The following is a 231,728-nucleotide window of genomic DNA, read 5'->3' as shown; positions in this document are numbered from 1 at the left end:
TTCCGGCAGCTGGGGCACCAAAATACGACCGTAAAATAACAGAAAATAACTGTCCCATAAAAATACGGTCATTTTCAGTAATGAGTTTGTTGCGCTAATTTTACATGATTCTGCCTTTTCCAAGTGCTTTTAGACATTAAATTAGGAACATTTTAACGTGATCAAACAATGAAATTACCTATAAACAAGGTCAATGAATGTGGCAATATGAATCATAATACGTAAATGTACAGAAATATACAGTTAACCGTTGGTTTAAATAATAATGGATTGCATGCCCTGGGACAGACTGACAGAGGCGAGGCTGTCATATCGCACCAGAGCTGGAAACATCACCTGATAAAGAAAAAACAGACAACAGACTGAATGAATAAAAGAAGTCTTCTTCATTGCACATTTTCCACCAATCATTAGCCTCTCCTTTCACTCTAGACCAATCACCGATCAGGATGAATTGCACTACTTTACTGTACTGGCCATCGCCAGTAGGTGAAGTGTCTTGACCACGGACACAACGACGGAGAGTGTCCGAGCCAGGGCGCGAACCGGACACCTTCTGATCACAAGGAGAACTGCCAACTCTTGAGCCACGATCGCCCTAAATAGCAATGACAACAATACTTATGTGATGTAACACAAGCTTATAGGGATCATGTTATATGCTTTTCCATGGCATTACATTTGAATTCAACAGTTCAATCTTTCAAATAACGGACAGATATTTGTGAAACCGTGATACATTTGTGAATGTATTTTAACAATCTAAATATGCATATGTACAGACAGATACATTTAATAATCATGAAAATTATGTTTCATTACATTACAGTGATTTAACGTTAATTTACATTTGAAATGTGAAGTCAAAGTCTACGTAACTTTAATGATATTCTAGAAGAACAGAACATTACTGTAAAATGCACAGTAAAATATACCTTCATATTAGGATTTTTTCCTACGGTCGCAGCCCTACCCGCGACCTGGTTGTTGTTATTTCACATTCATTGGCCGATGCTTTGCGTCATGTTATTATGTGTCCCAACATCCAATGGAATGTCACATTGTTTTCATGGCCTCACCCTCACCCCAGGTGCAGAGGCCTATTTCTGTCCTGAGATTTATATTAATTGCAATTCCTAACTCTACATTTCTTTGTTCAAAATTTATAATTAGCACATTGTGGCATACAAAGGAATCTTAACAAAGAAGCTTACAGAGACAGATTGAACTTGTTATTCAACCCCAAGCTGGTAGGGAGCGCTCTTTATTAAAACACTTGCTGTTGCTACGATGTGCCTCAAGCTTGAACAACAGCACAACAGAAGTCCCTCATGGTACAGCACTCTCTCTACAAAACAACAGCTGTCAGTGACGCTGCACCACGGCATAAACACAACATTCAAGATAACAGTTAAAAGTAACGTAACCATAAACAATAAAACAAGAACATCTAAACAGCAGCACATGTCTCAAGGCATGATGGGAGAGAACTAGCTGTTCCCCCAACACGCCACAATATGATTTTTTTTAGTTTTTATTTCTATTAATTATATTTTCACTTGTTACCTCTTAATTATTGAATCAGACCTAGGTGACATGAAATTTTCAGCAAAATTATAATTCAAATACTCCTTTAATTATTGATTATTCTCATTAATTTTCGATCATTTTATATATTTTTCCATAGTATTACATTTGAATTTAACAGATCATTCTCTCACATAACAGACAAATATTCGTGAAATTATGATACATTTCTGGATGTAATTTTACAATCTAAATATGCATATGTACAAAAAAATATATTTAAAAAACAAGTAAATTGTGTTTTACTATATTTACAGAGCTGTTACGTTATTTTACCTTTGACATGTAAGATCACAGTCTACTTATGTAAATTTAATGATATCCTAGAAAGATAGTACAAAACTGTAAAATATACAGTAAGATAGTTTGACATTAATATTTTTTGGAACAGTGTAGAGTTCTGTACCCAGACTCGTACCCCCTGTTGATGAGCCCCAGGATGGTGGTGTTGTTAGCGTATTTGATGATGATGGAGTTTTCCTGGGTGGAGACACAGTCATGGGTGTACAGGGTGAAGAGTTTAGGGCTGAGGCAGCAGCCCTGTGGAGATCCAGTGCTGATGGTGAGCTCAGCAGACACGCGTCCTCCAATTCTCACCACCTGTGGTCTCTCTGTCAAAAAGTCCAGGATCCAGTTGCAAGTGAGAGTTGGGATGTTGACGTCACTCAGTTTCTCGATCAGCTTGCCTGGGCGGATGGTGTTGAAAGCAGAGCTGTAGTCCAGGAAGAGCATCCTGACATACGTGCTGCTACTCTTCAGATGTTGCAGAGTGTGGTGCAGGGCTAATGCTAATGCCCTGTGGTGCAGGGCAAATGCTGTTGCGTCATCAACTGATCGATTGGGGCGGTATGCAAACTGGAGGGGGTGTATCGTATCCAGGACCATGTGGTTGATGATTTGGGTAGACTTTGACTGTTCATCTGACCAACGGTGCACCGCCTGGAGCTTCCTGTTCCAGCTCCTTTTGTAGGCATTTGGGTTTATCTGACTACCATTAAAGCATTTGATGCAATGGAAATCGCCATTATTAGTTTCGTTACAGCGAAATAAGTTTTCGTGATCAATGGCTATTCCGATATTTGTCAGGGCAAAATTTATCCTGTCTGGATTAATGTCCTGCCTAGGTGGCCTGAATAAAACGTTAAATACAAACGCCTTTGCACCCCACTCACATCCATTAAAGAGACGTCTGAGCTGATCAGTGATCCTGTATTTTCCATCTGGATCTGCACACTTTTCGGCACATGGACTGGCATGAGAGAAGAAGACCAACAAATCACCATCCTGACCTTCAAGATTAAGATTCTGAAGAACACGCCACTCTGCATGTTCAGTATATAGACAGTCCCCATTTTTATTGTAGACTTTTTTCTTTGTGGCTACCACAAGTCTCGGAGACCTGAGGATGCCGTCATTCAATTCTGTCTGTTGGTTTGGCGTCACCTTTGTGAAGTCATAAGAAACTTGGTCTTCATCCTTCGGAACACTTGTGGCCACTGCATACATTTCTTCAATGTTGTACCTGTCACAAGAAAGAATAAACACAGACACACACAAATATACACATTAAAATTGTGTATAGAGGGCTTAATGACAGCTCATAAAGATGGCTAACATACCAGATGTATGTTATTACATGTATACTGTTGTTATTGATGGCATTATTATGGGGAATCCCCTTTACATAAAGAACAATATAACAAGAATTAAGTGATACAAAGTTTAGATATAAATATATCATTATAATAATTATAGAATTATATCATTCAGTTCAGAAAGGTGAGGTACTGAACATTTCCTCAGAAACAAAGCTAGACTGGATAGTAATGGAGCTGTAGTCCTCTCCACATCACTGCTCTCTTATATCAGCTTTATTTATGTAGAACTTTATATATTTACAGAAAGCAGAGTGAAAAGACAAAGAGCAGCAGGAAATAAGAACTGAGAGAGGATAAATTCATTATCAGATCAACAATAGTTACAGAGACACATCATTACATGCAACATGGTGATCTAATGTTTTTAGTTATTATTGTATGGAGGATGTAGGGACATGATTAAAATGCTCCATATTTTGATTTTTATCTTAGTTAGTTTTCCAAATTCACAAAATCATTTCAGTGATATTTTTTTAAGTGAAGTTCTTTATTTTTATTTTTATTTTATTTTATTTAACTAGTTTTTTTCCACATTTGGTTTTAGTTTTTAGTTTAGTTTTAACTATAATAACGCTGCTTGTAACCATATGTCACCACCTTATTACATAGCTCAGCTCTGCCGAGCTTATCAAACAGAATTCATATGAAAACAAATAACAAAAAATGTTTAGTTTCAGAGACTGTAGAGCAAGCCTATTCAAATGGCGGCCCAGAAGCAACCTGCGAGTGGCCCTGCCTGTGGTCCTGGCAGAAACACAGAGAAAACGCAAAAAATGAATTCATTAATTAATTTAAAAAAAAAAATTCCTACAGTGTAGTGTAGACTTTGAATGCAACACTCCTAGTAGCCTAGCAATATTTAACCCACAATGCACCGTAATGTAAACATATTAAACAATCATCGTAATATATGATGCGACAACAGCACGTCTTTCTCACTCCAAAAGCGCAAAATTGACAATGAAAACTGTCGGTTTAACCCTGCCTGGACTGACAAATACTTATTCATTTTACCGAGTTTAATAATCTTACAACAGGAGTTGTACTACCATGGTGAGGGTCCTGTACAGCCCAAGAGAGAGCTGCAGCATCTTCCCTTCGTGTTTGCTTCTTGGCGAAGAAGAAAAGGCCTTTCACAGATTCTGAAACAATGAAATACTGCATGCTGGCCGTGGTGGATGCGGTGAAAAGTGAGTGTGACATCTGCTATTAAAAACGTACCCCTGTAGGACAGTTCAAATATTCGTAGAATTGAAGTTCTGGCGTCAGACGAGTTTGAAATGCTGTTAGATGACCTGAAGAAAACTGATGTAATGTCTATAGCAGGAGATCACAGACAGAACTGATAATGCACAGTTGTGCGTATATGTCCGTTTTTTGGATGGGAAATTGCTCGGTTTACTACCGTTAGAGGGACACACAGCTGGCGAAATGATGTTTGAGGAGATTTAAGCTCTTTTTGAGGAAAATGGTCTGGATATGAAGCGTGTCTGTATACTTGTGACGGATGGGGCTCCATCCATGGCAGGAAAAGTGAGTGGTCAGCGAAATATTTATTTTAATTTGAAAGGGAATTATCAAAATGTTTTTTGTTATTATTATTATTATTTCAAATGTGCAAAAAATAGTTTAGTTATAGCTCCCTTTTTTTTAAATGGACCTTTTGGTGTGCATTTGTGAGAGGTCACCACCAGATTTATAGGGGAAAAGGAATAAAAAAAAATACTTGTTTTTCAGTACAGTTGTGTGGGTTTGAAATTGATCATGATCTGCTGCTTACTGGCTTAAAAAAAAATATCTGGCCCAGATAAATTCCTCGGTTTGAAAATCTGGCCCAACTAACTTCGTAGTTGAATAGGCATGCTGTAGAGGATGCTTAGTTACCTGTCTTTGATACTTGTGCTTATCTGTTCAATAAGTTCTGCAAGCTTCTTTTGGTTTATTACAGCCAAACTTCCAGCAGACAGATTGAAGACCATCGTCATAGTGATCCACCAGAGAAGGGGCGTCTGCAATCAGAGTTTCTTAACAGAGCAGAGTTATTGACATCTACACAGGCTGTTTCTCACATCAGCTTTTCTTCACTCATTCAGTAATCTGTATACACCATCAGTAGTTCATTTATCATCCACACAGTAAAAACATAATGAAAACATGTGTATAGATCCTTCTAATCAATGCTGAGATTTGGGTTAAAGTGAAAGAAGAATGCCGCCTTCTCATTCAAACCGGAGCTTTTTGCTGTGAAAAATAAATATATTTAACTGGCTGTTACCAAAAGATCTTTGACTGTGTGATTTAACATCAGCTGACCCTGATTTGCATGGACAGGTGTCCACATCTGGAGCTTGATATGAGACACTTCAAATGTCAGACTAAAGTTAATTTATTTAAATAAAATTAACCCTTTATTGACCAAGCATCATTTAAGCCGCCTGGACTTTTTTCTAACTGCATTAATAAAGGATATATAAAACTCCGAGTTACAGTCGTTTAAAGAGCGCTTGTAAAATCGTCAATAAAGGCTTTAAGACTCAAATGTGGTCACTACTCACCTTTGCTGTTTTGGTGTTCCCAAACTGTCTGATTCAGTTTTAGTAGAGAACTGGTGTTTGGACACTGTCGCCAAATGTCCTTAAATCAAAGTAAAACCATGTAAAACCACTGTTTATAGCAAAAACAAACAGATCTTTCTTAAGTGTCTCTTACTTGCCGTCAGATCGTTCAGGTAAATGTTTGTCACCGGCAGGGGCGGAGCGTGGGGGTGGCTTACTGGGCTTAAGCCCGGGTTGTTTTGTCAGAAGCCCGGGGTCTTTTGGAGTGTAATTTTTTCATAGTTAGATGCCTGGCTGACAACTGTATAAAACAAAAAGTACACACAATATTCGAAGCACATAATGCACACAGTGGGAATTTACGACTGTGCGTGAATCCCCCCTGATATTGGTATGATCCGAGCTCAGGCACTAAGCAACTGAGCGAGGGGGCGGGGCTGCAGCCAGGTGCTCTTGTGCCTGTGAGTGCGCTGTTGGAGTAACGGAGCCAGCCATACTAAGGAGAGCTTAAGTTTGACCAGGTACCAAAGCAAACCATTCATACCGTACAAATGACGGTGAATCACGAAAGATTGATATCAAACTGATCACTTGACCAATATTACGTTACTTGCTCTTCAAGTGAATCAACAAATGGCGAAATGAAAAGCCGAACAAATGCTTTTTTTTTTTAATAGAGTCTTATCTTACGTGTGTTTATTTCATATTTTCAGTTCTTACCCTCCCCGACTAAATCGGTTTCAGTTATGTACTGAAATATAAGAATGGACATTAGAGGCTTCTTTCAAAGAAAAAACTCAGGTAAATGTTATTTTATATATTATGCTTTGTATGTTGTTCAGTATATTTCTATGCAAAACAAGAGGGATTTCAGTACACAGCAGGATATTCACAGTTGTAACCAGATATTTACACTTTAGGGAGAAAACATAAAACATTTTTTCTGTACAACATCAATTTAGATTAAACTTTTGTTTTAGATAAATATTGAAATATATTTTGAATTAGTTAAATGTCAGAATAAAGAGAGACAGAGATTTCTGTTTTTTATCACTTTCATCAAATTTAGGAGTACATGTACACTAAGTTTGTTAATTAATAAGAAAACCAGATGATTCCATTCTGAGCTGAAGAAGCTTCTGATAGGTTAGTAGAGTCCATGTGAGTAAACTGGTGGCACAGCTGTGGATGCATATAAGGCAAAACACAGAGCCTGTTTCTTTGAAATGGGAAAATTAAGAGATATCAACCAAAACACCAGGAAGAGAACTGTGGAGCTCCATAAGTGTGGCTCAGTTTGAATACAATTTGGTGCCATTTGCAATTAAGAAATACAGATAGTTTCTCTCTTTACTCTTAAAGTTAACAAATATGTTTTTTATATTTATCAATCTAAAAAAATAAACATTTAGTCTGATTTGATGTTACAATTATAAAAGTGTTTGTGTTTTGATCTGAAGAGTTTGTAAATATCTGGTTTCAACTGTATATTTGATGATTGTCAGCACAAAGAGGGAGAGAGAGGAACAGAGAGGGAGATGGAGGAGAATGAGGACAGAACAGAGATGAACAAGAGCAGGTGAGACACACATGTTAGTCAAATGGTTGTTTACCAAAAGTATCACCGTATCATAGGTACTCATGTATCTCATACCTAGTGTTTCTTTTTAGGTTTGTTATTTTTCAAATTCTATATTTATTAAGTTATGCAGGCTTGTTTGCACAACAAGGCTAAACAATTATATAAACTTTTCTCAATCTAAATATTGTACTTTGGTAGAATTAAAAAAATAGTGTAGTGCAGGTCTATGATGATTTTTAGTGCTACTATCATCTAGTTATGATTCTGGTTCTGTCTTGGTTAAGTCCTCAGTCCTGATTTTGAACTCTTGTAGTCCTGTTTTAATTCCGGATCACCTGGGTCTGGTTGAATTGGGGTTTAGTCCTCGTGTCTTGATGCAGCCCTGACCTTGTTCTGCCTTGCTGCTTAATTAAAAAACTAGTTTAAGGTGTCCTGTATATGTGATATCTTTTTTTCCCTATATGAAGTCATTCTTTTTCGAACAAAACTCAAAACAGAGCCAATTAATCTTTCAGTCATTTCTACCCCCCCCCCCCTCCCCAAAAAAAAGAAAAAAGAAAAAAAAAATCCACATGCATACTACCCTTCAGGGCTAAGCCCCGGGTGTTTCAAATGTCTGGCTCCGCCTCTGCCTATAACTACTTCATCAACATCAATGTTTCTAACTTTGGCTTATTTTTATTTCAGGATCATTCGAAGAAAAACAGCCGGACACACCTGATTTCAATCTTAAGGTAATTATTTATTTATTTTTTACTACAAAATATTATAAATAACTCGTCATTTATGGGCGCTTGGGTCAGGAACTGCAGTCAGACACCTGTCAGGTGGACTGATGATGACAGACTATCAGGAAGTCTTCTGATCCTGTTTTTAATAGACAATAATTAAAATTATTTAATCTCTTTCGATGTTTAATGAACCTGTTCTGACTCTTAGAATCTCTTTGAGTTTGGATTACCTGGTAGTGCTGCCACTTGGAGCTTTATTTTGAAAGGTCCTGCCTGTAGCATCTGTGTGATGATTCTCTCAGTTAGTGACAAATGTTTTGGCTCTGGGCCTTTCCAAACTGCAGAGCTTGCTTTTTTTGACTTGGTTAATTTGTTAAATATTTCCTCCTGGTGTTTTGAAGAGTGACACTGGGCATGTTTTTGCTTTGCTGTATTCACAAAATAAACTACAACTTTGTTCTAGACTTTCACAGGATGCTTTTGTAATGCTGCAGTCTCACTCCCCTTACCCTCAGACATCTGGAACATCATCGACTGAGATCAGTGTTGTTTTGGTGCACAGGAAAGTTTTCCTCTTCTCTATCTTGTTGTGTTAAACCACTCAATCCTGCAGTCACGAGTATCGTTGCTTCTTCTTTAACTCACTTTATGTGGGTTAAATATTTTAAGAATAGTTGATTGATGTAGCACTTTGTAAACATTAACTAGATTTTATCAGAACCTGTAATTCCAGTTAAAAGCTCAGCAAATATAAATTAATCTTTCTTAATGATGAGCACATCACAATTTCACAACATCCCACATAATTTTTACTTTCTCATTGTGTCATTACCACAATGGCTCTGCTTTTATCAGTTTTTACACAGTGCCACGCATGTGGGGCTGTCAAGTGGTGTTATATTAACGATCCATTCAAAACAACTCTATTACCAGTTTGCATTGTGTGCAGGTCGGTGTAGTAGCAATGTGATTTTCTAGTATGTGTACTGAATAATGCTACTTTAAGGGCTGAATGAATTGGTGAGCTGCCTCTATGTGATGAAGACACTGAAATAATATTAATTAATAAATAATGTTTCGATGTTTTTCATCTTATCTGCTTTGTCACAGATGCTTTGTTCTTTAATTCCTTTAACGCCCGAGCCTTTGCCTCATGTTTGATAACTAAAGACTTCGCCCTAAAATGGGTGGATTAGATTGAAATCTCTGATTATTCACTCTGAATTATTCTTGGACACTAACAAACGCAAAAAAAGTTTCATTACATTTGCAAAAATCATATTATTTTTCACTTGAATTATGGTTTCTGTGTGTGGTAGAGTGGTGAAATGTGTGACTCTCTATCTCATTGTGTCAGAGGAACATTTAGGGACTCTAATTTACCTACCTGAGTGTCTAAACCAGGTAGTGGAGCACTGCAGTGTAATAGGACAGGACTGTAGATACTAGAGTGGAGCAAATATGACTTTTGCATTTAGGTAAAAGTAATTTACCTAAGGGATTGACTCCAAAATAAAAAAAATTATTTTGATGGAGCATATCGGAAGTAAATCTGTCTGCTTGTTATCATTTCATTTTGAAATGTTTCCCGGAAGTGGCAGCGCTTATTTTAGTGGACTTGATTATGCGCTCGGTTAGCAGATGGATCCAGAAAGTCCTCCAAAGTCCGGTTCTGTGGACAGAGCTGAGCTGGACCGACACTGTCATCCACCGGACGTTGACTTAAAGACGGAACTGGAGCCGAGAAACGAAGGTGAGTTTACTCCCCGTTACTGGAGACAGACTCACTGATGCTGAGAAGCTAACGCTAGCATCGCGCTAGGTCCTCTCTGATGGTATGTCACCTCCACTTAGCTCCTCCCACCAGCGCGCAGAGCAGGTGAGGAGACAGGAGAAAAGCTGATCGCCAAAAACAAAACCCTTGACTAAATACGACGAGTTTTTTTTTGTAAAAATAAATAAATAAATGATCAACACGCATTAAATTAAAAAATAAAAAAGAATACAAACGGCGACTCGGTTTTTGTAAAGATGTTTTTCTCAGAGGCCAAAGGTCATGCAAACAGCATCTAAACATGTAAACAAATAAAACATTAACAAGACCGTATGAAGCACCTGTAATCAAATAACTGAGTAATAACTAGGGCTGGGTATCGTCACTCATTTCTAGAATCGATTCGTTTCCGATTCACAAGGTCCCGAATCAGAATCAGAATCAGAAAGGGTTTTATTGCCAAATGTTGAGCAGGTTTACAACATTAGGAAATTGCTGCGGTGCTTCAGTGCAAACATAGTGTCATAAATAGCACTTAAATAGACATGAAAAAATAAAAGTAGGAATAAGAATTAAAAGTGCTACGTAGAAAGATATGTGCATGAGATATACATGAGATATATACATGAGAATAAGAATAGAGTGCTACGTGGAAAGAATCGATTCGATCCACGATTCCGCGCTGTGTGTTTACGTCTTTGTGCAGAATCCGTGTTTCTGCTCTCATTTACTGTCTTAGCTGTTTGGTGGTTGTTGAAATTTTGTGAGGTTTCACGTGAGATTCTGGCATTTCGGGCAAAATAAATTTATATTAAAAAATCGATTCAGGATTTTAATGAATCGATTTCACGTTATCCAAGCCAGAATCGATTTTAATTGATAAATTGATTATAAAAACCCACCCCTAGTAATAAGCAGGTGAATCACTGAATCTGGACAACAGTTGCCAGTAGCAGCTAGTCCCTGTAGCTGAAGGTGAAGGGCGTGTACTCCTCAGTGTCCGCTCCTCTGGGGTCTCCTGGTGTAGATTCTTTTCTTCCATAAAATATTTCGTCACGCTCAAAGGTCCTGGTGGAGGCTTTTATTCATTTATTTTACTGAAAAAATGTAGTTTGTCACTGAGAAACCAGCACATTCTCTCTCCTTACTTGTTATTTATGGGCGCTTGGGTCAGGAACTGCAGTCAGACACCTGTCAGGTGGACTGATGATGACAGACTATCAGGTTTTTTGATTCTTTATTTAATAGAAAATAATTAAAATTATTTAATCTCTTTCAATGTTTAATGAACCTGTTCTGACTCTTAGAATCTCTTTGAGCTTGGATTACCTGGTAGTGCTGCCACTTGGAGCTTTATTTTGAAAGGTCCTGCCTGTAGCATCTGTGTGATGATTCTCTCAGTTAGTGACAAATGTTTTGGCTCTGGGCCTTTCCAAACTGCACAGAGCTTGCTTTTTTGACTTGGTTAATTTGTTAAATATTTCCTCCTGGTGTTTTGAAGAGTGACACTGAGCACATTTTTGCTTTGCTGTATTCACAAAATAAACTACAACTTTGTTCTAGAACCTGTAATTCCAGTTAATAGCTCAGAAAATATAAATTAATCTTGCCTAATGATGAGCAAAATATGTCCTTCAAAAGCTGGACAGGACATAACAAAAATGTACTTTATGACTAAACACTGCAGGGTGAACACACTGCTATCCTGTTGTAAAAGACACAATGTTTTACTGATTCATTACCTACTGACATTGTAGGATTGGTTTTGATATTGAAAGATATGAAACCTAAAACATGTCTAAAGACACGGGGGAAGTCTTGAAACATCGGCTTTTTTAGAGACTCTTAAAGGTGAAGGATATAAAAAAAACAACAACAGCAATAGAATAATATTAAACACAAAGTGAACCCGTCTTCCTTCATTAAATAGGTTCTTTTAGATGTTAAGGAGGAATTGACTTAACCAGGCTGGCGGAGAATGAAGACAACCGGACACCTGCTGCAGATGGGGAATCAGTGAACTTTTATTGAGGCAGAGACAACCTCTCAACACAGCTCACATCAGGAGATTCCTCATATTTGCTGTGAGGATGGGTATATATTCTCTAAAACTTACAGGAGGGGGTTGTGAGGAAAGTGCTGCATTAGCAGAAAAACAACTCCATAAAAGGAAAGCGGCCTTGGGTGTTCTAGTCTCTTCGCTTGCAGATATCTTGCACCTGCAGGATGAGGCGATCGCTTCTTATCGCTCTCAAGGCCAAAGTCGTGAGCACATTTTTATTACACAGTTGCACAGTAACTTTAAAGCTGAACAATATTTAAAGCTGAATAATGTTTGATCAGATTATATTTTCTTCAAATCCCCCTTTTGACCCATCTTAAATGGGTCAACACACAAACATAAGTAACATTCAAAGGAACACAGAGACGTGTCGAAGCCTGGCTCGAAAAACTCCTCGGGTCTTATCATTTGTCTTTATCTGTCATTGCAGATGAGGAGAAAAGAGTCCAGGCACCACCCTGCCCAGGGGTCGGCTGCAAGCAGTCTCGGTTCCCGACGAAAGCAGTAACAGCTGTCCTGCACACAAGGATACAACGAGTTAGTGCAACCAGGGTAGTGACACAAAATTAACAGTTCCTGTAACTCAGCAACCAAAAAGCATAAGTAATGATAAAAATGTGGAGAGTACAGAGTATACTATAATAATGAGAGATATAAACGTGAAAATGTGAAAGAATAAATCAACCGTAAAATAAACTCAGAACGGTAACTGCTAAGGACATTCAAAAGTGAATATGTTAAAAAGTGAGGAAGGGGTGTGGAATAAAACAATTTATATCCAGTGGTGGGAGTACACATTCGCTCAGGCTTAAGTCCGGAGACCCTGAGAACATCGCTTAACCCTCACAACCCGACCAGACACAGTTCAACCAGATATATCCTTCAAGAGGAAGTGGGTGAGGGAAACAATTAATAACAAGCCTAATACAAAACACCACAGAGAAACAACCATTCTAGAAGAATTTAAACAAGAGAAAGACGATAATGTTCGTCACCCTCACGATCAGAGTTTTCATCATCCGTTGGCGAGGAGGTGGGAAGTTGACTAGCCAATAAAGGCATCTGCCGGGCGAGATCCTTATCCTCAGGAGTGAGAGCTGTAACAATCAGTCTGTGGATGAGGGATCGAATGCATGGAATACAACAGCAACCGCAGGTGACTAGGATAGCAACAAAAACTGAGATGGAAACTAGGATGGAAGCTACAAGGGCCTTATATTTGCCAAACATGTTAAGCCAAGAGTCCCACATGGCAGTATCAACGCCCGAGTGTTCCTTCATTTTAACAGTAAGAGCTGTGAGACCAGTAATAGCTTTAGTGAGGGAACCATCAGGAGCTGTGTTATTGGGGATATAGGTACAGCACTCCTGACCAAAAAGGCTGCAGACTCCGCCTCTTTCTGCGAGGAGAAAATCCGTTGCGACCCTGTTTTGGAAAGCCATTAGGGAAGTGGCAGATAACTGTGCATGCACAGCTTCAAAACCATCTCGAGTGTAATTAGCCAGCAGTTGCACATTAAAGTGAATGTAGTTAATTCTGTCTACATTCGCATTTATTTCAACCATCCAAAGTATCGAGGCCCATCCTGCTTTAACCTGGTCTCGCAGTTTATATTCATCGGGGACCCCACGGGGTATACCTACAGCATCAATATAGGTTGGATTATGAGCTGAACCTGGGATTAGAGAACGTTTAGAGCGGCGTTCAGAGGAGGATGGGAGGCCAACTTCGTGTACTTCTATAGAGAGATCTACTGGAGTGACTAAAACAGGTAAAATAAGAGTTATAAGAGCGCAAAGACCTGACGCATCCCGAGGGAAACCATCATATAACTTGTTATTGCCACACCACCACCACAAATCAGCCCTAGCCGTAGGTCGGAAGTTTGGTTTCATAACCGTCATCTCAGTGCACCAAGAAGAGTTCAAGCTACCTAGTTTTACTGCATTGCCAGTCAGGTTAATACAAGTGAAATTGTTCACAGCTACATCTGAAGAAAAGAAAGGTGGTTTATTAGAGACCGAGCGTTGAGTTTTAGGAAAGTGGTTTTCCAGATATGAGCAATGACCTCGTTTTGTATTGTTCATAAGATGCAGGAGGCATGCACTATTGACTGGCGCCGGTACCACCCGTAAAGTGGGGCGGGCTCCCATACAAACTATGCAGTCGGAAGCCGTCTTGTCAGCAGCTTGTTCAGCTAGTAGTAACCAGTTGTTTGTTGCTCCAGAAATACCGGTTAGAATTTGGAAGAGGTCATCTTTAGACATTTTATTTGTGTCTACAATGCGTATTCGGCCGTTTCTCCCCCCGTTTGTATATGTCACCGGAGGGCCATTAAAGGTGGGGTTATCATCTTTAACTACAGAGCTTGGAGCTGCACCAACGCTAGGGCATATTTCCATTTGCCAATACAGGGCGGTGCGATCAGTCCAAGGGGCAAGTATAAATTGTTGACAGGAGGTCAAGGCCAGATCCTTTAGGGTAAAAATTAAGCCTGAAAGATCCGGTTTTTTTGCTATTCTGAGCATATTTTGGTTTCTCCAGTGCAAAGCCTGACCCCTAGAGTGCTTGGACCAATCGAGGTCCGTTTCTGACACTAAACTGGACCACTTCCACTGATGCCAACCTCCCAGGGTTATATACCACACTGAGGAGGAGAGATGTACTGCAAGGTTAAAAAGATCCCCCCCTTGGTCTTTGGTGACGGGAGTGACTGGGAAGCTCGCGAAATCTATTTCGACTACCCAACTTTTATTGTTGGGGACACAGAGAGTAATCATTCTAGTCGTACTTGGGGTGCAGGAGGTAACCGTGTGTCGTTTTTTTCTAAATGGATCGGGCGTGGGCAAAACTGGAGAGGAAGTGGTGGGCAAGACCCTAGGGGCTGCATTTGTCAGATTGGGACTGTCAGAAGGGGGCGAAGCTTTTGAACTTGAAAGTGTCAGAAGTGTCGGGGGCCCTTCACAGATCAGGATTATGCCAATGGGAATGAGACCCAGGGCCAGGAAGCAAACAAAGACGCAACATCTTTGCCTGCCTGTCATTTCAGGGGGAAAGGGCCAAGACATGTTTACTTAGCTTGGATGTCGTCTAATAGAGGATGATGGGGCACAGAAAGGTGGTCCAGTTCCCCCCACCTCGCCAAGGGCGTGTTCTAGGAGTTAAAGAGCAACAAAAAGTATCAGTGACACAACTTTAAATGAGCTTTCAGCGGTTAAAACTATTGCAATGTAAAATGTAAATCTTAAAAACTCAAGCCAATATAAAAGCAAAGTCATAAAAGATGTTAAAAATAAAAAAAATGTTTAGTTCAGTATGAAGAACACCCCCTTTTGTAACCAGCCGGCTTGTAGGTTGAGTTTTGGCTCCCTCAAGTGGTTGGTGATGCTGTTGCAGCTCCTTCTGACAGGTCCTTCTGCACCTCTCTTAAGGTTCTTCCTGGTTCGGTGGCAGCAGCGCACTGTGTGTAATGAAACCAGGTGTCACCTTTCCCTTCGAGCCTGACAGCGTGGGAGGTCCGCTCTGTTATGCGGTAAGGGCCTGTCCAGCGAGGCTCAGCCCACTTTCTCTTTGTGACTTTCAGGAGGACGTAGTCCATTCCAGGTGTAGCCACCTCTTTCAGCTCTTGCTGGTTTCTTTCAGCGACCTGTGAGGAATACTGGGCAACAAAACTGCGGAGCATGTTATAATATGTCCTCGGATCGAGGTCTGAATCAGCTTCATCCGACATTAACAGGCGAGAGGAGGGGCCAGGAAAAGGCCTGCCATGCTCCAACTCAAATGGAGTGTAACCAGAGGTTTGATTTACTGAGCATCTTATGGACATTAATGCAAGAGGCAATGCCTTAACCCAATCTAATTTGGTCTGTGCACAGATTTTAGCCAATTTAGTTTTTAGAGTTTGATTCATCCTTTCCACTTTCCCCTGGGACTGGGGGTGGTAAACTGAGCCAAACTTATGTTTCAAACCTAATGCGGCTTCAACCCTCTGCAGATCGTGGTTCCTGAAATGTGAACCATTGTCCGACCTTATGACCTCGGGAAACCCATGCTGTGGTATATAATGATTAATCAGACACTTCACCACAGTTCTACTGTTTTCACTTGCTGTCGGCCAGGCTTCTGGCCAACCTGAAAATGCATCCACAGCCACCAGCAGGTACCTGTAACCACCCACTCTGTCCACCATGTCTGTGTAATCAATGATTATTTCTTTCCCTGGGCAAAGTGGGATGGGGAAGTACCCTGCTATTGGCTTGAGGGCGGGCTTGATTCCAAATTGGTTGCACTCCTTACAGGTTTTAACCATGTATTTCGTCATGTCTTTTAGATAAGGGTGCCACCAGGCGGCTAAGTTCCTCATCATTTGTGCAGGTCCCACATGCCCCACTCCATGTGCCTCTTCCATTGCTGTCTGTCTGACCCCTGGCGGTAGAATGGGCCTTCCATCTGGGCCACGCCAAACATCTGTGTTTGTGGCCCCTCTTGTTACCCATAATGATTTTTCCTGGGGGCTGGCTTTGTCCTGTAACTCTCTGATTGTGGCTAGGCCTAGTTGTATGGGTGGTCTTTCTGGAGGGGGTGTGGCTTCTGGGTCCATTACCATAATCAGGGAGGGTAAGTAACCAGCTGTCTGCTTTGCTACTAAGTCGGCCTGTTTGTTACCTAATGCCACTAAATCCAATCCGGCACTGTGTCCTTTGCATTTTACCACTGCCACCTTAACAGGTAACAACAGTGCTTCCGCTAATTCCCTCATTTCCATCTCATGTTTAATAGGCTTTCCGCTGGCTGTCAAAAAACCAGCTCTTAGCCACTGCTTGAGCTCCACATGCACTGCTCCCACAGCATAAGCTGAATCACTGTATATATTCACTTTCTGTCCCTTTCCCATCCTTAAGGCTTCAATCACCGCTCTCAGTTCAGCTCTCTGTGCAGACTGTTGTCCTGTCAACTGCTCTGCTTTCACTGTTTTCCATCTCATGTCTGTCTGTTCCACTATTGCCCATGCAGCCTTCAACATTCCACTTTCAGTTCTGAAACAACATCCATCTGTGAACCAATCTTTTTCTGCATCCATTAGAGGTTCTGCCTGCAAATCTGGCCTGATTTTCTCCTGTACCTGCACAACCTCTTCACACATATGTGGTTGCCCCGATCCCATGTGATCAGCCATGTTTATGCCTTCATGTGAGTAGGTGATGTGTGGTGCTTCCAAAATGGTACTGAGGCGTCTCTGCCTGAGTGAAGTGAGTGTGAAGGCCTGTGAGGAGACGTAGGCCACCACACTGTGTGATGTCAAAATTTTTAGTGGGTGGTTCATCACTATGTGTGCTGTTTTCTGAATGATTTTTGCAAGTCCAGAAACGTGTTGTGTGCACGGTGGGTGGCGTTTTTCAGTGTTGTCAAGCATTACGCTTACATATGTCAACACTTTTCTCTCTCCCCCTTTTTTCTGGAACAGGATACCATTGATATGGGTTCCAGTTCCAGAAACATGAAGATGAAAAGGCAAAGCATAATCTGGCACAGCAAGGTCAGAGGCGACAGAAAGCTGTTGTTTTAACTTTATAAACGCCTGTTCTGTTTCTGTAGTCCATGAGAGGGGAGCAGAGAGGTTTCTCATGCCTTGTTCATTTACCAAAGCGCGCAAAGGGGAAGTAAGGCCAACATAGTCTGGGACATAGGTCCTGCTGTAACCAGTCAGGCCCAAAAATGACAACATGTCTTTTACAGTTAGAGGTTTTGGATGGTGCAAAATTGAGTTCCTGTGTTCTGGGGACAAGGAAATACCGGACTGTGAGACCATGCGGCCTAGAAAAGAAACCTGTTTTCTTGCAATCTGTAGTTTGTTTTTGCTCACTTTAAAACCTGTGTTGGCCAGGTGTTGAAGCACCACTCTGGTGGCCTCCAAACAGATGTCAGCCGTGGGGGCAGACAGCAAAAGGTCATCCACATATTGTATTAACATACAGTCAGATGGTAGTGGGCTGGTTTGTAAAAGTTCTTTCAAACACTGATTAAACAGTCCTGGGGAGAGGGCAAATCCCTGTGGTAAGCGAGTGTAACGCCATTGTCGGCCTCTAAATGTAAATGAGAAAATGTCACGCAGTGACTCACGAAGTGGGAGGCAGAAAAAGGCATTAGCCAAGTCAATGCAGGTGAACCAGGCATGAGATGGTGGGAGGTTGGTCAAGGCAACATAAGGATTAGGCACAGGCAAAGTAGGAGTGCCAAGTAAGGCATTAATCCTTCTCAAATCATGTGCCATTCTGAACTTCCCCGTGCCTTTTTTCTCAACGGGTAGGATGGGCGTGTTCCACTTAGAGCAGGAGGGCTCCAAGACACCGGCAGTGACCAAACCAGAAATTGTTTCTGCAATCCCAGCCTCAGCCTCCGGTCTGTGTGGGTACTGAGGCTGCCACAAAGGGGTAGCAGATGACAGTTGAAAAGAGACTGGCTCCACATCAACTAAACCTACATCTGTGGGTCCAAGGGACCACAAACAATCTGGAAGAGAGTCGAGTAAAGGCGCAGCATCACAGTGGTCTGTGTGTTCTCTGCCATGTGACCCGCTGACCACTCCATGTTGCAGTGTTGAGGAATTAAAGCAATCATTTAAAATTTGGTATGTCTTGGTAGATGGAGAAAACAAAACCTGTGGGAGTTTTGTAGGTGTCCAGTCAGTGGCCGCAAGGGAACGTTTAACCATTCCACCCAGCTCCTTAGCCTGGTGTCCAGGATGTAAGGCCAGTGACACATGGGGAGCTGCCTCATCAGACATCATGTACCACTGTAATTGATCTGTTGTAAAAGTAACCGCTGCTGCCACTCCCTCCGGTGCCGCAAAAATGCACGACATGTTCAGAGACCAAGCCCGCCCCTCACACTGCTCTTGGAACATGTGCTGGTACCAGGTGGTGTCATGCCTGTCATAAAACAGTGTAACATGAGGTGGGTCAGGGGGAGGGACATAAGGATGTAGGAGTGAGAGCCACGGCCGCCATTGCTGAAAAGCAGCACAAACTCCTGGTTCAGCAGGTGTTTCAACTTCCAATAATGCCCAGTAGATGTCAGCAGAGTCCGTCAAACAGGAGGAGGGTTGCAGCAGAAACTGACCACCTCCCTCTGGCCCATTAGAACAGGGAAGCACAACCCCAGTAGGGAGAGTCACAGTTAGGCCTTGTGAAGAGCAGAGTATTGTGGCTCCTAATTTAATCAACAAGTCTCTTCCCAGTAAATTCACAGGCGCCTGTTTTGAACGAACATAGCTGTGTAACAAGGTCTGATCTCCAACCGTTGTGGGGAGGGGCACGGTGTAAGGCAGAGTTTTAGGTTCCCCAGATATGCCCACCACTGTAATCACTGTGTCAGTAAGTCTTTCACGAGCAACATCCTTAATGGTGGAGTACGTAGCTCCAGTGTCCACTAAAAAGCTGCTTCTTCTTCTATCTACAGTTATGGACAGCATAGGGTCCGCCGTTGTCCCTTCACCGTCCTGGGCAGTCTGTGGGGTGTCCTATAGCTGGGGACCACCCTCGTAGTACTCCCACCCCATCACAGGCATCTGTGGGGCCGGGGGCACTTCAACTAAAGCACCACGAGGTCCACCTCTGTGGCCAGGATGCTGATAGGGCCCACCACGGGCTCCCCTGCCTCTTCCAGCAGCCGGGTTCAAAGGGCACGCTTTAGCCCAGTGTCCAGGTTGTCCACACCGAAAACAAACATACATCTGGCCTCCCCTACCACCTCCCATCTGACCCCTTCCCCTGAAACCACCTCTGTTTCCTCCAAATGGGGAACCTCTCTGCCCATAAGGGGCCGGTGAGTGATAAGCACCATACTGAGGGGGCTGTGGATCAGTTGGCCATGGGTTCGGATACAAATCAGGGGCAACTGGACCAGGAGGGGGAGCTGCAGCGGCCACAAGCTGCTTTTTAGGCTTGTCACCTTTTCCACCCAGGTCGTTTTTAGCTTTCTGCAGCTGAACCTTCAACAGTTGCAACTGTAAATCTTCGACGCTCTCCGCTTTATCTTCAGACTTAATCTGCACTTTGTTAAGATTAAAAATCAAATGTTTCTTCCAGATTGCAAAGTCACAGTCCTGCAAATCAGGATTATCCTCCATTTTCTGGCTTACTGACTCCGGAATGCCCCTCAGCACCGCCCTTCTAAACCACATGCTCTGTGAACAAGTCCTACTGGGGTGATGACCTGTATGGTTCACCCAGTCTTCAACAGCCTGATTTAGATAATGGGTGGGATTTTGCTTTCCCTCCCATTTAAATTTCTGTAAGGTGCCTTGATTTTTGGGTGGGAATTGTTTGCGCAGGGCCGGTCCAATAAACCTCAAGGCCTGCATTAGTGGCACCTCGTTCTCATGCGTGGTAGTACCCGCATTTTGTTCCAGGTCCGCTGCCTGAGATCGGGATGTGCACCTAGTTATAATAGCTCTAAAATCTCCCAGTGCGAGGTCCTGTCCAGCTGTGTATTTATCCAAACCAGCCAACCAGGCATTCCCTCCCTCCATTATGTCAGGGAGTTTGTCCACTAGGGCCTGGACATCTCCGAATGAATAAGGTTGATACACTGGTCTACGTTGCGCTTTAGTCTGGACCAGGGGAAACATGCCTGGAGGCTGAGGCACAGGGCCCTTAGATCTAGTCTGATATCCTAAACTGGGAGGGGTAGAGGGGGGTGTATGGTTAAGGTCACTGAGTTCATCATCAGTATCCTCAGTTTCTTCCCCGCCTGGTGGGGTATCAGTGTCAGCAAAAACGTGGGCTAAACTCATCTGTGTTTCCGGATCCTGACGGCCCACCAAAGACATGGTAACTGTGACATTTGGTGAAGTGCCAGGCTCAGTTTTTGCAGTAGCGGTCAGATCTCCCTTAACAGCGACAGGAGTGCTGGCAAAGGGGTTGGACCGGGAAAGAGGGGCTGACGCAACACGATTTTTCACCTGGACCACTGACCTATGTTCATTTAAGCAGCTGCGTAATGCTGCTTCTTGATCAGTTAATTGTTGTTCAGTGGGTTCCTGTCTGTTCATTCGAACCGCAAATGGTGCGCTCGCAAATGGGTCAGTTAGGCCCTCAGATCCGGTTCCAAAACAATGGGACATGGAAGAGGGGGCTCTACTACTAGCTGAGGATGTCGCCGACAGAGAGGAGCTTCCTGGGCAAAAATGCTTGGTATCTATGGGAGTTGGAGCTACGGGCGGTTCTTCTCCAATAGTCATTATTCCACCAGAGATATTAAGTACCGGATATATGCCTGCTGAGGGAGGAGTTGAGGCAGAATAGGGAGGTGGCTGAGACCTATTTTTCTTCATGTGTGGTTTTGCAGTTTCCCATAAACACACCCAGTGATTAAATTTAGCTTTGCGGCCTGCGTGCTTATCTGCTTCCTTTCTGTGTCTCACCCCGCTCATCACACCTGCACCTGCTGCTGCTGAGTTGGCTTCTTCCTCTTTCTCTTTTGCCTGCATAGCCTTATTCTGCCAAATTATTCCCCAGTTACCACTACTCCCCTCGTCCTTTCCCTTTTCTTTCATTAACCTTTCAGCTGTTTTCCTCAATGACTCTTTCTGCTTTTTTGCTTCTTTAGGCTGGTGTGTGGAGTTGATGACTGTCTCAACACATGTTAATTGTTCTCCCAATGTGCTAAGAATAACACCGGGACCCCAACCATCATCATTAGTTTCTCGATCTAATTCTCCATCCATTTTACTGTCAATGGAGGAGTGTTCTTTTATTGATTTTAAAGGAGAATTTGGGCCAGCTGGGTTTCTGCCTATGTTAGGCACTAACAGCTGGGGCGCTGCTTTAAAGGTGAGTCAGCACTGAAATATCCCTTCAGGTGTTACCAAGCTTCTACCAAACCGGAGTCTGGCGGGTAACCTTGCCTAGAGCTTCCTGATAGGGGTGCTAGTTGGTTGTCACCTTGTTCACACGTCTCATTCACACTTCATACATTACCTGCAGTCACTCATTACCCTCCTTATGTATGTAATAAATGTGTAAAAAAAATTCTATGTGTGGTGTATTATTTTAACCAAAAGAGGAACCTAGTTCCTTTAATTGTGTAATCTGTGAACAACGGAGAACCAAACTGTCCTGCCCAGTGTTCCACAGCAAGCATTCAGCGTGTATTTATGTGTGTCCAATATCAAACAGAACATCAAAACATTTAAAACACTAAAATCATCGGGGTTTTAAGAAGAGATCCGTTTTCTCCTATTGATCAAAGGGACCCCTCCTTTGGACTCCAACCAGTACTTCTCCTTTTTAAGTTTTAGAGGATCTTTTCTAATAAAGTCCTCTGGGCCTTCCTAACCCTTCTGTAGTTTAGAGAATATTACTAAAAAATATTCTCAAGGCCTTTAACCTTTTAATTTGTTTAGAAAGGCGTTACTAATAAACCCTTTCAAGGTCCCAGACCTGCACTGAGGTATTTATCCGACACCGGAGAGCAACCCGTCGGCTGCAACCGTGGTCAGACCTCAGTTCACTCTTATCTTTATTCACTTATTCACTTATTTCTTATTCACTTATCTCTTATTCACTTGTCTGATTCTCAACAAGCCTTAAGTAAGCCAGACAATTTTGGTTATGAATTACTAGGAGTTTGGACACTAAGTATTTTTATAATGTTCAATATAGCAGAAATAAAAGGTCTGCTTACCTTGTTTTTGTGTGCACACAGCTTTTGTCCAAACTCCGTTCACTCAGACCACTGCCGATGTCCTCCCATCCGTTCCAGTTGCCCTGGAGCGGATCCTGTTCCGTGACGCCAATTGAAGGATATAAAAAAAACAACAACAGCAATAGAATAATATTAAACACAAAGTGAACCCGTCTTCCTTCATTAAATAGGTTCTTTTAGATGTTAAGGAGGAATTGACTTAACCAGGCTGGCGGAGAATGAAGACAACCGGACACCTGCTGCAGATGGGGAATCAGTGAACTTTTATTGAGGCAGAGACAACCTCTCAACACAGCTCACATCAGGAGATTCCTCATATTTGCTGTGAGGATGGGTATATATTCTCTAAAACTTACAGGAGGGGGTTGTGAGGAAAGTGCTGCATTAGCAGAAAAACAACTCCATAAAAGGAAAGCGGCCTTGGGTGTTCTAGTCTCTTCGCTTGCAGATATCTTGCACCTGCAGGATGAGGCGATCGCTTCTTATCGCTCTCAAGGCCAAAGTCGTGAGCACATTTTTATTACACAGTTGCACAGTAACTTTAAAGCTGAACAATATTTAAAGCTGAATAATGTTTGATCAGATTATATTTTCTTCAAAGGACTGACAAACAACTGACAAAAAGCCTTATAACTCAGAAACTATGACTCTTGGAAGTGTTTGTTGTCAATAAATAGAAACCTTGTCACATTTAACCTCTGACCTAAATTTTACATTTCACATCTGCCTTTCTTTTACGTTGACCCCAAAATGTCTTCAATCGTTAAAGAAAGTATTATCAAGACAAAGAGAACAGGCTGCCAAGTTAGTTAGAGACATACAGACAGTTAGATAGAACTAGCTAGGTTCCGCTAAATGTCTATTGCACAGTGATGAGTTCTTATTTAGTGTTTGGTTTGTGCAAACACTACAGCTTAGTTTATAAACACAGTAGTATTTATAAATCAATACCTACTCCTACTGTGTCGTTTTTTCCTTAAAAGTACACATATAGGTGGCCCGACACTGTGAACCACCGGAAGTTGATTTAAAGATGGAACTGGAACCGAGAAAAGAAGGTGAGTTTTATTGCTGCTGCTGGAAACAGATTCGCTGCTGATGATAAGCTAACACTAGCATGACGCTAGCTTCTCTCTGATGGTATGTCACCTCCACTTAGCTCCTCCCACCAGCGCACAGAGCAGGTGAGGAGACAGGAGAAAAGCTGATCAACTGAAAACAAGTCCTGAATAAATACGAGCTATATATATATATATATATACCCCTAAAAGTCATATTAATTGGTTTCAGGACAAAATGAACTCAATATTAATGTTTGTGTTTCAGGTTTACCTCTGGGTGTCCAAAAAGTGGTCATTGGTGAAAAAGAGGAGCAGGAGTGGAGCTCCAGTGTGGACCGGGAGGACCCAGACATTAAAGACGAACAGGAGGAGGTTGTCATCGCCCAGCTCACTTCCAGCCCTGCCTCTGTGAAGAGTGAGGAGGGTGAAGAGAAACCTGAATCCTTACAGCTTTATCACAGACAGACTGAGGAGGTCAGTGACTCTGTGGGAGGACCAGAGCCTGATCCAGATCTACAGCCTGACGGGAAAACTTCAGGCTCTTCAGACACAGACGTCAGTGATTCTGATGAGTGTGAGCAGAGCCGTGAACCTGCAGCGCCTCGGGCATCAGGTGATGCTGATGAGAAACCATTCAGCTGCTCTGTCTGTGGGAGAAAATTTGGTCACAGCAGAAATCTGAGCAGACACCTGAGAACCCACACAGGAGAGAAACCTGTCAGCTGCTCTCAGTGTGGAAAAAGATTTGTGGACAGTGGAAACCTGCAGAGACACATGGGGATTCACACGGAAAAGAAACCGTTCAGCTGCTCTGAGTGTGGACGAAGCTTTAAAGACAAGACAACGCTAATAAACCACCGGAGGACTCACACGGGGGAGAAACCATTCAGCTGCAAGTTCTGCAGTAAAACGTTCACACACAGCGGGAATCTGAAACAACACCTGTGCATCCACACGGGAGAAAAACCCTACAGCTGCTCCAGGTGCAGCAAAACATTCGGCCGCAACGCCGACCTCAATTCTCACATGTTGATCCACACGGGACAAAAAGCTTTTAGCTGCTCCAAGTGTGGGAGAAGATTTACTCACAGCCGGAGTCTCAAACAGCATCTGAAGAGTCACGCTGAAGAGAAAGCCTTCAGCTCCTCGCTGTGTGGGGAAAGATTTTATAACGTCACACATGTGAAAAAGCACATGACGACTCACGTGAGAAAGTCATTTATCACAGGAAAGAACATCAGCTGCTCCGCAGACTGATGAAGCTCCGAATCAACCAGGAGCTAAACAGGGTGTAGGTTTGGTCTCATTTTAACATAGACACAAAACCGTCCACCAGCTACACCACTACCTCGTATGACTGACTCGTTGCATCCATGTACCTGAGACACTTTATCTAGGGTCCGGCTCCCTCACTTTTCTCCTAAAGATGAAACTAAATTGTGTTATTTTTTCACATCCTGAGATATAATTTTTCCTCACAGTGATGGTGAGGACAAAACTCCATCTGAAACAGAAGTTCTCTGCGCACCACCAAGATGTTCATGTTTTAAATCGATTTTCCCCACATGGTGAGAAACCAGCTGAGGAAAAACTTTATTATTGGCGTCTCTGTACAAGTGAGGCTCGAGACTCTAGTGATCATAGTTAGCAGAATGCTAAGCTATTAGCCACATACAGCAAAGATAAGTTTGTTGATAGGTGTTTTGGTCGCTGACCGGGGGTCTCCCCGTGTGAGAGAGCTCTTTCTCCTCCTCCTGTGTTCCAGGTCTGCCTCACAAGCTGCAGCTGAGATGCGGTGCAGCTCGTCAGCACTGCATCAAGACTGCCGCCTCAAAATGCCACGCCCCCTTTTCCTTTGCTTTTCTCTGGGATGTGGGCTACAGTGGTTCGGGCAAAAAAGGTGTGCCTTTACAGAGATAATTGTGAACCACAGTGGATTTTGGGCCTCATTGGGTCGTTTGGTTGTGAAATAGTTTTAACTGCCACGTTAACTTTGTGGCAGTTAATAGTTTTCTTTTCACTTTGTGTCACACCCCACCCCAGATACAACCTTGCTTTTAAGTAGGGTGTAACAATAGGCATCATGGGAAAAGGAAGCAGCTCACCTGTCCAGGAGAAGACGTTTGTCTCTCGATCTTTCTTTTCATGTTTTTTCTGCTGCTTTACGTTAATAATTTAATAATAATTTAATAATAATTTAATAATTTGTTTCTTACATTGAATATTACACCACTCCTCTGAAACATTATACAGAACAATTATTTGCACTGCGTTCATAATTAAGTGAAGCTGTTAAAGACTAAATGAAACATTCAGATTTTTGTAAATTATTCAAGGGGCAAACAACATGAAGCAACATCTGTGGGTTTGAGCTAACGCCATGACATAAACCAGCTGATAAAGTACCTGAAAGAAAGACATAAAAACCAATCTGCAGCTTTTGAAAAACTGACATTAAAATATTTTAATTCTACAAGTAAAAATCAGAAGCAGAGTCTTTTATGACAAAAGTATTTATTTTAATATCAAAAATGAAAAAAAAAGGGAACAAATTCACAGTGAATGACGAAACGTTCCTCTGCATAAATGAGGCCTAATAGATCGCAGCAAAGGTAACATTCCAGGCATTTTATTAACTCTGAAAAGAGCTTTTACCCCAAAATATCATCGTTTCACCTGTGAGGCGATCTGCTACTACAAAAAAAGAAAAAAAAGAAAAGAAAGAAAAACAATTGAACTCCAAGCCTGCATAAAGCAAACAAAAAAACAACCCAACAAAGGTTTTTAAAAAGTATTTCTCAATTTTCCGCAATGCCCAGTGCACCGACACGAGAACAAAAACACAAAAGACAAAACAAACCTTGAATAAAGTACAGAATGTATTTATAATTAAAGGTGTTCAGGATCTCTAAAGGGACCCAAACGCAGAGTCCACAGACCTGCAGTGATCTTTGTGTTCATGTTTAGTTTTGGCTGAGGTGAGCTTTGGCAGCAGGAAGAAAGAACGTGGTTATCACGCAGAGGCGCTCAGACTGTTATTACTGTATAATAACAGTAAAGCCAGCGTGGAAGCACCATGTAATCTTTCTAACGGCCAGCAGGGAGCGATTACTTGCAAAGATGTCAGTCTATAGAAATCTGCATCGACCTATGAGCTGTTAAGACTTTATGGCCTCAGTCGCTGCTTTTGGGTCTTCTTGAATTTGACGTTTATTTAGTAAATTATGATCCTCGTTAGAAAAACGAGGACAAACAAATGCACCCGGTGAAAAACAGGCCTACTTCATGATTGACAGGTCAGTACCTAAAGGGGGTTCAGCGTGACCTTGCCAAAACATTCAGCTCGACATATCAGGACTTAAGGAACAAATGGATGATGTCGACTACATCCATCTTTTACGCACACTTGTGGGCAGAGGTAGAGTTCGTCTGTCTTGGGATGAAATTTGACTGCTTTAAAGATAAGACTGCTGTTATTTATATTTCAGTGTCAACAGACCCCTCGACAAGCGGTACGCGTCATAACTTCCTGCGCTTTACTGCTGGTTATGATTAGAGACGGCTGGAAATGAGGCTCATAAATATGCAGTTATTTCTTAAAACAGCTGGGCATGTAGTTTTCAGCATACGCTACTCCAAAAGGAGGAGCGGATTTGTTTAGAACTACTTTTCAGACGAGGATTAATACATTCTGTGAGTGTAGCATTATTTTAAAATCCTCAAAAGGTTGAAAATTGTGGCTCACTGGTGTGTTTTAGTTTTTAAATCAACAAAAGTCCCACAAATGACTCAAAAGTGATTTGGTTAGTTCAGATTAATGCTTTTGTCTCCTGTGAGTGATGCAGCACAACAACATGTTTAAGCAGGAAGACTTTGTTGCAGTTTTTTGGGGGGGTGGGGGATTGTTTTTTTGTGGGGTTTGCTAAGAGAACTTTCAGCGTTTCCGTTCCTGTAGCTGTTCCTGCAGCCTCACCAGCACCTGCCTCAGTAGGTAAATTACTTTATTTTAAACCTTTTAACTGAATTCATTTTGAATCGAAATTGAGAGAGGAAACATCTAAGCAGTGTAAATGTTTTCCTGTTGTCGTTGCTGCAACTGAAACCACGGCACAGCTCGCTCAGATCATAAATAGCAGCAAATAAAACAACATCAATAGAAAGACTTTAATAGAGAACATCACCTCACCGCCTGCTCTGTCAAGAAAACAGATTTGAAATATAAAAATGTAAACAAACTGGAAGTTTGCCAGAGCAGCCATGTCCAGTGAAATTCAACATCTGGGCCTCACGTCTGACTGCTCAGTTCAATTTTAATCAGGCACTGATTGTTACCTAAAAACACACCAACCACAAATCAGCGTTCAGGTCGAGTAAAAAGAATCCCAGTGAAGTATTTTCAGCTTCAGAGCAGTAAAAAAACAGAATGTATTTCACTATTTTTAGCGACACAATGAGTGGCGGTTAGTTTCTGTACCCAAAGTGCAAGAAGCAGCCGAGGTCAGCGTCAGCTCGAGTTTCCCTGCTCGGATCAAATGAAAACTTTATTCTGTAGTGCACAGCAGGGGCATCCCAGAACCTGCTGCCTCAGCTGGCGTTTATACACATTGAATCACAAACATTTCATTCCAGTTCTTTACAAAAACAGTTGTGTTGGCTTTTATTTGCTTCAAACCTCAGACTTCCTCTGCTGACTCTAGTCAGAGTTCTGAGGTTAAAGGTTAATCTGAGTCTGACAGGACGATGATCTCATCTGGGTCACACTGTGTCGCCACGTTGACCTGCAATCACACAGACAGCAGCATAAAGTATTTACTCTTCTGGAGAAACACTCGGAGTATCAGCAGAATAAAAACATCTTTAAAAACATGTTGATGCTGTTGACAGACGTACCGGTGTGCCCACATCACATGACCAATTTAAGGTGACGTGGCAACAAGACGCACCCTCGCTGAGCCTCAGTTGTTAACTTGTGTTAAAAGTGAAGACTTCAACTACGTTCCAGTTTTTAGTGTTGAGAGGCCAAATAACACCAGAGTTATGATAATTCACGCCATGCTTTTCAACGCCCTTTACTATTCATGGAAAAATTCACCTTGTCAGCCTATCACAAAATTATATGGCAACACACCATTTGGTTGCTTAGTAACAGACGAAGGTTTTGAGAAAATGGCTGCGAGAACAGCAATTTTTGAGATTTGTGGCATTAAGCTCGTTTGGAGTGAAGTGGGGTTTTTTCTGTGTGTCTGTCAAAACAACGACGCAGCTACAGCTGGACAAAAAAAACACCAAAGGCAGCCTTCAATGTAAACACCGTCTCCAGGTGGACAACAGGAGGAGTGATACACATCCTGTTGTCAGGCCTGTGATGTGCCCCTCTGTCTTGTGGGCAACAGGAACTAGTTTTCAGAGTGGCACAAATAATTTGTGTGAACAGATACACACTTCTGAATGTAAGTAGTTGGATAAACCTGTTTACAAAATTTGTAAAAGAAAATTTTTTTTTTTACATGTATGTATATTTAGACTTCAAGCTATAAAAATTATTTGTTAAACATTTAAATATATTTTGCAAAACCTATTTCACTTTTCACCACTTTGAGGTTTTATTTTTGTGTGTTATTTTAGGTCCATTGTGTTGATACAGTTTGTCAAAATGACAAAATAACTGTAAATTCAGACACGTGAGGTGTTTTATTCAAAGTGTCGTCCTCACTGCATCGTTTCTATCCTGAAACTCAGCTCCTCTGGTATGACTCTATTTGCCCCACCTTGTTTTTCTTCGGTGGCGGTGTCGACTGCGAGCTGCTGACCACTTCCTGCGTTGGCGTGTTTGCTCGAGTGGTCTCTGGAGAGTTGCAGGTCACAACGCCCATATCCAGAGGGATGTCCGCATCACTGAGGAGAATGAAAGAGCCAAGATCAACAAACATACAGAGAATAAATGAACCCAGAGAAATAAAACCATGAACTCAAGTTCAAAGAGCTGAAACTACAATTTAAATGAGAGCAGGATTTTCGATAACTGGACATTTTCAAAGAAGTCACACATTTCAATGCAGCCTCGTCTATTAGACACAGTCAGTGAGAGTCTCAGATTATGAAGTGATGAACACAACAGAAATGATCTGGTAACTCTTGATACAAGCAAGAGAAATGATTTTAGAGCTCGTCTTAGGATACCATTATTAATTTCCAGTTCAACTGTTACCTCACTGGTAATTAAACATGAGTGTTTTCACACTGCCACACTTATTCTGAGGTCAAATCACCACCAAGAAGTTTAATTAAGCCTGAATTTCTCATCCTGACACAAATTTGGTTATTTAATTAAAAACTAGTCAAACCTTTCACATTCTGTTTATTAAAACTATTTAAGTTCATCGTATTCAAAAGGTGAAAGGCCTCAGCGTCCCAGTAGACGCACTGATGGTTTCAAATTGAAAATGCTCCGTTGCGTCGATCTTGAACTATCGTGTTCACGCCGCCCGGCAGAGTGGAAACAAAGCCTCATCAGCTTTTCACGGTGGAGGCGTAAAACTGTTCCTCCTGAGAGCAGCAGGCCTCCATGCTGCTCTCCTACAGTTTTAAATATTACTATAAACACATTATAACACCTGCTTCTGCCTTCTGAACAGTTATAAAAGTTACAAAGCTAAAGAGCATCAAATACATTCACATTGACTTTGAGAAATAAGTCATTATTTGTTTGTTTGTATTATTAATTATCTCACAAACACATTTTCATCGTGGACTCCTGACCTCTCAGCGACAGCCTCACCTGTCGTGGATGATTAGGTTCTTTCTACTCTGCGAGTTGCTTTCCTCCCACTTCCTCTTCTGGCTCCTCGTGGTTCTGGGGCTGGGCGGTGGAGACGTGCCATTGCTTGTCTGCGTGCCGCACCTTTCCACGCCGTCTTCTGGCGATGACGGAGATGCTTTCCCATTGGCTGCTGCTGTGAGGCCCGTTTTGCCTTGGTTGTAGTTTGACAGGACGACTGACTCATGACTGGAAGAATCTGCAGGTTCCTGTAAGCTCTTGTGGTCACCATTCGATAACGGCCTCTGGTCATCAGTCTGCATGGGCTCTGATTGGCTGGGGCTTTCTGCGGGGGAGGGGATATCAGACAGCGGCGAGATCTGGGACTTTGTCTCATCAGAAGCAGGACTCGTAACCTGCTCGTCCTCATCTTTCAAGCTTCCTTCTTCGCCTGCAGAAACGTGTGCAATCTGATCATCGTTCTGATCCTCCTTGTTGGTGCCTTCGCTCGCTTGTTCCACCTCGTTAATGTCGTCTTCCTCGTTGTCTTCTTCATCTAAAGAAAGAAGCAAAAAAGGCACATAAATATTTTCTTCTCTTATCTCTGCCCCCTTCATCTGGTCACAGTTTTTGAAATCTGATAACACTTATTTGACTGTATGAATGTATTCGTTGTTTAAAAGGGAGAAAAAAAACAGACTAAATAACAGCCTAAAGGGAAGAAAAACAGTCTTTAATTGAGCCCAATCTGACGGATGAGTTTAAACATTGTCTGTATGAATTCTCTGTGTGTTTATGAGTCACATTAAATTGTTAATCATTCTGTTCAATGATTAAATCATACGTTACACATTATCAGCACAGTGTGGCTAACCTTAGCAGCAGTCCTAGCGGTGACTTAAAATCTCAGAAACTCAGTTATGTTTTCATAAAATAAGAATATTTAGATCCTGGTACAGACCGCAGAGGGCAGTTACCTAGATGCAAACTCCTGTGTTCTATACATGCAGCTTTTGTGGTGAACAATGAAATTAGATTTATATCTAATTTGATGCTTGTCAGCCAATATGTTGCTTCAATATAACCACATTTATTTGGTCTAACCTGGTCCATCCTGCTGAGTGCTGGCCTGGATCTCTTCCTCTATGTCTGGATCTGAGGATTCATCATCTTCATCCTCTTCCTCCTCCTCCTCAGACACGCCATTCATCTCTTCAGTTTCCACTTTTTTTCCTGACGTGTGGCCCTGAAACGCAGCAAAGGAAATTAAACAAGATTCAGAACACAAACACATGGTAAAAGGCCTGAACTTGTATAGAGCTTTACTAGTCCCTAAGGACCCCAAATCACTTTACACTACATCCAGTCACACACACATTCACACACTGGTGATGGCAGCTACATTGTAGCCACAGCCACCCTGGGGCGCACTGACAGAGGCGAGGCTGCCGGACACTGGCGCCACCGGGCCCTCTGACCACCACCAGTAGGCAATGGGTGAAGTGTCTTGCCCAAGGACACAACGACAGAGTCGGGGCTCGAACCGGCAACCTTCCGATTACAAGACAAACTGCCAACTCTTGAGGCACGATCGCACAAACAAGCACAAAACTAAAATCTTTTACAGTCTCATAATTTCAGATTAATATGAGACAAAACTTTTGGGATTAAGTGAAACAAATAAACACTCCAGTTTCTTTGTTTTCCCCCAAACACGACTCACAGGTTTATAAATGTTTTTCTTTGTCACATTACAATTTTTCCTCCCCACTATGTATTTTATATTTCTGAGCCAGCAAATTTTACTGACATTGACAATTTTTTTATTTATTAACTCCAACATACCTCATCAGAACATAAATAAATAGAAAAGGTAAAACCTGAGTTAAATTTTTACTTCTTTACTTTGGTACTTTTACAGTCCTGTGTGATTAAAATACTTTCTTCCTCTGCTTTATAAGATTAAACTGTAAAATATATTGCTATTCAATACACAAGATGTACCACAAATTTTGACCTTAATTCTTTTTAAGAAATAAAGCAGACTGATGTTCAATCAATCAATCAAAATTTATTTATATAGCACATTTTTAAGACCAAAGTACACCAAAGTGCTTTCCGGTAAAATCGCAGTACAAATAAAATCACAATAAAATATAAATTACAAATATATAAAATATAAGATAATTACATAATCTAAATACAGAGCCAGATGTAAATTACCCTAATTCGCCTTAAATGCCAGATCAAACAAATACGTTTTTAAACGTGATTTAAAAGACTGAATGGAATCTGACGCGTGAATATGAAGAGGGAGAGTATTCCATAGCCTGGGTGCAGCAACGGCAAAGGCACGGTCTCCTCTGGTCTTCAGCCGAGACCTAGGTTGCACCAAGAGCAGTTGGCCCGATGATCTTAGTGCTCTCTGAGGGCTGTACAGACAGAGGAGATCAGCTAAGTAGTCAGGTGCCATATTGTTTAAAATTTTATAAGTAAACAATAGAATTTTAAAATCAATTCGATATTTGATAGGAAGCCAGTGTAAATTTTTCAGAACAGGGGTGATAGAGTCAAACTTTCTAGTGCCGGTCAAGAGACGTGCTGCGGCATTCTGGACCAGCTGCAAACGCTGCAGAAGAGAAGATTGTAGACCCAAGTAGAGTGAGTTACAATAGTCCAGTCTTGACGTAATGAAAGCATGAATGAGTTTCTCCATATCTTTGTGTGGTATGTAGGGTTTAGCCTTAGAGATTAGGCGTAGTTGATGAAAGCTAGTTTTTACCACAGTAGAGACCTGTTTGTCAAGTTTGAAGGAACTATCCATGAAAACTCCAAGATTCCTGGCAGTATCAGTAAGGTAGTTAGCAACAGGCCCAAATGTGTCAGTCAATTGTCCCAGAGGCATATTTCGGTCAAAAACAATAATTTCTGTCTTCTTTCCATTTAAAGTAAGAAAGTTACGTGATAACCAGTCCTTGACATCACTCAGACAGTCAAACAGAGGATGTGGTGAGGATAAAGCATCCCCAGTCAGGTGAAGGTAGATTTGAATATCATCAGCGTAACAGTGAAAAGAGACATTGTGTTTTTCAAAAATGGAGCTCAAGGGCAACATATACAGAGAAAACAACACAGGACCCAGTACCGAGCCCTGGGGCACACCACAGCGGAGACGGGCAGAAGAAGAGGAATATTTTCCCATCGTGACGGAGAACGACCTCTCAGAAAAACAGAAAGACATAAAATCTAATGTTTTCACACATAAAAATAAAACCAAACAGCTGTGTGTCAGGTTTATATTGTTGATTGTCATTTATGTTTAGAAATATCTACTCATATATGCTTAGAGTTTTATAATCAATGTCATAGTTAATAGTGTTAATAGTTAATAGTCTGCAAAGACTTGTGTGCATTCCAGAGTGCTCTGGCATTCACACCCACATCCTGGGAGCATGGGGGAGGTTGTACCTTCTTTTATTGTTTTGTGGTAGGATAAACGTAGCTATGTCTGTTTTAGTCTAAGTGCCTTTTGTTTAGATGAACTGCTGGACTTCCAGACCAGCAGGTTTAGGGAAGTCGCTTATCGGGTCACACTCTGACCCCACACACACACACACTTACACAACGCACAGGCAAGGTACTCTTTGTGTGTAGGTAGACGTCATATGTTAATGAACCTATGTATATTCATGTAACCTCAATAAAAGAGCAGTGTTACGGGGGAGCGGACGAGAGCAACTGGGGTCAAGCGAAGGAACGGCGTTTGTCCAGTTCTCTCCCGTGCACGAGGAACATAAAGAACTTTGCCTACTCGTGTCTTACTTTGCTGTGTAATTAAATTGTCTTCAACGTTCCAGCGAATAGGTTTAAGCTACAAACCTATCACTGTGATGATGTTCCTCTGTTACCTCTTTGTCCTTCCTGTCTTTTTGCAGTCGTTTGCTCCTCTCCTTCTCCTCCGTGTCGTCCTGTTTCACAGCGTACTTCTTGATGACCTCCTCCAGGCTAGTTAGAGCAACTTCTCGGTTCGACCGCAGTTTCTTCAGTAGTGATGGGTCCTTCAGAGCCGGGTCTGTGGCTAAAGAGGGAGGCGGAGAGACAAGAGGATGAGAGCAAAAATGTCAGCAGTGAGGAAATGAAAGTGTGGAGCAAACGTTAAAGTAAATTAATGAACAAATATTCATATTTTAATTCAAATCGACGATCAGATTTGTGAGTAGAAACACTTCAGTGTGCAGTCAGACAGTGAAGCCCCGCACGAGCAGCAGCATTTCTCTTTATTATCTTACCAGGCTTATAGGTGTCGGTGAGGCTAGAGCCAAAGTTGTAGACGAGGTCCAGGTGACGGCGGTCCTGTATGCGGCTCCCGGTCTCTCTGAACGCCTCCTGGGCGATCTGGTTTATATGCTTCCTGGTCAAGCAGAGGTTGTGGCGATCGTTGGCACGCAACACCTGCTGGAGGATGTCCTGGTAATCAGGAGGGTTTTGTCGTACCTCGGGACTGTTGATGAAACGCTCGATCTGACAAAGGGAGGAACACAGAGGACAAAACTCGAATGAAAATATAGCTCCATGAAATTAAATAACCACAGATACAAATCTCTTCTGTGTGATCGCTGTGTGTTTCTGCCAGTTTGTGTTTTATAAAGAACTTCAAATAGTTCAGAAACCTCAGACAGAAACCATTAATAGCAGCAAGAAACCAATAATGTTTTTATGCTTGGTCCTGATCTGTGGCCTAATATCTTTTACACTGATGCTCACAGTTAATGTTAAATTAGAAACCTTATCAGTTTAACCAAGAATATTTTAGCAGTAAATCTGAATTAGTCACGAACTAAAATGTAACCCAAATGTTTCATTAGATTATACGACAGCATCAGACCTGAATTAGAATCAAGTTTAAATGCTACAGAGTTCAGAAGAGCTCAAAATAAACAGCAGTCCTGAGAGCACACAGAGCAGAACAGCAAATGTTCAAAGAATGAAGGGAACACTGAATCACTGCAGTGTAAGATCAAGTCATTTAAATTAAGGAATATCAATCAGTCCAGATGTGAATCCATTTCAACTGCTTTATTTCAAATGAAAGTGTCAACCGGAGGACTGGAGAGGCATCTTTTCAGGCAATCGGAAAAATACTAACCGCCATCAGAGCTCCCACTCAGCCTCCTATTAACTTCACCTATTATAAAAATGTTAAAATCCTACGTCACTGCATTCTTAAGTTATAGCATTCATCCCACTGTCTCCAAAGCACTTGCTCAGTGGGTCATATGATTGTTAGGGTTGTCTGTTGTCTTTGTGATTTGGCGCTGTATAAATAAAACTGCTGAACACGCTGACTGAGATGTGAGGGTTTAGGACGTGGTGCCACAGACCGTCTCCTCATCCTTAATGACTTTTCTCTAGTTTTGCTTTTTGTCACTGGTGGCAGCTTGAAGCAGCACCTTCAGGCTGCACAGGCAGTCCAGCTTCTCCATGATGTCACATCCACACATGCAGTCATAAGGAGGTTTGCTTCATCTCCCAGCATAGTTTCAAGTATGGAGGAGATCATGGGAGACGAGCTGTTACATGAGGAGGCCTTAGTGACTTTGTGTTATACCGGGACTATTGGACATCCCCTTGCTTTTTTACTGTCATGTTTTTTCAACAGTGTATAAACACGGCATTGCCTTTGCTGTTTAATGTTTTTTGTTTGATTTTAAGATTTCTTTACAGCCCTTTAATCTTCTGCTGATAATGTCTGCCTGGAATTTTCTACGAGTAAAGCAGCACATAAATGTGAGCATGCGCAGAGACTGAAGTGTAAAACCAGAGTTAACAGGCAAAGTTTAGAACCACAGTCATCATAACTGTATTTGGTTTCAATGAGGCAGTTAATGCAAAAAAAGCCTGGCTCTGTTGCAGATGCGTCTTAATCCACCCCTCGGGTTAGAAAGTAGCCCCAACAACGTGCAGCTCACCCTCCTGTTGATCTCAGGGTAACGAGTGCTTTTGTAGCTGATTCTCTGTTCAATGGCTCGGCCTGTTAGTGTGCTGCAGCCCTTTAGTTCACACAGTTTTTCATAAATCTTCATCATCTGGAAAAAAAGGAGGAGGACACGTGAGGGAGGTGTGAGCAGCTGCCACTCAGGCTGTCGTAAACATTTACATTTTACAGCTTTAATGTCTGTATTAGAGAGTGGAAGCCACCGAGCTGCACCACACTGGAGGCTGACCTTGCGTTTGAGTTTGTGCTCCTGGATGTATAACGAGTCCTCCGCTTCCATGTCAGTGAGACTCAGCTCAGCCTGCTGCAGGCGGCAGATCTCCTCGTTGTACACCTTCAGCAGGTTCTCCAGGTACGCTATCTGAGAGGAACACACAGGACAGACATGAATGATAATTTCCTACAAAAGTGTTAAACCCTTACTGTTGCTGAAAAATAAAAGGAGGGATATTTTATATTTTTAATAGTTTATATTTAATGGCTGCCTTAACCAGTGTGCTTTGATCTGCTTTACTCTTTTTCCCTTTTAAAATGACTGTATTGAAGTCATATTAAAAACACTGAGGCAAATTGTGCTGTGCAAATAAAACTGTATATATAATATACAGTATACAAATAAAACTTTCCAACTTTCCTAATCCACACTAACCTGCTTCCTGGAGGCTCTTTTAGCTTTTCTCTCCTCTTCTCGGTCTGCCTCTCTGTTCTCTTGCTGTCCTGAGGTGGAAGGCTGCTCTTCATCTGCTGCCGGCTGCACACCTTCTTCCTCCTCGTCCAGGTTACCTTTACTCTTGCTTGTACTTTTGAGCGTGACGGAGGTAGACTGAAGATCACTCGACGTTGAGGTAGAAGGCCCATGGTCAACCTTGAAGAGGGTTTGCCTCTTCTTGATGGCATGCTGCTTGAGCACAGTACACAGTTCACTGATGTAGACAAATGTTTTAGAGCGGTTGGCCTGAGCGCGAGTCAAACATCGTCCCAAAGTGTTCCTCAACTCCACTGATGACAGGAAGTCCGGGCAGGCCTTGGAGTGCTTTGTCTGGAGGAAGGTCAAGACCTCCGGGCAGTCCTCTGTGAGGGGCCTGCAGTGCTCCACAAACTGGAGGGAAGAAAACAGAAAAAAAGGATGAGATAAAGTAGAAAGTATGACGGATAAGGAACCAAAGAGAACAACAAGGGAGTGAAAAAGACAGATGTTACAAGACTGGTTTCAGTGCTTTTTTAACACAAACACACATCTGCAGTATAAAGTGGCCCAGGATTGACTTTATAGGGTGTATCTGTATATTTTCAAATAAGTAGGTAATTTAAATGAGGAAGTTTAGATCTAAAGTTTAATATTACATACATATTTAATGCTAGTGGGTATATCCTCTCACAGTACACTCTCCAACTAAATCAACCTCACCCACCCATCAGTTCATTTCTTAAACAAACACAAAAAACCGTCACTATTAATGAGACTGTCATACAAGCCAAATTAAAAATAATAATAATAATTGAATGTTATTTTTATTATAGTTTTTTCTTCTACATTATTTTATTGTTATTTTATTATAGTTGTTGTTTTTTATATATCAAAATGAAATATACAAAAATGGTCTTACCAACTTTCAAATACTAAACGTGTTTTTTTTTAATGACTGTTTTAATAAAATTGTTTTGCACCCAGTGGAGGAGAGCTGTAGGAAGTAATTCGCCTCATGCTGGGATAAACTCCATGGAACAATGTTCTGCAAAACTAGACTGTACTCAGGAATTTGCATTTACTGAATCACTATGAGACAACATATAACAGGTTAACCACCATACAATCCTCTCTTATTCTGAAAGCTGAGTCACTGCTGACCAGCGAACTGTGGACCTTCCTGTGTTTCCCCTGCAGGCTGGTCAGGCCCCCAGTGTGGTAAAGACCACCAGCTGCAGCCTAGAAGAGTGGAGTTGATCTGTTCAATGAGGAACTAACTGATGACACCACTGAGTTTCCCACAGTATTATTTGGGAAACATGGATCATCTCACTTGTTAATTTGATTTAAAAGTCAACATTTAAATATATCATGTTTCAACAATTAGCCTAAAAACACACAGATAAGATTTTAAGTCAATGTCACCCAGACAGAAAAACTGAGCACTTAGAGCAATCTGAAGTCTGATACACATGAAATACTTCTGCATAAATGTCATTATTTTAAGTTCTGGTCATGAACTTTGGAACATCATATAAACTCACCTCAGTGAACAACTTCTGATTCTCTGCCTGCAGACACTGCGTGGTCTTCTTCGCTGTAGCGAAGGGTGACTGGGTAATGTGTGTGGGCACTGGCAGCTGAGCTTTGAGCGGCGAGACATTTTTGGCTTGAAGGTCAGGGCTTGATTTGGAGGCAGAGGAGGAGGGCTGAGGACTCTCTTCTTCTTCGCCTTCCTCATCAAGCACAATGATTTTATCTGCCATCGAGGCAGGAGCCACCGCCATTCAAAACGCCGGCTTTCTAAAATACAAACAGGCAGAATGAGACCAGAACAGGATGACACACAAGCATCAGAACTTCAGTGTTTTCATGATCTGTACAATATTTACATTGGCACAAAAAAAGGTGACAAATTCTGGCCATGTGGGCACTTCTGATTATTTAAATACCAAAGCAGGGACCTGCTCTGTGAACAGAGTTCAACAAACCCAGGATATTTTTATCTGGTTTCAAAGAGAACCAGTTTCAGGTCATATTCACATGAAAGATCTGAAACATAGACAAGTCTAATGACTGCAGAGTGGCTACCTTTACAAACTATGATGTCAGAACACAAAATGAAGAGTAACACACAGTAAGGCTGAAAGCACCACAGCTGCCAGATGAAATTACTGTGTGTCTGTACGAGGAAATGTTTCAAAAGTGCTACATTAATGTGTGGAAAAGTCCTCCAATGTCAAAAAAGTCAATTTAAAGTCAGGAATGAAAGCTGAACACATGCATTTGTGCGCATTAACAAAGCTGTCACTTTCACAGCTCCACCATAAAGACACAGGAGGATCTGAAGTATAATTACAATTTTTTAGTTTGTAAAATAAACACTATAGTGTGCAGATGTGTGTGAGACAGTTTCAGCTGCACCCACATATAAAGGAATGAAATAATTTAAACATTGCTTGCAGTGAAAAGGGAAAAAGCAGGAATAAAGGTGAGTATAAAAATCCATATTTTTTACTGATGCTCACCAGGGCATCAGAATGATGGTCGGTTTGATTGGTCAGTAGGTACTGGTTTTATACATGTATGCTACTCTTCTCTAACACAACCTACTGTGGATCAGCATAGTTACCTGATAATAGATGAAGCACCTCTGGATTAAAAAAACAGTTTAATCTGAGCAAATAGCTTCCTAAAACAGGGGCATGATCACTCAAATTCCCAAGCTGGGTAATGGATTTCTGGAATGACTGCTAAAATACATTCTGTGGCCCTCAGAAGCCTTAGAAGTCTCCAAAGTCATGTCAGTTGACTGCTTTCAACAATGTCCCGTTGCCTAGACAATTCACCTGAGGATGTGTGAACCTGTGATTTGCATGCCACCATTTTCTATCATCAGTTAAACTTCAATAACTGGAAGGCAGGCTCCTGCGTCCATATTACAGCATTAACACAGAAGCATCGACAGTTTGTGAATTTGATGCTTCATTTAGGGCTACAGAAGCCGGCTGATCAGTGTTATCGTTCCGCTGTGTTTACTCGGAAAATAGGAAAACAAACAGGAGATAGCAGTTTCCAAACACATGAAAGTGAAACTAATCACGATGACACAGACAGCACATTACAGGTGGAAAACTTAAGACAAAAGGTTAAATAAAGCACGCCCACGCACACCGTAATAATGCGACAGTAGGATACACACCGACCTGTTCTTTACGAGCCGCTGGAGTTGACAACGAAACAAGAAAACGTTGCACCGCCGCAGGACATCACAACACTCCAGTTACTTAGCTGACGTTAGCTCTGGAGGCTAGTTAGCATTAGGACTTTTCTAAGTAAAAAAATAACCTGCCAGAAAAAAAGTCGAGTTACGCTCTCATCGCCTCGTGAACCGGGTAAACAAACCCGAGATAACCTCTAATCTCGTTCGTTTTTATCAGACTGGATCTTCTTCATCAAAACAATGCCCCTTCACTTAGCTGTGCTATCGAATCGAGATCGAAAATGTACCCGCTAAACTCCGCTCAACATCAACGCCTCTGATTGGACGACAGATTCGTGACGATGAGTAATGCCATTTCCCATTGGACAGCTGCTGACGTGTACCGTTGATGTCAATTTTTATTACTATTATTATTATTTCTTTGAATGTACCTAATTGACTTTATAAAGCTTCTTTAATTGTTTTACATTTAGTACTTTTATATTTTGAACTTTTATCAGATTTACCGTTATTTTGTGTTTAAGTTCAATGTGAGATTCAGAATGGTGAAGAAAGATGGTTTAAGCTACTTTCGACGTCGTAGGGGGTTATAGCCAGTCTGACTCTGAATATTTTAGAAAATGCTGATCTGCTTGGATTTTACCACACTGCTTTACCAAACTACACAGCAGAAGATTGGAAAAACGTTTTCTGCTCTGACAAGTCTTGATTTGTGCTGTAACATTCAGATGGTAGGATCAGAATTTAGAGTAAACAACATCAAAGTATGGATCATCCTGTCTGTCTACAGTTCGGGCTGGTGATGGGGTATAATTTTCCTGATGAACCTCAGGCCCCTTGTTACAAAGTATTGTTTAGACACCATAGGCTCCCTGAGTATTGTTGCTAACCATGTCCATCCCTTTGTTACCAGTGTACCCATTTTTAAATGGCTGGTTCCAGCAGACTTATGCACTATGTCATAAAGCTCAAAACATTGCAAACTGGTTTCTTGTACATGAGGATAAGTTTACTGTACATGAATGGCCTCCACAGTCACCAAGTTGCAATCGAATAGAGCAATTCTGGGATGTAGCAGAACGAGAGAGACATGCCATGGAAACTGTGTGATTCTAAATGTAAATATGGACCAGAATCTCCAAAGAATATTTGCAGCACCTTATTGAATCTATTCCATGTAGAATTAAAGCAGCTCTGAGGACAAAAAAGTATTTAACCCAGTATTATTAAGGTGTACCTAATGAAGTGACCAGTAAGTGTGAGTGAATGTGTGGTTTAAAGCGTGTATAAGAGCAGAGTGTTAAACAAGAAGAGGACTTATTTGGTGTGTTTCAAGAGATTTTTTTTATTTAATTAAAATTCAGAGTCCATTTAAATCATTTGCTAATTTAAAATCTTCCTTACAGCAGAATTTTGTGCTCTGTTTGTAAAATCTCCATTTCAGTCACAGGTTTAATGTTTATTATCCCGGGCAAGCATGTGATGAAGAAAAAGACAAACACACCTAAAAATAATATGAAAACAGAAATACAATCTCCATATTTACAAAAAGGACAAAATTTAGACTGACAGTTTGAACAGTCTATTATTATTATTATAAATATTATTTTTAAAATAATGAGTCTATTATTAGTCTAATTATTTTTACTTAATTAAAACAGCATTTCCTTTTCTTTATAAACCAACAAATACAGTCCGATCTCTGGTTCCAAAAAGGGTGAGTTAATGAGGTTTTTAGACAGACGGGAACATCGAATGGAAGGATTAACCTTTAAAAAACAGAAGCTGATGTTTCAACACATCCCTCCCAACTTCCTCTCATTGTTTTTCTTTCCAGTGTTTGTGACGACATATAAACCATAAACAGAGGAAGGCAAAACCACACAGCTCTATAAAGAAAGATTAAAGAAACGTCACAAGAAACATGTTTGAACTGAGCGTCTTCGAGATATCCCTGTCCCTTTCTAAAGAACAAAAAGTTGAATCCAAACATTTTATAATAAACAAATTTGATAAAAACAAGCATAAAACATACAAGTTTACCTCCAAACCAGAGCAGTAAAAAAAACAAAAGAAAAAGAAAAAATCTGTCCCATGAACATGTGGAAAGCCCCTCCTGAAATCCCATCAAACATATCGAGTGGATCAATGCCACTGATGGTCAGTCGCCTTCTTTCATCTTCACTTCTCTTTCTGTGATGGGAAAAAATTGTAAAATTAAATTCAAAGGAAACACCAAGAAGCACCACGTCCAGGGTGATGAAACATACAGTAGGTAAATAAGTTAATAAGAGATTTCTGTAAACACATTTATATGTTTGTCTGCAGTAAATATTACAGTGACATTACCTTATCTTGTTTATCAGCCTCAGCTGAGCCTGTTTACAGAGAAAATACAAATGAAAAAACAAAAAGTCAGACACAGAGTTTAATAAACATCTTACTTTTTGAAACATATTACTCATTCTTTTTTATTTGATCCAAAAGATGACAAGATTTTTTCCAGCTTGAAATGATTAAAAAAACCTTCAATACACATTAAAACTGTTGGACGATATTTTTGCATCAATATTTGCTACCTGAGCTGGTAAATGTCCACGAGACAAACTTGATGAGCCCATAAAGCACCAGCGCCACGCCGACCATCGCCATAGAGTCCTCGATGGACGGAGAACTGAAACCTGAAAAGGAAAAAAGATCGTTAGGATTCATCTGATCTGAACAGGTTTGTCAGTTAAATTATTATTACAGTACTGTAGAAACATTTTAGGCAGGTGTGAAAAAATGCTGTAAACAAAGATGCTTTTGAAAAATATAAATGATTGTTTATTTGCCCCAAATGTATTCCGCAGCAGGACAATGACCCCAAACATGGAGCCAAAGTCATTAAGAACCATCTTCAGTGTAAAGAAGAACAAGAAGTGCTGGAAGTGATGGTCCGGTCCCCACAGAGCCCTGATAGCAACATACTCAGGTGTGTCTGGGATTACATGAAGATACAGAGAGATGTGAGGAAGCCAACATCCACAGAAGATCGGTGGTTAGTTCTCCAAGATGTTCGGAACAACCTACCAGCCGAGTTCCTTCAAAAACTGTGCAAGTGTAGAAGAAGGCAAAGGTGATTTGATTTAAATTTCTCTTTTGTTCATTCACTGCATTTCGTTGATTGATAAAAATAGATAATTATCACTTTTTTAAAAGCATTCTTTGTTTACAGCTGCCTAAAACGTTTGCACAGTATTATATATACTTCAATATTAAACCTTTAAGAGTTATTTCACCAACCGAGTCATTTCAGGTACTAACAGGAGTCAATTTTTAATGGCTCTCATGGTGTTTATCATATCTGTGCTGCTTCATTCATCTATAACAGATATACTAAAATGTTCTAATGCCATTAAATATTACTTAAATGCAACAGTTCAGGTTAGTCTGAAGGTTTGTGATGCAGTAAATCTTTTTAGAAATAAAATATCACAGTGGGTCATAAATGGTACCACATGGTTACTTTGTGATTAACAAAATCAAACTGTTTTAAATCCAGAAGCTGGTGATTCAAACTGTTTACTTAAATCTAAGAATGTGTCAAACTACGATAACTCAAAAGTTATCCAGGTAAACGTGTTTCAAGATTAGTTAAATATTTAGTCATTTATATGTGATACTAACCTAATAAGCCGCATTAAAAGGAAAGTGTTATGTTAGTGGTAATATCTTTTCTTATATCAGTTTCACTTCTATACTATTCTACCTTTCTTTTCTCTATTTCATCATTAGTACCTTCTCCAACTGTATAAAAACTCCCTTAACTCAACATAACCGGAAGGTCGCCGGTTCGATCCCAGGGCTCTCTGTCCTGGTCGTTGTGTCCTTGGGCAAGACACTTTACCCTACTTGCCTACTGGTCTTGGCCAGAGGGGCCGATGGCGCGATATGGCAGCCTCGCTTCTGTCAGTCTGCCCCAGGGCAGCTGTGGCTACAACTGTAGCTGCCTCCACCAGTGTGTGAATGTGAGAGTGAATGAATAGTGGCATTGTAAAGCGCTTTGGGTGCCTTGAAAAGCGCTATATAAATCCAATCCATTATTATTATTATTATTATTATTATAAACTGAGCTGTTTGCTTGCGTGTCTTCCAGGTTTGCTTCACATTACCGATGACATTGAGGGTCACGCTGGTCCGTCTCGTGCCTCCAGCGTGGGCGGCTACACAGGTGAGCTCCCCTCCTCTGCCCAGGTCCAGCTTAGAGGTGTCGATCTCGAGCCGGGAGGTCTGGCTGAAGGTGCGGTCCCAGGCCTGCCTGTGGCCCGTTACGCTGAATGAATCCAGGGTCTTGGACTTCCCGTCGGCACCTTTAATCTCCCAGCTGAACTCCACGGGGAGGGGCGCAAAGCCGGACGCTTCACACTGGACGTTTATAGTCTGACCTGGAACAGCGAGGGGCAGGGTGGAGGGGTGGATGGAGAGGGATGGCGGTTCTGGGTGGAGAGAGGAGCAGAAAAACAAGATGAGGTTAAAAGTTAAATCTGGAGTTTTTACAGAGCTGAGTGTTTATTTTAAACACATCTGGTTATTTCAGTGAAGCAAACACGTGCGTAATGCTCCAGAAATACATTTTCCTCACCTTCAATCTCAAGGTCCAGCGCCACCTGAGCGAGCAGGTGTGGCAGATACACCGTGCAGATGTACGTCCCAGAGTGAAGCACTTTAGCCTCCTGCAGGAGCAGGGATGCGTTTCCTTTCTCGTGCAAAGCATCAAAGTCCAGCGTGGCTCCCTCTTCCTGCGTGTCGGCGAGGCGGTCAGTCTTCCCGTCGTAAGCCAGAATCAGGCGTCCGCGACCTCTGAACTGGTACCGCCATTCGACGGCGAATCCAGCCCCATACAGAGGAGAGGAAGGGTTGATCCAAAAGCCGCAGTCCAGCTGCACGGGCTCCCCGAGTCTGGACTTTACTGAGACCGTTTTAGTCGTCACGCTCAGGATCACTGAGGAAACAGAGTCAGACCGACACACGTGAGATAATAAACTTTTATAATTGTTGGCCAATCAATTTTTTGATCTGTGAACCCCCAGATATAAATGTGTTGGGTTAAAATCAAATCATTACCACTGTGCTCTTTAGATCCTGTGGGGCTGCGGGTGATAGTAGAGATGCCCAGCTGTTCGTTGAGGCCCTGAAATGCAGATGAAAACCACTCAGCCTGCAGGTACACGGGGCTGAGGCCAGACTCTGTGAGCGAGGAAACCCAGTCCAGGCTGGAGGGCTGCGGCAGGAAGGGGTTGATCTCACACTGGGGCTTCGTCACAGAGCCTCTGGGAGGGTTGAGCGAGCGGTGGCAGAGGGTGCCAGCTGGGTCTGAGAAACAGGAGTCAAAGGTCACGATTATACAACATGTAAGATGTCTGAGACACTCGATCTGTTTATAAATAAAAGAAAATAAGATGAACAGCTGTGTGTAAATAATTTTAAGTGAATAATTTAACCCACATAGTAACACAGTTTGCGGAATTACAATTTTTACCTAATTTTATTTTCTTCTTTTGCTTTTCATTTTATATTTTTTGTATAGTTTTTGTACGTGTTGCTCAGTATTGCTTATTCAGAGGCCCACATGGGACAGATATGGCAAATTATTTTATGCTGTTATGTTGTGGAGGGTGGTTTGTGTTACATACCTGCCCCTAAACAAATATGCCTTTAAACCTACACATGTGAAAATACATAACAAATAAATCTTAAAAAGAGATGCTTTGGTCAATGATGGAATCCATAAAAATACAAAAAGAAAAATATAGAAACATGCAGAGCTGCTATGAATACATGTTTAGATTTATTATCTAAATTGTTATGTAATCATAATATTTACATAATATTCTCAAAGAGAAATGTTGATGGAGTCAAACTAACAACCTAGGAAATACATGTTTTCCAGACTAATGTGCTAAATACACACTTTATGTGCAGTAACTTTTAAACACCAAGACATTTAGTGACTAAAACGAGCAGCTGGGTTGTTTTATACAGGAACATTTGGTCTATATGTTTCTTACACACTGCCAGACAAAAAAGTCACCACCTGGACTTCACTAAGGAAACAGGTGAGAGCCTTCCCCTGTACTGGAGGTTTGGCGACCCTGTGTGTTCACGAATACGAGGTCAGTTGATCACCTGACTATTACTGAATAGTCAGGTGATCAACCCATCAGTGGGATTTTTGCTGTGTCAAAATGAAGGAATGGAGCCATCATAGATGATGAAATGTTAGTGTGACTGTTTCGGCCGAACCATTTCCTTTATTTTCAACAGATCATCTAAAATGTTCTCATGTAAATAATTATGGTTTTCAATCATTTTTATGCCTAATGGACTTCTTTCTGTTAACTGAGCTAATTTTATTGTCATGCTGGACGTTAAGTATCTGCCTCAGGCTTTAGCAGCGGTAAAATCTGCTAGCCATGGTTCAGACATACTGGGACTCAAACAGATGTAAATGCATCCAGATAAGAGAGAGGAGAAGAAAAAGTGGACGTAAACTCTGATAAAATATGACTTTTATCGAGCTGCAGAACTTATTTAACTAAGCTGGATTGTATTTTACTCATTACCGATCACAGAGTAGACTCTTTCAGGGTTGATGTCTTTAGGAGCGCGCTGGGACTCGTCATTCTGGCCGTCGGTTCTGATGTGAAGCAGGGATTTTTCTTGGGTCGTAGCTCCAGTTAAACCTCCTCCTCGTCCCGCCTTCTCCTGCACAAACCAGCACTCCAACACCGGACAGCTGCTGCTGCAGGCTTCAGACAAAAGTTTAACAGGAGATTAATGGGTAGTAAAACCTCTGTAAATATCAGACCACGTTATATTATGCCATTACGTTTCTCGACATCATCCACTCAGAAAATTATTGTTGTGCAAACTGTCTTTTCAAGCTCAACCAATAAACAAGGCACTTATAGGAATTATTATTGAAACAGAAAGTTAAATCAAGCGTAATATGTTTCATGAGGTCCAGTTTAAAATGACAGCTAAAAGTAAAAGTCCAGTTCTGTCAGGCGACCCATAAATATTGTACTTAGCTGTTTCCACCCCTTCAGTGTTTTGCTTTTGGTTTACTCCCCTGCTTTTTTTTATTTTTCATTTAGCAAACAGGCAGCAGCCCGTCTACCTTTCCCAGAAAATGAAGCCTCCAGCTGTTTACTGTGAATATCGCACAGTCTTAATCACTAAAGTGAAGACAGCACTGCTTCAATTTGTGATTTCAGGTGTTGGTGATTGTATTTGTAAATAGACTATAGTCAGCAGGATTTACAAAGGGGTAACATGTAAAACAAAGAGTATCTTTATGACTCTTATTTTTTTATTGCTTTACTGTACCTACTTAACCAATTCAGACCTTTTTGGCCTCTTAAAATATCTTTATTGAACTCCTGTTATATTTGTTGTAGTTTCCATATACGATATGGCCATATACCTCTAAAAGAAGACGTTTTTAATGTCCGTGACACTTTTTAACTGGTTGAATGTAGGATAACTTTGCCAAAAAGTGATTGCAGCTTCTACGTTCTTTCACATATTAATGGTCAACATGTCATTTACAGCAGTTTAAATATGGATGATCACTTTTCGGCAATTACCGGTGTTGTGCCAAAAAGTGATTGTCTGCCAAAAACTGATTTCCGGTATTTGCCAAAAACTGATTGCTCGTATTTAAACTGCTATAAGTAACTTGATGGCCTATAATATGTGAAACATATGTCAAATGCATCCCTCATGGATGACACAAAGTCATATTGAGCCACAAACAACATTCGTGTAACAAGGTAGAAGCCGCAATCAGTTTTTGGCAGCGACTTTTATAGAACCTTTATTTATGCAGTTAAAAAAAATCTCATTAACATTAAAAATGTCTTTTGTAAGAGTAAGACAGCAGAAATGGCAGCAAATATTACAATAGTTCAGTAAAAATATTGTAAGTGGGGGAAAAGGACCGGATTGGTTATAATGTGAGTACAATAACACAGAGTTATAAAGATACTTGAAAAAACAGATAATCTTTTAATTCTATATATAACCCCTTTGTAAACGCTGTTCACCGAAGTCTATTTACCAACATACGTAAAGATATTACACATAAAAAATACACGGAAACATTGGAAATCACTTTTTGGCAGGCAATCACTTTTTGGCACAACACCGGAAATCACTTTTGGACAGACGATCACGTTTTGGGCACGAAAATAGGCGTGCACCACTCGCTCGGGGTTTCACGCAGAACTCCATGTTAAAAACGTATTAAATTTATGTTATTTTTGTTAAACGTAATCATGCATACACCTATAACATTCACTTACATGTTTTAAGACGCATTTGGCCATTATTTTAAATTCAGCTTGTAAAAGGGTCATTAAATATGACCTTTACTATGTTTACTTAAGAGTTAAACTTGACGTTATTGTCCAAGTTGTTTTGGACATTTCCAACCAGCTGTTTTTCAACTTTTATATGTTATTGAACAGATAGAGGACTTCCATGCATATAAAAAAGGTTTTTCTTACATGTACGGTTTATAATATTAGTAATACAGCATGCATAGATGTATTTTTGTCTGTCAGACCAGCAGAGCAACAATGAGCTCGACTAGCTTACCTTGAATAAAGCAGGTAACGGCGATCAGAGACAGTTTATAGATGGTAGATAATTCCGTCATGTTTATCCGTGTTTCCTCACAGACAGGTCCCCTCGTTTAGCTGCAATCAAACGGACTAAACAAGGTTTAGTTGGCTGGTTTTCCCCTCCAAGTCCGAGATCAAGTTCAGTTTCACTTTCACATACAGACGAGTCCGACAGTTATCCAGGAAAAACACAAAAACACGCCATAAGTTCATAATATATCAGGATTAGCTGACATAAGAGTGAATGTGTATCTGAAAAATTAAAGTACCCGGAAGCCTAAAAACAAAGATTTTACAGTAGCTTAGAAGAATACGTCTTCAAAATTGCATTCAGGAGTACTGCCATCCCGCCGCTAGATGGAGCCCTCTGACTAAAAATTAACCAAAGGCAAATTGTGGAGTAACTTGCTACGTCAGTGGCAGCAAGGCATCAGAAAGATAACCCAGTCTGAGGGCAGGGGTCAGATGAGGACAAGAGAAACAGAAAAAATAAAAAGTCTTAAATCTAAACACACAGCCTTTGTTTTTATATTGTAAAAGCAGCATACTGAGTGTATAAGCCTTGGTTTTAGTAATAGAAGTTCTTTTTTTTATTTATGTTTTTTAATGCATACAGAATTCATCATAAATTACTTCTCTGTATGAGTTTAGTAACTTGTTCTTTACAGATTAGAAGTTAGCTGTACACTTTATTTTTAAATGTATGTCCTTCTGACCTGTCTAAAATGTTGATGTTAATAATTCATTGTTTGTCAATTGATTGTTTCACTTCTTTATTTTTGCAGGAACGTTGCAGAACAAGTCAGACAAGAAGCCTTAACGTCCTGGCACATATATTAGATAACAGCCTATTCTTTGCTCTCCGTTTGTGCGCCAACGCTTGCAAATCAAACCAGATCGGGTGTCATAAACACAAAAACGAAACTTAACAGAGTGATCACGTGGTTTCACAGAAAGAGGTGGAAATGGAGTGCCGTTTGAGTCCAGTGGTGGCGCTCTAACACTGTGACTGATCTTTCTGCAAAACACCACCAACAGAATTAGTGAGGCTTGCCACTGTACCTTTAACTGATGTGATTTCCTCATTGTTTGTATCCAAGTCACACCAGAAAAGCCGCAGCAGGGTTTGTCTGATAGACACAAGGAAATAGATGAAAACATATGTGCTACCTATGATTATACACTGAACAAAAATCTAAACGCAACACCTTTGTTACTGCTCCCATTCCCCATGGGATGGACGTAGAGACCTAAAATTCATTCCAGATACACAATATAACCATCCCTCCCAAACAGTGGTCACAAATCAGTCCAAATGTGTGGTAGTGGGCACATCTGCTATATTGAGATAATCCATCCCACCTCACAGGTGTGCCACATTAGGATGCTGATCTGACATCATGAGTAGTGCACAGGTGTACCTCAGACTGCCCACAACAAAAGGCCACCCTGGAATGTGCAGTTTTGTCTCACAGCAAAATGCCACAGATGCCACAAGCAATTAGGGAGCGTGCAACTGGCATGCTGACAGCAGGAATGTCAACCAGATCTGTCGCCCGTGCATTGAATGTTCATTTCTCAACCATAAGCCGTCTCCACAGGCGTTTCAGAGAATATGGCAGCACATCCAACCAGCCTCACAACCGCAGACCTCGTGTAACCACACCAGCCCAGGACCTCCACATCCAGCAGGTTCACCTCCAAGATCGTCTGAGACCAGCCACCCAGACAGCTGCTGGAACAATTGGTTTGCACAACCAAACAATTTCTGCACAAACTGTCAGAAACCGTCTCAGGGACGCTCAACTGCATGCCTGTCGTCCTCATCGGGGTCTTGACCTGACTCCAGCTCGTCGCCGTAACAGACTTGTGTGGGCAAATGCTCACATTCGATGGCGTCTGGCACGTTGGAGAGGTGTGCGCTTCACGGATGAATCATGGTTCACATTGCTCAGGGCAGATGGCAGCTGAGAATGTCCCAGTTCTTGCATGGCCAGCATACTCACCGGACATGTCACCCATTGAGCATGTTCGGGATGTGCTTGACCGGCGTATACGACAGCGTGTACCAGTTCCCACGAATATCCAACAACCTCGCACAGCCATTGAAGTGGAGTGGACCAACATTCCACAGGCCACAATTGACAATCTGATAGACTCCATGCAACGATGTGTTGCACTGCATGAGGCAAATGGTGGTCACACCAGATACTGATCGGTTCTGGGTCCCCAGACCCCCAATAGCGCAAAAAACTGCACATTCCAGGGTGGCCTTTTGTTGTGGGCAGTTTGAGGTACACCTGTGCACTACTCATGATGTCAGATCAGCATCCTGATGTGGCACACCTGTGAGGTGGGATGGATTATCTCAATATAGCAGATGTGCCCACTACCACACATTTGGACTGATTTGTGACCACTGTTTGGGAGGGATGGTTATATTGTGTATCTGGAATGAATTTTAGGTCTCTACGTCCATCCCATGGCGAATGGGAGCAGTAACAAAGGTGTTGCGTTTATATTTTTGTTGAGTGTATATCACTAAAGCACTTCTGGATGGATACAAACTGCATTTCGTTGCCCTGTACCTGTGCATGTGCAATGACAATAAAGTTGAATTCTATTCTATTCTATTTAATCTGAGAATCTGGCGTTTCTGGCAAAACACAGTTATATTTAAAAGTCGATTCAGGATTTAATTAATTGATATCGCTTTATTCAAGCTACTCACCTCCCACTTCCACCTGCACTTTCAACTGGACCACGGCCAATCAGAGAGGTCCCACCCCTTACTATCTCTGATTGGTTTAGTCCACGATAGGGGCATAATGTGTGTCTGTTGCTGACCACAGGGAAGGTTGCAGATTTTTTTTTTTTTTTTTGCTACCGAACAGTTGGTGGCACAGGTGCAACCAAATATTTTTTTTTAGTCGCACCACTGAAAAATTTGGTCGCATTTGTGGCGCACAGCGTGACGTGAAAAAAGGCACATACCTTTGACGTGGTGTGATGAACTCTGAATTCCTCGTCCACACATTAACGCAAAAAAGGAGTTTTAAAAAAATCTCAGTTTTCGGTGATTTGAAACGGCGTTTACGTGTGGACGAAACAGCTGCGTTTTCAAAAATGGTGGTGGTGGTGGGGGCGAAGATTTTTCTTGTAAAACAAAGGGGGGCCTAACAAAAAAAGTTTGGGAACCACTGCTTTACACAAACATCACATTGGGGAGACATGTCAGAGAGGTAGGCTGATAGAAAAAGCAAAAAAACAAAAATACACAACATGAGGTGAGAGGAGGAGAAAAAAACCTCCACTCAGACTGAGCTCCTAATGGTATGTTGCAGGAATTGCCGTCTTGTGTGTGACTGGGTGCAGTAAGGAGTGTATGTGATGTGTGTGTGAAGGAAACGCGGGGAGCGAAAGAGGAAAAAGAGAGAGAGAGTGTGTCATGGGTAGAGAGGGCGACCGGGAGCAGTGTTCTAACGGGCTACAGGCTATGCAGTGTGTTTTTGAAGTGTGCAGTACTGTTATTAAAGCCTCATCTCTTCAGTACTCTCCGGTGCCTCGGCTGATTTCTGTCTGCCTCACTACTCCACAAAAGTGAAGGGAGTTAACCCCGAAGGAGGACAAACTTCGGCCCTGGAGGAAGCATCTCCCCTCGCGTCTCCCGACTACGGTCAGGGGACTGACGGCGAGGAATGGTTAACAGGTAGAACAGTTTGAAAACAGAAAAAAAAACACCCCAGCACAAAAAGCACATGACAGTCAATACACCACAGAAACACAAGACAAGTAACAGGGGTGGGTAAAGGGTGAGAGAGAGCCGGTGTAGGCAGCGCATCCGGTCCTGCATGTCTGCGCTGGTCCAGTCGACCCGCCATCTGTCCCGGGAGGGGACAAGCATCGAAGGCGTTTGGAAAGGGAGGGGGGATGAGTGTGTATCAGTGTATGTGTGTGCGTTTAAAATGAATACAAATCACTCCACTGAGAAACTTAACAAGGTTTTATCCACTGAATAGAAAATAAATTATACAGTGTATACCCAGCATAACACGAACTAAACCTGTCATAACATAAAAATTTATAAAGACCAGATGAAACTGAACTTCCCTTCGTGATAAACTGGTTCATATGAAGATATTTTACTTTCAGTTTCGTTGATTTAAGTGACGTTTACTCTCAGAGTAAATCCCTTTTGGCTCTGATCGAGGCTAATGGTGATGTTTCTCCTGGTTCTCCATTTTATCTTTAGCTTTTTCTGGACAAGCGAATACACAAAGTCTGTTAAAGGTTTGGATGTTTATGGTCACAATGAAGAAGAAGATGAAAGCCTTCATCTTCTTTCTTCTCCTGGGAATACAGGGGGCAGCGGCAGGTCAGTTTGACTGTTATATTTTTGTCTTTTTCTATGTCAGATTTATGTGTTTTGAAAGACAAATGGACGGACTGTTTGCTCCCCAGAAAGTTCCTGTACGCTAAACATTTAGTTGTAATGGATCCTAGTAGAAAATGTCAATGTTTAGAAACAATCGATTATATTATACAGGTAATTAAATCGTCTGTTTATCTCTTCAATACCTAATAATAAACATTAAAGGTTAGATGAAGGCAAAGATTAAAACAAGGCGACTTATGTCCCAAACTATTTGATGATTTCCGGGTTTAAACCGTTCGTGACGCATTTTTAAGCGTTGTGACTCTGCTGTCTCTCCAAACAGTCCAACAAATAAAACATCAGTGAGGAGGTCTGATGATAATCTGGTGACAGTAATTAAAACGTTTATTTTAAAAACTAAGTAGCATTTTAATTTTCATGAGGGTTTAAAACATTTTCACACAACAGCTGCTTATTAAAGTTAACTAAAGTTCATTTAAGTATAAATATTATTTTTATTTTATTGTTATTTAAAAAATATTTGTTCAGTATATGAAGAGCCACATGTCATTTTATGCAGTCTATTAAAAGTTAAAAGACTCCTGCTTTGTATTATCTTCAGTATTATTCACCAGTTTTATGTTTGTGAATACTTTCTGTTTGACAAACATGCGCACACATGTCGTAACTAACGAGTAGTTACACCCGGATATGAAGTTCACTGTTTTTCTGGTGTTATTGCTTAATTAACAGCGCAATGAGGTGACTTTTGTTGTGACGTGGATAAATAAAATAAAATAGAATTCAATTGAACTGAATTGAGATGCAAATTAAATCATTATTACTTCATAATATCAGATAGTTTATGTATGTAAAGTGTGAGTACACTACACATACCATCATGAACTAATTTTGGTATCACTGCTGAACAGTGTTGGGACTAACGCGTTATTAAGTAACGCGTTACAGTAACTACGTTATTATTGTGGTAACGAGCACGGTAACTAGTTATTATGCCAAAACCAGGAACGCGTTACTCGTTACTGGGATTTAAATAGGCTCGTTATTCGTTACTTCGTGTGGTGGCTATCGCGGAGCTTCCACAGATTCAATAACACTAGCAAGTGGTGGAGGCCAGCAGGTGGATGAAGGAAAAGTGAGGCAAGAGGAGAGACCCGAACCAGAACACAAGAGACCAAGGAAGACCCACAGAGGGGCAGCCGCGCCACTGTCCCAGAAAGAGCTGAGGAGAGTCCCGGATGAGGGCTCACTCAGCAGCCGCGGAGCAGAAGCCGGGGGGTTGCAGTGACGCGCCCGTGAGCTCCGCCGGCAGCCAGCTGTGCCTGAGTGACCGAGCCCCAGGCCGAGAGGCCGGGAGCACCCCACCTGTTGACTGTTATCATCATTTTTCCTCCTTCTATTGCCACTCGCCACACATATCAATTTAAAATTAATACAAATCACTCCACTGAGAAACTTAACGAGGTTTTATCCACTGGATAAAAAATAAACTACACAATGTATACCCAGCATAACATGAACTACACTTGTCATAACATAAAAATAATAGAAACCAGATGAAAATAACCGTAACCCTTCCCTTAATCATACACTGGTTCATATGAAGATATTTTACTTTCAGTTTCGTTGATAACCCTAAAGGGTGCGTTTAACCCAGATTTAAGTGACGTTTACTGTGGGAGTAAATTCCGATTGGCTCTGATCGAGGCCAATGGTCACGTATCTCCCGGTTCTTTTTCTCCTATTTTAGCTTTAGCTTTTTCTGAACAAGCGAATGCTTGAAGTCTGATAAAAGTTTGGATGTTTATCATCACAATGAAGGCTTTCGTCTTCCTTCTTCTCCTGGGAATACAGGGGACAGGGGCGGGTCAGTTTGACTTTTATATTTTGTCTTTTTATATGTCAGATTCCCCCAGAGTGAGAAAGGGCTGGTCAGATTTATGTCATTTTAAATACAAATGTACATTTAAACAGAAACAACTGATTATTTTATACACATAATTAAATTGCCTGTTTATCTCTTCAATCCCTTAAAAATAATTACATAATAAACATTAAAGTTTATGTTGGAGTTATTTGTTCTTTAGTTTTATTATTAAACTCATTCAATTCATTGTTTTGTTTGCTGTTTATCTCATTAATTCAGCCAGGACTGTAAGGTCCAAAAATAAAAATGAGAACCATTAATTTTCAGGAGGAATGAAAACATTTTCACACAACAGCTGATCACTAAAGTGTAATTAACACAAAGTATCTGTAAAAATCTTTGATGTTTTATTGTTTGTTCAGTATACACTGTATATGAAGAACCACATGTCATTCCATAGAGTTCAATAAGGGTAAAAGACTCCTGCTTTGTAATGTATTCAATATTATTCACCAATGTTATGCTTGTGAATACTTTCTGTTTGAAGAACATGGTCACACATATCATAACTACTGAGTTACACCCGGATATGAAGTTCACTGTGTTTCTGGTGTTATTTCTTCATTAACAGCACAATGAGATGACTTTTGTTGTGAGGTGTATAAATAAAATTAAATCGAATTAAACTGAACTGAATTGAGATACAAAATAAATCATTATTTCTTTATAATATCATACAGTCTATGTATGTAAAGTACCAGTACACTTTGCATACATACTCACCCCCTCGTCCACTCCGCTCCTCTTCAGCTTCCCTTCTGTCTCTTCCACCTGCTCACCTGACTACCATGGGACTCAGAGCCTTTAGCTGTTCTGCCCCGAGACTTTGGATGCACTTCCACCAGATCTCCGGACCACAAACTCTCTCACTACTTTTAAATCACGTCTCAAAACCCATCTATTCAGAATTGCATACACCTGATTCCGTCTTAGTCCATTTTTACTTTGCCCAGCTTCTATACTTGCTTTTATACTTTCATGCTTTTTTTTTCTTATTTACCTTATGTTTAATTTTTTTTGCAATGTTTCGTTACATTGTATTGTTGCTATTGTAAGGTGACTTTGAGGGTCTTAAAGGCGCCTGTAAATAAAATGTATTATTATTAAGAGCTAAACTTGGAATCACAGCTGAATTATCAAAAAGAAGCTGCAGGTGAGAAATAGAAAGGTTTGCAATTTAAAGACACTCAATCTCCACCAGGGAGCGCTAATGAGGAGAGTTTGAAACTTACTATGTGGCTTGGTCACTAACACAAATATTAAATCTGTTGACTTTTGATAACTGAAAAACTCACCTGCAAAACTGATTACAGAATAAAATATGCAATCCAAAATGCTTATAAGATAATATTCCCCCAATAACATTAGCTTTGGTTTTATTGATAATATTATCAAAGATATTGGAAGTAAAGCTTTCTGTAACAATTTTAAGCTTCAACAAAGTGAAAAATAATATAAACAAAGAACAAGCATCAATATTGATATTTAGAAAACCCATTACTGAAATTCTGAAAGAACAACAACAAAACACGTGACAGTCACATCAAAAGAATGAAATCAATTCATATAATTTATAATATGAAAAATGGAAATACAAAAGAGAACAACTCACTTTACAAGTCATTTTGCTTGATTAAGAAGAAAGAAAGAAGGAACTTAATCGACTTTCGTTTCATGCAGCGGGTAACAAAAGCAAAACAGATTAAAAAATAATGAATATTTTCTTTAACATGGAAAATAAAATAAAAATATAGTCAAATTAAAGTTATAATGAGTTCAAACCATTAATCATGAGAACTGAATTAAACCAAACTGAAAGATAGACACCAGTTTCAACATTTTAAAGTTTTCTGTGAAAATCAGGTTCAAACTAGAATCTGTTACAAAACACAAAATTACAGCTTTGAAGAAAAGATGATCAGAAAAATGACAATAAACATCTATCTATTCATAAATCTGTTTTGTGTTTATTGAACGGACAGCAGGATTATCACAGGATGTCTTTAACGTGCTGCAGTTTTTCTTATTGTGTTATTTAAAAAATATGCGATTTATAAATCTGTGTTCCTGAGATCTCACAACATTAACTGTTTCTTACAGTGACCCACTCTATGAAGTATTTCTACATTGCGTCCTCTCAAGTCCCAAACTTCCCAGAGTTTGTGTCTGTTGGGATGGTTGATGATGTTCAGATTGATTATTATGACAGCAGGACAGAGAAAGATGTTCCCAAACAGGACTGGATTGCCAGGAATACAGATCAGCAGTACTGGGAGAGAGAGACTGCAAAAAGGAGGGGCACCCAGCAGTGGTTCAAAACCAACACTGAGATTTTAAAGCAGCGCTTCAACCAAACTGGAGGTTTGTTCATGTTTCATTTTTTACAGATATTTGCTGTTAATGTTTTCAGTGTGATTTGTTTTCAGTAGTAAACAGGTTTGCACACATTAAATGTTTCGTTCAGATTACAGATTACAATTATTAACATAATAATTCATAATGAATGTAGAACAGTCTGGAAAGCTTTAATTTAATTCAAACAGCTTTAAGGATCATGTCTGAACTTATATAATTTGTCAGTTAACTGATTAGTTGATCAAAATAATCAAATAATAAAAATAAATTCATGATATTTGAATTGAATTGAACTGAAATTGAAAGCCTTTATTGTCAATATTCATAGTATAACGAGATTAGAAACCGCTCTATAAAAGTGCACATGTGATTTAGCACATTATAAAAACTATACAATATATATATATATATATATACAGAGACAGAGACAGACAGGAAGAGAATTGATGATATTTCAGTGCAGATTACTTTTTGTGCAAGTTTGAGTTGAGTATGGTGATAGCTTTGGGGAAGAAGCATCCCTGAGTCTGTTTGTTCTGGCCCGTATGGATCTGAAGCGCCTGCCAGAGGGCAGTAGGTTAAAAAGATGGTAGCTGGGGTGGTTAATGTCCTTCAAGATGTTTCTGGCCCTGCTGAGGCAATGGGCAGACAAGGAGGGCGGGGGGCAGTGGTAAACCTTCTGCAGTCTCTTCCTGTCTACCTCTGTGCTGCTGGCTTGCAAAAACTGTCACTGCATAGTATGATTTTTAAGGTCACCAGCAGTTTGCAGTTTTCTGTTTATATTTAGGATGTTTTGTCTCTGAAACCTTGATGGGGATTTTTGCTACAATTTCTCAATTAATTGATTAATCTGAAAATAATCTCCAGCAAATCAGCAGGATTAAATTAATCAGTCTGAGATGTATTTGTTTTAGAATTATTGTGAACTAATATTTGACTTTATATAAAAACAATCCTGGAAACCTCAGGACAGTCTGGTGTGTAGTTTCTCACAGTTAGAGGACTTTGTGAATGATAAGAGGCAGCAGAGTTTCAAAGGATGGAGAGATAAACCCAGGATCAGGATCTGAGTCTGCTGCTCAGGATCCATCTTAGTGTGTTTGTCTGTTCCTGCAGCTCACAGGAAGTCGCTCCTCTCAGTTTAGAGTTCCCTCGCAAATAATCATGTTGTAATAAATTATAGAACAAGAAAATATGTCCGACACCATTAACAGCAATTTATCATGAAATAATCTATCATCCAGCTGAGATGTTAAATGTGCTGGGACGTCACAGTTTTGATAACATTTGCTTCAGATAATATTTTCCAGATTCCATTAAACACATGTTGATGTTTTATTTAATACAAAGGAGGGTTGAATTTGCATCAGGGTGAAAGTAGAGACAGCTCAGTGAGCCGCTCACTGTCCAAGGCCTCTTTATGAATCATCTTAATGAACATTCATGTGACAGTAACACTACTAACACTTTAATATGGCTGAAGAACTGGAAGTATTTAAGTTATTAAGACAAAATTCACTGTTTTCTCAGATAATTTTGTAAACCCGCAAACATTCTCATTAATAGCTAATAGAATTTAACTAAATTACAGCCTGTTTTGATGAGGAAATGTTTTCAGGATTATCTTTCATTAGCAGAGAGGTTCCATAAATAAATCAGTGACAAACTCAAAGCTACTCTGTGGAAAATAAATAAATATTTAACTTTGAGTCGAATAGCACAACAGTTTGGTCAGAAGTAGGTAGACCAAAAATAAGAAACACAAACAGACAGACAATGCAAGCTGAGGTCTAACAGGAAAATCACATTTTTCTGTATTTCACACTGATTTTTGTCTTATTTTTAAAATGACAGTAAATCTGAATTTCAATTTATGTTGAATATTTTTTGTTCAGATGTTTTTTTACTAATAGACAACAGCCTGAAAATATAATAAAGGAAATTAAGTGTTAAAATGTCTTACATTTCCCATAAACTGGCTGAAAGTTGATTATTTAAGATGGTGTTTTTAAATCAGGACGCCATAAAATCACCTCTACCAGAATGAGTGGCGAAAAAAAAAGTTTTTTTTGGGGGGGGGGGGGGGGGGGGGGGGGGCTTTTTTTGGTCCTAAAACACCGCTTCATACTTCAAGCATCTAGGCAACGTTTACAAGCGGCAGAAAAAAACGCTTTTCTTGGTTGGTCACTGATCTTGAGTTTTCCGGTGCTCAGTAACAGCTGTGAGCGTTTTGTTGACTCATGCAGGGCCTCCCAGTGGTTTTCTCCACCACTTAATCTAAACTCCAGTAAAAGAAGGAGCGCAGACCATATAAATGCATCCCACATTCACTTTGCTGCCACCTATAAGGAGGGGTTCTGGCAGGATTTTCAGAGGCATTCATGCGTCCTGATTTATTAATCTGCGGTGTGTCGAGTCGCCCGTGGGGCTCTTCAACCGGTGGGGGAGATTGTCACACCTTGCAGGAGCTTTCCTCCCCTCAGGAACTCTCTGCAGGAGGGGGAGATACAGGAGAGGTGGAGGAAGATCTCAGCCTGGGCGTCTATTATCTCATGTAGTCTGGAAGACGAGTGGATGGTGGGGTTGGGTGGACTGTCCCGGGCTCTGTGGGGCCGGGGGGCGCTGCTGCGCTGGGCCCCAGTCTGGATGGGCCTGGGCCCCCCTTTCCCTGGCGGGTCGCGGAGTATGGGAGTGCCTACTGGGGTCAGCGGGGGAGCTGGCCCCAGGGAGGGGTCACCTGCCACTCCCTTCCAAAAGTTGTTAACTAGACAGGCTGGAAAAGTGGTCGCATTTGGGCCTAGATGGCACGTAACTCCACATGTTCACATGTTCACTCAGAGAAAATACCCTGTGATGATGCACGGAGGCATTTCTCGTGTCGTCCTCACCTGCAGACTGTCTGCTCTCATCACAGCATCAGCAGCGCTCACAGATCTCTGTGCTGCACATCCAATAATATTATTAATGTGAATGTTTTAACATTTTTAGAAGAAAAATCTGACCTGGTCACAGTGCTGAAAAACACCAAAGGTGGTCCAAAGCTAATTCATGGCCTGAATTATTGTTTCAGTCCAATGCTGAAATTCAGCAAATTAAATAAATATGAAAGTATCTAATGACTAATAACTATAAAACAGTTATGGTAAGAAGCACAAAGACCAACAGAAGGAAACACAAGCTGAGATCTGACAGGAAATTCATATTTCTTTGGATTTCATACAGATTTTTGTCTCATTTTTAAATGAAAGAAACCTGAGTTTCATTGCATGTTGAATGTTTTTTGGGTTCCACATTTCTTTAAGTTTTTATTAACAGACAAATTTAACTTTAACAAACATCCTGCAGGTCTTTAAAAAACCTGAAATTATAATCAAGGAAATTCAAGCCTTAAAATGTCTCAAATTTTCTAAACGGTATTAACTTCACATCTGGTATTTTTAGGACTGTTAGAAACCAATAATAACCCTAAACACTGATTTAAAAAAAAAAATTGTCTCATAAAATTCATGTTGTCTCTTTGTGATCGCCCTCATTCATCTATTATAAGATGTAGTTACATGGACGGACACACAGGGGGTGCTTACCTTACGGCATAAGTGTGTAATCTTCATTAGCAGCTCCTTCACAGCAGCAGGTAGCAGGTCCGAGCACTCAGCCGGACGATGGAGACGTTGAGGTCTGAGTTTATTTTTCATTTCCAGCATGAAGTAAAATACACATCAGCCAGCGTCTCAGTGAGAGCCAATCACTGCTGACCTGACAGCCAATCAGCTGAACATCTCCAGGTGAAAGAGCACCAGGTAAATGTTGGGACTTGGTGCTCTTTCACCTGGAGATGTTCAGCTGATTGGCTGATTAAACATGTGTCACTTCTTCATAGTTCTTGTTACGTTCCCCCCGAAGGGGTCTAGGCATGTGAGAGAGGGGACCAGTAACAAATGAGTCCAGAATCAGAATGAAAAAAGGAAAACAAACAGAGTTGTTCTGCATCAATAAAACTTTATTACAAAATGGTACAGGTTAACATTAACTTAAAGGGCCGGCAACGCCGTCTTACCAATAACGCCAAAGAAACAAAGAAAACGCTCGCAGCCACGAAAGGCAGGAGGACTACCAAACAAACACAATAAAAAAGGAGGCACTTCCCACACTTCCTACCCTACTCCCCACCACGGGGAGACACTCTCAGGGCCCACAAGCCCACACCACTCACGCAAAGCAGCTATGCTGTTTCCACAACTCCACACTTTGAGCAGGCTAACCACACACAACGCAGAGACACCAGAGAACACCCCACACTGTTCACAGCTCATCCCCAGCTTATATGACCTCAGAGAGGTGATAGCTGACTGGGCCCAGGTGGCAAACGAGGCTAATCAGAAGCAGCTGTGTCCTGGGGAGAGAGAAGAGCAAGAGAGAGACAGAGGGGTGGAGCAAAAGAGGAGGAGGCGGAGAAAAACACCACACCCACACAAGGGCAGTATCAGGAGGCCCAGCTAGGGCCGTAACAGTTCTGCTAACTTTTAATCCTGTTTCTTTACATGTGTAATAAAGGTCAAAGGTCACAGCATGTGTAAAATCCTAACTCAGAGCAGAGCGCAACATGGACGCCTACTTTTAAAAAACTGTCACAGGTTTAAAACCGTCTAAAACTGGATTTAAAAAAATAAAGTTTTTAGAGCGCGTGCAGTGCCATCTTGTCTGAGTACACAGTGACGTCACTGCTGGTTGGCTGGTTGCTGTGAGCAGGGCTGGATCATTTTATATCAGCTAACTAGAGACAGAAGCAACAACTTGATGGAAAACAAGGAAACTAAACAAGAGAATACAGCTGTTGGCCGTGATGCTGGGATTGAGGAGCTCTTTATAAATGAGGACTTTAAGTGGTGATAAGCTCACCACTAGTACCGCACTCCTGGGAGCGCTATCCAACCAGCCAACCTGGTGACGTAATGAGTGATGTTGACGACCACATGGCACAGAGCCCGAAAAATGCTATAAACAAGAATCACTTTTAATCAACATTTTTCTCAGAATAAATCACAATTATCTTAATTTGGGGTAAAAGCTGCTAAAATGTTCTGTTTCATATCCTCTTTAAGTCAACACATTTCCTCAATTTAACCCACAAAACTCACAGCAACCAAATCCTCCTGCAGGTAAAAACAACTTTAATCAACTTTCCCTCGTACAAAATAAACAAGACAAACTAAATAAAAAATACTCCAGTTTCTCTCCAAAATCATCCACAGTACAGAGATAACAACATGATCACATCTGGGGCTGTGGACTCATACGCTACATGTTCACATAAAGAAAACACCTGTGATGATGCACCGAGGCGTTTCTGATGGCAGTGATGTTATAAAAGCAAGAATGTTGAGCCAAAAACAACAGATGTTAATATCCTCTGTTAATAAATAACCGTGGATCAGTGTTTTGTTGTAAAGATGTTGTCGATTCTTAATGCTGTGTGCTGCTAATGTTCCTGGGTTTAATGCAAAGTTTTGTTTTGTTTTCTGTCAGGTGTTCACATTTTTCAGAGAATGTATGGCTGTGAGTGGGATGATGAAACTGGAAAAGTTCAAGCTTATGATCAGTTTGGCTATGATGGAGAAGACTTTGTAGCACGTGACCTGGAAACAGGGACGTGGATCGCTCCAACACCTCAGGCTGTCATCACCAAACACAAGTGGGAGAATGACAGGGCCTTGACTGCGCAGGAAAAGAATTACTTCACCCAGATTTGTCCTGAGTGGCTGAAGAAGTTTGTGCACTATGGGAGGAGCTCTCTGATGAAAACAGGTGAAATCATATCACATGCTTTTTTTTACGGGTTGTACGGAAGCCCCAAACGCAATTTCATTGTTCTCTGACAGTGACAATAAATACTTAAATAAAAAATAAATATGCTGTTTTGTGGCCAGAACAATCTTCATATGTTCCTATTTCTGACCATTAAAACATCACATAAAAGCATTACAACCCCCCCCCCCCTCCTCCAAAAAAACATCACTGTGCGTCAGTTGAGTTAAATTTGCTCTTTCTCTACTTTCCACTCACACATTGACATTTACCCCCTTCTACTTTTCTTCTGATTTCTCTGTCACTCCTGTTAATTATTAAATAAATTAATTACAATTGTTTTTAATCATATTTTCCTTTTGCCCCAATTTATCCACCACCTACACTCTGACCTTTGGTAAATGTTAAATGGACTGGTTCTTATATAGCGCTTTTCTACTCTTCTGAGCAACTTGTGCATTCACCCATTCACACAAGCACATTTGTCTAAGTGCTTTTTTTAGCTAACATTCACACACATTCATACTCCGATTGATGCATCATAGTGCAATTTGGGGTTAGTATCTTGCCCAAAGATATTTGGCATGCAAACTAGGGGAAGCCAGGAATCGAACTAACCAACCTTCCGATCAGTAAGTGACCTGCTCTACCACCGGAGCACCCCATAACCAGTCTCTCCCAACCTCCGTTTCTTTATCATTAAATAATATAAGGCTAATAAGCTTATTTAAAGGCTAACTAAGGCATTAAATTTACATAAAATCACACAGGAATTAAATTAGTATGCACTAAATAGTAATATAGCATCTATCTTTCTCTTCTCTCCTCAGTTCTTCCCTCAGTGTCTCTCCTCCAGAAGACTCCCTCTTCTCCGGTCACCTGCCACGCTACAGGTTTCTATCCTAACAGAGCTGAGATGTTCTGGAAGAAAGATGGAGAGGAGCTTCATGAGGGTGTGAGGAAAGGAGAGATTCTCACCAACAATGATGGGAACTTTCAGATGAGTGTTGATCTGGATTTTTCATCAGTCAGACCTGAAGACTGGCAGAGGTACGACTGTGTGTTTCAGCTCTCTGGTGGGAACGAGAACGTCATCACTAAACTGGACAAAGCAGTGATCAAAACCAACAAGGGTAAAAGTGAAGGTAGGAAACATGCACGTAGTTTAGTGTAAAAATCATGTGGTTCATGTGCTTTTATTTGAGTTTGATGAAAATTGTAAGTTGTATACATGATTATGAAGATTTTCATACTGATACTGATTTGTTAATTTCTTAATAAACATTACCATTTAAAGTTTTGGGTGCTCTGATTTAAATTATTGCCCAATTTTCTGTCTTTTCAGTTTATTTAAATTTGTGAGCATCTTTTTTTTTTGTATTATCTGATTAGCAAACTGATGTTTGTCTCTTTTAACATGTTTCATTTGTTCAGGTTATGATTCATTTGTTGTTGTGTCATCTACAGGAAATTCACTCGCCATGATCATCCCGATCATCGTTGCAATGCTTGTTCTCGCAGTGATTGCTGTAATTGGTTTTATTGACTACAAAAAGAGAACAGGTAAGAGACAAAAACAGAAATCTTTTTTACTCGATGGTTTATCCAAAACAGAATAAGCTCCACAAGGCCCAGAGTCACAGTTCCATAAGAATAGGAGCTGTGTGACAATGTGAGCATTGTCATGCAATTGGTTGAGAGAAAAGATATGAGGTATAACATTTGATAAATGCAACTGAAATAATTTTTCTTTGTAATTCAGAAAAACGTCCCCCATCTCGTAAGTAAAACTTCTTTCTATTTTGTTTTCTCTGATCGCTTATGCCCTGTGCAGAATAAAACATTTTCTGTATTTTATGTTAAATAACTTTTTCAAGGTTAATTCTTGAGAAAATTTCAGATCAGAGCAGGATGTGGACTAACAATGTGTGTCTGACTTGACTTTCTACAGCAAATTTTGACTTTCTAGAGAACATGATTCCTAAAGCCTAAGTGACAAACAACCCTGAACACAGTGAGTTTTTACTACATTTGCTATTTTATTATTTTTTTGTGCTTCAAAAACACAAGAGGTAATTGCTTGATCAAACTAGGAATGTTAATATATTTTATTTTTGTCTTTTTAGATTTATGGACAAATTTTGCACTGAAACAAGGAGCAGTGTCAGCTCATTTGCCCCCATAAACTGTGACCTCATTGGTCATCATTCAAAGCATAAGATGAAGTGTTGAGAATCTAGTTGTAGATGCTTATTGATTGAAATTGACGGGAAATAAGTCTGCTCAACAAATCTAACATAATAGTGACATTTAATTATTTCATTTAGTTTCCAGTTGTAATTAATATAAGGTGTAAATCTAACAAGGACGCCCAACAGAGGAGAAGCAGAGCAGAGTTTAAAAAATATTTAATAATGAAGGCATCACAGCAGTCTTAATTCAATTAAAGGTTTTGTGTTCCACTTAAATAGATCCACTATACTTAGTTTATGGTGTTGGGTTTTCTTTCACACATAGATATTGATAACACAAATGTAGATATACATTAAGAGAGAGATTTACATAAATATATTCTGTTAGAGTCTGGTGATATAATGATATATTTTAGGATGTGTCAACCATTAAACAGAACAATACTACAAATGCTACATCCAAAGAGGACTTCTCCAGGCTGGAGAAGCTTATCAGGTTGGCTGGCTCTGTGGTTGACATGAAGCTTGAATCTGGCGACAGTGGCCGAGAAAAAGTCTGAACAAACTGCATCATGGATGATGTCAGCCACCCTGTACACACTGTCATCAACGCACAGACAAGCTGCTCTTCCCCAGGAGTAGAACCAACATGTGGAGACGGGGAGGAGCAGCAGGAGCAGGGGAGGAGTGGATAATGTTGACCAAGTGCAATAAGCTAAACTAAACAAACTGATACTTTGCCATTGTTTACACTTTTATTCATGGACAATTATTACCTCTTAAATTCTTATTGCTGCTGATATTTTGTTTCCTAATTTTTTGTACGCTTTTGGTATTTGTTCTTATTTGTATTCCCTGAGGGGACCTTCCCAAGGGATTAATAAAGTTTTATTCTATTCTTCAAATCACAACAACAGTTGCCTCAAAGAACTTTATATTGTAAGTTGAAGAGCCTACGGTAAATGTCAAGAACTTGTGCTTGTGGTGATTTCATAACTACAGGCTTTTTTTTCAGGAAAATAATAAAAATTTTCTTCGATATGCTTTTTAGTGAAAAAAATAGCATTTTTTCATTTCTGATTTCCAGCTGTTTATAACATGATGGATTATTTAGTCAAAAGGTGTCACAGACTGCGATGGCAGACTGTGGAGTTGTTGGAAAGTTGGACTCAAACGCAGGACTCTAATGCAGATGAACAACGAGTCTTATTTATAGTGAACAGTGAAACGACTACTATGTACATTCCCAGACACTGTGGTCCCCGTGGCGATTCCTCCCCACACGGTGCAGAATGTCCAAAATGGGACAAAAGCAACTCCAAACTCCTCTTCCACACCGTGACTCCACTCCCAGCTCAAGTAGCCTTGAGTAAGTAAACTTCCTAGTTTTCTTTCACACATAGCTATTGATAACACAAATCCTTGTATAATCCTGCACCAACTGGGGCACAGCCGCACTCTTAAGTAGGGCGCTCCTAACAAGGCCATCAGCTGCAACTAGTGATGGCTGACGAGCAGCAGGTGTGGGAGCCTCTAGTGTGAGAATACTTCCAGGGTCGCGTTCCCTTCAACAACCCAGAACATCCAGGATTGAACATAAACATAGGCAGGGAGACGGATAACCTGCAAGGATCGTCAGTTCGAGCCCAGGGTCCCCAGACCGTGACAAAGGGTATAGATCCTTTTATACCATTATTACTTAGTTTGTTTACCTTTGGCTTCTTTTAATGTATGCTTGAAGTAGAATATTAAAAATTCAAACAATATTCAAAACCACAGTTGCGTTCTGCTTCTACCCACGACTTCACACTGGATGAATCCAGTCTCAGTGCAATCCCCACCCCACCCGAAAAAACAACTTTTGCACTGAAATCTGACTGACAGTTGATGACAGGGAAGCTGTTTATTCTTGTCTAAGGAACTTGAAAAGAGAAGAGTCCGGACTTCTTTAAGTTTCCTTGAAGACATTTCACCTCTCATCCGAGAAGTGTTCAGTTCTAAGAGCAATTGGTGTGGAGTCCCACCCCATCATGTGATTTCCTGAGGTCAAAAGGCCCAGGATGTGAGTGGGCATTAAGGCATCTGGGAAAGGATCTCAAAATTGGATTACAGATGGCAGAGAGTTGGTGTCGTAAGCCACCGCCTCTGTTCAAAGATGGTCGTTCACAGTGGACACTCCTCTTTCAAACCATCTGTCCCCTCTGTCCAAAATGTGAACATTGGTGTCCTGGAAAGAGTGACCTTTGACTTTTAGATGCAGATGGACTGCTGAGTCTTGTCCCGTTGAGGTGGTTCTTCTATGCTGTGCTAGTAGTGAGTGGGCTAACAAATGCATTATATAGTTCACACTAGTAGCAGCAGCATCACATTCTTAATACCACCTTCTCATAGGAACACTAAAAAACTTATATAGAGGAATACCCAGAATGCCAGTCACACACACTCTCACGCACCTTTTGACTAGTTGTTTCTGTCCACATTAGCACATGCATTTTTTGTTTTTACAAAAACAAAATATACAAGAATAGTGGAATGATGGCTGAATGATCAGAATGCCAGAAATCTATTCAGGTTCTGTTGATGCAGCCAGGAATGTACTTAAAAATGTGTTCCAACTGTAAAATCTGCCAATAGACTACAGTTGCAATATCACAACTATTTTACAACATACTGACTCAAACATAAAAGGAGCTGACATCCACATCAAACAATATTGATCTTTAAAGAAGAATAACAGGCAAAAGAAGCATGTTACCTATTTTAAAAGGGGGGGGGGGGATTGCATTGTCGAGTTTTCTGGGATGCAAACATGCTTTTTTTTTTTTTGCCTGTCCCATTTGGTTCTTTAGCCGTCAGAATTGTTGTCTGAAGACCAACAAGGATACCCAATGGATTTACTTTGCCAAATGGATCATCGTGGCTGTAACAGGGCAGCCCTTAGCGGCTGGAAACACAGTGAGACAGACCAAGGCAAGTGTAGTGGAACAAAGTATTTATTTGCTCTATGGCTCTCCTTACAACAATTAACTTGTCGAGCTTCTTCACAGCACAAAAAATATCCCTCTAATGACAACTGGCAGCCTTAAATATGTTCAGCGGTCACAAACTTAACCATTATTCCACTCTCAGGTAAATTCTTAAATCCCAACCTTCCACCACAGTATACAATATATCAATAAGAATAAATAAATAAATACATTTTCACATTTACATATTAATAAATATTTCACACTTTATTGTTACACCAAACCCAATATTATAAAAACCCAGAAACCCAAGCACAAAAAGATTCACCACACTCTCTTTACCAATGGTCTCTCCCGGAACCTTTAAATGGTGTCTGGACCCCCGGGGAAACATTTGCCCAAACACCTTGAAGAGGACACAGGCAAGAAAGGTGAGTAATCATTAACTTACAAGCACTTATTTGCACCACTTTTATCCCTAGATTTCACACACACACTTGCATTAGTTTTCCTTATTGGTAAACCTTAATCACAATCTCAATCACCATTCTTCTCTCCTGACAGACAACCACCACATTCCTTGATGAGGAGCAGCTGTGCAGGATCTGAAACAAGGCCACCAACTGATTTTAAAATTCCCAATAAATAGTCAATAAATATTTAAACTTCTTGTGTGCAAATCCATGCTTAAAGTGCAATGCTACATAAAGTGCTTGATAAGGTGCTTTTAATAAAGTGAAAGGTGTGCTCTAAAGTGCTATACAGACAATACAATATAAATAAATGCAGTAAGGGAGTCCTCTTCCTTACATTTCCTCCTCCCTCTCTTAAGCACGAAGTGCTTCACTCCTCTGTCATCCTAGATAAACAATCAGCAACCACATTTGACTTCCCCGGCCTATACTGGACCGTAAAGTCATAAGGCTGCAGAGACAGGTACCATCCTGCAATGCGGGCATTCGCATCCCTCATGCGGTTCAACCACTGGAGGGCACGATGATCAGTCTCCAGAGTGAAGTGACGTCCCAGAAGATAATACCTCAAGGCCTCAATAGCCCATTTCATGGCCAAGCACTCTTTCTCTACCATCGAATACCTCGTCTCCCTGTCGAGTAGTTTCCGACTCAGAAACACCACAGGCCTTCTTTCACCATCCACCTCTTGCTGAAGGACAGCACCAAGGCCAACTCCCGAAGCATCAGTTTGCAAGATGAATGGCTTGTTGAAGTCTGGACTGTGTAGAACTGGATGTGTGCAAACTGCTTCCTTCACAGTCTTCCGTCCAACGCACTTTGTTAGGGGCTGAGCCTTTTGTGAGGTTTTTAAGTACAGTGGATCGCTCTGCAAAAGAAGGTATGAATTTCCGGTACCAGCCTACTAGACCCAGAAAACCTCTCACCTTCCTTTTTGTTGTCGGAACTGGGAAGGACTGAATTGCTTCAATCTTTCCAACCTGCGGCTTTATCTTCCCAGAGCCAACTACAAAGCCCAAGTACTCCACTTCTCTCTTGGCTATGGAGCACTTCTTGGGATTGATAGTCAGTCCAGCCATTCTGATGGAGTGTAGCACCTTCTGTAGGTGAATGACATGCTCTTCCCAGGACTGGCTGTACACCACCACGTCATCCAGATATGCTGCAGAGAATGCTGACACATCTCTCAGTACATGGTCCATTAATCGTTGGAATGTCGCTGGTGCACCTTGAAGCCCAAATGGCATGACTTTAAATTGGTACATACCAAAAGGAGTTTTGAAGGCTGTCAGCTCTCTCGCTTCTGGCGCCAAAGCCACTTGCCAGTATCCTTTACACAGATCAAGTGTTGTAATGTACCTTGCTGATCCAACTCTCTCCAGCAGGTCATCCACCCTGGGCATTGGGTAGGGATCAAACTTGGATACTGCATTCAAATATCTGAAATCAATACAGAATCTCAGGGTGTCATCTTTCTTTGGTACCAAAACAATCGGGCTGCACCACTCACTGCTTGACACCTCAATGATTCCCAGGTCCAACATCAGTTTTATTTCTTTCTGTAGCACTGGCACCAACCGTTCAGGAATTCTGTAACTCTTTTGTCGAACGGGTGCATCCTCCTTCACCCGTATCTTGTGCTGAACCAGTGATGTGAAGCCTGGTGTTTCTCGAAAGAGCTGTGGGTCCACGAGTGGTTTTATATCAGCCTGCTCAGTAGGAGACAAATGAGAAAGGTCAACTGAAGCACAAACTTGAATGTTAGTGTTAGTTGGAAAGAACTTCTCAGTCACCTCCTCATCCTTAACTGAACGCACCAGTAACTGATAGACCGGCTCTTGTCGGCTGTGGAATTCCTTCAACAAGTTCATGTGAAATGTCTGATATTTTTTTAACTCTTTCTGGCATATTCAGCTCATAAGTGACTTTACTCACTTGTCTGACGATCTCGTATGGTCCATGCCATTTTGTCAGCAACTTGTTATCGCTGGTGGGAAGCAATAACAGTACTTTCTGACCTGGAAGGAAGACCCTATCCCTGGCCTTCTGATCATACCAAGTCTTTTGATGTTTTTGTGCAGCTTTCATGTTGTCTTGCATCAGTGATGTCATTTTCTCCAACCTCTCTCTCATGGTGATGACGTAGGCTGCGATGTTTTCGCCCTCTGCTTTGGATTCCTCCCAGCAGTCCTTAAGCAGATCCAGGGGGCCTCTCACTTGGCGACCGTATAAAAGTTCAAAAGGCGAGAAGCCAGTGGAAACCTGCGGGACCTCCCGGTAGGCGAACAGAAGGTAGGGCAGCCATCGATCCCAGTCAGCACCTGTGTCAGAGACAAACTTGCGCAGCATACTTTTGAGAGTCTGGTTGTATCTCTCCACTAGCCCGTCCGTTTGGGGGTGATAAGGGGTGGTCTTAAGTCCCTTTATCCCTAACAACTTATAAACCTGCTGCAACAACTTGGATAGAAAGTTCGTTCCACAATCCGTCAGAATTTCTCTTGGTATGCCTACCCTAGAGAAAAGCTGCAGAAGACAATTAGCAATGTGACGAGCTTTAATTGATCTGAGTGGGAAGGCCTCAGGAAACATATGACTACAGTTTTTCTCAAATGCTAAAACACATTTCACAAACGTTACCACCAGGTCCCCCAATGTCCAAACACAACACCCTTCTCTAAAGCTACATAAACACAACCACACCTTCCCACTGCAAAACTCAAACTCCTACACCAAGAGAGCAGCTCGAAGCTGTCAAAACTATAAACACTATACACAGCATTACACACTACAGCAAAACAATTGAAAACACAATGCTCAATTTGTGAGAAGGTTCTTTGTTTCATAACTGCCAATGCATATTTTAGAAACTATACAGTAACGGATCGTCGTAGATCTCTGCAGAGGATTAGGCATTTAGATTTGTGAGTTTCATATGAGTAGTATGAATCTATAGAAAATCCTGCATGTACGTACACTACTGTAACACAACTCAATGCAAAAACAGAATCTATTGAAACCAACATTAATCTTGAAAACATGAACAGGGTGTGAAGTTTTTTTATTTACGTTATTCACACCACACACACCACAATCACTGTGCGGCATCATGTCGCTGAGCTGTTGCTCGCATCTCGTCCGTAATGATGGTGCGAGGTTGTCTTGCTCTCCCTCCTGGACCTTCTCCTCTCCCATGTTGGCCTTCTCCTCTTCCTCGTTGGTTGCTCCTCTTCCTCCTCTCATTTGAACTCCTCTTCCTCATTGGCCTGCTCCTCTTCTTCCAGGGCCAGCTCTTCTCCCTCCTCTGCATCAAATTCCTCTTCCCCTGACTCTGCCTTCATCCATTGTGTTTGTTTGGAACCTTCAGCATACTGTGCACTCTGAACTTGCTTTTACATGTGGGTACAGCATTAGCAACAAGTGTCTTCAGTTTTGAGTCATTGTGTGTAGTGAATGACGCCAGGTGTGTTCCCTGTGTTCAAAGATTGGTGACTGTGGCAAGCATTTTGCATCACATGGGCTTTCATTTGAGGATATGAGCAGAGTTGTTTTGCAACATGTGTTTTAGCAAGGAAAAATGTGTTTAGATTTATGAGTACAGAGGGTTGTGTTTTGTGAATTGTGTCTTCATGTGACATGTGTTTATGGTACTGGAATATGGTGGCTACATTTAGTAAATGTGTTTAGACTACTGGTCATTTGGGTTACAGGATTGGCTTTTGTGTTTTAACATTTGAGAAAAACTGTAATTAGCCCTACTATGACTGAGGTCCCCTTTCAAGACTCTTTAGCTCCCCCTGGAACCTCTGCTTATCTTGTTTTTTCAGATAGAACGGAAAAACAAGCTATAATTGCTACACCTCCGGGTGCCCAAGTCAAGCCAGATGCAGCTCCACAAACCCTGTCTCGCTTTAAGCCTTTCTCTCCAGAACCCCAGAAATCTAGCAGTGATGCAAAGCTTAAGGTTCGCTTACTTCATTTACAGATAGAGGCCCAGGAGAAGGTACAAAAAGCAGATTATGATTTCCGGCTACAGATCCGTAGGCTTGAGATAGAAGCTGAAAAGGAAATAAGGTTAAAGCAGCTTCAAGTAGAAGCATTGAAGATATCCTCAGGGCAGAAGACGCATGCCACTTGAAGAAACCCCAAAAGTCTGACAAAAGTTTTGAAGTGAGCAAGAACATTGCATTAGTACCTACCTTTTTTGAGTCTGAGGTAGATTCATATTTTAATGCTTTTCAAAAGATGGCTACTGCTATGAACTGGCCAATAGACATGAAGTATTTTACTTCAGTGTAAATTAGTGGGCAAAGCTCAGGAGGTGGTAGCTTTACTTTCCTTAGAGCAGAGTATGAAATGTGAAGTGTTGAAAGAAACAATTGTACGTTCCTATGAACTGGTACCTGAGGCCTACAGGCAGAAATTTAGGAATCACAAGAGGTCTAGCAGCCAAACATACATTGAGTTTGCACATGAAAAGAGGATCTTTTTGATAAATGGTGTGCTGTTAAAGGAGTTGGTGATGATTATGAATCACTGCACGAGTTAATGCTATTGGAGGATTTAAAAAATTACCTGAGAGAGTCATAATGTTCTTAAATGAACAGAAGGTGACATCAATGTCAAAAGCAGCTGTGTTGGCCGATGAGTTTGTGTTAACACGTAGGAATGTTTTTGGGGGTTTTTTTTGGTTTTTTTTTACCCCTAACTCTCATCCAGAAAAACCCACAGCCTTGCACCCTGCACGGTTTGAGTCTGGTCGCTCCACTGCTAGGCCAGTGAGACTACATTGACCTCCCCGTGAGCTCACCTCCGCATGAGGGTCATCTCATTGCAGAGTGTCTGGCATAAAAGCGCAAACAGCAACTCTCCTCACAAACAAAAGTGTGGGACTGATTAAAGCTACAGAGAATGGAATGACATTGCAGCCTGACTATCACCACCCTGATCCCTGTTTCAAACCCTTCATCCTTGAGGGAGTAGTTTCACTGACTGGGAATCCGAAAGGTCAGCAGCCAGTAAAAATACTGAGACACGGGGGCCTCTCAGTCCATCATTAGAGAAGAGATCTTACCATTTTCAGAGGAGTCATTCTGCTAATCTAGTGTCATTGTCCAGGGAGTAAAACACAGGTTCATATCTGCCTCTTTGCACACGGTTCACATCCGGTCTTCCTTAGTTAGTGGGATTGTTAAAGTTGCTGTTCATTCTGCATTGCCTATCAAAGGTATTGACTTGCTGGAGGCAAAGTCATGCCCATTCCTGAAGAGTTAGACAGACCGGAGCTGAATCTGGAGTCTACCTCAGCATGACCAGCCTGATATTCTTCCAGCTTGTGTAGTTACAAGGGCTCCATCAAAGTAATGTCCTGACTTGGCTGATTCCTTTGAGGTCAGATCTCTCTAGTGATGCTGTCACATTTAAGTCTGGATCTAAGGGTCAGGCCAAAGTTCCACCTGCTGATAAAGCACAACCAGCCCTGCATTTGCCAGTCTCCCGAGAAGAATTAATTACAGCACAGAAAAATTCCCAATTTGTCCATCTACCAGCTCTTAAGCAAAAATGAAGACCTTCGTTGTTCTGAGTGTGATTTTTCTTGGACTATCCGAAGCAGCAGCAGGTGAGTTGACCCATGTAGTTATCTTCTATAATAACAGCCGAACCAGCATTGTGTTTATGTGAAGGGAAAAACCTTCTGAACAGGTGGATAGCAGTGTGTAGCCAAGGAAGCAGAGGCAAGTTAAAAAACAAACAAACAACAACTTTAAAAAAAAAAGTATTTACAATTTAAAAAACTAACAGTAAATACGTAAACACCTCTTCCAAGGGGTCAAAACATTGAAGAAAAGAACAAAATATCAAAATTATATTTAACAAACAAAAAACTAATTCAGCTGTGGGTGAAGTTATAATCCCAAACCATAAAAGTTAGTTTAAGATGAGTGGAACAGCCAGCGTCTTGGTTTTGCTGGTAAACTGGTTAACACAGTGAACAGGATTTATGAAGAGGTGCATTTGTGAGTATATTTATGACTGTTTTATGATTATAGTATCTACATTATAGCTTTTTTAGCGCACTAAAATATCTTTATAGAACTCTAATATTTTAATTCTGCTACATTTTCTGCTGCCCCCATGGCCAGATCTCTTTAAAATATAACCATCCCATGACTTGCTCATCATCCCTCCCGCTACACTCTCTTATTGTTGGTAAGGCTCACCCTGATAGGTCAAAGCCAGAGTCCTTCTGGGGCATGAACTCTTGCAGGATGGGGCTGTCCTGGGCAATATAAACTGAGTGCAATGCAATGACTGTCACAACTACAGGGATTAAAAACAGAACTATAAAATTATAAAACAACTCATGCAAAACCAAAAAACAAGCATGACATTTACACCATGTGTGTGCACCTGTACAAAGTATGCTGTAATGGCTGAAAGATTTCAGGATGTGAACATCATATGTTAATAGTCACCTACATAATATTTCACAGATAAAGTGAATAAAAAGACATTTTGAAATGGATCAAATTATTATAAAGCTGCATATTTGTGAGGTGTTTGCAAAAATGTATTAATGAAAGCAAGTTTTAAGGTTTCTAATAAAAAACATGATGATGGAAAATCTAATGATAATCACAATCATGTTTCTGATGTTTAACAGTATGCTCCTCTGTGTGTTATTTTCTTGTGCCACAGTTACACATTTGCTGCAGTACTTCTACACGGCATCATCAGGAATTTTCCAGAGTTTGTGACTGTGGGCGTGTTAGATGGGCAGCCATTCACGTACTATGACAGTAAAATAAAAAAAGAGAGTCCCAAGCAGGACTGGATGGCAAAGAGTGAAGGAGCTCTGTACTGGGACAGACAGACTCGGGCATCCATCGCGGATGAGCAGATCTTCAAAGGGAACATTGAATTTGTGAAGCAGCGCCTAAATGAAACAGGGGGTGAGTAATGAACAGGCGTTTAGAAACATCTGGGATTTTGTGATTCAGTTTCTATAAAATCCAACTTTCAACCACTAAAACTTAAAAATGTTCCATTCACACTAATTTAATTGTTTAGCACTAATTGACAGCAGCAGTGACTTTGAGGGACCAAACACACAGGAGACAGTTTAATGAGATGCAGAAGTGGTTTATAAAAACAGAGGAAGTCTAATCTTAAAAGTAGAGCAGGTCTTTCTCTGCAATCCAAACTGGGAACGCTCCTATAGTAGTGAGGTTAAAGCTCGGCCTGCTACCACAAGTAAGCCTGTAGTGTGAGAAGGACGATAATATGATATGATGAGGGCTTTCAGATTTGATGGGGCCTGATTAGGACTTTGGATGCTGTCTTATTATTTGGTTTTTGGTTTGTTATCAATTTTATTTTCACATGTCAGTTTTTAGTAGACAAAAAGTTGGATGGAGGATTTTCTCTCTGCTCCCCTCCTATTGGTCAAATAAACTGTAAGCTCTGAGATTCAATTCAATTCAATTCAATGTTATTTATATAGCGCCAAATCACAACAACAGTCACCTCAAGGCGTTTTATATTGCACAGTAAATCGTACAATAATAGATAGATAGAAAAACAATCATATGACCCCCTATGAGCAAGCACTTTGGCGACAGTGGGAAAGACAAACTCCGTTTTAACAGGAAGAAACCTCCGGCAGAACCAGGCTCAGGGAGGGGCGGGGCCATCTGCTGCGACCGGTTGGGGTGAGAGAAGGAAAACAGGACACAGACAAAATGACAAGATGTGACCACAGACCTCTGTTAGCATTCAGGCAGTAACTTTCACTAAAAGAGTATCTACAACACTATATACAAACCCAACAGTTCACTGAAGACACACATGACAATTTGTCGCTAAGGGTTTGGAGGCCAAGGACAGGTTTGCTGCTGATGTCAGTTACTCCCAGGGAACAACTGCTGCAGAGGGTTTTTAAAGCAGCCACTTGATGATGGGAACCAATCAGCAGCTTCCATCTCTCAAATCATAAAGAGCACGATTAGTCCATCCATTCACTTCTCCTTTTCAGGGTCGCAGGGGCTGCTGGAGCCTGTCCCAGCTCTCTTAGGGCAAGAGACAGGTTTCCAGTCTGTCGCAGGGCTAACACATAGACAAAGACAACCATTCGGCAATTTGTGGGCAATTTAGTGTTTCCAATTAACCTATCCCCACTAACTGCATGTCTTTGGACTGTGGGAGGAAGCCGCAGAACCCCGCAAACACAGGGAGAACATGCAAGCTCCATGCAGAAAGACCCTGGCCTGATGGTGGAATTAAACTCAAGACCTTCTTGTTGTGAGGCAACAGTGCTAACCACCGTGCTGTCATGATTAGTTTAAGCTTTAAATACTGTATGTGCCTATATATTATGTATATAGGCGTGTAACCTGTAGTCCTATTTATATATGTTTATAGAAGTTCAGGTTAGATAGGGACTCAGAGTGTAGCATCTCAGTCTGTTTCTGTTTTTTCTCTGTAAAGTTTAAACTGTGTTGATGAGAGTTTGTTTTAATTAGTTTCCACTGAACCAGTAAACAGCAGGAGAAACAGTAGATCCTCTGTTTCAGTGACTGTCGATTGGTTGATGTGTCTGTATTGAGATGAGACTGTGCTGCAGCTTTGCTCTGGTTCACTGTACTGTTTCTGTCTTTCAGGTGTGCATGTTTATCAGGAGATGTATGGTTGTGAATGGGATACTGAAACAAATAATGTGACCGGCTATGATCAGCTGGGTTACGATGGCGAGGACCTTTTGGCGTTTGACCTTAAGACAGAGACGTGGATCGCTCCAAAGCAACAGGCAGTCATCGCTAAACAAAAGTACGACTCTGACAGAGCTCTCTCAGCCAGACAGAAGAACTACTTCACTCACATTTGTCCCGAGTGGCTGAAGAAGTATCTGAACTATTCAGGGAGCTCTCTGAGGAGAACAGGTGCAATAACACTGGATTTTAACTGGACTTGGAAAGACAATCAATCAGCTATAGGTTGATTGATTGTCAACAAACATACAATTTGTTATAATAACAATAACGAACACTTATATTTTTTCAACAGTTCTTCCCTCAGTGTCTCTCCTCCAGAAGTCTTCCTCCTCTCCAATCACCTGCCACGCTACAGGTTTCTATCCACACAAAGCCAAACTGTTGTGGAGGAAAGATGGGAAAGAGCTTGATGAGGGTGTGAACAGAGGAGAGATCCTGCCCAACAATGATGGGACCCTCCAGATTTCTGCTGATCTGGATCTTTCATCAGTCAAACCTGAGGACTGGAGGAGCTACGATTGTGTGTTTCAGCTCTGTGGTGTGAATAAGGACATCATCACCAGACTGGACAGAGTAGTGATCAGAACCAATGAAGGTCAGTCTGCTCTCAGAAGTGATGAAGGTCAGAAGCACACATTTAGTTTACTGTAATATAATAGTGCATAGTAAAGAGCAGTTCATGCAGTTTTATGTGTTAAAAATAGAACAATTTTGTCAGTTTATTTCACACTTAAAGTCTAGACTGGGACATGTTTCCCATCTTCCCATCAACCTGCTGAAAATAAAAGTGAGTTGTATTTCCAAACTAAGAACATAAAAGGAATTTAAGACTCTTTACCAAACACTAATGCTTTTTCCAAAATCACGTTTTACCTTGTGAATGAGCAGCCACAGTTAACAGAGTATAGTTACTCCAGTTTTATAAAACGAGTAGAGGTAATGATTTGATTTTGGAATCAAGTTTACTGACTAAATTAAAAAGGATGTTTTTATTCTCAGAAGTTCAGTGGGCACAAAGACATCAGAGTTAAATGTGGGTAAATAAGCACAGACATAGTGAATATATTCAGATATGAACAACAGGTAAAGCATATAGTGACAGACTTATTGTCTATAATCAGTGCTGTTATCTGTTTTGATTGGTGATCTTTATCCTGTTTCATCTGTTCAGGTTCTGATTTGTTTTTCTTTGATCTAAAGGAAATTCTCTCTTCATGATCATCCACATGATTCTTGCTCTGGGTGTTCTTGCTGTGATCACTGTGATTGGATTCATTATCTACAAAAAGAAGACAGGTGAGAGGACAAAGCAGATTTTGTAGGACTTTGAGTTGATGCTTTCTTTTATTCACATTGAACACTAAATCTGTTTGTGGCGGGGTGTGGTTGGCGGTGCTGCTGCAGGGGAGGTGAACGCACCTGCAGGGCATCTGCAAAGATGCCTCGCCGGGTTAAAAGTGTGCTGGGTCCTGGATTTCAGTGTTGTTGTTGTTGTTGGTGTGTATGTTCGCGAGCAACTGGAAAGCCGCAACTGCGTGTTAACAGCAACCGTGTGAATAAAATGATGCTGAAAAGCATACAGATGTGGTCGAGTCTGTCATGACTTTATCACACTGTTTCATCCAGCAGTTATTACAGTAAGGCTCAGAGCCAGAGTTTACTGAGAATGACTGTTGGATAATAAGACAAGATCACAGAGTTAAATACATAATGTTTAACAAACCCTGTTTTTTACTTTCTTTCATTACAGACAAACGACCTCCATCTCGTAAGTGAAATGTTTCTGATCTGTTTTCTTTGAGTTTTATGTGCACTCTGTAGATTAAAAAGTTTTTCAGATCTGTCAGTTGTTTGTAAAAGTGTTGTGGACTAACGATGTGTTTCCGACCTACAGCTGTAGAAAACCGTGAGGTCCAAGAGAAAATGATTCCTTATGAAGCCTAAATGACAGACATCACTGCTCACAGTCAGTTCATACATTAAATGGACTTTTAGTGTAACAGCCTTCCAATGTATTGGAGGTCAAGGTTCATCAATGTGGGGTCAGCTGGCTACCTGACTACACTGAATGAACAGATTTTTCCATTAATACATTTTGTCTTCCCTGATGACACGGGCATATCCCAAGTTCCTGATGCCAGGAGTCATCAGGCTCAAGTTACTATTGAAGTGGTTCATGAAACATCATTTTCACACATGTGCATTCCACTAAAATAAATATGTGAAACAGTATAAGCTTAATGAAGTGAATGCATGCCATCATCGAAGTTAAAGGCAGTTCAGTGAAACATTAGTGTGACTTTTGTTGGCCAGAAACTGTAAAGCTTTCATAAAATGTGTTCCGCTTTCCCCCTTTTCTTTTTTATCTGTTTTTTTTGGTGTGATTTGATTTTAAAAAATCACAAGGTACTTTTTATTTAGTTTTACAATTGTTGCTGTTTTATGTGAGTTTAGGTGAGATTTTTAAGAGAACAGGACAGATGTTTCACTTCTGTAGTTTGGATAAATATTTACACCAATAAGAATGTTTACAAAAACACCAAGCTGACAAAGTTAGAACAAATGTTTTTGCTTTAACAGTATTGTGGGTAAATTCTCAATTTGCAGTTCCTTTGCTTTAATGACTTTAATGTATTACAATGTAAATATGCTGATTTGCAGAAATGAAAATAATGTTTTCTTGTTTTTTCTTTTTAAATTTCTGTGTAAATTTTTGCGCTGAAACGAGGACTGTTACCTCGTTACCTCTAAACTGTGAATCATTGTTTTTCCATCATGCTTGTTGACTTTAATTTAAATTAAATATTTCCAGTATCAGTTGTATAAATGTAAATATACATAAAGAGAAACACACAGGTCCACCTACATCTATGACACTTATATACTCACAGGGTTTGGTGATTTATTTCCCTTAACGTAACATTTGTGGATTTTCACATTTTTAACTGGAGACTTTAAATCACCGAATTTATTAGAGTAAACTATTTTTTAACTTGTAAATCTGATGATAAAGGTTACTTCGTCTCTGCCCTGGTGTGTGAGGACTGGCTCCACTCTTGTCTTATTTTATCTCAGTGAGAACGCAGGACAGGAAATGGATGGATGGAGTTCTTTGTCACTGTGTTTAGTAGCTTTTCAATAATGCTGTGAACACATTTTTCATTCCTTTTGTTCCCTGTGTGCTCACTGACTTTGCCTCCTGTATTGTCTGGTTTTCCTAGTTTTTATTATTTTTTTCTACCTTTATTCTTATTTTGTTGGACAAATTTATCACCTTTTTATATAAACCTGTTTAGTTTTCTTTCAAATGTCATTTCAAATGTTTTGAGACTGAAGTGTGTTTTCAGCACTAATGAATGCTGATGAAATACTTCTCGTACTTCAGTACTTTAAGGGTGTTTTTCTCTCTCTTGTAAACAATTTTTTATATCTGGTGTTTGTTTATTAGATAAATGTAAGTATTGCTGTTAATTTATTTTCTATGTTTGTTATGATGACTTTTTAATAAAATCCACAATATTCTTAATTTTTGTCCTGTTGTGAATCCACATTGAGTTTATTCTTCCTATGTGACTGTAGCTACAGTTTCATGAATATTTGCTTTAATATTATAAACTATTGTATAAACTAAACTATAAACTATAAAATGATGTAACTAAAGGGGAGATCTGACTTTTCACATGAAAAAAATGATGGAAAAATGTGATATCAGCTTAGATGAATCTCACTTGGTTTGGTGCAGTCTCTAAGGAGGTTAACAGTTACCAGTAATGATCTGGTTATGTTGGAGAAGACGTCATAGCATTGCATACAAACACTGACATGGATCACTCCAAAATAATGTGCCTTTAAAACTAAAATGAAGTGTAACGGAAACAAAAAAAATGTTGTTAGAGCAGCTGCTTCACCTCTGTTGGAACTATGGGAACAGCTCTCTCCTAAAAACAGGCTGGACGATGCTCTTTCATTTCTATCCTTTGTTCAACATTTCTTATGTTAAATGCTGCTTTCACTTTAATTTATAAGCGGCTGTAATTTGTCTGTTCAAACACATTTCTATTGTGTTATACTATGTTTTTGGATCCATGTGTTTGATTTGGTTTTTGTGTCACCTTCAAGTCTAAAAGTATTGATGTTTTCTGTGTAAAGAAAACGTGTTGACCACTAAACCATGAAGTAACTAGAACTTAAATATTAAAAGTACCAAGAAAAAAAGGAAATGAAAAGAACAGCATCAGGTGTTCAAACATCTGCAGGGGTTTTAAATTTCTCTTCAGTCAAACAGTTTTCAGTGTTGAAGCTGCAGAAAAAAGCTGACAGGAGCTAACGTTTATGTTTAAGAACATTGTTTGACTCTTTATCCTTTGTTTGTTTGGGTCTCACTTCTGAGAAGTACAGAGGTAATAGCGTGTTACATGAGAATGATAACAGTAGATAGCAGGCTGAGCTGAAAGTAGGTCCAACGTTAGACTTGTACTGAAACTAAATAAGTACCTTAAAATGCTAACACATAACTACCACAGAAGACATGAATAAAAGAATATGATGCTTTCGACAATATAATTACATATAATCAATATAATATCACGACTCAATAACTACACAAATTTGTGATCACACAGTTATTGCTCTACCCTCCACAGAGCGCCACATGACAGAAATTCAGTGAATTCATTTGTGATATTTTTGTTTCCAATTCAACATGAGCCACAAAGAACAGATTTTATGATGCCATCAAAAACCGGTTCAATGTGTGAGTTTAAACCAGATATAACTGACGTTTGCTCTCAGGATGAATTCCTATTTATTCTGATGGACCTTTGACACCTGAGCAGGAAGCACTGAGTCTCTTTTTGTGGACAATAAAACTAATAAAGTCTCTTAAACGTTTACATGTTGATGGTCTTAATGTTCCTGCTTCTCCTGGGAATACAGGAGGTGACGACAGGTTATCTAGGAATTTTATGTTTTTGTCTTTTTTTTTGTGGCAGCCTTTTTCTGCATCATTTGATCCCCAGAGAATTGCAGCCTGTTTCCGCTGCAATAAATCCCTGTAGATTATAATTATATTATAACCTTAATGTACTTCTCATCTTATTTCCCAAACGGTCGCCAATGTGGACCGATCTTCATGCTTTAACTGGTACAGATTTTACACTGAATATCCTTCCTGACACAAGCCTCCCATTTATTCCTGCTTGGACTGAAACAAGGAGTAGACTTTCTCATGACTCCCTGAGTCTGGGTTTGTGTCTCCTCCTGGTCTTGAACTGGGGATTGTTCATGTGTGAGGTGAATACATAAATGCATAAAACAAACAAATCCTGCATTTCATGCTAATTCCCAATAATTAGCATTTATTACGGAAAAAGGAGAGTAGAGATTAGTGTCAGTGTACAGGGAAGCAAAAGCAAGGATAATACGAGGGAAGAGGGTGAGAATTGGAGAGCTTACTTGTCACAACCTGATTACTAGCCCGGGCTGACGAGGAGCCGGTGTTCTGGGAATCCATCCTACCTCAAAAAACATCCTAGCCGATGTTTCTGCGCAGACGCCGCGCATGCGCACAACACCAAACCCAAATTAACTTCTTTTTCTGTCACCCATCCGGAATACTTCTTAAGGTTATGGTTATGGTTAGGGTTATGGTTAAGGGTAGGGTTAGGTTTAGTCACAAGTCACCGTAAAATCATAATACGGGTAGGACGATTTGTCAAAGTAGGATGGTTTCTCAGAACACCGGCTCCTTATTGGGAGCCGTGGGGTTGTTTTTTTTTCTTTCTCTCACCCTCTCTCTCGCACCTTTTTTCCGCTTCACTCCGCACGCGAGCCTTGTGCTTTGCGCTGGGAAGAGGGGGGAGGGGCGGTAGTTACACTCGCAGTAGCACAGGAACAGAGCGGGAGGGAGAGAGAGAGAGAAAGAGAGGCAGGGACAACAACATCACATTTGAAAGGTATAGTAATCATCCACAACTATTTTCAGTTGCGGATGATAAAGAATTCAGAAAGTTTATTCATGCAGGCCCATATGACAGAGAATGTGCATCTTCTTTTTGTTTTCATATTTTAATTTATATTTAATTGTGTTGTGGTTTGCAGTGTTTTGTGTTGTTTAAAAGGAAAAAGCTGAAAATTTAAATAGTTAAAAGCTGAAATATAAATAGGTGGTTTTTGTATTATATGATTTATTTCTTACATTTTATGTGGAGCGAATAAGTAAAAGTATATTTACGGTGGCCCCTAGAGACAAAGCGCGTACAAACTCCAAAACACGTAAAAACTCCAAAACACATAAAAACTCCAAAACACGTACAAAAGACAACAGAAGTGCTCCAGGATGCTAGGCGCAGTGTAGTGGCTACACAAGCCAGGAAGTACCAACGACCGGATTTGGTGTGTGGTAGTAAAAGGTAAATTATTTGAATATTTACGAGTGCTTGTGTATAAATACACAAACAATACACAATACACACATGCTTTCAATTGTGTGATTTAAGTGATCTAGGTAGCTCTGTTTTGGAAGTTCAGTTAACACTAGAAATGTGTTTTGGAGTTTGCACGTGCTTTGTTTCTAGGGGCCACCGCATATATTTATATATAAACATATATAAATAAAACCACTTTTTTTTTACATTAGTAATTCCTTTTATGCATAATTTTATATTATTGTTAATAATAAATTAATTAAAGCAACAAAACAACCTGAGGAGCCGGTTCGGAGCCAAAAGAGCCGGCTCTTTTTAGTGATCCGAGCCGAAAGAGCCGGTTCTCTAAAAAGAGCCAGAAATCCCATCACTAGCATCCAGCTCCTGGTGTAAAAAGCCTCGTGTTCGCATTAAGGCAGACGGCCAGGTGGCTTTCAGTCCTTGCAAAAGTGCAAAGTAGACCCCGTAGTATCCAAAAATATGAGATGCGCATGCGTGCTCAGGCACAGAAAGGCGCCAACAGCTTCAACTCATGTAAAACTTGAATTCATTCATTTTGCCAGCAATAAATTTCATCTGAGACCAACTTTTGCTCCAAAACGTTAAAGGATTAGTTGAAACCCTTAATGTATTTGAGTTTATGGGGCAACTCAGCTTTTATTGTTGAATTGTGAAAGAAATGACTGTAAGCTCAGCAATTGCAAGTTTGATTTTTTTTACAGTGTATGCGTTTAAAATTAATACAAATCACTCCACTGAGAAACTTAACAAGGTTTTATCCCCTGAATAGAAAATAAATTATACAGTGTATACCCAACATAACATGAACTACACCTGTCATAACATAAAAATGTATAAAGACCAGATGAAACTAACCTTTTTTTCATATGAAAATATTTTACTTTCAGTTTCGTTGATTTAAGTGACGTTTACTCTCAGAGTAAATCCCTATTGGCTCTGATCTAGGCTAATGGTGACGTTTCTCCTGGTTCTCCATTTTAGCTTTAGCTTTTTCTGGACAAGCGAGCGCATAAAGTCTGTTAAAGGTTTGGATGTTTATGGTCACAATGTAGAAGATGAAGAAAGAAGAAAGAAGATGAAGGCCTTCATCTTCTTTCTTCTCCTGGGAATACAGGGGGCAGCAGCAGGTCAGTTTGACTGTTATATTTCTGTCTTTTTATATGTCAGATTTATGTAATTTGAAAGACAAATGGACGGACTGTTTGCTCCCCAGAAATACGCTAAACATTTAGTTGTAATGGATCCTAGTACACTGTTAAAAAAACATCTTAAAAAAACAGTACTATTCCGGCAGCTGGGGCGCCAAAATAATACCGTAAAATAACAGAAAATAACTTCCTCATAAAAATACGGTTATTTTCAGTAATGAAAATACAATTTGTTGCCCTAATTTTACATGGGATTTTGCCTTTTTCAAGTGCTTTTAAACATTAAATTAGGAACATTTTAATGTGATTAAACAATGAAATTTCCTATAAACAAGGTCAATGAATGTGGCAATATGAATAATAATGCTTAAATTTACAGAAATATACAGTTAACAGTTGGGTTAAATAACATTATTTGATGTAAAAAAGTTATATATTCAATTATATTTGATGTAATACTACATTATACAGCACAAAATAATTTGATTTATCTTTCAAAACATGTCAAAAAACTAGATATTGGCTTTAAAATTACAATTCACTGTTAATTTTACATAATATCACATGTAAATTTAGATTTGAAGTGTAATTTAACATAAATTTCCTGAATATTTACTGGACTTTCAGTTTGAATTAAGTGTGCTCCCTGTAAGATTGTGGGTTTTATCTGTCACAAAACACCCAAAGAACCCTTATTAAACAAAACCCCTGATTATAATTACATCAAGATTATGTTAGTTCTTGATCATATGTTGTGTTTGAGCAGTTTGTAGATGTTTATTTTACTTATAAGACATGAGACATTGTTTCAATCATTAACATGGATTTTATTGACAAAAAGATAACCCTTCCTGGAACAATCCAAGAACAACTAACACTTATGCATAAACAAAAGCACGTAGAAAAAAGAATGTAATGCAAACACACATTTGAGCACAAAAGAAGGGGACGATGCCACCTCGAACGTTCATCTGCCTCCCCACATCTGGAGCAACGAAAAGGGGTATATTTGAGGCACATAACCTGCAGGTTTAGAAGTAGCTCTAGCTTTCTGAAAGTCTCACATTCAGGGCTGCTGCTGGCCATTTGGGTTCCCTTGGAGAAATTTGCAAAGTAATCATATGCAAAGAACAACTCGAGTAAAACAAAAGCCTCATTGTTATGCTGATTATACTTAACTGATAAGTATTGATATGTTGTAAGTTGTCACTTTAACACAAACTTTTACCAAAATAACTGAACGAATGGGACTGTGTTTGCAGAGCAAGCACCACAAGTGTCAGTGTATAGCCTATTACAATTTGATTTCATAGTGGTCAAGCAATTCCAAGTTAAATCTACTAAGCTGAGTTTGATATACTTGCCTTGCAGCACTGCATGGATGATCTTTCACCAACCTATCTCTTCCAGCGCGCTTTCCATTAGTGATGCGCGAATCATGAATGAATCGTTCAATACTCGAGAATCACTTTACTGACTCGTGAATCATGATTCACAAGCCCAACTGACTCACTGACTCATCCCTGTTGCTCTTAGCAAACTAATTTCATTAGTAGAAATATATCTAGCTTATAATTAAAACTGTGGGGAAAAAAACAACAGCCAGTTTCTTAACAAAAACATTTCTGCTCTGAACTGGAAGAAAAAACCCTGAGTAGAAGCTCACATCAAGACAATAGCTCCTCGGTTCACAGTAGCATCGCTCTGCTAACATGCTAACAACACATTTGAGTTACTCACCCCCTCCCTTCCTGTGCTGAATCATAGCGTAAGCGAATCACTCAGGACTCACTCACCCCCTCCCTCCTGGCTCGCAGCTTCTTCTTCTTCTTCTTGGTTGGCAACCAATGTTAAGGCGCATTACCGCCCCCTGGCTCACAGCTCAGTGGACATTTAGATGGGAAAATATATATTTGACACATTTGAGGAAAATACTACTAAAATAAAATAAAAATAAATGTTCCCTTTAGAATTCTTTTTGCTCTTTTTTGCTCCATAAAAATAGTTGTTTTTCTTTTTCAATCACTCATCTTAGCAGTAGGATATACATGACAAGAGAAACAAATTAAGTTTGAGTGAAAATGTACATTTTTTGCACTCTGGTCAACTGACTCAGTGACTCAAATGACTCAAAAAACCCGATTCACTTTGGTGAGTGACTCATTCAAACTCGATTCAGCAAAAATAATCAAGTTTACCATCACTACTTTCCACAGCCATACCCGCGACCTTGTGGTTGTTAGTTCACATTCATTGGCCGATGCTTAGCGTCATGTTATTATGTGTCCCAACATCCAATGGCATGTAACATTGTTTTCATGGCCACGCCCTCACCCCAGGTGCAGAGGCCTATTTCTGTTCAGGAATGTTGTGAATACTTTGAGATTTATATTAATTGCAATTCCTACCTCTACATTTATTTTTTTAAATATATAATTAGCACAGCGTGGCCGTGCAATGTTTTATATGTTTTTTTTAGTTTTTATTCCTATTAATTATATTTTCACTTGTTACCTCTGAATTATTGAAACAGACCTAGATGACATGAAATTTTCAGCAAAATTATAATTCAAATACTCCTTTAATTATTAATTATTCTCATTAATTGTCAATCATTTTATATATTTTTCCATAGTATTACATTTGAATTTAACAGATCAATCTCTCAAATAACAGACAAATATTTGTGAAATTATGATACATTTCTGAATGTATTTTTACAATCTAAATACAGTGGGGCAAAAAAGTATTTAGTCAGCCACCGATTGTGCAAGTTCCCCCACTTAAAATGATGACAGAGGTCAGTAATTTGCACCAGAGGTACACTTCAACTGTGAGAGACAGAATGTGAAAAAAAAAATCCATGAATTCACATGGTAGGATTTGTAAAGAATTTATTCGTAAATTAGGGTGGAAAATAAGTATTTGGTCACCTCAAACAAGGAAAATCTCTGGCTCTCACAGACCTGTAACGTCTTCTGTAAGAAGCTTTTTTGTCCCCCACTCGTTACCTGTATGAATGGCACCTGTTTGAACTCATCATCTGTATAAAAGACACCTGTCCACAGCCTCAAACAGTCAGACTCCAAACTCCGCCATGGCCAAGACCAAAGAGCTTCCGAAGGACACCAGGAAAAGTATTGTAGACCTGCACCAGACTGGGAAGAGTGAATCTACAATAGGCAAGCAGCTTGGTGTGAAAAAATCAACTGTGGGAGCAATCCTTAGAAAATGGAAGACATACAAGACCACTGATAATCTCCCTCGATCTGGGGCTCCACGCAAGATCTCATCCCGTGGGGTCAAAATGATCATGAGAACGGTGAGCAAAGATCCCAGAACCACACGGGGGGACCTGGTGAATGACCTGCAGAGAGCTGGGACCAAAGTAACAAAGGTCACCATCAGTAACACACTACAACGGCAGGGAATCAAATCCCGCAGTGCCAGACGTGTTCCGCTGCTGAAGCCAGTGCATGTCCAGGCCCGTCTGAAGTTTGCCAGAGAGCACATGGATGATACAGCAGAGGATTGGGAGAATGTCATGTGGTCAGATGAAACCAAAGTAGGACTTTTTGGTATAAACTCAACTCGTCGTGTTTGGAGGAAGAAGAATACTGAGTTGCATCCCAAGAACACCATACCTACTGTGAAGCATGGGGGTGGAAACATCATGCTATGGGGCTGTTTTTCTGCCAAGGGGACAGGACGACTGATCCGTGTTAAGGACAGAATGAATGGGGCCATGTATCGTGAGATTTTGAGCCAAAACCTCCTTCCATCAGTGAGAACTTTGAAGATGAAACGAGGCTGGGTCTTCCAACATGACAATGATCCAAAACACACCGCCCGGGCAACAAAGGAGTGGCTCCGTAAGAAGCATTTGAAAGTCCTGGAGTGGCCTAGCCAGTCTCCAGACCTCAACCCCATAGAAAATCTGTGGCGGGAGTTGAAAGTCCGTGTTGCTCGGCGACAGCCCCAAAACATCACTGCTCTCGAGAAGATCTGCATGGAGGAATGGGCCAAAATACCAGCTACTGTGTGTGCAAACCTGGTAAAGACCTATAGTAAACGTTTGACCTCTGTTATTGCCAACAAAGGTTATGTTACAAAGTATTGAGTTGTATTTTTGTTATTGACCAAATACTTATTTTCCACCCTGATTTACGAATAAATTCTTTACAAATCCTACCATGTGGATTCATGGATTTTTTTTCCACATTCTGTCTCTCACAGTTGAAGTGTACCTCTGGTGCAAATTACTGACCTCTGTCATCATTTTAGGTGGGGGAACTTGCACAATCGGTGGCTGACTAAATACTTTTTTGCCCCACTGAATGCATATGTACAAAAAAATATATTTAAAAAACAAGAAAATTGTGTTTTATTACATTTACAGTGATGTTATGTTATTTTACATTTGACATGTAAAATCACAGTCTACTTATGTAAATTTAATGATATTCCAGAAAAACAGTACAAAACTGTAAAATATACAGTAAGATACTTTTATATTACTTTTTTTTTTTTTTTACAGTGTAGATAATGTCAGTGTTTAGAAACAATCGATTATATTATACAGGTAATTAAATCGTCTGTTTATCTCTTCAATACCTAATAATAAACATTCAAGTTTAGATGAAGGCAAAGATTAAAACAAGGCGACTTATGTCCCAAACTATTTGATGATTTCCGGGTTTAAACCGTTCGTGACGCATTTTTAAGCGTTGTGACTCTGCTGTCTCTCCAAACAGTCCATCAAATAAAACATCAGTGAGGAGGTCTGATGATAATCTGGTAACAATAATTAAAACGTTTATTTTAAAAACTAAGTACCATTTTAATTTTCATGAGGGTTTAAAACATTTTCACACAACAGCTGCTTATTAAAGTTAACTAAAGTTCATTTAAGTATCTTTATAAATATTATTTTTATTTTACTATTATTTAAAAATTATTTGTTCAGTATATGAAGAGCCACATGTCATTTTATGCAGTCTATTAAAAGTTAAAAGACTCCTGCTTTGTATTGTCTTCAGTATTATTCACCAGTTTTATGCTTGTGAATATTTTCTGTTTGACATGCGCACACATATCGTAACTAACGAGTAGTTACACCCGGATATAAAGTTCACTGTTTTTCTGGCGTTATTGCTTAATTAACAGCGCAATGAGGTGACTTTTGTTGTGAGGTGTATAAATAAAATAAAATAGAATTCAGTTGAACTGAATTGAGATGCAAATTAAATCATTATTACTTAATAATATCAGATAGTTTATGTATGTAAAGTGCCAATACACTACACATACCATCACGAACTAATTTTTTGTATCACTGCTGAATGATCAATAAGAAGCTGCAGGTGAGAAATACCAGAAAAGTTTTGCAATTTATAAACAATCTCCACCAGGGAGCGCTAATGAGAAGCGTTTTAAACTAACAAATATTGTTGACTTTTGATAACTGAAAACTCAACTGAAAACCTGATTACAGAATAAACCATAAAATAACAATTGCTAAGATAATATTCCCCAAATAATAGTTACCTAACATTAGCGTTGGTTTTATTGATAATATTATCGATCAAAGATATTGGAAGTAAAACTTTCTGTAACAATTTTAAGCTTAAAAAAATCTATAAAAATAATATAAACAAAGAAGAAGCATCGATATGCTTCAATCAATTCATATAATTTGAAATATCAAAAATTGAAATGCAAAAGAGAACAACTCACTTCAGAGGTCACAGATTAAAAATAATATGTATTTTGTTTAACAATGAAAACAAAATAAAAATATAGTTAAATTAAAACCTATAATGCGTTCAAACCATCAATCATGAAAACTGAATTAAACCAAACTGAAGGATAAACACCAGTTTTAAAACTTTCTGTGAATAATCAGGTTCAAACTAGAATTTGAAGTTTTGAAGAAAAGAGGATCAGAAAAATTACATTAACCACTGAATATCTATTCATAAATCTATTTTGTGTTTATTGAAGGGACAGCAGGATTATTACAGGATGTCCTTAATGTGCTGTAGTTTTTCTTATTGTGTTATTTAAAAAATAAAAGAATTTATAAGTCTGTGTTCCTGAGATCTCACAACATTAACTGTTTCTTACAGTGACCCACTCGCTGAAGTATTTCCTTACTGGATCCTCTCAAGTCCCAAACTTCCCAGAGTTTGTGGTTGTTGGGATGGTTGATGATGTTCAGATTGATTATTATGACAGCAACACGGAGAAAGCTGAGCCCAAACAGGACTGGATTGCCAAGAACACAGATCAGCAGTACTGGGAGAGAGAGACTGCAAACTGTTGGGGTTCCCAGCAGTCTTTCAAAGCCAACATTGACACTGCAAAGCAGCGCTTCAACCAAACTGGAGGTTTGTTCATGTTTAATTTTTTACTGATATTTGCTGTTAATGTTTTCAGTGTGTTTTGTTTACAGTAGTAAACAGGTTTGCACACATATTAAATGTTTCATTCAGATTACAGATTAAAATTATTAACATAATAATTCATAATGAATGTAGAACTACAGTACAATAATCAAATAATAAAGATAAATTCATGATATTTGAAGTTTTCGGTTTATATTTAGGATTTTTTGCCTCTGAAACCTTGATGGTTGTTTTTGCTGCAATTTCTTAATAATCGATTATTCAGAAATTAATCTCCAGAAAATCAGCTGGATCTAAATAATCAGTCTGAGATGTATTTGTTTTACAATTATTGTGAACTAATATTTGACTTTTAATAAAAACAATCCTGGACTGAAACTCTCCTTCAGTGGAAGCTTCTAGAAAGACCTCAACATAGTCTGGTGTGTAGTTTTCCCGCAGTTATACGATTTTTTTTAGAACAATAGGAGGCTGCAGAGTTTCAGAGGATGGAAACTTAAACCCAGGATCAGGATCTGAGTTTGCTGCTCAGGATCCATCTTAGTGTGTTTGTCTGTTCCTGCAGCTCACAGGAAGTCGCTCCGTGTCTCAGTTCAGACGTCCCTCACAAATAATCACATGTTGTAATAAATTATAGAAAAAGAAAATATGTCAGACACCATCAACAGCATCTTAGGATGAAATAATTTATCATCTAGCTGAGATGTTAAATGTGCTGTGATGTCACAGTTATGACAACAGTTTTTCCAGATTCCATTAAACACATAATAATAATAATAATAATAATAATAATAATAATGTTATATTTAATACAAAAAGTAGAATCAAATAGGGTTGACTTTGTAACAGGCTGAAAGCAGTGGCGGAGCGGGTGGCTTACTGGGCTTAAGCCCGGGTTGTTTTGTCAGAAGCCCGGGGTCTTTTGGAGTGTAATTTTTTCATAGTTAGATGCCTGGCTGACAACTGTATAAAACAAAAACTACACACAATATTCGAAGCACATAGTGTACACTGTGGGAATTTACGACTGTGCGTAAATCCCCCCTAATATTGGTATGATCCGAGCTCAGACACTAAGCGACTGAGCGAGGGGGCGGGAGGAGCTGCTGCCTGCGAGTGCGCTGTTGGAGAAACGGAGCCAGGCAGACAGAGGAGAACTGAAGTTCGACCAGGTACCAAAGCAAATCATTTGTACTGTACAAATAATGTAAATATGACGGTGTATCACGAAAGATTGATATCAAACTGATCACTTGACCCATATTACGTTACTTGCTCTTCAAGTGAATCAACAAATGGCAAAATGAAAAGCCGAACAACAACAATGCTGTTTCTTTAGAGAGTCTCAGCTTACATGTGTGTTTATTTCATATTTTTAGTTGTTTCCCTCCACGGCTAAATAAATCGGTTTCAGTAATGCACTGATATACAAGAATGGACATAAGGGGCTTCTTTCAAAGAAAAAACTCTGGTAGTATTTTATATATTATGCTTTGTATGTTGTTCAGTATATTTCTATGCAAAACAAGAGGAACTTCAATACACAGCAGTATATTCACAGTTTAAACCAGATATTTACACACACTTTAGGGAAAACACAAGAACATTTTTTTACTGTACAACATCAATTTAGAGTAAACTTGTTTTGTTTTGGATAAATAAATATTGAAATATCTTTTGAATTAGTTAAATGTCAGAATAAAGAGAGACAGAGCTGTCTATTTTTTTTTATCACTTTCATCAAATTTAGGAGCACATATACACTAAGTTTATTGTTAATTAATAAGAAAACTCCAAAGATTCTATTCTGAGCTGAAGAAGCTTCTGATTGGTTAGTAGAGTCCATGTGAGTGAATTGGTGGCACAGCTGTGGATGCATATAAGGCAAAACACAAAGCCTGTTTCTTTGACATGGGAACATCAAGAGATGTCAACCAAAACACAAGAAAAAGAACTGTGGAGCTCCATAAGTGTGGCTCAATTTTGAATACAATTTGGTGCCATTTACAATTAAGAAATACAGATAGTTTCTCTCTTTACTCTTAAAGTTAACAAATATGTTTTTTATATTTATCAATCTAAAAAAATAAACATTTAGTCTGATTTGATGTTACAATTATAAAAGTGTTGTGTTTTTATCTGAAGAGTTTGTAAATATCTGGTTTCAACTGTATATTTGATGATTGTCAGCACAAAGAGGGAGAGAGAGGAACAGAGAGGGAGAGAGAGGGAGAGAGAGGAGCAGAGAGGGAGAGAGAGGAACAGAGAGGGAGAGAGAGGAGAATGAGGACAGAACAGAGATGAACAAGAGCAGGTGAGACACACATGTTAGTCAAATGGTTGTTTACCAAAAGTATCACTGTATCATAGGTACTCATGTATCTCGTACCTAGTGTTTCTTTTTAGGTTTGTTATTTTTCAAATTCTATATTTATTAAGTTATGCAGGCTTGTTTGCACAACAAGGCTAAATAATTATATAAACTTTTCTTAATCTAAATATTGTACTTTGGTAGAATTAAAAAAATAAGTGTAGTGCAGGTCTATGATGATTTTTAGTGCTACTATCATCTAGTTCTGATTCTGGTTCTGTCTTGGTTAAGTCCTCAGTAGTCCTGATTTTGAACTGTTGTAGTCCTGTTTTAATTCCGGATCAGTTCTGGGTCTGGTTGAATTGGGGTTTAGTCCTCATGTTTTGATACAGCCCTGACCTTGTTCTGCCTTGCTGCTTAATTAAAAAACTAGTTTAAGGTGTCCTGTATATGTGATATATATTTTTCCCAATATGAAGTCATTCTTTTTCGAACAAAACTCAAAACAGAGCCAATTAATCTTTCAGTCATTTCTAAACACCCCCCCCCCCCCCCCCCCCAATCCCACATGCATACTACCCTTTAGGGCTAAGCCCCGGGTGTATCATATGTCTGCCTCCGCCTCTGGCTGAAAGTAGAGACAGCTGAATGACCCGTTCACTGTCCACGGCCTCTTTATGAATGAATTTAACTAAATGCATGAAAATAAAACATTCAGCCCGTTTTCATGAGGAAATGTTTTCAGGATTATCTTTCATTAGCAGAGGTTCCATAAATAAATCGGTGACAAACTTAAAGCTACTCTGTGGAAAATAAATAAATATTTAACTTTTAGTTTTACTTCAATAGTACAACAGTTTGGTGAGAAGTAGATAGTTTGTGTTTCTTATTTTTGGTCTAACAGACAGACGTTTAACAGTTAACAGTTTCTCTAAATTTTACACTGATTTTTGTCCTATTTAAAAATAAGACCGTAAATATGAGTTTCAGTCTATGTTTAATATTTTTGGTCCCAGATTTAAAATTTAATGGGTTTTTTTTTTTTACTAATAAACAACAACCTGAAAATATAATCAAGGAAAGTAAATTGTTAAAATGTCTCACTTTTCCCATAAACTGGCTGAAGGTTGATTATTAAGGTGGTGTCGTTAAATCAGGACGCCGTAAAATTCAGCAAGAACCCTTCCAGAAAGCCTCCCTATGAGCGGTGAAAAAACCCACGGGTTGTTTTGGTCATTAAACACAGCTTTGGTCACTCATCTACGCAACATTTAAGAGCGGCGGAAAATAACAGCGTACTGGGCGGATCACTGAGCTGCTTTTTCCGGCGCTCAGTGACTAGTGATGTAATATTCAGGGTGGTATCAACAATACTGATCCGACACCGATACTTTGTACAAAAACTTAACGTGTTATTGTATTTCAAATTATAGCTTCATAATGATCACAGGACATCAGACTACTTGTTCTTATTGTTTAGTTATGAAGAATTATCATATAGTTGTGAGTTAATTGACGCTATTTGAACAGGTATATCTGGTCATTTAACATGTATATACTTGCCTGGACATTTCAACAAAAACATTCAACATTCACACTTTCAACAGGGGCAGTATTGTCGATATCAGCTCCAATAATTTCAAGTTATTCAGGCAGCTAATTGGGGGAGAGTAGTGAGCCATGACCACTATATCACTGTGATTGTTACTTTCCACAATAATTAGTTGACACAACAAAACACACTTTTCAGCTTTTCATGCTTTTTGAAACTCAGTTTTTTGGAGACCTGTGATGTAAATTCTGTCTCTAAAGCACACAAAAAGGTTTGGACATTTTTCATAGTGCATGTTTGAGGTTTATTCTTCCAAAGAAATTGTTGGAGCTATTTATTCTTTATTTTTGTTATTCTGAAATTTGTTGGTGTTTGTTGTTGGTTTGTTTATATTTTTGGGTTATTTGCAAGTTTATTTGTAGGTTAATATTTGCTTTGTTTTGTTTTGTTTTGTTTTGTTGTTTATCTTGCTAAGTCAGCCAGGAAGAACTGTAAGGTCTTTTTTTTATATATATAAATAAAGGGACTGGTATAGGACCAGAATGCACTGGGGTGGGCCTATGGTTTTTTACCAGAGCAGGAGAAGCAGCGGGGAGGAACAAAGATGGATCTTTGTTATTGCTTTCCAAACTGGAAAAATAAACAATAAAATGCAACTTTCGAGTTTGATAGTTGGACTTCTTTTGCCTGCATACAAAACATTACTACAGTGCAGCAGTGCCTTGTGAATTTTAAGCTGTAGGATGTTTGGTTGGACAAAGGGAATCCCCACTACAGAAATAATTAACACAGTTCAGCGGCTACATACTGAACATGAAGGATAAAAGCAAAGTATCAATCCAGTCATGCTAGTATTGATCCGTAACCAATACCAGTGTTGGTATCAATACTATCGATATTTGGATCGACCCGCCCACCTCTCTCAGTGACAGCTGTGAGCGTTTTCTTGACTCATGCAGGGCCTCCCCATGTTTCTCCTCCACTTAATCTACACTCCAATCAAAGGAGTGCAGACAACACCAGCTCATCCCACATTCACTTTGTTGCCGCCTATAAGGAGGTGTTTTTGCGAGATTTTCATGGACATTCACAGCGTCCTGATTTATTGATTAGCAATTTTAATATAATTTATTAACCAAACGGGCTGGAAAAGTGTGGAATTTGAACCTAGATGGTGTGTAACTCCACATGTTCATATAAAGAAAATACCTGTGATGATGCACCGAGACGTTTCTCGTGGCTTTGAGAGCAGCGATGTTATAAAAGCAGGAATGACTCCTCGTGTCGCTCTCACCTGTAGACTGTCGGCTCTCATCACAGCATCAGCGGCGCTCAGGTTCCTACTCAAAGACGCTCACAGATCTCTGTGCTACACATCCAATAATATCATTAATGTGAATGTTTTAATATTTTTAGTGCAAAATCTGATCTGGTCACAGCGCTGAAAAACACCAAAGTGTCCCAGCATGGAGTCGAATTCAAGGTCTGAGTTATTGTTTCAGTCCTCTGCTCTTAGTAAATGTAATAAAAAATGACAACATGGTTGTAAAATCTTAGGGGAACCTTTTTCACCTTTTTGTCAGGTCACAGCACAAGAAATTAACTGTCCATCCATTCGCTTCCACTTATCCTTTTCAGGGTCGTGGGGGGCGCTGGAGCCTATCCCAGCTGTCATAGGGCGAGAGGCGAGGTCGCTAGTCCGTCGCAGGGACAACACACAGGGACAGACAACCATTCACACTCACATTCACACCTAGTGGCAATTTGGATTATCCAATTAACCTATCACCCCAAGCTGCATGTCTTTGGACGCTGGGAGGAAGCCGGAGCACACGGAGGGAACCCACGCAAACACGGGGAGAACATGCAAACTCCACACAGAAAGATCCCGGCCTGATGGTGGAATTGAACTCAGGACCTTCTTGCTGTGCGGCAACAGTGCTAACCACTGTGCCACCGTGCTACCAGAGAACTTAACTGATTTATCAAAAATTATTTCTTGCATAGTCATCAATGATGACATGAAGCATTTGCTGGAGCCTGAAATACTGTAAGTAGAACTCCAGATTAGATTAATGTCACATGATCATATTAAACAGACACCTCTAGAAAAACCTCAGGACAGTCTGGTGCTTAGTTTCTCACAGGCTGATGACGGCTGCAGAGTTTCAGAGGATGGAAAGTAAATCTAGAATCAGGATCTGTGTCGGCTGCTGAGGATCCAGCTTAGTGTGTTTGTCTGATCCTGCAGCTCACAGGAAGTTTCTCCACCTACAGCAGCATAGATAACCTGTGCAGTGATATCTCTGCAGGCAGGACGTAGATGTGCTAACGGGAGAAAATTAATTCTGTTTTTTCCCAGTGTCTTTCTGTAAAATCTACATTGTTAATGATGATTTGTTTTAAAAATCTTCCACTGAGACAAAAGCAGCCATAAATGTAGATCCTCTATATGTTGATCACGTCTCTGTGTCAGTGTAAGACTTTAGTGCAGCCTCTCTCTGGTTCACTGCAGTCTTTGTCTCTGTGTTTCTGTCAGGTGTTCACATTGTCCAGCGGATGTACGGCTGTGAATGGGATGAAGAAACAGGTGAAGTGAATGGATATCGCCAAGACGGCTATGATGGAGAGGACTTCATAAGCTTTGACCTGAAGACAGAGACATGGGTCGCTCCAAAACAACAGGCTGTCATGACAAAGACGAAGTGGGACAGTAACAAAGCTTTGATCACACAGTATAAGAATTACCTCACCCAGATTTGTCCTGAGTGGCTGAAGAAGTATGTGAACTATGGGAGGAGCTCTCTGATGAGGACAGGTAAAATCTATGACCAGAATTAGATTGTTAACCAAAAGTTATATGTCTCAGTTTATTACTTAATATGATATTAAATTAACCTTTATATGCATGAATTATGAAAACCTCAATCAGAGCTTTTTTTTCTTGAGTATTTTTATTCATCTTAAGGCATGAAAAAAAAATTTTTGAACTTCATTTTTTTAAACATATACTTTTCATTTTCAAAGAGTATTTTTACATGTCCACTTAGTTGTACAACAAACATTTTGACTTATGAATTTGACAAATGAATAATTAATATACACTGTGTAAAAACTATAACATAACAAAAATATATTTTAAAATATATTTTAAAAATATTTTATAACAGTATAACAATATATGTAACAACTATAACCCTGCCTATTGGACTCATCAGTGTCCAATGTAGTGGTTTATGTGCAAGTTTACCATCAACACTGACACAAATACAAGAAAACAGATTTTGAATAGTTGTCCACTGTAGTGACCCCTAATGTGAAAGGGTTAATATAATTGCACTTCGCGTGGCATTTTGACACATTTTTTAAATTTAATTTAATTTAATAAACTACATCACATCAAAAGAAATTGGTATGGTTTTAATAATAATAATAATAACAATAATAATAATAATAATAATCTTTTAAAGTTGCTCCTGGTCGTCATAGCAGATCATCTTCCACAGTTTTAGCTCTGATATACTCATTTCTAATCCTTCTCACTCCTTATGATAATTTTAATATCTCTCCAGTTCGTCCCTCACTGTCTCTCCTCCAGAAGTCTTCCTCCTCTCCAGTCACCTGCCACGCTACAGGTTTCTATCCTAACAGAGCCGAGATGGTCTGGAAAAAAGATGGAGTGGAGCTTCATGAGGGTGTGAACAAAGGAGAGATTCTCACCAACAATGACGGGACCTTCCAGATGAGTGTTGACCTGGATGTATCATCAGTCAAACCTGAAGACTGGCACAGATACAGATGTGTGTTTCAGCTCTCTGGTGTGAACGAGGACATCGTCACCAGACTGGACAAATCAGAGATCAAAACCAACAAGGGTAAAAGTGATGAAGGTAGGAAACATGCATTTAGTTTACTGTAAAAACCGTGCAGTTCATGTGGTTTTATTTGAGTTTGATGAAAAGTTTAATTCCTCCCCCGTTGTATACAGATTTATATTAAATATTTTTAATACTGATACTGATTTGTTAATTTCTTAATAAATATTAATATTTAAAGTTTTGAGCGCTCTGATTTAAATTATTGTCCACTTTGCTGTCTTTTCACTGTTTATTTAAATTTGCGAGTATCTTTGATATTCTTTCTGTCAGCTTCTGTCAGAATAATTTTAAGACCTAAATCAGTTTAGACCAAGTTGTGTTTTTCCACCACATTTTTTCCTTGCTGAACATTGATGAATATAAAACATGTTCATGTGTGGCCACTGATTATCTGACTAATGGACAGTTTTAGAAGATTAAATAGTAAATGGGGGAAAATGTATATTTTGAAACATTGCTATGTTCAAATTTATTGGCAATGTATTGAAATTAAATTAAATGGCAGAACTTTTATTGTTGGAATGAAAACAAAAATTAGTGAGACAAATATTTAGTGACCATAAACGAAGCTCTTGTACATGATTGTTATCTGATTGGAAACTTTTTGTTCTCACCTTTTGTTTGTTCTGTGATCCACAGGAATCTTCCTGATCATCCCTGTTGTTGTTGCTGTGGTCGTTCTTGCTGCCATCACTGTGATCGCATTCATTATTTACAAAAAGAGGACAGGTGAGAAACAAACTTCCTGGATTTTTCTTGTATAATGCAACAACAATGATGACATAGTACAAACAATAATAATGATAGTAAGAGTAATATGACTTAATTGAAGTCATTATTAACAGTTTTCAAAAGAAAACAAACAATGCACACAGGATTAAACAGGTAACAACCAAAAGCAGTGTAAGCTGAGTCCTCAGATTAATATTTAAGTATTTTAACACTTTCTCTGCCAGCAGGATGATCAGACTCTTTTAAATCCTCAATATATTACAACGATATTCATTAATCATGCTTGTTGTGTTTCATAACTTGCCCCTTCATTTCTCTGCACTTGTAGATTTTTGTCCAGTTACTTCACTTTTTCTTCTTGTCTGTTATTTACTTTTTCTGCATCATTTTTCTTTCTGTCTTTGTGTTTTGTTTGTTTTTTGTTTTTGTTTTGTTTTTTACACCTGAGCTACAGTTTGTGTCAGGGAACAAAATAACCACCAACTCAGTTATTGAAACCCAAACATTGTTTCTCTTTTCTTAACCATCAACTCTGCCAAACAAACACATCCTGAGGTACACCTTTACCTGCATTAGAAATGTGTACGTTCTCTACCTTCAGTCGCTTTACTTATAAATTTAACACGAGCACATTTTGTGGGAAAAGTCAGAATATATCTATAAACACATTAGTGAGTAAGCCCAGTGTCTATGTTTTTAATTTTAGAAATTAAATTAATGCTTTTGTCCAGATTACAAAATAAAAACATGAAATTATGTTTCCTGCCTTGTATAATACGTGAAAAAATTGTGTTAACATTTATAACAAATTATTAAAATGATGCATTTTTTCCTTTTTACTTCAGAGAAACGTCCCCCATCTCGTAAGTTAAACTTTGTCCCTTTTCTCTAATCTCTTGTCTACACTAAATTAAAAAGGGTTTCTGTACTTTAATCTAAACAGTCTTTCAGGGCTGTTTCCTGTTGTGTTCGATTGTTGTAAAAGTGACAGATGAGAGCAGGATGTGGACTAACATTGTGTTTCTGACCTATAGCTGTAGAGAGCCAGGAGCAAATGCTTCCTCAAGCCTAAACCACAAACAGCTCTGCACACAGTGAGTTACTTCATATTTGTGTCTCATGTTTTAGCTTTCTTTTTAAAACTTATGTAAAATAGTGGCTGTAGTAAAATCTCCTGTTTAAATATATCCAAAAAAAAGTGCTTTAGTATAACTTTACATCATATAAGAGAAAGACGCTTTCAAAATAACGTTTCATGAAATGATTTAATAAAATTAAAACAAATGTGTTAATTCCATTCAGAAACATATGAAGTAAATACTCGATTGAATCAGAATTTTAGATCTTAATGAAACTGTAAGTAGGTTATTTGTGGATCTGAACAATCCTAACATTTATTGTGTTTCTTTTTATCTCTGTAGGTTTGGAGCTGAAAGAAGATGTGGTTCAGCTCATTCTTCTCCATAAACTAGAATTCATTGATTGTTCACATCATAAAATCTGTTTAAAAAAAAATCTAAAATATAGTTGCAGATGCTGGTTAATCAAGAAGTTTGAAAATGAGCTGGCAAATATTTAACATAAACATCATAATGGTGAAATGAAATTATTCTGAATTTGTTGTTTTCAGTTTAAAAAAGTCTTTCTTTGAAAGATTTAACAAAGATGTGACCGCCTGGAGAGACATGAAACAATGGAATCATTACAGCAGTTGTAGTACAATCATAATTAAGCCTTTGTATGTTCATCTTAACTCAAAAATCCAATAGTTTAGTTTTTCTGGGGTTTTCTTGTAAATTGTTGCATCACTCATGAATGCTGAGATTCCCTCACTCTCAGTGATAAACGAATCATAATATTTTTCAAATTTTGTACATGTTTACTTGTGTATTTCGTAAAATTAGATTTAAAAGACAATCTTGTGTTGAATTCCAGGAGACCTTAAAAGATTTTTCTGTATGTCTGAATTTTTTTCTTAATTAATGAAGATGTTGTTTATTCTCTGTTGTTTGATTTAAGATAAGTTTTGAGTTTTTTGATTTTAGAGTTTAGTTCAAGTTGAGATTCTGGAGGGTTGTGTGGGTTATGTTTTTAACACATTGGTAGATGTGTTTCTGCTTATAGTTCAGGATTTTTCAAGGTTTTCCTCATTTGTCTGTAAACTTTAAAAAATTAATTAGTAGAATATGTATCAGTAAAACGGCATTGCTCTTTCTCTCCTTTTCGTACTTTGGTTGTCAATAAAGTCCCAAATAATCCAAATTGCTGTGACTTTTTTGTTATAAAATGTAAACTTAGCTACAGTTTCATAAATACGGCCTAAATATTAATGGACTAGATACAATATAACTTGTGATAGTAGCTCAGTAAGTTCAGGTGTCATAGTGACAGCTCAGGTCCATTAAGTGTCCTTGTGACAAAGGACCCCACGGACACAGCGTTGCAAGATGGTTCAATGTTTATATATTTTTTTGTCTCCACTCTTTTGGTTGTGCAGCTTTGCAGCGGCTGTCTCTAGCACAGTATACAGCAAACCGGGGGTATTGACCAGCCAACCCCAAGAAGTGACTCACCTCCTTTTTGGTCTTGGGATGCCCTGCCTGCCTCCTAAGTGGTACTCCAGATACTGTACCTCCCTCCATCAACACTTCTTTGGGTTGGCCATGAGACCCGCCTGCCTCAGGGACTCCAGGACTGCACCTGCTCCACATTCTCTGCCCAGGTGTCACTGTGTATGATGACATCATCCAAAAAGTAACAGAATATGCAGCGTGAGGGTGCAGCACCCAGTCTAAAAGGTGCTGGAAGGTGGCAGGGACTCATCCAAACAGAAGTGTGACAAATTGGTACAAACCAAATGGATGAAATTTGACTGAGTCTAGCCCCTCTGTTGTACAGGCGCTGCTGATGTTCCTGGGCCTGGAGCAAATTTTCTCCCAGAAAATATGAAGCTTTGCTCTCTGGTCCAAAACATATTGAATCTCATTCTTCTAGAGTTTAGTTCAAGTTGAGATTCTGGAGGTTTGTGTGGGTTATGTTTTTAACACATTGGTGGGTTTGTTTCTGTTTATATCAGTAAAACTGCATTGCTCTTTTTCTCCTTTTTGTACTTTTGCTTTTCAAAAATCCCAAATAATCCAAATTTCTGTGACTTTTTTTTTAAAAATAAAATGTACACTTAGCTAAAGTTTCATGAATCCAGCCCAAATATTAATGGATTAGCTACACTTTAACTTGTGATAGTAGCTCAGTAAGCTTAGGTGTAATGATGCCAGCTCCAGTCCATTAAGTGTCCTTGTGACAAAAGTATTGTGTGTGTGTTGTATTGTGGTTCGATGTTTGCTTTTGTGGATGTTTATTTTTTTCATTTGGTTTACCAACACTAGACTTGACAATTTGCATATGATGAAGGAACTGACCTCACAGCCCATTGTTCATTCAGTGGGCTGGTTTCAGCTATTGTGTAAATGTACTGTTTATAAGATTGGGGAAACCTGCAGTCAGCTGAGACTGAAGAAGTCACTTGGATGAGTGACGAAATGTTTCTCCCACTGAAAACTCTACATCCAGATGAACAGAATCAACCTTTTGGGAACACCACACTTTATAGACTTGTGCTTTCCAGAATGGTCGCCTGAATCAGGTAGAGTATAAAAGAAGCCCACCTGCTTTTAGAGGGGTTGGGTTCTTTGGCATGTGTTGGCACGTAAACTCATACTTTATTTAATAAAGACTACCAGAACTAACAGAAAGTCTTAAAATCCAACATTATATTTTAATTTTTATATGTAAATACATAATATCCAGTCTGTAGCCTTTCGGTTTAGACAATAATACATAAATATTGCCTCTTTATTTGTTTTTTTTTGTTTTTTAAATAAAATTCAACATTTCTGATTTTAGGAATTGATCGTTTCATTATTTTATCATTGCAGCAACGTTGCAGAAAGAGAAGAACACACAGCTATTCCAGCTGATTTTGCTGGAATAGGTTTCCAGATGAATTTGTGGGTGGATTAATAATTGCATCTGGATTACTTGGGGAAGTTATTTGTATATGAGTGTAAACACGAGCATAATTTAAATTACTTTTAAAATGGATTTAGTAAGAATGTGATTAAGTATAAATAACTTCAGAAAATATGTGATAATTGGTGTGACACAAATATACATGATTTGGATTAGACGGCCTACAGTGACGTAGTGGTTAAAGACACAGAGCCCACAGACTACACACCACTAGCTCTTTGTTTCTGAGGTCATTCTGCCTGATAAGTCTCACTTTCCAAAGAAAACCTAAGTTCCCTTTTTTTGCCTGGTTACTATTAAGATGCAGCCAGCTTTGAATTCCTATTGGTCAGAGAGGAGCTACTGCGCATGCGGCAGTTTCATTTTCACTGTGGCGGAGTCTAAACAATAAAGATATATTTCTTTTCCTTCTTTGTTACAGTCAGGTGTATTACCACCACCCACTGAATTCTGCTGCTGACTCACATCTCAAAACTCCAAATCTTATAAATGAGAGCGAGAGAGAAATAAATTTATTGGATATTGTGGCAAATCCTACTCAAAAAACAAATTAAAAAATGTCAGACGAGGACAAGAGAAACAGAACTAGTAAAAAGTCTTAAAATCCCAAAACATACAACATTGTTTTTATATTCCAAATGTATAATATTATGTCTGTAACCCTTGGATTCAGGCAATAATACTTAAATATTGTGGTTTATGTGTTTTCATACATAGTTCTACATTGCTAAAGTTTTCTCATGTTAATCATTATTAGCTTCATTTCTTTATCATTGCAGCAATGTTGCAAAACCAGGAAGACAAAAAGCCTTGAAGACCTGGCGCTTAAATTAGATAACAGCCTCTTTGTTTGTGTGCCAACGCTTGCAAATCAAACCAGATCCAGCTTCATAAACACAAAAACGAAACCTAACAGAGTCATCACGTGGTTTCTCAGAAAGCGGCACAGATGGAGTGCTGTTTGAGTCCAGTGGCGGCGCTCTAACACCGTGAATGATCAGAAGATTTGTTGAGGCTTATGTCATTTCTTTGTTTGCAAGTCACAGCCCAGAAGAGCATCAGCTGGGTGTGTCACAGTGACTATACACACACCAGTATCTGTGTGAGGGTGATGCTGTGTGAATCTAAGTTTAGGAGGGTCACAAAGAAACACAACCTGAGGTGTGTTGTGTTTTTATAATCTCTCAAAATAAAAACACAAAATGCATCATAACTCTGTCTGATTTTAGGTGGATTCATTTGTTCTGGTGTGAAAAGCATGTCAGAAGCACAATATACTTCTTCCCACTTTAAAGACAGGAGAAATTAAAGAATGACAGAAGCTGTAAGTTTACATATGGAGGTAAATTAAAAGATAAAGAGGCAAATCTCAAATTTAAAAGATGTGATGTTGCTGGAAGCTAAATGAGATCACTCACTTTGTTCATTTGTTCTTTGACATTTCACGTTCTCTGAATTCATCTTAAAAACCTGCTCGTTTTCTCTACATAATTAAAGCTTTAGTTCATCGTCATCATGTTATAATGCTGAAAACAACCTCTGTTGAACTGGCTACTTTGCTGCTTTTCTGAGATAAAATATGAGAATCTCTGAATATCGGGCACCTTTACTCTGACTGCTTTCTCCTCACATTGCAGCATTTAGTGTCTAACCTTACCCAAAGTTATTAAGTGTATACGTTTTTCATCACTACGTGTTTTTCTCTGGTCTGTCTATCCCAATATTTTAGAAATAAAATCTTTTCTTTTTTGCTTTGGTTTTTATATTTGACAGCTTTGTTGACTTTTCTAGACTTTAAATCATATTATAAGCTCATGAAATACAACAGTTACAAGCACATTACACCTCTGAGTATGTTCTAGTTAAAGAGTCAGCATTATCTGATCTTGACCTCTTCTCATGTTTTCAGTGTGCAGGCTTTCATGTCACAAACTCTCAGGTTAAACAGAGGTGGTGACCCCTGTGGTTTGCCAAGCTTTAAACTGCTGAACTGTATTTAATGGACCTCAAACAGATAACACTGTCTAAAATTTATTTGTAAGCAGTATTTATACTATAAATACTGCTTACAAATCAATAATCTCTTAAACTTCAATTATAATAAATATAAATCTTTTACTTATTTTGGTGCTTCGTGACTTTTATTTAAGCGTGATTTTGACTGCAAGACTTTTACCTGTAAAAACGTGTTTTTACTTTGGTATATTGTTGGATGCTAGTTTGTGGAACAATTCTTTTACACTTCTTTCACTTTGACTTTATCCCAAAAACGCGCATTTTAGGTTAACTGGTGATTAAATGAAGCATAGGTGTGGATGTGAGAGTGTATGGTTGCTCTTTCTCTCTCTCTGGGCGAGACCTGTTAGGGTGTACCTTATCTCTTGTCCCAAATCAGGTGGAATAGGTTGCAAGCTAAATTTGTGGGTGGATGAATAATTGTATCTGGATTGCTCTGGGAACTCAAGGTTAATTGCATAGTTGTGTAAACATGAGCATAATTTAAACTACTTTTAAAATGGCATTAGCAAGAATATGATTAAGTACAAATAACTTCAGAAAATATGTGATAACAGCTGTGACACAAATATACATGACTGGTATGTGTCTTTAATCATTACGTCACTTTAGGTCTCTGATCAAAATCACAGATTACGCGCTACTAGCTCTTTGTTTCTGCCTGAAGCGTTTCACTTTCCAAAATAAATTAGTAAATAAATAAACCTCGGTTCTCTCATTTTGCCTGGTTACTGGTGAGGCGCATCCAGCTTTGAATTCCTATTGGTCAGAGAGGAGTCACTGCGCGTGCGGACTCAGAGGCTGTAGTTTCATTTTGTGGCAAAATTCAAACAATAAACGGTTGTATTAATTTTTTCTTCTTATGTTGAGAGAATTGAATTGAAGATGAGGACGTTTATGATGCTGCTTCTTTACTGGACAGCGTCTGTGTCTGCAGGTAAGCTTCATAAAATGAAACTGTTCTTTAGAGATAGTGTTGCTCTCAGGTGGCTCAGGTGTTACTGTAAACAGACTCTCGGCTTCCACATATTCAAGATTCAAAGTTTATTTTTATTTCGCACTTTGTTTGTTTTTGTTGTTGTTGTTGTTGTTGTTTTTTTACAGAAGTACAAAGGCTTCAACAAAATGTTGCTTCTCATCAGCCTCCACGCTACAATGATCAGTAAAAGAAATAAAATACAGTAATAACAAATCTAAAATAAGGATTGTTAGTGCAAAGTCTTCAAGCATCCTACTGGTTCTGCAGCTGATGCTCCGTCTCCTCTTTCCAGATGCTGGAGTGAGAACAGGCCGTGAGAGGGCTGGTTTGGGTCCCTGATGTTTGTTTGTAGCTGTTTGCAGAAAGCCTACAAACAGCTACAAACATCAAAACCTAAATGAGTGTTGGTTTACAAATTATTTTTGTTGAAATTAAATTTCTAATTGTAGAAGAAGAAAAATTTAAGCTGCTCATAATGTTTTATGGTGTAAGTTGTAATCTGCACAATACTAAAAAAAAATTATTTTACTGGCAGCCTATGGTCAGGTTAATGCCATAATAAGGACTGCAAATCATTACTGATACATCATGAAAGTATAACCAAACCAAAATGACCTACAAACAACAGTTTTTACAAAACAATATTGTAGTTACAAAATGTAAGTTTTTAATATAAGATGATCAGAAAAGATAAAACATTGATTCATAAATCTTTTTTTTTGTATTTATAGAGGAGACACTACCCACATAGCAAAATTGGTATGGCCCGGATCTGTCCCACACAATGTGCTTACACGTGGCCCACATACCGCAAAGAATGACGGCGGTTTGGTGGCCCAGATCTGGTTCGCCAGAGGTGGCCCACACATGGGCCAGCACAAGGCCAGTTGCAGACACACTGGTGCTCCTTTGCTGGCCCAGAAGAGTTTCAACTCTGGCCCCAGATGTCAGCCTAATGTGTACCTTAATTAAGCCATGTAATAAAAACATGTGCATGATAGTGCAAAAGTAACATGACAAAACTCTGTTCAGACAGTGAATGAACAGATTCTTATACAACGCTTTTCACGTTCCCAGATTATTGAAAGTGGTCTATACAACATGTCACATTCACCCAACCACACGCTTTCTCTAAACTGAGTGCTTCCTAACTACATTCACACTCTTGACACGCAGACTGGAGGAGCCAGGGATAAAACCGCTAACCTTCTGAGCAGTAGGTGACCTGCTCTACCTCCTGAGTTACAGCCACCCACTGGCAAAAATGAGTAAACCGTCACTAGGTTTTGTATAGTGTACACTACAAACCTGTCAAACCTGTATTTGAAACGTTGGCTACTACAGCAGTGTAGTATTGCAACATGGCATTTGGGTCTCCTAACTAAAATAGGAAAATAGGAACATAAATAGTGCCATCATTGCCAGACCTGACCCACATCTGGTTGACATACACCCTGCCATGACACCAGTCAGTCAGAAGTGCCAGCTCGATGCCGGATCCGGGCCAGACCCGTTTTCTGTGAGCCTGAGCCACATACACCAAACCACAATCGGGCCAGATGTGGCATGCCATCACATAAACAGCGCCATCTATGCCAGGCCTGGCCCATACCTGGATGACATACGTCTTATCATGCCAGAAGTCAGCCAGCAGTGCCGGCTTCACACCAGATCCGGGCCAGACCTGCTTGCTATGTGCAGGGCTGGACTGGGACAAAAAATCGGCCCGGGCATTTTGACTAGAGACCGGCCCACCAGGATAAAGATTGAAAATGTGACGTCATTCAGGGGTAAAACCGCAAAGGATTCTGGGAACTTGTGGCAAGAGGTACTAGCGATAAAAAGAAACCCAAAAAATGCCAAGAAGCTGTTGTATTATTAACTGCAATAGCTGGTCGCATGACAGCCACGGGAAGCCGACGGGTAAAGAGATCGTTTTTTTTTTTATCGGATTACGTCGCTGAAGAGAAATTTTTTAAGCCATGTTTCCGAAGTAAGAGCCGACGGATGGTCTGGATATACCAAATATAACGTCTCAGAACACTCCAGCTCACATGTTAGTCTGCTCCAAGCATTCCCACAAAGGTCAGAGTTTTGTTGTAGTTAATGCGTCATTTTTCTTAACATAATTGGTGATATAGGTTACAAGCAAGTCTGGCGCTGAACAGAAATTGTCGCGCTATGCTCCTTTATTTATTGTGCATAAATAGTAAATTATCCTGACACAATATTGCGTTTCGCTTCTGTTATTATGGTACATTGACAAAAACATATACTTTTATTCACAGGATAAAACAGTTTTTTTGTATCACTAATTGCCCAGTGCGATTACAGCATACAATATTATTGTCACTGCTACATTTCTGTGATGCTACCAGAAATTATTTCCACTACTAATTAATTACCGTTGAGCTCAAAGGTCCTATTAATAAACGGTTAACGAATGTGTATTTATGAGGACGATTTGTGAGACTGGTAAACTTATGATATGTACGATGGTCTTTCGTTCTACACGGTGCATTTCAAGGTCCTGCACCCATCTGTCGGTAAACTGTACCTGGGCTTGTTGCAGTGATCTGAAGTTACTAAACTTCACGAGTGTATGCACTCACTCCAAGAACCTTATAATTATAAATTTGAGCGTGGTGAAAGTTGAGCAGCACGCTGACGTCTTTTGTCCACTCTGGGTGCTCGTAAGGGTCTGACCCTTTCACTCCTTTGATTTTTTCCTCGTATTTTTCTTTGTCTTTTCGTCGAGTCTGTCTTTGTATGGACCGGCATTGTTCTCCTTTTGTTTTGTACATTCCTTTTTTGTGCGGCAAAGAAAAAACAAGAAGGTATTGGAACCGGAGAATGAACGTTTTGCGGTGCTGCAAACGCTTGCATTTGATGCGGTACTTGGATTGTTTTGCCACGAGTTCCCGGCATGCAATGCGCGAAAATCACGTGATTGCTAAACAAGGGGGCGGGTGCATCCAGCCTCCTCGGCTGTAATTGGTCCAGCCCAGAGTCGATCATGACCAATTGGCCAATCCAACACCTTTCATTATATATACCCTTCCTAAAAAAAAAAAATCCATCGGCCCATAAAAACAAAAAATCGCCAGCGGCCCACCGGGCAAATGCCCGGTATGCCCGATGGCCAGTCCAGCTATGGCTATGTGGGTATAGTTTTTTTATTTTGAAAATGTGCTGATTTTTAAAGCTGTTTCTCACTACATTAAATATTTCTTACAGTGACCCACTCTATGAAGTATTTCTACACTTGGGATTGTCACGGTTTGCCAGGGCAAGCCGTGGGGATGTGGGGGAAAGGAGGACCCAGAACGCTGGACTCTTCACTGCAAGTGGTGCGTTTATTTACAGTGCGAAAATGACAATAAATCCCCGTGCTTGCCCTTTACTCCCATGTCGTGTCTTCTTCTTCTCCTCCTGAGGAAAACAATAGAGACAGCCGTTAAAACACTGAATCCCAGCAGACATACACTCACTGACTTTTAAACTAAACTAGAAGACTGACATGAAGTCTAACACAATAATCCCACACCAGTGGAAGCTCCATCACTCTCCTAAATTGCTCCCCCGACGAGCCCAGATCAGCAGCAGGTGTGTGGCAAGGACTTCGGGTGTGGCCAGTCCCCTAGCAGGGCCACACCCACCAGGCCTGAAGGTGGCTGTTGTTATGGTAAGGATTTATCCAATAGTTAAGGCAGCACCCTCTGGCGGTTGGGCCATGTATTGTATGTTGCAGTTTGGCAATAAACGGAGTCGCCACGTTAAGACAGAGCTGTCCCAGTGTCGTTTATGGCGTTGCTATTAAAGTCACGAGAGCTACCAAAACATGGTGTCAGAAGTGCTCGGGAGAGAAGAAGAACATAACGGAACACGGAAACTTCCTCACCGGAGAGAACTCGCCCTGCAAGTTTGCATTAACAGCCACAGTAAGAGCTAAGCTAACAAATTAACAAACGCTAACTAGCATCTCGCGACTAGCAGCATGGCAGCCGCGCCAGCAGCCTTCCAAGTATCACCGCCGCCGAAGTTCGACTTTTCAAAGCCGGAAGAGTGGCCGAAATGGATCCGACGCTTCGACAGGTTCAGGATAGCATCCGGACTCGAGCTACAATCGGACGAAAACCAGGTTAACACTCTGATATATACAATGGGTGATGAAGCGGAAGATGTGATCACTTCACTGAACCTAAACGACGAGGAGGCGAGTGAGTACCACATTCTCAAAGACAAACTTGAAGCACACTTTGTCGTCAGAAGAAACGTTATCTTTGAACGAGCAAAATTCAACCAAAGGCAGCAAGAAGCAGGCGAAACCGCAGACGGGTTTATTACATCTCTATACACCTTGGCAGAGCATTGCGGCTACGGGCAGCTACACAGCGAAATGATAAGAGACAGACTCGTTGTCGGAATAAGAGACAAGAGACTCTCGGAGCAACTACAAATGGATGCGGAGCTCACATTAGAAAAAGCAGTGATACGGATTCGCCAAAGTGAACTTGTTAAGAAACAACAGGATCTTCTTAAAAACAACTTCAAGCAGGAGAATCTTTGCAACGTGGACATCGTTAAAGCAAAAACGAAACACTTCAAACCACGAAAGACTGTACCACAAACCACGGAGAGGAATGTGAAAAGCCAATGCAACCGATGTGGAAAGACACCCTTTCACAGCAAACACCAGTGCCCAGCCAGAGAGGTACTCTGCAATCAGTGCAAAAAGAAAGGTCACTACGCAAGAGTATGTAGGTCTGGGGCAGTGGGAGAAATACGTGCAGCGGGTGGTAACAGAGAAGAAAGAGAAATAGCATTTCTGGGAACAGTAGCCTCAGATAGAACAGAGGATGCGTGGTTGACTAAAGTAAAAGTTAACAATGCAGACTGCTGGCTAAAAATTGATACAGGAGCGGACGTAACCGTCTTGCCTGAAAAAGAGTACAACACTCTAGCACAAAAACCGCAGCTGCAACCCACAGATCTGAAACTATATGGGGTGGGAATGTCTCCATTAACAGTTAGAGGGAAATTTACTGCTAACTTGAGCACTCCAAGCAAAGCTACAGTACAGCCTGTGTATGTAGTAGCAGACCTGACACAAGGATTACTAAGCCGCATAGCGAGCGTAGCACTCGGGTTAGTGGCTAGAATAGAAACTGTGTCACTCACTTCAGTAGAAACAGTGAAGCAGCAGTTTCCAACACTATTCAGTGGGTTAGGCCGGATGGCGGGGGAATACAAAATTGAGCTTAAAGCAGACGCCAAACCGTTTGCCCTGTCAACTCCAAGAAGAGTCCTGCTTCCCCTGTTACCCAAAGTCAAAAGAGAGCTTGCTCGTATGGAAGAGTTAGGTGTAATCTCCAGAGTAGAGCAGCCTACCGACTGGTGTGCAGGAATGGTTCCAGTACCTAAACCAAACAGAGATGAAGTGCATGTGTGCGTGGACTTGACCAAACTAAATAATTCTGTGAAAAGAGAAAGACACATGTTGCCATCAGTTGAGCACACCCTAGGACAGCTAGAGGGCGCAAAGTTGTTCTCAAAACTCGACGCTAACTCAGGGTTTTGGCAAATACCTTTGTCCAAACAGTCAGCTCTTCTCACAACCTTCATCACGCCATTCGGAAGGTTCTGTTTTAATAGACTTTGTTTTGGCATATCTTCGGCCCCCGAACACTTCCAAAAACGAATGTCTCAGCTTTTAGAGGGGCTGGAAGGAGTCGTCTGCCAGATGGATGACATTCTGGTTTATGCTGACACACAAACCCAGCACGACAAGAGACTGATCGCAGTCCTGGAACGGCTCACAAAAGCAGGCTTGACATTGAAAAGCGAGAAATGTGAGTTTGCAAAGACATCAATCAAGTTCCTCGGACAGATCATTGACACTACAGGAGTCAAAGCAGACCCAGAAAAAGTGAAAGCGGTCAGCAACATGGAGGCACCCACCGATGTGGGTGGAGTGAGACGATTCCTAGGAATGGTTAATCATCTAGGCAAGTACCTTCCCCACTTAGCAGAGAAAACACAGCCGTTGAGAGAACTACTCAGTACCAAAAACATGTGGTGTTGGAGTGAGGCTCAACAAACAGCGTTTGACAACATTAAGGCAGAACTGAGTAAACCACCGAACTTGGCACTCTACAACCCCAAAGCACAAACGACAGTATCAGCTGATGCATCCTCCTATGGACTAGGAGCGGTGCTACTTCAGAAACAAGAGGATGACGCAACCAAACCAGTGGCCTTCGCTTCAAGAGCATTAACCCCCACGGAACAGAGGTACGCTCAAATAGAGAAGGAAGCGTTAGCCATAACCTGGGCATGTGAGCGATTCTCTGATTTTCTTATAGGCATTGAGTTCCATGTTGAGACAGATCACAAGCCTTTAGTACCACTTTTGGGCTCCAAGAACTTAGACGAACTGCCACCACGAGTACAAAGACTGAGAATGAGATTAATGCGGTACTCTTTCACCATCTCACATGTCCCAGACAAACACATCGCAACTGCAGACGTGCTGTCCAGAGCACCAGAAAAAACTGTTTGTGACGAGACATTAAGAGACGAAATGAACCTGTATGCACATCAGGTGATTTCAGGTCTTCCTGCAACAGAGGAGAGACTACAACAAATAAGAGAGCAGCAAGACAAAGACGAAACACTAAAACAAATCAAACTCTACTGCAAGAATGGCTGGCCGGACAAACTCAAAATACCAGGTCCATGTTTCCCATACCACCAGCATGCAGGGGACCTGACTGTTGAAAATGAACTTCTCCTAAAAGGTATGCGTATGTCTCTATTAAACAAGTTCGGCTCTCTGTCAGGTTACAAAATAAATCTTCTTAAAAGTGAATGTTTCCCCATAAATTCTTTAAGTCTTACACTTAAACAATCTGACATTCCTTTTAGACTTAGCCCTGCCGGCTTTAAATATTTGGGAGTTAACGTGACTCGTACTTTGTCTTCTCTATACTCTTCCAATTTCTCCCCTTTAATGACTCAAATTCAATCAGATTTTCAGAGATGGAAATCGCTACCTTTGTCCCTAATTGGTCGGATCAATGCTGTAAAGATGAACATTTTGCCTCGATTGTTATTTCTGTTTCAGAATATTCCTATATTTTTACCTAAAGCTTTTTTCAAAAAGTTAGACCAGCTAGTTACATCGTTTTTGTGGGGAGGGAAACATCCCAGTGTGAGGAAATCATTATTACAGAGACTGACATTTGATGGTGGTCTTGCCTTGCCTAACTTTTTATTTTACTATTGGTCCTCTCATGTTCACAAATTGACCCATTGGCTTGAATCTCAAGAACTGCTGTGGTGCAAACTGGAACGCCTGTCGTGCACTTCCTCATCCTTAGAAGCTTTATTGTTCTCTCCACTACCACGTAAGCCTTCTCATTTCACCCAAAATCCCGTGGTACAGTCTAGTCTAAGGGTCTGGTCACAACTCAGGAGTCATTTTAAGTACATCTCTGCGTCAGTACACATGCCCATCACGCAGAACCATCTGTTTACTCCTGGCCTCATTGATGGTACCTATGTACAGTGGAAGCATCATGGTATTAATACGTTTAAGGATCTCTATAAAGATGGTACTTTCTTAACTTTTTTAGACCTGTGTTCAGAAACAAATCTTCCGGCTACCAATCTATTCCGTTATTTTCAGGCACGGCATTGCACTTCTGCTCTCTTCCCCTCCTACCCTCTTCTTCCTAATGTCCAACCGTGGGAGGAATTCTTATCCCTTAAACCCAATAAGAAGTCAATTATATCTTTAATATATAAACAACTTATGGATTTAAATCTCCATTCAGTTGCTAAAATTAGGGGGGCTTGGGAGCGGGAGTTAGGAGTACTTTTTCGGATCAGCAATGGGAGAAAGCAGTATCCAATGTCTGTTATAGTACGTCCTGTGCCAGGTTACAACTTATCCAGTTCAAGGTGTTGTACAGGGTTTACTATTCAAAGTCTCGTCTGTCTGAGATTTACCCACAAGTGATGGATCAGTGTGAGAGATGTCATGCCACCCCATGTGACCTAGGCCATATGTTCTTTCTGTGCCCAAGACTCCATGGCTTCTGGAGTCAGTATTCAGTTATTCTTTCCAAGGCTCTTGGAACCCAAATCTGCATGGACCCTTTTCTAGCTGTTTTTGGGCTTCCAGTCAACACTGGTCTAACCGACCCTACACATTTCCAAATTTTAGCCTTTACATCACTTTTGGCTAGACGTTGCATCTTACTCCTTTGGAAATCTTCAAAGCCACCTTCAGTTTCTTTTTGGTTTAGAGATGTGATGTCATTTCTTAAATTGCAAAAGATAGGCCTTGTGGCGAAGGGCAAATACAGAGAATTTTATCGTATCTGGGGCCCCTTCGTAGACTATTGCAAGTCATTAAACGCTCTACCTGCTGATTAATATCATATCTCTTCCCCCCCCTTTTTTTTTTTTTTTTTTTGTGTGTTTCGGGGTTTGTTGTTTGTGTTTGTTTTGGGTTTCTTATTAGGTTTTGTTTTGTTTGTTTATTTAAGCGTGTGTGTGGGTGTGTGTGTGTGTGTGTGTGTGTGTGTGTGTGTGTGTGTGTGTGTGTGTGTGTGTGTTATCGTATCTGTTCATGTAAGAAAAACTAAAAAAATATGTGAGGGGAACAGATTGTATTGTCATTGTAAACCACTGTACACTTGTCTCTCAATAAAAATATGAAAAAAAAAAAAAAGGTATGCGTATAGTTATTCCAAAAATATTACAAAAAGATGTTTTGACACGACTGCACACAGGTCACCAGGGCATTGTAAAGTCCAGGGAACGAGCCAAGCAGTCGGTATGGTGGCCAGGACTGAGCTCTCAACTACAACAGCTGGTAGCAGAATGTGAGACGTGTGCAAAGGTGAGACAGCAACCCAGAGAAACACTCATGCCAACTGAGTTTCCTACACGGCCGTGGGAGTTAGTTGGTGCTGATCTTTTTGAGTGGAGTAACAGCCAGTATTTGGTTGCAGTGGACTATTTCTCATGATACATAGAAATAGCTAAGCTGTCCTCTACCACATCAGCAGCAGTGATTGACCACTTAAAGTCCATATTCGCACGCCACGGCATTCCAACAGAGTTAAGGTCGGATAATGGTCCACAATTCTCCTCAGAACACTTCCAAAAGTTTGCTTCAGAGTGGGACTTTGCCCACACCACTTCCAGCCCGAGATTCCCTCAGAGCAATGGTGAGGCTGAAAGAGCAGTGAGAACAGTAAAGAGCTTCTGATGGGGAGGAAACTTCGTACCACAGTTCCCATACTTCCATCCTGCCTCAACCCAGGCTGGACAAACATCACTAAACTGAGAGAGAGAGAAGGGAAGGAGAGAGAAAAACAGTGGAAATGGTTCAACAACAGGCACAGAGCACAAGACCTCACAGGACTACACCCAGGAGATCAAGTCTGGATCACAGACATGAAAACAAATGGAACTATATCAGGCAGAGCAGAGACGCCGCGTTCTTACCTTGTTGAGACCCCGAGAGGACTTCTACGTCGAAACAGGAGCCATCTCATCACACTAAAAGAGACCAAGACGGAACCGACAGAACAGCAAATCCCTGTCATACCAGAAGACAGCAGCAGCCCGGTTTCGAACCAGGCACAGCAGTGTCTTACACCACCGTATGACCGGATTACTGAAAAAAGATATCCCACCAGAGACAGAAACCCACCGAGGTACCTTAAAGACTTTGAAGTAGGTAGTAGGTACTCTCGAGCACCTGAGTGACCAGCCAGGGGCAGAATAATCCCCTCACTCAGCGGAAGGATTGGGAAGTCTACCCCACCTTCATAGTTGGATAAGTTCACCCAGTTAAATAAAATAATTGTTATAAAGTGGAAACAATAAATGTCCGTTACAGAATAAAAGTTAATGTAACAGCATTGAAATATTCAGCTACAAGTTAAGTTGCAGTGAATGTAGTGTTGACATAAATGTGGATTAGCACAGGAAACATTATGGTTATAATGTACTCAGAAAGGGGGATGTTATGGTAAGGATTTATCCAATAGTTAAGGCAGCACCCTCTGGCGGTTGGGCCATGTATTGTATGTTGCAGTTTGGCAATAAACGGAGTCGCCACGTTAAGACAGAGCTGTCCCAGTGTCGTTTATGGCGTTGCTATTAAAGTCACGAGAGCTACCAAAACAGCTGTGACTTGGCCACAGAAAACACATGCACAAACACACACACACACACACACACACCTGCCTACATACAAATGTGGACAGAGAACAGTAGCAGTGCAGATGAAACACACACCTAATAATAATAATAATAATAGCCCACACTGCTCACGGACCCCGAGTCCACAGGGATGATTGATGAAGTTCAGATGATTCGTTATGACAGCAGCACCAGGAGAGCTGAACCCAAACAGCAGTGGATGAACGATGCAGCAGATACACAGCACTGGGAGAGGAACACTGCGTTTTTCCCTCCATTAATAATTTAAAGCAGCGCTTCAACCAAACCGGAGGTTTGTTGATGTTTTTACTGACACGTGCTGTTAATGTTTTTTTGTTTGTTTTTGCACTACATTGAAAATTTATCATTTAGATCACAGTCCGACTCCGAACTCTTGTTTAGATGCTATTAACTTGCCTTGACCACAGTGGCTTAGTCTTGAACCAAATACTCAGTTAGATGGTCAAAGGAAAATTAATCAACAGCAGGTTTGATGATTAAATCATAATGAAAGTATTTCATCCAACTAAACTCCAAATATTTACAGGTTCCTGTTTTTTCTGCAATTTCTCAGTTAATCGATTAAACTGTCATGGACACTGGAAAGGATTGGACTCAAGAGTGTGAGACTCAAAGGTTCAGTGACATTGTGTTTATTTACGGTGAAGGCAAAACAGGGTTACAAACAAAAGGAATGATTGCTAGCTGTCCAGGGTGCCAGCACAAACAGATCCACAGATAGTCTCTCTCTCCAGGGAAAACTCTCTTGGAAAGTCACTCAGACAAACTCAGGATTCCTGTGCTGTACTTCTGTCGTGACCTTGTCAGTTACCTGTTAGTTACTGTTCTCAGTACTTTACCTTGTTTGTTTCCGTTCCTGTTGCCACTGATTTTCAGTCCACTTCAACAACTTCAGCAAATGTTTGTTTGTGAGAAGCTGCTAGTAACAAATTTCTCAAAAATACAATTTAAAATGAGTTGTCTCTTTGTTATGACACGATGCGGGTGGACCATGGGAGCAGAACACACAGACATGTTTTGGACACAGTGCAGGGGGTTACACAAACAAAGGTGACACAAACAACACAATTCTGGCGCCGTGAGGAAGTGCTCGAACGGTCTACGGAAAAAGGAGAGTAGAGATGAGTGCCAGTGTACGGGGAAGCAAAAGCGCTTACTTGTCACGACCTGATTACTAGCCCGGGCTGACGAGGAGCCGGTGTTCTGGGAATCCATCCTACCTCAGCATGTCTGCGCTGGTCCAGTCGACCCGCCATCTGCACCGGGAGGGGACAAGCATCGAAGGCGTTTGGAAAGGGAGGGGGGATGAGTGTCAGTGTATGTGTGTGCGTTTAAAATGAATACAAATCACTCCACTGAGAAACTTAACAAGGTTTTATCCACTGAATAGAAAATAAATTATACAGTGTATACGCGACATAACATGAACTACACCTGTCATAACATAAAAATTTATAAAGACCAGATGAAACTAAACTTCCCTTCGTGATAAACTGGTTCATATGAGATATTTTACTTTCAGTTTCGTTGATTTAAGTGACGTTTACTCTCAGAGTAAATCCCTATTGGCTCTGATCGAGGCTAATGGTGACGTTTCTCCTGGTTCTCCATTTTAGCTTTTTCTGGACAAGCGAACGCATAAAGTCTGTTAAATGTTTGGATGTTTATGGTCACAATGAAGGCTTTCATCTTCTTTCTTCTCCTGGAAATACATGGGCTAGCGGCAGGTCAGTTTGACTGTTATATTTTTGTCTTTTTCTATGTCAGATTTATGGAATTTGAAAGACAAATGGACGGACTGTTTGCTCCCCTGAAAGTTCCTGTACGCTAAACATTTAGTTGTAATGGATCCTAGTAGAAAATGTCAATGTTTAGAAACAATCGATTATATTATACAGATAATTAAATCGTCTGTTTATCTCTTCAATACCTAATAATAAACATTAAAGTTTAGATGAAGGCAAAGATTAAAACAAGGCGACTTATGTCCCAAACTATTTGATGATTTCCGGGTTTAAACCGTTCGTGATGCATTTTTAAGCGTTGTGACTCTGCTGTCTCTCCAAACAGTCCAACAAATAAAACATCAGTGAGGAGGTCTGATGATAATCTGGTGACAGTAATTAAAACGTTTATTTTAAAAACTAAGTAGCATTTTAATTTTCATGAGGGTTTAAAACATTTTCACACAACAGCTGCTCATTAAAGTTAACTAAAGTTCATTTAAGTATCTTTATAAATATTATTTTTATTTTACTATTATTTAAAAATTATTTGTTCAGTATATGAAGAGCCACATGTCATTTGATGCAGTCTATTAAAAGTTAAAAGACTCCTGCTTTGTATTGTCTTCAGTATTATTCACCAGTTTTATGTTTGTGAATATTTTCTGTTTGACAAACATGCGCACACATATCGTAACTAACGAGTAGTTACACCCGGATATGAAGTTCACTGTTTTTCTGGTGTTATTGCTTAATTAACAGCGCAATGAGGTGACTTTTGTTGTGACGTCTATAAATAAAATAAAATAGAATTCAATTCAATTGAGATGCAAATTAAATCATTATTACTTAATAATATCAGATAGTTTATGCATGTAAAGTGTGAGTACACTACACATACCATCACGAACTAATTTTTTGTTATCACTGCTGAATGATCAATAAGAAGCTGCAGGTGAGAAATACCAGAAAAGTTTTGCATTTTATTTCCAGCAGGGAGCGCTAATGAGAAGAGTTTTAAACTAACACAAATATTGTTGACTTTTGATAACTGAAAACTCACCTGAAAACCTGATTACAGAATAAAAGATAAAATAACAATTGCTAAGATAATATTCCCCAAATAATAGTTACCTAACATTAGCGTTGGTTTTATTGATAATATTATCGATCAAAGATATTGGAAGTAAAACTTTCTGTAACAATTTTAAGCTTAAAAAAATCTATAAAAATAATATAAACGAAGAAGAAGCATCGATATGCTTCAATCAGTTCATATAATTTGTAATCAAAAATTGAAATGCAAAAGAGAAAAACTCACTTCAGAAGTGATGCTGCGTAACAAAAGCAAAACAGATTAAAAATAATATGTATTTTGTTTAACAATGAAAGCAAAAATAAAAATATAGTTAAATTAAAACCTATAATGAGTTCAAACCATCAATTGTGAAAACTGAATTAAACCAAACTGAAGGATAAACAACGGTTTTAAAACTTTCTGTGAATAATCAGGTTCAAACTAGGTTCAGAAAAATGACATTAAAGACTGAATATCTATTCATAAATCTATTTTGTGTTTATTGAAGGGACAGCAGGATTATTACAGGAAGTCCTTAATGTGCTGTAGTTTTTCTTATTGTGTTATTTAAAAAATAAAAGAATTTATAAATCTGTGTTCCTGAGATCTCACAACATTAACTGTTTCTTACAGTGACCCACTCGCTGAAGTATTTCTACACTGGATCCTCTCAAGTCCCAAACTTCCCAGAGTTTGTGTCTGTTGGGATGGTTGATGATGTTCAGATTGAATATTATGACAGCGACACGGAGAAAATGGTGCCCAAACAGGACTGGTTTGCCAGGAACACAGATCAGCAGTACTGGGAGAGGGAGACTGATATCTCCAGGGGTCAGCAGCAGTGGTTCAAAGCCAACATTGAGATTTTAAAGCCTCGCTTCAACCAAACTGGAGGTTTGTTCATGTTTCATTTTTACTGATATTTGCTGTTAATGTTTTCAGTGTGTTTTGTTTACAGTAGTAAACAGGTTTGCACACACATTTAATATTTCATTCAGATTACGGATTAAAATTTTTGACATAATAATTCGTAATAAATGTAGAACTACAGTCTGTGAAGCTTTAATTTAATTCAAACAGCTTTAATGATCATGTTTGTATGAACTGCCATAATTTAACTGTTTAGTTGATCAAAATAATCAAATAATAAAGATAAATTCATGATATTTGAAGTTTTCGGTTAATATTTAGGATTTTTTGCCTCTGAAACCTTGATGGTTGTTTTTGCTACAATTTCTTAATAATCGATTATTCAGAAATTAATCTCCAGAAAATCAGCAGGATCTAAATAATCAGTCTGAGGTGTGTTTGTTTTACAATTATTCTGAACTAATATTTGACTTTTAATAAAAACAATCCTGGACTGAAACTCTCCTTCAGTGGAAGCTTCTAGAAAGACCTCAACATAGTCTGGTGTGTAGTTTTCCCGCAGTTATACGATTTTTTTAGAATGATAGGAGGCTGCAGAGTTTCAGAGGATGGAAACTTAAACCCAGGATCAGGATCTGAGTCTGCTGCTCAGGATCCATCTTAGTGTGTTTGTCTGTTTCTGCAGCTCACAGGAAGTCGCTCCGTGTCTCAGTTCAGACGACCCTCACAAATAATCACATGTTGTAATAAATTATAGAAAAAGAAAATATGTCAGACACCATCAACAGTAGGGCTGCACGATTAATCGTTAGAAAATCGCGATCTCGATTCATACCAGGCACGTGCAGGGGGGGGGGGGGGGGGGGGGGGGCTAGAGGGGCTTGATGCACCGAGGCGTTTCTCGTGGCTTTGAGAGCAGCGATGTTATAAAAGCAGGAATGACTCCTCTCACCTGTAGACTGTCGGCTGTCATCACAGCATCAGCAGCGCTCAGGTTCCTACTCAAAGACGCCCACAGATCTCTGTGCTACACATCCAATAATATCATTAACGTGAATGTTTTAATATTTTTAGTGCAAAATCTGATCTGGTCACAGTGCTGAAAAACACCAAAGTGTCCCAGCATGGAGTCAAATTCAAGGTCTGAGTTATTGTTTCAGTCCTCTGCTCTTAGTAAATGTAATAAAAATGACAACATGGTTGTAAAATCTTAGAGGAACCTTTTTCACCTTTTTGTCAGGTCACAGCACAAGAAATTAACTGATTTATCAAAAATTATTTCTTGCATCATCATCAATGATGACATGAAGCATTTGCTGGAGCCTGAAATGCTGTAAGTAGAACTCCAGATTAGATTAATGTCACATGATCATATTAAACAGAGACACATCTAGAAAAACCTCAGGACAGTCTGGTGTTTAGTTTCTCACAGGAAGGATTTTTTAGGACTGATGACGGCTGCAGAGTTTCAGAGGATGTAAATTTAAATCCAGAATCAGGATCTGTGTCGGCTGCTCAGGATCCAGCTTAGTGTATTTGTCTGATCCTGCAGCTCACAGGAAGTTGCTCCACCTACAGCAGCATAGATAAACTGTGCAGTGATATCTCTGCAGGCAGGACGTAGATGTGCTAACGGGAGAGAATGAATTCTGTTTTTTCCCAGTGTCCTTTTCTAAAATCTACATTGTTAATGATGATTGGTTTTAAAAATCTTCCAGTGAGACAAAAGCAGCCATAAATGTAGATCCTCTATATGTTGATCACGTCTCTGTGTCAGTATAAGACTTTAGTGCAGCCTCTCTCTGGTTCACTGCAGTCTTTGTCTCTGTGTTTTTGTCAGGTGTTCACATTGTCCAGAGGATGTACGGCTGTGAATGGGATGAAGAAACAGGTGAAGTGACTGGACATGAGCAGTTTGGTTATGATGGAGAGGACTACATAATGTTTGACCTGAAGGAACAGACGTGGGTCGCTAAAAAACAACAGGCTGTCATGACAAAGATAAAGTTGGATCATGACAGAGCTCTGACTGTTCAGAAAAAGAACTACCTCACCCAGATTTGTCCTGAGTGGCTGAAGAAGTATGTGAACTATGGGAGGAGCTCTCTGATGAGGACAGGTAAAATCTATGAGCAGAATTAGATTAAAAGTTATGTCTCAGTTTATTACTTAATATGATATTAAATTAACTTTTTCATGCATGAATTATGAAAACCTCAATCAGGGCTTTTTTTTCTTGAGTATTTTTATTCATCTTAAGGCATGAAAAAAAGATTTTTGAACTTCATTTTTTTAAACGTACTTTTCATTTTCAAAGAGTATTTTTACATGTCCACTTAGTTGTACAACAAACATTTTGACTTATGAATTTGACAAATGAATAATTAATATACACTGTGTAAAAACTATAACATAACAAAAATATATTTTTAAAATATTTTATAACAGTATAACAATATATGTAACAACTATAACCCTGCCTATGGAGTGACTCATCAGTGTCCAATGTAGTGGTTTATGTGCAAGTTTACCATCAACACTGACACAAATACAAGAAAACAGCCTTTGAATAGTTGTCCACTGTAGTGACCACTATGTGTGAAAGGGTTAATATAATTGCACTTCGCGTGGCCTTTTGACACATTTTTTAAATGTAATTTAAATTTATAAACTACATCACATGGTTTAAATAATAATAATAATAATAATCTTTTAAAGTTGCTTCTGGTCGTCATAGCAGATCATCTTCCACAGTTTTAGCTCTGATATACTCATTTCTAATCCTTCTCACTCCTTATGATAATTTTAATATCATCAGTTCTGTCTCCTGTATTTGTCTCAGTGCCACCATCCTCAGATATTAAATCACAGCAGGTCTCACTGCCATCTTCTAAACCTTCCTTTCCACTCTTGCTCGTCTCCATCCACTCCACCTTGTCTGCACTCTTTTCTTCACGTCTCGTCTGCACTATGCACCCCTCCAGCTCAAATACAAATAATAGTAATAATACAGAAAGAATGAACTGTCTTTACTCCACAGACGTTCCCAAAGTGTCTCTCCTCCAGAAGTCTTCCTCCTCTCCAGTCACCTGCCACGCTACAGGTTTCTATCCTAACAGAGCCGAGATGGTCTGGAAAAAAGATGGAGAGGAGTTTCATGAGGGTGTGAACAAAGGAGAGATTCTCACCAACAATGACGGGACCTTCCAGATGAGTGTTGACCTGGATGTCTCATCAGTCAAACCTGAAGACTGGGAGAGGTACGACTGTGTGTTTCAGCTCTCTGGTGTGAACGAGGACATCGCCACCAGACTGGACAAATCAGAGATCAAGACCAATGAAGGTGAGTCTGGAATCAGGATCAGATGAGTGATGAACATGGGAAACACACTTGAATTACTGCAATACCCTGTGGTTCATGTTGGATGAGAAAGTTTGTTTGTTTAGGTTTTCTTTCTGTCAGAATAATTTTAAGGCCTAAATCAGTTTAGACCAAGTTGTGTTTTTCCACCACATTTTTTCCTGCTGAACATTGATGAATATAAAACATGTTCGTGTGTGGCCACTGATTATCTGACTAATGGACAGTTTTAGAAGATTAAATAGTAAATGGGGGAAAATGTATATTTTGAAACATATGTTCAAATTTATTGGCAGTGTATTGAAATTAAATTTAATGGCAGAACTTTTATTGTTGGAATGAAAACAAACATTAGTGAGACAAATATGTAGTGACCATAAACGAAGCTCTTGTACATGATTGTTATCTGATTGGAAAGTTTTGTTCTCACCTTTTGTTTGTTCTGTGATCCACAGGAAATTCCTTCTTCCTGATCATCTCTGTTGTTGTTGCTGTGGTTGAACTTGTTGTCATCGCTGTGATCGCATTCATTGTTTACAAAACGAGGACAGGTGAGAAACAAACTTCCTGGATTTTTCTTGTATAATGCAAACAACAATGATGACATAGTGCTAACAATAATAATGATAGTAAGTAGGGCTGGGCTATATCATACCGTTCACGGTAATACCGGTATAATGTTGGGCAACGATAAGAAAATGAAATATCACGATAGAATATGGGTAAAACGCGCATGCGCAGTGTCTTTGTTTACATACGCACATGGCGGCGACGCAGAATGAGAAGAGCGAAAGCGGATCGTTGAATGAAACGGATGAACCAGAATTGGTTTGTAAAAATGCTGCAACGTCAGTGGTGTGGAACTGGTTTAGCTTTCGTCCGTCAGATACACAACAAAGCACTATTTTTGGTAGAGCATGCTAGCGGGCCGTCGTTATTACCGTGTTTTTTGGAAAATACGGCACACTTAAAATCAATCCTTGGATTTTTCTGAAAATCGACAGAGCCCCTTATAATCCCGTGTGCCTTATGTATGAATTCTGGTTGTGTTTACTGACCTGGAAACGATTTTATGTACACGGCGCTTGAAAATCTGTCAAATGTTTCAGTACGACTTTGCTAAGCTACGAACCCGCACCGCTTGATGGATTGTCGGAGCATTACGGCTATCGTAGGCAGGAGCCTCGCGGAGTGATACGTACTGCGCTTCAACATAATATTACCGTATTGTGTGTGTATAACCTCTTTTTAAGTTTTGTGGATATTATACATGGTTATGCTGAAGATATGTCGGCCAATTTCCACTGGAAATGCCTTTTGGTTAAAGGATTTGCATTTGCACTGTCAATTTTTTATATAACTTTAATGCACATAAAAACAGCTGCTTGTTTAAGTGAAAATACATTGATGGTTTGTTGGGGTTTTTTGCACTAATAAAGTTGTGGAGTTGTAAAGTATTTTGTCTAGTGTCAATTATATCGTTATCGCAAATTTTCAAATGTATATCGTGATAAATATTTTTGGTCATATCGCCCTGCTCTAGTAGTAAGAGTAATATGACTTAATTGAAGTCATTATTAACAGTTTTCAAAAGAAAACAAACAATGCACACAGGATTAAACAGGTAACAACCAAAAGCAGCGTAAGCTGAGTCCTCAGGTTAATATTTAAGTATTTTAACACTTTCTCTGCCAGCAGGATGCTCAGACTCTTTCAAATCCTCAATATATTACAACGATATTCATTAATCATGCTCGTTGTGTTTCATAACTTGTCCCTTCATTTCTCTGCACATGTAGATTTTTGTCCAGTTACTTCACTTTTTCTTCTTGTCTGTTATTTACTTTTTTCTGCATCATTTTTCTTTCTGTCTTTGTGGTTTTTTTGTTTTTGTTTTGTTTTTTACACCTGAGCTACAGTTTGGGTGTCAGGGAACAAAATAACCACCAACTCAGTTATTGAAACCCAAACATTGTTTCTCTTTTCTTAACCATCAACTCTGCCAAACAAACACATCCTAAGGTACACCTTTACCTGCATTAGAAATGTGTACGTTCTCTACCATCGGTCGCTTTACTTATAAATTTTACACGAGCACATTTTGTGGGAAAAGTCAGAACATATCTATAAACACATTAGTGAGTAAGCCCAGTGTCTATGTTTTTAATTTTAGAAATTAAATTAATGCTTTTGTCCAGATTACAAAATGAAAATATGAAATTATGTTTGATGCCTTGTATAATACATGAAAAAAAAACTTGTGTTAACATTTATAACAAATTATTAAAATGATGTATTTTTTCCTTTTTATTTCAGAGAAACGTCCCCCATCTCGTAAGTTAAACTTTGTCCCTTTTCTCTAATCTCTTGTCCACACTAAATTAAAAAGGGTTTCTGTACTCTAATCTAAACAGTCTTTCAGGGCTGTTTCCTGTTGTGTTTGATTGTTGTAAAAGTGACAGATGAGAGCAGGATGTGGACTAACATTGTGTTTCTGACCCTACAGCTGTAGAGAACCCTGAAGTCCAGGAGCAAATGCTTCCTCAAGCCTAAACCACAAACAGCTCTGCACACAGTGAGTTACTTCATATTTGTGTCTCATGTTTTAGCTTTCTTTTAAAACGTATGTAAAATAGTGGCTGTAGTAAAATCTCCTGTTTAAATATATTTTTAAAAAGTGCTTTAGTATAACTTTAATCATATTAAAAGAAAAATGCTTTCAAAAAACAGTTTCATGAAATTATTTAACTAAATTAAAACAAATGTGTTAATTCCCTTCAAAAACATATGAAGTAAATATTTGTTTGAATCAGGAGTATTTTAGATCTTAATGAAACTGTAAGTAGATTATTTGTGGATCTGAACAATCCTAACATTTATTGTGTTTCTTTTTATCTCTGTAGGTTTATGGATAAACCTACAGTGGAGCTTAAAGAAGATGTGGTTCAGCTCATTCTTCTCCATAAACTAGAATTCATTGATTGTTCACATCATAAAATCTGTTTAAAAAAAAATCTAAAATATAGTTGCAGATGCTGGTTAATCAAGAAGTTTGAAAATGAGCTGGCAAATATTTAATATAAACATCATAATGGTGAAACGAAATTATTCTGAATTTGTTGTTTTCAGTTTAAAAAAGTCTTTCTTTGAAAGATTTAACAAAGATGTGACCGCCTGGAAAGACATGAAACAATGGAATCATCACAGCAGTTGTAGTACAATCATAATTAAGCCGTTGTATGTTCATCTTAACTCAAAAATCCAATAGTTTAGTTTTTCTGGGGTTTTCTTGTAAATTGTTGCATCACTCATGAATGCTGAGATTCCCTCACTCTCAGTGATAAACGAATCATAATATTTTTCAAATTTTGTACATGTTTACTTGTGTATTTCGTAAAATTTGATTTAAAAGACAATCTTGTGTTGAATTCCAGGAGACCTTAAAAGATTTTTCTGTATGTCTGAATTTTTTTCTTAATTAATGAAGATGATGTTTATTCTCTGTTGTTTGATTTAAGACATGTTTTGAGGGTTTTTGATTGTAGAGTTTAGTTCAAGTTGAGATTCTGGAGGGTTGTGTGGGTTATGTTTTTAACACATTGGTAGATGTGTTTCTGCTTATAGTTCAGGATTTTTCAAGGTTTTCCTCATTTGTCTGTAAACTTTAAAAAATTAATTAGTAGAATATGTATCAGTAAAACGGCATTGCTCTTTCTCTCCTTTTCGTACTTTGGTTGTCAATAAAGTCCCAAATAATCCAAATTGCTGTGACTTTTTTGTTATAAAATGTAAACTTAGCTACAGTTTCATAAATACGGCCTAAATATTAATGGACTAGATACAATATAACTTGTGATAGTAGCTCAGTAAGTTCAGGTGTCATAGTGACAGCTCAGGTCCATTAAGTGTCCTTGTGACAAAGGACCCCACGGACACAGCGTTGCAAGATGGTTCAATGTTTATATATTTTTTTGTCTCCACTCTTTTGGTTGTGCAGCTTTGCAGCGGATGTCTCTAGCACAGTATACAGCAAACCAGGGGTATTGACCAGCCAACCCCAAGAAGTGACTCACCTCCTTTTTGGTTTTGGGATGCCCTGCCAGCCTCTTAAGTGGTACTCCAGATACTGTACCTCCCTCCATCAACACTTCTTTGGGTTGGCCATGAGACCCGCCTGCCTCAGGGACTCCAGGACTGCACCTGCTCCACATTCTCTGCCCAGGTGTCACTGTGTATGATGACATCATCCAAAAAGTAACAGAATATGCAGCGTGAGGGTGCAGCACCCAGTCTAAAAGGTGCTGGAAGGTGGCAGGGACTCATCCAAACAGAAGTGTGACAAATTGGTACAAACCAAATGGATGAAATTTGACTGAGTCTAGCCCCTCTGTTGTACAGGCGCTGCTGATGTTCCTGGGCCTGGAGCAAATTTTCTCCCAGAAAATATGAAGCTTTGCTCTCTGGTCCAAAACATATTGAATCTCATTCTTCTAGAGTTTAGTTCAAGTTGAGATTCTGGAGGTTTGTGTGGGTTATGTTTTTAACACATTGGTGGGTGTGTCTCTGTTTATATATCAGTAAAACTGCATTGCTCTTTTTCTCCTTTTTGTACTTTTGCTTTTCAAAAATCCCAAATAATCCAAATTTCTGTGACTTTTTTTTTTAAAATAAAATGTACACTTAGCTAAAGTTTCATGAATACAGCCCAAATATTAATGGATTAGCTACACTTTAACTTGTGATAGTAGCTCAGTAAGCTTAGGTGTAATGATGCCAGCTCCAGTCCATTAAGTGTCCTTGTGACAAAAGTATTGTGTGTGTGTGTGTGTGTGTGTGTGTGTGTGTGTGTGTGTGTGTGTGTGTGTGTGTGTGTGTCGTATTGTGGTTCGATGTTTGCTTTTGTGGATGTTTATTTTTTTCATTTGGTTTACCAACACTAGACTTGACAATTTGCATATGATGAAGGAACTGACCTCACAGCCCATTGTTCCTTCAGTGGGCTGGTTTCAGCTATTGTGTAAATGTACTGTTTATAAGATTGGGGAAACCTGCAGTCAGCTGAGACTGAAGAAGTCACTTGGATGAGTGACGAAATGTTTCTCCCACTGAAAACTACATCCAGATGAACAGAATCAACCTTTTGGGAACACCACACTTTATAGACTTGTGCTTTCCAGAATGGTCGCCTGAATCAGGTAGAGTATAAAAGAAGCCCACCTGCTTTTAGAGGGGTTGGGTTCTTTGGCATGTGTTGGCACGTAAACTCATACTTTATTTAATAAAGACTACCAGAACTAACAGAAAGTCTTAAAATCCAACATTATATTTTAATTTTTATATGTAAATACATAATATCCAGTCTGTAGCCTTTCGGTTTAGACAATAATACATAAATATTACCTCTTTATTTGTTTTTTTTTTGTTTTTTTAAATAAAATTCAACATTTCTGATTTTAGGAATTGATCGTTTCATTATTTTATCATTGCAGCAACGTTGCAGAAAGAGAAGGACACACAGCTATTCCAGCTGATTTTGCTGGAATAGGTTTCCAGATGAATTTGTGGGCGGATTAATAATTGCATCTGGATTACTTGGGGAAGTTATTTGTATATGAGTGTAAACACGAGCATAATTTAAACTACTTTTAAAATGAAATTAGTAAGAATATGATTAAGTACAAATAACTCCAGAAAATATGTGATAACAGCTGTGACACAAATATACATGATTGGTATGTGTCTTTAATCCCTGCGTCACTTTAGGTCTCTAATCACAGATTAGGCGCTACTAGCTCTTTGTTTCTGCCTGAAGCGTTTTACTTTCCAAAATAAATTAGTAAATAAATAAACCTGGGTTCTCTCATTTTGCCTGGTTACTGGTGAGGCGCATCCAGCTTTGAATTCCTATTGGTCAGAGAGGAGTCACAGCACGTGCGGACTCAGAGGCTGTAGTTTCATTTTGTGGCAAAATTAAAACAATAAACGGTTGTATTATTTTTTTCTTCTTATATTGAGAGAATTGAATTGAAAATGAGGACGTTTATGATGCTGCTTCTTTACTGGACAGCGTCTGTGTCTGCAGGTAAGCTTCATAAAAATGAAACTGTTCTTTAGAGATAGTGTTGCTCTCAGGTGGCTCAGGTGTTACTGTAAACAGACTCTCGGCTTCCACATATTCAAGATTCAAAGTTTATTTTTATTTCGCAGTTTGTTTGTTTTTGTTGTTGTTGGTGTTGTTTTTTTACAGAAGTACAAAGGCTTCAACAAAATGTTGCTTCTCATCAGCCTCTACGCTACAATGATCAGTAAAAGAAATAAAATACAGTAATAACAAATCCAAAATAAGGATTGTTAGTGCAAAGTCTTCAAGCATCCTGCTGGTTCTGCAGCTGATGCTCTGTCACCTCTTTCCAGATGTTGGAGGGAAAACAGGCCGTGAGAGGGCTGGTTTGGGTCCCTGATGTTTGTAGCTGTTTGCAGAAAGCCTACAAACAGCTACAAACATCAAAACCTAAATGAGTGTTGGTTTACAAATGATTTTTGTTGAAATTAAATTTCTAATTGTAGAAGAAGAAAAATTTAAGCTGCTCATAATGTTTTATGGTGTAAGGTATAGAAGTGTAATATTAGCAAAAAGGGAAAGAAACAGTTGTAATCTGCACAATACTAAAAAAAAAAATAATTTACTGGCAGCCTATGGTCGGGTTAATGCCATAATAAGGACTGTAAATCATTACTGATGCATCATGAAAGTATAACCAAATCAAAATGACCTACAAACAACAGTTTTTACAAAACAATATTGTAGTTACAAAATGTAAGTTTTTAATATAAGATAATCTGAAAAGATAAAACATTGATTCATAAATCTATTTTTGTATTTATAGAGGAGACACTACCCACATAGCAAAATTGGTGTGGCCTGGATCTGGCCCACACAATGTGCTTACACGTGGCCCACATACCGCAAAGGATGACGGCGCTTTAGTGGCCCAGATCTGGTTCGCCAGAGGTGGCCCACACATGGGCCAGCACAAGGCCAGTTGCAGACACACTGGTGGTCCTTTGCTGGCCCAGAAGAGTTTCAATTCTGGCCCCAGATGTCAGCCTAATGTGTACCTTAATTAAGCCATGTAATAAAAACATGTGCATAACAGTGCAAAAGTAACATGACAAAACTCTGTTCAGACAGTGAATGAACAGATTCTTATACAACGCTTTTCACGTTCCCAGATTATTGAAAGTGGTCTATACAACATCTCACATTCACCCAACCACACGCTTTCTCTAAACTGAGTGCTTCCTAACTACATTCACACTCTTGACACGCAGACTGGAGGAGCCAGGGATAAAACCGCTAACCTTCTGAGCAGTAGGTGACCTGCTCTACCTCCTGAGTTACAGCCACCCACTGGCAAAAATGAGTAAACCGTCACTAGGTTTTGTATAAGTGTACACTACAAACCTGTCAAACCTGCATTTGGAACGTTGGCTACTACAGCAGTATAGTATTGCAACATGGCATTTGGGTCTCCTAACTAAAATATGAAAATAGGAACATAAATAGTGCCATCATTGCCAGACCTGACCCACATCAGGTTGACATACACTTTGCCATGACACCAGTCAGTCAGAAGTGCCAGCTTGATGCCGGATCCGGGCCAGACCTGTTTTCTGTGAGCCTGGGCCACATACACCAAACCACAATCGGGCCAGATGTGGCATGCCATCACATAAACAGTGTCATCTATGCCAGGCTTGGCCCATACCTGGATGACATACATCTTATCATGCCAGAAGTCAGCCAGCAGTGCCGGCTTCACACCAGATCCGGGGCACACCTGCTTGCTATGTGGGTATAGTTTTTTTATTTTGAAAATGTGCTGATTTTTAAAGCTGTTTCTCACTACATTAAATATTTCTTACAGTGACCCACTCTATGAAGTATTTCTACACTTGGGATTGTCACGGTTTGCCAGGGCAAGCCGTGGGGATGTGGGGGAAAGGAGGACAAAGAACAGTGGACTCTTCACTGCAAGTGGTTTGTTTATTTACAGTGCGAAAATGACGATAAATCCCCGTGCTCTCCCTTTACTCCCGTGTCGTGCCTTCTTCCCAAAAAGTCCCTGTTTAGTGCTCTCTGCTCCTGTGTCTCTGCACTCCCCATGCTCACTGCTCTCTCTTGTCCCACACTCCTCCTGAGGAAAACAATATAAAACACTTAATCCCAGCAGACATACACTCACTGACTTTAAAACTAAACTAGAAGACTGATGTGAAGTCTAACACAATAATCCCACATCGGTGGAAGCTCCATCGCTCTCCTAAATAGCTCCCCCGACGAGCCCAGATCAGCAGCAGGTGTGTGGCAAGGACTTCGGGTGTGGCCAGTCCCCTAGCAGGGCCACACCCACCAGGCCTGAAGGTGGCTGTGACTAGGCCACAGAAAACACATGCACACACACACCTGCCTACATACAAATGTGGACAGAGAACAGTAGCAGTGCAGATGAAACACACACCAAATAATAATAATAATAATAATAATAATAATAGCGCACACTGCTCATGGACCCCGAGTCCCCAGAGTCCATGACAGGGATGATTGATGAAGTTCAGATGATTCGTTATGACAGCAGCACCAGCAGAGCTGAACCCAAACAGCAGTGGATGAACGTTGCAGCAGATACACAGCACTGGGAGAGGAACACTGCGTTTTTTCCTCCATTAATAATTTAAAGCAGCGCTTCAACCAAACTGGAGGTTTGTTGATGTTTTTACTGACACATGCTGTTAATGTTTTCTTGTTTGTTTTTGCAGTACATTGAAAATTTGTCATTTAGATCACAGTCCAAACTCTTGTTTAGATGGTATTAACTTGCCTTGACCACAGTGACTTAGTCTTGAACCAAATACTCAATTAGATGGTCAAAGGAAAATTAACCAACAGCAGGTTTGATGATTAAATCATGATGAAAGTATTTCATCCAACTAAACTCCAAATATTTACAGGTTCCTGTTTTTTCTACAATTTCTCAGTTAATCGATTAAACTGTCCATGACAGTTTAATCGATGTTTATGTAATTACTTTAAAAAAAAAAACCTATTGTTTATATTCACATTCACATTATGTCACATTCACATTATGCAGGAATACGATTAAACTGTCGATTAAACTGTCATGGACATTTTAATTGATTGGACTCAAGAGTGTGAGACTTGTTTGTTACCGTTCCTGTTGCCACCGATTTTCAGTCCACTTCAACAATTTCAGCAAATGTGTTTGTTTGTGAGAAGTTGCTAGTAACAAATTTCTCAAAAATACAATTTAAAATGAGTTGTCTCTTTGTTATGACACGATGCGGGTGGACCACGGGAGCAGAACACACAGACATGTTTTGGACACAGTGCAGGGGGTTATACTTACAGTGACACAAACAACACAATTCCGGTGTTCTGGGAATCCATCCTACCTCAAAAAACATCCTACCCAATGTTTCTGCGCAGCCGCCGCGCATGTGCAGAACACCAAACCCAAATTAGCTTCTTTTTCTCTCACCCATCCGCAATACTTCTTAAAAGTTATGGTTAGGGTTATGGTTAAGGGTAGGGTTAGGTTTAGTCACAAGTCACCGTCAAATCATAATACGGGTAGGACGTCAAAGTAGGATGGTTTCTCAGAACACCGGCAATCACTTTTTGGCACAACACCGGGAGGGGACAAGCATCGAATGCGTTTGGAAAGGGAGGGGGGATGAGTGTGTATCAGTGTATGTGTATGCGTTTAAAATTAATACAAATCACTCCACTGAGAAACTTAATAAGATTTTATCCACTGAATAGAAAATAAATTAAATAAATACAGTGTATACCCAGCATAACATGAACTAAACCTGTCATAACATAAAAATTTATAAAGACCAGATGAAAACTTCCCTTCGTGATAAACTGGTTCATATGAGATATTTTACTTTCAGTTTCGTTGATTTCAGTGACGTTTACTCTCAGAGTAAATCCCTTTTGGCTCTGATCGAGGCTAATGGTGATGTTTCTCCTGGTTCTCCATTTTAGCTTTTTCTGGACAAGCAAACGCATAAAGTCTGTTAAAGGTTTGGATGTTTATGGTCACAATGAAGAAGATGAAGAAAGAAGAAAGAAGATGAAAGCCTTCATCTTCTTTCTTCTCCTGGGAATACAGGGGGCAGCGGCAGGTCAGTTTGACTGTTATATTTTTGTCTTTTTCTATGTCAGATTTATGGAATTTGAAAGACAAATGGACGGACTGTTTGCTCCCCAGAAAGTTCCTGTACGCTAAACATTTAGTGGTAATGGATCCTAGTAGAAAATGTCAATGTTTAGAAACAATCGATTATATTATACAGATAATTAAATCGTCTGTTTATCTTTTCAATACCTAATAATAAACATTAAAGTTTAGATGAAGGCAAAGATTAAAACAAGGCGACATATTATGGGCAGAAATCTGTGCCATCAGAAACTGAATTTGAATAAGTTAAATTTGAATTGCTCAGATTGAATCTGAATTGTAACTTGACTAAATGCTTTTGAAAACTGAATTTGAATTAGTCTAATTTGAAATTGAATTTATGGTTTGAAAATGATCATCACTAAATTAAAATTGAATTTTATATTTTGAAAATGAATTGATTTGCTTTGAAACTGCATTTTATCCTTTAAAAATTCAGCTCTTGAATAATTTCAGTTTCACTTCTCACCATTCAATTTCAGTTCTACAATTCAATTTCAGTTCCAAAATTCAGTTTTTTGTGTAGCGTGGCGTAAGCCACCAAGTAACCGCTGTGGGCCTCTACTATGACTGGTACGAACTTCCAGGCCCAAAACTCTCACAGGACCGAGTCCAGAATAAACGGGACCAGAGGGTCAATATCAGTAAAAGATGTTCAAAATTTTATTCATATAACAAGACACCAAAGTTTTAAGAAAAAGAAAAAAAACCTAAAACATCACTACAACAAAAAGAGGTAGTATTGGTGCAACCAGACAGCAACGCGACTATCACCTGAGGGTTTGTTCCTCCTTGGCGGTCCCAGGTGCTCATCACTCTAAAAGAGACAATTCCACCTCAAACATATACAGGCCCAACCGAACACTTATAGCATGCACTAAGTGTTAGCTCAGGCAATAACGGTGGTAATACAAAAGCACTCTTAATAAACCTTAATCACGGCAAACCCACACACAGAGCACCTCTAAAAATCCTCATTCCCCCAAGGTATGAGCCCCACTCAGGGATTGCACGTTGCCCGCTTAGTATTGCACCAACCCAATAAAAATAAACAAAACCCGGGATAAAACAACGAAAATAATTAAAAACGGTGACCCTACTAAAATCAAACAAAAACACAACCACACAGAGAAGGAGGAAAAAACAGTGACAAGTTCACATGTGCAGCCTGCCCTACAGGAGGGAATACAATAGAAGTTAAATTATAATGCATAATAGACTTTTTTCCTTTTTTTTTTTTTTAAATGTCAAATTTATTAAATTAACATACCTCGAGTAGGCAACTGTATTTGCTGCACACCTGATTTGTCTTGGCCTTTTCTTCAACAGAAATCACTACTAAAACATAAATTATAATAAACATCAAATACATTTCAACAAAATTTAAGAAAGGACACTAAAAGACAAACAGCCTGTACCTTGAACCTCATCTAGAGGTTTAAAACCACAGTTTGCGTCGTAGGCAATTAAACTTCTCGGCTCTTCACCTACTCACGCATCCATTACTCACAGCCGCTTGTCAGTGGGAATCATCAGCACCTGTTACTACTCCCTCTTTTATGCCCTCCATTGAGTCCCCTGGGTCCTAAAGCCTTCTCCATTACAATTGCCCTCGTTTTGAAAGGTCACCATCCCGGCGACCACTTACTGCCAGGGCCTAAATACATTTTGGGGCAAACCATTATGGACAGGGGAGCTCTGTGAATCGCCAGTGAGAAAAGCAGCCGTCGAATTTACTGACCGCGGGAGATTAAAGGGGTTAGAATGCTTTCCTGCTGTATTTCTTTTAGGCCGCTCCTGAACTCTTCCCGGGTCCTGCTCTGGAACATTCTCCCTATTATCAATCCCACTTTCCCTTGGCTGTTCTGGAACTATGGTTACAGGGTTCAAGTTGCTTAAGCCTAGACTCCTAGTTTTACCAAGAGGCTCTGAAACCGATACCAAGGGTAGCTGATCTCTGGGTGGGTTTGGAACCATGGCGAGTACAACTCCACCCACCTCACTGTCATCATCTGGTATATCCGATATTAATTTTATTTATTTTTTTTTACTATTCTTTATTTCTACAATATTACTTCACAAAGGTGATTACAGGCATTAATTAACACAGTTTACAAGAGAAAAACAAAACAAAACGAGAAGGAAGAAAGAGAAAAAAAAGGGGGGGGGGGGGGAATTATATATATATAATAAAAGGAGAAAACTCTGTCGGGAGAGAGCAATTAACTAAATTGGTGGTTTCAAGCTTTAAAGAGAAAATTCGGTTTATGAGTATTGACATATTGGACCCACTTATCCCAACACAAATGGAACCCGGCCATCCTGTCATTAACATGAGCTGTTACTTCCTCCATCCTATATATCTCTAACGTAATTTCCCACCATAATGACAAGGTCGGTATGTCTTGCGAGGACCATTTCTTGGTTATACATTTCTTACTTGCAACCAATAAAGCTCTTAACAGACATATGTCATTTTTGGACCAGTTCTGCGGTATACAGCCAAAAAAAATTGTCTTCATATCCTGAGGGAATGTACAGTTAAAAATGCCTTGTAATATACCATGAATGTCTTTCCAGTAAGTCCATAGCGCAGGACAGTCCCACATAATATGGGTGTGATGTGCTCGTTGGTGTCCACAGTTTCTCCAGCACACGGGAGGATTCCCATCATAGTGAGCCTTTTGACATGGAGTGATAAAAAACCTTATCAGAGTTTTCCATCCGAACTCCCTCCAGCTTTTGGAGGAAGTACTCCTCCATTGCCATTCCCACATCAGAGTCCATTCATCTCTAGAAATACACATCCCTCCCTCCTTTTCCCATAGCATCTTCACATAATCTGTTGCGTGTGGAAGCTTATTTATAAAAAAATTGTACCAAAAAGAAATGAGTCTTGTATCAACATCCCCACTGTATGCCGATCTAAATAAAGTTACCAGTTCCACATTAGAATTTGACATCTGACCGATTGTTGTCTTTATATAGTGTCTTATTTGCAAGTATCGATAAAAATCCTGTTTTTCTAGATTGTGTCTCTGTTTCAGCATGTCAAAACTAATAAGATTCCCATCCTTTATCAAACTATCAAATGTAGATAACCCTTTAGCAGGCCAACTTTTGAAACGTGAGTCCACTTTATTCGGGGCAAAGTCAGAATCATATGCATACCATTTGAATAAAGCCAAATCCTGTTCAAGTTTGAATTCTTTCACGACTTTTCTCCATATATTAAGTGTGCACGACACCCAGGGGTTGTGAATCTTGTCAATATATTTTCGAATATTCGAATCCATCAGGAGAGCTTGTATTGGGGAGGAAAACATATTCTCCTCTATAGTCTTCCAGTGTGCTTGGTAGCTTGTATCACACCAATTAACCACCGTCTTCAACTGAGCAGCCCGATAATAATCTTTTAGTGATGGCAATCCCCATCCTCCCACCTTCTTATGTAATTGTAAAGTTTTAAAACAAACCCTCGGCCGCTTCCCCCCCCATATAAACCGCGATATTATTTTATCCCATTCATTGAAACGACTTGGATCAATGGATATTGGTAGTGTTTGGAATAAATATAATATTCTTGGCAAGATGTTCATTTTAATAGATTCAACTCGTGAGTGTAAAGAAAGAAAGGGGATCATGTTCCATCGCCTAATATCACCCACTATTCTCCTTTGTAGAGAACCAAAATTCTCCTCAGATAGTTTAGTTAAATCCTTGGGAATAACAACTCCTAGATATTTCAATGATTGTGCTTGCCAATTCATTGGATATTGAACAACCATGTGAGCTGGGGGGTTATAGTTATAGCTGAGAATTTGAGTTTTAGACATATTAATTTTATATCCAGAGAGTTTCCCAAATTTTTGACACAGATTCATCAGCGAAGGCAAGGAGTTAGTGGGCTGATCTAAATAAATCAATATGTCGTCCGCATAACAAGCGAGCTTGTGTTCCTGTCCTGCAACAGTGATCCCCTTAATGTCTTTATTTTGTCTAATTGATTGTGCCAAGGGTTCTAAGTACAATGCAAACAGGAGCGGGGACCAAGCACAGCCTTGTTTATTTCCTCTCTGCAGAACAAAGCTATTTGAAAGAGAACCATTAACTTTAATTCTTGCGGTGGGGTTAGTGTATAGTGCCCTCACAGTATTAACAATTCCCTTATGTAAGCCGAATTTATCCAAGACTTTATATAAAAAGTCCCAATTTACAGAATCAAAGGCTTTTTCTGCATCAATGCTCATAAGCATGGCTGTACTCTTAGATGTCTGTATCTGATGTATTACATGAAGAGTTCTACGTATATTATCCTGGGTCTGTCGTCGTCTTATAAACCCCGTTTGATCATTGCTAATCAAGTCAGGTAAAAATTCTTCCATTCTCCTGGCCATTATCGAAGTAAACAATCTATAATCTATGTTAAGGACAGAAATAGGTCTATATGAGCCACACTCCATTTTGTCTTTCCCTTCTTTCGGAATAGCCGAAATAATTGCCTCCTTCCAACTCGGTGGAATTTGCGCTGTTTTTAACACCCAGTTAAAAGTAGTAAGTAGTGTAGGGATCAAGTCCTGTTTGAATTTCCGATACCACTCCGCGGTATAACCATCGGAGCCTGGTGACTTATTTGATTTCAGCCTATTGATGGCATTCATAAGTTCAGCTTCCGTCACCTCTGCTATCATCGTTTTATTTTGTTCCTCGTTAAAGCTTGGTAGGCATAAAGGGTTCAGGAAGTTGTCCATTTCGTGTTCAGCCCCCCCTGGGACTCCCGCATATAATGTTTTATAAAATGATTCAAAGGCGTTCTGTATCTTGCAAGGATGAGTCATTATATTCCCCGTCTCTGGGTGTTTGATTTTAGTTACAGTATTCTCCGCTATCTTCTTCTTAAGTTTCCATGCTAAAATTTTCATTGATTGCGATCCTCCATCATAATGTTTCTGTTTCAAATATAACAATTTTCTCTTTATCGTTTGTATACTCTGCGTATTTATTTCATTTCTAATCATTGTTAATTTCTGCAAGGTGCCCGCTGAAGGCTTATGTTTGTGCTCACTTTCTAATTGTTTTTGAATCGCTTGTAAATCTTCCATTTTTTTCTCTCTTGCTTTTTTTGGAAGGAGGCAAAGGCTATAATCTTCCCCCTCATAACAGCTTTTAATGCATCCCATAGTATCGGGGGTAACACCTCCCCATTATCATTAATTTCAAGATAGTCTTTGAGCTCTGCCTTTATTACTTTCCTAAATTCTACATCTTTAAGCAGGGATGAATTCAATCTCCAAATTGAAACTTTGGGGTGTACATTCATATCAATCGTTAGGTACAGCGGTGCATGATCACTTATATCTATCAAGCCCATCTCGCATGTTAAGATTTTATCCCTATCTCTTCCAAACATTAAAAAATAATCTATCCTCGTGTAGAGTGAGTGTGGGGCTGAAAAATGAGAGTAATCCCTCCTTGTAGGAAAGCAATTTCTCCATACATCTATTAAACCCACCTCATCAAACAATGCTGAGATTCTTTTATATAATGTACTCGATCCTGGCTTCTTTCTTTTAGAGCTGTCTAGGTCTGGCTGTAGGCGTATATTCAGATCACCGCCGCAAATTAAAGGGCCTTGAGTTTCTGTCACCATTATGTTAACAATGTACTTAAAAAAAAACTTAGGTCACTTCCTGGTGGGGCGTACACATTCATTAGGGTAACCTGATTACCATCAACTGTTCCCCGTACCAGTATAAATCTCCCATCCTTATCTTTAAGTTCAAATGACTTTTCAAAGTTCAGTGCCCTGGAAATCAAGATTACCACGCCCCGTCTGCGGCCTGATTCATACGCTGAGGAGAACATATTTGTAAAACCCATCCTCCTAAGTTTTTCATGTTCATTATTATTCAAGTGTGTCTCTTGTAAGTATACTATCTGCGCTCGATCTTTCTTCATTAGTCAAGATTCGACTTCGTTTAATGGGATTCGTGAGCCCATTCACATTAAAGGATATAACCTTGATTCCTCTAGTGCTCATTTATCCGAAATAAAATATCCAGACTTAATTAATTTATCAACTGGTAAACTCCCTCTAAAAACCCGAACAATAAACAACCACAATCGTCCAGAATCGGACAAAGAAAAAACAAAACAAGACAAAAAAACAAAAATAATATGTGATTCCAAGGTTGGGGTCAGTCCTAACAGACCCTGGTACGTAAATCCCATAAACAGGGGGAAACCTCCCCTGGCTGGAGGGCAAGGGCCCCTGATAGCTCCTTTAAGGTGCATTTCTCCACAGTCTCTCTAGCAATCTTAATCATCTAATAAGGGAAAAGTATTTGTTATCTCACCCGTTTCGGCAGCACAATATATCTCCATTAATCTCATGTCGTAGAGGGGGAGCACCTTCTAGATAGCTGAAGCTGCTCACAATTGGGACTTTCTCTATGTCCCTCCGAGTCACACCGCTGCGACTTTCCAGTCTTCGCCCACGTCAAATTTGACAGCTGTTCCGTTAAGGTCTGCTTCGGGGCAACTTTAGCGATCTGGAATCTCCTTGTCCGCATGTCCGCGGTTGCTTCCTCCGCCGTCGCATAAAGCACGGTTCCCTCTTGATAGAAGACCCTCAATTTAGCAGGATAGGGAGTCTGGAACCTTATGTTCTGTTGTTTCAGAGCTCTTTTAGCTTCAGCGTAGTCTTTACGTTTTCGCAGAATAGCTGGTGCGTAATCCTGATCAAAGTATATTCACTGGCCGTTCAACAGAACAGTCCTCTTGGCCCACGCTTTACGCAAAACTTCTTCCTTGGTGTTATAACGTGCAAAACAAATCAATATCGAACGTGGGGTTCCTTCTCGGTTCCTCACTGCTCCCAGGGCCCGGTGTGATCTCTCGATACCGAACTCTGTGCCCCTACGGGAGGTCGAGGCATTCCGTCAATACTTTTTCCACAAAAACTGGCATCGAAGGCCCCTCCACTCCTTCGGGGACATTATACAGCCTCAGATTCTTTCGCCGAGCCCGGCTTTCCTGATCCACAATTTTGTTTTCTTGCTCGTTGATAATTTTTAGCATCTTTAGCATCACCTGTTCCGCGTTTTGGACCCGGTCTTCCAACTTTGCAATGCGGGTTTCTGCTTCGGTTATCCTGTTATTGGCTCTGACCAAGTCGGATTTAAATTCTTGGAACTCTCTTCGAAAGTCCCGTAATTCTTCCAGTATCATGGTCAAGCCCGAGCCTTCATCCATGTTGGCCCTAGCATTAACTTCATGTCGAGATGGCGATGCCGCTGCCGTAGGCCCTTCGTTTACACGTTCTTCTGCTGAGCTTTTCTGTTTGTCTCTTTTCCCCATGTTCACCCCGCTTGTAACTCTACTATCTATCAAAAATTGGTAATAATTTTGACACTTCGCGGGGTGAACGAATTATATATGAGAGAGCGCTACTCGTTAGGCTGCCATGCGTTGGGATGACGTCACCGGAAAAACAGCAATTAAAAACATATTAATTGCTGGGGTGACTCAACTACCAGCCCTGGGTCAGCGAGGGGATATTGGTCTGGAGCAGGTGCTACAGTACCCAAGGGTATTACTCTCAACTCTGCCCGATTTAAGTTTTTGTCAGGACCTGCCTGATCTCTAGGGCGTATTTTGTAAACCCTGCCTTCTTTGTCCATACTCTGCACAGCAACATACACCGTAGAATCCCAGGCATCATGGATCTTATGGCGGCCTAAAGGGTGACTTTTCCGATAAACCAAAGTACCTGGGGGGAGAAGGGAAGTCACTGTGGGCTGAAAATGTTTGTTTCTCCTCTCTGCAGCTTGTTGGAGTTGTTCTTTCGCATGCACATAAACTGAGCTTAGACGTTGTTTATGCTCCTCCACCCACTCCTGCGCAGATCTAGACATTGATTCCGACTGGGAAGCCCCCAGTAAGAAGTCAACAGGCAACTGGAGCTTCTGACCGAACATAAGCTCATACGGTGAAAAACCGGTAGACTGATGTTCTGTGGTATTGTAAGCATACAATACCTGTGGCAAGTATTGCGGCCACTTTCTTTTCTTATCAGGAGGGAGTGTGCGCAACAGATCATGGAGTGTTCTGTTAAATCTCTCGCATTGTCCATTGCCTTCAGGGTGATATGGCGTGGTCCTGCTTTTGTCTATGCCATACAGGTGACACAGACGTTTCAGCAAATCTCCCTCAAAGCTCTTTCCTTGATCACTATGGATACGCTTAGGGACCCCATAGATATAAAACCATTTTTCAGTTAATACCCGTGCCACTGTACTTGCCCGTTGATCTACTGTAGGGTATGCTTGAGAGAACTTCGAAAATACGTCAGTGACCACAAGTACATTCTCACGCCCATCACTAGACTTGTCCAAAACACTGAAATCAATGGCAATGACTTCCAGGGGTTTAGCGGCCACCAAACCCCCCCTGAATGTGCGAACCTTTGGTTGTACAGCCTTTGCCAAGACACAACGATCGCACTCCTGACAATATTTCTCAATGTCCAGGCTGGTAGTACGTCCAATGCCTTGATGCCCATGATCATCATGTAAACTTCTCAAGACCTCTATTTGCAAGCACTGGGGTAGCAACAGTTGAAACAAAACTTTGCCATTACCAGGTGTCTGAACTTGACGATACAAGACACCTTCCTTCAACTTGATTCTGGGCCACTGTTGCACCAACTTTTTCACTCCCTTACTTACATTTCCCATTTCCTGCTTGGTAGGCCGCCTCCCACTTTCCCAATACTGTGAGAAAGGGCCAATTACCGGGTCAGCAGCTTGAAGGGATATTAAGTCAGCTTTAGGTCGAGATGGAAATGCACCTATGGCCCTACACGTAGCGGCAACAGCATTTCCCAGCTGCCCTACATCTGTCTGGTCTTGCACTTCCTGTGGGATCTTCAACCCTGGAAGCAGGCCAGATGGACTCTGTGGGTGTAGTTGCCGTGATAACGCATCAGCATTGCGGTTGCTGGGACCTGGCCTGTATTTAATCTCAAAATTAAACACCGCTAGCTCTGAGGCCCATCGCTGCTCTACAGCTCCCAATTTAGCAGTCTGCAAATAACTGAGAGGATTGTTATCTGTGAACACGACAAACTCATTTCCCAACAAGTACTCAACAAGCCCATTTTAGAGCCAAAAATTCCAACTTTCTAGAGCTGTAATTGGACATATTCCTTTCACTAGGTCGCAGGCCCCGGCTAGCAAAAGCAACTGGCCGTCTCTTCCCTTCTTGCTCCTGGGATAGTACTGCCCCTAACCCTGCCTGACTGGCATCTATCTCAAGGACGAAAGGTTTAGCAAAGTCAGCATAAGCCAATACTGGGGCACTAACCAGCAGCCTTTTTAATGTTTGGAATGCATTCTCACATTCCTCACTCCAAAGGTGACCCATTGGCCCACTGGTACCACCTCTACGTTTCTTCTTGGTACCTCCCAGCTCGCCCACCAGCCGGTGAAGCGGGGCAGCATTCTTGGCAAAACCTTCCACAAACCGCCGGTAGTATGAGGCAAATCCCAAAAATGACTGTAGCTCTATACAAGTAGTCGGTCGTGCCCACCCAGCCACTGCACTAATCTTAGAGGGGTCGGTCGCCACCCCAGAAGCCGATATCACATGCCCGAGGTATTGAACCTCTGGCTGGAAAAAGTGACACTTCTCCAGCTTCAACTTTAGATTGTGCTCTTTCAGCCGCGTTAAGACCAAGTCAAGACGCTCCAAATGCTGCTCAAAGGAGGATGAAAACACCACAATATCATCCAGGTACAATAAAAGGGACTGGAAACATTGGTCCCCAAAAATCCGCTCCATTAGCCTCTGAAAGGTGCTAGGGGCATTACAAAGCCCAAATGGCATTCGATTGAATTCAAACAACCCAAAAGGGGTACAGAAAGCAGTCTTGGCTTTGTCCTTCTCGGCCACTGGTACTTGACTATACCCACTTGCAAGGTCCAATGTAGAGAACCACTGTGCTCCCGTCAGGGCATCTAATGACTCCTCAATACGGGGTAAGGGATAAGCATCTTTCCGTGTCTTGGCATTAAGCAAACGGTAATCAACACACAGCCTGATCTCTCCGTTTTTCTTGAAAACCACCACAATTGGGGAAGAATAAGGGCTACTGCTTAAACGCACTACTCCCCGATCCAACAAATCTTTAATATGAGCTTTCACTTGTTCATACTGAGAGGGTGGGAGCCTACGATACCGCTGTCGCACAGGGGCATTGTCCATTAAAGGGATCTCATGTTCCACCAATGTGGTACATCCTAAATCTCCCTCCCCATAACTAAAAACTGAACAATGCTTCTGCAAAAGTGACACTCCTTGTTGGAACTGTTCATTGGACAAAGTAGGCCATGAGAGCTCAGAAACATCAAAGTGCGGATGCGCCTGTACGGTCACTTCATGCATCGTTATCGGCAGCGTGGGGTCATCAGACTCTGCGATAACGACAGGGTTCCCAGATGATGGGGGGTCAACCAGATGCAACTCGCCTAGTTGTGTACAAGGCGGTAACCAAACATCCTCAGTTCCCACATTAACCACCAGAATGTCAACCACACCTTGTTCAACAGAAATGAGGGCCGGAGAAACCAAAATGCCCCCCGGCAAGGGATTACCCGTCGCTATAGGCTCCAGGAGCACAGATGGAAAATTAATATTAGCAGCAGAGGGGCAACTAGTGCGTATCCATTTCAACGACCCAGCAGGGACACAAACAGCTCGACCATAGACTTTTGCTTTACCTAAATACCCGGATGTATTCAGAGCCTCAATGCGCTGACACTTATGAAGTGTCTCTTTCCACGTCTTACTGGCATTTTCAAGGGCAGGGGATTCAAACAGACGAGGGCCGAACTGTTCCGAGAGTAGGTGGTAACAACGGCTAATGATATTCATGCCCAAGAGACCAGGCACACTCTGTGGCTGCTGAACGCTACCATCTCGAGGGTCCTCCACCACTAACACGCCCATTTTTGTCAGGATGCCGCCAAAAACAGTCACATCAAGCTCCATGTAGCCTATATAGGGGATTTTCGACCCATTAGCTGCCCTGAGGCGTAACCATTGGCATTTCTTTAAGTGCCCCACCCCCTGCGGCCTAAAGTGCTTCTCAAAGAAACTCTCTTGAATAGTGGTGACCATGGACCCAGTATCCAAAAGACAGGGAACTATAACACCCCCCATTTCTATTTCCACCACTGGACTATTTCCAATTAAGCGAGAGGGATCTCCCATAACAGCTTCAGCTGAGCCTATAAACCCTGCCTGGCTCTCTGCACCAGAGCATCAGCATGAGACCCACCACTGTTCTTTGTGGCTAGATGTTTTACCCTACAGAACCTGGCAATATGACCAGCCCTACCACACCGATGGCAAATTGGCTTTCCATCTGCCTGGAAACGAAAAGGCCCAGTGGTGGGAGAGATCGAGGGGAGGTCAGTCTGAGACGGCTGTGAGAAATGGACAGACATCTGCTTCATAAGCGTATCCAATTGAGCCTGTTGTTTACGAAGGCACTCTTTTATCTGTAGAATGTCATCATTAGACCCGAGGGTGACTGCATGCATCTCTGCATTAACTCCCTCTACTACCTGGCAATTCGTATCACAGGAATGGGCTCGGGGCCTAGTTTTCCCTCCCTGCCTACCTACATCAGCCCACTTAAGGGCAATACTGCGTAGGGCAAGAAAGGACAGGTCTGGTGTTTGGAGGACCCGCTGTTTCAGCTCTCTACGCAGCATATCATCATGGACATGTTCAGTAAACTGATCTCTTAACAATATATCAGAATTTGGAATACCACCTGGTGTCTTACAGCTTACAATGTCCATTAAAGATTTAAGAGCATGAGAGTAATCTCGCAGAGATTCCCCTTCTCGCTGGGTGTGCTGGAAGAACTGTAGCTGGGCAGCTACATATGACTGAGTGCAGCTATAGTTCTCAACTAAAATATCAAAAATCTTGTCAGGAGTATCTCTGCTGATACACGAATGAAAACAGACCTCAGATTTAGCACTGCCATCAAGATGGTCCATCACAAACTAGAGATGGCACGATACCACTTTTTTATGTCCGATACCGATACCGATATCATAAATTTGGATATCTGCCGATACCGATATGAATCCGATATAGTGTTTTTTAATCAACAAAACTGTTTTTTAAAATATCTTGCTGCATTTTGCAAGTCTGCAAGTTCATACTCAAGTTTAAAACAACAACTACACTAAAGCTATTCTGTTATACCTGTATACAAAAAAAATATTTCATAGTTCAGCAATACTGATCAATCTAATAAACTTAGACCTACACCATCCTCCCTATTCTGGTATTTTAAAGAGTACTTAGCGTAAATATTAAGCAACCTAACTAATAGGGTTCCAACTCCCAGCAACAACAAAAATAAATAAATAAAAAATAGGGAACCACCCCTCACGCGCCACCTCATGATGCTTAATCGACGTAATCAACCTTAATTTGATGCAGTGTGAAAAAAAATGAACAGAAATCAATTATTTTTCAAGAAATATTAAATAGATTCAACATCTTTCTTCAACAAAATTGCAGACTGCACAGATGGTACCTTCCCAAAGGAAAAAGTACTATAGCTTACTAGGGTATATATATTAGACTTAATAGTCACTATATACAGTAATTGACTTCTATTCATTTTACATCAAATTAAAACTTTGTGTGTCAGATAATTATTTATTAAAAGCTAGACATTTTAAATGAGAATAAGAAAGAAAAGTATGTCTTTGTGCCCCCTTTTCCCAGTTAATGCCCTATCGGCCCCCCTGGCTAAACTTTGCTAGATCCCCTGCACAGTTACCAGCGTCAGCTACGTAGAAAAAGATCCTCGAGTAGAAAGTAATATTAAATACATTCTAACAACAGCTGATCAAGCTTAAACGTGCTGCTGTTGTTCAGCCGCTGGTTTTCTCTTTCTGGTGCAAAGTGGGCCAAAAACAAAGATGGACTCGCGACAGAAAAGCCGATCAGCTGATCATTAAGCAGTTTCACGATTGAAGTAGCAGCCGGAGAGCGAGAGGCAGTCGCTCGTTAAGCTTAACGCAGGAATGCTTTACAAACATTCAGAGATGGACTTACACACTTGCTTTACTTCTCTCGGGGATAACTTTGTCGGAGATGAAATGCCAGGTTGCTAGCGAAGCTCCAAATGCTATCCAGACCACAGGTCCCGCATGCCACAGCCGCTCTATCACGTGATGCATACTGCTCCGACATGCTAACGTTCTGAGGTGAGTTACGGCGTGTTGCAAGTTTTGTGAGGTGCTTTCGTGATATTTAATGGATCGGATTACATTTTTTATTTTTCTCCGATATCCGATCCAGTCATTTAGGTCAGTATCGGACCGATACCGATACGTAATATCGGATCGGTCCATCTCTATCACAAACATCACTTGTGCTACTCTTGACATAGGACGAATCTCCAGGCACCTGCGTACTTCTTCAACCCACTGGTCGACCGTCAACAAGTCCACTGACAATTTACCGGTAAACCTTGGGCATTTACGCTCCCGAGGTGCATAAACGTAAAACACATTGGAAGCTTCATTTATTGGATTCATATTTGAGGGCACAGTAGATGGACCTGGCACTGGGTCTGGCACTTGGCCAGTCACAGGAGAGCGTTCCTGTAATTGGTCTCTCAACTGTTCATTTGCTGCTTTTAGCTGTTGCAGCTGCTCCAAGAGGGCCTGTACGTCATCCATAAGGTCGGCGACGGAGGTCTATTATCCCCGCAGCGGTCCAAGCGTTGGCTTCCCCTCCGTAGAAGATGTCACTGTTTTTCCTCCTCTCCTTTAATATTCTTCCTAAAGTAAGCAGGGCCACCCTCAAAATAAAAACCAAACACCGTAACTGATATGACCTAGATCCTGTCGACAACGCCAATTAATGTAGCGTGGCGTAAGCCACCAAGTAACCGCTGTGGGCCTCTACTATGACTGGTACGAACTTCCAGGCCCAAAACTCTCACAGGACCGAGTCCAGAATAAACGGGACCAGAGGGTCAATATCAGTAAAAGATGTTCAAAATTTTATTCATATAACAAGACACCAAAGTTTTAAGAAAAAGAAAAAAAACCTAAAACATCACTACAACAAAAAGAGGTAGTATTGGTGCAACCAGACAGCAACGCGACTATCACCTGAGGGTTTGTTCCTCCTTGGCGGTCCCAGGTGCTCATCACTCTAAAAGAGACAATTCCACCTCAAACATATACAGGCCCAACCGAACACTTATAGCATGCACTAAGTGTTAGCTCAGGCAATAACGGTGGTAATACAAAAGCACTCTTAATAAACCTTAATCACGGCAAACCCACACACAGAGCACCTCTAAAAAATCCTCATTCCCCCAAGGTATGAGCCCCACTCAGGGATTGCACGTTGCCCGCTTAGTATTGCACCAACCCAATAAAAATAAACAAAACCCGGGATAAAACAACGAAAATAATTAAAAACGGTGACCCTGCTAAAATCAAACAAAAACACAACCACACAGAGAAGGAGGAAAAAACAGTGACAAGTTCACATGTGCAGCCTGCCCTACAGGAGGGAATACAATATAAGTTAAATTATAATGCATAATAGACTTTTTTCCTTTTTTTTTTTAATGTCAAATTTATTAAATTAACATACCTCGAGTAGGCAACTGTATTTGCTGCACACCTGATTTGTCTTGGCCTTTTCTTCAACAGAAATCACTACTAAAACATAAATTATAATAAACATCAAATACATTTCAACAAAATTTAAGAAAGGACACTAAAAGACAAACAGCCTGTACCTTGAACCTCATCTAGAGGTTTAAAACCACAGTTTGCGTCGTAGGCAATTAAACTTCTCGGCTCTTCACCTACTCACGCATCAATTACTCACAGCCGCTTGTCAGTGGGAATCATCAGCACCTGTTACTACTCCCTCTTTTATGCCCTCCATTGAGTCCCCTGGGTCCTAAAGCCTTCTCCATTACATTTGGAACTTACATCCGGTTCCGGTTCAAGCGCAGATTAATAGAACTACGTTTTACTAGCGGACCGAAAGTGTTACTGACGGGAATGTACAGCATCTTGAGCTGAATTAAGACTTCAGAAGTCATTCGTCATGTCGAATGACCAGCGGATGAACTCTCAGGTTGGTAATAAATGTATTACATGTATAAGAACAAGCGTCATGTTAACAAATGATAGCCGTAAGGTAACTTTTATGCTTATTGTAGCTGTTAGCTAAAAACGCTAATTTAGCGTAGTTTGCCCTGAATTCAGCTTTGACAAACAAATATGATCGACTGTTCCTAGTAGAATTCCAAAGTTGTCATCTTGGACCCTCTCAGAGTACCCCCTCTGTATGCTTGCAGAGACCCCTACAGTAGGGAAACATGCAAAACAGTGTCCAAACCTTTGTATTTTAGCTTTATTTATGTCTTACACAGCATCCCAACTCTTTAGCTAACTTAATAACTTTAGCTAAAGTGAATAGTTAGTCTAATTCATTAGTGCAGCATTACTGGATCACCTCTGTTTGAAGTGATATAATATGATATACAACTATCACTGAAACAGCAAACTTTGTAAATAAGCAAACAACACTTCTCATTCTCTAAACGTTTGGCCACAGCTGTAGATTACACTATCAGTGCTTGTTCACTCTTGACACTAATTACATTTCAAAATTTACTTTGTGCATTTACAGGTAAACAATATCTAATATTTTATCTAAATGAATGCTTTGTCTTTGAAAAGGGTGAAGAGCCTGAGGCCGGTGACAGTCCAGTTCTACTCTAAGTACATCCTTACAGTGGCTCACAGGACAAGGCCACATTCCTGTCCTGCCAGAAGAGAAGAGAAACTTCAGAGTCTTCATGCAGTTCAGCCACACCTGTCATATTCCATATGACAGGGGCCTCAAACTCCAGTCTTCAAGGGCCAGTGTCATGCAACTTTTCCATGCCCTCGAGGACTGGAGTTTGAGACTCCTGCTGTATAGTGTTCATGCAGTTTTCTACCCCACAGTTACAGCATGTCTGACTGCCTGTTCAGCATATGCAAAAATATATGATGAGTTTAAGCATGTGATGACTAAGGCCTTCCATTATGGTGTTTGTCATCACATGTCACAGACATCTGGATGATCATTTGGAATAAACTAAAAACGTGTTACTTCATCTTTTATCTTTATTATTATTATTGTTCTTATTTTACATTTTTCATTGTTAGGCATTGGGTTTATTTTTAGTAGTCCTTTCCAACTTCTTTCCCTCTTCCATGTTACTGTGTCAGCTTGTCAGCATCTATTTGGGTTTGGAAGTGGAACAGAAAGTAAGGAAATCCAAAGTGCTATTAAAACCAGGAGAGGTTCTTATATTTCAGAAGGAGGGATTAATTCAAAAGAAATGACCTCAATGCCATATTTTATTTAGGAACCCTAGAGAGCACTTTGCAAAATAACACATTCTTATAATTTCACCCTCAGATGAGCCAAGCTACAACTGTCAGGGAAGGTGATGTAGGTACAGAGCATATGAGAGTGGTTAAGTTAATGTCTCTTGTCTAGATGAAGGCACAAAAGGGATCAATAGCGAGGCGTAGACATTCAGTATCTTCAGTCTTCAGTGGACACTCCATTTCTGGCACAAAACACCTGTAAAAGATGGTCGATTTAGGAGGTGACCCGACAACTTCAGCCTGTCAAATATAGTAATGGAGCAGTATGCTTTAAGAAAAAAAATCTAATTAAGCATGCACTCAGTACCCTAAGAATTATTATGGTAGTTAAACACAGTGATAGTTGTATATCATATTATATCACTTTAAACAGAGGTGATCCAGTAATGTTACACTAATGAATTAGACTAACTATTCACTTTAGCTAAAGTTATTAAGTTAGCTAAAGAGTTGGGATGCTGTGTAAGACATAAATAAAGCTAAAATACAAAGGTTTGGACACTGTTTTGCATGTTTCCCTACTGTAGGGGTCTCTGCAAGCATACAGAGGGGGTACTCTGAGAGGGTCCAAGATGACAACTTTGGAATTCTACTAGAAACAGTCGATCATATTTGTTTGTCAAAGCTGAATTCAGGGCAAACTACGCTAAATTAGCATTTTTAGCTAACAGCTACAATAAGCATAAAAGTTACCTTACGGCTATCATTTGTTAACATGACGCTTGTTCTTATACATGTAATACATTTATTACCAACCTGAGAGTTCATCCGCTGGTCATTCGACATGACGAATGACTTCTGAAGTCTTAATTCAGCTCAAGACGCTGTAGATTCCCGTCAGTAGCACTTTCGGTCCGCTAGTAAAACGTAGTTCTATTAATCTGCGCTTGAACCGGAACCGGATGTACAGTGGGGCAAAAAAGTATTTAGTCAGCCACCGATTGTGCAAGTTCCCCCACTTAAAATGATGACAGAGGTCAGTAATTTGCACCAGAGGTACACTTCAACTGTGAGAGACAGAATGTGGAAAAAAAATCCATGAATTCACATGGTAGGATTTGTAAAGAATTTATTCGTAAATCAGGGTGGAAAATAAGTATTTGGTCACCTCAAACAAGGAAAATCTCTGGCTCTCACAGACCTGTAACGTCTTCTGTAAGAAGCTTTTCTGTCCCCCACTCGTTACCTGTATGAATGGCACCTGTTTGAACTCATCATCTGTATAAAAGACACCTGTCCACAGCCTCAAACAGTCAGACTCCAAACTCCGCCATGGCCAAGACCAAAGAGCTTTCGAAGGACACCAGGAAAAGTATTGTAGACCTGCACCAGACTGGGAAGAGTGAATCTACAATAGGCAAGCAGCTTGGTGTGAAAAAATCAACTGTGGGAGCAATCATCAGAAAATGGAAGACATACAAGACCACTGATAATCTCCCTCGATCTGGGGCTCCACGCAAGATCTCATCCCGTGGGGTCAAAATGATCATGAGAACGGTGAGCAAAGATCCCAGAACCACACGGGGGGACCTGGTGAATGACCTGCAGAGAGCTGGGACCAAAGTAACAAAGGTCACCATCAGTAACACACTACAACGGCAGGGAATCAAATCCCGCAGTGCCAGACGTGTTCCGCTGCTGAAGCCAGTGCATGTCCAGGCCCGTCTGAAGTTTGCCAGAGAGCACATGGATGATACAGCAGAGGATTGGGAGAATGTCATGTGCTCAGATGAAACCAAAGTAGGACTTTTTGGTATAAACTCAACTCGTCGTGTTTGGAGGAAGAAGAATACTGAGTTGCATCCCAAGAACACCATACCTACTGTGAAGCATGGGGATGGAAACATCATGCTATGGGACTGTTTTTCTGCCAAGGGGACAGGACGACTGATCCGTGTTAAGGACAGAATGAATGGGGCCATGTATCGTGAGATTTTGAGCCAAAACCTCCTTCCATCAGTGAGAACTTTGAAGATGAAACGAGGCTGGGTCTTCCAACATGACAATGATCCAAAACACACCACCTGGGCAACAAAGGAGTGGCTCCGTAAGAAGCATTTGAAAGTCCTGGAGTGGCCTAGCCAGTCTCCAGACCTCAACCCCATAGAAAATCTGTGGCGGGAGTTGAAAGTCCGTGTTGCTCGGCGACAGCCCCAAAACATCACTGCTCTCGAGAAGATCTGCATGGAGGAATGGGCCAAAATACCAGCTACTGTGTGTGCAAACCTGGTAAAGACCTATAGTAAACGTTTGACCTCTGTTATTGCCAACAAAGGTTATGTTACAAAGTATTGAGTTGTATTTTTGTTATTGACCAAATACTTATTTTCCACCCTGATTTACGAATAAATTCTTTACAAATCCTACCATGTGGATTCATGGATTTTTTTTCCACATTCTGTCTCTCACAGTTGAAGTGTACCTCTGGTGCAAATTACTGACCTCTGTCATCATTTTAGGTGGGGGAACTTGCACAATCAGTGGCTGACCAAATACTTTTTTGCCCCACTGTAAGTTTCAAAAACTGAATTTTGGAACTGAAATTGAATGGTGAGAAGTGAAACTGAAATTATTCAAGAGCTGAATTTTTAAAGGATAAAATGCAGTTTCAAAGCAAATCAATTCATTTTCAAAATATAAAATTCAATTTCAATTTAGTGATGATCATTTTCAAACCATAAATTCAATTTCAAATTAGGCTAATTCAAATTCAGTTTTCAAAAGCATTTATTCAAGTTGCAATTCAGATTCAATCTGAGCAATTCAAATTCAAATTGAACTTATTCAAATTCAGTTTCTGATGGCACAGATTTCTGCCCATCTTATGTCCCAAACTATTTGATGATTTCCGGGTTTAAACCGTTCGTGATGCATTTTTAAGCGTTGTGACTCTGCTGTCTCTCCAAACAGTCCATCAAATAAAACATCAGTGAGGAGGTCTGATGATAATCTGGTGACAATAATTAAAACGTTTATTTTAAAAACTAAGTACTATTTTAATTTTCATGAAGGTTTAAAACATTTTCACACAACAGCTGCTCATTAAAGTTAACTAAAGTTCATTTAAGTATCTTTATAAATATTATTTTTATTTTATTATTATTTAAAAATTATTTGTTCAATATATGAAGAGCCACATGTCATTTGATGCAGTCTATTAAAAGTTAAAAGACTCCTACTTTGTATTGTCTTCAGTATTATTCACCAGTTTTATGCTTGTGAATATTTTCTGTTTGACAAACATGCGCACACATGTCGTAACTAACGAGTAGTTACACCCGGATATGAAGTTCACTGTTTTTCTGGTGTTATTGCTTAATTAACAGCGCAATGAGGTGACTTTTGTTGTGGCGTGTATAAATAAAATAAAATAGAATTCAATTGAACTGAATTGAGATGCAAATTAAATCATTATTACTTCATAATATCAGATAGTTTATGTATGTAAAGTGCGAGTACACTACACATACCATCATGAACTAATTTTGGTATCACTGCTGAATGATCAATAAGAAGCTTCAAAGATATGGGAAGTAAAACTTTCTGTAACAATTTTAAGCTTTAAAAAAAATCTATAAAAATAATATAAACAAAGAAGAAGCATCGATATGCTTCAATCAGTTCATATAATTTGTAATCAAAAATTGAAATGCAAAAGAGAACAACTCACTTCAGAGGTCATGCTGCGTAACAAAAGCAAAACAGATTAAAAAGAATATGTATTTTGTTTAACAATGAAAACAAAATAAAAATATAGTTAAATTAAAACCTATAATGCGTTCAAACCATCAATCATGAAAACTGAATTAAACTAAACTGAAGGATAAACAGACAAAGAGGGAGCTGAGTGTAAAAGCGAAGCTCTCAATTTACCGGTCGATCTACGTCCCTACCCTCACCTATGGCCACGAGCTGTGGGTAGTGACCGAAAGAACGAGATCGCGGATACAAGCGGCAGAAATGAGCTTCCTCCGAAGGGTGGCTGGCCTCTCCCTTAGAGATAGGGTGAGAAGTTCGGCCATCCGGGAGGGGCTCAGAGTAGAGCAGCTGCTGCTCCACATCGAAAGGAGCCAGCTGAGGTGGTTCGGGCATCTGACAAGGATGCCCCCTGGGCGCCTCCTGGGTGAGGTGTTCCAGGCATGTCCCACCGGGAGGAGGCCCCGGGGCAGACCCAGGACACGCTAGAGAGATTATATCTCTCGGCTGTCCTGGGAACGCCTTGGTGTTCCCCCGGATAAGCTGGAGGAGGTGGCTGGGGAGAGGGAGGTCTGGGCCTCTTTGCTTAGGCTACTGCCCCCGCGACCTGGCCTCGGATAAAGCGGATGAAGATGGATGGATGGATGGATGGATGAAGGATAAACAACAGTTTTAAAACTTTCTGTGAATAATCAGGTTCAAACTAGAATTTGAAGTTTTGAAGAAAAGAGGATCAGAAAAATGACATTAAAGACTGAATATATATTCATAAATCTATTTTGTGTTTTTTGAAGGGACAGCAGGATTATTACAGGATGTCCTTAATGTGCTGTAGTTTTTCTTATTGTGTTATTTAAAAAATAAAAGAATTTATAAATCTGTGTTCCTGAGATCTCACAACATTAACTGTTTCTTACAGTGACCCACTCGCTGAAGTATTTCTACACTGCGTCCTCTCAAGTCCCAAACTTCCCAGAGTTTGTGGTTGTTGGGATGGTTGATGATGTTCAGGTTGATTATTATGACAGCAACACGGAGAAATCTGTGCCCAAACAGGACTGGTTTGCCAGCAACATAGATCAGCAGTACTGGGAGAGTCAGACTGCAAAAAGGAGGGGTGACCAGCAGTGGTTCAAAGCCAACATTGAGATTGCAAAGCAGCGCTTCAACCAAACTGGAGGTTTGTTCATGTTTCATTTTTACTGATATTCAGTGTTGGGACTAACGCGTTATTAAGTAACGCGTTACAGTAACTACGTTATTATTGTGGTAACGAGCACGGTAACTAGTTATTATGCCAAAATCAGGAACGCGTTAGTCGTTACTGGGATTTAGATAGGGTCGTTACTCGTTACTTCGTGTGGTGGCTATCGCGGAGCTTCCACAGATTCAGTAACATTAGCAAGTGGTGGAGGCAGCAGGTGGATGAAGGAAAAGGGAGGCAGAAGGAAAAGAGACCCGAGGCGGCCGCAGGTCCAAGTGTGAACTGAACTTCAGGTAAGAAGTTATGACCTGCAGTCTCTCTGGGTCAGATATGAACCAAGCTTAGGTGGAGTTTATTTTCGTTATTCTGACTTTTTCCGTACTGCGTGCTAGCTAGCATGACGGAGTTTCTATACAGCTGGGTGGTGCTATGATGTTAACGATGTTAAACTTTATTTTGTTCATAAGTTATTAGAGTTGCCAACCGTCCCGTCTGGTATTCAGAGAAAATATTACGCGTTTCTTATTGAGGTGAAAAGGAACAGTTTGTCCCGTAATTCAGCTACAATGAAAAAGGCACAAAGCTGGAGTTATTCTGTGTTTACGCTGCACAGCTGCCTCTTCTTCTTTCATTCTCCCCCCTCCCTCTCCTGTTTCTACTTCAATCATGAAACTGATCAATGATCAGCTGATCGGCTCTCTTGTTTGTTTATCGCTCACTTTGCGCCAGAAACAGGAAACCAGCGGATGTCGCGCTAAACAACAGCAGCACGTTTAAGCTTGATCAGCTGTTGTTAGAATTTATTTAATATTAATTTCTAGTATCAGCTGATGTTTGCTGGAGCCACAGCTGTAAAGCTGCTGGTCATGATATCGGTTTGGTTATCTGGTGAGAGGGAAACATGAAGATGAAACCAGGAGATGTCCTTACTGAATCATCAGAGCTGAACAGGTGATGGAGAAACAGGTTTACCTTTTAGGTGACATGAATGAGTTGAAGGGAAGTTATGAACTGTTTCTGAGAGACAAATAATAACAGGATCCTTTTCTAAGTAGCTGACAGCTGGTAACTGTGCAGGTGCGGATCTAGCAAAGTGTTGCCAGGGGGGCATGTAGGGCATTAACGGGAAAGGGGGGCACAAAGAAATACTTTTCTTTCTTATTCTCATTTAAAATGTCTAGCTTTTAAAAAATAATTATCTGAATCTTACAACAAACAATTGATAGATTGATGCATATATACCATCAAAACAGTGCACATCACTGTCACAACAGTGTTTATTTTCATTCAAAGGCTTTATGATTTTTCCTATAATGGTGGGCCAGTCTCTAGTAAAAATGTCCGGGCCAATTTTCTGTCCCAGTCCAGCCATGTATGCAGCTCATCTGCAGTCTGGTGTTGCCTACATCTTCCTATTCAGAAGGCAGAATTTCCGAGTTCTGAGTACAATCAAAGCACCACGACTGCAGTTTTTGTGTTGGATGTAAAAGGCGCAAATGACGCTGTGACGTAGGCTAGAATCATGGCAGCAGTCAATGACGGTCCAGGCGTGGGATTTCTCTCGTGGAAATATGCACATTATCTTTTCCTTTCTATTGGTAGGTGGCACAGTGCACTTGTGGCAAGTAAGCAAGCTAAAAGACTGGCAAAGTTATGGAAGAAACACATTAACAAGAGAATTCTGAGTAAAACCAAAGTTACTTTCCCTAGTAACTAGTTACTTTGAAAGTAACGAGTAACTTGAAGTAACTGAGTTACTTTTGAGAGAAGTAACTAGTAATGTAACTAAGTTACTATTTTAAAGTAACTTACCCAACACTGCTGATATTTGCTGTTAATGTTTTCAGTGTGTTTTGTTTACAGTAGTAAACAGGTTTGCACACATTAAATGTTTCATTCAGATTACAGATTAAAATTATGAACATAATAATACGTAATAAATGTAGAACTACAGTCTGGGAAACTTTCATTTAATCCAAACAGCTTTAATGATCATGTTTGTATGAACTGCCATAATTTAACTGTTTAGTTGATCAAAATAATCAAATAATAAAGATAAATTCATGATATTTGAAGTTTTCGGTTTATATTTAGGATTTTTGTCTCTGAAACCTTGATGGTTGTTTTTGCTGCAATTTCTTAATAATCGATTATTCAGAAAATAATCTCCAGAAAATCAGCAGGATCTAAATAATCAGTCTGAAGTGTGTTTGTTTTACAATTATTGTGAACCAATATTTGACTTTTAATAAAAACAATCCTGGACTGAAACTCTCCTTCAGTGGAAGCTTCTAGAAAGACCTCAGGACAGTCCGGTGTGTAGTTTTCCCGCAGTTATACGATTTTTGTTAGAACGATAGGAGGCTGCAGAGTTTCAGAGGATGGAAACTTAAACCCAGGATCAGGATCTGAGTCTGCTGCTCAAGATCCATCTTACTGTGTTTGTCTGTTCCTGCAGCTCACAGGAAGTCGCTCCGTGTCTCAGTTCAGACGACCCTCACAAATAATCACATGTTGTAATAAATTATAGAAAAAGAAAATATGTCAGACACCATCAACAGCATCTTAGGATGAAATAATTTATCATCTAGCTGAGATGTTAAATGTGCTGTGATGTCACAGTTTTGACAGCAGTTTTTCCAGATTCCATTAAACACATAATAATATTAATATTAATATTATGTTATATTTAATACAAAAAGTAGAATCAAACAGGGTTGACTTTGTAACAGGCTGAAAGTAGAGACAGCTCAAAGGCCCGTTCACTGTCCACGGCCTCTTTATGAATGGATTTAACTAAATGCATGAAAATAAAACATTCAGCCCGTTTTCATGAGGAAATGTTTTCAGGATTATCTTTCATTAGCAGAGGTTCCATAAATAAATCGGTGACAAACTTAAAGCTACTCTGTGGAAAATAAATAAATATTTAACTTTTAGTTTTACTTCAATAGGACAACAGTTTGGTGAGAAGTAGATAGACCAAAAATAAGAAACACAAACTAACAGACAGACGTTTAACAGCTAACAGTTTCTCTAAATTTTACACTGATTTTTATTTATTCTTTATTTATTTAAAAATAAGACCGTAAATATGAGTTTCAGTCTATGTTTAATATTTTTGGTCCCAGATTTAAAATTTAATGTTTGTTTTTTTTACTAATAAACAACAACCTGAAAATATAATCAAGGAAAGTAAAGTGTTAAAATGTCTTATTTTTCCCATAAACTGGCTGAAGGTTGATTATTAAGGTGGTGTCGTTAAATCAGGACGCCGTAAAATTTAGCAAGAAATTTCCAGAAAGCGGAGGAAAATAACAGCGTTCTGGGTCACTGAGCTGCTTTTTCCAGCGCTCAGTGACTAGTGATGTAATATTCAGGGTGGTATCAACAATACTGATCCGACACCGATACTTTGTACAAAAACTTAACGTGTTATTGTATTTCAAATTATAGCTTCATAATGATCACAGGACATCAGACTACTTGTTCTTATTGTTTAGTTATGAAGAATTGTCATATAGTTGTGAGTTAATTGACGCCATTTGAACACGTATATCTGGTCATTTAACATGTATATACTTGCCTGGACTTTCAACAAAAACATCAAAGGAGTAAAGACAACACCAGCTCATCCCACATTCACTTTGTTGCTGCCTATAAGGAGGTGTTTTTGCGAGATTTCCATGGACATTCACAGCGTCCTGATTTATTGATTAGCAATTATATAGTAATATAATAATAGTAATATAATTTATTAACCAAACAGGCTGGAAAAGTGTGGTGTGTAACTCCACATGTTCATATAAAGAAAATACCTGTGATGATGCACCGAGGCGTTTCTGTTGGCTTTGAGAGCAGCGATGTTATAAAAGCAGGAATGACTCCTCGTGTCGCTCTCACCTGTAGACTGTCGGCTCTCATCACAGCATCAGTGGCACTCAGGTTCCTACTGAAAGACACCCACAGATCTCTGTGCTACACATCCAATAATATCATTAACATGAATGTTTTAATATTTTTAGTGCAAAATCTGATCTGGTCACAGCGCTGAAAAACACCAAAGTGTCCCAGCATGGAGTCAAATTCAAAGTCGGAGTTATTGTTTCAGTCCTCTGCTCTTAGTAAATGTAATAAATTTGACAACATGGTTGTAAAATCTTAGAGGAACCTTTTTCACCTTTTTGTCAGGTCACAGCACAAGAAATTAACTGATTTATCAAAAATTATTTCTTGCATAGTCAACAATGATGACATGAAGCATTTGCTGGAGCCTGAAATACTGTAAGTAGAACTCCAGATTAGATTAATGTCACATGATCATATTAAACAGAGACACCTCTAGAAAAACCTCAGGACAGTCTGGTGTTTAGTTTTTTTTTTGTTGGAGGATTTTGTTGGACTGATGACGGCTGCAGAGTTTCAGAGGATGTAAATTTAAATCCAGAATCAGGATCTGTGTCGGCTGCTCAGGATCCAGCTTAGTGTGTTTGTCTGATCCTGCAGCTCACAGGAAGTTGCTCCACCTACAGCAGCATAGATAACCTGTGCAGTGATATCTCTGCAGGCAGGACGTAGATGTGCTAACGGGAGAAAATGAATTCTGTTTTTTCCCAGTGTCTTTTTCTAAAATCTACATTGTTAATGATGACTGGTTTTAAAAATCTTCCAATGAGACAAAAACAGCCATAAATGTAGATCCTCTATATGTTGATCACGTCTCTGTGTCAGTGTAAGACTTTAGTGCAGCCTCTCTCTGGTTCACTGCAGTCTTTGTCTCTGTGTTTCTCTCAGGTGTTCACATTTACCAGCGGATGTGCGGCTGTGAATGGGATGAAGAAACAGGTGAAGTGAATGGATATCACCAAGAAGGTTATGATGGAGAGGACTTCATAAGCTTTGACCTGAAGACAGCGACATGGGTCGCTCCAAAACAACAGGCTGTCATGACACAGATGAAGTGGGGAAATAACAGAGCTATGATGGCTCTGTATAAGTATTACCTCACCCAGATTTGTCCTGAGTCACTGAAGAAGTATGTGAACTATGGGAGGAGCTCTCTGATGAAAACAGGTAAAATTTATGACCAGAATTAGATTGTTAACCAAAAGTTATATGTCTCAGTTTATTACTTAATATGATATTAAATTAACCTTTTCATGCATGAATTATGAAAACCTCAATCAGAGCTTTTTTTTCTTGAGTACTTTTATTCATCTTAAGGCATGAAAAAAAGATTTTTCAAGTACTTTTCATTTTTAAAGAGTATTTTTACATGTCCACTTAGTTGTACAACAAACATTTTGACTTATGAATTTGACAATATATATATATATATATATATATATATATATATATATATATATATATATATATATATATATATTAAAAATATTTTATAACAGTATAACAATTTATGTAACAACTATAACAACTGTAACCCTGCCTATGGAGTGACTCATCAGTGTTCAATGTAGTGGTTTATGTGCAAGTTTACCATCAACACTGACACAAATACAAGAAACAGATTTTGAATAGTTGTCCACTGTAGTGACCCCTATGTGTGAAAGGGTTTTTTGACACATTTTTTAAATTTAATATAATTTTATAAACTACATCACATCAAAAGAAATTGGTATGGTTTTAATAATAATAGTAATGGGCGACCGTGGCTCAGGGGGTTGGGAATCGCATCTGTAACCAGAAGGTCGCCGGTTCGATCCCTGGGCTCTCTGTCCTGGTCGTTGTGTCCTTGGGCAAGACACTTTACCCTACTTGCCTACTGGTGTTGGCCAGAGGGGCCGATGGCGCGATATGGCAGCCTCGCTTCTGTCAGTCTGCCCCAGGGCAGCTGTGGCTACAACTGTAGCTGCTTCCATCAGTCTGTGAATGTGAGAGTGAATGAATAGTGGCATTGTAAAGCGCTTTGGGTGCCTTGAAAAGCGCTATATAAATCCAATCCATTAATAATAATAATAATCTTGTTGGTTGTTGGTCATCATAGCAGATCATCTTCCACAGTTTTAGCTCTGATATACTCATTTCTAATCCTTCTCACTCCTTATGATAATTTTAATATCATCAGTTCTGTCTCCTGTATTTGTCTCAGTGCCACCATCCTCAGATATTAAATCACAGCAGGTCTCACTGCCATCTTCTAAACCTTCCTTTCCACTCTTGCTCGTCTCCATCCACTCCACCTTGTCCGCGCTCTTTTCTTCACGTCTCGTCTGCACTATGCACCCCTCCAGCTCAAATACAAGTAATAGTAATAATACAGAAAGAATGAACTGTTTGTCTTTACTCCACAGTTGTCCCCAAAGTGTCTCTCCTCCAGAAGTCTTCCTCCTCTCCAGTCAGCTGCCACGCTACAGGTTTCTATCCTAACAGAGCCGAGATGGTCTGGAAAAAAGATGGAGTGGAGCTTCATGAGGGTGTGAACAAAGGAGAGATTCTCACCAACAATGACAGGACCTTCCAGATGAGTGTTGACCTGGATCTCTCATCAGTCAAACCTGAAGACTGGCACAGATACAGATGTGTGTTTCAGCTCTCTGGTGTGAACGAGGACATCGCCACCAAACTGGACAAAGCAGTGATCAAGACCAATGAAGGTGAGTCTGGAATCAGGATCAGATGAGTGATGAACATGGGAAACACACACTTGAATTACTGCAATACCCTGTGGTTCATGTTGGATGAGAAAGTTTGTTTGCTTTGATATTCTTTCTGTCAGCTTCTGTCAGAATAATTTTAAGACCTAAATCAGTTTAGACCAAGTTGTGTTTTTCCACCACATTTTTTCCTTGCTGAACATTGATGAATATAAAACATGTTCATGTGTGGCCACTGATTATCTGACTAATGGACAGTTTTAGAAGATTAAATAGTAAATTGGGGAAAATGTATATTTTGAAACATATGTTCAAATTTATTGGCAGTGTATTGAAATTTAATTTAATGGCAGAACTTTTATTGTTGGAATGAAAACAAACATTAGTGAGACAAACATGTAGTGACCATAAACGAAGCTCTTGTACATGATTGTTATCTGATTGGAAACTTTTTGTTCTCACCTTTTGTTTGTTCTGTGATCCACAGGAAATTCCTTCTCCCTGATCATCCCTGTTGTTGTTGCTGTGGTTGTTCTTGCTGCCATCGCTGTGATCACATTCATTATTTACAAAAAGAGGACAGGTGAGAAACAAACTTCCTGGATGTTTCTTGTATAATGCAACAACAATGATGACATAGTGCAAACAATAATAATGATAGTAAGAGTAATATGACTTAATTGAAGTCATTATTAACAGTTTTCAAAAGAAAACAAACAATGCACACAGGATTAAACAGGTAACAACCAAAAGCAGTGTAAGCTGAGTCTTCAGATTAATATTTAAGTATTTTAACACTTTCTCTGCCAGCAGGATGATCAGACTCTTTTAAATCCTCAATATATTACAACGATATTCATTAATCATGCTCGTTGTGTTTCATAACTTGCCCCTTCATTTCTCTGCACATGTAGATTTTTGTCCAGTTACTTCACTTTTTCTTCTTGTCTGTTATTTACTTTTTTCTGCATCATTTTTCTTTCTGTCTTTGTGTTTTTTTTGTTTTTGTTGGGGTTTTTTTTTTTACACCTGAGCTACAGTTTGGTTGTCAGGGAACAAAATAACCACCAACTCAGTTATTGAAACCCAAACATTGTTTCTCTTTTCTTAACCATCAACTCTGCCAAACAAACACATCCTAAGGTACACCTTTACCTGCATTAGAAATGTGTACGTTCTCTACCTTCAGTCGCTTTACTTATAAATTTAACACGAGCACATTTTGTGGGAAAAGTCAGAATATATCTATAAACACATTAGTGAGTAAGCCCAGTGTCTATGTTTTTAATTTTACACATTAAATTAATGCTTTTGTCCAGATTACAAAATGAAAATATGAAATTATGTTTGATGCCTTGTACAATACATGAAAAAAATTGTGTTAACATTTACAACAAATTACTAACATGATGTATTTTTTCCTTTTTATTTCAGAGAAACGTCCCCCATCTCGTAAGTTACACATTGTCCCTTTTCTCTAATCTCTTGTCTACACTAAATTAAAAAGGGTTTCTGTACTTTAATCTAAACAGTCTTTCAGGGCTGTTTCCTGTTGTGTTCGATTGTTGTAAAAGTGACAGATGAGAGCAGGATGTGGACTAACATTGTGTTTCTGACCCTACAGCTGTAGAGAACCGTGAAGTCAAGGAGCAAATGCTTCCTCAAGCCGAAACCACAAACAGCTCTGCACACAGTGAGTTACTTCATATTTGTGTCTCATGTTTTAGCTTTCTTTTAAAACTTATGTAAAATAGTGGCTGTACTAAAATCTCCTTTTTAAATATATCCAAAAAAAAGTGCTTTAGTATAACTAAATCATATAAGAGAAAGACGCTTTCAAAATAACGTTTCATGAAATGATTTAACAAAATGAAAACAAATGTGTTAATTCCATTCAGAAACATATGAAGTAAATACTCGATTGAATCAGAATTTTAGATCTTAATGAAACTGTAAATATGTTATTTGTGGATCTGAACAATCCTAACATTTATTTTATTTCTTTATGTCTACAGAGAACATGAGAGAAGACGTGTCAGCTCGTTCTTCTCCATAAACTGGAATTCATTGAATTCGTTGATTCGTTGATTGTTCACAGACTTTAGATCTGTTAAAAAGATCTAAAGTCTAAAATATAGTTGCAGATGCTTATTAGTCAAGATTTAATGGAAAGGAGTTTGAAAATGAGTTGGCAAATGTTTAACATATACATCATAATGGTGGCATTAAATTATTCTGAAGATCTAACAAAGATGTGACCACCTGGAGAGACGTAAAACACAATAAAAACAATATGAAACAATGAAAGCATCACAGCAGTCTCAATACAATCATAATTAAACCTTTGTATGTTCATCTTCACTCAAACATATATTAGTTTAGTGTTTCTGGTTTTCTTGTAAATTATTGAATCACTCATGAATGCTGAGATTCCCTCACTCTCAGTGATAAAGGAATCATAATAATATATTTCTAAATCTTGTACGTTTACTTAAAATTTGATTTAAAAGACAAACTTGTGTTGAATTCCAGGAGACCTTAAAAGATTTTACTTTATATCTGATTTATTTCTTAATTAATGAAAATTATGTTTATTCTCTGTTGTTTGATTTAAGATAAGTTTTGAGTGTTTTTGATTTTAGAGTTTAGTTCAAGTTGAGATTCTGGAGGTTTGTGTGGGTTATGTTTTTAACACATTGGTGGGTTTGTTTCTGTTTATATATCACTAAAACTGCATTGCTCTTTCTCTCCTTTTTGTACTTTTGCTTTTCAATAAAGTCCCAAATAATCCAAATTTCTGTGACTTTTTAAAAAAATAAAATGTACACTTGGCTAAAGTTTCATGAATACAGCCCAAATATTAATGGATTAGCTACAATTTAACTTGTGATAGTTAGCTCAGTAAGCTTAGGTGTAATGATGCCAGCTCCAGTCCATTAAGTGTCCTTGTGACAAAAGTATTGTGTGCGTGTTGTATTGTGGTTCGATGTTTGCTTTTGTGGATGTTTATTTTTTGTATTTGGTTTACCAACACTAGACTTGACAATTTGCATATGATGAAGTAACTGACCTCACAGCCCATTGTTCCTTCAGTGGGCTGGTTTCAGCTATTGTGCAAATGTACTGTTTATGGGAAACCTGCAGTCAGCTGAGACTGAAGAAGTCACCTGGATGAGAGTGACGAAATGTTTCTCCCACTGAAAACTACGTCCAGATGAACAGAATCAACCTTCACACTTTATAGACTTGTGCTATTCCAGAATGGTCGCCTGAATCAGGTAGAGTATAAAAGGAAGCCAGCTGCTTTTAGAGGGCTGGGAACTTTGGCGTGTGTTGACACGTAAACTCATACTTTATTTAATAAAGACTACCAGTTGATGGCAAAATTTAATTCCAGTCTCGTGCCATTTTGTTTGAACTGACACATGACCGCCAGCCAGCTTGACGGAGTTTAAAAGAACTGTTAGTGCAGAGATTTTGAAATAATGTTTGCCGAACATTAATAATCAAGGCTTCTTAAAACCAAATGGTGTTACATCTATAGCCACTGTTTGGTGTTTAACAGTGTAAGGCTTGAGATGCTCTCAGCCACATGTCTCAGATTATTTTAGTTGCTGATAGTTTAGCAGAAAATCTACACTGAACCCTTCAAGCCAGTAGATCCACAGTATGAATAAATATGATTGTAAACAAAAAGCAAACTGATAACAATTTAATGATTCAGATTTAGTCCTGTGAAGTTTACATTTATGTGTATTTATGCTTTACATATATATCACATATATAATTCATTCAGAAACAGACTTTGCACATTCAAAACATGAGAGGACAATAAGTGCTGTGAAGTTATTTATATTTTGAGCTAAATGCTCCTTCGTCCTACAAGCAAAACTAATTTCCATGTGCTCTGAAGAGTGACAGTAACAAAGCTTTGTTAGAGCAGCTGCTTCACCCATGAGTGGCTAAAGTATTTGGAATATGTGAGGAGTTATCTGCTAAAAATAGGTTAGTTCAGATGCTGATGTACATTCATTTTGCAGATCTGCCCTTTTTCACTCTTTGTTGTGTTGAATGCTTCATCCACTTTACAAGTAGTTATAATATGTTTGTTCATTTTCTGTTTATTTAAAACACCTTTCGTGGCTTTGTCCTTAAAAATAAGAGCAATTTGACAGAAATCACACCAGATAAGATGAATCTCACATTTCATCTCAAAATATAAAGAACTCTGAAAAAGTCATGAGCTATGTGTCATTTTTTAAAATACTTTATTAGGAATAGGTGCAATGATTTATGGAAAAATGAACAAACATACAAACAAAAGTATAAATTCAGTATATGAGGCAAAAAGAGAGTCTGTATAATTCTAACAAGTTTGAAAGTGAACATTCGGTATGATCGTCTTTAACAAAGACTCCTGGGCAGCTTTCTTGTCATTTCCTTTATGAGGTCTTCAGGAAGAGTTCTTCAGGACTTCTTGAAGGATGTTTAAAGCTGATTTTTCTGTTCTCTGTGAAGATATTACACAGAGACTATAGACCATAAACTAGAGACAGTTTTCTATGTAAGTTTTCAGCTCATAGCTCTTTGGGAATAAGAAGAAACACTTTGAAAGACTTTCTAAAAGCCTGGAGAGTTATTGATAAAGACTAGTTAAAAATTAAAACAAAGTCTGGCTCTTTGAAAGGAAATATAAAGAAATAAGAATAAGGGCGATTCAAGAATTTAACACAATATTGAAATTTCCTCCTAACTTTAAACTGTGTATCTGTCTCTTGTATAATTTTGTATTGTATAATAGAGTAGCTATTGTTCTTTACATTATTTACAAGGACAGTTCACCCTGCAAATTCACCCCAGGTGAGACCATGCAGTGCTCAGAGAAACTACATGATAAAGAGTAAATAAAATAAAGAGCTATACAAATCTACAGGTATCATTTAGCATGTTACTGTACATGTTAAGGTTTATGAGTACAATTAGAGAAAGACTGAACAAATATGGTATGTTTGGTTAGTTGTTAGTTGTTCAGGTGAAAGTCTCCTCCTCCTTTCTAAATTCCAGTGCAGATTAAGTTTTAAAGTTTCAACAGAAAATACCAAAGTGGAAATGTTTGGCCTTAATGCACAGCACCATGTTGAGGAACGAATAATAAACACAGCATATCACTTGTCAACAGGGTGGTGGAGGAATGATGATGCCAGCTTGTTTTGCAGCCATGGGAACTAGACACGTTGCAGCACAGACAACTATATGTTCACAACCACATCATGTCCAATTACGAACCACAATCTAACTTCTTTAGACTGTAGAAAGAGGGAAAAACCATATAATTAAATCAGGTGATTTGAACATGGAACCTCACAGTCAACAGTGCTGAGCACTGTACCTCTGTGCTTTCAAACTGGAAAATCACACAAATTTAATAATTTGTTTGTATTTTGTCTGCGATTGTAAATGTGAGTTACCAGAAAAAGCAATCCATTTAAAAATAATCCTGATGGACATTTTTGACAGATATGCTGCAAGAAAAATGCTTTGGGTGGCAAACAGTCTTGGCCTTTGCCCACAGCAAATTATTGAGCTGATGTACAGATGGCATGTTACTGTTTTTGTGTTATTTGTTTTTCACAAAATTAAGTCAAATCTTTACATAGAGCTGTGATTTTAAGTCATCATGGTCTTGAACGAGGGAATTTAAAATATATGGGCCTACGGTTCTACTGCATGTTAGCTGTAGTTATGCTGCAACAACACAGGATATAATCCAAGCAGCAATGATCCTCTTGTAAGTAGGAAAAACTCTACCTGCTGATGTGACTGTCCAGCGTTTGGCTTGAAAATATTCTCAAAAGAAGTGTTAGCTTTATGTGACTATGCCATGAGGAAAGCATGAATCAAGCTTTATGCTATAACTGCCTGTAGAACAGCTGAAGCTGTTCTTAGATTTTACTGGTCTGTGGGAGGTCTGGGCCTCTTTGCTTAGGCTACTGCCCCCGCGACCTGGCCTCGGATAAAGCGGATGAAGACTGGATGGATGGAATGGATGGATGAAGGATAAACAACAGTTTTAAAACTTTCTGTGAATTAATCAGGTTCAAACTAGAATTTGAAGTTTTGAAAGAAAAGAGGATCGAAAAATGACATTAAGACTGAATATATATTCATAAATCTATTTTGTGTTTTTTGAAGGGACAAGCAGGATTATTACAGGATGTCCTTAATGTGCTGTAGTTTTTTCTTATTGTGTTATTTAAAAAATAAAAAGAATTTATAATCTGTTTCCTGAGATCTCACAACATTAACTGTTTCTTACAGTGACCCACTCGCTGAAGTATTTCTACACTGCGTCCTCTCAAGTCCCAAACTTCCCAGAGTTTGTGGTTGTTTGGGATGGTTGATGATGTTCAGGTTGATTATTATGACAGCAACACGGGAGAAATCTGTGCCCAAACAGGACCTGGTTTGCCAGCAACATAGATCAGCAGTACTGGGAGAGTCAGACTGCAAAAAGGAGGGGTGACCAGCAAGTGGGTTCAAAGCCACATTGAGATTGCAAAGCAGCGCTTCAACCAAACTGGAAGGTTTGTTCATGTTTCACTTTACTGATATTCAGTGTTGGGACTAACGCGTTATTAAGTAACGCGTTACAGTAACTACGTTATTATTGTGGGTAACGAGCACGGTAACTAGTTATTATGCCAAAAATCAGGAACGCGTTAGTCGCTTACTGGGATTTAGATAGGGTCGTTACTCGTTACTTCGTGTGGTGGCTATCGCGGAGCTTCCACAGATTCAGTAACATTAGCAAGTGGTGGAGGCAGCAGGTGGATGAAGGAAAGGGAGCAGAAGGAAAAGAGACCCGAGCGGCCGCAGGTCCAAGTGTGAACTGAACTTCAGGTAAGAAAGTTATGACCTGCAGTCTCTCTGGGTCAGATATGAACCAAGCTTAGGTGGAGTTTATTTTCGTTATTCTGACTTTTTCCGTACTGCGTGCTAGCTAGCATGACGGAGTTTCTATACAGCTGGGTGGTGCTATGATTAACGATGTTAAACTTTATTTTGTTCATAAGTTATTAGAGTTGCCAACCGTCCCGTCTGGTATTCAGAGAAAATATTACGCGTTTCTTATTGAGGTGAAAAGGAACAGTTTGTCCCGTAATTCAGCTACAATGAAAAAGGCACAAAGCTGGAGTTATTCTGTGTTTACGCTGCACAGCTGCCTCTTCTTCTTTCATTCTCCCCCCTCCCTCTCCTGTTTCTACTTCAATCATGAAACTGATCAATGAATCAGCTGATCGGCTCTCTTGTTTGTTTATCGCTCACTTTGCGCCAGAAACAGGAAACCAGCGGATGTCGCGCTAAACAACAGCAGCACGTTTAAGCTTGATCAGCTGTTGTTAGAATTTATTTAATATTAATTTCTAGTATCAGCTGATGTTTGCTGGAGCCACAGCTGTAAAGCTGCTGGTCATGATATCGGTTTGGTTATCTGGTGAGAGGGAAACATGAAGATGAAACCAGGAGATGTCCTTACTGAATCATCAGAGCTGAACAGGTGATGGAGAAACAGGTTTACCTTTTAGGTGACATGAATGAGTTGAAGGGAAGTTATGAACTGTTTCTGAGAGACAAATAATAACAGGATCCTTTTCTAAGTAGCTGACAGCTGGTAACTGTGCAGGTGCGGATCTAGCAAAGTGTTGCCAGGGGGCATGTAGGGCATTAACGGGAAAGGGGGGCACAAAGAAATACTTTTCTTTCTTATTCTCATTTAAAATGTCTAGCTTTTAAAAAATAATTATCTGAATCTTACAACAAACAATTGATAGATTGATGCATATATACCATCAAAACAGTGCACATCACTGTCACAACAGTGTTTATTTCATTCAAAGGCTTTATGATTTTTCCTATAATGGTGGGCCAGTCTCTAGTAAAAATGTCCGGGCCAATTTTCTGTCCCAGTCCAGCCATGTATGCAGCTCATCTGCAGTCTGGTGTTGCCTACATCTTCCTATTCAGAAGGCAGAATTTCCGAGTTCTGAGTACAATCAAAGCACCACGACTGCAGTTTTTGTGTTGGATGTAAAAGGCGCAAATGACGCTGTGACGTAGGCTAGAATCATGGCAGCAGTCAATGACGGTCCAGGCGTGGGATTTCTCTCGTGGAAATATGCACATTATCTTTTCCTTTCTATTGGTAGGTGGCACAGTGCACTTGTGGCAAGTAAGCAAGCTAAAAGACTGGCAAAGTTATGGGAAGAAACACATTAACAAGAGAATTCTGAGTAAAACCAAAGTTACTTTCCCTAGTAACTAGTTACTTTGAAAGTAACGAGTAACTTGAAGTAACTGAGTTACTTTTGAGAGAAGTAACTAGTAATGTAACTAAGTTACTATTTTAAAGTAACTTACCCAACACTGCTGATATTTGCTGTTAATGTTTTCAGTGTGTTTTGTTTACAGTAGTAAACAGGTTTGCACACATTAAATGTTTCATTCAGATTACAGATTAAAATTATGAACATAATAATACGTAATAAATGTAGAACTACAGTCTGGGAAACTTTCATTTAATCCAAACAGCTTTAATGATCATGTTTGTATGAACTGCCATAATTTAACTGTTTAGTTGATCAAAATAATCAAATAATAAAGATAAATTCATGATATTTGAAGTTTTCGGTTTATATTTAGGATTTTTGTCTCTGAAACCTTGATGGTTGTTTTTGCTGCAATTTCTTAATAATCGATTATTCAGAAAATAATCTCCAGAAAAATCAGCAGGATCTAAATAATCAGTCTGAAGTGTGTTTGTTTTACAATTATTGTGAACCAATATTTGACTTTTAATAAAAACAATCCTGGACTGAAACTCTCCTTCAGTGGAAGCTTCTAGAAAGACCTCAGGACAGTCCGGTGTGTAGTTTTCCCGCAGTTATACGATTTTTGTTAGAACGATAGGAGGCTGCAGAGTTTCAGAGGATGGAAACTTAAACCCAGGATCAGGATCTGAGTCTGCTGCTCAAGATCCATCTTACTGTGTTTGTCTGTTCCTGCAGCTCACAGGAAGTCGCTCCGTGTCTCAGTTCAGACGACCCTCACAAATAATCACATGTTGTAATAAATTATAGAAAAAGAAAATATGTCAGACACCATCAACAGCATCTTAGGATGAAATAATTTATCATCTAGCTGAGATGTTAAATGTGCTGTGATGTCACAGTTTTGACAGCAGTTTTTCCAGATTCCATTAAACACATAATAATATTAATATTAATATTATGTTATATTTAATACAAAAAGTAGAATCAAACAGGGTTGACTTTGTAACAGGCTGAAAGTAGAGACAGCTCAAAGGCCCGTTCACTGTCCACGGCCTCTTTATGAATGGATTTAACTAAATGCATGAAAATAAAACATTCAGCCCGTTTTCATGAGGAAATGTTTTCAGGATTATCTTTCATTAGCAGAGGTTCCATAAATAAATCGGTGACAAACTTAAAGCTACTCTGTGGAAAATAAATAAATATTTAACTTTTAGTTTTACTTCAATAGGACAACAGTTTGGTGAGAAGTAGATAGACCAAAAATAAGAAACACAAACTAACAGACAGACGTTTAACAGCTAACAGTTTCTCTAAATTTTACACTGATTTTTATTTATTCTTTATTTATTTAAAAATAAGACCGTAAATATGAGTTTCAGTCTATGTTTAATATTTTTGGTCCCAGATTTAAAATTTAATGTTTGTTTTTTTTACTAATAAACAACAACCTGAAAATATAATCAAGGAAAGTAAAGTGTTAAAATGTCTTATTTTTCCCATAAACTGGCTGAAGGTTGATTATTAAGGTGGTGTCGTTAAATCAGGACGCCGTAAAATTTAGCAAGAAATTTCCAGAAAGCGGAGGAAAATAACAGCGTTCTGGGTCACTGAGCTGCTTTTTCCAGCGCTCAGTGACTAGTGATGTAATATTCAGGGTGGTATCAACAATACTGATCCGACACCGATACTTTGTACAAAAACTTAACGTGTTATTGTATTTCAAATTATAGCTTCATAATGATCACAGGACATCAGACTACTTGTTCTTATTGTTTAGTTATGAAGAATTGTCATATAGTTGTGAGTTAATTGACGCCATTTGAACACGTATATCTGGTCATTTAACATGTATATACTTGCCTGGACTTTCAACAAAAACATCAAAGGAGTAAAGACAACACCAGCTCATCCCACATTCACTTTGTTGCTGCCTATAAGGAGGTGTTTTTGCGAGATTTCCATGGACATTCACAGCGTCCTGATTTATTGATTAGCAATTATATAGTAATATAATAATAGTAATATAATTTATTAACCAAACAGGCTGGAAAAGTGTGGTGTGTAACTCCACATGTTCATATAAAGAAAATACCTGTGATGATGCACCGAGGCGTTTCTGTTGGCTTTGAGAGCAGCGATGTTATAAAAGCAGGAATGACTCCTCGTGTCGCTCTCACCTGTAGACTGTCGGCTCTCATCACAGCATCAGTGGCACTCAGGTTCCTACTGAAAGACACCCACAGATCTCTGTGCTACACATCCAATAATATCATTAACATGAATGTTTTAATATTTTTAGTGCAAAATCTGATCTGGTCACAGCGCTGAAAAACACCAAAGTGTCCCAGCATGGAGTCAAATTCAAAGTCGGAGTTATTGTTTCAGTCCTCTGCTCTTAGTAAATGTAATAAATTTGACAACATGGTTGTAAAATCTTAGAGGAACCTTTTTCACCTTTTTGTCAGGTCACAGCACAAGAAATTAACTGATTTATCAAAAATTATTTCTTGCATAGTCAACAATGATGACATGAAGCATTTGCTGGAGCCTGAAATACTGTAAGTAGAACTCCAGATTAGATTAATGTCACATGATCATATTAAACAGAGACACCTCTAGAAAAACCTCAGGACAGTCTGGTGTTTAGTTTTTTTTTTGTTGGAGGATTTTGTTGGACTGATGACGGCTGCAGAGTTTCAGAGGATGTAAATTTAAATCCAGAATCAGGATCTGTGTCGGCTGCTCAGGATCCAGCTTAGTGTGTTTGTCTGATCCTGCAGCTCACAGGAAGTTGCTCCACCTACAGCAGCATAGATAACCTGTGCAGTGATATCTCTGCAGGCAGGACGTAGATGTGCTAACGGGAGAAAATGAATTCTGTTTTTTCCCAGTGTCTTTTTCTAAAATCTACATTGTTAATGATGACTGGTTTTAAAAATCTTCCAATGAGACAAAAACAGCCATAAATGTAGATCCTCTATATGTTGATCACGTCTCTGTGTCAGTGTAAGACTTTAGTGCAGCCTCTCTCTGGTTCACTGCAGTCTTTGTCTCTGTGTTTCTCTCAGGTGTTCACATTTACCAGCGGATGTGCGGCTGTGAATGGGATGAAGAAACAGGTGAAGTGAATGGATATCACCAAGAAGGTTATGATGGAGAGGACTTCATAAGCTTTGACCTGAAGACAGCGACATGGGTCGCTCCAAAACAACAGGCTGTCATGACACAGATGAAGTGGGGAAATAACAGAGCTATGATGGCTCTGTATAAGTATTACCTCACCCAGATTTGTCCTGAGTCACTGAAGAAGTATGTGAACTATGGGAGGAGCTCTCTGATGAAAACAGGTAAAATTTATGACCAGAATTAGATTGTTAACCAAAAGTTATATGTCTCAGTTTATTACTTAATATGATATTAAATTAACCTTTTCATGCATGAATTATGAAAACCTCAATCAGAGCTTTTTTTTCTTGAGTACTTTTATTCATCTTAAGGCATGAAAAAAAGATTTTTCAAGTACTTTTCATTTTTAAAGAGTATTTTTACATGTCCACTTAGTTGTACAACAAACATTTTGACTTATGAATTTGACAATATATATATATATATATATATATATATATATATATATATATATATATATATATATATATATATTAAAAATATTTTATAACAGTATAACAATTTATGTAACAACTATAACAACTGTAACCCTGCCTATGGAGTGACTCATCAGTGTTCAATGTAGTGGTTTATGTGCAAGTTTACCATCAACACTGACACAAATACAAGAAAACAGATTTTGAATAGTTGTCCACTGTAGTGACCCCTATGTGTGAAAGGGTTTTTTGACACATTTTTTAAATTTAATATAATTTTATAAACTACATCACATCAAAAGAAATTGGTATGGTTTTAATAATAATAGTAATGGGCGACCGTGGCTCAGGGGGTTGGGAATCGCATCTGTAACCAGAAGGTCGCCGGTTCGATCCCTGGGCTCTCTGTCCTGGTCGTTGTGTCCTTGGGCAAGACACTTTACCCTACTTGCCTACTGGTGTTGGCCAGAGGGGCCGATGGCGCGATATGGCAGCCTCGCTTCTGTCAGTCTGCCCCAGGGCAGCTGTGGCTACAACTGTAGCTGCTTCCATCAGTCTGTGAATGTGAGAGTGAATGAATAGTGGCATTGTAAAGCGCTTTGGGTGCCTTGAAAAGCGCTATATAAATCCAATCCATTAATAATAATAATAATCTTGTTGGTTGTTGGTCATCATAGCAGATCATCTTCCACAGTTTTAGCTCTGATATACTCATTTCTAATCCTTCTCACTCCTTATGATAATTTTAATATCATCAGTTCTGTCTCCTGTATTTGTCTCAGTGCCACCATCCTCAGATATTAAATCACAGCAGGTCTCACTGCCATCTTCTAAACCTTCCTTTCCACTCTTGCTCGTCTCCATCCACTCCACCTTGTCCGCGCTCTTTTCTTCACGTCTCGTCTGCACTATGCACCCCTCCAGCTCAAATACAAGTAATAGTAATAATACAGAAAGAATGAACTGTTTGTCTTTACTCCACAGTTGTCCCCAAAGTGTCTCTCCTCCAGAAGTCTTCCTCCTCTCCAGTCAGCTGCCACGCTACAGGTTTCTATCCTAACAGAGCCGAGATGGTCTGGAAAAAAGATGGAGTGGAGCTTCATGAGGGTGTGAACAAAGGAGAGATTCTCACCAACAATGACAGGACCTTCCAGATGAGTGTTGACCTGGATCTCTCATCAGTCAAACCTGAAGACTGGCACAGATACAGATGTGTGTTTCAGCTCTCTGGTGTGAACGAGGACATCGCCACCAAACTGGACAAAGCAGTGATCAAGACCAATGAAGGTGAGTCTGGAATCAGGATCAGATGAGTGATGAACATGGGAAACACACACTTGAATTACTGCAATACCCTGTGGTTCATGTTGGATGAGAAAGTTTGTTTGCTTTGATATTCTTTCTGTCAGCTTCTGTCAGAATAATTTTAAGACCTAAATCAGTTTAGACCAAGTTGTGTTTTTCCACCACATTTTTTCCTTGCTGAACATTGATGAATATAAAACATGTTCATGTGTGGCCACTGATTATCTGACTAATGGACAGTTTTAGAAGATTAAATAGTAAATTGGGGAAAATGTATATTTTGAAACATATGTTCAAATTTATTGGCAGTGTATTGAAATTTAATTTAATGGCAGAACTTTTATTGTTGGAATGAAAACAAACATTAGTGAGACAAACATGTAGTGACCATAAACGAAGCTCTTGTACATGATTGTTATCTGATTGGAAACTTTTTGTTCTCACCTTTTGTTTGTTCTGTGATCCACAGGAAATTCCTTCTCCCTGATCATCCCTGTTGTTGTTGCTGTGGTTGTTCTTGCTGCCATCGCTGTGATCACATTCATTATTTACAAAAAGAGGACAGGTGAGAAACAAACTTCCTGGATGTTTCTTGTATAATGCAACAACAATGATGACATAGTGCAAACAATAATAATGATAGTAAGAGTAATATGACTTAATTGAAGTCATTATTAACAGTTTTCAAAAGAAAACAAACAATGCACACAGGATTAAACAGGTAACAACCAAAAGCAGTGTAAGCTGAGTCTTCAGATTAATATTTAAGTATTTTAACACTTTCTCTGCCAGCAGGATGATCAGACTCTTTTAAATCCTCAATATATTACAACGATATTCATTAATCATGCTCGTTGTGTTTCATAACTTGCCCCTTCATTTCTCTGCACATGTAGATTTTTGTCCAGTTACTTCACTTTTTCTTCTTGTCTGTTATTTACTTTTTTCTGCATCATTTTTCTTTCTGTCTTTGTGTTTTTTTTGTTTTTGTTGGGGTTTTTTTTTTTTACACCTGAGCTACAGTTTGGTTGTCAGGGAACAAAATAACCACCAACTCAGTTATTGAAACCCAAACATTGTTTCTCTTTTCTTAACCATCAACTCTGCCAAACAAACACATCCTAAGGTACACCTTTACCTGCATTAGAAATGTGTACGTTCTCTACCTTCAGTCGCTTTACTTATAAATTTAACACGAGCACATTTTGTGGGAAAAGTCAGAATATATCTATAAACACATTAGTGAGTAAGCCCAGTGTCTATGTTTTTAATTTTACACATTAAATTAATGCTTTTGTCCAGATTACAAAATGAAAATATGAAATTATGTTTGATGCCTTGTACAATACATGAAAAAAATTGTGTTAACATTTACAACAAATTACTAACATGATGTATTTTTTCCTTTTTATTTCAGAGAAACGTCCCCCATCTCGTAAGTTACACATTGTCCCTTTTCTCTAATCTCTTGTCTACACTAAATTAAAAAGGGTTTCTGTACTTTAATCTAAACAGTCTTTCAGGGCTGTTTCCTGTTGTGTTCGATTGTTGTAAAAGTGACAGATGAGAGCAGGATGTGGACTAACATTGTGTTTCTGACCCTACAGCTGTAGAGAACCGTGAAGTCAAGGAGCAAATGCTTCCTCAAGCCGAAACCACAAACAGCTCTGCACACAGTGAGTTACTTCATATTTGTGTCTCATGTTTTAGCTTTCTTTTAAAACTTATGTAAAATAGTGGCTGTACTAAAATCTCCTTTTTAAATATATCCAAAAAAAAGTGCTTTAGTATAACTAAATCATATAAGAGAAAGACGCTTTCAAAATAACGTTTCATGAAATGATTTAACAAAATGAAAACAAATGTGTTAATTCCATTCAGAAACATATGAAGTAAATACTCGATTGAATCAGAATTTTAGATCTTAATGAAACTGTAAATATGTTATTTGTGGATCTGAACAATCCTAACATTTATTTTATTTCTTTATGTCTACAGAGAACATGAGAGAAGACGTGTCAGCTCGTTCTTCTCCATAAACTGGAATTCATTGAATTCGTTGATTCGTTGATTGTTCACAGACTTTAGATCTGTTAAAAAGATCTAAAGTCTAAAATATAGTTGCAGATGCTTATTAGTCAAGATTTAATGGAAAGGAGTTTGAAAATGAGTTGGCAAATGTTTAACATATACATCATAATGGTGGCATTAAATTATTCTGAAGATCTAACAAAGATGTGACCACCTGGAGAGACGTAAAACACAATAAAAACAATATGAAACAATGAAAGCATCACAGCAGTCTCAATACAATCATAATTAAACCTTTGTATGTTCATCTTCACTCAAACATATATTAGTTTAGTGTTTCTGGTTTTCTTGTAAATTATTGAATCACTCATGAATGCTGAGATTCCCTCACTCTCAGTGATAAAGGAATCATAATAAGATATTTCTAAATCTTGTACGTTTACTTAAAATTTGATTTAAAAGACAAACTTGTGTTGAATTCCAGGAGACCGTAAAAGATTTTACTTTATATCTGATTTATTTCTTAATTAATAAAGATTATGTTTATTCTCTGTTGTTTGATTTAAGACATGTTTTGAGTGTTTTTGATTTTAGAGTTTAGTTCAAGTTGAGATTCTGGAGGGTTGTGTGGGTTATGTTTTTAACACATTGGTGGGTGTGTTTCTGTTTATATATCAGTAAAACTGCATTGCTCTTTCTCGCCTTTTTGTACTCTTGCTTTTCAATAAAGTCCCAAATAATCCAAATTTCTGTGACTTTTTAAAAAAATAAAATGTACACTTGGCTAAAGTTTCATGAATCCAGCCCAAATATTAATGGATTAGCTACAATTTAACTTGTGATAGTAGCTCCGTAAGCTTAGGTGTAATGATGCCAGCTCCAGTCCATTAAGTGTCCTTGTGACAAAAGTATTGTGTGTGTGTTGTATTGTGGTTCGATGTTTGCTTTTGTGGATGTTTATTTTTTTCATTTGGTTTACCAACACTAGACTTGACAATTTGCATATGATGAAGTAACTGACCTCACAGCCCATTGTTCCTTCAGTGGGCTGGTTTCAGCTATTGTGTAAATGTACTGTTTATGGGAAACCTGCAGTCAGCTGAGACTGAAGAAGTCACCTGGATGAGAGTGACGAAATGTTTCTCCCACTGAAAACTATGTCCAGATGAACAGAATCAACCTTCACACTTTATAGACTTGTGCTTTTCCAGAATGGTCGCCTGAATCAGGTAGAGTATAAAAGGAAGCCAGCTGCTTTTAGGGGGGTTGGGTTCTTTGGCGTGTGTTGGCACATAAACTCATACTTTATTTAATAAAGACTACCAGTTGATGGCAAAATTTAATTCCAGTCTCGTGCCATTTTGTTTGAATTGACACATGACCGCCAGCCAGCTTGACGGAGTTTAAAAGAACTGTTAGTGCAGAGATTTTGAAATAATGTTTGCCGAACATTAATAATCAAGGCTTCTTAAAACCAAATGGTGTTACATCTATAGCCACTGTTTGGTGTTTTAACAATGTAAGGCTTGAGATGCTCTCAGCCACATGTCTCAGATTATTTTAGTTGCTGATAGTTTAGCAGAAAATCTACACTGAACCCTTCAAGCCAGTAGATCCACAGTATGAATAAATATGATTGTAAACAAAAAGCAAACTGATAACAATTTAATGATTCAGATTTAGTCCTGTGAAGTTTATATTTATATGTATTTATGCTTTACATATATATCACATATATAATTCATTCAGAAACAGACTTTGCACATTCAAAACATGAGAGGACAATAAGTGCTGCGAAATTATTTATATTTTGAGCTAAATGCTCCTTCATCCTACAAGCAAAACTAATTTCCATGTGCTCTGAAGAGTGACAGTAACAAAGCTTTGTTAGAGCAGCTGCTTCACCCATGAGTGGCTAAAGTATTTGGAATATGTGAGGAGTTATCTGCTAAAAACAGGTTAGTTCAGATGCTGATGTACATTCATTTTGCAGATCTGCCCTTTTTCACTCTTTGTTGTGTTGAATGCTTCATCCACTTTACAAGTACTTATAATATGTTAGTTCATTTTCTGTTTATTCAAAACACCTTTCATGGCTTTGTCCTTAAAAATATGAGCAATTTGACAGAAATCACACCAGATATGATGAATCTCACATTTCATCTCAAAATATAAAGAACTCTGAAAAAGTCTTGAGCTATCTGTCATTTTTTAAAATACTTTATTAGGAATAGGTGCAATGATTTATGGAAAAATGAACAAACATACAAACAAAAGTATAAATTCAGTATATGAGGCAAAAAGAGAGTCTGTATAATTCTAACAAGTTTGAAAGTGAACATTCGGTATGATCGTCTTTAACAAAGACTCTTGGGCAGCTTTGTTGTCATTTCCTTTATGAGGTCTTCAGGAAGAGTTCTCCAGACTTCTTGAAGGATGTTCAAAGCTAATTTTTCTGTTCTCTGTGAAGATATTACACAGAGACTATAGACCATAAACTAGAGACAGTTTTCTATGTAAGTTTTCAGCTCATAGCTCTTTGGGAATAAGAAGAAACACTTTGAAAGACTTTCTAAAAGCCTGGAGAGTTATTGATAAAGACTAGTTAAAAATTAAAACAAAGTCTGGCTCTTTGAAAAGAAAATATAAAGAAATAAGAATAAGGGGCGACTCAAGAATTTAACACGATATTGAAATTTCCTCCTAACTTTGAACTGTGTATCTGTCTCTTGTATAATTTTGTATTGTATAATAGAGTAGCTATTGTTCTTTACATTATTTACAAGGACAGTTCACCCTGCAAATTCACCCCAGGGTGAGACCATGCAGTGCTCAGAGAAACTACATGATAAAGAGTAAATAAAATAAAGAGCTATACAAATCTACAGGTATCATTTAGCGTGTTACTGTACATGTTAAGGTTTATGAGTACAATTAGAGAAAGACTGAACAAATATGGTATGTTTGGTTAGTTGTTAGTTGTCAGGTGAAAGTCTCCTCCTCCTTTCTAAATTCCAGTGCAGATTAAGTTTTAAAGTTTCAACAGAAAATACCAAAGTGGAAATGTTTGGCCTTAATGCACAGCACCATGTTGAGGAACAAATAAATAAACACAGCATATCAATTGTCAACATGGTGGTGGAGGAATGATGACGCAAGCTTGTTTTGCAGCCATGGGAACTAGACACGTTGCAGCACAGACAACTATATGTTCACAACCACATCATGTCCAATTACGAACCACAATCTAACTTCTTTAGACTGTAGAAAGAGGGAAAAACCATATAATTAAATCAGGTGATTTGAACAAGGAACCTCACAGTCAACAGTGCTGAGCACTGTACCTCTGTGCGTTCAAACTGGAAAATCACACAAATTTAATAATTTGTTTGTCTTTTGTCTGTGATTGTAAATGTGAGTTACCAGAAAAAGCAATCTATTTAAAAATAATCCTGATGGACATTTTTGACAGATATGCTGCAAGAAAAATGCTTTGGGTGCCATACAGTAAGTCTTGGCCTTTGCCTACAGCAAATTATTGAGCTGATGTACAGATGGTAGGTTACTGTTTTTGTGTTATTTGTTTTTCACAAAATTAAGTCAAATCTTTACATAGAGCTGTGATTTTAAGTCGTCATGGTCTTGAACGAGGGAATTTAAAATATATGGGCCTACTGTTCTACTGCATGTTAGCTGTAGTTATGCTGCAACAACGCAGGATATAATCCAAGCAGCAATGATCCTCCTGTAAGTAGGAAAAACTCCACCTGCTGATGTGACTGTCCAGCGTTTGGCTTGAAAATATTCTCAAAAGAAGTGTTAGCTTTATGTGACTATGCCATGAGGAAAGCATGAATCAAGCTTTATGCTATAACTGCCTGTAGAACAGCTGAAGCTGTTCTTAGATTTTACTGGTCTGTGTACAATCATACAAATTTAGCTTTGCCAGCAGATTGTTGTCAGGTTTGTTCCTGGTGGGAGCTGGTCTGCAGTGTCAAGACCCCGATGAGGACGACGGGCATGCAGTTGAGCGTCCCTGAGACGGTTTCTGACAGTTTGTGCAGAAATTGTTTGGTTGTGCAAACCAATTGTTCCAGCAGCTGTCTGGGTGGCTGGTCTCAGACGATCTTGGAGGTGAACCTGCTGGATGTGGAGGTCCTGGGCTGGTGTGGTTACACGAGGTCTGCGGTTGTGAGGCCGGTTGGATGTGCTGCCATATTCTCTGAAACGCCTGTGGAGACGGCTTATGGTTGAGAAATGAACATTCAATGCACGGGCGACAGATCTGGTTGACATTCCTGCTGTCAGCATGCCAATTGCACGCTCCCTCATTGCTTGTGGCATCTGTGGCATTTTGCTGTGAGACAAAACTGCACATTCCAGGGTGGCCTTTTGTTGTGGGCAGTCTGAGGTACACCTGTGCACTACTCATGATGTCAGATCAGCATCCTGATGTGGCACACCTGTGAGGTGGGATGGATTATCTCAATATAGCAGATGTGCCCACTACCACACATTTGGACTGATTTGTGACCACTGTTTGGGAGGGATGGTTATATTGTGTATCTGGAATGAATTTTAGGTCTCTACGTCCATCCCATGGGGAATGGGAGCAGTAACAAAGGTGTTGCGTTTATATTTTTGTTGAGTGTATATGCTTTAACAAAAAGGAAAGTTATAAGGCTAATCTTAAAAGTAGAGATAGTGTCTGTCTTCTGGCTCCAAACTGGAAGCTGGTTCCACAGATGAGGGGCCTGAAAACTGAAGTCAGCGGATTAAAAGATCACAGATAAATTTTATGCTAATAATGTGAAAATAATGTGTCTGAACTCCCTCTGACGGAATATATCAGCATATAAGCTGCTTTTTAATGGTACGATCATCTTACCGAACCAACACACTTGACATTTGTTGTGTTCCTGTGCCCTTTGACTTTCAGGTGTTTGCAACCCTGAACGGCCTCCTGACACGTCAACCGTTTGCAGTCGGTGGCTCTGGCAGTTCGTATGTGTATGGGTTTGTTGATGCTGAGTATCGGAGAGGCATGAGAAAGGAGGAGTGCCAGCAGTTTGTCGTTAACAGTAAGATTATTATTCCACTTTTTTTCTGGCTTTTGTTTAAAAAAAATTTGATTTGACTACCTACAATATTTTTCATTAAAAATATTTAAGTATTTTTTTCACATGTTCTCTGCACCTGTCTTACTGATGCTCTTATTCTGTTCTGTAGCTCTCACTTTGGCAATGAACCGTGATGGGTCCAGCGGTGGCGTGGCCTATGTTGTCACCATTGATGGGCATGGCACAGAGGAGAAAGTTGTTCTAGGAAATCAATTGCCCACCTTCTTTGATCAGTGACATGTTTGTTGTCCTCACAGCAGCTGTGGCAAACCTGTCAACTAAGTCAGCTTGTAATATGTAAACACTGAACAACACTTTTTGCCAATAATTAAATAAAAGAAAAATAACTCCCATGTTTCTGTTTATTATCAAAAGTATATTGTTAATGTTGATATTGAACTATTGAATTTAAAATATAAACAATTAAGCTTATAATATTTTATCTTTGATTTAATTACCATGTTAATTTTATTGGTATTATTTTTTTTAACTACTTGACTTACTGGAGGAAATGCAGTTAACATGCTTTTCTTTGAAATAAAACCCAGAAGTTTCTTAAGCCTGTTCGTAGACATACAATTTATACACACTAGGAGCAACAGCAGCTGTCTGAGGTATTTAGCCTGGGAGACCCTCCTCTTAAAACTGAAAGTCGGAGTTGTTTCACGGATCAAGAACAGTAGCTTATTCTTCCCAGTATTGAGAATACATGGAACATAATTAGATTCTGAAAATGACAAACATATGACAAGTCTGACGCAGTCCTGTGAAATTTAAATTTAAATATAAACTGTTGAAAGATTTACTGATAATCTTCCTTTCAGCAAATAATCATTTTAAAGGCTGTTTTTAAGGAACAATGTCTCACACACTGAATGTACAGTTTTAGTTTTAAAGAGAGTGATGCCTGTTTGGACAGCAGTAGTGATTATGGTTACTTATTTAGCAGGCCTGCATCGTGTTGCCTTCTGTATTTTGGATTTGTGGGAAACCCCTCATCCTGTAAGAAAATGAAACTGAAAGCAAACTAACCCTAACACTCTGGTCCTGCGACACAGCAGGTCATTTGAGGACGAGTGTTGCCGAAAAATGGCAGCGATCACAGTAACAACAATGCGCAAAGTCGTTGCTTTTATTTTAGCAGTTTCTGTCGACCTCTTGTTGTTTTACGCGTCAGGATTTGCGGTGTTTCACAGCGTCTTTGGACACTTTACGCGTCTCTGGCTCTGTGCGGCTCTCCGCTGGTTGGCTCTTATCGGTGTCTCTCTGCTCACACTCGGGGTTCCCAAAGCGCTGCTGATTCGGTTTATAACGGTTCACAGTCTGCTCCCCGCGGTGTTTGAGACCGGGACCAACGCATTTTACAGAGAGGAGAGCGAGTGCGGCCAGCTGGGAGATGTGCGCTGCTGGCTCATGTTCAGCGGAGCTTCGCTCGCTGCTGCGCTGTTTTGGGAGATCACCATCCCGGACACCGACGAAGAGGCCCAACCGGTAAAGAGAAGAAACAAAAGGCGAGAGTGCTTTTCATGAGAGTCGTCCGCCTGTACAGACACGATTATCCCCTGATGCTCGGAGGACTTGTGTTTCTGTCACTGGCTGTCATCTGTAAGTAGATTTAATATTTTAGGATTTGACAAAGGTGGTAGTGATGCTAAGATAACAGTAGTGCTGACATATATATACATGTACATGTTGAGCCCTTGGTACTTCCCCGGCATTTCGTGTTCCTTCTTTCTGGCTCAGAGAAGAGCTCGAGAAGATGTGGAGGGTGAAGGTAACAGTGGTCCCAGTGGTAATCCGAGCACTAGGTGCAATGACTCCCAAGCTAGGCGAGTGGCTCCAGCAGATCCCAGGAACAACATCGGAGATCTCTGTCCAGAAGAGCGCAGTCCTAGGAACAGCTAAGATACTGCGCAGGACCCTCAAGCTCCCAGGCCTCTGGTAGAGGACCCGAGCTTGAAGGACAGACCGCCCGCAGGGGAATTAATATTTCAATTTCGGAAAACAGCCTCAAAAGAGCTGGTATCTAATGGCTGGTTTGTAATCTAATTTTCAAAGTGGTGCTTTCGATTTGGGATTTTCTGGGACTGCTGAATGTCATTATAAATAATTTCCTCAGGGATTGATAAAATATTCTGATTCTGATTGATATATCACCTGGTGCATCTCTTCTCAGGTGAGATGTTCATCCCTTTCTACACTGGGAGAGTCATTGACATCCTTGGAAGTAATTACCACGAGAATGACTTCCTGTCTGCTCTCGTCTTCATGGGCCTTTACTCTCTGGGAAGGTATGAGGCAAGCAGTGTTTTTCCTCCACATTTATCCTCTGTTTGTTCCTCACAGGTAACATCTAACAGATTTTCTCTTTGATTGATTAGTTCTGTCAGTGCTGGCTGCAGAGGGGGTCTCTTGACTTGTGCCATACACTCCTTTACGTGCAGAATTAAAGTTATGCTGTTTGAAGCTTTGACCAAACAGGAAATTGGATTCTTTGAGACCATAAAGACAGGTAAGGCTGACATATGCAAACAAAGGACAAAGCATGTCAGATAAAGCCTGAACAGTTGGTTACATAATAGACTGAAGATGGCACACAGTGACCTTTTTTTTTCTCCGTGCAGGTGAAATCACATCCAGGTTGTTTAAAGACACAACCTTAGTGGGAAAAACAGTGGGTTTGAATGTCAATGTGCTGCTGAGGACATTCCTTAAAACAATGGGAATGATCTACCTAATGATGAACCTTTCATGGAAGCTTACATTTCTTGTCCTGATGGAGACACCGATCACCGGCCTCTTACAGAACATCTATGACACACACTACCAGGTAAAAGCAGGTTAACAGGAGACAATGAATTACAATTTGATCTGCAGAACGTCTTCAAACATTGTCAAAATTCTGTCTTGAATCAATATAATTCCCCCGAGACTTATATGATTTCACACATCCCAGTTTGAGCTTTGATGTTTGCTTTGATCAGGTGTGTTGGAATTTTTCCTCAAGTCCAAAACCATGCCCTTGGTTTTTGATATGTTGAGCTGGAGATAAGAATTTTCACACCACCTGACAACGTGCTGATAGGGCTAAGGCTGGTTTGCACAAGGAAACCAGAAAAAGTCTGAAACATTGATTCAGATGAAAGCATGTGTATGTCTTACAGACTAAAACAAAAAAGATTTCTCCTATGTGTAATATTAAACTCTAAACATATCTCCTTCCACTATAATGATTGATTTGTTCATGTTGATAACACAGGACTCTTGTTCCCTGTGATCAAGAGCAAAATTATTAATAATACTTAACTATATTTCTATATTTCCTTCTCCTTTATACTTTCCTCAGAGATTGTCCTTGGCTATGCAGGGCTCACTGGCTTTGGCAAATGAAGCTGCAAATGAGGTAGTGTCTGGTATCCGTGTGGTACGAAGCTTTAACACAGAAAAACACGAAACCCGTCGCTATGACAACTGCTTGATGGACACACACAAGCTCAGCATTCGACAGTCCACTGTCGGGGCTGTTTACCTGCTTTCACAGAGAGTGAGAAGCTACTTTTTTTTGTGTTTTTCTCAGAGATCATTGTGTATTACAGTTTTAACACCATGTAATGTGTGTGTGTCTACAGCTGACAGGGCTGGTCATGCAGGTCTTTGTGTTATACTATGGCCGGCTTTTCATCCAGAGCGGACAGATAACCATGGGCAACCTGGTTTCCTTCATCCTCTATCAGTCAAATCTTGGAACCAGTATCAGGGTATCCCATAATGCTTTGTGCTCTATCATTTACTTTCATACAACCACGGCTCACATCTGGCATGCCAAAGTACTTTATTACTTTTGGCAGGACAATTCATACAACCCATGGCACCATTTATGCATTTGCTGATAAATAAGCGGTACAATTTGTAGACTCTTAAGGTAAAAGGCATTGAATACAAACATATTTATTGTTGGAACATAAGACCTTACACCAGCCTCACAACATTTTTAGGTGATCCTCAGCAGAGATGGCAGAGAGATCAGATGACCTAAGATGTTTCAGTGGTTCAGAGCTTTTAAACTAGACTAAAATATATATAATATTACACTTTTTAAAACATCTGGTTATCTGAGAAAATTAATGCATTTAACATACTGCACCTATAGACACTGTAAATTAAAACATGTTTGTTAATCATGTCCTGTGACTCTAATCTTCCAGACACTCACCTATGTCTTTGGTGACATGCTGAACTCAGTGGGGGCTGCCGGGAAAGTGTTTGAGTATTTGGACCGAAAGGCTCTGGTCAGCACAGATGGAAAACTCCAACCTGATCAGCTGAGAGGAGACATCAGCTTCAGGAGTCTCAACTTTGCCTATCCTGCAAACCCCAACAAAACAGTGCTACAGGTGAGATGGCAGGACAGATGGGTTGGTTAGTGGGGGTGTGATTGTCCTATCCATTTATTCTGTTACCATAACCACTGCTGTTCTTAAATTTATCACTCTTTTCAGGACTTTTCCTTGGAGCTGAAGCCTGGTCAGATAACAGCACTGGTGGGTCCGTCTGGAGAAGGAAAAAGTACCTGTGTGAGTCTGCTGGAGCGATTCTACGAGCCCCAGGAGGGAGAAATCCTGCTGGATGGAAAACCACTAAAATATTATGATCACTGTTTCCTCCACAAGAAGGTGATTCATCATCAGAGCTTTTTCCTGATCAATCAAGCTGTTCTTTGATTAGAGCGTCAGTCTCCTGTCTGTTTTTAAATTACCTCTTTGTTCAAATTTAACAAAATTAAATGGTTATGGTATTAAATGTGTAAATTCCTAATTCAATTCAAGTTTCAATTCAGTTTAATTAATATAGCACCAAATCACAACAACAGTCGCCTCAAGACACTTTATATTGTAAGGTAGAGACCACACAATGATAACAGAACAGCTCAACAATCAGATGAACCCCTATGAGCACGCACTTTAGTGACAGGGTGAAGGAAACACTCATTTTTGAGACTGGGTTGGGAGTGAGGGGAGGGAGACGAAAGAGATGAATTATATTAACAATCTATGTAAGAAGTCCATATGTGTCTATATGTATGATGTGTTATGGTGTTATGTGTGTTCAATAGATTGCTGTGGTGAACCAGGAGCCTGTGCTTTTCTCTGGCACCATCAGACAAAACATTGAATACGGGCTTAAAGGCTGCTCTTTGGATGAAATCAAGGAAGCAGCAGTGAAAGCCAACGCCCACGACTTCATCATGCAGCTGGAGAAAGGCTACGATACAGGTGAACAGTTTTAACTTCCTCTCAGGCAGTTTTACATGGCTGCATACAGACCTGCATTTGTATGTCTGACAAAATTTTACAGCAAACTAGACTCTGTGCATAAAAAAATGCATTTTTTTGAGAGTTAGTGTGATTCATGTTTCTTGTATTTTCGGTTGTTTCTTTTTTTACATTTTACATATTAAATCTAAATCTTTGATTTTATGATGTTGTCCATTTCTCAGAGGTGGGTGAAGGTGGAGGTCAGTTATCCAAGAGTGAGAGGCAGCGGATCGCCATTGCTCGAGCTCTCATCAGACGGCCCCAGGTCCTCATTCTGGATGAAATCACCAGCTCCCTGGATGCTGAGAATGAAAACAAGGTATTTTACATATTTAAATGTTTCCTCAGCAGACAAAAGCTTCTAGGTTTATGTCTCAAGCATGTCTGATACTAGAGATTAAACAGTGAAGGGTCCGCAGCTTCACCACTCCAGGAATCCATAAATAGGAAAACAGTTCTTACTAAAAACCGACTAAAGTGGGAACATTGCTCTTAGGATACTGAATATAAATTGCTTGTTTAACTTAGTTTTCAGTATGATAATCAGTGTCTGATTCACAAAAATGAAATTTTCACTCAAAAATGCAAAGATTAATGTGCTTTGACCCCCCAACGTAGTGTTTACTAAACGCAAAAATACTTATAGCTTTAAGTGGTGCTCTAGCAAAGTGACCCCTGCGAATTTGAGAAAAAAACAACACAAAACACAAATTTTGGTGAAAAAAACCCTAGATATGCCCAACAAAATGAAAAACATGACAACACTCAGCGAAATACTCGAGAGAGCTGCACGTGGTAAACTGTTATGATGCAGGAATGCTGGACTGCCGGAGAGGCATTAAGGAGAAATGAATAACGCTCTCTGATTGGCTACTTTCAAACCTCACAGCTCTGAGTACACGGGTATTTCACCATTTAGGTATTTCAACCTTTACAGTTGCTTTGTTTTCACTCTATGGTACTAAAACATGCACATAGATTTATATATTGTTTATGGAAACTTAGCGGTATTTCTGTTAACAATTTATGTCTGTTAGTGACAATTAGTGAATTATATTGTTCTAAATAATTTAATAATAAAACACATGACAAATTATATATTGCCATAGAAAGACTGTAGAGGTTATTTACAGTTTCTGTGAAATTGCCAGTGTTTCCATGAATTATTAGTTATGTTTCAAGGATCTGTTGCTAATCAGCCTTATCTTTTATTTATTTCACAAAACGAAGTGTACTCACAGAATTAAAACCCAACACACCTCTTATTTAGGATCATTGAATGTATAAAAATAAATGCATTTAAAAAAAAAAAAGTAATTGCTTTAACAGAACAGCTTATTCTGTCTCTGTTATGTCAACTAATATTTGTTATTAATTTATTTAAAACATGTCCTGATAATGGGAGTGGTGTATTTTTAAATTCCTTCTGTGAATACAGCACAGGCTCCTACTGATGTCCATGAACACTGCTTTCACTTAAAAACAGACTCAGTTGATACTAATAATATATTTTCTCCTTCTGTCTCTGCACAGATTCAACAGTCTCTCTCTAGCATCCCCAACCAGACCCTCCTGGTGATCGCTCACAGGCTGAAGACCATCGAGAACGCAGATCAGATCGTTGTTGTAAGTGGTGGCAAAGTTAAAGAGCGAGGGACTCACCAGGAGCTGATGGACATGAAGGGAAGCTACTACAAACTGAAAGAGGAGCTCTTCACTGAAGGAAACTCACCACAGTGAGAAACCACTGAGTCTGTGCTGAAGCTCGATGTCCTGAGATCATTGATGTATAAAACTCTGCTGCAAACAGATGTGTGAGAACGAGCCGGAGGTTATGTAAATACTGAATAAATGTTGTTTTTTATATATTTGGTACTAAACCTTTGATTAAATTATACATATATTTGATTTTTTTTCTTACATATGTATCTTCATGATATAATCTTGTTCCATTTCCTGGCTTTTGATAAAGGTGAATAAATGTTTAACACATCAAATGTATGACGCCATAAACCTTCATTTATCATTAATCAGAGAGATCAAAGGTTACTTTATTTCCCTCCAAAAACATCACAGAAAATTAATCACAGACTCAATTTTTCAATCCCATATTTACTTAAAAAAACTTTTCACTGGACATTTAATGGTTTTGGCCATTTGATAAATTTTTCCCAATGAAGGAAAAACTGAGATGGTCACATTTTCAAAATGCCACAAAATGGGTGCAGCTGAAATTAAAAAAATAGTAGCCTGTTACTTTACTGTGACAGGAAAAACAATTAAAAAATAATAAGTAATTGTACTAAACACCTAAATTACATTAATACTCATGCTTGTAGTAATCTAAGGGCTTCTGTGATCACAGATCAGTGCCTCTCCTGTTCATTGTGTCTCTGGTATCTCTGGTTTTGAAGGATCTAACTGCATTTTTTGCCCTGAATGAAAATGAAAGAATTTTAGATACATGCCATCAAATCTAAGCGAGGGTTGGGTTTTATTGTTCAAGCTGATGGAAACTCCCCGAGTGTCAGAGCTGTTTTTACTGGCAGTGAAGTTTTCTGGAAAGTTGCCTGATGCCATAAACACAAAACACAGCAAAACACCAACCCCCCCTATCGACAAAGGTCAAGCTCACCTGAACCAACGTGTCGCCATTTGGTCATCAGTCTGTCAATCTATAAAATGGCGGCTGAGGTCAGGTGACTCTAACAGGGTCAGAATTTGTTTCTTTTAATTGTTAATGAACTTTAGAACTTAACCAGCGCTGTGACTTTAAAGTTTTATGAACATGTTGTATTTGTACTGCAGCCCACAGCTAAATGTGTTCTAAAACCTTGTTAACACTGCATTTATAAAAGATGACATGAAAACTCAAACAATGGAAACATCACTGCTGTGTCTGCTAACGACAGGACATTTAAAACAAGTTTAATCATCTTCATTTTTAGCTCGTTTTGGTGCCATATTTTCCCCTAACATTAGATTAACTCATTGTCATTAGCGGGGGGTAATATTCTTGTTCAGGAGTGACATTTGGTCTTTTATTTTCACCTAAAACTCCGCGTCACAGTCCATCTGAAAACAAAGACTTTTCTTCGATGGTTAAACTCTGATAGTTTGGAGTTCCCAGATTTCTGCTGCAGGTGTGACTCAGTCCTAATCTTGGCTATTTCCCATCCACAATCCTGCACCGCCTGGAGGTTACAAAGGCAGGAGGGCACAAACTCCCATCCGCCATCTTAGGCCAACACTGAACACTGAGTCACAAAATGGCCGACTCTTTCAAATAAAGTTAGACACTCGGTAAAATGATAGACGATTCCCCACATAGCGTTGGCATAAAACCAAAGAGTTGTGTGTTTGGTGGAGACTCAATGTGCACCTATAAATATGTTTATGTATTGTATACACACATGTGTGTGTTTCTCTGCGTGTTTGCGCCTCGAAGCTTTTGCCTAATCACATCAGCACCACACGCTGCACCACACCACCGAGGTGGAAAGTCCCCGCTCTTCATGCTTTCACTTTCTTTTTATTTTATAATGTTTTTTATTCTGTGCCAAACTTATCCAAACCACAGACACGCCCAAAGTCTTGTGACCAAAAACATTATGTCTGTGAGTCTCTTTTTTTTAAAAAAAATACATACACCAACAAATTATTATCAACATTAAATTGAACAATATCGATCATGTAGCTGCAGAGGATCGCTCTAAAGGTAGAAATTTCCTCCTGGTGTTTATGTGGATGTTACTTTGGCACGCACCACCCACTGAAACACTGCTGCAGACCGAGTGTAACTGGTTTTATTTTTGCTTTGTGCTATGAAGGCTGACGAGGTTTAATCTGACACAGACAATGACGTCACCTTTCTGGAAGCTGCATCTAAAAGAAATATAAAAACTGTTAAAATGTGCACTAACAGCAGCGCCCCTCCACACATCGAAAATGTGAACTGAAGCACAAACTCACAGATCCCAGTCTGAGCAAGGAGTCAGATCCACAGAGGGTTGACCTGCAACCCACCCAGACCCAAAGCCTCCATCGCCAATGTCCAGACACAGCAGGACACCTGCAGAGCTCCTGTCGCCACCCATGCCCCGATGCTTCACAGCTGCACATTATTACATATTCTTAATCATAATCAATATTCCAAGTGAATCCGTTTGTCTATTCCAGTACAAAAACACCAATCAATCATTTATCCAACTAAACTGATCGTGTAGTTACAGAGCATCGTTCTGCAGGAAAATATTGTGTTTGCAGGAACTGGTTCATTGGTTTGGCAACAATAACAGACAGCTATGAGGCATCATTTATGATCCTGGTGACTGATTTTATTATAATGAATAGAAAAAGAATGATTGAAAATCACATTTAACAGACATAGTTTGATGAACCCAAACTGAGTTTGACGTTTGGTGGATTTGTCACCTGACAGGTTGTATTTGTGGGTGATTCTATATTCAATATTATTTAGTCCAGTCTGCAGGCCAAACAACTAAAACTGAACTACATGGATGTTTTTCTGTGTTGACTCTGCTGAGTCATCCTCACAGACTGGACTCAGTATAACATTACACTCACTTCTCTTCTCTCTAAATCAAAAGTAATAAAGCAGCCGATGCAGCACGAAGCACAACAGAAATGACACCAACGCAGCTTTATTTCCACACCGCATCACATGTTGTTTGAAACATGAGAACACCTGTTTGAACAGAGCAGAAATGAGCAGAAAAGGATTAGAACAGACATGAGGAGCGTGCTGCTGTATTAAACCTGAAAAACATCACTGATCTTAGAGAAATAAGGTGATTCTTGACAATTATTTTGATCTACAGTTTTTCCTGAAGTAATAACAGCTGCATATTTTCACTGTGGGGTATTTTTATATTGTTTTACTGTCAGGTAAATCTCCCCCAGTCTTCTGTGAATCCCCCAAATTCCCCAGATAATCGCAGGAGTTGCAACATTTAAGGCAGGACCTTTGTAATATTACAGTCGAGAAGTCGTTTCCCAGCTTGATAGCAATGAAATATCCAATCAAATACATGCTGTGTCATGCGGTCAGCTAGGGGAAGTCCCGGCAAAAATACTGAAGCTCTGATCTGAGATCTGCTGTTGAGTCCAGAGAGAAAAAAACAGAACACATGACCTGGATCTGTGATAAAGGCAGAGCAAGAGCGCCGCGCCTGGCTGTATCTGGCACTTTACCAGCAGCCATGTGACTTACTGTAAGTCTGGCAGTTTGGTAAAGTTCGGGACTCTCAGAGAGCTCAGCACTGAGAGGACTGACTGCAGATGACTGACATCTAGTGAGAGAAAAACAGCTGAACATGGAAAACAAACTGCTCTGACTCATAAACCACAACAAGTGGTTATAAGCAGCGCTGCCACGCTTCTCACACCCGTCAAGGCTCTTTGTTATAAGATTTATTTTTCCCACGCGTGGGAAATTTCTTATTATGTTATGATCAGTGACAGCAGTGTTTGAATCCACAGCAGCTCACAGAAACCCAACAAAACCAGATCAAACTGTGGCAACAGACAGAGAAAGCAACTTTTCCTGCTTATAGAAAACAGTAATGTGATTTATTTCTGAGTGCATGAGTCACTTTACATATAGTTAAGCTCTCTATATGTCTGTAGCTCTACAGATAGAAACCTCATTATGTTCTTGGACTCTGCGAGAGGGCCTGACACAGAAGCTTTATTCAAAGGTCACACGAGGACAGGCAGACGCTCAGGTTGTCGGGGCTGGTGGGAGGATTTACTTAAAAATAGAGCTGTGATAAAGAGCATTAGAAGACCAGCAGACCCCCAAAGTGCTGATCTGCAGAACTTTCACCAGAAAACCGAAAACGTGACTTCCTGTAATTCAGCTGCTCAGCTGCACTCTGTCACTCTGGCTGCCTTATATCTGGGCAAAATATTAAAATAATAGATATTTAGTTTCCCACTGAAAATATTGTATTAACACTGTTGTATTACTCAAACTCACACTTCTATTTGAAATTCTTACCAAACTGCCCAGAAACACCAGACAAAGACAAACTGGGACACCTGTGGACCAGTTAGATTGAGCTCATCTGGTTTTTATGCCAGTTCACTGGAACTGATTCCAAAATCCACAGACTCCCGTTTTAAACTTTCTTCAAATTATTTCGTAACAAAAAATTTGCATTATAATAAACAGGATGCTGTTTTTAGTAGCAAATATTCTTATTCCAGCTTTGTATTATTACAAATAGATTCAACAATTTCTCTCCAACATTCCCGACCAGATCATTTTGGTGAGATCACAGGCTGAAGACCATCGAAACGCAGATCAGGTTGTTGCAGTTGGGAGCTGATGGACGTGAAGGGAAGCTACTGCAAACTGAAGCTTTTCTCTGAAAGAAACTCGCCACAGTAACAAACTGCTGAGTCTCTGCTGAGATCATTGTTCTGCACAACTGTGCAGCATAAAGCTGTGTGAGAATGTACTGGAGCTTATGTGAATATTTAATAAATGTTGTTTTGTATTTACTGCAATTAAAGGTGAATAAATGATTGACACACATACAGGAAACACCATAAACCTTAATTTATGATCAGAGAGACCAAAGGTTGCTTTATTGGTACTTTATATCCCAAATAAAGATTAATAAACAGCATCAGAGATGAATCTAAACGTGTTATGGAATTATGTTTTATGCTTTGTGTCCCACATTTATTTAAAATAAAACCTTAAATACATTCACAGGACATTTAAATGACCTCGCAGTGAGAACAATGGATTTGGCTGAAAGGTGATCCTGTTTCTTTTACTGAAGTAAAAACCGATGGTGCCACTAAATGGGTGTGACTGTAGTTTGATGCAATGAATCAAAGAACGAAAGAAACTGATGAATGCCTTCACATCTAATGGAAAGTCCCTGACTATCAATGCTGTTTGTTTTTGGAAAACTACCAGATCTCCTCCCACAAACAGCACAACACCAACTCCCTCTGTCGACAAACATCAGCCTCAGTTTGACGAACACGTGTCGCCATTTTGTCACCGCTCCACAGAACGTCACCTCAGGTCACAGCCGGACATCAGTCAGTGTTTGTTTCTACTGAACGTTAATAAACTTTTATCATCTTTAAAGTTTAGCCAGCGTTGAAGACTTTATGAACAACACAGGTATATTTAATATATACCTGTAGACGGGTTTTGCTGCATTATTTTTCCCCAAAACTTTGGAGCCACTTATTCTCATTCGCTGAAGTGTAATAGTACTTAAACTCTGACAGCTGCCAGGGTTTTGGGCAGCATGACTCATTATTATATTTGGCTGTTTCCCATCAGGAGTCGCGTACCGCCTGCGGGTTACGAAGACAGGCGGGCACAAAATTACAGACCGCCATCTTAGATTGACAATCAACACACATCCAGTCACAAAATGGCCGACAACCATGTAAAGAATGATAGATACCTAGATTGATGACCACAAAAGAAAAGAGTCGTGTTTATACTCAAACCTGTGTGTAAATATTTTAACGTACGTGTTTTTGTGTGTATGTCTTCGTATGTACGTTTGTTTGCGTCTCGAAGCTTTTGCCTAATCACTGTAGCGCCATATCACCACACTTCAGAGGCGGGAACTCCCCGCTCTTCATGCTTTCACTTTCCTTTTTGTGTAATGCTTTTCATTCAGCGCCAAAACTGACCAAACTAAAAACACGCCCAAAGTCTTGTAACTGAAAACATGACGTTTGTGATTCTCTGTCACAGTTTGTGTTTTGTTTTTTGCAGTGCTTTACATCAAACAGCCACATAATTAATATCACTAAAGTGAATAATACTGATAATCTGATTTCAGAGCTTTGTTCTGCAGGTAAATATTTCCTGCTGGTGTTTATGCAGATGTTTCTTCGCCACGTTCCACCCACCGAAACGCTGCTGCAGACCGAGTGGAACAGGTTTTTACTCTGTGCTATGAAGGCCCGATGTCTAATGACAAACACTGACATCATAAATTTTACTGAAACAAATATCTCAGAAAATCATGATGAAATATGAAAACACTCATGTCAAAATTTATGCACCTCCCCAATGGCAGCGTCCTCCACTGAACCCAGCACACTTCAAAGAAACTGACCTGATGGCGTTCACCCGACTCTCAAACTCACAGATCCCAGTCTGATCTGATGGATCAAGGTCAGATCATCTGAAGCCCACTGTGTAAACTCCAGGACCCAAAGGATCAAATGCCAACGTCCAAACACTGCATGACACCCTCCACAGGTCCTGTTTCCATCCTCGATGGTTCACAGCTGGACCGTGTTAGGATCTGTTAGGATGTGAGGATCCTAACATGGAGGATTTAAACTTCAAGTCACCAAGTGTGTGCTACACCATTTTCAGTCTTTAAAGTATTTTCTACCATGATATCGTTCATTTATTCTCCAACAACTTTTCATAGTTTTGACAGGGTCGTGGAAAGTTCTTGCTTAATGCCCAAAGTGTCAATGCAGACAGAGCAGAGTAATTTCCTTTGGGCTAAAAATGACTGAAAGCCATGTTTGATGATATTTAAGCATTTTTAGAATATCAGTCACAGATAAAGACGAATCATTTTATTGTCATTGTGTCTTCATACAATAAGATTTTATTTTGCAGGTCTCAGCACAGAAAAGATGAGACACTAAGCTCGCCCTTTTACATGCACATAAACACGCACACCTGGACATACACACAAAAAAGAAAGACTCTATATAAAGCAGCGCTATCAAACTCCACCATGTGTGAGGGTCTGCAGAATAAACATGAGCAAAAAGTCACAGAACTGAAATGGATTTCACAGCTCTGATCAAGAAGCTGTCTCTCAGTCTGGTGGTGTATAAAGAGTCCATTTCCAGGGTGGGTGGGGTCTGCAGCGATACATGTGGCCTTTTTTTGGATCCGTCCAGCGAGTCCAGCTGTTGAAGTTGACTTTGAACAATCCCCAGTGCTGTTCTCACCACCTGGGCCAAAGTCTTTCTGTCTCGTGGTGCAGCTGCTGTACACTTTCATACTAAGACAGAGGATGCTTTCTGTTGTTGCTCTGTAGAAGTTCAAAAGCAGCTCAGAAAGTCTGGTCTGTTTTAGCTTCCTGAGGAAGAAGAGCCTCTGTTGGGTTTACTTAGCAGTTTGGTTTGATTCGGTAGCCTTTAACCAGGAAACAATGGAGTCAAAAATTAAATCAGCTGTGCAACAGAAAAACAAAATTTTTGGATCTTTTGTATATTTTATATTTTTAATATCCAAAAAAACTCTGGTTGCTTATCTCTGAACCTTCACGGCCCGTGTAGGATAAAGAAAATACTGACTTCACAGACTGGTTTCAGCATACATTACACTCACTTCTCTCGCAACTGAAACTAATAAAGCAGTCGATGCAGCACAAAATGACACCAGTGCAGCTTCATCATCACGTGTTGCTTGAAACATGAGATCATGAGTTTGAACAGAGTAGAAATACATGAAAAAGGACTGGATAGAATAATCAGGAGGAGCATGGCGCCATATAAACATCACTGATCTTAGAGAATAAGGTGATTCTTGACAGTTATGTTGATCTGTGTTTTTTCCTGCAGTAATAACAGCTGCATAGCTTCACTGTGGGGTATTTTTATTGTTTTATTGTCAGGTAAACCCCCCCGGTCTTCTGTGAATCCCCTAATTTCCCCTGGGTATCGCGCCCATTGCAACATTTACTGCAGGAAGTTCGTAAGGTTACAGTTGAGAATTCGTTTCAAAGCTTAATGTTAATGAAACAATATCCAGTCAAACACGGTCAGCTGAGGGAAATCTGGGAAAAAATACTAAAGCGCTGATCACCAGAGAGGAAAAAAATACCAAACAGAAACTGATCGTCCGTCAGCAAAACAAAACCCATGACCTGGATCTGTGACAAAGCCTTTAAGGTAGAGTAAGAGCGCCGCGCCTGGCTGTGTCCGGACCTTTACCAGCAGACATGTGATTTTCAGTAAAAGCTGTGAGCCTGGCAGTTTGGTAAAGTTCGGGACTTTCAGAAGGCTCGACGCTGAGAGGATTCACTGTGCACGACTGTCATCTAGTGAGAGAAAAACAGAGCTGAAAATGGAGAATAAACAGCGATGACTCATAAACCACAAGAGGTGGTTATAGGCAGTGCTGCCATGCTTCACATGCCTTTGAAGGGTTTGTGTTGGTATGTTATGTGAGGATCAACAGGAAACCAAAATCATGTGAGTGACAGGAGTGTTTGAAGCCACAGCGGCTCACAGAAACCCAACAAAGCAGCTCAGATAGGAGGCAGCAAGTTACAGAGAGCAGCTCCTCCAGTTAATGAAAACACTGCTGTAATTTATTTTCAGTGCATGAGTCACTTTATATGTTCAAACTCTATATTTCAGCAGGTCTACAGATAAAAACTCCATGATTTTGTTTGACTCTTGAAGCCTCGACACAGAAGCTTTATTCAAAGGTCACATGAGGACAGCCAGACTCTCAGTGTGTCTGGAGTTCAGCAGCCTGGTGGGAGGATGATGTCATTTACTTAAAATAGAGTCGGGATGAAGAGCATTCAAAGACCAACAGCACCCCGAGTGCCGATCTCCAGTATTTCACCAGAAAACCGACCACGTGATTTCCTGTAATTCTGGCACAGCCGCTGGGTTGGTGTTGGCAAAAGATCTGAATGATAGACTTCGACTGTCCCAAGTGGGAGGAAATAAACCTGAATTAAATGCTGTGAATGTTGTACTGACACTAATACTCCGGTACTGGAACTGGTGTTGCTCAGACTGCAAAGCAGTTTGGTTTGATGTCAGGACACAGTAACAGTGTGTGAAATGTTATCTCATTAAAACTGTTGTCGTTACTGGTTACTGGAGGACCAATAGCACCTCATTTGTTGATCCGAGACATTTTTCAAAACAAGACAACCACCTGATTTCCTGTAATTCAGCTGATCGGGAGAACCATCAGCTGCACTCTGACTGGGTTTGGTGTTGACAAAATGTTTGTACGTAGATCTCGAGTGCCCCCCTGTGGGATCAAATAATAGTGAATAAGTAAGATACCAACAAAGTCAGAATAAGTTTTTAAGTAATATATTTGACCTCCTTATAGTCAAAAGCATGGATATCCAGAATGAAACCTCTACATTTTTATCTAGTGGTTGAAAGTCTGTAGTAAAGCATCTGTTTCCTAAGATGGAAATTAATCTGAAAATGTAAAAATTAAAACAGCTGCTAGGATTTTTCAAATTACTGGAACAAACAAAATTGTGGACATGTATCTGCTTTTGAATGATTATTTCAATTATCTACTTAATTTAGTGCAACATGTTACTGGCCCCTCACATAACATCACATGATGTATTCTAACTTTGTTCATCTCAGTTCCAGTAAAACTGAGGTTCTTGTGTTTGGCCCTGACAGTTTCTTCTACGGAGGTCAGTCAGTACATCGGTCCTCTCACCAGTAACATCAAATTACCTGCTAAGCACCTTGGTACCATCTGTGGTCTTGGATCTCACATCTCAAAGCTCATCCAGCCTTGTTTCCTTCACCTCAAAAATAAATCAAACCTTTACTGTCAGTTAATCACCTGAAACTTTTAATTCACCCTTTAATTTTCTCCTGCCTTGATTATTGTTACTCACTTTTCAATTCAATTCAATTCAAATTCTTTATTGTCCCAAAATAGAAATTAGTTTCACATCTCTCAGTCCTACATAGTTCATCGTCTCAAAGAATCACAGCATCGAAACCCCTAAAAAAAACTAGCCGACACACCTATTCTTGCATCACTTCATCTTCCAGTGAAATTCAGCATCCACTTTAAAATCCTGCTAATTTGCAAAGCTCTACATGGACAAGCCCCTCTTTATATTGCAGAGGACTTATCACTGCAGCTGGCCTCTCTGATCCCCCAACCAGGGTCTACTAACTGTCCTGCTGATTTTAAAAACAGAAGCAATTGTGGTTTTAAGGTTGTGGTGCCCAAACTACGGAACAACTTTCCTCAACCTACCTGGTCGGCTGATTCTGTGGTTAGTGTTAAATGACTGCTGAAAATACATTTTTACAGGTAAGCCTTCCCATAATCTTTTCACCTTTATTTTGGGCCATAGATTACAACAATTTGCATGTATGGAAGTTAAGAGGATGAATAACAGCCTGTTTATAATCTTGAGGGACGGATGATAATCAGTGAACTGTTGTTACTGTAAACACACACGGCCCAACATTACAGAAAACTTTGAGTAAAAAACATGGATGAAACATCAGGAATATTTATGTTATCAACCGCAGTAAGGATGATATCAATATTAGCTGAGACATGGGACGGGATGAGAAACAGAAGGATTTATGTAGCTTTGATATTATTAATTTTTCCAATAAAAACAAAAAGTTTTCAGTCTTCATTATGCTGAATGGCTGTGGCATTTTTGGATTCTCTCTACTATTACAATCGCCTGAGAGGAATAAGCAGCCCTTGAATCTTTCAAATGTGATGTTAAAAGAAAATAGAAGTTCCTCTAAATGAATGAGGTGGAGCTGTGTTGTTTTCCATAAATGCTCCACTATCAGCTTTGCTGTGGTTCAAGCTGCGAATCTTTGTGTTTATCCACGAAGCGTAATTGTTAAAAGCAGCATTTCTCATTTTAAAAAGAGCTTTTCTGTGTAAAACAGACAAACCCTAATATTAACAGAATCTACAATAATGTAAAATATTTACATGAGAAAAAGGAGAAGCAAATTTATCAGCAGTAAGGTGATTAAAAATCACATGTGGAACACAGAAAATCCAAATTAAGAGACAATAAAAAAAGCATGATGAGAATAAAATGTCCACAGAATAAAGAGAAAAATAACCCAGAGTAATAAGAGGATCTGAAACATGTCCTTTGTTATGTATAGGGCCAGCACACGTTGGGTCAGCTTTAAAGATTACATCAGTGTGAGGACCTTTCCAACATATTTATCTAACGTTCATCTATGTGAATGTTAAAATCTCCAACAATAAGCAGTCTTGACGGGATCAATGTGGAAGACAAAGAGTCACAAAAATCCTTCAATAAGGAGGTACATGGACCAGGTGGATGGTAAATAACAACAGTAAAACAGATTATTTCTTCCATCTTTAAAGATCTTAGACTCAAATGAAAAGGTTTTGGAGCTCACAGCACATAAAGCTGCAGCCAGGCACCACATCCTGAAGAATATGAGCTGAAGAATAGAAGAGAGTTTCACAAGGGAAGTGTGTGTTAGCCAGAAACAGGAAATCCATCTCCTTGGACACACTATAATCATTCAGAATGAAATTGAGGAGGCCCCGAGGCAGACCCAGGACACGCTGGAGAGATTATATCTCTCGGCTGGCCTGGGAACGCCTTGGTATTCCCCCGGATAAGCTGGAGGAGGTGGTTGGGGAGAGGGAGGTCTGGGCCTCTTTGCTTAGGCTGCTGCCCCCGCGACCCGGCCTCGGATGAAGCGGATGAAGATGGATGGATGGATGGAAGATGAAATTCTTATTTGAGTTCCTGAGAGGAGATGAGCTGGGATCTTCACTGATGACAGCTGGGCAAAGAACACGAATCACCGTGCACATAAAACTCATCGGTGGGGAGACCACAAGACCTGCAGAATTTTTCCTTCTGTGCTGATCAAAGTTTGACTGAGGTAAGTGCACTTGGGACAGAACGCCTTTCGTTGCAGGTCGATTTTATAACTGTATGATCAAATGTCTTTAACACTGAGGTGAAGAGAGGTGCAAAGCTAACAACTGATCACTGCCTGGTGGTGACTTGGATCAGGTGGTGGGGGAGGATGGAGAGGCCTGGTGTACCCAAACATATAGTGAGGGTGTTTGGGGAGAATCTGACAGCATTTCAAAGGAGGCTGAAGATATTGAGTCCAAGTGGACTGTGTTTCACACCCCACTGCCAAAGCAGCTACAGAGAGCTGAGGCGGGTGATGGGCGCCTGTCTGGTCAGTAATTCCAAAAACCAGATGGTGAACATCAGAGGTGAAGGGAGCTATTAAGGTGAATTATATTTATCTTATCAGGCTCGGTTGTGTTCTACTGTGAATAAAATATTTATTTATGAGGCATTTTATTTAAATTTTACACAGTGAACCAGCTTTTGAAACTTGTTGCTTCCACCCTCACACATGGTCACAAGTTCTGAATAGTGACTATAGGTCACTGAGAGGCCACCTGATATAAGTGGCAGAAATGAACCCCCTGAGAAGGATGGCTGGGCGACAGAGTGAGGAGCTTGGTCATTCATGGAGGCCTCAGAATATCTTATTCACAGTATAAACTACATACAGCACTTTGTAAAGCACACAAACGCTGATGATTCTCCCATTTACACAGAAATACTGTACATGAAAGCAGGACACGACCCAAACACAGCCTGAGGCACAGCTGCTCCTATTTGAATAGAAGTATGTTGAACAATACCCACGTATAGTACCAATACAACATATTAATTGCATTTCATTCTTCTCCTTTTTTTTTTTTGAATCCCGCCAGGGGGCACTCATGTTCAAATCTTTTGGCAAGAACAGTCCCACCAGTGTACTGTTGACACATCACCAGGCCAAATAATTTACATGAAATCAAAGGGTAATAAGGCTTTATGGTGAAAAGTAAAACAAACACACACACACACACACACACACACACACACACACACACACACAATGAGGTTCCAGTGTCTTGACTTAAAAACAGGCGCCAAACCAAACTGTTCTCATTTTGTTTATCTGTGCTGTGTTTTTATTTGTTAAAAATAAAACTATATAGGATAAAATTAAATGTTTCACACATTTATTTTAAATTCAGAGTTACACAAAAATTATTTACAAATGTAGCATACTTGTAGCATGCACCTATAGCACCTTATAAAACCACCGTATCAGTTTTACTTCATGATATTAAACTAATTTATCCATAAAGGTTCAGATATGCATTATATCACATCATCACATCGCATAGTGATGGACTGACATGACGTATTGTAGAGCAGGACCTTAGCATTGCTGAGGTGCCACAAAAACTGGCAAATTTTTCCCAACAAACAAACTCAAATCAGTGAATACAACTGCTCAAATGTATATAGACATTTATATAGACACAAAAGGAGAAAGTGTGACTGTAGAACAGTGAATAATAGAGCCTGAGGTCCAAGAAGGAAGCCAGGCAAGCCTCAGGTTTCCAAAATGTTTAGATGGGAGTAAACAACACTCAGGCTAAAATAATGGGAGTGCTCAATATCATTTCTCCTGAGACACTCATTAAAGCTCCAGAGAAAAAAGTTTAAAAAAGACTAACAGACTACAAGAAAAAGAAAACTGGGTGATTACAAGGGCCATATGATCTCTCAGGCTGAGACGAGGAACTCACTGCAATGAAAAAATACATTAAAATTCTCCAGCATCAATGGGACAGTGCCAGAAATTACACCATAAGTGACAACATAATTTTAATGAGAGACAAGAACATTTAGTATACGATAAGATGAGATGATAAGGTGTCATAGAACATGTCTAAATCAGCAGATGAATCTAGGCTGCTGCTGCAGTGATACGGATGGTGCACCGGTCCCTCAAGGTAAAAAGCCACAAGGGACCAGTATGTCCATGAGCTTTAGTAACCAAAAAACCAGGATCGCGATACAAGCGGCAGAAATAAGCTTCCTGGGAAGGGTGGCCTCTTTCTTAGATAAGGGGTGAGGAGTTCAGTCATTTGAGAGGCGCAACACTAGTCCTCCACATCGAAAGGAGCCAGTCGAGGTCGAAAGTTTTAAACAGACTGCTCCCAACTGTCCAGCTTAAGTTACCACAGTGATTTAACCAGGTAAAGCTGGGCAGACACTGTGCCATTTTTTTCAGTCGCGTTATTCAGCTTCTGCTCAAACTGTACGATTGACTCACAGGGGTTAGAAGTTGGTAGGTCACGATGCAGAGGCTCACACTATACGGCCCGATGCTCTGATGCGACCTGAGCGCTCGCACTGTGCGTCCATAGCATGAAGGTTATAACACAAAATCTGTCTTTTCCTCTCTGTCTTTCACTCACACAGACACACACACACACCACCATCACCTTTGCTAAATTGCTAATGAAAAACATTGACCAGGCAGCTGCAACTGAGCAGCATCCAACTCTTTTCACGGTTGTTGTGGTCGTGATAACTTTGTGAGGCCACATCGAAAAGGCTCGGATGAGCTTGCCAAAGTTCTACGACCTGGGCATCCATCGCTTGTGTCCAGATCACACGCTGCACTGTTGTGCTACTCCGTCTTTTTCACTTCAATTTCTGTGTTTGCACATGCAAGAGAGGTTGCGTTGACACCCTCATGAGGGGCGACAGGATTTCAAACAGGTTTGATTTTCTTGCGATCATATGATTGCTGATCGGGAGCTGGTTGTGAGGTGTTAATCGCTTCTTGTTACCCCATGTATACAACACGATGCACGACACACGATTAAGGTGAAACTCGGGTCGATCCCCAAAACGGTCGCACGACTGAAAAATCTTCTCACAATGGGCCAAAAATCGCACAGTGAATGCCCAGCTTTTGTGACACTGTAAACTCTGACTTTAAGCTAGTTTACGTCTCTGGCAAACTGACAACATGGCTCAGTTCTCACACTAAACAAAGTCGCACTTGCTAAATCAGGAAAATAAAAACATGTGGGTAGCAGCATGAAGCATTCCCTGAGCAACCTGGGATTTATAACAAGAACTTTCTGATTATTAGAATTTACTGAACGTTACAGCAGCTTACAGCATCAGAACACTTTTTAAGTTACATACTTGTTAAAATTATTAAGTGATTATGATATAGCTTACTTCCTCTTGGGCTAATAATGGGGCAAATAAGTGAAAATGAAACACTACATGTACAAAGGCTAATCTACACCATGGAGCCTAACTCTGAAAAAAATAGAATTTTTCAGGGTTCTTTTTTTGTTACTGCTGGCTGCACTGAAACATAAAAATCCATTCGTTATCCACTTTATGGATGAGGCCTGTTTTCCCGCAAAAGCCTAAATCAAGCTCAAGTCTATAAACTGCGAGCAACAAACTAACCAACCCAGTGATGCCACATTGTGTACTGGCACAAGATGGCGCTAAACATGCTTAAAATCTTTAAATGAAAACACTTTGTAATTCCAGCTGTTTTTTTTAGTGAAGCGTTGTTTGTGAATGAGGTGATTCTTCATAGCGAACAACAAGAGCCGAGTCCCTCCGAGCAAACCCGAATCTTCAGCCCTGCTGAGAATCCATGCAGGCAGGGCCGGGGCTACGGCTCCCCACACCCTCCAGCAGATGGAGAAACCTTTTGAAAACAAGCGCGCTGATCCAAACAGGTGTACACACAGGTGTTCACAGACACAAACCACACCTCTCTTGGCTGCTACCTCAAAGCACATTGTGCGCTGTCGGTCCTGCGTGCTGCACAACAACATTCAATATTTAGTATTTACTGTTATTTACACTCAGATGGATTAATGTGATGGTGCTGTGTTTATTATGTTTCTCTCTCTTTTTGCTTGTTTTCTCTTTTTTCCTCTCAACAGGTGATCTGGGAGGTTTTTTCTTTTCAAGTGTCCTTTCTCACTGTCCCTCTTCCCCTCTGTTTTTCTTTTCCTTCATCTTTCTTTCGCCCTTTCCTACCCCCAGCCATGTCTGTCAAATATTCAAGCTAACATTGATCACAGCATAGAGATCAGATTGTTTATGATAGATAACTAGCTAGCAGCTTTGTTGCTACCAACACAGATTCCTGGAACTCAATAAGTTATTTATTGTGAAGCAGGGGGCCGGAGTTTGCTTCAGTTCACGTCGCTGCTTCATTCACACTGAATATGTCGGCTGGTTCAACATGACGGGCAGAGCTTTGAAACTTTGGCACAAGACTGTTTTTAAGATGACTGAAACACCTTTTCACGTATTGTACCATTTGCACTGTGCGTTAGTAAAAAAGTGTTGCTTTAGTGTATTTTGGACCCATCAAGGAAGCGTTCGCAAATGTGGGAATATTTTGAGTTGGCGACACCGAATAAGATGAAATACATTTACTCTCAGTGTTTAGTCAAATATACTCGTGCACACTAAAGACATCCTAAACAACTCTGATGACCCATTTTAACATTTTTATTGTAGAAAAAATAAAAAACAAACATCAGTACTTGTAGGCTCTGCTCTCTCCTTTGTAAAACTGAGATATAAAAAAATCATTCACTGCCTTCAGACTTTTCAGTTTTCATACAATAATACGCGAGCTGTGTCAGACATATCAATTTCCCTTTGGGATCTATACATTTATTCTTATTCACAGTGTTATATTATCAAGGGGTTCCTTTCTTACTGACTGTAAATAAATAAAAGATGAAGATAATGTAGGGAAATAAGACAGAAATCTGGAGTGAAAGCAAAAATAATGAGACGAGTACAGACTTTCCATATAAACACATCACAGCACATCAGTCACACCCACTGCTTCATTAACAACATCTTCCCTGTCCAATATGTAATGTATAATCAATGACAAATCCATTTCTCAATGCTTTTATAAAATTATTATTTTCTAGATGGAATTATTCAGGCAGGTGGTTTTTTTATATGGAATACAAATAACAAATATATAAAATTATAAAATTAAGTCAGATTGGGAGGACATTTGAGTGATTCTTGCAACATTAGTTACAATTCTAGAAAATGTTTGAAAGGTGAATCACATATGTGAGGCTTTATGTGGCAGTGCAACAACCACTGTTGCCACTAGATGTCGCCCACCTTCATTTTCATGCACTTTCATTTTTACTGCTGCACCTAATGAGGAATGAGTTATTTACTCATTAATCACAGAGCTAATGCACTAAATCAAAGCTCTGAAGACAACTGTCTGCAACTTTGTGATTGTGACAGGACAGCAGAGCATGTGGTCTCCTGCTTTCTGATATATATATATATATATATATACATACATATTACATCTATGTATAATTAGGGGACCACGTCAACTGTTCAGTGTATAAAATAGATTTAGAGCAGGAAAACTGAACTTTTGAAGTATTGAGGATAGAAACTGGATAGATGTCATGGAATTAAACTGATACCATGGTTTTATAAGGTGTTATAGGTGCATGAATGCTACAAGCGCTGTGTTGTTGTAGCTCATTGGTAGGTGGATGCCAGTTAACATGATGGAGCCATAATATGTGATATAGATCCTCTAGACTTCAGGAACAAGATATACCTGTGTGCCAAGTTTGGATGCTAAAGTTTAGGAGAAGTTTCTAGATTTTTTTGTAATATATTTCAGATCTGTCACTCTAATTCTTTTTCTAGATTTACCCTGTATCCAATGAGTGTGCTGTTAATGGTTCAGAAGGATGACTGAACTACAGGAAATCATATGATTACATAGTTTTATGGTAAAAATGCCTGAGCTTTGAAATTGGGGTACAGTTTGTCTTCTACTGCTCTTCATTGTAACTATATTTTACCCATTTACACATAAGTCTACAGCACAGAGAGTATAAAAGATGGACTAAAATATTTTAGCATTTTGCAATGTTGTGTTTTTGGAACCAGAAGTTAGCGCAAACAGATGAAAGGTTAAAGAGCGAATTTAATGATTCATTTAGTTACAACTCCAGCTTTGACACACATCATTACAAACTATCATGATAAATATAACTACATCATTATCATCATTATAAATTACAGGGGTGCAACGCACAGCCACACATATCAGCTAATCAGTGCCAAGTAATACACTAATAAAATAATGTAATTTCACTCATTAAAACTGATGCACAAACCTCTTCGGGTAACATTAGTCGGATAATCCATGAATCTAACTTTTGAGAGGTTACAAAACTGCTAAGCATAAATGATTTGTTAGATATAAGGCTATACTGTTAAGCAGGGCAATAACTGCAGGACAGACAGAGGCTTACACCGCACAGTAATTAGATTATTAAGCCTGGGTGTGAAATATGGTCAATGTGAGGTGATAATAAACTGGAACTGGTAAAGATGAGGTGGCTGACCTTGAGACTGGGAAGCCAGGCGGAATAACAGTGGTTTGTGCAGTTGGTGGAACAGCAGCCGTCCAGGCACCAGGTCCAGGCAGACTAATTACGCATAATAATTAAGACTGACTAATTGGAGGAACAAGTACCGATGTTGAGAAAACACGTAGGTCCTTAGCTTGTGTGGTGGCCACGGGCGAAAACTCCATGATAAACTCGTTGTTATTCCTGAAGTCCAGCTTCAGACGGGTATCGTCCTGTAACACTGAGTAATGTCCACACACAGCATCGCTTGAGGTTAGCAAGCTACTAGCAGACAGGCTAAAAACAAAGCAAACCAGGGTAGCCTACGTAGCAGACAACGTCAGGAAACCAGCCTAAAGGGGCGTGCTGGGCAGCAGCCGTGACGCCGAAAGAGCTGTAGAAGATGTTACAGTCTCACCACGACCCAAGATTTAGTAAATCCAGAAAAAACGTTAAAAGCCGGACAAACTAGGTATCCCCGACAGAATTTGTTTCCCCTGCGTCGGGAGCACACGCTGGACTGTCCAAATCACGGACAAACAGTATCCCACATTGTTGGTTTTTAGTTTACAAACACTTCTTATAATGACTAACTACTCCTGACATTTTTGAGATGTTAGCTCTTTATACAACGAAGTTATAGTGGGATACAAATAATACCAGGCTGATCCTGCCACAATTTGTTCCCCCTGTGTAAATCACGGACAAACAGTATCCCACATTGCTGATTTTTAGTTCACAAACACTTCTTATTATGAAGCATTACTCCTGAAACTTTGGAGGATTTAGCTCTTTATATAGTAAAGTTACAGGAGAATAAAAATAGTTATCAGCCAAAAAGGTAATGGTTTATTAAAACAATCCCATCTGATACCCCATGAGCAATAAATATATAATTTTCTGTTGTAACCCTCAAACTGAATGGTAATGTAACGATACTAATTTTTCACTTTTTCACAAAATGAAAACATCAGTACTTCCTGCGTGCTCCCAGCACAGGGGAAACAAATTCTGTCGGGGATACTTTGGCACGAAACCGGTAAGATGGACAAAGCGGTCCGGAAGTTACGTCAATAAAAAAAAGCTATCTTGGCTCAACAACAACAAGAATATTCCATTCAATTTTATTTATACAGCCCCAAATCATAACAACAGTAACTTCAATTCGCATTACACACCTCACTGCAGTTTGTATTGAGCAGAAGGGTGGAACAGTATGAGGTTTTTCAGGGAAAACCACACGCTGGTAAGTGTAGAAAAGCTTACTGAACCATCAGACCACATCATCCACATAACAGAGAAGTGACAAGTTTAAGAAAGCCCTGCAGAGCCCTACACAGGAAGTGGTGGCACTTTTGATTTCTTTCTTTTTCCTGCCATGGGCATGCTTACTGTTTAAAATAAACAGTGAAAAGAAAAGAAAACAAATGAATCATAATAATAATTTCCACTGTTATGCATTTAATATGTACATTTTAGGAGTTGCAAGTTCATTGGTGCTTCACTGAGCACAGCAGTGGCGCACAAATTAGAGGGGAGACACTTGCTTGTTGAAGTTAAGGGAATCTATGAGCGATTTACAAGCTCAATAGAACTGGATCTACAGAACATTATTTTTTCCTTTTTTCAGCTTTAATTGTTTAGAAATGTCTGTGTGAACAAATATGTATGAAAACCCAGCCACATTTACAGTCAGCCAGACATTAACTTAGGCTACACCAATCTTAAGATGTATATTTACAGCATTTTATATCTTAAGTCTGCAATTATTTAAGTTTGTTTAGAACAACAAAGTTCTCATAAGCAGAAATGTTTTCTTTTTCTTCTCCTAATGTTCATTCAAAATTCCATCACAGTCTGCCTTTCTGCAGACTTTCAGCCATTTGGGAAGGAAAATCATTTGTCCTCATTTAGTTTAAAAATGTTTTCTCTCAGTTTAACTGAAGCTGATTTGAAGCATCAGCAAAGTTTATGAAATCAGGTGGTTAACTTAAAAAAAAAACAATGGCTGAGATGCACTGGAGCGGTAAATAAAGAAAAAAAAATGAGCATAATACTAAAGAATAAGATAATACCTTTTTAATTTATCTCATTTTATTCTGAGCTGTAATTTGACCAATAATAAAGATTTTAATTAGTTTTGAGAAAATATGCTGATTCTAGAACATAATATTATTTTGCTATTATTAGTCTGTCAAAGCCAATTTGTTTGGAATTAAAAAAAAATAGAAAACTAGTATAAAAACTACTTTTATTTCATTTTCCATAATGCCTGAGCTTATTTAAAATAAATAAATACAGTTTGCACTTTTGGAGTGACAGTATGCAGGAAACCAGGAGCATAAAATATGTTTATTTTAAAGTTTCACATAGTCGCCATCAGATGGAGACATAATACAATTTAAATACCAAGTGTGACTTGTGGTCAGTAGATGGCGCCATATGTTTTTCTAAACAGGTTAGTCGGTCATGCCCACATCAAGTTTCAGGTTCAGGCTTTTTCAGTAATCAGAATATCGTAAATGTGAGAACACGTGCACACAGATGAGCTCTAAATGGAGAGACTGTGAATGTAAACATCAAAACAAAGCTTCACATGGCTCATTCACAAGAGGGCGCCGCATCATGCAGCTCCACATGATTCACTAAAAGCTTTGAAAAATAAAGCAGACAGACTCATGTTTTTATAAGGATAATAAAATGTTTAATTTAAGGGTCCATAAACAAATGCAGATACTTGTCTAATTTCTCTCTCATTATCTACATCTTAGCCTTTTGTTGGTAGCTCTTGCGACTTCTCCATTCAGAGCTTTTCTTGCTGCTGTGTATATACAGACTATGAAGATGCATCAGGCCTCTGCAGCCACAATGGAAGCCCCGAACGAAAAGTTAAGCCTCAATATATGTGGGGATGATCCGTCCGATTTTGTAGGCAGCTAAGCCCCTTCGAGTGTTTAGTAAAGAACTTATATGTCTAAAGATGAGAAGTAGGCCATAAATGAAACTAAGCTGCAATGAAGGAGAAACTCTGGTTTGTGTTTGTGGGGTAATAATTGCAAAATCATCATTAGGCTGTAACACAATGAGTGATGTAGTAGGGTTTCAATGACAACACTATTGTCTTTGGAACAACAGGTCAAGGTTCAAATTTTGCATCCAGCAGGGGTCATGAGGCTCGCCCCCCCCATGCTACCCAAGCATACCTCAGAATATGAGCAACATACATAACTGAATGCCAGATTAAAAGCAAGGTAAAAAGGGTTCAGTAAGTGTAGTTATTTGATATTCTACAGACTGCAGCTGTGAACTACAAGATCTGCTTGTAAGGCCTGCAAATAGACTCATATCCAGATGGAACTACAGCGGGGAGAAGACAGTTGTTAACTAGAAAGTGCATTTTCTGAAGAAACTGCAGTGTGAATGCTTGAATCTGAATGTATGCACTGAAATGAATTAATTGCTGAATTTTGAGTTAAAAATCTTGAATGAGATTAAAAAAAAACAAAAAAAAACGAATTTAACCTGAAAACAAAGGTGCTGAACTGCTAAAAGCTGAAAGTTACACAGAAGAAGGAGTTGGAAAAAAACTGAAAATGTTTTAAATGTAAATTAGAAAACCCTAAGAAATGAGAAAAGAACATTTAGAGTCAGAAAACATCTGAATGAATATTAAAAGGTCATATTCTTTGAATCACTGAATGACTCAAATGTGATCCCTCCACTTTGATCCACACAGTTTAAAAAGTTTAAATGCCTGAGCTTTGAAAGATACGGTGTTGGAAAGAGAACAATAATGGCGACAATTTGAGGGTAAAATGATGGCTGTAACACTGTGGACACAGCAGCAGTTGAAAGAGAAGTGCTTAAGATGAATCTTGGTACAGTGGCAGGCAGAGCTCGTTAAGCAGGCAGGTGTGAGCCTGGTTGCTATAGTGACCGCACCCAATGGCTCCATACACACGCACACAGACATGCGCCTCACTTTTGCTGCTTAAAATGAACAGAAAAGTCAGGCCGAAACAAATCGTTCCCAAATGAAAAGTAAAAGTCGTATTGACAAAATTCTTTCACTGTGAGCGACAGCAATGTCTAGTCTACCAAATTCTCAGTTTTCATGTCTGTGGAGTTTATTATATGGACGTGGTGACAGTGGAAAGACACCATGCTCTTCTGATTTTCAAACGAACCTTCTGAGACATTTTAACATTGGAGTCTATGGAAGAGTTGGAGGGAGGAGGCTGTGCATTGGTGACATTTATGAAAGAACCATAACACCTAGTACAATAGTAAACACATTGGATGAAAGAGGACAGCCATGGCTACGTTTTGAGGGTAAAATCATACCTGTAGAGCAAACGCTGCGGACACAGCAGCAGTTTTAAAAAAGATTTTAAGATTATTTTTTTTGCTCCTCTCACTCTAGCAGTTGAGCTGCCTCACTCTAGCCCCAACATTCCGTCCCATACACACCCATTATAAACTCTGAAACGGGTGAAAAAACATCATGAAACTTAAACTGGAACTGAAGAAAAAGTATAATAGATATTGAAAAGATAAATACAAGTTGAATAGTTGAATGTCTTGTCTTCGTTTTAAAGTTTGAATGGTGGCTCTATGTGAACGTATGTTGAAGTAGTAAGAGTTTAAAAATGAGTAAGTTGAATGAGAATTTGAAGGGTCTCCCCATTGAAATACATGGGAAATTTTTGTTGAATAAAGTTGAATAAAATTAAAAATATAAATGTTAAAAATGAGAAAAATACAAGCAACCATGTCCAAAATAATAGGAATCTAATGGTGTTTGAATGGTTTTTCTAAGTTGAACGGTTTTGAAGGAGTAGGCTTTCAAAAAACGTACGGAATAGATAATAAAATATAAGAATAAAGATTAGAAGAACAATACTGTGAATGCTTTTCAAGCATTCACACTAATAAATATAAATGTACTGACATAAAAACATTCATAACTTAGTTTTAAAACACAATTCAGAAAAGTTTAGGATTTAGATAACTGAGCTCTCAAAGATGTAGATCAGATCTGTTATACGAGCTCCTGTTTTACAGGTTGGACACAGACAGACTCGACCACACAGCAATTTATACACTGAATGCTTAAGTTCAAAAACAGATAAAAGGTCAAATTAATATCTGTGTAAAATTCTAAATAACGATCTTGTTTGTTAAACTTGGAAACATGATTAGACTTGCAGATATTTCCCCTCCTCTTAATGACTTCAATGCACAAAATAAAACTATATCCACCCCAGAGGAGAGCTTGTTGAAGGCTACCGTAGCGTTCCTTTTCCACTCTGTAAAGCAGTGGTTAATCAAACATGTCATAACTGTAAGTCTCTGTTTTAATAATTTTCTGTGTTTTAGACATTGTGTGTTGTGTGCCAGTTTTTCAGTGCTTTTTAATGTTTGACATGTAACGTTATAGTGCTAATGTTTTTGTTTCACCATTCCTGTGCTTAGTTTCTTAAACATGTTTAGATGAATCTGTATCTCATTTACAGACAATATCTTTCTTTATTGTCTGTAAATGCCATCAATCTGCAGATGAACATTAGCTTGGATGATTAAAGCTGATATATTTATGAACTTAAGGGCTTGTGCAGATTAATGTGCACTGTCGCTTTAAATAAAGTAAACAAAAACACAACTCAAGTGTCTCAAGTCTGAAAGCTCTCCCTAAAACTGAATCTCCATCATTTTGATTTACGACTGTGGTCAGAAGTTTACATTCACCCATTGTGGGCGTAAAGTCAGTAATTTAGCCTTTTAATAACTTATTTGAACTGGTTTTTTTTCCACGGTGAAATGATTGTACAGCATACATTAGAATCAGAGGATCAGAGGATGTTGTCCTCATTTTGGACAACATCCGCCTCTCTGACACCACCTTAAGGGAGTCCAGCTTCATTCCCACAACATTACTAGCCTTGAGTCTGCTGATATCTGCGACCCTCAGCCTGCTACCCCAGCATGCAACAGCATAGATGATGACACTCAGCCTTACTCTGTTCTTTCCTGCAGGACTGAATAAACAAGCCAGTTAAACTTTCTACCAAACCGCCGTTGGAGAGTTTCAAAGGTTTAACAATTGCACTGTTTTGCATATTCCTGTGAGAGGTAAACAGACGAGGAGAGGAGGCACAAAGGGATGATAAGCCTGCCTTCACACCTGAGGACAACCGCTTTTCTGGCTGTTAAACACACTGAAACAGTTCTGTCTCTATGTTTGTTGCCGTCTTTCACTTTCTTCTTTCTCTGTACTTTGTATATTGTAACTTTCTGCTGCAGCCTTAAAGAGTGTCCAGCAGCAGTTCACAGCTCCACCCTTCAAACAAAACTAGCAGCCTCAGAGGCATATGCTCCAAAAGAGATTACTCGTGTAGGATTAAGCATGATAATCTCATCTCTTGTTCATGATTATCTTTGTTGATTTTGCTTTGGTGTAGCTGGTTTATGAGCTGAACAGTGAGCAGAGTGCAGTGAAAACTGTTCTAAACACATTGATCAGAGCACTTTCATTTCATAGACTCCCGTCTTTATCTCCACCCAGGAAACCTTCCTCAAGAGAGAGACCATCTCTATTCATTTGGAAATGTCTCACCTCTCTAGTCACGACTACCCTTTTGTTTTTTTGTGAAGTGTCCTACTCAGTTTCACACAACTCCCATTGCATGAATGCCTAATTAAGCTACTGTTGTCTTCCTAGTCATTACTTCTTGCAGGAGTCCAGCCTGTGAGTCTTTCAGTTTCAGGATCTCTGCTCTTTAAACTGCTGAAAGTATCAATGAGTAAATCTCAACGTGAATGTGACACAATAAGAAGCTTAGAGGACTTTCTGTATCTGTGACAGCAAAAGTGAAAGGGATGTTAGAGAAAGTGTAAAAGCTGCTCTAAATGAAAATGTAAATGACACTCAACAAGTGTGTGTGTGTGTGTGTGTGTGTGTGTGTGTGTGTGTGTGTGTGTGTGTGTGTGTGTGTGAGTGAGAGAGAGAGAGAAGAATCAATATTCATATTACACCTTTAGGGCTGTGATCATCATCCTAATATCCTCCTGTTGCTGCCTCGACAGGATTGCGCTCGTTTGTATCCTCCTGATTCGTATCTTCTAACAATGAGACCGTTTTGAACCTCTGGTGGGGATTTTGTACCTTATGCAGCAGTGCAAAAATCTTCACAGCTGCATGCATGAGTAGGCCAATTATACACTCACACTGAAAGTGAAGCATTTACAACACTTTTCTAGTCTTAGAAAACTATTTCCAGTTTATAAGACCAGTTAAGCTAAAATGTGTTATATGAAGCTTATCTGGAGCACCTGGAAAAAAAAACAGCAGGAACAAGAAGAACAAAGGCAAACAGCCTGCATCCATCCAGTCTTTGCTAACCCAACACTGACATACAAGACTGACAGAATGTATTTAAAGTTTGTCCTGTAACTTAAAAACATAGAAAACTGTGAAAACCTAAAAACTGCAAAATATAATATGCTCTATATTGATGTATCTTATGTATCTTTTACCTCAATATCTCCACACCTTAAAATGGTGCTAATATGGAAACTTACATACACCTTTGTGGTCCTTGAAAAGGCGCATTGTTGTCTTGAGGTGCATTAAGCCCACATTTGTGTAGCCGGTACCTGTAGGGCAGGGGTGCCCAATCCCAGTCCTCGAGAGCTACCGTCCTGCAGCTTTTAGATGCATCCCTACTCCAACACAGCTGAATCAAATGGTTTGATTACCTCTTCAGCATGCCATCGTGTTTGGCAAAGGCCTGATAACAAGCCATTCATTTGATTCAGCTGTGTTGGAGTAGGGATGCATCTAAAAGCTGCAGGATAGTAGCTCTCGAGGACTGGGATTGGGCAGCCCTGGTGTAGACGGTACCTGTAGGGACAGAAACAGACTTCTGCTGAACCCCAGGTTCTGTGTTTCTGTCACGGCTGTCGAGGCGAGCCGTGTGGTGTTGGAGGGAAAAGGACCCAAAATGCAGGCAGTTGACTGATAATGCAAGTGACGTTTATTTACATGTAATAGGGTGACAGAGCTGACAGTGAGAAATGACTAAAGAAACCTAAACTGGAAAAACTAATTAACAAACCTGAGAACATAAGAAACGGGGTGTGGCGCAGAGAGAGGAACGAAACGCCATGGAACACAGACAAGCACAGACCGACACCCACTCACACACAAGGAAATCAGGTAATCACACACAGGAGGGAAGAACAGCTGATCCCAGTACACAAAGACGATCTGGAGGATACAAGCTGAACACAATGACAACAGACACAGACCTTCAAAATAAAACAGGAAATCCAGAACACGAACAGGGCACAAGGGGAGGACACAGAACACCAAAATCAGAATAACTAGAACAGAAGAAAATAACCATAAAACACAAAACGCTGGGTCAACGACCCAGCACCATGACAGTTTCTGTGAGTGCATGTTAGCAAAGTGAAAAATGAAATAATAGAGGCATGTGCATCAATAACACAATCAGCCCAATGGAAACAGTGCAAATGTGTTCAGCTTTGCAAAGCAAACAGTGGCACATTGGGATGCAAATGAAAAAAGCAGCGAATGGAAAATCAGCAAGTCATGTGATTCTGCACATGTGAGCCCGGCTGTTGACATAGTAAGCATGAGTTAGCATGTGGGTGACATGAGCGTTTGCAGGGAGAAGGATGTTTAAGCGATATCAGCACAGAAACGCTGCTGAACGGGAACCTGAACTGCACAGTGAGCTTCTGTATCCGAACACTGCTCCTCACATCAGCAGTAAAAGGAACTGTTGTTGCTAGGGAAGGCTTGTCAGCCATAATGAGTGAATGGACTGAAGCAGAGAGCTGCACATACAAGGTTACGCAAACACGAGGACAAAACCCAGGCACTCAGAAAGCGTTTATTGTAGTGCAATCAATTTAACAACATCTAAGATCCCCGAGTCTGTCTTTTTGTAAGGAATGAAAAAGCTTCCCTGGCAACTGTTTCTGGACTGATTGCTCTCATGTGACAAGATTACGCAGTCAAACATGGAAACAGAGGGGGGAGTGTGTGTTTGTCAGGGAGAGAGCAGGGCTGATGAGTCAGAGGAGGCTGATTCTGACGCAATCCTCCCTCCTCTTCCTCTGCCTACATTACTGCTTCTTGAAGGCTGATCCTTCTTCCCCTGCAAGAAACAAACATAAAGGCATTAATGTAACTGACCTACTCTTTACCATCGCTGATTCCATATGTTATGTAATTCTGGATATACTTCACAGTATTTCTTCAGGTTATCATTATATGAGCCTGAGCATTAGTCTTATGCATTACATTTGGGAGATTATTTCAAGATATCTCCAACTTTAGACGTACACTCTACTTAAATCTAATGCTATGATATCTAGAGGTACACCGAGTTTAAGTGTACAGGCCTGTGGATTGTTGATTATTTGGTAATTCAGTTCTTTTTAGTTAAAAAAAATATTTCAGATATCCACAGGGACATTATTTCCACATCCACAGTGGTTATACTTACACATCCATGTTATTTGTCCATGAACAAAAATGACTCACGAGTCGTTCATGAGGCTTTCACTTTCACTAAATACAGTTTCACTTTTTCATTCTTGAAAAAAATCCTACGGTTCAAATGGTTTTCTTTTATAATTTTTCAGATAATTTCAGATACAAATTAGATTTTAACAGGTAAAAGTTTCACTTCAGATGTTTAAAATTAAAAGTAAAACTTTTTAAGATAAAGTTGCAAATATGTATAAATGTTTAGCAGTGGACAGAGGATTAAAAAGCTCCACTGACTATTAAACTTATGACATCAACAACAACATGTGTCTCAGTCAAAATTATATTCTTTATAGTGAGAACCAAGAAAGACAAAGTCAGTAACTGTACTATAAATAGAGTATCTGTATTTTCTATGAGATACTTATCAACAAATACTGCAGTACATATACACCACCTATCAAATTTCAGCTTGCACTGGTGAATGCAAGTGTTTACTTTTAAAATGTGATTTACAAAAGTTGCAAGACTGATAAAGAAAAATTATGTAAACAAATTTATGAAATGTGCATCTTTGTTGTCGTTATCAATATTGCCTCTATAAGCTCACCAGTAAAAATATTTGTTTAACAATAAACAGTCAGTCGATACAAATATATGATCACATACAGGATGTGCAGTTCAGTTTCCATCCACTGTGCAACATTTTCAGGCCGGTTGCACAATAATCACACCCTTATTGTGCAGATTGAGTTTTTATCTAACATCCAACAGATCACCGGCTGTTCCCTGAGTGTGCCTGGGGGAACATGGTTTTGAATAACTGCTGTCTAAATGAATTACCTGCTAACTGAAATCTGGGATCAAAAGATGTTGCTTTTATTATTTTGATAACACAGTTACGTGTCTGATAATCTCATTGGAATCCAGCAGTGAAATGATAACTCCACTTTAACGTGATGCAAAAGTCTCGACTCATCAGGGACTACTTCAGTGAAGCTTATTGTCCATTTTCAAATCTTATTTGAAATACAAATACTAAGGTGCACATAACACTCCACAGGCACATAATACCTGAAAAATAACAAGACTAGAGAAATACCAAAAACATTTTTCAAAATTACATTAAAAAATAGAGACAAAAGCGGAGATGATGGATATGCGTCTAAAGAGACATACATACTAGATAGGACAGGGTAGGGGAAGGAATAGATTGTAGTTTAATGTCAGAACAAGTTAAATTGTTGTTAAAAAACTATTTATATAAAACCCCCAGTTTATCCCCTTTTCCTGCTTTAATCTGTAAAATAACACTCATCACTTCCAGCTGAATCCCACCTCCTTCCAGGGAACACTAAGTGCAGAACACAAGAACGTATTTTATGGGTAAAACTGCTCCTGGATCAGCGTCGCTCTCGCACACTGGGGGCATTGTTGGCAAGGCGTCTACGTGGGATAAGCGCATGCGCCATGTTTCATGGTGCAACGCAGACGCAGATCGACAGCAATCACGATCAGAAGAAAAAAACAGATGTCAGTATTTTTCTTTGACAAACTCCGACAAATGAGATGTGGATTATTACGGCGATCATAAACGGATTACAGGTGCAAGAGTTCGGCAAACAGCGCAATCAATAAAACTGCAATCGTTTTTTAGTCACGTGGTCACGCCTGGCCAATCAGAATGAGCCAAATCCTACGGAAAGTATGTCCTTTGTTCGGATATTTCGACAACTTTATTCGCCTAATTGTGGCGAATAATCTGCGCGTCTCTCTGGATATGGACACGGTGTTTTTATGAGCTCGGGCTCGCGTTGAACACATTTTATCGCGGTGTTTGCAGAATGCCACGTGTCCAGATTTGATGAACGGGCACGAGCCGTCACATGACTCCCCTCCCCCACCCTGCGCAGGGAATGGGGGAAGAAGGCGGACATGTTTGAGGGAAATGTGTTGGTTAAAAAGTATCGAGGTGGAAGACAAGAAGATAATTTGAAGAAAGGTTTCGCATTATTTTGGGATTTATCATTGGAATTTCTTACTTACTTTACATTCCAGACTTTATTGACTTATACTCAACATTCATTTTATATATTTTATATATATTTTTAAAAATGTTTAGTTTAATGTTTGTTTTTACAGCACAATGTTATGAAAACGTTAGAAATATTTGAATCTGTATTAATATGTGCCAGTGCTGTATCGTGTATTTCAGTGACATTGCAGAGAATTTGTAACCTTGGTGTGGGGGATGGGCGCAGTGGTTAGGTAACCTTTTGTGTGTCGTCGTTTCAATGAGTTTAAGTCGTTTGTTTTTTTTTTGTTTTTTTTTTAAAAAGAAGCCGCTTATATAGGTTTATTAAGTACGATTTTTGTACTATTATCTTGATGTTATTTGGTCTTTTATTGTTTGGTTGAACCACAAAGGTGTGGTTTGATGGTTTAATCTTTAAAACAATAGTCCAATCTTTAATTTAATTATTCCCTTGGACTGTATTGGTTAACGTAGTTGTAAATATTTCGGTTGGAGCTTGATTTAATCAGGCTTTGGATGAGGTTGTTAATGAAAACTGCTGTGTCATTCAGGCGTTGGTTTCTGTGACCTTCTTATAGGTGTTCGTGTTAGGTTTTTATTGCTGATGAAAGATGTAAATGATGGCTTCAGCACAAACATCGTTTAGTTAAATTATGTGTAAGGCCTGATCTGCGCCCTTTCACAGCGTGTAACTGCGGGTCGTGGAGGCCTCGTTTTACAGGCTTGGCTGGTCTGACTGTTAAAATTGTGGCGCTTTCTTCACCAAGTGTTGGGATCTTACACCGTTTGCGCGTGTAAATCGAATATACGGCGTTTTACAGGTTTTTCTTGACATTGTGTGTTTTGAGTTGAGGGTTATTTGATCATATTACTGTCTCTCAACGTGCTTAAAGATGGCGGCTGTGCTTCGTTTCCCTTAGATAAAAAAATGCGGATGTACTGTTTAGTACAACGCTCGTGGGAAGAAGCCCTTGGCTCTTCGAGGGTACGCGTGACTGGATGCAACAACCAATAGGCTTCATGGTATTTACCCTGAAAGCCCGCGTTACAGCAGCTTTGACCAATACCCGTCGTCGCTCTCAACACGTTGACGTAATGTAATATGATATGGAGCAGGCTGGCTTCCTTGCCCTCGCTTTCTGTGGGGGATAATAATGGCGGAGCCAGTTGCATACAGTATATCTTAAAGGCTGTAGAAGGGTGGACCAATAGTGTTGTGCAACTTATTTGACGGACAGGAAAATCTTGCGAATAGGCTGACATGAATTGCAGGTTGGAGAGTTTCAGTATCCAGGGGTGTGGTCATTTTAACTGACGTCGTGAACAGCCAGTAGAAATCCAAGGGGCGGGGACGTTTTGGGGTGGTGTGTCCAATGGGTTTTGCGACGGGTCTATAAAAAGCCGGGTGTAGTCGCATAGTCGCCATTTCAGCGAAGCAGATTTGAAAGAGAGCTCCGTGGCGGGGAACGGAGAGATCTGACGACTGGAGACGGATCCTGGTTTGAGTGTAGCTAAAAACAGAATCCGGATCCATCCCGATGGAAATGGCTGTTAACCCGCCCATTGACAGGTATCTACCGGTATAACTGACTCTCAGCTTTCCATCAGTCGGAATATTGTGAACATTTATGGTTATTTATTTTAAATATAACGGAACGGGCACCCTGTTTGCTGTAATGCCAGTTGAAGAGAGGTGGACGCTGAGTATGCTACAGGAAGGACTTTATCGTGTCGTTACAGGCATTAGAAGTGACTTTCATGTGGAAGAAGTAAGGTTGTTTTGGGCTTTTTAACATAACAAACTGCGACTGTTGAGCGCTGTGCCGGCGCCATTTTCGGCTGCCGTTGGCCGCTCTCTCACACTGTCTAGCAGTTAGCATTACTAGCTCTAGCCTGAGCCCAAAGGGTTGCTCATGAGACGCGTAAGTATCACGTTTGGTGCTGTATGTCTGCGTTTATTGACAGTGACAATTGACAATGCTGACCTGGCATCTTTTAAGAAGGCTTTATCTAATGTATAAATGTGGCATTTGTGTAGCACAAAACCATAGTTAAACTTGATCGTTGTGCAAGTACATACGTAGGGGGGTCGGGCGCACCGCCACGGCAGAGTCACTGCGTGTTTCGCTGGTTTGTTGTTGTAGCCATGTGGCGGTCATGGGGTTGTTGTGATCGCCGGTGTAACGACTCCATTGTAGCATAACGGCTAACGCTCCGTTATCAGTAGCACCACTACCAGTTATTTATGTATTATTAAAGTAGTATTGTCACACATACAGAGAGCCTGTCAATGTCTCTGGTAAATGTTATTTTTAATGTAGGGTTATTAGTATATATGTTGGGTGTTTCCCTTGGTTGCCTGGTTACAGCGCACACTAGCCCCAGTAGTTAGCAGCTGCTATCATTTTGAACTAATCCGATAATGCCAAAAAACTGTCTCTAAATATGATAAATTTTTAATACTTTAATGGAGAATCTATTTTTTGTCTCTTAATTTGTTAAATATTTTTTGGGCCAACATGTTTTTTGTGTAGTGCTGTTATATTTTGTACATGATTATTTCCCTTTTTAATAATAAAGTACACTAACTGTCAAATGTGTTTCCAACAGTTGTATCATTTAAAATGACTGGTTTACAATAGCTTTGCACTCCTTTTGTTGTATCATGTTGCTAATTCTTCTTACATTTTGTGTGTAGGGTGGATCAGTGCAAACATACCTTTAGGCTATGCATAGGAGACATAAGCTACTAACCCCATGGTTATATTACTTGCACTGTTTGCTTAAATGTGGAACTTAAAAAAAAAAAACAATTTTCTGTTTTGACTTAATGGTAATGGTGCAGCATCCAATAATACAACACCAGCTGTTTCAGGCTTTTGGTAGAAACCAGTTTTCAGGCGGGTGACCTTAAATACCCCCTCTGGCCTTGGTTAGTCTTGTAAGTCTTGTGGTTCAGATGGTGGGCCAGTGAAGGTGGATCATGGTGAGTCAATACTTTGCAGCACTGAAAGAGGACAACTGAATAAACAGAATTGCTGGTTTTTACATTTTTCTTTTTAAATTAAAAATACTAGCATTAGTGTCACTGTAGATTTGATGCTAATGCCACCAACAGTCCCCATCCAAGTAACCAGACTCTGAAAATACTGCACAGTTAATGACATAAACTACAACTACTGTTACCTTATATCCAGTACCCGTAACTATGCTGTTTGGCTCTAGAGTGTATAAGGATATGCTTTCTTTACACCTTAGTGTTATTAAAGGTACACATGGAGGCACAATGGTAAGTCAGGTCAACACCAGAGTTCAACAGAGATGGTCTTCCTTCGCTGGTGCAAAGTGTCGTATTACGTATTGGTAATGTGACTTTTGTATAGAACTGTTTTCTCCTGTCATCTAAACATAACTCTGAAGTCACCAGGCGCTCATAGGTACAGTCATGGTTGCAGAGAACGAGTTTAGATAGTCGGTGTCTCGCACCTGTCAAACACAGAACAAGAAGTAGGAGTGGCTTAGTGTTAATACTGTGACAAGTTAATGTGTACCCTAAGCTCTGTTTATATATAATCACAATCCTGTGTTAATGACTAATGGGTGGCTTGTGGTAGACAAGGTTAGGAATTAGAATTTGTGTGTAAATTTTCTACACTATTCCAGTCATTACAGTAACATGGCAGCTTAAACTCCTCCCACAATCTAAGTTTTTTTTTTTTTTTTTTAAAAGCATGGAAATGGGTGTTGGGTTTAAGTCTGAGTGAGACGTGTAGAAGAGGAAGTGCTTGTACCAGTTCACCCAGTGTGAGCGCTCAGGGTCAGGCAGATGGGTGCTTGCTAACAAACGTGTAGTATCCTTTTTGACTTTGTATCAAATTTGACATGATAACAGGAAGCATACGTCAACAAGGGAACACTTATTTATTATGAAAGTTGATTAGCTTACATGGTAATCCCAGGATGTACAGCACAGAATATTCATTGTAACCTTTCTATAATGAGAAGAAAAACTTAATAGAATTTCATCATCACAGCTCAAACCAAAATACTCAGTTCCTTTGTAACTGTGCTCTCTGCAGCTCCCATGTTGGGCCCGATGCCAGTATGTTGGGAATAATGATGGATCAGAACTGTGGCACAGCTGGAAAACGCATCCGAAAACCTTCACTGCTCTACGAGGGCTTTGAGAGTCCTGGAATGCCCCCCCACAGCCAGATGACCCCTTCCGGGCCCCCGCAGCCCCCGGTGAAGGACCCCAACCGCCAGGGGAGGATGACCAACCAACTGCAGTTCCTGCAGAAAGTCCTGCTCAAATCTTTGTGGAGGCACCACTTTGCCTGGCCCTTTCACGAACCCGTGGATGCTGTCAAGCTCAGCCTGCCGGTGAGTGTATAGTTTCAGGTTTCAGTTCCTGTTTAAAGAGTGAAGTTTGAATGTTTCCTACCCTGAAAATGCCTCTCTTCCTCCAGGACTATCACAAGATCATAAAAAATCCAATGGACATGGGCACAATTAAGAAGAGATTAGAAAATAACTACTACCGCAGTGCCAGTGAGTGCATGCAGGACTTCAACACCATGTTTACCAACTGCTACATTTATAACAAGGTAAATCTGCCCTGGTCAATATAACCAAAAATTGTAAAAATATATAGTATAAAATATTTAGAGCAATACTACCCTTGTATATTATGTATCTGTATATAATTATGTCTTTAGATGTTGCCTATAGTTATTAACTATAGTTAATGAATGTATTATGTATAAAGTGTGTTAATATCATTGTTTTAAAACCATTTTGTGTGAATTTCCTTCACTGCAGCCGACAGATGACATCGTGCTGATGGCTCAGTCTCTGGAAAAGGCGTTCCTGCAGAAGGTGGCTCAGATGCCTCAGGAAGAGTTGGAGCTGCCTCCCCCACCTCCACGCAGCAAGTCTGCAAAAAATGGCAAAAAAGGGAAAAACAATGCAGGTGAGCAGATGTGTCAGGCCAGCAGCTGTAGTACACTCAGGACAAGATCAGTCACTTCACAGCCTGATTCTCCTCTTTCACTCTTTCAGTCTCTGGAGGCGTGACAACAGCTCATCAAGTCCCAGCTGTCTCTCAGTCAGCATACTCGCCTCCCACTCCAGAAACGCCCGACTCAATCCTCTCCACCCCACCACAAACCATTTTGTCCAAGAGCATGCCCCACGCCTTTCAGACTGAGCAGACCATGCCCACAATCACAGGTCTCCTGCCCACCCAGCCCACGGCTAAGGTAACTGTAACGCTTGACTTCTTGTATTTATATTTTTGGAATGTGTTCTAAAATTCATGGAGACTAGACATGAAACGGGATTCCTCTGACTTCCTCTGTTCTTCTTTTGTCATCTACAGAAAAAAGGTGTGAAGCGTAAAGCGGACACAACCACTCCGACCACCGTACCCATGCCTATAATGAGCACGATGGGCGTTAGTGGCATGGGGCTGGGGCACAACTCACCGCTAACCCTGACCTCTCTGAGGGTGGACCACAACAGCGGCATGGGCATGGGGATGGGAATGAATATCAACATGAATATGGGCCGACCAGCAGTGGTTGTAGGCACCAAAGGAGCAGGAGGGAACAGGAGGGGAGTGAGCGGACGACCCATCAAACCTCCTAAGAAGGACTTACCAGATTCTATCCTGCCGCCGCCGGTGCGCCGCAGCAAGCTGAGCCCTCAGATGCGTTACTGCAGCGGCGTCCTGAAGGAGCTGCTGTCGAAGAAGCACGCCGCGTACGCCTGGCCGTTTTACAAGCCTGTCGATGCCTCGTCGCTCGGTCTTCACGACTACCACGACATCATTAAACAGCCCATGGACCTCAGCACCATCAAGGTACGCATTCATTCCACAGACTGAATTTATCACTTCTGAAACTGAAGTTCAGAGACTGTTTATCTAAAATCTTTTCTTTTGTTGTTTTAGCGAAAGATGGACGGCAGAGAGTACCGTGAGGCGCACCAGTTCTCCGCTGATGTTAGACTGATGTTCTCCAACTGCTACAAGTACAACCCTCCTGACCACGATGTGGTGGCCATGGCCAGAAAACTCCAGGTGATTTTCTTTATTTCAATGATTAAAAAAATTAATTGGAACTTTTAAATTCTCGCAATTTGAAACTTCTACTTCTCATTTTCAGTTGCATTTTTTTTTTTAAACCAAACCATTTTCTCTCTCCAGGATGTTTTTGAGTTCTGTATTGCTAAAATGCCAGATGAGCCTCCAGCACCACCGAGCTCTTCCTCGTCTTCCTCATCCTCTTCATCCTCCTCTGAGAGTGAGCTCAGCAGCGAGAGTGAGGAAAGCGACAGCAGCCCAAGCTCCGACTCTGAGGAGGAGAGGGCGAACCGTCTGGCAGAGCTGCAGGAGCAGGTGTGTACAGCAGCATGTCTGTAAACACATGTTCACACACCGGTTGTTCGCAGCACTGATGCCATTTTATCTTTTTATTTTTTTGATCTTTCAGCTAAAAGCTGTTCATGAGCAGCTCACCGCACTCTCACAGGGCCCCATCGCCAAACCCAAGAAGAAGAAAGACAAGAAGGACAAAAAGAAGAAGAAAAAGGTTGAGAAAGAGAAGCACCGGAGGATAGAGGAGGATGTGACACCTGTCAGGCCGCCCAAGACCCCGAAAATGACCAAAACTCCAAAATCTAAGAGCAAGAGTGTGCCCTGCCCCGTGATGCCGATGAAGAAGGCACCGAGCAAGAAAAACAACAAGAGCAAGTGAGTGCTGCCACCTACTGGACAGTTTATGAGTTGACTGCATTGTGCACATTTTTATTTTGTTAAACACTCCCTGCTTTCCTCCAACAGATCCAAAAAGGCCAACGTCATCCCGCAGGTGGCCCACGATCCCCTCGTGAGCCATTTTGACTCAGACGAAGAGGAGGAGACGGCGCCTATGTCGTACGACGAGAAGCGCCAGCTCAGCCTGGACATCAACAAGCTGCCCGGCGAAAAGCTCGGCCGTGTCGTTTACATCATCCAGTCCCGTGAGCCGTCGCTCCGAGACACCAACCCCGAGGAGATTGAGATAGACTTCGAGACGCTGAAGCCGTCGACGCTGCGGGAGCTGGAGCGATACGTCATGACGTGTCTGAGGAAGAAACCCCGAAAGCCTTACAGTTAGTGAACCTCATAAAACATTGGGAAGAACATGAATAAGCACTGGGTTAGTTGATCTTTGGTTAAAGTTCTCCAGCTCATTGATGTTCTCGTCTTCTGTCTGCAGCGAGTAAGAACAGTGCTGGAAAGTCGCGGGAAGAGCTCGCTCTGGAGAAGCAGATGGAGCTGGAGAGAAGGCTGATGGACGTCAGCGGTCAGCTCAACTCTGGAAAGAAGCCGATGAAGACCAAACGTAAGTCGTCCATGGTTGAAGAGTGAAACTTTATCAACAACGACTAAACTGGTCCCGGTGTTGAAAAATGACCAAAAACTACAGCCATGGAGCATAATGTAGTTTTCCTTGTTTTCCTCTGAACACATCTTGATGTTGTTTTGTTTTCTTCCTCCAGCCGAGAAGCCTGCAGCCGACACCCACACCCAGCCGTCGCGTCTCAGCGCCAGTAGCTCCTCCTCTGACTCTTCTTCATCATCCTCTTCGTCCTCGTCCTCAGACACAAGTGAGTCAGACTCCGGCTGAGAGACAGACTCTTCATATGAAAAGATGTCCCGTTGGACTCTTTTCTCCCCGAGTGGACTGAACTTATTTAAAGCTGCTGACGGAGCTGCAGGAAGGGCTGGCGAGCCCGGCAGAGATGGAGCGTTCCCGGCGCTCAGCTCCGACATGAAGGAGGTTCCTGCTCTCCTCCCTGAAGAACCGGCCTCGGCGGGTGGAGTGAGGGACGCTCCATCTCCTGCACATAAAGAAGATTGAGGCGTGCGTTGGAGGGATAAGGGTGCTAGAGCCAGAATGTGTCTAATTTCTGGAGATAATTTTCCCTTCTCACCGTGCTCCCTGTCTTTATGCTGTATAGACGAGGTGTACAGTACTCAATACATTTCTTTTATAAAGAAGCATTTTATGGAGCTAATTTATTCCCTCATTGTGGGAACAATGAAACTGGCATGAGCGAAGTCGTTTTTGTTTGTGTTTCTTTCTTTTTTTTTCCGAGTGGATAAAGAGGGGAAATATTTGTGTGTGTGTTTCTGTGCGAATGACGTCGTGACGTTCTTCATAGTTTTGACGCAGGCGTTGAAAAAGTGGGTCTGCACACAGAAGCACCTTCAGAATGCATGAGATACAGAGGAGCTGACGAACATCTGCACACATCTGTTGGAGGGGCATGAATGTTTCTGTGTCGGCTGTTTTCTCATCCTTTTCTCTGTAAACGTGTTGCTTTTTCTAATGTGACCAATCTGCTAATAAATTGTGGGGGCGTTTCGTCCTGTGCTCAATAACATCTGTTCCTCTGATTTCTTTAATTCAGTCACAAAAACATCGGATCAGAGAGGTTTTAAATCCAGAAGTTTGTCTTTAAACAATCGGCCTTCGAGATCGACGGCAGCTGAAAGTTTCAGTTTTATTTGACTTTACTTTGTGTGATTAAACTTTAGTACAGCAGGTTAGAGACGGCGAGTTTGTTTTGATCGAGTAGACGCCGACGATGGATTCGTGTTGTTGTGATGATGCACTGTTTCGTTTTGTTTGTACTACTAAACCAGTTTGTGATTTTTAGGGTAAGGTGTGTTTTCTGTTCTTCTGCAGCGGATTATTTATTTAGGAGGAATTTTAAAAAGGAGAAACTTTTCATACTGAAAGCAAACGTTTGTGGACAGGTTACGTGTCGGGATTGTGGAGGTGTAGATAACCTACAGCCTCTGAGCATGTTTTTGTTTCCCTTTGATTCCTTTTTTAAAGTATTTTCAGTCTGAAGTTTGTCAGAACCCTGAAGCCTGTGTACTCCATCGCTTCACCTGAACATCTGTACATAAATAAACTGAGACGTCTTTTCACCGACTTTGGCAACGTTTTATTGACATCCTGAGTTCAAACAACACGACATAAAAAATACATCAAAGTTTTCAGTTCGGTGATCAAAGAGAGGCGCAGATTAAAGTATTAACTGCAGTTTGTTTATTCTTTTGCTGAAAGAACTTTTTAACCCTAATCTGGACTTTTTAAAACAAACGCTCTCATCACAGAGGGGAACAACACACAACTGGAACTGAGCATTAAAATCGAGTTCCTCTGAATGACGTTCTCACAGTGCCTGACTTCATGTATCCTCACATGTGCAGCCTGCATCCTGCTGCAAGCAGTTTTCCTGCATATTAAAAATCCTGAGATTCTCTGACATGTTTATATTGATTATTAATAATTATTACTAATAATAAATAAAAGGGAACAAGAAGACAAAATCCATTTAATACTCCAAAACAGTCCTGCTGCACTGTGTAACCCCACAGACCAGCTGAAACTTCCAAACATGAGTTTTTTGACAACAGATAAAAGTCCAGAATAACACAGAAGATCATTTAAGTATTTGGTGTCACATTTAAAATCTATTCTTAACTTGGGAGTCTTAATAATATTAAACTGAACCTTTTATTAACATTTTATTAATGATATATTTATATCAGCCTTTAAATGTATTCAGTAATGATGCTGACAGCTGGGACAAAAACATGTAAAGATATTTTTGTGATATTTTAATTGGATTTTATGTAAATTAAGGTGTTTTATCTGTTGCAGCCGAATTAGTTTTTGCTCTTAGTCTAGTTTGGCTCATTTTTCATGAAAGCTCCTTGAAAGATGAAAGTGAAAACCAGATGAAGCAGTCAGAAGTTACCAGGCAACAGGATCTCTTCTTGGAAAATAAATAGAGCAAAGAGGACACAGTGAACTGGACTTCAGCACATCGCTGACGCTGCTGATAAATTTCTTTTTCATTTCTCAGGAAAAAGCTGGACTAGAGTTTTTACAGACACTTAAAAGTGCAAGAGTAAAAACAGACAACAGAATTATGACGGAGACGATTGTAAATCAAAACCACGTGTGGCTAAATATATAAATGTTCCTCTAAAGGTTTCTGCAGCACATCAGTGTCAGATTTACTGATCATAAGATATTTAATGAGAATATTTAAATAAATCTACCCAGTAAATGAGGAAAATTAACTATATTCTAAACTATAAACGTTTCTGAGTTCTCACTGCGGTGTAGACTGATGCGTTGAGTGTTACTTCTTGAGTCATCTTTCTCACTCACTATGTATTAATAGACCTCTCTGCATTGAATCATACCTGTTATTAACCTCTGTCTCTCTTCCACAGCATGTCTTTATCCTGTCTTCCTTCTCTCACTCCAACCAGTCGTAGCAGATGGCTCTGCCCCTCCCTGAGCCTGGTTCTGTCAGAGGTTTCTTCCTGTTAAAAGGGAGTTTTTCCTTCCCACTGTCGCCAAAGTGCTTGCTCATAGGGGGTCATATGATTGTAGGGTCTACGTTACAATATAAAGCGCCTTAAGGTGACTGTTGTTGTGATTTGGTGCTGTATAAATAAAATTGAATTGAACAGACTGATAACAGAGATTGACTGCCCTCCAGTGGCCACAATACGTATTTACACCACTGGTATCCTGCCACATGTAAATACTTCCGGTATTGTGGCAACCACAAGAGCACCTGGCTTTAGCCACTGTAAGGTGAGGAGCGCCACAGTAGGCGGAAACGTGTGACTTCGACTTTAATAGCGAAAATTAAATTGCGTTTTGACCACATTGACAGAGCAGAGAAAATATACTAGACAACAGATTAAGTTGAAATTATGAGATAAAAACATTTTGCATGTAAAAAAAAACAAAACAGTTTAGGTTTCAGCAGAAACAACACGTTACACTTTGCATGTAATAGATTTGGGGAGAAAAGTCTTTATAAAAAAATACTTTACAAGATACTTTTATTTGTGACATATGTATGTATTGACATACAATTTAATAAAGGCTAACTAAACTAACTAACTGGGCAATAAAAGACATGAATAAAGTGCAATGTGCAGTAAATGGAACAATTTACATTGATGTTACAGACAGTGAAAAGTAGTGAAGTGAATTTGTTCAATAAGAAGCAAAAAACAAATACATTTGAAAGTGACCGCTACATAGGTGTCAAAAGAACACATTTTTCTTTACTCAAGTAAAAGTATAGATACCTCTGTTTAAAAAGACTCTAGTAAAAGTATTGACTCGTGTTTTTACTCAAGTGGAAGTAAAAAGTACAGGCTCCAAAACATACGTAAAGTACAAAAGTATAAAGTAAGGTAAAGTAAAAGTAGAAACAAAAAAGTAGCAAAGTAAAGGACAGATACCCCAAAAGTCTACTACTA

The 231,728-nt window shown here is 39.7% G+C and overlaps 8 protein-coding genes, 4 long non-coding RNA genes and 3 pseudogenes across 21 annotated transcripts; 10 read left to right on the top strand and 5 right to left on the bottom strand.

Annotated features, from left to right (window-relative positions):
* Positions 1–9,717: 9,717 nt before the first annotated feature.
* On the top strand, positions 9,718–25,901 carry LOC113014696 (gastrula zinc finger protein XlCGF8.2DB-like). 2 transcript variants are annotated; one of them, XM_026156387.1, is made up of 3 exons: positions 9,808–9,866; positions 23,641–23,715; positions 23,984–25,901. In XM_026156387.1, exons 2-3 carry the CDS (start codon positions 23,691–23,693, stop codon positions 24,973–24,975), a joined length of 1,017 nt encoding a protein of 338 aa, XP_026012172.1. In that variant the 5' UTR covers positions 9,808–9,866; positions 23,641–23,690; the 3' UTR covers positions 24,976–25,901. The 2 variants fall into 2 exon arrangements, with proteins under 2 accessions (XP_026012171.1, XP_026012172.1); XM_026156386.1 differs by lacking the exon at positions 23,641–23,715 and having other exon boundaries at positions 9,718–9,866.
* A 2,321-nt stretch (positions 25,902–28,222) lies between these two features.
* On the bottom strand, positions 28,223–40,741 carry LOC113014693 (death domain-associated protein 6-like). Of its 3 annotated transcripts, XM_026156377.1 has the most exons (12): positions 40,365–40,740; positions 39,149–39,164; positions 38,703–38,950; positions 37,120–37,569; positions 36,700–36,831; positions 36,445–36,561; positions 34,765–34,996; positions 34,384–34,553; positions 31,580–31,721; positions 30,497–31,031; positions 29,487–29,613; positions 28,223–28,496 (listed from the first exon to the last, which is right to left on the bottom strand). In XM_026156377.1, the coding sequence occupies exons 3-12, from the start codon at positions 38,943–38,945 to the stop codon at positions 28,437–28,439; spliced, it is 2,208 nt and encodes a 735-aa protein (XP_026012162.1). In that variant the 5' UTR covers positions 38,946–38,950; positions 39,149–39,164; positions 40,365–40,740; the 3' UTR covers positions 28,223–28,436. The 3 variants fall into 3 exon arrangements, with proteins under 3 accessions (XP_026012162.1, XP_026012161.1, XP_026012160.1); XM_026156376.1 differs by lacking the exon at positions 39,149–39,164 and having other exon boundaries at positions 38,703–38,961; positions 40,361–40,741; XM_026156375.1 differs by lacking the exon at positions 39,149–39,164 and having other exon boundaries at positions 38,703–38,961.
* A 1,679-nt stretch (positions 40,742–42,420) lies between these two features.
* LOC113015179 (tapasin-like) lies at positions 42,421–51,812 on the bottom strand. Of its 4 annotated transcripts, none has more exons than XM_026157123.1 (10): positions 51,782–51,812; positions 50,113–50,180; positions 49,025–49,199; positions 46,987–47,172; positions 45,488–45,736; positions 45,006–45,365; positions 44,536–44,859; positions 42,961–43,062; positions 42,731–42,759; positions 42,421–42,574 (listed from the first exon to the last, which is right to left on the bottom strand). In XM_026157123.1, the coding sequence occupies exons 3-10, from the start codon at positions 49,083–49,085 to the stop codon at positions 42,563–42,565; spliced, it is 1,323 nt and encodes a 440-aa protein (XP_026012908.1). In that variant the 5' UTR covers positions 49,086–49,199; positions 50,113–50,180; positions 51,782–51,812; the 3' UTR covers positions 42,421–42,562. The 4 variants fall into 4 exon arrangements, with proteins under 4 accessions (XP_026012908.1, XP_026012909.1, XP_026012910.1 ...); XM_026157124.1 differs by having other exon boundaries at positions 49,025–49,140; XM_026157125.1 differs by having other exon boundaries at positions 49,025–49,125.
* Positions 51,813–53,282: 1,470 nt separating this feature from the next.
* On the top strand, positions 53,283–127,699 carry LOC113015191 (major histocompatibility complex class I-related gene protein-like). Of its 3 annotated transcripts, none has more exons than XM_026157139.1 (8): positions 53,283–53,425; positions 57,474–57,734; positions 63,255–63,533; positions 64,364–64,678; positions 65,001–65,096; positions 65,296–65,313; positions 65,485–65,547; positions 65,660–66,636. In XM_026157139.1, exons 1-7 carry the CDS (start codon positions 53,347–53,349, stop codon positions 65,523–65,525), a joined length of 1,089 nt encoding a protein of 362 aa, XP_026012924.1. In that variant the 5' UTR covers positions 53,283–53,346; the 3' UTR covers positions 65,526–65,547; positions 65,660–66,636. The 3 variants fall into 3 exon arrangements, with proteins under 3 accessions (XP_026012924.1, XP_026012925.1, XP_026012926.1); XM_026157140.1 differs by lacking the exons at positions 57,474–57,734; positions 63,255–63,533; positions 64,364–64,678; ... (2 more) ...; positions 65,485–65,547; positions 65,660–66,636 and adding exons at positions 121,132–121,392; positions 123,209–123,487; positions 124,409–124,711; ... (2 more) ...; positions 127,236–127,304; positions 127,633–127,699 and having other exon boundaries at positions 53,298–53,425; XM_026157141.1 differs by lacking the exons at positions 53,283–53,425; positions 57,474–57,734; positions 63,255–63,533; ... (3 more) ...; positions 65,485–65,547; positions 65,660–66,636 and adding exons at positions 119,295–119,423; positions 121,132–121,392; positions 123,209–123,487; ... (3 more) ...; positions 127,236–127,304; positions 127,633–127,699.
* On the top strand, positions 74,724–79,967 carry LOC113015204 (class I histocompatibility antigen, F10 alpha chain-like; annotated as a pseudogene).
* LOC113015182 (class I histocompatibility antigen, F10 alpha chain-like) lies at positions 85,454–102,668 on the top strand. Its single transcript, XM_026157132.1, is given in 8 exon segments — positions 85,454–85,505; positions 91,655–91,915; positions 98,336–98,614; positions 99,369–99,686; positions 100,314–100,403; positions 101,252–101,269; positions 101,441–101,500; positions 101,828–102,668. Coding segments are annotated over 8 exon segments (1,236 nt in total). The 3' UTR covers positions 101,986–102,668.
* Positions 127,700–132,427: 4,728 nt separating the features above from the next.
* Positions 132,428–132,823, top strand: LOC113015223 (uncharacterized). The gene is made up of 2 exons (XR_003271069.1): positions 132,428–132,581; positions 132,658–132,823. It is a non-coding gene; the product is annotated as an uncharacterized LOC113015223 (long non-coding RNA).
* A 2,007-nt stretch (positions 132,824–134,830) lies between these two features.
* Positions 134,831–165,327, top strand: LOC113015184 (class I histocompatibility antigen, F10 alpha chain-like; annotated as a pseudogene).
* Positions 136,103–136,586, bottom strand: LOC113015221 (uncharacterized). The gene is made up of 3 exons (XR_003271067.1): positions 136,416–136,586; positions 136,268–136,335; positions 136,103–136,170 (listed from the first exon to the last, which is right to left on the bottom strand). It is a non-coding gene; the product is annotated as an uncharacterized LOC113015221 (long non-coding RNA).
* LOC113015222 (uncharacterized) lies at positions 149,546–149,928 on the bottom strand. Its single transcript, XR_003271068.1, has 3 exons — positions 149,855–149,928; positions 149,707–149,774; positions 149,546–149,613 (listed from the first exon to the last, which is right to left on the bottom strand). It is a non-coding gene; the product is annotated as an uncharacterized LOC113015222 (long non-coding RNA).
* A 4,012-nt stretch (positions 165,328–169,339) lies between the features above and the next one.
* Positions 169,340–178,550, top strand: LOC113015213 (class I histocompatibility antigen, F10 alpha chain-like; annotated as a pseudogene).
* Positions 178,551–183,066: 4,516 nt separating this feature from the next.
* Positions 183,067–183,769, top strand: LOC113015216 (proteasome subunit beta type-9-like). The gene is made up of 2 exons (XM_026157169.1): positions 183,067–183,377; positions 183,526–183,769. Exons 1-2 carry the CDS (start codon positions 183,167–183,169, stop codon positions 183,651–183,653), a joined length of 339 nt encoding a protein of 112 aa, XP_026012954.1. The 5' UTR covers positions 183,067–183,166; the 3' UTR covers positions 183,654–183,769.
* A 676-nt stretch (positions 183,770–184,445) lies between these two features.
* tap2a (transporter associated with antigen processing, subunit type a) lies at positions 184,446–190,728 on the top strand. Its single transcript, XM_026157174.1, is given in 12 exon segments — positions 184,446–184,901; positions 184,904–185,021; positions 185,593–185,707; positions 185,798–185,928; positions 186,041–186,246; positions 186,763–186,960; positions 187,046–187,174; positions 187,622–187,810; positions 187,916–188,089; positions 188,530–188,689; positions 188,914–189,050; positions 190,265–190,728. Coding segments are annotated over 12 exon segments (2,160 nt in total). The 5' UTR covers positions 184,446–184,505; the 3' UTR covers positions 190,472–190,728.
* A 6,619-nt stretch (positions 190,729–197,347) lies between these two features.
* On the bottom strand, positions 197,348–209,193 carry LOC113015224 (uncharacterized). Of its 2 annotated transcripts, none has more exons than XR_003271071.1 (2): positions 208,809–209,193; positions 197,348–199,769 (listed from the first exon to the last, which is right to left on the bottom strand). It is a non-coding gene; the product is annotated as an uncharacterized LOC113015224 (long non-coding RNA). The 2 variants fall into 2 exon arrangements; XR_003271070.1 differs by lacking the exon at positions 208,809–209,193 and adding an exon at positions 200,222–202,069.
* Positions 209,194–220,345: 11,152 nt separating this feature from the next.
* On the top strand, positions 220,346–229,362 carry brd2a (bromodomain containing 2a). The gene is made up of 12 exons (XM_026157108.1): positions 220,346–221,942; positions 224,452–224,755; positions 224,842–224,979; positions 225,194–225,344; positions 225,434–225,633; positions 225,753–226,235; positions 226,326–226,454; positions 226,581–226,772; positions 226,867–227,126; positions 227,217–227,527; positions 227,635–227,760; positions 227,918–229,362. The coding sequence occupies exons 1-12, from the start codon at positions 221,911–221,913 to the stop codon at positions 228,043–228,045; spliced, it is 2,454 nt and encodes an 817-aa protein (XP_026012893.1). The 5' UTR covers positions 220,346–221,910; the 3' UTR covers positions 228,046–229,362.
* Positions 229,363–231,728: the final 2,366 nt, after the last annotated feature.

The sequence above is a fragment of the Astatotilapia calliptera genome, chromosome 22, assembly GCF_900246225.1.
Source record: "Astatotilapia calliptera chromosome 22, fAstCal1.2, whole genome shotgun sequence".
In the NCBI taxonomy this organism is placed as follows: domain Eukaryota; kingdom Metazoa; phylum Chordata; class Actinopteri; order Cichliformes; family Cichlidae; genus Astatotilapia; species Astatotilapia calliptera.
Note: the sequence above shows the minus strand (reverse complement) of the source record. Positions and strands in the feature narration are given on the sequence as shown.

Coding starts and splice junctions, on each gene's coding strand:
- LOC113014693 (XM_026156376.1), bottom strand. CDS start 38,945: ATGGCGGTGGCTCCTGCCTCGATGGCAGATAAAATCATTGTGCTTGAT. Junction 31,722..34,383: donor AAGACAGGAAGGACAAAGAG/GTAACAGAGGAA, acceptor GCTGCGTTTCAG/GGCCACACGTCAGGAAAAAA. Junction 29,614..30,496: donor AACCTAATCATCCACGACAG/GTGAGGCTGTCG, acceptor CATTCTCCTCAG/TGATGCGGACATCCCTCTGG.
- LOC113014696 (XM_026156386.1), top strand. CDS start 9,755: ATGGATCCAGAAAGTCCTCCAAAGTCCGGTTCTGTGGACAGAGCTGAG. Junction 9,867..23,983: donor ACTGGAGCCGAGAAACGAAG/GTGAGTTTACTC, acceptor TTTGTGTTTCAG/GTTTACCTCTGGGTGTCCAA.
- LOC113015216 (XM_026157169.1), top strand. CDS start 183,167: ATGGTACGATCATCTTACCGAACCAACACACTTGACATTTGTTGTGTT. Junction 183,378..183,525: donor CCAGCAGTTTGTCGTTAACA/GTAAGATTATTA, acceptor TCTGTTCTGTAG/CTCTCACTTTGGCAATGAAC.
- LOC113015191 (XM_026157139.1), top strand. CDS start 53,347: ATGTTTATGGTCACAATGAAGAAGAAGATGAAAGCCTTCATCTTCTTT. Junction 53,426..57,473: donor AATACAGGGGGCAGCGGCAG/GTCAGTTTGACT, acceptor TGTTTCTTACAG/TGACCCACTCTATGAAGTAT. Junction 63,534..64,363: donor GAGCTCTCTGATGAAAACAG/GTGAAATCATAT, acceptor TTCTCTCCTCAG/TTCTTCCCTCAGTGTCTCTC.
- LOC113015179 (XM_026157123.1), bottom strand. CDS start 49,085: ATGACGGAATTATCTACCATCTATAAACTGTCTCTGATCGCCGTTACC. Junction 47,173..49,024: donor CGTTACCTGCTTTATTCAAG/GTAAGCTAGTCG, acceptor TTTTGTCTGAAG/CCTGCAGCAGCAGCTGTCCG. Junction 44,860..45,005: donor GCTGGACCTTGAGATTGAAG/GTGAGGAAAATG, acceptor CTCTCCACCCAG/AACCGCCATCCCTCTCCATC.
- brd2a (XM_026157108.1), top strand. CDS start 221,911: ATGGAAATGGCTGTTAACCCGCCCATTGACAG. Junction 226,773..226,866: donor TGGCAGAGCTGCAGGAGCAG/GTGTGTACAGCA, acceptor TTGATCTTTCAG/CTAAAAGCTGTTCATGAGCA. Junction 227,761..227,917: donor GAAGCCGATGAAGACCAAAC/GTAAGTCGTCCA, acceptor TTCTTCCTCCAG/CCGAGAAGCCTGCAGCCGAC.